The sequence below is a fragment of the Lepidochelys olivacea genome (genome assembly GCF_965140295.1).
Source record: "Lepidochelys olivacea isolate rLepOli2 genome assembly, chromosome: 4".
In the NCBI taxonomy this organism is placed as follows: Eukaryota; Metazoa; Chordata; order Testudines; family Cheloniidae; genus Lepidochelys; species Lepidochelys olivacea.
Window position 1 is genome coordinate 95,792,293 of NC_140414.1, and position 288,358 is coordinate 96,080,650.

At 41.8% G+C, this 288,358-nt stretch overlaps 5 protein-coding genes across 7 annotated transcripts; 3 read left to right on the forward strand and 2 right to left on the reverse strand.

Annotated features, from left to right (window-relative positions):
* Positions 1–29,409: 29,409 nt before the first annotated feature.
* On the forward strand, positions 29,410–69,570 carry NMU (neuromedin U; the record flags this gene model as incomplete). The annotated part of the gene is made up of 10 exons (XM_084625756.1): positions 29,410–29,983; positions 39,593–39,651; positions 48,560–48,610; positions 48,714–48,773; positions 49,644–49,673; positions 49,778–49,828; positions 51,792–51,866; positions 65,943–65,996; positions 68,285–68,324; positions 69,424–69,570. 9 exons carry the CDS (start codon positions 29,410–29,412, stop codon positions 68,318–68,320), a joined length of 990 nt encoding a protein of 329 aa, XP_084481882.1. The 3' UTR covers positions 68,321–68,324; positions 69,424–69,570.
* Positions 69,571–73,505: 3,935 nt separating this feature from the next.
* PDCL2 (phosducin like 2) lies at positions 73,506–115,904 on the forward strand (the record flags this gene model as incomplete). Its single annotated transcript, XM_084625757.1, has 8 exons — positions 73,506–73,657; positions 80,072–80,246; positions 83,918–84,038; positions 85,593–85,683; positions 87,197–87,340; positions 94,623–94,831; positions 101,194–101,322; positions 115,549–115,904. 8 exons carry the CDS (start codon positions 73,506–73,508, stop codon positions 115,902–115,904), a joined length of 1,377 nt encoding a protein of 458 aa, XP_084481883.1.
* CLOCK (clock circadian regulator) lies at positions 115,010–207,468 on the forward strand. 2 transcript variants are annotated; one of them, XM_084626144.1, is made up of 24 exons: positions 115,010–115,267; positions 144,073–144,173; positions 149,313–149,369; positions 155,075–155,185; positions 159,896–159,986; positions 168,829–168,888; positions 171,892–172,040; positions 176,427–176,518; positions 180,837–180,926; positions 186,730–186,850; positions 191,570–191,683; positions 193,453–193,571; positions 195,029–195,111; positions 195,316–195,422; positions 195,919–196,066; positions 196,310–196,385; positions 197,402–197,543; positions 197,986–198,086; positions 200,305–200,394; positions 201,805–201,963; positions 202,567–202,773; positions 204,021–204,226; positions 204,673–204,931; positions 206,360–207,468. In XM_084626144.1, the coding sequence occupies exons 5-24, from the start codon at positions 159,940–159,942 to the stop codon at positions 206,537–206,539; spliced, it is 2,550 nt and encodes an 849-aa protein (XP_084482270.1). In that variant the 5' UTR covers positions 115,010–115,267; positions 144,073–144,173; positions 149,313–149,369; positions 155,075–155,185; positions 159,896–159,939; the 3' UTR covers positions 206,540–207,468. The 2 variants fall into 2 exon arrangements, with proteins under 2 accessions (XP_084482270.1, XP_084482271.1); XM_084626145.1 differs by lacking the exons at positions 115,010–115,267; positions 144,073–144,173; positions 149,313–149,369; ... (2 more) ...; positions 168,829–168,888; positions 171,892–172,040 and having other exon boundaries at positions 176,428–176,518; positions 180,859–180,926.
* Positions 207,469–221,142: 13,674 nt separating this feature from the next.
* On the reverse strand, positions 221,143–233,682 carry TMEM165 (transmembrane protein 165). The gene is made up of 6 exons (XM_084627094.1): positions 233,262–233,682; positions 229,487–229,712; positions 228,651–228,826; positions 227,494–227,676; positions 223,828–223,933; positions 221,143–222,027 (listed from the first exon to the last, which is right to left on the reverse strand). Exons 1-6 carry the CDS (start codon positions 233,475–233,477, stop codon positions 221,951–221,953), a joined length of 984 nt encoding a protein of 327 aa, XP_084483220.1. The 5' UTR covers positions 233,478–233,682; the 3' UTR covers positions 221,143–221,950.
* Positions 233,683–244,663: 10,981 nt separating this feature from the next.
* SRD5A3 (steroid 5 alpha-reductase 3) lies at positions 244,664–263,638 on the reverse strand. Of its 2 annotated transcripts, XM_084627095.1 has the most exons (5): positions 263,326–263,638; positions 251,343–251,494; positions 249,517–249,711; positions 247,903–248,025; positions 244,664–246,724 (listed from the first exon to the last, which is right to left on the reverse strand). In XM_084627095.1, exons 1-5 carry the CDS (start codon positions 263,517–263,519, stop codon positions 246,465–246,467), a joined length of 924 nt encoding a protein of 307 aa, XP_084483221.1. In that variant the 5' UTR covers positions 263,520–263,638; the 3' UTR covers positions 244,664–246,464. The 2 variants fall into 2 exon arrangements, with proteins under 2 accessions (XP_084483221.1, XP_084483222.1); XM_084627096.1 differs by lacking the exon at positions 247,903–248,025.
* Positions 263,639–288,358: the final 24,720 nt, after the last annotated feature.

Genomic DNA, 288,358 nt, shown 5'->3' on the forward strand with positions numbered 1-288,358 from the left:
CCTATTGCTTATGTCTCTGTGTGCTTAAATCTAAAAAATGGTAGTTTAGATAAGAGCATCATGCAGGGCTGGATTACCCAATAGACAGACTTAGGGCACCAGCAAAGCAGGGGGCACCAAAAAAAGAGGTTGTGTTTTTTTTAATTGATATTTGATGTTTCAAGAAAAGCACCGAAGTAGTCATCATGGGGAAAAATTGGAACTTTGTTAGACTTCCTTACACTCCACTACAGTCTACCCCCGTTTTTCTGTTCTCTTTTTATTACTTATCCCCACCTAAACCAGGAGGGCATCCTACTAATGTAGATTGAAATAATGCGAGGAAATCAGATCCTGTCATGTATTTCAATACATTTATTATTGATATATTCTTCTGAGTTATACGTACTTGATTCATTTTTTTCTTTCATATATATATATACACACACACATAAAAATAGTGTACATTGTGTTATTTGGTTTTTTTTAAGTTCAGATAACTGAGATAAGGGGCAGGATGAAACGTAACCAACTGAGTGGAGCACAAAAATGTAAACTGGCGGAAGAAAAGAAACAAAAAACTAGTGAAATTTTCCAAAATCTTCCAAAGCTGACATCATTTTTTCAAAGCGAATCCATCAGAAAGAACATCTTCTCTCAGTAGCACAGACATTGTTCCAAAACCTGCAGGTGTTTCAGAGACTGACCCTTCTGGAATTGTGTATGTTTCACCAATAGAAGAACATGTGGATGTGTCAGACTGTAACTGAACATCCTACTCCTGGTGGTAAAACAGACATTGTTCTAGAAGGTGTGGATGTGTCAGAGACTGAACCTGCTCCTGCTGTAAATAATAGGAGAAAAGATCCTGGTATGTGGGTTGATTTCAGTACTGATGATGTAGCTTACTTGGCTAGATCGTGGACCAAATGACTGTCAGCACCACACTGGGCCATTTGAGAAATTACGTCGGACTTTTACCAATGGCAAAGAAACAAGATATTGTCCACAAAAAATATTTTTCTGCACGAAAGCGAATGGTGAGAAATACACTCGAGAATAGCTACTGTGTTCACCATCAACAGGGTCTGTGTACTGTTTTGTTTGCAAATTTTTTGCATATAAACCTTCAACATGCTGGTTTGCTGCAGATGAATTTAGGGACTGGCAGAATACTGTTTTAATTGTACAACATGAAAATAGCACGACTCATTTAAATTGAAGACAGGGCTTTGGATTGACACAAAAATTGGAAAAACAAATTAAAGGGGAGCATGAATACTGGCAACATGTCTTGCAGTGTGTTATAGCTGTTCAAACATTAGCTGAACATGGTCTGCCTTTCTGGGGATCAAATGACACATTTGGATCATTGCAGAATGGAAATTTCTTGAGATGGTTGGAGCTTGTGGCTCAGTTTGACCCATTTTTAGCAGGCCATATCTCAAAATATGGGAATGCTGGCAAAAGTAACCCATCACACTTATCCAAGACAATATATGATGAACTCATTGGTATAATGAGTGACAAAGTTCATTCGGCTATTGTGGATGAAATAAGTACTGCTGAGTACTTCAGTTTATCTGTCGACGCTACACCTGATCTTTCACATATTGATCAGTTGAGTATTGTACTAAGATATGTGCCTCCCACAGATGGAAAACCAGTTGAATGATTTATAACATTCCTCAATTTGAAAAGCCACACTGGTGAAGAAATGGCAAATCAAGTACTGCATTGTCTGTGCCAAGTTTGCAAAACAGATCTCTCAAAGTGCAGAGGTCAATCTTATGACAACGCTGCCAACATGTCAGGGCGTTATCGAGGAACGCAGAAGAAGCTTTTAGAACAGAACAAATATGCCATATTCATACCATGTGCTGCACACTCTCTGTCTTGTTATCCGCAGTGCTGTTGGTTGATGTCCGGTGGCAATAAGTTTTTTCTCAACAGTTCAGTTACTTTATACATTTTTCTCTGCCTCAACACACCGATGGGCAGTTCTTAAAACATATTTGGGCAATGATTGTGTGTTGAAATCTCTTTCTAATACTTGCTGGGAGGCACATGCAGTGGCAACAAGTGCAATTCTGGAGTCCTATTCAAAGATTGGTTTCAGAGTAGCAGCCGTGTTAGTCTGTATTTGCAAAAAGAAAAGGAGGACTTGTGGCACCTTAGAGACTAACCGATTTATTTGAGCATAAGCTTTCGTGAGCTACAGCTCACTTCATCGGATGCAAAGATGCATTAGAAAGTATAGCTGAAGACCAATCACAAAACGGAGAAACTATACGAGAGGCAGAAAACATTGCAAACAAGACACAAGCACTAGTTTGTATTCATGTTGACCATGTGGAATGAAATTTTACAACACTTTTACCACACAAGTCAAGCTCTCTAAGAAAAAATTGGATTTGAAAAAATCTGTAGACCTCTGTCAATGATTAGCAGACCTCTTACACACTTTGAGGAATGATTTCAAAGATTTGAAGACATATCAAAAGATATCTTGCCTGATACTAACTACAAAGAAGCCCAGTCCCACAAGCAAATCAGGAAAAAAACAAGCAAATGATAGCAGTGCAACCAAAACAGCATTGAATCCTAGAGACACATTTCGCGTATCTACTTACCATGCTATAACTGATACACTTGAAGCTCATATGAAGAGGAGAGGTGAAGTGTACAAAGAAATATCAAGTAATTTTTCTTTTCTAAACAATATGGACTTATCTGATGAATAATATTCACAAGGTTCCCAAAAGCTAGTTGACTCATATCCTGTTGACTTGAACATGAATCTCTGTGGAGAAGTATGGCAGTTCCACAGTTATATGCACGTAAAGTTTAATGAAACAGAAAAAATGAAATTCAGTCACATTGATCTTCATGACACACATTGTATTCCATCTTTCAATATTGTATTTCCAAATGTAGAGATTGCACTACGTATTTTTCTAACATTGATTACTAACTGCTCCGCAGAATGCTCTTTTTCTCAGCTGAAAAGAATAAAAAACCCTTGGAACAACAATGTGCCAGGATAGACTTGATTCACTTTCCCTATTGTGTATAAAAGCACACATGCTTCGTCGAGTCAGCTTCAAAGAACTTATCCAGAATTTTGCAATCAGAAAATCTAAAAAGAAGCTATTTTAATTTCAGCATACATGTAAGTTTTTTGTGTCATTTTTGAAAAATAAAATTTTATTTTACGGTATAGTATTGTTTTTATTTGGAATTACATATGGGAGGGGCACCATAATCTTTTCAGTGCTTAGGGCCTCTAAAGGTCTTAATCTGGCCCTGAGAGCATGCTTACTTGTATCAGTCTGTCATCAGCCAGAGGCACTGTGTTCCCACTGATTTATTCCTGACACCACCTGGAGTGAAACAGTTAAGTTACGACTGCTTTGGGTTCTGAAAACCCGGGCTAACAGTGGAAGAATCATGCACAATTAATAATCTAAGGCTAGATTCTGTTCTCCATTTTGAATTCAACAGATTTAACCTGGATTTACACTTGTGTAAATGAGAGCTGTTACTAAAATAAGCAAGTATGACTTTGGGCTTGATTCTTGTTTGCATTGATTGAGGCCACTTTATGCTACCAGAGCAAAAGGCCCTTAAATTACATTCATATTCACTTTATGCTCACTTTGAGGCCACTTTGCAGCGCCAGAGGAGTGCAAAAGGCCCTTATGGCAAATAAAAGCCAGGCTGTTAGAAGCCTAGAAGAAAGTTAGAGACTGGGATGTGAGCACTGCAGCACACCCATCGTAGTGCAGTATTTGCTGAACTGGCACAGAGCCCTGCTCAATGTTTTTCTAAACTTAGAAACCTACAAGACTTTTTGTATGGTGTGAATGCTCACTTGTATCTGGAGGGTTGAAAAGAGTGTGTGTACTAGAGCCAGAGCCTCTGATACTTAGCTTTTATGTAGTCCTTAGTTAAGCAAAATCCCACTGCTTTTATAAATCTGTTAAGACTTCATTATTTGACCCAGTGACTTATTTGGGAAGTTCAGATGCTTGGTGCCCATCAGGATTTAGCCTAATAATACACTTAAGTGGAAGTTCTAAGTGAATAATAAGCTCAGTGAAGACTAGGTTTAGTCCCAATTGTTTTGAGTAAATGATTTTTTTAAAATACCATTCTTGGGCCTCATCCTGTGAGGTGCTGAACACTCACTTCTCCCACCATCACAGGAAAAATCTCACTGAGTCTCTAAATTTTTCATTTGATTGCTTACTGAAATATATATATATTTTTAATGGGAGAAGGTTGTGAACAGGCCCACTAATGGCAATTCCAGGCCCCAGAGCAGAACGGTCAATGAACCCTCACACACACACAAGCTGTGCCCCTGTGAAGGCAGTCTGCCAGACATTTGGGTGGTACTGCACCTGTGCTGGCTGGTGCCCCGCGAGCTGCCAGCTGCGCTGTTGGGTGAGCTCTTCTGGGACAGTCAGAGCTTTTACATGCCTGCCCAGTAGGGTTTCCGACTGTCTAATTGCGCAAACCCAAAGACTCTTGCCCCGCCCCCTCTCTGAGGCCCCGCCCCTGCTAACTCCATTTCCCCCCTCCCTCTGCTTGCTTGCTCTCCCCCACCATCACTCACTTCCCCTAGGCAGGGGCAGGGGGTTCGGGTATGGGACAGGGTGCAGGCTCTGGGAGGGAGTCTGGGTGCAGTCCTGGTTGTGAATCTGTTAAATCCTTTACATTATCACTTTTCCTATGCTCAAGGGATTTTTTTGTTTTTTGTTTCCTGTGGTTTATGGTGACATGAGTCACATCCACCTATGTTGCCTCAAATCCCAGGGTAAGGAAAGATTACACTGCTCCTCCAATTAGTGAATCCCCCCCTGTAGTTATGAGGGAGGATACAAAAAGTATTCCACCCTCTGATCTTAGAAGCCCATATATGGAAGGCAGAGAAGAGATTTATCTTGTTTCATGGCTGACTCAGAAGAACCTTTTACTTCAAGTCTGCAGCTTCATGATGTGAAGTGAAGGTATCTAGATACTGAACTTCATAGTCAACATCAGTACACAAATCCAAACTACTCAAGCTCACCCATTCCTAGCTGTAAGTTCATTGCCAATATCTTGTCCAGTTTCACCCTTTAAAATGGGATGTCTCTTCTAGCTCTTCCACTACTCTATACATTTCTGCTTTCCCTATATCTCCAAGTTATATGCTGGATAATGTGTCTCAATTTGCAGACAAGACTGAATTATTTAATTGTCCACTTTAAACTAACTGGACTCAATATAAATTAAATTAACACGATAAAATTTATGAGAAGGATAAATAGCAATTGTGTTGAATATCTGGTTACCATTAGCCTTTTTAGTGAAAACTGAAGCAAAATAGGCATTAAACACCACCGCCTTCCTGATGTCATCTGTTATTAGCTCTCCTTTCCCTCGGTGTAGAGGATCTACACTTTACTTTGTGTTTCCCTTGCTCCTAATGTATTTAAAGAACCTCTTTTTATTGCCTTTAATGTCTCTTGCTGGGGGGAGATATTGTGTGCTTTAGCCTTTCTGATTTTGTCCCTTCATCCTTGTGCTACTCTTTTTGTACTCATGCATAGCTTTGTTTCCACTTTTTGTAAGATTCCTTTTTGATTTTCAGGTCATTAAAGAGTTCCTGAGGGAGTCGTATTGGCCTCTTACTATTTATTCTTCCTATTGTTCCTTCACATCATGATAATTTGCAGTCGCACCTTTAATATTGTTTCTTTGAGAAACTGCCAGAAAATGCTGAGAGATTCCACTACACTTTCTCCATGGACTGATGCAATCTACAAAAATACATTACTGTGGATGAACAATGCAACAACACACATGGTACATCAAGCTCACAGTAACAAACTCTATCTGTGAAGGCACTGAAATAACTAGACATAATGTAATTATTTGTTTTTCTATTCAGCCCACAGTTCACTGCCTCTGGGCAGCCTCCTTAAGAAAGGTGGCAAACAACTACCTCAGCAGCCACCAGCTAGCAGGGATATAGTTTGCTTATCTACCTGTGGAGGCGGAGGGGGGAGGAAGTACTTTTCTTCCTTGTGTAACCCTTCTAGCAGTCAGAGCTGACAACAACAAGGGATGGGTTCAATATCTAGGGGTTCCTTTTCAACAATACAACACAGAACCAGCTCAAGCCCCCACTTTGTGACCTGGGCCAATTACACACCACCCGCTGGGTGCCTCTAAAAGGCAATACTTCCCCTCTCACAAGCACAGAGTCTGAGTGTAGCAAAAACTTTTAATAAAAGGAGGGGAGTAACCCAGCATTAATTGGGTAAAACACTGCAACTAGGGTTCATAGACATAAACCATGAGCAAAAGACACGCCCCCCCCCCCCGAGCAAGTTGAGTAGTGTCCTTTTCCCCTCAGATTCTTAAGTCCAGCAACCCTAAAAGTCCCTTTAATGTATCCATCCCTTCTCTGCACCCCACTCCAGTTGCTGTCCTTGGTCAGTACAACCCCAGAGTTCAGAGAGTCATCTAAAGAGTTCACCTCCCACCCTGGGTGAAAAGGGGGAGAGATAAGAAGGCACCTTACATGCTCCACTACTTGGGCACTCGCTCGCTGCGCTGCCTCACCAGGATGTCTGCAGGGCCTATCACTTAACACAGCTGTCAGTGATTTCAGCTGTTCGTGGAAGAGCCTCACTGCTACTGTACACTGGGCAGTCTCTGGTACCAGACACAATGTCCCAAAAGTATCAGTGATTTCAGCTCTTCAGTGTGTAACAAGACTTTCAATTGAGTCTAAATTAGCACTTCTATTATACAGTGGAGAGAAGAAGGATGACATGGTGTCCAGAACCCTTAAACAGGGCCTACACCACCAGGTACATATACCTGCCCAAACCCTCTCTCCACTCATTGGGCTTTGGAACCCATGCCACCTGCCTAGTGCATGCCATTCAGTTGAGGGTGAGTCCCTCCACCAGCGTATGCCAGGTACAGTTCTCCTGCTCTTGATTCACACAACAAGAATAACAATCCCTTATTACTCCTGACCCATTAATAAGGAGACTGGGGATCCAACACCAGCCACAAGTGATCATTTGGGCAAGCAATCCCATCATGCTGAGCACCTAGGCAGGGTTGGTGTGCCCATGCAAACAAGATCAGCTCCTGAAGTCCTTTTCCACAGCTCATCAGAGATGTCAGGGGAGAGCTCATTCAGATCACTTGTTTGATGCTTTCATTGTGCCATGCACAGGCAAGTAACTGCATCACTGAGCCAAATGGATTCTTCTCTGTTTATTTTTTCCCAGTTTAATATCACTTTGTGAGAAGTTTGCAAGCATGCAGATACATCTGAATGTTTCTTGAGCAGCTGTTTGTAAGTCCTGTATACTCAGATGTATGTCTAAAGGAGAATTTGTCCTAAAGCAGAATTTTCTATCAACTAAGAAACTAAATAAATTTGAAGAAAAAATACAACAGTCATCAAAATTATACTGCGGAAATGATATCCCTACAGCTGGGAATTAAAATTAGTTATCAAATAAACATACAGTAACTTTGTAATGGTCATTTTGCATTGACATTAGTATATGTAATTAGAAATAACAGTGAATACGACTTCTAGTCATTCATAACAGGCATAATTAAACTTGTTCAAGCACTTATAATGTCTAAGGGCCCTTCAACTGGGAAGAGATCAGGATTGTGGGACTTTCCTGAGCAATTTCCATTTACAGAAGTACTTAAATTTTAGCAGTACTTCAATCTGGGAGTGTTTGTGACTTTGGGCATGCCCAGTGGAATGCAAATCAATTCAAAATGACTGGAGTGTGTCAATTTTGTGGAAGTTTCAGAAGTGACACTCAGGATATGATCTAATTTAAAAATTAACATTAAAAAAGTAGCACTTCAACCCTAAAACAGGCATAAAAAGTAAGATTCACTGTCATGAAATTATGCCCTCCGAAAGGGGAAATTGCAAACTACAGTGATCAATCAACCTGGGAGAACAAGATGAGGGCATTATCCACTTTTGATGTTCTGAGACGTTTGCTACAATTGCTGTGTGCCACTGAAATCTATTTGGAAGTAATAGAGAGGGTGGCTGGCTCCACCTACCTAGTATGTTGCCTCCTGAATTTGCTATTGTACCCTGTCCACAATGAAAACAAAACACTTTTATCTCTTCATGTCCCTTTTTGTTTGCCACCGAACTACACTGTACTCTGACAATCCTGGTGATTTTCTTGCTTTCAAGAATATGGTGTTTTTATTTTTTTTAACAGCTACCCTTACATTTGTTTAACATACCATCTCTGAGAACATAAACAGCAATATCTGAACGTGGGGAAGGACATGCTCTCAACAGAGGACTAGGAGACAGGACTTCCTGAGTTCTAAACCTAGTTGTGACATTGGCTTCTTCTGTGGCCTTTGGCAAGTCACTTAACCTTTTGGCCTGTTTTCCCCATTTGTAAAATGGGGATAATATATACTTGCCTACCTTCCTCACAGGATGATGTAAGGGATAATTAGTTAATATTGTAACGTATTGCAATTATTATTACTATGAAAATAGTATTGTACAACCCCATTTACCTGAAGGTTTGGAGGACATCCAAAACCTTCAGAGGGGTGAGCAGATGTGTGTGGTGAGAGAGAGATTTTCAGTTATGGGGTCTTTAGACTAATATGGTTTCACTATCTAAGTAGCACATTATTAAGAATAACATTTAAAATGAAAACAAACCCGTTCAGTTCCCTTAAAAGTAACTATTGCATAGCAACCGTAAAGAAATAAAAACACTGAACAAGCAACATAACCTCTACACTTGTCCATTTACAATTATTCCATGCTTATGATTCATTTAGGACTCAGTTCTACTGCCATTGAGGTCACTGGCTCACTGAAGGCTTGGTAGTTCATGCTATGATGCTTCAGTCATAGGGCTGGCAGGTGTCCGGTTTTTGACCAAACCTTCTGGCCAAATAGGGACCCTGGCGGCTCTGGTCAGCGCTGCTGACTGGGCCGTCAAAAGTCTGGTTGGCGGCGCAGCGGGGCTGCTGCAGTCTCCCTGCCTGCCCTGGCTCCATGCAGCTCCTTGAAGTAGCGGCATGTCCCCTCTCTGGCTCCGAGGTGTAGGGGCAGCCAGAGGACTCCACATGCTACCCCTGCCCCAAGCGCTGGCTTCACAGCTCCCATTGGCCAGGAACCACAGCCAGTGGGAGCTGCGAGGGCGGTGCCTGAGGAGGGTGTAGAGCTGCCTGGCCGCACCTCCGTGTAGGAGCCAGAGGGGGGACATGCCACTGCTTCCGGGAGCTGGCTGAGGTAAGCAGCACCCAGAGCCTGCACCCTGACCCCCTCCTGCACCCCTGCCCCAGCCCTGAACCCCTTCCAACCCCCCAAACCCCTCGATCCCAGCCCGGAGCACTCTCCTACACCCCAAACCCCTTAGCCCTACCCCAGAGTCTGCATCCCCAGCTGGAGCCCTCACAGCAACCTGCACCCTAACCCCCTGCACCCTAACTCCCTGCCCCAGCCTGGTGCCCCCTCCTGACCCCAAATCCCTCATCCCCAGCCCCATACCAGAGCCCTCACCTCCCCACCTGTGCCCCAGCCCTGATTCCCCTCCTGCCCTCCAAACCCATTGGTCCCAGCCTGGAGCACGCTCCTACATCTCAAATGTATGATTTTTTTTGATGTTTTCATGGCACCAGAAGTTGTTGTATCTCTTGCTCCTGCATTCGCACCACATGGTACAGGAGAACTTTCTTTACTATAAAGTAAGGCCTGGGACCCTGGACCTTCCCATCCATGGATATCGCATCGATCTCAGCCACCTCTTTCCTGGCGTTATCATATCTGGGGTCTGCTGCCTGGTCCCGCACAAAAGCCTCTCTCCCAGGACTAACCTGCCCAAGCTCCCAGGGGCCGGCTTCTACTTCTTCCAATGGCTCGCCGCCGTCATGGCTGGGGGCAGCCTCTGGCTCACCTTCTGTGGTGGAAGTTTCTTTGTTGGCTGCTCGCATCCATCTGCCTACTAGGGAGGTCTTCTGGCCCTGGGTCAGGATCCGGGTTCCCAAGGCCTTTGTGGCCTTCCTCTCTTTTTTTGTCTTCCGGGTCTTTCCGGGGGCTGAGAACAGATCCTGAGAAATCTCAGCGAACATCGGGGGTTGACATTCCCCTGGTGATGAGTCGCTGTCCTCAGGGTCCCCACCTCCCTCCAGCCTCTCCGGGGGGAGTAAATTATCAAACCCTGGATAGTCCCTCCCAATGACTATAGGATATGGGAGTTTAGGAACTACGCCCACAGTCACCTCAGTGGGGTTTCCCTGAACCTCTATCTCCACTGGGATGGTGGGGTAATGGCTCACAGCCCCATGCATGCACGTCACTGCTACGCGTTTGGCTTGTAGCAGCTGACTACTTTTTACCAGCTTACCCGATATGAGGGGGATAGCACTCCCAGAGTCCACAAGCGCTGTAGTCTCTGCTCCATTTATCCTCACTGGCCTGGTGTAATTATGCGGGGCTAATGTGACCCCCATGAGGTGGAAAGGGAGCAAGGGACCTCCCAATCCCCCAAGTTACATTGCATAGGCTCCTCGGTGCTGGGACACTGTGCTGCTATGTGTCCCCACTCCCCACATGCATAACGTCTATGATTGCTTTTCATCACTCCCCCCTGTCCTGGGGGTTAGGGGGTTTAGTCCTGGGGTTCCCCCCACTCAGGCCAATCCCTTCCTTCTGGGGTCCCGGCTGGTTTTCGGCCCCCCCCTTCTTCCACCTGGGACTCCCTGGGGGTTTGGCTGCCCAACCTTCCAGGGTTGGGGTCGGGTGCTTGCTTCGAAAGGGGCCTTGAGTAGTCGGATCAGTTCCCTGGCTGTCATCTGTCTTTCTACCAGCGTGATCAGCTCGTCGTACGTGGACAGATCGTTCTGGCCTACCCTTTTGCGGAGATCTGGTGGCAGTCCCCTCATGTAATGGGCTATGACCAGGGTCTCCAAAATCTCCTCCGGCCTGCACACCTCGGGCTGTAATCACTTCCACGCGAGGTGTATGAGGTCAAATAGCTGGGACCTCGAGGGTTTGTTCTCCTGGTATTTCCACTCATGGAACCTCTGGGCCCTTACCGCTGCCATTACCCCTGATCATGCTAGGATCTCTGCCTTCAGACGGGTATAGTCAGTGGCATCCGTGGCAGGCAAGTCAAAGTAGGCCTTCTGGGCCTCTCCACACAAAAAAGGGGTGAGAATGCTGGCCCACTGCTCCTGGGGCCACGCCTCATGCTGAGCAGTCCTTTCGAATGAGAGGAGATATGCCTCTACGTCATCTGCTGACGTCATCTTTGGCAGACAACCCGTGGCCCTCAGGGTTCACATCCCGTCGGACTCCCGGGCCTGGATGGTGAGGATCTTCAGCTGGTCCACCACCTCTCTCAAGAGGGCACGATCTTGGGTCGCCTGGCTCATCAATAATTGATTGGTTTCCTGCTGTAGCCGCATAGACTCCTGTTGTGCCATTGCCTGAACCCGGGTGGCCTCCTGCTGGGCTGCTGTGGCTTGTACCAGAGCTCTTATCACCTCCTCCATTGTGGTACAAAGCAAACAAACAAACCAAAACAAAAAAAATCCAAAACCCCAGTGCACTTTTTTTTTTAAAACCTCTTTCTTCCGCCATGCTGTGAACAAAGTCCCACTCCTGACACCAGTTGTGACAAAGCTCTGTCCTTGCCTCCGTGGGTCCTGCGTTTCCTGGCAGATTTCGCTAGTCTCAGAGGCTCACTGTGACTCTCCACGTAACCCTTCTCTCTCTAGAGACAAGGGTCACAGTCTACTGAGCCATTTTCATCATAAGCCAGTGAGGGAGGTGAGAAGAAGTTATCCTTCCTTGCACAGTCTCTGTTGTCTCCCAGTCTCAGTGATTAATCAGGGGGCAAAGGGGGCAGGGGAAGCCCGGGCCCAGCCTCTACTCCGGGCTCCAGCCCAGGGACCCTAATAGTATCAGCTATGGTAGCTGATCTTTTAGAAACATGACATGTACAATTCCCTGGGCTACTTCCCCCACAGCCCTCATTTCCTCAAGCTCCACTTCACCCTTACCTCAGGGCCTCCTTCCTTGTGCCTGATATGGTGTGTACTACTCAGCCTCTCCAACAGAACAACTTCCTCCCACAACTCCTGACATGCACCCCCACCTGACTAACTGGGAGGCTTTTAACTAGTTTCAGCCAGCCCCTGATTGGCTTCAGGTGTCCCAATCAACCTAGGATTCTCCCTGCTTTCTGGAAAGTTCTTAATTGGCCCCAGGTGTCTTAATTGACCTGGAGCAGCTTCCATTTCACTTAACCTGGTACCAGGGATTTGTTTAGCCTGGAGCTAATATATCTATCTCCCACTACTTTTCTATAGCCATCTGGCCTTGCCCCATCACACAGGCCTTCCTCAAGTGCTGATAGTCAGACCACTCAGATATGGCAAAAAGACATCAAGTTTTAAAGTAGAATTTACTTGGTTCTTCTTTACTATGCAAGCTTGCTCTATTTAGTGAGAGGTGAAAATGACTTGTCCCAGAAAATGGAACTAGCTTTGTTTGTTTATGTTTCGTCTGCCACAGATGACAAGAATGTCACTGGGTGACCAATTAGATGAATGTGAGGGAGATTTTTTGACTATGACTAGGTAATATTGTACGTGAGTGTCACAGGCTATGTCTACACTGGCGACTGGATACAGGTCCATTCTCGTGGTTGTGCCAGACTCCCCACTATTGTCCACTTCTAAACCCCAGAAACACAGGTTTCAAAATGTATATGGGTCAAGAATGCTTGCATGCCTGAGAGGTGTGGGGATGAAAATGCCTTGGGCTGTGGCATGGCCCTGTACCTATGCTAGTTTGTAGTGTGGACAGGGGTAAGTGACTTGTACAATGTCACAAGTTCAATAGTCCACCAGCCCTGTTCCCACAATGCTCTGAACCCTTTCCTGCCTAACCCTTACCTTTTAGGAGTTGTCATACTGTACATGAGCTATGAAAATAGAAAAACTTTCTAATCTTTATATTTTTACATATTATTAAAAGCTTCTAAAAGAGAGACAGTACATAATGAAGACTGATCTTCCACTCTGTTATACCAGTTTTATGCCAGTGTAGATTCATTAATTTCGTGGATTTCAGCAGTAACAGAGCAGAAAATGAGGCTTGTGGTACTGCAACTAATATGTATTTGTAAAAATGTCTTACGGGGCTGATGCCGATCTAACTAAATGTTTTAAAATATGCTTTAGAAAAGTCTTTGTGCTAAAGGTATTGAAAAAACCCCTGTGTTTCTGTTTTTCCTTCTATCTGATAGTCTGTAGGATTTTAGTACTTGGAATGGCATGCACATTTCTTTTCCTTGGTATATTCAAGTTCTCAAGTATGTGTTTTGTTAACAATTAGGTTGTGTTTTATATTTTTCCATGAACTGACTTGTAAACTTTTCTGGTATACATCTGTACATATTCAGGTAGCCATTTATGCATTGAATTTTATGTAGGCTTATTAACGTCTATATAAATGTTATGTTAGCATATATTGTAAAAGAAAACTTATTTTAAATAATTGTAATCCTGTGTTTTGCTTTTTTTTTGTTTTCTTCAATTCTTTGTCCTTTCTTTTTTTCTGTGGCATTTTTTCTTGCTTGGAAAAGGTCATAACATTTCAGGGTGTTCACTTTCTTTAGTACTGTTATGAAGCCTGAATCCTTGAGGTAATGAGATGCAGCTGATCTGTCAGTGACAATATGCAAGGAGTGGAAAAGAAATACAACAAAAGCAAAGCAAAAAAGCATCTACCATCAGTAGCTTATGACAGTGTAATGGCTATTCACTTTCTGAACATTATTGCAAAATCGCCCAAGGGGACATAAAAACATGACCATGTGTCACCTAGTGTTATTCTTTTAACCTCTATAGTGTTTTCAGCCTTTGTGTTAATGTTACATGGTGATTCAAACTTAAGGAAACTTTGCTTCCTAATAGCCCTAGAAAGTGTGGTGTTATTTTTCAGCCCTTTAGTGATTGGAAATAGATTCTTGTTGTATGTATTAGTTGGAACTTTTCTGACTGAAATTTTCAGGTCATTCTTTTGGATGTATATGGCTCAGAAAAAGAACAATGACTTTCACCCGAGAGGTGGCTAGATTCCACTGGTGGTATCTATAGAAAGGGGGTGTATGGGAGAGGTAGTACCTTTGAGTGATTTGAACTCCTGCACTCCTTGAGTGGTTCTTTTCCTCTCTGGTCCTCACTGTGCACCCAGTGGCTCCAAGTAGCTGAAAGTATGTGACAGCAGCCACATCCCAGTAAACTGCCTCGGCAGGTGGGCTAAAGCAGGTGAGGGTAACCGGAAGTGTGGAAACTGACGGTGATTTAGGGATTGCCTTCCCAAGCATACGAAGACTGTTCTGGTAGACAAGGTGGAAGAGACCATATATTGGTCCAATGGCTTGAAAAGCAGTGCAGCAACGTATTGTGGAAGGCAAAAGGCATGATAGGCACTCCAGAAGTCATGGCTATCCACTGCAGCTAAAGAAGCCTCCAGCTGTAAAAGTCTTTGTGCCACTGGGCCAAGCTTCAGCAGCCGAGAGAATGGGATTGTCCCAATGCAATGACTCCCCCATTTTAATCAACTTCATGTACACATCATTCATGCACATCATCTGTAGAAAGAAAAATGTGTTGCATGATAATTTAAAGTATATGGGTCTGATTCAAAGTTGCTCTGCATTTTGTATGGACATTTACCTCAGTAAAAAGAAGGTGTAAAATGCTTCCATTCTGAGTGTGTAGTATCTTACGCTCACTTTGCAAATTACTGCATAAGGGGCAGACAGAGGTGAAGACTGCAACATGCTACTTTGTAAAAATATGTTGAAAAAGTCAGATACTAAGCCTAGGTCTAGTTTGCAATTCTAAAATTAAGCCTGGCCTTGGTATCAGTGTGTGGCGCAGGCCAGATGGCCTTTCTCATGGGGAGGCAAAATCTGACCTCCTCTAATAGTATGCTGCTAGAGTACCCTCTGCCAGGGAATCTTTGTAGACAATTTCATGGGAAAATACCCTCCTGTGGCTTTTCAAGCATAAGAGAAACAATTTGACCCCATAATATATTCTATCTCTTATGTAATGCATCCAATAATTCTGTTTGCTTTGTAACTGCTGCTATGCTTTGTGCAGACATCGTTGTTGTATGATAAACAATGCCATTTAGTTCTTTTCTTTGGGAGATCCTTTCAGTTCTGAGCTCATTTACAAAGTAATTTACACTGTATTTCTGAATATGCGCTATCCTGCATTTCATCTATCCTACTAGCTAATATGAATATATCATTCATTCATCCTGTCTTTTTTTGCAGTCCTCCTTAGTTGTTGTTAGTCACTAAGAGAAACAAACTCTAGCAACTTTAATTATAACTGAAATTATAAGTAAATCTGTTTTCTTAAACAGATTATTTAACTTTCTGTACAGTCATCTTGTGTGAGACGAAAGCAATGTTAAATCAAAAAGACATTGCAAATAGAAAATAACTTAGGCAGGATATTTGTATTGGTGAAGGTCAGAGTGATTTTTTCCCCCATAAGATGTGATATTATTATGCTGTACCTGACATAAAAAATGAAATTTTGTTGACATGTCTTAAATTTTTAATTGCATCTGAGAAACAGAGAAAAGAATCTGTCATGATTTTCATGGCTGTCCTGTTCTTGAATCTTTTATCCACATATAAAATATTTCTCTTCCTCTTTACTGGTTATTTATTTTTCAGTTTTATCTGACTGCAGCAACTCAGTGATGTCACCTTTACTGTTCTTCAGCAAGAAAATGGCTGCTCATTGGGTTTACAGCAAATAATCAGTTGGTACCCTCTCACTCTAGTGAAAGAGACAAGATTTATAAAAGTCCAATTATACCACCACTGGTTTTTAGCCACTGATATATGGCTCATAGTACCATTTGGGACTGCTACTCTCAGTTCCTCCCTAACCTTGAATCTGATATCTTTACTCAAGCATGGCTTCCATGGAAAGTCTGTTGGTAGCTACCTGAGTAAAGCCTGCAGCTTTGCGCCCCTAATGCTGAGTCTCTGAATACTGCTTCTTCCCACCTAGTATTCAGTTTTCCACATCCTAACCAGCAGTGCAGCTTAAGCCACTCCAAACTTGTCTGTTATGATACCAATGATCTATTGTGGTTAGGAACACAGTAAAACCCTGATCTTTCTCCCATTGACGTTAATAAGAAAAACACCCGTTGACTTAAATGGTGCAGGATCTGGTCTAATTGAATGGGAGATGGCAACCATTAGCCAGTATAGTAGAGGTAGTAGGGCCTGATCCTGTGGGGGTGTTGAGGACCCTAAATGGAAGTCAGCAAATTGGAAAATTAGGCCCATAGCCTGGCAAACTGGTACAGCTGACTGAAAAGGTTGGGAGCTATGACACTACAATACTGTGGACTGACTGAGAGTGCATTCTAATGCAAATTATTTTACTACAACTCATGTGTGTAGCAAATTTAAGGTTAAAAAAAAGTAAACCTCTGAATGATGTATTATTAAGATTGTTTCTCTTTTATAATTCAGCTCCTGTGCGGTATCTGATGTGTAGACAGTTCTCAGTTTCAATAAGAGATTTATGCACTGTTGTCATTATCTATGCTTGCTTTCATGAAAAGAAAATGAAAACTTTTGCACTTTATTTAGAATATATTAAAACTACCTAGGTAATATCAACATTTATGCTATTTACTGGGTAGAAAAGAATATAGCACTAAAAGTCATTTAAAAGTACTATTTCTGCCCTGGAGGTTTGTCTTTATTTAAAAATAAGCTATCAAGTAATTATTTTATATTTTTCATTTTCCCCTACTCTCAGTTGTTTTTCGTAAAACTTCCCTAGAAGTCTGAAAATAAAATTTTGTTTCCCACGGATTTTGTCTTTTTTCCTTTTGGCAACTACTGATTTTTGCTTCACTGTGTTCCAGCAGGCGTTGACATTAACAATAGCAGCTTTCCTTTAACAACACCTTTGACTTTCATTGCGTTTCTCATGTCAAAATATAATTGTTTGCACACTAGAATAATCAATGTAATCACACCTCTAGGAATAGTGGCAAACACAGTTTTAACAGATACTGCAATACCAGTCAAATGTGTAGAACACGTTTTTTGTGTGTTCCACAAAAGCATCGGTCACTTTAAAATGAAAAGGAGGACTTGTGGCACCTTAGAGACTAACGCATTTATTTGAGCATAAGCTTTCGTGAGCTACAGCTCACTTCATCCACTGAATGCGTCCGATGAAGTGAGCTGTAGCTCACGAAAGCTTATGCTCAAATAAATGTGTTAGTCTCTAAGGTGCCACAAGTCCTCCTTTTCTTTTTGCGGATACAGACTAAAACGGCTGCTACTCTGAAACCTATCACTTTAAAATAACATTCTCAGCAATGGAATGGCCAATTAAAGGAAAACTAGTTACATTATTAGACCCAAATGATGATCTCCATAAAAATATAATTATTTTGGTCCTAACTCAAATTAAACTGTAAGCTCTTCAGGGCAGGCAGTGTTTCCTGCTATGGATTTATACAGCACCTAACATCCTGAGGAGCTCATTCTGATTGCATCCTCGTCCTTATTGGAACACTACCACAATAAGAACAACAAATGATAATCATAGCTCCAGTGCCATCACTTAAGATGTGGACTGGACCTGTGACAGGGGGTACCTGTTTTTGCTGGCTCTTGTGGGAAAAGTTATCTTTTGAAATGACAGTAGCGATAGCTTTACTTATGTGGACTTTATAAACGCTTTTTTTTTTCTTTCTTAAAGAAAATACTACTTGATCACAGTCTTCTGCTTTACCTGTTTTTTTTTAAAGGAACCCACGCGTCCAAACTAAATACTATGAGACAGACACAGATTTTTGCTAAGGAGAAAGAAGATAGTGGTTCATGCAGCATTCATCCTGACAGTTTGTTCTGAGCTGTCATTTTAATTGAACATATATTGTAACTGGCTACATACACAGACACCAGAGTGTCAGCTAATTGCATATGTGGCATGGGGAGTAGAATTTATGACCTTCGCCTTCAAAACCGTAAGTACCACTACCACAGTGAGTTAAGCTTGTAGTTTTTAGTTCAGCCAGTAGTAGAGCTCATAAACTGTTGAGTAGCTCCAATATATTGCTATGATTTCAGAGCAGTGAGGAATCTTTGGATGGTTGGAGTTGGTTGTTTCCTTTTTTTTAAGCAGGAAGGGAATGGATTTAGACACAAGAATGGGAATATTTATTATTTATGTACAATATTGTCATAGTTTCCTGATGAAATATTATTTATTTATTTGTATTGTAGTAGTGCCTTTGTAACCCACACACCTCTTGGGTGTGGTGTTCGGTCCTATCTAGTGGCACCGAGAACACAGAGAGAGAGAGTTAAATAAGTCTGCTCTACAGCCTTAGCTAACAGGCAGTTGGCTTTTAGCTCATGCAGTAGAGGCTCATGCACTAAGCAACAGAGGACCCAGGTTCAATCCCGCCCGTCCACCGACGACCGGGGTCTGTCAATGTTACACCTTGAATCCGCAAGGATTCAGATTCCATTGTGCTAGACACTGTGCACATATCTAATGAAAAGACGGTCCGTACCCCAAAAGCTTATACTTATCTTGCTTATACTCTAAGCAAGATAAGGTGGTGAAATAATATAGTTTAATGGACCAACATCTGTTGGTGAAAGAGACAAGTTTTGAAGCTTACACAGAACTCTTCTTCAAGTCTGGAAAAGGTACACAGAGGGTACATCTACACTACAACAAAAGTCCCATGGCATGGTGATGGCTGGCCCAGGTCAGCTGACTTGGGCTCATGGAGCTCAGGCTTTGGTGCTAAAACCTGTAGTATAGACATCTGGGTTTTGGCTGGAGCCCAGGGTCTGAAACCCAATGTGGGGCTGGGTCTCAAAGCCCAAGCTACAGCCCGAGCCCCAGTGTCTGCACTGCAATTTTTAGCCCCTCCGCCCAAGCCCCACAAACCCAAATCAATTGACCTGGGCTCTGAGACTTGGTGCCATAGGGTTTTTTTTATCGCAGCGTAGATGTAACCTGAGTGTCACAGCTAAATACAAGGTGGAACAGATCAGTGGCTCTCAACCTTTCCAGACCACTGTACCCATTCAGGAGTGTGATTTGTCTTGTGTACCCCTAAGTTCCACCTCACTTAAAATCTACTTACTTACAAAATCAGACATAAAAATACAAAAGTGTCTCAGCACATTGCTTACTTTCTCATTTTTACCATATAATTATAAAATGAATCAATTGGAATATAAATATTGTACTTACATTTCAGTGTATTTGAGCAGTATAAACAAGTCATTGTATGAAATTTTAGTTTGTACTGACTTTGTTAGTGCTTTTTATGTAGCCTTTTGTACAGCTAGACAAATATCTAGATGAGTTGATGTACCCCCTGGTAGACGTCTGTTGAAAACTACTGGAACAGATTGATTAGCATAAGTAGTCAGCACATATTGTAAGACACCATTCAAGGTGAAGTGGCAGCTTAACATCTCTGTAGTCAAAGGACAAAAAAGGTGGGATAGTAGGCTACAGATTGTTGTAATAAACTATAAATCCAGTGTCTTTATTAAGTCCATGATTTTTAGTGTCTAGCAAAGTTACAAAGCTCCCAGGCTCATCTTCTGAAGGTGTTGTACAGGTTACCTTTGAGGATGAAGAGGTCAGATATGGAGTGATCGCTTTGAGAAAGGTGTTCACCCATGGGTGATATGGTGCATTTTTCTTTTATAATTTTTTCTGGATGAGTTCATTCAAGAGTGTTATGATTTGTCTTGTTTCACCCCCATAGTTGTTACTAGGACATTTAGTGTACTGGATGTGTTAACTACTTATGCTAAACAATCTGTTCCACCTGGTATTTAGCTGTCATACTGTCACTACCTTTCCCAGATAGAAGAAGAGCTCTGGGTCTCTCACCAACAGAAGTCAGTCCAATAAAATATATCACCTGACTCACTTTGTCTATCTAATATCCTGGGATCAACACGGCTACAACACTGCAAACGACAATCTAAGCAGTAAGGGCTTGTCTACACTTAAAGTGCTGCAGCAGTGCAACTGCATTGCTGTAGCACTTCAGTGAAGACACTACTTATGCTGACGGAAGGAGTTCTTTCATCAGCGTAGATAATCCACCTCCCCAGGAGGTGGTAGCTAGGTTAACTGAATTTTCCCGTTGATATTGCACTGTCTACCTAATTCTCCCATTGACCTAACCTGGGGTTTGTTTGGTTTAACTGTGTCGCTCGGAGTGTAGATTTTTCACACCCCTGAGTGACATAGCTATACCAACCTAATTTCCTAGTGTAGATCAGACCTAATTAAAATACTTTTGCACACAAGTGGTTATTAAAAAGCAAATCCAGAACAGCCTATGTTTATTTACAGATCTGCAGTAGCAATTTTGTAACATCAACTGTTAGTTCATTCAAAACTCAGAGACTCCAAAAATCAGTCATCTTCAACTCCAGTGACATCTTAATTGTTTCCAGCCAAACACTCTTTGTTTGTCCTATCCTTGTCATTTGCTCTAGTTGTAGTTTTGGGAATTGCAGGTGGGTCGTTCCCCCTGCTGGGTGTGGAGCCCCTCTATGGATTCAATCCTGCAAGGTTCTGGGTGTTATAAAAAGCATTTAAACTTGAGAGTAGTTCCACTGAAGTTAGTAGGAATACTCTCATGTTTAAAGTTAAGCGTGTGTTTAAGTGCTTTGCTGGATGGAGGCCAGAGTGCTCAGCATCTTGCAGGACTGAGTCCTATCTGAAGTAGAGGTTAAAAACCAAGGGAAAACTCTTGACAGGACTGCATTTTACCTTACTACCTTCCAATTTCAGTAAGATCTCTGCTGTTAGTGCACCAAATTCAGCTACAATTGTAGCTTTCAATTAAGCCAATGGGAATGGCAGACCTTTTGCCAAAATGTTCTAGAGGTCGGAAAGCTGGATTTCTTGTGTGCCAGGTTCGGTCATGGTGAAAAAGATTTGTGCATGTATTGTGAGTAAAATAGACAAGAATTCTCGGTATCATTTATTTCTCTTCCAAAGGGAAACAGTAGTTCTAAAGTTCTCTTTAGTTCCAACTCTGAAGTTCCAAATTCATGATCATCTGGAAGACAGGACAGTTTTTTATAGACTGAATGGTCACACTTCTGAATTTCATTTCTTTTCCTGCTTAACATCTTCTTAGTTATAAGGTCTGAAAATTACAGATCAATGTGAGATTTTTATTATTTTATTAATTATGTATTAGTCACTGACAGTGTGCTTAACCACTTGTTTCTCCAGGACAAAGCTAGACACTAATCTTTTTAAAGGCTCACTGCTGCTGATGTGCCTTGGGTTGTATTAGATCACAGTATGATTCTTTCCTCTTCAGACTGCGTCTATGAGAGATTTCAGTATTTTGGAATGTTAGCCATTTTTCATACATCTCATCGGACCACACCTGATTCATAAATGACAATGACTGTAGATGTTCATTAGCTTTCTCTGACTGAATATATTTACAACTTTTTGTTTTATCATTAGAACTTCATAAAGCAAATAAATCATTCTGTTCCATGTCCTGTTTGTTATATGGAATTAATGAGGAATGTTGGGGAAAAATTGAAGCACTGAATGGTGTAAATGGGGTGAGAAAAGTTTATGGTCCATGACCAATTCTACTTTTAAACTGAATGCCAGGCTATGAAAATTATATATTTTTATTGAGTATATTTCTCATGAAGTCTGCCTGCTCTAAAGATGGTGATTGCTTTTGATGGACTGGATGGTTCAAGGGATTATTAATAGGATGCAAAGCTTTTCACTGCTAAATGATTGATTTAAATCTATCCCAGGTAATAGTGACTGAAACTGCTTAGTGGCCTCTATAAAGTCATTTTAGTGGTTTCAGCTTAGTTCCTATTGGACAGGTATCTTTTTCATAAAATCAGCCTCTAGGAAATGGCACTCTTTTTGTAGTCTCAGCAAAGAGGTCAGCAACTAATTTCCTAAGGCACAAAATGAGATCAAACTAGTTAGAGACATAAAGGGTAACAAGTAAACATTCTATAAATACATTAGAAGCAAGAGAAAGACCAAGGACAGCATAGGCCCATTACTCAATAAGGGTGGAGGGGAAATAATAGCAGAAAATGTGGAAATGGCAGAGGTGCTTAATGACTTCTTTGTTTAGGTTTTCACCAAGAAGGTTGGCGGTGATGGGACGTCTAACATAGTTAAAGCCAGTGAAAATGAGGTAGGATCAGAAGAGGCTAAAATAAGGAAAGAACAAGTTTAAAAATTACTTAGACAAATTAGATGTCTTCAAGCCACCAGGGCCTGATGAGATGCATCCTAGAATACTCAAGGAGATGACTGAGGAGATATCTGAGCCATTAGCGATTATCTTTGAAAAGTCATGGAAGACCGGAGAGATTCCATAAGACTGGAAAAGGGCAAAATATAGTGCCAATCTATAAAAAAGGGAAATGAGGACAACCCGGGGAATTACAGACCAGTCAGCTTAACTTCTGTACCCAGAAAGATAATGGAGCAAATAATTAAGCAATCAATTTGCAAACTTCTAGAAGATAATAAGGTGATAAGCACAGTCAGCATGGATTTGTCAAGAACAAATTGTGTCAAACCAACCTGATAGCTTTCTTTGACAGGGTAACAAGCCTTGTGGATTGGGGGAAGTGGTAAATGAGGTATATCTTGACTTTAGTAAAGCTTTTGATACTGTCTTGCATGACCTGCTCATAAACAAACTAGGGAAATGCAACCTAGATGGAGCTACTATAAGGTGGGTGCAAAACTGGTTGGAAAACCATTCCAGGACAGTAGTTAGCAGTGGTTCACAGTCATGCTGGAAGGGCATAATGAGTGGGGTCCCACAGGGATCAGTTCTGGTTCTGTTCAATATCCTCATCAATGATTTAGATAATGACATAGAGAGTATACTTATAAAGTTTGCAGACGATACCAAGCTGGGAGGGTTGCAAGTGCTTTGGAGGATAGGATTATCATTCAAAATGATCTGGACAAACTGGAGAAATGGTCTGAAGTAAATAGGTTGAAATTCAATAAGGACAAATGCAAAGTACTCCACTTAGAAAGGAACAATCAGTTGCACACATACACAATGGGGAATGACTGCCTAGGAAGGAGTACTGCAGAAAGGGATCTGGGGATCATAGTGGACCACAAGCTAAATACGAGTCAACATATTGCAAACATATTGCAAAAAAAGCTAACGTCATTCTGGGATGTATTAGCAGGAGTATTGAAGGCAAGACATGAGAAGTTATTCTTCTGCTCTACTCCATGCTGATTAGGCCTCAACTGGAGTATTGTGTCCAGTTCTGGGCATCACATTTCAGGAAGGATGTGGACATATTGGAGAAAGTCCAGAGAAGAGCAACAAAAATGATTAAAGGCTTAGAAAACATGACCTGTGAGGGAAGATTGAAAAAAAATGGGTTTGTTTAGTCTGGAAAAGAGAAGACTGAGAGGGGACATGATAACAGTTTTCAAATACGTAAATGGTTGTTACAAGGAGAAGAGAAAAAAAAATGTCTTAACCTCTGAGGATAGGACAAGAAGCAATGGGCTTAAATTGCAGCAAGGGAGGTTTAGGTTGGACATTAGGAAAAACTTCCTAACTGTCAGGGTGGTTAAGCACTGAAATAAATTGCCTAGGGAGGTTGTGGAATCTCTATCATTGGAGATTTTTAAGAGCAGGTTAGACAAACACCTGTCAGGAATGTTCTAGGTAATACTTAGTCCTTCCATGAGTGCAGGGGACTGGCCTAGATGACCTTTCAAGGTCCCTTCCAGTCCTATGATTCTATGACCTCCTTCAGTCTAAAGGGTCCCCTCAAGATAGGATTGAGGGACACAGGTGGACAGTTAGAGAAATATGCACTGCCAATGTCCATGCTGTACATGTTCTGGGGATAGAGGATTTCAGACTCAGACATGCACAATGGGTCAAATACAGCTGTTAAGTGGTTATGAATCCGTTGACTCTAGAAGAGCTGTACCCACTTATAAGCTGGCTGAATTTGGCCCATTGTGCATATTGTTACACAGCTTTCTTTCACCTATCTGTGGGTTTAACCATATCTTACATATGAAAGTACCTGGAAACCTCCCTGAATATCTGGTGCACCCCATGCCACTGTTCCCAGAAGTAGACCTCACTGGGTCAGACAACAGCTGTCACAAGGTTAATTTCCAGCCAGGATTCCAAGTCAGCTCAGGGAGGCACTCCTAGTTCGGAGCTAATTAGAAGCTGTAGTGTCTATCCAAGCTCCACACATTAAATAAAGGATTCTACTCTCAGAAGGGAGAGTTGAGGAGTTCTGTTGATCAGATCAAGGGTAGGATGTTCTAGGGAAGCTTAGGAAGTATTGTACCCTGCATTGTCTGTACTTTGTTTTTGAATGTATTGCTTGTAAGGAGATGGAACTAAAGGCTTTTGTCAAACTGGTGTCAGTCTGGGTTGAACCAGAACTCCTGCAACAAAAGATCAATCAGAGATGCTGATTGTTCATATCCAACCCTCTGGCCCCTTCATACTCTTACTATGAATATGCTGTCAGTAAGATATTAAGAAAGTACATCAGATCCAAGTGTCATGTGAGCAGGGATTGACTGACCATCATGGCCTTGCCTACCCTAAACTTATTTCCCCAAAATTGTGTAGGAATTCTAGTGTAGACAGGATGTCAGTGTTTTAAGCATCATATAGTGTCGACCTTCTCTTGGAAGGATTAGGCATGGAGCTAATGTCACTGGAAGCTGGTCTCCACATTGCCTCCTGCTGTTGTTACTGTTGCTATACCTGGACTGGTGGTAGCAATTATGGGAATTTTTTAGTAAAGTAAACCCACGTGTAGATACCACTTCTTTGTGTTTACAATATGGGTGTAATAATTCCCTACTACATGAGTACAAAGTGACAGAACCACTAGCATGGACTGAATTCTTACAGGCTCCCTACATGTACACAAAAGCTGAATAGATTCAAAGATGCACCTCTTGACCTTGATTCTTCTGGTGACAGAAACGATGGTGCCTTTACATCCTCAGCTGTTTGATTTCCTTTCCATTAGCCATAATTAGTGTTTAGTCAATCAACAATAGGAGAATGCAAATATTCCAGTGAAACTAATTTCAGTCATCAGAGTATAGAAAGTAATGAACTCCAAAACATCCTAAACTGGAAATATCCTTTTAATAAGGATGTGCCTTATTCCTGCAAGCTGGGTAACATCAATTTCATCAAGCAATTAATGCAAACAAGAACAGATACAGCATGCCATATTTTCTCCTCCTCCTATTAAGGTGTTTGTATTACTTGCAATTATGCAAGTTACTGTTACAGTTTTTCAGGACAAAGTTAATTGTCATAAACTATGAACGCTTTATGAAAACTAAGGGCCAATTTCTAAGTACTTGGAGCTTTTTCTATATGTCAAGTTACTGCTTAAGCCAAGGTGTGAATTTACAGCACACAAACTTGATATGCAGTAAATATCCCTTGTGAACTCTGCTACAGCACACTGAAAATCCCAGAGTGCAGCTTGGCTTACTTATACTCACACCTTCTTGTCAACTGTTTGAAATGTGCCACCTTGATTGCATTGGCCTCAAAAGCACTACAAAAGTGATTTTTCCTCCCTTGGTATTCACCCGTTCTTGTCAACTGTTAAGAATAGGCCACTTCCACCTTAATTAAATTGGCTCGTTAGCACTGACCCCCCCACTTGGTAAAGCAACCCCCATCTTTTCATGTGCTGTGTATTTATACCTGCCTACTGTATTTTCCACTCCATGCATCCGATAAAGTGGGTTTTAGCCCACGAAAGCTTATGGCCAAATAAATTTGTTAGTCTCTAAAGTGCCACAAAGACTCCTTGTTGTTTGTGCTTACTCTGTAAAACTCCCATTGACTTCTGTAGGAATTTTGTCTCAGTACAAACTTCAGATTTGGCCTAATGGGAACATGCCTTTTCATTATTAATTGTATTTGCTGTCTGATGACATGGCCAGAATGACTATCCTTTCCCCCAAATCTGTTCACATTACTCCGCCATCAGGAAAGAACAATAATGCATTGATGCTCTTTACAATTAGTAAGACTATATAGGCTAAAATTTGTGGATAGAACTTTTTCTGAGAGAGTAATCAACTTTTGACATTTTTCTGTTCCCAGAAATACTGGAAGAATTCACCTCATGAGGATTCAGAAGGGGGTGAGGGAGGAAGGATAATTGTTTGGACAGCAGCATTACTTCAGTGTACAAACAAGATTTCATGTTTAATTATTATTGATCTTTCTCATACATAGAATTCAACTGTTAACCAAACTTGGGGCTGGGATTGAAGATTTGGGAGGCAACACACAAAATCAAGTGTTAGGCATAGGAAGAGTCATATCGGTTCTACAGCAGATCCATAGGAAATGGAGAGATGAGTGGGTGGATCATCCTACTGGAGAATTTTGTTGTTATTGTAGAAATCTCATTTAATATGCTCTTAAGCGTTTAGACTATAATGTTAAAACAGACATCAGATGAAACTCAGTTATCAAATAATAAGATCTTTTTCAAACAAAAGATTGAGTTTAATTCCAGCTTTAGGTCAAGAAAAAGGTTTCTTAAAACATTTTGTAGCACTGTTTAATACGTCTGGAAGAGTCATAGCTATTTCAACACCAGATTTGTTTATATTTTAATATATTTCTGTATGGTACCTTCAATATTTAACATGTGAATTAATTAACAACATACACAGTAAATTAAATCCTTCCTTTGGCCAAACCGCAGGACGCTGATTCATTAATTTGGACCAAGATTAAAGATTAAGGAGATATTTTGCAGAGATGATGCCTACTAATTTGGGCTAATCTCTTTAAAATGACAAGTCTGACTTCTTAACAGAAACCAGGACAGAAACACAGTCATGATCTATATTGATTTAAAACAAACTGTTTTCATTAAGCAGAGATAAACATAGTAATATGATATGTAAAATAGAGACTCACTTAATTTAATGCTCTGATGACTGGTATTCTATTGACACTGGGCCCAATTCTGCTTCCAATGAAGTCAGTGGGAACTTTTTTCATTGGCTCCAGTGGGAACAGGAAAAGGACTGCTATGACAGAGAATTTTGTATTGTTTTAATACAGTGGTTGGTAGACTGATCAAAGAATACAGGTTTTATGGCTTGTGAGGCTGTTCGGGGTGGTAGAGTACAATTAGTGACATACCTGATCTGCCACAGGTAGAGCAGAGTGACTGGTACTAAGGGCGAAGATTGGACACTGGATATAATTGTTGTTGCAGGTATAATCGGCTCTTTGTTTCACAGAATAACCAACTCTTTTTATCAAGCAGCCTCACTCCATCATCTACTGTTCCTCACCTGTCAAATACTCAGCAGTTAGAATTTCTCAATAAAACATAGTAGTACGTTCTTTTTGAGGGAACCTGGCTCATATATATTGTCCATAATTCTGTCATTGCTTAAGCATTATGCAATGTTGCAATAGAAACAAACAAGATTTCACAAATAAAGTATGGAGGACTGATGGAAAATTACAGAAATTTAGGGCAAGATTGTGGATTTGAAGACACTGCCCTGAGTAGCGGACAGTGTGAAGCTGTGCCACCCAAGAAGGTGCAACTCACTGAAACACAATCTTTCCACTGCTGCTCCTTGCACGCAGATGGTGAGGTGAGTAATTTGTTTCATCCTTTAGATTGTGGCCCAGGATGCATCAGCCTTGCTGTGCGCTGTAGCCTTGCCATCTCTTCTCCCCTTCCCAGCATCATGTTCCCGTAGGGTGATCATCCCCTGTACTCCCCGGCATACAAGAGCTGGGGAGAAGGAAAGTTCCTTGTATGTCCCTGTGCACAGGTTAAAAGTCCCATTTACTTTGATGGGAGCAGAGTTAGGTTAACAGTGAGTGCTTTTGAAAATCTCACCCTGAAGTTCTACTGGAAGTCTAGAAGATGGATGAGCATCACAGATAATAAATAAGAGTGCATATAGGATAAGAGGTGAAGTTTCAGGAAAAACCTTGCTGATCAGAATCTATGTGATTTTAATCCACACACACTGCATTTTGCAAGTGTTCTTTTTAATCATCTATCATTTTTAATTATATTTATTTTTCTAGCAACACTAGGAGTGATGGCTTTCATTTAAGTTGTTAGAATGGTTTCCATTATGAAAATCTATTTTTAGTTGCTTAGAACTAGAGTCGGTCAGAGAAACTGTCACAGAACCATATTCCACTGAAGTCAAAATGCTTCACAAAATCAGTCCAATTTCACCATAATTTTTATTTGGAAGAAAAAAATGTTGTATTATAACATACAATATAATTTTTTTAAAAAGTCAAAATTTAAATAAAACATTCTAATCAACTTGAAACATTTTCTATCCTGGACTTTTTCTTCAGAGAATTTCAAAATTCTGTTTTCCCTCCAGTTTGGAATGAAGGCATATTTCAAAATCTTGAACTTTTTTCATGAACCAGAACTTCCATCCTCTTCATTGCTCTAATTAAAAACATTTCCGCACCACACACTTTAGAGATGAAATTCACCACCACTGATCTCTTTTCAAAGGTGATTCTTGAGATAAACCCTTTTAGTCGTTTTAGAAGTGCAGGTGTGTGGGGAAAAAAACATGTTTGGGCAAGTGCCTTTCCCACAAATTTTGGCAGGTCAGAAGACAATACTTAAAGTTAGGCACATGCTTAAGTAGCTTCCTGAACTGGGGGGCTAAAGATCTTAACTCCACCGTGCTGCTTTCCCATTCGCTATAGGGGAGAATGAAAGGCAAGCGTCAGCTTAGATACTGCAGGGGTGAGTGCTTTAGAAATAACATAAAAGGATGCATCTGACAGCAGAATTTTCCCTTATTTTCCATACCTCTCACCAAGTTGTTTTAAGGTTTGGTTGCCCAGAAACTGGAACCCACTTAACTACATTCATTTTCATTCACAGGGTTAGTTACTTGGGTGCAAATCTAACCCACTTATTTCGGGTTAGCAGGGTCCTATTTCTTCAAAATGTAAGTCGTTTTTAACCAAAATACCCAATTCCAAATGCGACATACAATATTTTAACCAAATACAAATGACTCTCAACAAAACAGGCAGAGCTCGCACAGCGGAGCACGCGAAGGGCGTTGTGTGCCACCCTTCACCAACACAGCTGGGGGTTGTTTTTCATGGGGAAAAATTCCGTTAAAGAGAGGATTTTCGAAATTTACGGGGGGGGGGGTTGGTTATGCCTTGATCCCGCCATGCCTGTGGCCCCCGCCCGTGGAACCTACGGGCTTTTCTTCTCCACTTCCCAGTCGGCCAGCAGCGGGCCGAGCTACGAGGGGCCCTGCGCTCCCGCCCTGCTCGGGGGGGGACGACCCCGCGCCCGGGCTGAGTCACCAGCTGCCCCGGCGGAGCTGTGGGGCTCCTCGGGCCTGGGACCCGCGTGGATGCGGGGGAGCGGGGATGACGCGCTCGCCAGGAGTCAGGATGACGCAGTCCACGTGTCGGGGGGATTTAAAAGTTTGGGAAGGGACCGCGGGCTCCGCAGCTCGGCGACTCCAGAGCGGGAGGGAAGCGAGACACGCAGCAGCGGGCGAGGCGGGAAGGGCTCCGCGGCGCAGACTCGGGGCCAGCCGGGCCGCCCTTCGGCGGACACCATGCTCAGGAGAGGCGCTTGCCAGCGGCAGCCCCCTGTTCAGCACCGCGCCGCCGCCTCCTCCCGCGGCAGCCAGCCCCGCCTTAGGAACCAGCCGGGGGGCCACCGCAACGTGCCAGGAGCCCCCCTGCTATTGCTCTTCCTGGTCCTCGCCTCCTGGACGTGCGCCTGCCAAGGTGAGAAGCAGCCCAGCCCCCAGAGCCTGCCCCTCTGGGGTGCCTCTAGCTGCTGCTGGGTCCTGCCGCTTCCTAGCCCCATCCCCGCCCCTCTCTGCTCCCCTTGGCGGCGTGCTGGCTTCCAGGGGGTTCCCCGCGAGTCCCTCTCTTTCTCGGGGGGCTTAGGCTGAGAGAGAGCGAGAGAGAACGGGTGGGTGAGGTGAAACCTTTTATTGGACCAGCTTTGGTTGGTGAAAGAGACAAGCTTTCCAGCCCCTCCCGGGCTACAACTGCACTGCATACAAGGCTTGGGCTAGTGTAAGCGTTCAGGGGCGCTGACTCTCCAACTCTCACTCCAAGTACCTGAGACCGTTTCTTCAGGGATGCAGCTACCTGAAAAGATGCAAGGTGTCCAGTAGGAAGACTTCCGGAGTGGGAGTCTCCTAATCTGGTGTAGCCACCGAGTGTATGTGCTTCATCTATGTTTGTAGCTCACAGGAGAGGTAATGGGGCGGAAGGGAGACTTGGGACCGACCCTTGCACTGAACCTAGCAGAGAAATAAGACGTTTGTGGTAATCATCCGTTTCTGAACATGCGGATGGAGGGAGCAGTGATACTGAATACAGAAAACCTTCTCTTGAGTTTAAGAGCAACGAAATTGGGAGTCCAGGCAGCTACCTTAAGCACATACAGAGGTACCCCCCAGACATGCACACCCTTATAAAGAAGTCCCTAGGAAATATTTTGGTAGGGATAAAAGCAATCGGATCCTATAAATTCTAAACTGTGATAGAAGTTAATAGAGAATGATGTCCTTTCTCTAGATTAATTGAATCATGCCTCAGAATTCTATATACTGTACTTCACTTTTTAAATTCTATAGGATGGTTTAAAACAACTCTAGAAAGGAGAACAGATTGTTACATACTATGGGACATCACAGACATTTCATTTGCCTTTGAAAATAATGTGGCAATCACAGAGAAGAGCTCTGTAATGGCACAAAGTCCTGTAAATATTGCTAGCCACTGTTTTGTTTGAGTCTCTCTCATTACTTTCAGAACAGTACTCCAAACCATATTGCGTACCAAGATACATACCGCAGTACCTCAGCGCATCAGGGCAGGTTATAGATACCACTGTGGCAACCTCGCGGAATTTCTTATTCATATTACTGCTTATACATTTTTATTCATGTGAAGCAAGAATAGTGTAATAATCCTGTATATATCATTTTGAAAAGTTTCAAAAACAAGTACTGCACATGATTATTAGTTAATTTTCACACACCCAAGTCTGCAATTTTATATATTTTGATTGTAAAGGCATGAAGTTCAAATTTAGAAAGAACTATGGAAAAGTTAATTTATTAAAACTAATATTATTTTAAACCAAAAACTTGGCGTAAACGCAAATGACAAGGCATGAAATATTTTTTTCTTTATTGCTACTCTGAGTAAAAAAGAGTTCAGTGTTCTCAAACAATTTATTTTAAAGGAAAAAAATAATCAACTATTCTACAGCCTCATTTCATTTGAAAGGCATAAGACATTAAATCTGAAAATTATGCATTTATAAAGGTGTTATAATATAATTTGTATTTTATAGTAATTCTATTCTGCATATCTCCAGATGCCTTACAAAGTAGTTAGTTATGTATTCATTGAGGAGGAATGTCACACAATAAGTCATCACACGATGAGTATTTTTGCTTTGCTTGTGCTGCTTATCTGAACGTTGCTTTTCATTTGTGAGTCTATGATATTTAAATGCACCAGGAAGGAGGGAGGTTTAAATCATACTAAGTACTCTGGTGTGGCCCTTTTTTTGAAAAAGTAAATTCTTTTTGAAATTGTATAGCTACACAGATATTGGGCATAACTCTGAATTTTTTGAGTGTCCAAACTCCTTTTGAAGTTTTTGATGCTACTATTTCCTTTCAAAGGATCCACTTGAAATAAAGTGATATTTACTTGCCCTCTAAAGGATGATGGGACCCGTCTTGGTGTGTGCCCAATGATTTCAGCTCATGGGAGTTGCATGCATTCAACATCTCACAGGATCAGGCCCATAATGATTACAGAGTGAGGTAACCAATAACCTTTGCTTAAAGAAGACTGTGTGCAGATTTAAAACTATAGTACCTATTTTTAATTTAAGAGAACATACTTGTGAAACTAAATATATTCATACTGATTAATCCAATATCTGATGATGTGTAGCAATGAATAAAGATCAGATTCAGCTCCTATTAAAATCAATGGAAACCACCACTGATTTTAGTGGCAGTTGGATCATGTTCTAAATCTAAAAAGGGTACAGTCTTATGTTTTGTGCAGCCAAAATTCCCCTTAACCTTAAATGAATATAAATCATATTACCAAAGTATATAATGCAGTGGCCATTAGACATTGATTAGGCATAAACTTGTTAAGGTGGAGTAGAGAGATGTTTAAATTTCTGCGAATCCTATGTGTAAAATGAAATTCTACAGTAGTCTTAAATAGTTAATAGTGTACAGCATGTGGAGTCATTTTAAAATGTACCAATATAAAAATAAGCAAGGCTTTAAGTACCTTTTCTTGTCAATATTGTTAGTGTTTCATCTTCTTTGTCTCCATATTACTCTAATGTAAGAAGGCAAGTGTTATACATGTGATAATTATACAAAGACATTCTCAACAAACATCATGAGTAAAATTGTAGAATGCCATGGATATCTTTTGTGCACCCCAAATCAAATTCCTTTAATTATTCAATACAATACAATGTTGTCACTACAGTAGTTATTTTCACAAGACACTCAAGAAGGCAACATTTCATTTTCTCTTAACTAAAGTTTCTATAACATTTTAATTCTGGAGTCTGAGTAAATTTAAACCATAAAGTTAATCAACTTCTATTCATATTGATAGACTTGATCTGATATTACTAAACTAGTGAAATAGCTGAAAGAGTTAATCTTTTTTACACTGTAAAGTCAGTATATGTCAACTTGAAGAACTTAACACACTGAAATGTGAATCCTTTTAGTTCATAAACTGAGATTCTGAATAACATATTTAAAATATATTTATTTTTATTTTGGAAATGACAGGCCCACCCTGAAAAGTGCCGAGTACCCTAAAAACCCAATGATTTCAGATTGAAATGGAATCAGAATGGAACAGAGTTAGGTTTTTTGGGTGCTTCTGCACTCCTCACTGGAGAGGCTTAGAACCTTATGTTTGGACTTTATATTAGTAAGCAACAAATTATTTACTTAAAAAACCAAACAACCAACCACAGACTTAATTCCTGAATCGAGGATTGGTAACTTTAGGGGCCAATGTTGTAATCCTGCCAGCCTTGTTCATGTGAATAGTCCCAGGATATGTCTACACAGCAATTAGACACCTATGGCTGGCCCGTCCCAGCTAACTTGGGCTCATGGGGCTTGGGCAAAGGGGCTGTTTATCTGTGGTGTTCAGGTTCAGGCTAACCAGAATTACTAGATCCAGGGTCGGGATAATTGTAGACAAGAATCAAATAAAAGTCTCAAGAGACTGGTAAATACACTACATACCGAGCAGAGGAAAAGTATTTAGAGCTGGCTGCTTTTAACTACTTATTTTACACTTATGGATGTAAAATCTGACTTGTGGTATTATGGCGATATCACTGACCCTTCCCATTGCTAAGGCTGTGTTGTATTTTCAGTTAAAGCAAGATTTAAATCCTTAGGTGTTTTTTTTTTGTAAAAATTAATCATCCCCAGGCTTACAGTATCTGCTCAGCAGATCCTAATTACATTTACTATACAATTATATTATTAAATTAGTTATTCTGAACCTTTACAAATCTCTCCTTTTTAAAATTTAGCATAGTTCTAAGCTTTATAATAACAAGATGCTTATAACACTAGGATTTCATACTTCATATTCATCATTTGTCATTAGATCTCCCAAATAGACTTATTTTAAAAATCAGTCCTCTAAAAACCAAAAGTGTTAACTATATTCGCAAAAAGAAAAGGAGTACTTGTGGCACCTTAGAGACTAAACAATTTATTTGAGCATAAGCATCAAATGAAGGATGCATCCAATGAAGTGAGCTGTAGCTCACGAAAGCTTATGCTCAAATAAATTGGTTAGTCTCTAAGGTGCCACAAGTACTCCTTTTCTTTTTGCGAATACAGACTAACACGGCTGCTACTCTGAAACCTGTTAACTATATTGTTTGACATTACTCTGCAGTAATGGAGCTGAGGTACAGATGTAGAGAAATAGAGATATAGCTAATGGAGAAAGCATTCCTTAGAGGATAAGGGCTTTCTCACGGGTCAGCCAGTTAAATAATTCACTGTTTCACTGGCTGAGCTTGTCTTCTCGATCTCCTGTACTTTAGAGAGTCTGCAGGATGATGTTGCTCTTCTGCCAACTTCCTAATGGTTGCAGAAGATATTCTGCCATCCCACCATCTGTGCACCACCAGGTTCTCTCCTGGACTTTCTGCGCGCTTTGGGAAACCCTGTTGCCAGCTGCTCCCTCATCCAGTGCTCTCTAATCCCAAACACTTCCACCCCTTCAGTATCCTCCACTGTACCTACATTCCTACATATTTATGATTGTAAACTAAGGCCCCAGTTCAGGAAAGCATTTAAGCATGTGCTTAACTCAGTATTTCAAATCCCAAGCTTTTAAAAATTGTGTATCAGGACTCCCAAAATCAGTAGATTAGTTTAAAAAAATGTGATTTTTAAAAAGACATAGAATTGGGGTTTTCTGGTTTTTAAGTCTTTAGTGTGCACGTGGGTCATTTTTTCAAGCTTTTCTCAGCAAGTATGAGGGCTAGAAATTTAATTTTAGCTTTCATTTAACAAAAAAATGAAAGTCCTACCTAATTACATGCCTCCAGAAGCTGTGCATTCATGAAAAACTCCAAATATCAGGAGACCCACAATAAAATTATGGGAGCTGGCAATGCTGTTACTTTAAACTCATGGTTAAAATTATTTTGTTATTGTTTGTTATTTGTTTGTATTATCATAGCGCCCAGGAGCTCAGTCATGGACCAGGAGCCCATATTCTAGGCACTGTACAATCAGAAAAGGCTGTTTCTGCCCAAAAGGGTTTACAATCTAAATATAGGATAAGAGACAACAGATGGATGCAGACTAACAGGGGAATACAAGGAAACAATGAGACCATATTGCTCAGCATGACAGGCAGTTGTCTCAGCAGATCAGTGACCTGTTAAGTTTTTGTAGGCATCATGGCAAAGGAGAGTTTTAAAAAGGGTTATGAAGGAGAATAATAGTTGCGTGATATTTATGTGGAGCACCTTCCAAGCATGAGGGGTAGCATCAGAGAAAGTTCAAAGGTACTTGTTTGAAAACAAGTGGTTGATGGAGGATGGTATCATGGGCCAATTTCAGTTGGAAATAACAGCTAAGTAGTGAATGAGAGATGATAGGTAGAGTGGGGATAGGCCATGAAGGGCCTTTAAAGTGAAGATGAGTAGCTTACATTTGATGTGATAAAGAGGGAATGCAAAGAAAGGGGTGAGATGGTCAAAGTGACACAGGCTAGGAAAATGATCTTTGCAGCAGCTTTCTCAACAGATATGAGCAGGGCAAGACTGACAACGCCAGACAGAAGTAATTGAAACTAGAGACTGAAAACCTAGATGAGAGTTTTAGCTGTGTGGATGGTTAGGAAAGAGATGTTATGCAGAAAGTTTGCAAAACTTAGACATAGCCTGGATATGAGGACTTAGAAAGAAGTCCAAATCAAACATGATGCTTGGGTTATGGATCAGAATGACATGCAGGATGCTGGTATTGTCCACAGTGATCAAGAAAGGAGGTAGCAGGTGGGGCTTAGGGGAAGACTAAGGGTTATGTTTTATCCATGTTGGAGCTTGACCTGACAACTTGACATCCATGAGGAGATGACAGAGAGACAGTCAAGATTTTGGTTTGGATAGCATAAGTGCTGGAACTAGGGGGGAAGCCGCACCCCGTGGTTTGAAGTGGTTTCCATCATACACAGGGATAACAGTTTGGTTCAGTGGCTCTCAGCACCCCCACTATACAAATTGTTCCAGTACCTCCGCTGGACAGAAGAAGACGGGTCTGGAGTACAGAAGAAGATATGTAAGTCATCAGCATATAGATGGAAGTTGAATTTGTGTTTGCAGATGAGATTACCCAGAGATAAGGTGTAGAAGAAGAAGAAAAGGGGGCAAGAACTGAGCCCTGTGGAACTCCCACAGAAAGTTTGAGGGAAGATGAGGAGGATCCTCTGTAGGACATGCTGAAGGACTGATTAGAGAGGTAACGAGAACTTGCAGAAGGCAGAGTCACAGTAGCCAACGGGGGACAAGATTTCAAGAAGAGAAATATTGAAAGCTGGTAGGTCATGGAGGATGAGGATGGAGTATCGATTCTGAGCTTTGGCTACGAAAAGGTCATTAGTCACTTTTGCAAGAGCGGTTTCAGGGTCTAGGATGGAACTGGAGGAGAGTAACTCCAGACAGCAGTTGTATACAGTGCTTATGAGCTTAGACATGAAAGGATGATGGAGTGGTAGTTGAAGAGGCAAATGGGGTCAAGGGTGAGGTTTTTTTAGGATGGGAGAGATTAAAGCATGTGTATATTTTAGTGGGGAGCAAGCCAGAGGAGAGTGAGAAAGTTAAGCAGAAGAATAAGAGAGGATATGAGAGAGGGCACAAGGGAGATCAGGAGATGGGATAGGATGGAAGCACTGAGACAAACAGATGGGTTACTGAAAGAGGGCAGATGGGAAACTTCTGCACCTGTGACATGGGAGAAGAAGACAAGCTGTAGGAGTGGAAGGGGAAGTCATGTGTTATTTTGTCAAATTATTCTTGAGAGAAATCAGTGAGATCTTGTGCAGAGAGAAAAATGGAGTCAGGAAAAGGGGAGGGTTTGAGGAGTGAGTCAAAGATGGCAAAAAGGTGGCTGAGATTGTGGGTGTGAGATTGACTTAAGTTGGAGAAGTAAAGTTTAGCAAGGAAAATGGCAGAACAGAAAGAAGAGAGACTGAATATGTAGTGGATGAAGTTAGCCTGATCATTGGATTGCCTCATAAGTGGCCTTTATGAGGCAATTCAATAGGGATGCCTTCCTGAATCATGGTTTAAGTGCTTAATTTTTCGACATGTCATTTCTATACATGGATATTTTATCCCTATATGGCAAAATTGTATACAATATATATCAATGAAGTCCATCTAGGTTACAAGATGAACACTGGATGAGGCAGTGGAGGGGGCAGTGATGGTGGCTGTAGGGCAGACAGTGCCTGTCTAGGGCTTAAAGCAGAGGATAGAGATGGAGGAAGGTCAGCTTAGCTATGTCACTCAGGGGAGTGAAAAAATGCACACCCTGAGACACCTCAGTAAGTCAACCTGAGCCCTGGTTGTAGAAATTGCTAGGTTAATGGAAGAATTCTTCTGTCAACATAGCTACTGCCTCTCGAGGGGATGGATTTACTATAGCAATTGGAAAAAATCCTTCTGTCGCCCTGGTAAGTGTCTATGCTACAGTGGCATAACTGCAGCTGTGTCACTGTAGCGTTTATACTGTCGATATATCCTAAAGTCTTGGGAATAGAGCTGGCCAGGGGGAGGGAGAAGGAAACTGCAGAGCTGGTGAAACAATTGTACTTGCTCTGTTCAAAAGTTTATACTGCTGGCAGAGAAAACTCTAACCAATACTCAAGCTTTCCTGCCTGGTGCTCAAAGCTTTTCATGCTACCAGGCTCCTGTTGATTAATGTAAAAAGCTTTGAGAATTATACAGAAGCAGCTGGAGCATCAGTGAAAGTTTTCTCTTGCTCATCGGCAAAGATTATTATCTGCTCCCCAGCTTTACTTTCCGAATAGGTCCTTTCTCCAGCCCCAGCTATCACCCAAGTTTGGATACATTAATTAAAAACATAAAAGAAAACTGGGGAATTTTAACACAAAAATATTCATTAATTTGTAGTTAAGGTTGCTACAGTGTATTTCCTGCCACTAACATAAACACTGAGAGGCAAGGAAGGTGTAAATAGGGCTGGCGGGACATGGCTTCCTATCCTGCCAAAATGGTTGAGATTTCAAAAATTTTCCTGTTCCATATTGGGATGAAACTGAGACCCTTTTGAAGTTTTCATGAAAAGGGCATGTGTGAGAGACAAATAACCAAAGCTGAGTGATGAGAGCACTCACCTGGGATGTGGGGTACGCACATTCAGATCTCTGCGCTGCTTGATTTGGAGGGGAGTGCATCCGTCATGCTGAATTAATATTTAACTAGTTGTACAAAATGGAACAGCTTCAACAGGAGAAATTGAGAGAGACCCACCCCAGACTAGCCAGGTAGTTGAGGCACTTGCCTGGGAAGAAAAGATTCAATTAAGTTCTGTCTGATTTGGTGCAGGGAGTTGAACTTAGGAGTCCCATATCTCAGGTCAGTGCTGCAACCACTAGGCTGTTGATCATTCTCCCCTCCTCTTGCAGTTAAGATCAAAAATTCCATCCTGGACCTGAGAAACCTTCCCAACAAAAGTTTCAGCTGAACTGACCCTTTCCCGCGTGATGTTTTTCTTCTGACAAATTTCCATTTTCCAATGAAAAACCATTTTGATGGAAATTTCCAACCAGCTCTAGTCATAAGGCAACATTCACACCCAACTCAAAACTAAACTCCAGGCATTTGCCCATCACCATCACAATACTCCCTCATCCCAACACACTAATATGGTCCCTGAGAAACTCCTTTTCAATTCAACAATATTACCCTCAGTGCATACACCAACAAACTGTAAATTGTAAGGCTCCAGCTTTCCAGTGTCACATAAATTAATAATTAACAGACATTTATTATCTTACAACAATCTTAGCGTTTCCACATAGCATAGACCCAAAAGAGAGAGAATGCAAAGCTGATACACAACATTTTTATCTTGTCAAAAATGCCACCTTCAAAAAGTCAAAAAATCAAATGCTATCTGTACCACTCAACAAAATACACATAAAATATTTCACATGTGAACATATAAAATATTACATATGTTTAGTGTAATATGCAATAAATTAACAAGTCAGAGCTGTAGTTAGTACATTCATCAAAGAATGAAAATAGTGAGAGTGAGACGAGCTCTTGGAGAGCTATGGGACTCGATAGATTTGGAGGAACTGGAATGGTTTTATTTAGACTGGGATTTTAGTTGTCTGGGACTGCTAGACAATGTTTCCAGCCTGAACACAGAGTTACATCAGCATGAATGTTGATGGAAATAGAATAACTTCCACAACTTTTACATATGGAGGGTCAAAATCTGCTGTTAGTTACATAAGCAGTGTAAATAATGTGAAATCTGACCTAGAATAGCTAAAATGTATGTACACCTTCCACCTTTGTGTAAGTCCATTTTCTTCAAGGAAGTTACTCTGAAGCTGTATTGTGAATGGCAAAATAAACTCTCTGCTCCAATGAAGAAAGCAACTTCATCAGACTACTTGACATACTATATAAAACTATATATATATGAGATACTATATATATATATATGAGAAAAATCATTACAAATAGAATAATTATAGTCTTTGTTCTGTGGTATCCACTCTTTCTGTTTCCAGGTGTACCAGTGCCATCTCAAGAACTACAGGCAGAACAAGATTTGCAGCTGTGGAATGAAGTAAGTAGCAATATCTTCAAGTGTTGGATCAACCAGGTGTTTTAATAATATTCTGCTACAGTTTGACAGTTGTGGATGATTCTTGCTAATTTATTGTATAAAGGGGCAGGTATAAAAGATCAGAACACCACTGATGCATTATCATAGAGCCCATCCTCACACGGGGCCATATACTCCATATGACCCCTGCTACATGGCTGGAGTTTGAGAGCTGCGGTTGTTTCCTGACATCCTCAATCATAGAGACTTATTTTTTGGCATTCCACATCCTTTGCACAGGCTTCCCCCCAAAGAAGGAAACACTGAAGTACAAGAACTAATCAAGTCATCTCTGATCATAAGCAGAGTAGTTTCAGATTGGAGTGCATTGAAAAGTGTTCTTCCTACTGCTCTCACATGTACCAATCTTGCACTGAAAATATTTCTGACATACTGGTGGAGTCCTTCCTCCATCCCTTTCTACCTCTTCTACATAGATTGTACCCTTCTATATTGATTTTGGGGATGGGATGCAACCACTCTTTTCAGATTGCTGAATACTAAATATTTTGTCTTAACCCAAATACCCAAATGATCATTAGGCTGGGAGTTGGGAAGTTGTTAGAGCAAGGAGGAAATTATGTTGGCTCGTGCAGAGCTAGACTTGGCAGTGGTAGGCAAGCTTTCATTTAACTGGCAATGATTAGGCATATTTATGGGCCACAGAGAAAATATGTATAATAATGTAGAATACATACAATGTAGTGATTGTTACAGCAAAAGCTATTACTTCAGAGGTACAGTATACAGTACTAAAACACTTACTGAATCACATCCTAACATTTTGGTTCACTTGATATTGGATTATGTACTCTTCAATTATATATTTTAACATTTTGGGTGCTGACTGATGTTATAGCATCTTGTATTCTCAGTTCTGAGTTTTTTGATTTATGTGCAAGTATTTTGATTACAATATTACATGTGTGTTAGGTGGCTTGAGAGCATTGTTCTCTTCCTTGTGATATGGACAAAACATTGACATATAACACTTAGAAGGGCTTTACCTCAGGATATGCATACACTCACATCTGTCACATCCTTATGCTGTTAGAAAACAGGAGACTGATCATAGGAAGAGGATGCATTTTATATTATATATAATATATATAATGCATATTTTATAAAATCCTTATATATGCGCAGTAAACTTACTATTGAAAGTTCAAGACATTTCTTCTAAAAGGATGTGCACACAGTACTAATAAAACAACAGCAGCCATATACTTTCTTGCAAGCTTAAACCTAAAGAGTAATGCACAATTTTTCTTAGAAAGTTAACAAATCTGGGCTCTGGTGGACCAAAGGGATAGGGATAGAGGAAGTTCCTGAGTCAAAGACCCCTCCCAGGGAATGCCTTGCTGCCAACCTCTGCTCCCTTTTAAACTCAGGAGTATTAGTGCAAACACCCGCACCAATTACAGCCATTGTGATACTGATCATATGAGTTGATGGACAATCTCTCAGGAAAATGGGCCCCAAACCACTTAGGGGTTTAGATGAAAAATCAGAAACTTAGACGACATTGTTTTATACATCCCTGCAATTAGACATGTTATAACAAAAGGCTTGCTTCTGCTCTCATTGAAGACAAAGGCAAAATTCCCATTGATCTCAGTGGATGCAGGATCAGTCCATAATATGATTAACTCTGCATAAAATGATATAACAATCAATTACAAAAACTGTGTGTTTTACAGCAGAGTTAATGTGGGATTGGATTATATATGGCAAGACTGCAAACTAATAAAAGAGATACAGTCATCTCCTGGTAGTAGGATCCTCCAAATCACGGTAGTCGTCTAGGTTATGAGAATGAGCAGTTCCATTTGGTTCCTTTTAATTCTTACTAGCAGATCACTTGAGAGATAGCATCCCCAGAATAACAGAATACTTGTCAGGTCTTACTCTTAGGCTATGTCTTAACCAGGGCCGGCTCCAGGCACCAGCTTTCCAAGCAGGTGCTTGGGGCGGCAATTAGAATGGGGCGGCACTTCGTGTCCCGCGGTGGCAATTCGGCAGCGACTGCTTGTGGTGGCAAAATTGCTAGAGCCGTCCCTGGTCTTAACTGCAATAATGGGGTGTGAGTGCAGCTCATAGAGATGTATTCAAACCATCTTTAATCTAGATAGCTTTAGTACCAAGCAGCGAAGCTGGGGCAGCACATACTTCAGTATGGTCTATATACGCCCACTCTGAACCCTAGGTAATTACTTGCATGGTTAGCCTATGCTGAAGCATGTGCTGCTGAAGCTTTGCTACTCCAGGACCCAAGATAGCTAGATTAAAGCTATCTTAGTATGTCTACATGAGCCAGAATCTCACAACGTAGTTGCTGGGGAATTTAATGCACTTGTACTGTCTGTCTCTTTCTCTCTCTCACACACACACCTGTATGTCCTACATTAATACAGTATCTAAGTACTTCACAATTTTTAATCATCATAACACCCCTCTGATGTAGAAAAGAGGAGGAAGGTAGTGAGGAGATAAATCCGTAAAAATAAAAATTATAGGTTTTTTTTAATGTGAGTTCTTGATTTTTAGCAGTCTCTGAGTCTAGAGATTCTTCTCAACTCAACCATTTAAAAGTAGATTTTGGCTGACAGATTCTCAGTGTTGCTCTCCACTGAGGCCAAGATGGCCTACCTCTTATCTTGCTTAGTGTTCATGAATTACAATAACCCTCTAACAGAGACCTCCAGCAGCAGGAAGGTATTGCGCTGGGTGGGAATCAGGCTCAAAGCCTGGGATCCCAAAATATGATTTTTGAATTGGTCTATTTTATCCACTTCTGCTTTACACCTATACATTTTCAACACTAGGCCCACAGTAGCAAAATTTAATAATCTGTTAGTATTCCCAGAGTCATGGAGATTCAGCAAAAGGGGGTCGGGGAGACATTTTAACATTAAAGGCTATTTGGAAAGGGAGCCTGGTGAGCTACTAGCTTCCCCTCAATCTCTCCTAATGTTTTTTTCATATGATTAATTTCTGAGCAGAAAAGCTTCTCCTAAGGCACCTGAACCAACATTATTTGTATCTTCTTTTGTAACTTGTGCTTGCCAAGTAGTAGCGTTTGGAGTTCTTTATCTCTGATATTTATTATAGAACTTATTGTATTGTCCAGTCTTTTTTGAAAACCACTTCCCTGGAACATAATGCATGATTGAGAGAGTGATTGCAAAAGATATTTGTCATCTGGACTAAAAATATGGAATATTTTATGGAAAATATGTATGACATGCTACCGTACATTGCAAGTGACACAAATTTTACACTGTCATGGAAAGTTAAACCTCCTCTTTTTTTTTTTTTAATTTCCCTACAGTAGTATATTGTGGTCCTGCATTCTGGGCTTTGGTAACCCTTCCTTTTTCATTATAAAATGCGGTATAATTCCAGTTATCTGAATCCCTTTTATCTGAAAATCCTAGTTATCTGAAGCCACATTCTGTCCCCCATGTTGCCCTATATTAATCACCTGCTTTATCTAATCACTTAGTGCTAATCAACAGCTTTATATTTGTATAGTGGTTCTGAGCAGTTACTGAAATGTAATCCTGTTTCACCAGCAACAGCATATTGGCAGGACCATGTCAAAAAGAAAAAGATCTGTGCTGGATCTAAAGCAGAAGTATTAAGCGAACAGCAGCATTACTCCCTTCATTCCCCATATGATTGTATCAGCAAAACTGCAGCTCAGAATAGCACTTCCATAATTTATCCAAGTACCTGGTGTGACAGGTTCGAGCTAGATGGCTATAGGAGAGTAATAGAAGGCAGATATATTAGCCCCAGGTTAAGTAGGTCCCTTTTCCCTGGGTAAGGTAACAGGGAAGGTTCCAGAACAATCAGGAACCTTCTGGAGACAATTAAGACAGGCCGATTAGAACACCTGCAGCCAATCAAGAAGCTGCTAGAATCAATTAAGGCAGGCTAATCAGGGTACCTGGGTTTTAAAAAGGAGCTCACTTCAGTTTGTGGTGTGCGTGTGAGGAGCTGGGAGCAAGAGGCACTAGGAGCTGAGAGTGAGAACGCGGACTGAGGTGTACAAGCATTATCAGACACCAGGAGGAAGGTCCTATGGTGAGAATAAAGAAGGTGTTGGGAGGAGGCCATGGGGAAGTAGCCCAGGGAATTGTAGCTGTCGCACAGCTGTTCCAGGAGGCACTCTAGACAGCTGTATTCCACAGGGCCCTGGGCTGGAACTCGGAGAAGAGGGTGGGCCCGGGTTCCCCCCAAATCCTCCCAACTCCTGGTCAGACACAGAAGGAGTCGACCTGGACTGTGAATTCAGAAAAACGGCCACGCTGAGAGCTGCCGTGAAGCTCCAAGGCGAGCAAATCCACCATTAAGCGCAAGACCCACCAAGGCAGAGCAGGAACTTTGTCACACTGGTTATCTGAAAGTTTTGGATGTGTCCCAGGCCATTTGGATAAATGGGAGTGTACTGTACTCTTGAACTTTCTTCACTGAAAATATTAATTACTTGAATTCATATGCCTTTGAGTCCCCTATTTCCCTTTCTTCACTCTCTCTCTCTCTCTCCTGGATTACTAGAGAACTGATCAATAAGTGTCTATTCCTGTCACTGGTGTTGTATGTTATGTAGGTGGTCCACAGTCCACAATCAGTCACACCTCCAGCAGGGCCCTTTGGTCTGAGTTCAACTTCCTTGGAATATATCTCACATTGGCAATGAAATTTTTAATATATATATGGCATCCCCTTTAAACCAACCCTGTGAGGTGTTGAGGGTCCTTAGTGTCTCACAGAAGGGGTGGCATACACACCATAGCTCCAGTGAGATATACATATTGTAAATCCCCAGGGCTGGCCCACAAAATTTTGGCATCTGAGTTGGGGAGCTCAAATGACGCCCCCATGTCCCCTTGCTTGGGCCAAAACTTTGAAAGTTCTCAATTATGCCTTCGTCCTGTTCTTCTCCTCTCATGGTACTGCTCTGCTACCTACCCCAATAAAGGAGAACTAACAACTTAAAATGCCTTGTTCAAAAATTTTAAGTAACACTTAACTTTCAAATGCCTGAACAGCAAATGTAACTTTTCTTGTCTGCATAGAAAACACTGGCATTTCTATCTGTTTGAGTAATCAAAGTGGTGCTTTCCGTGCCTTTTTGGTTGCAAAGATTTGAACTGCTTCCTGCTGAAGGTCCACAGTCTGGGCCAGCTCATGCTCTGTTGAGATGGTTGCAAGGCCGACCAGCCTCTCCTGTGTCACTGTGGAGCATAGATGTGTTTTTATTAACTTCAGCTTGGAGAAGCTGCGTTCTCCACTGGCAACGGTTACAGGAAGTGTTAGAAGTATGCGCAGAGGAATAAAAGCATTTGGAAAGAGGGTGGTCATCTTATTTGTTCACATACATTTCAGCAGGATCAACTCCAAAGGCTGTTCTGGAATATATCTTGAAAGGGCTTTCGTTCATCTCCTAAATCACTCGCATCAATATTGCGCATGTCATCATTTGTCAACACTGTCTCTAGTGCCCTGCATGGCTGGTGTAGGTCTTCCTCAAAACTCCTCACTATACCTGGAATATCATACAACATCCCAAATATACTGCTGTGTTCCTTAAGCTGCATGAAACGTTCAGCTGACTGTATTGCACAATCTAGCACCTGGTTAAAGAATTCAACTTTGAATTGTTGTTTGGGGTCTCTTATGGGATTATCCCTTGCCTCTTAATCAAAATGTCTTCTTCTTTGGTGACTCTTGTATTCTTGAATGGGTGGGAAAATAACTTCAGTGTGAAGTTCCTCTGCCAACTTCTGTGCACTCTTCAGAACGTTTTGAAATCCCTCATCTGACCGGTAAGACTGTATGACTTTGCTTTGTCAAGTTGTTCCATTGCTCCAGATATATCAAGGTCAACACCTTGGAGTCTCTTGCTTAGAACATTTATTTCAAACAGTATGTCATGCCACAACACTAAGCCACACAGAAATTAGAAGTGATGTATGTTTCTGGGGATTCCATTTCCCTCTGCCACTGTTCCACGAACAGTTCCTGTCATAGCATTATCCTCCATAATGGCTACTATGGCATCATCTATCTTCCCAATTTGGTGTTTAATAGGCTTTATCGCCTCCACTCGACTTTCCCATCATGTGGCACTCAGTGGTTTCAGTTTCAGAGAGGATGTTCCCAGATGTTGCTTCAAAATTTGCCATTGATGAGAAAAATACATAGATGCTTTGAATTACATTAAAAAATTCAGCAGCCTCACTAGAAGCTGATACTGCATCACTGACCACCAAGTTCAATGAATGAGAACTGCATGGGACAAAAAAAGCTCGAGGGTTTAACTCGAATCCGTGTCTGCACTCCTCTCTTCTTTCCTTTCATGTCAGCACCATTATTGTAGCTCTGACTTCTCATGTCAGCGATCTCAATTCCCATATCTTCCAGCTTTTTAAGAAGCAGTAGTATCATCAATGCCAATAAATTGTAGAAAATGCTTTCTGACAGTCACCATTGCAGGGACATTTTCACTAGGTTCTGTGGTTGTTACAAAATGCACCATTAAAGTCATTTGTTCCGTATGGCTGATGTCAGGTGTGCAGTCCAGAATAACAGAGTAATATCTTGCCGACTTGCCACAATCTTCTCTTTGACTTTTTTCAGAGTAGCAGCCATGTTAGTCTGTATTCGCAAAAAGAAAAGGAGTAGTTGTGGCACCTTAGAGACTAACAAATTTATTTGTGCATCTGATGAAGTGAGCTGTAGCTCACGAAAGCTTATGCTCAAATAAATTTGTTAGTCTCTAAGGTGCCACAAGTACTCCTTTTCTTTGACTTTTGTTGCCAGTAACTGTATGATCTCATTTTGAATTGTTTTTCCAAGGTAGACGTGTGTGTACATTTCTTGGGTGGTGACTCTTCTTAGATGCTCCTGGAGTACAGCATCAAACTTAGCCATCAGCACCAAAATTTTAAGGAAGTTTCCATTGTTTGGCACATACAGCTGATCTGAAGTGCCATGCAATGCTAGGTTTTGGGTAGAAAGCATTCTCACAATGGCAATGAGCCTTTTCTGAACATTTTGCCTGTAAAGAGACTCTGATGCAATCTTCTCTTGATGCTGATCATCTATGGTGGCCTTTAACCTTAGTCTCATCTCAAGCTCTTTCCACCTAATGAATGCTCTCCGGTGATTTGCTGCTTTCTCATGGCATGCCAGATTTCTAGCCAGATTTTTCCAGTCCTTTGTTCCTGTAGAACCCAATGTGGCTGGAACATTAGATTGTCAGAGTTTGCAACAAAAACAGTATGCAGCATTCTGTGTTTGAGTACATAAGCCATGGCCTCTCCACTTTGTCACCATTGGGGACTTCACGCCAATAATGTGTCGGATGGAAACTTCTGTTTCCATTGTCTTTGGGGAACATGAAGTTTTTCACTTGCTGTGGCCCAGGCAGTACAAGGAAGTCCCTCAGGCTAGTGCTCAAGTGGGTCCACAGTCCTGGATCATCTAGACTTAAGGAACTAACCTCAGCAGCAGCTGTTTCTTGCGCCTCCATCACACTCTTCTCTGATCTACACTTTTTCTTCAGGAATGTGCATGGTTACATCCATTTCAGATGGAGATATGGATGTTGCAATAGCTGCCAGGTCACCTGCACTCTGATTAACTGGAAGATCAGGCATCTCCTCACCACTCACATCCTCACTGGGGCCGGAAGGCTCACTGTGAACATTTGTGTCTGTGTATCTCAGGAGAGTTCCTTCCTGCTTAGATAGAAAAGCTTCCTTTGCGTTCTTTTTCTGAATGCTGCCTCAGAGGGGCTTTTTTTTCTTTCACTCATGACTCCTGTTCTGTGCCAGCTAGAGTGGCTCTCAACACTCAATTGAAGGGGACAAATAAGCAGGCTGGTAGCAGGGCCTGAGTGAGGGAAGAGATTAGCATCTTAAGGGCCTAACTGGCTCCTACTACTTCAGTTGTAGTTCTCCTCAAGCCTGTTCTCCTCAAGTGGGTTCAGGGAAGCAGCAGGAAACAGGAAGCTCCCTGGGAAGCTGGGGATAATCAGTCCAGGCTCCTGGGGGTGCTAGAGAGGTACATAAGAGGCTCCTCCTCTCTCTCCCTGCAGCTGCTGCTGCTTTCTGTTATTCCCTCTTACCCTTTCTCCTGCCTGCCTGTTATGTCTCTTGTGCCCTCCTTCCTCCAGCACAGCACTCCACCATCTCTGTGCATCTAGAGTGGAGAGAATACATACGCACCAGCAGCAGACACAATTTTCTACACTCTGGGTCCTAGTGGTGCCCACCTCACAGTCTGGAACCTGAGGCAGCCGCCTCAGTTCGCCTCATGGTAAGGCCAGCCGTGTAAATTCCTAGGAAAGCTGAAATTCAGTCTCAAGGGCACTCTTGGGGAGCCATGGCCTATGTACCTCCTGCATGGCGTTATTTTATTTAGAGTCTGGAATCCCAAAATGTTCCAGCTGCTTCAGAAGAGATATCACAACCCCTGCCCAAAGAGTTTACAATTAGCTTTTAAGATATAACTGTCAGTGAAGGTGACAGATGGTAGGAAGTCGGAAAAGTGAGAAAGGATGAGGGGTGCAGAAATATGACCATGTGGTTACTGACATTGGGCATGTGCAAATCTCAGTTGTTCAGTCAAGGTTTTTACTTGAATAAAAATATATTTACATGCAGGGAACATGGGTGAAAGAGAGAGAAAATAACCCAGGTTTATGCTTCAGATAGCATGCAAAGCATATACAAACCACCTATTTTGATAATCCTATCATACCTTTTGGTACACCGAACGTTATTTGAAAATGTATATATTTTGTCTGTTTACTGTTCTGTCTGACTTTCTAAGATTAACATCTCAATTTTTACAGATCGATGGTGCATGTTCTGCTTATCTGTCCATCATAGATCCTCATCCTGAGGTGAGACTAGTTAAAGCGCTATTATTTTAACTATTTATCATTGTTTTTCAAGTGCCATTAAATAGGCAATCTGGTGTCTGAGTTCACATTTCCTTTTCAATAGGCATCCAGTGCACTGGAAGAACTTTGCTTTATGGTCATGGGATTTCTACAGAAACCTCAGGTAGTACAAATTTAAAACTATTTTACATTTCTGAATCATGATTTTCAGTATACTAGCTGCTTGAAACTTTAGAATAAATTGAGGATCTATGCAAACAGTAATTATCCCCAGCTTTCTGAGCTGGGCAGTCCTTGGATAACCATGGTTACTAGCTTGCCACAGCCTCCAGCTCCATGTTGTATAGTTACGGTGCTGCTCAGTTCCTGGAGGAATAGTATAAATCCATATCTCCTTCACTCTGCAATGCCTTATGGACCTCATCCAAAGCCCACTGAATCCATCTGGAAGACTGATTAGCTTTGGACCATTTGATTAGCTTTGTTTCCCAAACATAGGGCTTGGTCCAATCTCTCTCCGCTTGGAATATACAGTGTATGGAGTTTTTGTAGCTTATTGGTTAGAGTAACTACACAGCCTCCAGTGTAGGAATTAACTAGTTTCCTTAAGTTACCTGGGAGGGGAGTCTCCTGTCCTCCCTGCATTGGTACTTTACTTTTACTGGAGAATGAGGCCTCACACCTTGCTGAGTCATTAAAACATGAACTCCTTTAAGTCTATTAGTGTCAAAGCAATAAAGTTCTCCTATTCTGAATAGAGGAAAGAAGAAAGTGGCCCAGTAGTAGCATGTTAATGATTGTAAAGAAATGTATTTAATGACTAAAAAGGATTTATTTAGTCAAGTTTTCTGGTGGAAATCAGTATACAATACAGTTTTTGAAAGCAGCAGTTAACCACATAATATTTCTTGGATTGTCAAATTATCAGAAGAGTAAAATGTTCCAAGAAAGAACCAAGATATTTAATGTTACTAAAACTGACCTTGGCTTGTTTTAGAAATTAAAGCATATATACCAATTATTGTTCCCACAGGGTTTAGAGGAAAAAGACAACACCAAAAGGGTAAGATTGTCATACATATTTTAGGTCACACTTATATTGTCAAGAAAACCGTAACTATTAACCTGTCCTGTAGTAAAATCCCACTTCTAATTTTTTCTGAACAGTTCTTATTTCATTATTCTAAGACTCATGACTCAGGCAATTCAGACATCATGGTAAGTTTCGCCACCCTCTTTGTGAGTACGTGTGTGCTTGTACTTAAAAACAAGACAGTATTCCTCTTAGCAGTAGTCTTGGTAGTCTCTCCAGCTGGAGATCAAGTTAATAATTTGTGGAGTTTTTTTATGACACAATATCCTTAATATTGTACATTTAAACAAAATTAAGGAATATCCAGGGAATGGTGCCTGTCTGAACATTGTAACTTCAAAAATCTAGGAAGGGTGCCACAAGACACTTGTTTATCCTAGAAAAACTAAAACCATGTTCATTTCTGGTATTTTATAAACAGCATATCTAATATAATTACATGTTGAAATTAAGATCTCATGTGCCTGATCCTCAGGTAGCGTTGACTGGTGTTGTTTCACCAAAGTCAATGGAGCTATGCTGATTTATACTAATTGAGGGGGTGGTCTTAAATGTTGACAACTATTAAATATATCTAATGAAGCATTTTAGAATCTTATATTTTGCCTAATTAAGATTTTTGGATTTCACAGTAAACAAAAAATAGAATAAATCAAATATCCTAATGTTTGATATTTAAAAATTTCTCATCACTCAGAGACTACATTTTGATCAGCTCTTGCTTTTAAAGTGCAGACATAACAGATATTTCTTTTCTATGTGCAACCATGCTCTTTCATTGTGCAGCACTGCGTTTTGAGTGTAATATTCAGACTTTTCACTTTTTGGTAATCATTCTGTCATGTTTATGTTCACTGTTGTCTTGCTCTATATGTTCCCACTGGGAATATACTACATCATTGCTAGATCACAGTACAAGTTATTTTCTAACCCTCCAGTGAAAGAGTGTTAAAGCTATAGTCAATATGTTTCCTGGTTATCATCCATAGACCCAATGCAGCTTAGTTTAGTGATAGCACTTTGCTAGCTGCTTTGGGACTTTATTTGCTGTTTAGGTTTGACACTTTTTCTACTGCATGAAATGCTATTTTCTTTATGCACCTGCTCTGTTTCTGTACCCTACAAATGTAGGAAAATGACTGTCATTTTGCCTATTAACTCTGCTGTAACTTTGATTAAATTACTATTGTAACAAATGACCTCTTTTTTTGTTGCACTTTGTATAAAAGTAATCCGATATGCACTGTTTTTCCATGTTGTGAACCATGTTTTCTTGTTTAAACAAGGGGATCAATTTGGTCTTAAAAATTAGTTGAATGAATGCAGGTAATTATAGTTTGATTTATTTCTTGGAACAGGTTACTCCTTATGTAATAAATAATCCATATTGAGGCCTTGATCCTTTGATTCACTGCATGGAGCCCCACTGAGTTCAACAGGGTTCAGTGCAAGCACATCAGTGTGCCTGAGCATGTGAATTGCAGAGTCTGGGCCTTAGTTTGTCTTTCCCGAAGCCAAGAGGACAACCGGCCGATTTTACTTCAAATACATATCTAGCCTGGCAGAAACACTACTAGAAATTACTTTTTAATAGAACAACATCACTTTTATTTCTGTGATTCAAACTATTTTAAAGAAAAATTAACTTTGAGTGCCAGGAAATTTGAAGCTATTACAATAGCAGATAGTCTTAGAAACAGTAGTAATCAGAAACGGAGAATGAAAGCTTCCCAAAAATGTTCTCTGCACAGTTCATTATATTAAAATCACAGAGCTAGCAGTGCACTCACAAAGGCTGATCGAAATCAGAACTGGGACTTGCTCCTGACAAAACAATATACAGACTAACCTCTAATGAACACAGTAGAGAAGTTTCACTTCAGTGCTCTAGGAAGTGTATTCCTAGACTAAACAAGCTGTATCTTTCCAGGTATAAATTCAGAGTACCCAAAAAGTTATCAGTTAACATCTTCAGTCCTTTGTTTTGCATGTTTTGTCCATAATCCAGTAGTATAGTAAGAGACATTCTTTGCATCACAAGACCAGGATTTCATTGTTGCTCATGTGTCTGTGTTCATGTCCTCTCAGTCGTCTGTCCTGCATCCTTTGCTGCAACTTGTTCCCCAACTTCATGAGAGAAGATTGAAGAGATACAAAGCAGACGTATGTAACTTTAAACTATGTATGTTTGCTGTGACCGTTGGTGCCTGGGGGGGCCACACTGAGAATGCTCAGTCAAGTCAAACTGCAAAGAAGGGGCAGACGATCCCCAAAAATGGTGGTTATTCTAATAATTAGATTCATTGAGGCAGCAACAAAACAGCTTCTACAATACATCTCTGGTTACCCCAAAGCCAGAAATACAGTTCCCTTAAAACAATCCAGCCTTGGGTTCCCACCCACAAAGCCAAGTCAAATATGATGAGGATTACTGAAAATCTTGTCCATCATATATAAAGTTCTACCAATCCCAAGGGATTGGACACATTACCCACTAGGTCCGTTTCATAATAAAGATGGTGAGCTGCTGAGCTGCAAAAGGTTCTTTCCAGAATCAGTTCATCAGGTTATAGTCCAAATAGGTGGTCCATATATAGAATTCAAATTCTTTCATGAGAATTGGCAGGGTAATCTAGACTGGAGCTGGAGACCTCAGTCTTGCAACTCAAACTTCCCCTGACCAAGCTTAAGCAGATCTGAGATACAGGATTGAGGCCTTAGAGTTCTTTTATAGATCTCTGGCAGGCTATCGATAGCCTCTTGACAGCAGGCATTTGAAGTAAAATCTCCTATTTCTGATGTATACACAGATAATTAGGTGCATTCGTCAGCATAAGCAGTTCATATGGAGTTTACTACAAACTTCAAAGAGAAATATAGACCATTATTACACCCAAGTTTCTTCTAAATGTTAATATTCCCTTTTAATCTCTGAATCAATAGAATACAGTAACAAACAGGAACCATCCGTTACAATGTTAACCTCTAACAAGATATAGGTAACCACAGACAAATAAGATCACTAACAATACAAGACTGCATTTCAAAGCTCTAGTCTATCTGACATGGCTTCGTTAGCTATTTATAAGGAATGGACCTAATTACCATTTATATTACTTTTCTAATATATCTTTAAAGGTATCATTTGGGTCATTTAGCCTGCTCATGTGTAATCCTTTCTTGCTCAGTGTCACACTTGCACTCCTACATTGTGTGGTTTCATTACTTCTTTCTGAAAACATCCTATTTAAGTGTTTCTGATCATAGCATTTTTTCCAAGGTGCATCACCACATCAGTATGCTATTTAAGTGAGGTTTTCTATGTCCTATTTACTGGAAAATATTCATGCATCTTCGATGCTTAACATTTTTAAAAGAGAACTAAAATAACATAAGTTTAATAAGTAGTGCCCAAAAAAGGAACAATGACAAATGCCATATCCTGTATAATGAATCTAGATGTTTTATACAGTTTTTAAAATCTCAGACAAGTGTTGTGGTATCATATAGCTTAATTTTGCCTAAGGGCTCTTTTTCTTTTACAAGACTGAACAATGTCTGCTTATTAAAATGTATTTATGACTTAAACACTTGTAACATCAAGAATTGTCCTAGTAATTACAGACCGAAATATGGCTTAATTTAAGGCACAGGTCAGAAAATACCCTCTTTTAATTTTTGCCCAGAGCCTCAAAAGTCTTATTTTTCTGAGCTGTAGAAACATGGCCTTTGAGACTAGATTCTTCTCTTGCTTTGTGCCTCTATTTTTAATAAGCTTGTTCAAAAAAATTTAGCTAGTGTAAACTGATCCAAGATAAATAGATAAGAGCAAAATAGTACAGTTAGTCCAAATCTCCTCTTGCTTACATTAGTATAAATTGGGAGTAATGCCTTTGAACTCAAAGGTGTAAACACTGGAGTAAAACAGGTACAAGTGAGAGGAGAACCAAGCCATGGACATTTTTCTCCCAAATAAAACTCTTAATTCCATATCTTATTTTTAGACTTGAAGTACAATTAATCCATTAGATGTTTTGCAGACTAAAAAGTTTTATAGGAATCTAATAGAAATAACAGAATCATTAAAAAATATTCCTGATATTAATATTATTTGGCATACTCACTGTCAGAGCATGTATGTGCACATTTTCACCCTGCCCCATCTCAAGGCACTCCATTGAAGGGTTTCTTTCATTCAGTCTAGGATTTATCTGTCCTGGTTCCACAGTCTTCTGTTGCTTCCAAGGTTTAGCCTCCAGCCAGGTCACGTGTTAATCCATTCCCCTTCCAGGGTTAACAGAAGCATCCAAATATAAGAAAATTCAGTCTAGTGGTCTCTAAACTCAGTCCTTGGCCTCTGTCTGGGACTCATAGTTCTTAGCCTCTTTCACTCCTGATGCCTGTACTTCCCCTCTTGGTCTAGGGAAGAGGTAAGGGAACACAGGCCCACCCTCTCCTCTGGGATCCATCCCAGGGATCTTGTTTTACAGCTATACACTTCAGACCCTTTGCCGCTCCTACCTTTGCCTTTTACCAGGTCTTTACAAGGTCCCCATCTTGGACTTGTGGCTCCTCATGGCTTCTTCTTAGCCAGCTAAAGAGGTGCTTTCTCTCCCAGCAGCTGGGATGGTACTGTATTTCAAACAGTTCCTCTGTCTCTTACCTTAAGGCAATTGGTATCTCCCTCCTTCAGGGTCTGGGGTTATGTTTCAGGCAGTCTTTGACTCTTGCCTTGTGGCTGTCAAGATCTCCTTCCTTTAGACAGGAGTTCCTGCAACTCTCTTCCTCCAAACCGCGGCTTAGGCCAGCTGTAAAGCCTAGTCAGCTTCTCCTTCAGCTGGATCCTTTTCCCTGATTAGCCCTCCACTTTGGCAGATTTAACAGATCAGCCTTCTCCTGCCAGTCCTTGCCTTGCTAAGGGGCAGGAGGCAGTATATATACTGGTCCCTTTCCTATAGCTCATCCCAGTTGGCTGGGAGAGTGAGGCACTTTGCCCTACCCACTCTGCAAGGCTCCTGGAACCTTAAAGAGACAGTAATGGGATTCTTTCTAAACACTACTTATTTCTGGGACCATTTCCTCTCTCCCAAAGCCTCCTTGGTCTTTGCCTATGAGATGTCTCAAAATCTTAAAGGGGTGGTGGCTTTTAAAGGGGCAGATCATTCTGTCACAAATATGTAGATGGGTTCTATCCTGAAAGTTACTGGAAAATCTCAAATCCTAATGAAGCCATTTGAGCACATCAGCAGTCAGCACCTTGCTGAATCAGGTCCTTTAATTCTTGCATATCTCTTAACTCTGTATATATCCTCTGGGAATGTAAAATTAATGTTTCTGTTGGGCATATTGTTATATTATTTTTGTTACCAATTTAGATTCCAAATCTGTAAACACGTACTCATGTACTTAACTTTAGAGATTTGAGTAGCCCCATTGACTACAGTGGGACTTGTCCCTTTCCTTCATGCATTATTTATGAAGCATTTTCAGATGCTGTTCTTGGAAAAATTGCACTATGCTACTTTCTTGAATAAAGCTAATAATTGGTTAAAAACTGTCTTCACAGTGAAAGTAGAAAAAAATGTCCTGTTCGTTTTTATTTCACTAACATTATTCATAATGGAACCATGTATCAAGATAGTGAGTGCCAGAAGTCCTTTACTACTTTTGGATTCTAATCAGATTAAATCAACAGGACCATAGTTCTGAAGTCTTTGAGCCTGATTCTGATCTTACTTAGGCTAGTGTTAAATAGGAGTAATTCCACAGCGTAAAAGTGTCATAAATTTGACCAGAATCCGTTCTTATACTCTTCCCCAAATATAAGAAGCTATCTCTTTTACACATTCCACAATATGTTCAGTTCAAAGAAAGAAACATCTGCCAAAAGAGGAATAACACCCCTTCTTCTACGGCATAAAGTATAATCAAATTGGACATTTTTGTGGTAAATACGAACTAGAGATGGTTCAATAACAATATTCCAGAGCTGAACTCTGAATATAGTGAGTTTAGATTTGAGTTCACACTTGAAGCTTATCTCTGTTATGGGCTAAAAACTCTATAAATGGGTTAAATACTGATTCCCCAACAAACTGAAACTCAAGGAAGTTTAAATTGAGATCTTGATTTCAAACCCCTGCATTCTGGGGTGTTTGGACCTGGGATTTTGATTTTCCCCATTATAGAGAAATAAGGCCTAACTTCCATCTGACACTTGTTTTACTTCTATTTCAGTTGAGCTATTCCTTATTTTCACTGATGTGAAAGATGAATCAGGTACATGAAGGTCAGATTCAGGGTGTAATTAGTATAGTTGCTCAGTGTGGTGGTACACTGAACCTCTGAAGTAATAGTAGCATGCCTGTGGAACCATAACTCAGAGACTAACATTATAGGTGTGTCACCTGCTAGGCCATGTAGGCTGTAGCCCTGGTGGGTCCCAATGTCCACTCAAAAACATGGCTAAAGTCATGGGTGGCGGATATCCTAGGCTGGGGGAGACTGTACCTCTCCAAACTGTGCTCCAGCCCCAGGTTCTGCCCCCCCCACCCCCAGCTTCCCGCCATGGCTCCAGTCTCCCTGATTGGGTGTCGGTTGGCCCTGGCTTGGGCTGCGCTGCCCACCTTCCCGGCACTCTGGGGAGCTAGCCTGGGGCAGGCGCCAGCGGCTACGGTGACGGGGGCTATTGGTTCTGGCGGGGATGTGGAATGGGCATGGTCTCGGGCAGAAGAGGCAGGGCTGGGAGCTAGCCTCCCCCAGCTGGAGGTTCACACACTGCCCATGGCTAAAGTGAAGGCATATTTTTCTAGGGCTGGCAAGAAAGAGAAAGGTTGCAGATACATTAGGTACAGTGTTTTAAGCAGTTATAACTTAGTGGGACAATAGCAGTTCTTATTTGGCCCCTCATGGTGGTGGTGGAGGGCACCAAGGTTTAGGTATCTTCTTGCCTAGTGTCTGCGTTGCCCTCCCCAGCCGAGTCTTCTATTCAAAATATGGCTGTCAAATGATTTTAAAAAATTAATAGCTATTAATTGTAGTTTTAATTGCACTGTTAATAATAGAATAGCATTTATTTAAATATTTTTGGATGTTACTTACTTCTGCACTGCTGCTGCAGCTCATAGTGCCTGGCACTCAGTCTGCTGCTCAAGGTGGACTCCATGTTGTTGCACAGGGGCTCCCGGCCATCCCACAGCCCTCTGGTGACGTCTGGCTTAGCAGCAGCAGACAAACTCCCTCTCTTTCCCAACCCCAGCTCAGTGGTGACTGGGTACATGGGCAGGGGACACCCGGACATCAGCCCCCACCCCCTGCTCTGCGCAGCAGACAGGAGTAGGGTTGCTACCTGTCTGTTTTTTACTCGAACAGTCCAGGTTTTGGCTTCTGTGTCTGTGTGCCATTTAGGGTTTCCAGGTGCTCAGTTTTTGGGGACCTGGCAATCCTAAATGGCACCCCAACCAAAAAACCGGTTACGATGAGGCATGGGGAGGCACCAGGTTACTAACTCGCACCAGCCCCTGCTCATCAGGGGCAGACTTCAATGTGCAGGCAGGCTCCTTGAGACAATTCAAAGACATGGGGAGGAGGGGGAGAGGAGCGAGTGACAGGGGTGTGGCCTTGAGGGATGAGGTGGAGAAAGGGTGGTTCCTAAGTGGTATTTTTTTTTCTATATCTGCCTTCTCTTCTGGTCACTTCCTGGGTCAGCGTCCTTCCTCCTACCTGTCCAGGGGAAAGAGAAGTACAGTGGGGAGAGTGTTGATGAGAATGGTAGTCTCTTGCTTAGCAGGTTCATCATACAGACCCATCTCTAGATAGGACTGTCCCTGTTCCTATATTGAAGCTATGTAAGGGAATATGTGATCTTCTTAAAGCCCCAGCTTCTGGAGTCCTGTTAGACTCTCAGATTCTTTCATTCTTTCTTTCTTTCTTAACTAACCCTCATGGTTATTGAGAAAAACTTGAAAACCTGGACAATAGAGGCTCAAAAAGCAGAAGGAAAATAAAAAGAACCCCAAATTTACTAATTTTTAAATCTCATTTTTATGCCAATCTCATGAATTTGGAATCCTTTGGGTTGGCAGTACTGTTTACTCCAGCCTTTGGATTACTATGCTATCCCAGCTATTGGTGCGGGAGGTGGAGCTGACTCTATTTGGATGGTGCTATATACCGATGGTGATAAACAGCATATATTCACACAAGTTCCCCATCTTCAGGACTGTCTTGGATGGAGTTTTTTCTTTATGGCCTTATAAAGCAAGCTGGCCTTTTCCCAGGATGTATCTCTGATGCACAGACAGCATTTGTGGCATTTTCAGAGTTTCTGAGACCCAGAAGGCCATGGGTATCTTAGGATATGTCTATACATGGGAGTGTGCTTCCCCTGGGAGGGGCTAACTGCCTGAGTATATATCCATCAACGGCACTAGGCATGCACGGGCAGGAGGGCTAGCCCCTCCTGCCATTCACACCTCTGTGGCTACACTCTATATTTAGCAGACTAGCTCAATCAGATCGTACCCCCAGCTTGAAGCATAGACATACACACCTTAGAAAACACCATCATATTTCAAAATGCACTTCAGACCGGAGATAAAATCTCAGCCACTTTTGTCAGCATATTTTCTTCTTCTGTAGACTAATTGGAACACTGTACTGTAACTATGCATAGCTGTCATTTTCCCTTGAAGTTTAGTACAAATTCAAAAATTGGAGGCCTTATCAAAGTTGTATAGACTCCATTAGAAACAGTCAATTGCATCATGGAGGACATATTCCTCTTCAGAGTTTTTAGATCTTTTGGGAGACAATATATTTCATCCAGGGGGAACTTAAAAAATGCCTTTTGATTAACTTGTTGCTGGCTAGCTTTCTAACTTACTAAAGAGACAACTCTGTTCTCAGCTTCTGATATAGATTCTGCATCAGAGGCTTGAAAATGAGGAGTAAGTGATTGGGGAACAGTGAGCTTAAAAACAGATTTCCCCCCCCTTTTTTAAAGAAGCATCTCAAAGTATCTTAATGCATCAAAACACTCATAGCAAAATTAAGCATGAGTGCCTTACATTTGGGGAGAAATATGTTATTCATTTATATTCATTCTTTATACAGAATTGTCTACGAAGATTTCTGTTTCTCTTCTTTATAAAGCTGTTGGTTTGTGGATCATACATTTCAGTTTTTGCAAAGTTTTGCTACTCACAAATATGTCATGACAAAGAATTCAGATAATAGGGAAGCACACTCTGCCCATTATGAAATGGCTGCTGTCTTAATAAAATGTTTGTATTTATATCCTTGCCCCTTTGATATTTTGGTTCTGAGAACATCGACTCCATTTGCTCAAGAGATCTAGAGATGATACACTGAAGATGTATAAAAACTACTTTAATAGTCAGTTGCCTTCTAGGAAGAAAAAGATAAAAAACAATTTGTATGATATCATTCTAATGCAGTGACTTTTTAAAGTATATGGAAGACTCTCATCAGAGTGAACAATTTTTAAGAAGCAGGAGAAGAGAAAGCTATCAATATGTAATAAATCACCTAATCTAAGATAATTTTAATTATTTTAAATGTATTTTCATCAGTTGTTTGGAAACATGAACTACAAATGAAAATTTTTGGAAATGTGTCAAAACAGAAAAAAAATGCTATAAAATCATCAGATTGATGGGGGAAGCAGAAAAATGGAGTAAAGAGACATACTATGGCTGACTCAGGTGGCATAATGGAATTCAAATGGAATCTAGGCTAACAACTAGAACCAAAATAAGAATTAATATTAGGAAATAAAGTTAGATTTTTTAAAATGTAACAAGAAATAACTTAGTCTGTACTTCCTAGAAAGCTGCAGAAGATTTCATGTTTTGTAAAATTCCCTAACTTCTTCAAAATGCTATAAAAGTGTCTTAAAATGCTAACTCTGCTATACAGACCCCATACCTTTCCTAATAGATCTTCGTAAATTGGAAAAAGATCATTGCATTTCTCTTCTTGGCAGGATTACAATATTAACATTTTAAACCAGTGAACTATGTTGTGTATATATCTCAAGAGTTCTGTACTTGATCTTCTACAGTAACTATTTCCTGGGAATTACAGATACAGCTCTGTAAATCTCAGGTTGTCTACTCTAGGTTTCCTGTAGCAGAGGACTGTTACATTTTAAGGCTCTATCTGTAGTGTGACAGGGCAAGGCTAAATGGCAATAGTAAAGCAGTGAGGAACAGGTATGTTAGCCCCAGGCTAAACAAATCCCTGGTACAATGGTAACCAAATGGCAGTTGCTCCAGGTTAATCAAGACACCTGGGGCCAATTAAGATCCTTCTAGAAAGCAGTGGAGATGGCTAGGTTGATTGGGACACCTGAAGCCAATCAAGGGTTGGCTGGAACTAGTTAAAAGCCTCCCAGTTAGTCAGTGAGGTGTGTGTGTCCAGAGCTGTAGGAGGAAGCCATGCTGTTGGAGGAACTAAGCAGTACAAATCCATATCAGGTGCAAGGAAGGAGGCCCTGAGGTAACAGTGAAGGAGATATTGAGTGAGGGCTGCTGTGGAGAAGTGGCCTAGGGAATTGTACACATCCTATTTCCAAAAAGTCAGCTACCATAGCTGCTACTATTAGGGTCCCTGGGGTGGAGCCCAGAGTAGAGGGCAGGCCCGGGCTCCTCCCTCCCCTCCCCAATTAATCACTGAGACTGGGAGAAAGAGACTGTGTGAGGGAGGGTTGCTTCTCTTCACCTCCCTTGCTGGCTTATGATGAAAAGCTGTGACCCTTGCCTCTAGAGAGAGAAGGGCTACGTGGAGGGTCACAGTGAGCCTCTGAGGCTAGGGAAATCCGCCAGGAAATGTGGGACGCACGGAGAAATGGACAGAGCTTTGTCACAATAGTTATTGTCTAAATATCATGTTCAGACACTGAGAGAAGGAGCTTTTTGAAGGGCATATCTTTGGGAAAGTATGGTGTGTCAATCTTGGGGGTTGATTCTCCTCTTACTTACACTACTTAACATTGGCTTAAGTGTGATCATTAACAGGCCATTGCTCCTTCAATTCAGATGTCCTTTTCTAACTTGGTCTCCATAGTGTTGTTGTCTCTTAGAAAGGGGGACATTGAATGTTATCACTTGCCATGCATTTTTCTGAAACAGACATTATTTGTAAGGCAAAAAATGAAAAGTGACACCACATTTAATGACTTTTGATTTAATTATTTATTGGTAATGGGATAGGGCCAGGATTACCAGTGGCATTGCCTAGTGGGCATTTGTCCTGTTTGCTTTTGCCAACTGATCAAGTCAGCAAGAGCAATTGTGACAAATGCCCACTTTTTTCCCCCCCAAAGCTTTTTTCAAAAGCTTTAAAAAGGGACTGTCCCAGCCAAAATGGGATGTATGGTCACCCTACTGATGACAGGGAAGGACCCTCAGTCTATCTCTTGGCACCTGTAGGTAGCTCAACCTTGCCACAAGGATTTCAGTATCTCTATCTTTTTACTCCTGGGAGGGGTGGAAATAAGGTCTATGTCCCTTTATGGCAAGGATGTTTGGTAGGGGAGCTGGACTCTCCCACTCCACTAGGCTCTGACCCAAAGCCCTATGAGAGGCAAACAACGTCAGAAACCAGGAAGTGCCTGGGCCACTTCCTACCCGCCCCAGCCTCACAGTCCATTTTAAAATATCAAAGGAAAAAATTAAGGTAACTGAACCTTCAGCCTGGTGGGTCTCAGCTGGTAGTCTCTTCCTCCCAGGTGGAGACTTTTGTGGCAGCACAGGTCAGGAGCTCTCAGGGTAAATCTGTCTTATTCCCCCATCTCAGTTGTTTGGCTCCCTTTTTAAGCTCCTTCCTCCAGCTGGAGTGTTCAGGAGGACAGAGTCACCTGGGCCCAGAACTGCTCCTTATGCCTTCAGTTCTATATGTCTATGAGAGTCTTTCTTTATGTATGCTCTGCTTTGCAGTAATTATTTTAACTTCTCAGTGCTCACTGGAAAAGGTCCTGCTTCCAATGGACATTTTAGGATATGGAGCAATTCCAATTCTGCCTAGTTCAATTCAGAAATCAGAACAAGAGTGGAACTGGAAACCTTGTGTAGCGAAGGTGTTGTACTTACAGTACAGTCCATTCTCTGAAACAGAAATGCTGCAGAAAGGAGGTGTTGGGGAAATTTTATCCAACTTATTTTGCTGTCTGGAACACTACATAAGCTCTCAGTTCACTGGGAGCTTCTGAGCAGACCTCCACTTATTACAATCTATGTTGCCACCATTTCTAAGAAAAAATCAGAGGACTATGGACACTAGATATTTCTAGGAAAGGAGACTAAGAATGTGGTCATAGAGGAAACAAAAACCAGAAGGTGCCATCACCAAAATAGTTTCAGAAAAGGATGTCTAATACTTGGGTTATATTAAATATCAGCACAGCTTTTCTGTTGAGGGATGAACTGTAGCATTTAAATATAAATATAATATAATTATAATATAATGATAATATTATTTTATATTATACTGGTCTTTTGAGACCTTTGCAACAGTACTATTTTAAAGTACAATAAAGAACTTTTAGTGAACACCAGCTTGGTCTACATGGACTAATTAATGCACTAACATGTTAGTGCACTTTTGAAATCACAACACACAGTGCGTATTGCTGCTCTGTATGGACAAGACCCTAAAGTGTGATTTTTTTTTTAAACTGATTTAGCTAAACTAGTGCAAAACACTGTTTGCACACACTTAGTTTGGTTAAGAGGGCATTATTTTACTTTAGCTTAAGTCAATTTGAAACAGGTTTAAGCTACACTGAAATAAGCCACTCATAAACTGAAAAAGTGTCCACACAAGAGTTTGCCCCAGTTACATGAAATCGGGTTAAAACCTATTGAAGTTTAATTAGTGCAATTTCTGTTTGTAGAAAGGCCTCTGATGAGTCTGTATTTGTAGGTACAGTTACTTTGGATTTCTCTAATAGGCATAATATGAAATTATTATATAAATTATAGCCCTGAGGTGTAGTAGAACGTTATGCTATTAAGGAAGATGATGTAGCAACAGCATTGTCTACAGGAAGCTTTATGAAAAGCTCAGGAAAATCATGACATTGTGCATACCATCTTGGGGAAGTATAGCTGAGGTATACTACTGAGTCCTCTTTTGGCCTTGTCCCTCAATATTTATCTTAGCACAACTGTTCTATTCAAGGACACCCATTAATATTCAAGAACAAAAGATTTCCCATGGAAGATACTATGTTTTAAGAAGTTATCCTCTCTTAGACTGGCAGGAAACACAGGCATTGTTCTATTCTGTGAAAGGATCTATTCTGCAGAATACACTTGAAGAACACTGGACAATCCAGTCAACTTCTGAATAAGGACCATATAGCAAAGAGATGTATCCTACAGCAGGATCCAGGTGTTAAGTGACAATGAAGTGTTGCTTGGAATTATTGTATTTCTGATCAGGAGTCAGAGTTGTTAGAGATCATGTAGGATGGGCCTGTTTGCTGCATTCCTCTGTAGTGCACTGATGCCTTGGGATACCTATTTTGAATGGATTTATCTGATTAATTACAATCAGTTGACGAGAAAAACAGCCATGCTGTTGAATGTCCATGCATCTGCAACTCAGTGAACATTGATTTTTAAATGGGAGCTGTCAAGCAGAAACTCCTGAAAAATCCTATAGAGAACCACTCTGTATATTCAAGCTAAGAGCTGATGCACTCATGTGGGCTACACTCATGCAGGCTGCACTATGTGGTAATGTACGCATCACTTTAACAACTATTTTATCTTTTTTGTTAATTCTTTTATCATTGTTATTTTATCTGTTCTCTGCAAGTTACGACTTTAATTATTTCTGTTTGATAGTATGTACATACAAAGTAATAAAAAGTATCACGTCCTCCTGAGAACTTAGTGCTTCTTGCTGACCTATAAATACTGCAAGCTTATTTATACTGTTAAGTTCTGTGACAATACTTTCATTCAGTGGCCCACACATTTTTGTGAAACAATGCAAATAATTACTCAACAAAGAGCTAGAAATTTTTGTGTGAAACACCCAATCTTTTACCATTGTGGAAGGAAAATACAAGGTGAAATCAAAGCCCTGTTGAGTAAATGGGAGTTTTGCCATTTACTTCAATAGGGCCAGAATTTCCTCTACTGTATTTACCCCATTGCACCTTTCTCCTTCCTCCCCATTTGCTAGCAACTTATAAACTGCTGCTCCCTTTAAAGAATATAACTCTCAAACAAGATGGAGGAGGGAAACAGAGGTGGCTTGATACTGGTATCTATTGTATTTCTATGTATTTAATTATTTTACAGCTTTCCATCTTTCCGTATTTCTTTCCTTCTTGTTTCCTCTAAATCTAGTGTAAGTTGCATTCCTGTAGCACACCTCACATAATATATATAAGCAAACCCAAGAAACCACTTAAAAAACTGTTCTTTTAGTCTTTTCAAATAAAAACCTAGTATAGTTGGTATAAATGTACGTAATTCTAGAAAAGCATATGATGTAAAGAAAATCATATAGGCAATCCCTATAAGGCAAAGCATAACTTGTCCATGGTGATAACGGTGTACCCTGTGACAAGTAAAACAGGGTCCTACCATGCTTTACAAGACTTGAAAATTATATACAATTTTCTTCCTTGGCGAGGTTCCTGGGATTTGGGGAGTCCTATGGTTGGAGGTGCCTGGGGCCATCCTGATCAAAGGGGTCCTCTAAGTGCTATTATAGACTTCTAATAACATTAGGAGCTAACAAAACATGGTTTTCTATTGGAGAATTCTGACTTTGATTGTAATCTCAGTGATACCCTGATGAAGAGGACAGTTGTTAATGAGGAGATACCAGTGGTGGTTGAGAGAGTTATGATAAATGGATGAATCTAGATCTAAGGATGTTGTGGAAAGCATATGGTTTGACCCATTTTGTCTTGAACTTTGCTTGGATTCCTTTTCACAACAAACAACTTTGTGAAATATCTGCTTTCAAAATGGACTCTACACATGTTGGGCTCAGTTCTCCTGTCACAGCCGGGAAGTAGTTAGCCAGATCTAGTGGTCAGAGTAGGATTCCACAGTCACAAGACAAAGTCAAGAGTCAGCTTGGTCAGGAGATCAGAAGCAGGAGACAAATTGGAGATCAGAACTGGGAGTCAGTCAGGCCATGTCAGGATGCCAAGGAAACAGAGGCAGGAGCCAACTGGAGGTCAGGAACCACAAGTCAAATGCCAGAAGTCAAGCCAGGTCAGAATGCCAGGAAGTCAAGCCAGGGGAGCTAGAGCCCTATTGTTCAGACAACTTCCTGTTCCTGCTGCTGGATTAAAAAGAGCCAGTGGGGCAATTAGCTGTTCTAGGACTCTGCCAATAGGACCTCAGGCAGAGCCTCAGGGGCTGGGTTTTGTGGTCCTAGGTAAGCAGATGTCAGTAGGCTACCAGGTGGAGGGTTGGAGCAGGGTCACTCGCATAAATCGAAACCGATTTTCAGACTAGTGAGTCATGACACCTACAAGTTCTCTATACATGGAACTTTCATTGAAGCCAAAGGGAATTCCATGCAGGAGGATTTTCAGGACTGTGCTTTATATGACAAAATGAAATTTGTTTATTCATCAATCTTTCTTGCTATATAGTTGAGAAGAACCAATGATCTAATAAACTTATGGGTCATGAACAGGTTCAGAGGTCACAACAACTCTCCTTTTCTTTGCAGCTAGATGTGGGAAGGAGGGGAGTCCTTAAGCCCATGAATTCTGAGAATTCTCAAGCTGTCCCCAAGCAGTCATCACAAATATGAGTGATGCAACTTGGAAAGTCAAAGCTGAATTCTGCTCAGCTATGTTGGTGTATTTCTAGAACAATTCTGACTCAACTGAGTCAAAAGTAGAAACAAAATTTTGCCCTCAACTGTTAAATGGTTATTCCTTGTCAAAATTATTTCTGAAGAGGAGTTCTCTTGTATTGTTTAAGGGGAGAACTATGCATAAAGCAAAGGATACAGTGGTACTGTATAATGGTTGTATTATGTATATAGACAGCCTCATATATGTATTAAAGGGAAACTGCTAGAAACCTTCTCTCTCCATCTCCATGTTGAAATGAAATTAATACAAATAGCGTAAAATTTTATTTTTTCCTTGGCTAGTATTATCATATTTGGACAATTTTCTTTATTAGTTGGGTTATTCAAGTTTGTGTGTTTTGAAATGCATTGTTTCAGGAGGAACTTCAAGGACCTGGAGGGATTCAAAGCAGGGGCTACTTTTTGTTCAGGGTATGGTCAATTTTTTCTTTTTCAAACTGATTGTTCGATTTCAAAAAGTACGGTATTCAACATCAATGAGAGCCGGGGAGCTTGTTTCCATTGTAGCACTTATTATAGTTAAGGATCTATCTGCATTCCCGTTATAAACACCTAGCATTTTTAGAGGTGCTTAGCACCTGGTACTTCTATTGAGCTCTATAGATAAATTCTACAGGGCAGGGAATGTGTGTTTGTTTGTACAGTAACTAGCAAAACAGGACTTGACTAGAGCCTGTGGGTGCTACTGCAAAAGAAATATTAAATAAAAATCAATAGGTGTTGTCAGTAGTAGGCACTTTTCAGGATTAGATAATAATTGGATTGTAAATATTTACCCTTGACGGAAGGGTGTCAGTGTCTAGACATGGGAACATTTTCTCCTACATACCAATTGAAAAATGTTTTTAATCTACTAAATGAATATTCTAAGATCATGTCTAAAACTGATTTTCTAAAGCTTTTCCACCAAAAATACCGTAAGAAGTTTTGGCATGCTGTCTTAGTGTGTGCTGTATGGACATGTTCCCGTGCTGTTTCTTAATAAATGATCAATTATCACGTTTATAAGCCTTGAACTAATAAGGATTTAGAGCACATGCAGACAGACATAAATCATCCTTGTCTACCTGGTAAATAAAACAGTATTTCTACATGCTACATATAGTGCTATGATATATACAGACACCAGTAGTTTATATTGCAACAAGATACACACTAGGCCTGATTTTCCACTTTGCTTGTATTTTGTCTTGTCATTTGCATTTCAGCAAAGTGTGTATAAAACATACCTCATTAAAATATACTTAGTCCATCCTAAACTTAAGCAGTTAAGCCTTTTTTGCTGTTTCTTAGCATAATGGATTAAGTTAAGGGTGACAAGTCATCCTTAATATTGACTTTCCTGGTTTTTGTTGGGTAAAGTCTTAACGTTTTTTTTTCTATTTAAATACAAAGCTGGCTGGCAAACGGTACACATTTTGTATATTACATTTCTCTAGTATGAAACTTGGAGTTAGACAATTATGATTAACTGAAAGGCCAAATAAAATTCAAGGGTGACATAAACAGTGGTGTATTTTACCTGTCAGATAAAAGGTGGTCATTCTGGGCCTGAACCAGCTCCCATTACAGTCAATGGCAGTTGTTCCATTGACTTTAGTGGAAGCTGAATCAGCCCCTCATTGAGTGTGCAAAATTAGTGAAATGTACACCAGTGGGAGGGTGGAAAGGATTTAGCAAGAAAGCAATTAACAGGATGGTGTAAAGTAAATGAGACCTTGCCAACTCTGATATACGACACATGGCTTTGGTCTAGGGCAGTGGTTCCCAGACTTGTTCTGCCGCTTGTGCGGGGAAAGCCCCTGGCAGGCCAGGCCGGTTTGTTTACCTGCCACGTCCGCAGGTTCGGCCAATCGCGGCTCCCAGTGGCTGTGGTTCACTGCTGCAGGCCAATGGGAGCTTCTGGAAGCGGCACGGGCCGATGGACGTACTCATTTACCAGTATGTCCTTGCAATGTGTCCTAAAGTCACCAAATTCAAATTCTAGAGGACTAAATAGAGAAGCAAATTCCAAAGCCAATGATGCCTCAGTGATAATTCCCTGCTGCAAGCCCCTTTCCATTTACAGGGGACTTTCAACTCAAGTGCCTCATAGGACCTGAACTGTACCTGTAATATATGAGGAGGAAGAGCTGGTAGGCTCTCCAATAGATAAAACCCAAACCATTCAAGGTTTAACAGTCAAAAACAATACCTTACAAGTTAACCCAGATCAATCACTGATCAGAGAACACAGGTGTGAAGTACTATATGTTGTGGATTTGTGTATTCTGCACTGGCAGCGCTAGACAATAGCAAAGGTTTAGTCCAGTTTGCAGTGCATTGCAATAAGCTAGCCATGAGGTAAAAAAGGTCTGGATAACCATGAGGAGAGCTATGTGAAAATGGAAAGGGGAGGAAAGAATGTAAAGGAGCTCCTTCTGCCCTCTTCTCCTCCCCCTTTGCAAACTCAAACAGAACTGGGCCCAGTCTGGCCCTCCGTTTTTAATGGTTGTAAATTTGCTGTATAAACAGTTTTCAGAAGTTGAAAAGCATAGACAACAGTGTTGATTTCAGTCTCTTTAACTGAGAAATTATCCTATAAAAGATATGGTATAACTCAAGAGATTTGCAAAATGCAGTCAATACTCTGGGACCTTCTTCTTTAAACCCTGGATGGTTTTACAGTGTTAATTTCTTACGAAATATTTGTTTTTTAGCCACGCAATGGAAGGAGATCAGCAGGTTTCCGCTGAAAAGGTATTTATTTCATATTTTTAATCAAGATGCACATCCCAATCCTGCTCCCTTTATACAATTAAACCAAGGTCCACATCTTCAAAAAATGTTCACTAATTTGGGTGCCATGACTTTAGGGTAGCCATAGATCCCTATGGCCTGATTTTCAGAATTGCTGAGCATCCACATCTCAAATTGAAGTGAATGGGAGCTTCAGATGCTTAGTATCTCTAAGCATATGTCTACACTTGGTGCTCCAGGTGTGATTCCTAGCTCAAGCAGACATACTTGGTGCTAGCTGTCATCAGGCTAGCACCCTAAAAATAGGGTAGCTGTGGTAGCATGGGCAGTGACTGGCACAGGCTGGCCGCTCCAAATATAAACCCACCTGGACATGATGGGCACATACTTGGGGTGAGTAGCCCATGCTACCACAGCTACACTACTATTTTTAGTACACTAGCTAATGAGAGCTAGTGCTGAGTATGTGTACTTGACCTGGGAATCATATTCCCTGCTCAGAGTGTACCATAGCCTAAGAATCAGGCCATAGGTGTCTCAGTAAAAAAAATCTGAGGAACCCAAAATCTACGAACAGTTTGGAAAGTTACTACTTACCCGTGACAATATATGAACCAGACAGAATCCAACTTAACCTGGAACCTGAAAGTCAAGTTTGTAGAGCTAGTGCCAGTGACTGTTTGGGAGGAAAAAACAAACTTGTAATCTGTGAAAATTTCATCCCGAAATCGTTAAAAAAGAATGAACAGGAAACTCCACAATCTCATTTTTATAATTACTTTTCTGAGTAGAACTTCACTACAAATCCCATTAGCATCAAGGAGAGTTGCATGTGTATACTGAGACGAGAACAGAGCTTTGCCCAAATCCAGAGGTCCTTACAAAGACACAACTCCCATTGAAACCATGTTTCAGGACTTCAGGATTGGACCCCAAATGAGTTAGCTAACTGAAACTTCAGAGAGGTACATGAAAGATTTCCTTTACCAATACTATGATTCAGTATTTGAGTATCCTTTTTATTCCCTTTATTGTATTTTAGATATGTAGAATCACATCATATAACTGTATAAACAACTACTGTTTTATTTTTTTTCAGGATTTTTATTCCTTACCTAGAACTAATGCTGTGGGAATGCAGAATACATGGACATAGTGTTTTGCTCACAAAAATTATTCCTTACCAATTGTACAATTCTTAAAAAACCACTAGAATGTAAATGTTCCTAAATCAGATTTTGTTAAAATTGCCAATGTTTCTTTAATTTCTTGAGTATATTAAAAGCATCTTAAAATTATTCAATTGATTTCTAGTGTCATGATGTATACAGTTGTGTATAATAAAAATTACAAAAAACAAAAAAATTAGTGTAAGATCCTTGCATGCAAACAATATTGTCCCTACCAGTATTGCTATACACTTATTTATTTATTTGGTAAATAAAAGCAATCAGTTGAGTTGTTTTAAATGGAATGTTTTATTGAGGAATTTTCAATTTTTACATAATGCATTTTGAAAGTAGGCATTTTTAAGTTAAACTAACACAGCATAGTGTGTGTATGTATATATAATATTTCTATGCAGATTCAGAGTCAAATAGGCTTATCTCTGTACATGAGAGCACCGAGTATGTTCTCGTGCCTAGATAACGTAAGAAACTCCATTTAAGTCAAGAGACTTACATCCTTGTAAAACATGTGAAGGAGAAAAATCAGACTCTATACACACATGCATGTGCACACACACATATATACATAAAAGCCAGCCAAACTTTCCCCATATGTTGATTTTTCTAAAATAGTGCATGAAATCTCTCTCTTCCAATATGATTTTGATTGCAATGCCATTGTATATAAAACTGCATTATTACAAAACAGTACCTGAAGAGCCATTAGACTAGTATGTAGTTGGAGAGAATGCAAATATGTTGGTTAAGAAAATGTTCCAAGTAATCATTTCAATCATTTTTTAGGAAGGGTGAATAAAAAAGTGGTGCCCTTTTCAAAGAGTGTTTTCTCAACCTTGTTTAATTTTGATTGGCAAAATGAAACAATTTGTACTATTTTAGAAGAGAAATAGCTCTAATTTATTTAAATTAAAATATAATCATAAATTAATTGTATTAGCTGGCATAACACAAATGTATTATGGCCCTGATTTAGAAAAACACTTAAGCACATTGATGTGGAATCTCTCTCCTATGTGGAGATAACAGATTCTTCCCACAAGAGCAAAGCTGGCCTCTCAGTCTTCATCGCTTGAATTCATGTCTCAGGGTTTGTTTTCATTAACAAATTAAGTTGTGTCAGAGCATGATTTTGAGGGGTTATGGTAATTAACATAATAGTAAACATAACATCACTCAGTGTTGACAGGTATTGTTGTGTTTAACATTGTGTCTACTGGTCATGGTTAGAGTTCTTCCTCGAGTTACCCACTACCTGCGGAAACAATAATAAACACAACAGTCCCTGTCTCCACTGAGTACTAGTTTGTGTTAACTCTGTGGGCTACAATAGATCATGAGGTAATGATCCACCCTGAGCAAAGGCCAGTATGTTGCTGAGCAGCCCAGGAAGGAGATTGTGATTTTTCTAATGATCTTATGGCCTCACCATTGCTTCCAGGAGGAAGTAAGCTATCCTGTGTCTATATGTGGTACAGTATCTGCCAGCACACCAGCACTGCTACACTACCCACTGGCCTGCATGAGGGGCAGCAGAGATGTAGCTGGTTTGCGGAGCCTTCTTCCCCTCCTGCATTTTGAGTAGTGGTATGTATAGCTGGCACAAGACAGTAAGGGAGTTATCACAACTCTTCAGGGTCATAATCTAACAGGATGTAAGTTCCCAGTGTAGCCAAGACCAGAGTGCTTAACATTGTAGTAGTCACCTAGTCACCATGACTCCTCAAAGTCATGCTGTAACACAACCTAATTTGTTAGCAAAGAGATACCTCAGAGTGATTTCCACCAGCAGAGCATAGTGCTCTCTTCAATCTCCCCAAATGGAAAATCTATGCTCTTCTTAGCTGGAATTTTGAATTACTTCCTGATATGGGCTGGTCTCAGAGATTCCTTAGATGAACTAATCAGTTCAAATCACTATCAAAAGCCAGCATGGTATCAGAAAAGATACACTTTTTTTTTTTAAACAAAACAGTCATAAAACAAATATTTGGAATACATTGCTAGACCAAGTTGTTGTGAATGGATCCAATAAGCTATTTGTATCAAACAGCATAAACCAAAATACCATATTATTTTCACCCTCTTGTTTTGTCTTTAGTTATATTTTTTAATCCACTCTGAGTTCTTGAAATGGCAATTCAGCAAAAGAGGAGTGGTCTAGTTTCAGTCTTTGTATAGATTTGATAAATATTTCAGACACAAATATTGTAGGCCATATTCATTCCATCTTTAGGTACAGAGGGAATAAAAATAGCTGAAAACCCACTAAAATAGGCCAAAATCTGTTTGAAATTGAGTAGCTGCCATACTTTGCCTGTTACATATATTGCTTCTTGAAGAGAATGGTGAATCTCTTGGATCAGGTCAGCTGAGACTCAGAGGGTATGGACTGGAGATCCTAAGCTGTAAGGACATATTATCTGAATGTCCTGTGAATCCACCATTTACAATCAGTCCTAGTGATATAAAATACATACAGAAGTTACAGTAAAAGTTGCTAAATATTAACCACCCTTTGGTTTGTTATGAAATATACTGGAGATTCCAAATAACCACGCCAGATAGCTTCATTAATATGGTACAGAAAAAAGGTTCTAAAGGACTGATGCCACCATCAATGTTAATGATCACGCAGTCTACCACGTGCAGCTGTTTTTACTGAGCGCCACCGTCGCACACCCTTCCCCACCTCCCTGTGTGTTGCAATTTAGCGTTGGTGACGGAGGGAACCAGCTGCATTGGTCCATTAATCGCCTTCTTCTGACATAACCCAGGGAATGTAGCTACTGAGGTGGGAACTCAGCACAGAGAACGTGCCAGTTTTCGGTGCATCTGGTGTAAGGGGTCACATTATGTACACATTGACTCGCGCTATGTATTTCCACATCCACCGCAAACACGCATTTCTGAGGTGCACACGCGAGGCCCTTCGAGCCCTGAGAGCGTGGGGGAGCGCGGGATGCAGCGGGAGCTGAGCTCCCGCGCGTTTCACGGCGGATGGATTTGCCCGTGAGACAGCGACAGGCGAGAGGCAGCCTAGCGGCCCCCTCCAGAACCCGACCGAGAGAAGAGCGTCACGAGCTCGCGCAGCGGCCGTTAAACCTCGGAGCGGGCGCCCGTTCGCGTTGTAGCCCGGCCAGGTTCTACCAGCCGTCGGGGACACTGATTTGAATACGCAAATAACCGTTCTCATGGCCCCGCCCACTCCTCTGGGTCGAAGCGGAGGCAGTTCTAAGCGGCCAAACAACCGTTTGGCCTCGCGCCTGCTTCACCCCAACGTGCTACAGCGTCAGCCAAGGCGGGATCTGCTCTGCGGCAAGGACAGTGCCACGCGACCCCCGCCCCTCCGTCCGCCCGCAGGGCCCAGCCCTGACACCCCCCTCCCCGCACCCGCGAGTACACCCAGCTGCATCGGTGGGGAGAGCGAATGCCCCCCCCATCCCACCCCCGTGTGGGCCATGCAGGTGAAAGCAGAGCCTGACTCGGAGAGGGCAAGCCGCCGGCACTGCAGGAGAACTGGGGGTGGGGATGAGCCCAGCTGGAGGGGGAAGTGTTGGGGTGCGAGAGCTGAGCTGGGGGAGGGGGGGTGAGGGAGTGGGGTGGAAAGGGGAAGAGTGAGTGGGGGAGGAGAGGGGTGAGCTAAGGGGTGGGGGTGGGCGTCACCTGTATGCAGAAGTGAGAGTGGGAACTTCATGAAGCTGAGGGAGCTGTGGGGAGTGCAGGCCTTGTGCACCTACAGGCAGGGCTGGGGGGAAGATGTGTAATTTCAGGCAAGGCGGTGTCAGACACCGAGCAGTCCTGTGAAGATGCTGTTGGGGAAGCTGGATGAAAAGGGTCATGCTGGGGGGCTGCTCAGCAAGGTGTGAAGCTGTACAGCGGTGTGGATGGATGTGTATGAGCAGACGTGCGAAGGTGTGGACGCTGCAGCCAGAGGTGGGGGAAGCTGGGGAGGGAGTATGCACTGGGGAGGGAGTGCCACAAAGATGTGGACATGGCGGGGGTAGCAGGGAAGCTGCAAGAAGGTGTTGAAGACTTGACTGGATGGAGGAGTCGGTGTGATGGTTTTCAGGATACCCAGGACTATGAGTCAGCTTGTTACCCACTGCCTCTAGTTGTAGGGTTTCTTGCCTATGGTGACTGGAGGTTAGCTCCCTGGCACCACCAGCCGTAAAGCCACTCAGTCACTCTCCTGCAGGCTCTGCCAGCCATGTCTTTGCCTTGCAGGTTAACAAGAGGTCCCTTTGTCTGTTTGAAGCCTTCCCCTGTGGTTTCCAGCGCCTGGTACTGGCTTCTCTCAGAAATCCCAGATTCTCTGCTCCCAAAGGAGCATTGAACCCTTAGTTTATGAGTTTTATGTTAAATCATCATTCTTGTATAACACACTGCACTTATGAGCACTTACAATAAAATCAAAGAGGGTTTACTTAAGAAAGAACAGAAGTCCCATTGGAAACATGAGTCTGATGGAAACAAATGGTCGCAATACAAAACAAAATAATAAAACAAGAACTAGGATGTACATTTATAGTTAGTTAACTTTCCTATCTAATAAAGCAGCAATTCTCAACCAGGGGTCTGGGGCTCCCTGGGAGGCTGTGAGCAGGTTTCAGGGGGTCCACCAAGCAGGGCCGGCATTAGACTCACTGGGGCCCAGAACAGAAAGCTCAAGCCCCAACCCTGCCACCGGGGGTGAAGTCGAAGCCTGAGCAACTTAGCTTTGCGGAGCCCCCTTGGGCATAGAGCCCTGGCCAATATCCCTGTCTTGGAGTTTCTCGGGGTGCAGATCCATGTATCTAGCGCCCATCCTGAGAGCTTACCCCATGTGGCTTCTCAACCCAGTCCCTGGATCCAGTGCTGGCTCCTCAGACTCACCATTTCTAAGAAGTCCACCCAAAGGTGTGAGCTTTCTAGTTTACAGTGTAATTCCTTCAAGAGACATGCGACAAAGTTTGACACACAACACACCCAGACACTTTGCACAGAATGCTAACATCATTGCTTTTTGCTTAAGAAATAAAGCACAAGAGAGAGTACAGCTCACCTAGGAAACAACAAATTTCCTAAACACAATGCCCCTCACTACATTTCTCTTCCCTTGGGAGTTTTTGGGGATCCATCTGTGTCAGAAAGGCAGGGTTCCCCCTGCCTAATAAGGGTCCTACCTGTGGCTCCTTTCAGTTTGAGCAGGTGAAAATGGCCAAAGAATGTGAGGAGATAAGCTCCTAGCCTTTTATAGCCTTTCAGACTTTCTGTCAGGTGACTTCCTGGTCAGTCCCAACAGATGACTTCAGTGCTAAGAGACCTTTCCCCTGCTAAGCCAGTTCCTCTGGCAGGGATCAGCCATTTGTCTAAAGCAATTGTATGTCAATGGTTGGGCCCTTAAGTCAACCACCATCTTTATTAACCCTTTGCCAGTCACCTTTGGAATGTCAGTCCAGCATGGAGGCAAAACAGAGATGACAGTTACCCCTGCCCCACCATCCCCACAGCTTGGTAAAGATACATACCAAGAGTTCATAATCTCACCCAGAATTTATAAATTGTATGGACAGATTATCCGAATCATCACAGTGTCCCTCAAGGCTTTAAAATATAATCCAGAGCTCATATGGAGGTGGACTTCGGGGGAGCATTCATGAATGGCCAGGAGTCAGAGCACTGGTCTCAGGGCCTAAGGCATTTGCACGGTTGAGTCCTGTATCCCAAGAAGAGGGGCTAGACAGGAGGTCTTCACCTGGGAGAGTGCCTCAAAGGCCCAGAGTTAGAAATGGTGACTGAATGGTGCCCAGATGCGTCTGGCTTGGAAGTATGTGGGGTACGACAGACCAATTGACAGTCCATGAGGGGGACTCAGCTAGGTCTGTAACAGTGTGGTTTTTCAACCAATCATGTTAAAAGAGTGCAAGTTTGTGTATATACAGGGTCTAAGGGGGAAAAAAATGACAGGACCCATCAGAAGCTCTATGTACTGTTGGTCAACGAGTGAGTGACAAAACAAATGTGAGGCTTGATCCTGCAGTCTTTTCTCAAGCAAAATTCCCAGTGAACTCAGTGGAAATATGCCAAAATAAGGATTAGTCAAAGTTTGCCTCCTCTGTACCACATAGTGGTTGTCTTCATTATAGATTTTGCTTTCCACTTCTAGCAGCTTCTATAGGTGCAGCATGTAGAGAAATCTGCATGTATATCTGGACATTACTTGAGGTATTAAAAACAATGTTTTCCATGAGCATGAGGAGATGTCATATTGTAGTGCACTGACCTTTGGCTTTCCATTTGTAGTACTTCAGGACAGCTTTTTCAAATCTCCTTTTCAAATGCTATAGAGAAATAAAGTTTCTTCTTTGAGTGATGTCCCGGTGAGTACTCCACTTCAAGTGATTGTGCGCCCCTGCGCCTCTAGTCAGAGAATTTCAACAGCAGTACTTGGTTGGGCCACACATGCGCTCGCCCCATCTTGCACCTTGTTGGTGCTGACCGCAAGTTATCTTGGGCTGTTGTTACAGCGTAGTTCGGGGGGAGCTGGTAGTGAACTGGCTTTGACTGGCTGGGCTGGTTTGCAGCCACTCGACTGAATAAACAAGAAAAAAGATAAGGAGATTTATGTGTGGGAATAGAAAAACAGTAGTGTTTCCTGCCAGAGCCTGCTTGTGGATGTACACCCCCCCCCCCGCCGCCCCCTTAGAAGGAGATGATGATTAAAAACGGCTATGCGAATTGCTTTAGATGAACAGTCTCACCTGCAGACCCTGGCCTTGTGAGTGCCCAGGAATTCCCCACGCTGAAGCAGCGCCTGCTATAAGCCCTCAAGGACAAGGCTGGAGGGTCTGGGACTGTCCGTAGCAGAAGGGGCATAAGCATTGTTGCTTGCCTGCTTGCTTGGTTGCTGGAAAGCACGTATTTAGTAACACGTGAAGGCTGGGAAGCTTATTATACTTTGGCAATAAAACCAGTTATACTTATGCACCTGATGTGGCTTCATTGAGTGTATCCGAGCCCACGCCCTTTGGGTCGACATACCTGTAGTGGCGGTTAACTAGCATTGTGCGGCCAACGCCCCCTCAGTTCCTTCTTTAACCTGAGTTGGAGCTTCGGCAGTGCCTCTGCATAACTTACCTTTAGATATAGGATTAGTGCTATAGTACGGTAGATAGAATAATTAGTTAGCATTTGTTCCCTTTTTTCCTTTTTTCTCCCCATTAAAAATACATATATCTTATTTTTAGTTTTACATTTCATTCACCCCTCTTGGGGACAATTTTACCTGAGAATGCCCAGGTCTCCTGGCTTTAAATGTTGCCTCTCCTGCTGAGAGGCAATTTCAGTCTCAGACAGACATTCCCAGTGTGTCAACTGCTTGGGGGGTAATGCACGTACATCAGAAGTGTTCCCATTGCCACAATCTTAAGGCCCATGCCAGGAAAGTGAGGGACCTTAAACTTAAATGAATTCTTATGGAGAAATCTCTCTGCCTAGCCTCTGATCCGGGACCACAAACTTCTCCTGGTCATCAGTTGCCTATTTCAGTTTCTGACAGACCTCCTCCACTGACTCTGCCTGGGAGGGACCTGTCTCCCAGAAAAAGGGCAAAGAAGAGAGCTTCCACTTCTCCTACAAAGGGAGCCTCGGAAAAGAAGCGTTCTTCAACTTTCTCCACATCCTCAGTATTGACCGCACTGCAGCTAAGTACCTACAGGTCAGCAAGATCTTCTGGTACAGCAGATAACCCCTAAAGCCAAAGACCCTAAGTGGGCAGGCTCTCAGAAGGACAGCAGAGACAAGACTGCCCTTCTACTACAGCACTGACTGCAGCAGCTAAACACTCAGTACCGAGCACCTTTGGCACCACCTCAGCTTATGGCACCATCTTCTGGCTCTCTGGCACATAGCGCAGAGACAGCGGTGCCCGTCTATTTTACCTCCTTTGGTACAGACATCCATGGCACTGATCTTCCCAGTACCGCAACAACTTACGGTTCCACAACAGTTACTGCCAACGCCATCTTCAGTACTGAGATCTCTTGGAATGTAGCAGTTTCTTTGACGTAAGGATCTAGTAGTTGCTCCGGCACCAGTATCACCTCTTCTCAGTACCAATATAGCGTCGGTACATTCAGCACTGTTACACACACCAACAAACAGATTTGCCCCTCCTTTTTCTAGGGAGGAGGGTGACGATGAGGAAGGAGATGTTTATTCGACGTTGGTGAGGACTCATCTGGAGTACTATGTCCAGTTTTTGGGCACCACACTACAAGAAGGATGTGGATAAATTGGAGAGAGTCCGGCGAAGGGCAACAAAAACGATTAGGGGTCTGGAACACATGACTTATGAGGAGAGGCTGAGGGAACTGGGATTGTTTAGTCTGCAGAAGAGAAGAATGAGGGGGGATTTGATAGCTGCTTTCAACTACCTGAGAGGTGGTTCCAGAGAGGATGGTTCTAGACTATTCTCAGTGGTAGAAGAGGACAGGACAAGGAGTAATGGTCTCAAGTTGCAGGGGGGAGGTTTAGGTTGGATATTAGGAAAAACTTTTTCACTAGGAGGGTGGTGAAACACTTGAATGCGTTACCTAGGGAGGTGGTAGAATCTCCTTCCTTAGAAGTTTTTAAGGTCAGGCTTGACAAAGCCCTGGCTGGGATGATTTAATTGGGGATTGGTCCTGCTTTGAGCAGGGGGTTGGACTAGATGACCTCCTGAGGTCCCTTCCAACCCTGATATTCTATGATTCTATGATTCTATTCTTCACACCGCTCTTCACTCATCCAGGGAATCATCAGACCAGATCTAAAGGAACAGCCAGGGCACTGTTCCAGAGCTGGCACTCAGAGATAGTATGGGCATCCATGGATGCCACCACCAATGCCATTCCCACCACAGTGGCCATATTGGGACTTGTGGGCAGTATATAGGCAACATTATTTCAAGCGTCCCAGTATCTCCAGGGAAAGACAGAAAAGCTCCCCATTGGAGTCAGAGACAGGACTCTGTGAACCCCCTGAGGGACTTTTGAGGAAACAGAGGAGGCTTTAGACCAGGAGGCCACTCCTCCAACTAACACTTCCTCCTCTTCAGACAGTTTGTTTACATTTGCACGGTCGCCCGCAGCTCCCCGTGGCCACGGTTTGCTGTTCCCGGCCAATGGGAGCTGCAGGAAGTAGCGGCCAGCACGTCCCTGCAGCCCACGCCGCTTTCCACAGCTCCCATTGGCCGGGAACAGCAAACCGTGACACTAAGAGCTGTGGGCAGCCTTGCAAATATAAAGAAACTGTCTGGTGGCCTGCCAGAGGATTACTCTGATGGGCCACGTGCAGATTGCCCACCACTACTTTAAATCAAGATTTGAGGACTTCAGTAACTCAGTCACAATTTATATGGGCCTATTGCAGGAGTGGGTGGATGGGATTCTCGGGCCTGCGATGTGCAGGTCAGACTAGATGATCATGATGGTCCCTTCTGTCCTTAAAATCTCTGAGTCTAAGATCATATTGATAGGGTCAGCATTATCCTATATGAAGAAATCTCCATGGGTTTGGTGGGGAGTGAAGGTACAGAGAACAATTCTCCTCAGGCCCCACACTGAACCCATCTGTGACCATCCGGATGTGAATAGATTATACATGTGTAAATGTGACATTTTGATTTTGTAGGGTTTTTTTAAATATAATTTTGAAGGATAATATACATTTTTAATTTTAAGCACTCTTTTCTATTTTTAGCAATTTAAATTTTCACAGTTGTGGGACATTATGGGTCGTGGTCAGACAATAAATATTTATTGACTGTAGACATTGAGATTCAAAAAGTTAAAGCTTGATAACCATTAAAATACCAATTATCAACATCATGTCAGAATATACAAAGTAAATATCCTTAAGGCAAACTCTAATAAGTTCTCAAGCAGCACTTTTTTTACTTTGTTTATCTGTACATTTCTGTTATTGATGGAAACATTTTTGTATTGATTTGTGTGTGTGCAGTAAAATCTATGTTTACTGATAAAAATCTAATTTTTCCAAGTTTACATATGTGCCTCTGTGGAGTTGGAAGGAGAGAAGGGGATGATGCCACTCAAGCTTAGCCGTTGCCCACTTACAAATTTTGGCTCATTCTTCTAGGCTTGTTGTTTTCCTGCCCTCTACAGGTAAAGCTGCATTATTTGGCTCCTTATCAGTTGCTGAAATCTGAGCAGCTTTTTATTATGTCTATGTAGGTTATAACTTAAATAAGCCAAAACATTTTGTTCTGTTCTGAAATATTAGTGTAATTTTCCTACAATACAAAAAATTTTGTGGAGAAAATGTGATTATAGAATAGAAATGAAACACTAAAGATATTTTCATTGCTTCATTGTTGGTCAGTATTTAAAGGTAGAAAGTGGACTTAAATTTGTTTAGAATATATAGCAACAACAGTCAAAATTGTCATTTAATTTCCCATTTACTTCCATTTTAGTTGTGAGCTTTTAGTCCCCACTTGAGAAATCATGAATCGGACTAATTTTTATGCACAACAGAAAGATTAAATGTCATTTATTCTTAAATTCACACTTACAGTTCAGCAGCATATGAAAAGCTAATAGAAGTTGCTAGCCTAGCTGGAAGACTTCGTGACAAAATGACTAAATTCGAAGAAGGGAAGAAAAATACAAAAATTGATCTTTCAAGTGGTACAGCTAATCATTTGAGTGAAATTGTAGTTTTTAGTTCGAAATCTGAATACAAGGACTTTGTAATGGGAACCAGTGCAGGGGTTTTTTAGGGATGGATTCTTTCCCTCATCTTAGCGGCTGGGCACTGGGTACTTGCAAAAGCTAGATTATAGTAGTGACTGCAGCCCCCTGAGATGTCACATTTCATAGATTCCAAGGCCATAAGGGACCATTGTGATCATCTAGTTTGACCTCCTCTATAACAGCAGGCCATAGAACTTCCCCAAAATAATTCTTATTGCATATCTTTTAGAAAAACATCAAATCTTAATTTAAAAATTGTCATTGTTCCAATGATTATGTACTTTCACCATTAAAATGTACACCTTATTTCCGGTCTGGATTTGTTTAGCTTCAACTTCTACCCATTGGATCATATTATACCTTTCTCTGCTAGACTGAAGAGCCCATTATTAAATGTTTGTTCCCCATGTAGATACTTACAGACTGAAATCAAGTTATCACAACCTACTGTGCATTAAACTAAACAGATTGAGCACTTTGAATTGCTCACTATAAGGCATGTTTTCTTATCCTGCAATCATTCTCATGGCTCTTCTATGGACTCTCTCCAATTTATCAATCAAGATTCTATGAGAATTGCATGGACCACTACTACACACCTGCCACTCCTATATCTTCAACACTCCTCTTCTGTGTTCATGTAGAGATGACATGAAATGGTACTCAAGGTTCTGTGAAGTCTCCCTGTACAGCCTCTCCACTTTCTTCTTCTTGCCTGGTGGTACTGTTGCATTTTCTGTCTTTTGGGGCTTTCTTATGTAAGCAGTGTCAGGATGAGCTCCACCCTGACATCTGGTGGTGAGGTGTGGCAAGTTGTGGAAAAGAACTTCAGGGGCCGATCTCATTTGCATAGGCACACCCACCACGCCTAGAATGAGACCATAGCTGCCCAAATGGTCACTTTGGCCCCCAAAAATGTAACCCTTCTGCCCGTCAGAGTTGGCAGCAACAAGGGCCGGGTTCAATATCTAGGGGTTCCATTCCAATAACACAATGCAAACCGGCTCGAGCCCCCACCCAGTGACCTGGGACAAATATATACCACCCCCGCTGGGCGCCTCCAAGAGGCAATACTTCCCCTCTCGCAAGCACATAGTTTGAGTGTAGCAAAAGTCTTTTAATAACAGAGAGAAACAATGTGGCATTATGTTGGGGAAACACCACCAACCGGATTCATAACACAACCCATGAGCAAAAACAACCCCACCCCAGGCAAATTGGGGCATGCCCTTTTCCCTTTGGTTCTTGAGTCCAGCAACCCCAAAAGTCCAATGCCCCAAAAGTCTCTGTCCCTGGTCAGGGCAGCCCCAGAGTTCGAAAGTTTATCGGCGGAGCTTTACCTCCCAACCTGGGTGGAAATGGGACAGGGGTAAGAGGCACCTTACGTGATCTGAAGCTGACCGCCCCATAGCTCCATAGCGGCGCTCCGCTCCGCCAGCCGCCCCACAAAACTCCTTCGCGCAGCTGCACTCCGCTCCACCAGCCGCCCCACGAACTCCTTCGCTCAGCTGCGCTCCGCTCCGCCAGCCGCCCCACGAACTCCTTCGCTCAGCTGCGCTCCGCTCCGCCAGCCGCCCCACGAACTCCTTCACTCAGCTCCACGGCCCACAAGCAGCTCCTGCCATCCACACACTGCTCCATGTCGAACTGCTTCACCAGCCGTCCCGCAAACTGCTCCACAATATATCTTCAGGCTCCCCCACTACTTAACACAACACTCAGTGATTTCAGCTCTTAGGTGAATTCAGCTTATAGTAGGGGAGCCCCAGTGCTGGTGCACTGTCAGCCCAAAGTGAGCTCAGCAGCCTATAACTAGACTTCTAATGAAATCAAAATTAGCTCTGATATTTCACAGTGGAGAGAGGAGGAAGTGCAATCAGCATGTAAGGCCCTCACCAAGGGGCCCATGCCACCAAGTATTAATACTTGTCCCCAGCCTCTCTCCCTTCACACAGTTTTGGAACCCATGACCCTTGCCTAGCGAGTGCTACTTAGATGATGGTGAATCCCTCCATCGTAACAAAAGGCCACGTACAGTTCCAAGCACAGTTCCCATAATCAGGGTAATAACAATTTATTCTTCCTGCCCCAATAACAGAGACACTGGGGATCCCACAGCAGCCAAAGTGACCATTTGGGCAGCTATGGTCTCATTCTAGGCGTGGTGGGTGTGCCTATGCAAATGAGATCGGCCCCTGAAGTTCTTTTCCACAACTTGCCACACCTCACCACCAGATGTCAGGGTGGAGCTCATCCTGACACTGCTTACACTTAGGTATATATTCCCCTAAGCGCTAAAGGAATGATTTCACCCTTAGCAAACTTTGAGATATATGTATTTTTAGCAGGTTTCAGACTAGCAGCTGTGTTAGTCTGTATCTGCAAAAAGAAAAGGAGGACTTGTAGCACCTTAAAGACTAACAAATTTATTTGAGCATAAGCTTTAGTGAGCTACTGCTCACTTCATCGGATGCATTCAGTGGAAAATACAATGGGGAGATTTATATACATAGAGAACATGCCCCCCCTCTCTCCTGCTGGTAATAGCTCACCTTACCTGATCACTCTCTTTATAGTATGTATGGTAACACCCATTGTTTCATGTTCTCTGTGTATATAAATCTCCCCACTGTATTTTCCAGTGAATGCATCCGATGAAGTGAGCTGTAGCTCACGAAAGCTTATGCTCAAATAAATTTGTTAGTCTCTAAGGTGTCACAAGTCCTCCATATATTTTAGCATTTGGGTGGTGGTATTTTAGACTGTGACACGTTTGTGGAATGTTTTATGAGCATTTACCCAACAAGCAAAAAAAGTAAATAGCATTCATTATGTGAAAGCTCTTGTGTAGTGTTCTTGTTCATAGGTATCATATTCCTTCCCAGGGATTGCATGTTGGTTCAGGTGTTTATAAAGCACTTTTTTTGTATAATCTTTTGTCTTATATGTTAAAACAGTGCTATTTATTTCCACCATAAAACTTTGTGGCATTTACAAATAAGGTAGTATATCAGAGTCAACTGTACATGTTTTGATTAACTACCTAATTTAGAAATCTGTTATGACAATAAGTGAATATTTTCTTGTTGTCCATATCTGAAGATATACATCAGTTGTCCTACTCTGATGTTCCATCATTCCAAAATAAATCGTTATAATAAACAGATGCTTCTGATAGCATAAATAATGTCAATGACATAAAAACATAATTTTGTCAAATTGCAAGCAGCTTCTTTCTGTTGAGCGTCCCGTTGATGTTGCCATATATTTTAGAATTCCACGTTCATGTGTTCTATATTATAAAAAGGAACCATTTGTCATAGTATTTATGGTGGCTTCTTAATGTTAATACTGATTTAAGAGAAAGTTTATTTTTGTTTTCAATTTTTTATGCTTGATTTTACATTTCATATTCATAAATTAAATATTTCCTCCTTAGCAATCAATACAGAAGTTGTGATATCAAGTTCTCTCCTGAACAGAATAGTCCATGAATGTACTGCTGTCTTTTCTTTGCCCAGACTTGGTTATAATTTTGACCTATTTTATTGTAATGTCATGCCCTTTATTATATGTCAAAGTGCAAAAGGGAACGTTCTTGTTTAAACAAAAATATGGGAGTAGATTAATCTGTTGATTTTTGTTTTGTTCCATAATTTCAAAATAGGATCCAAATGAAGATACGGAATGGAATGACATATTAAGAGATTTTGGAATTCTACCTCCAAAAGATGAGCCAAAAGATGAAACTGAAGAAATGGTTTTACGTTTACAGAAAGAAGCAGAGGGCAAGTAAAGTTTAAAATGTATGCTCTTAATATAGCAAAATGAAGATCTGAGGATTCTTCAGAAACATTTATCATGACACAAAAATTCTAACATAATTCCACTCTGAAAAATAGAATACTTTGGTTATTTTATTTGGTAGTGTTTTTTATTTTTAATTTTCATTTATTTGTATTTGAGATGGTTATTTTATTCAGTGCAATATGCTTGTAAAATAACAGAATAATAGCACAATAAAATATATAGATGTGCTAATAACAAATATTACAGTACATGGTATGTAAAATAACAAATCAATAATTCACCTTTGGAAAGAAAAACCACAGGGTGGTTAACATAAGCAATATTGACGTTCAGACAAACTACTGATCAGTTATCCACCCACACAGGCTGGTAAGAACAAAGGGGATCGAATCAGAAAATCAGTCTTCAGGAGGAAAATATGTCTCAGAAAATTATCTTCTTGTCACTGATTTCCAGTACTGCAAACTCCCCATGTGTTTTGTGTATCTAGCACTGCAAAACAAATTTTTACACAGTGTATGTGACCCAAAATAATAAGGGCAAAATTTTCAAGAGACCTCTGAATTTGTGTCCACTGCTTGGCACATCAAATATTTTCATTCCCTATTACCTCAGGGGCCTAGTTTGCATGCCCACATCTATCGTGCATATGCTTACACGTGTGTTTAACTCTGTGCCAGGAGGTTCAATAAGACTACTCATTGTGCAGAGTTAAACACATTTTAGTGTTTGCAGGATTGGGGCCTAGGTAGTTATGCTTATCTAGTCAATATGTGAACCCAAAGCAAAGATTTACAGTGCCTCAAAACATCCATGTGCACAACTGCTAGTGCCAGTGTAGAGACTGCAGGCTCAATTCTGCCCTCTTCCTCAGCTCTGTTTGATGTAGGTTTTGGGAGGTTGTCAGGAAGCTATTTACAGTTCCCTGATTCTGTGCCAGCCATCCTAGCATGAGTTAGAGCAGTCTAGGGAATCTTATCTCAGTGGAGGATTCGTGGAGAGAAGCAGAATTATGTCATGCCCCTGCCTCGTTCCCACTCTGCCTCCTCCGACTCCCAGCATGCCCTTTATATTGGTGGTGGGGATGCAGCTAGTGTAGGAGCTAGCTCAAGTTGCTTTAAGACACTGGGAGTTTCCCCTGTTGTAGGGGGAATTCTCTGTTGGCCGCTTCTGGCCAAAATCCAAAGACTTTGCGTTATCTGAAAGATGCAAAATGGCTGGAACAAAATGGGAAATCTGAGGCTCCTATGAAAATTTAACCCAATACAGACATGTGTCATGCTGTCTGAGAGCAACATAATATGAAAATGACAAAGCATATAAAGTAACTTATAGTTACTCAAACTTCAGTTATTTTTCTCTTTCTTGCACAAGGTTGCTGCAGTGTTGGCCAAATTCATAGGTGAGACATAAGATGTTTTTCACACTGATATTGCTCTCCTGCCTGAATGTAAAGATTCTGCACATAACAATATTGAAATATGCATAGTTTTTAGTGGACAAAAGCTGACTATTTGGCTTGTTCTTTTTAGTGAAACCATATGAAAGAATGACTCTTAAAGAACTAAATGAAGCTGAAGATGACTTTGATGAGGATGATATGAAAGCTCTTGAAATGTATAGGTACAGTAAGATGTTTCTTGCCATATTCACAATACATATTGTTATTTAGGATGTTTCACACATATGGGATAAAGAAAAATCCCATCCACAAACTGAAAGGAAGAAAATCTACCTACATAGTTATATATTTGAAAATTAAATATTCAGCTAAAAATTAATACTATTAGTTAGAAAAATATTACTTTGCCTTCTGGATAGTATTGTATAACGAGTACTCAGCTCCGTTACAGGGAGGTGCTTACAGAGAGAGAAGCTCTCTCAAGACCATGAGAAAAAATCTCCCAGAGACCACCAGCCAGAAGGGGGAGGACTGTGTAACCCCTGAGCCCAAAGTAAGAGACACAATTCACATTTATTTTGGGTTTGACAAAGTAGAACCAAGCAGGGGAATTTTGTCTTACATTCATCTGAACTGTGTCGAATTCTTAAAGGGGCCTGAGAGAAGAGAAATTGAGGCAGGGATTACCTGCAACATGACATTAGTTCAGTAGGAGGCATGCCTTGCAACAGATGTATACAAAATAAATGTACCAGTGTGATAAAGTTATCCACTTGAACTAAAAAACAGAACTGGATTTGAACCATGCCCATTATAGTATACTCCTGTATTGTTAGACTGCTAAAATAGTAGCAATTTAGAAATACTAGACTGGTGTTGATTCCAACTTTCTACTGCTATTTTATGAGAGAAAGAAAGAATTTTAAAAGAATGTTCTCATGAAATCACAGAGTTGTGCACCTAAATCCTCACACATCATGGTAAGAATATATTAAACATATTTTGTTTAATACTTTTTAAAAGAAAGTCAGCTGCTGACGTAAGACAATGACATGGTTTATTTCAATAAATTTTAACAAATATTGGACCTTGGCTGTGAATTTTTCTCACTTTCTACATTGTCATTATTTTTATAAATGAAGACTGCCACCTGGTGCTTTTGCATTCAAATTTTCATTACAAAATTGTGCACCAGTAAGGTATTAAACTCTGGGTTACTTTACACAATACATAATTTTGTTTTCAAATTCATAAAAACATTTGTGGCCTTTTTTGAATTTGTGGTGTTTGCCTTTTCTTCACTGCAGTAGCAATACAGACATGTAATCTGTTGCAAAAACTTTCTTTTCCTTAATATTTTATATCCTTAATGTTCCTTAGAGTGATGTAAGTACATATAATTTCTTTCCTATCTTCAAGTGATGTCTCAGTAAATAAATGCCAGCACTGAAGCCTTCTAGCACAAAATTATTCCATTAAAACTTAAAGACATTCAGATATAGATTATTAAAAAAATTGGCACCACATTTCAAAAACAGTTGCCACTTTTCCAAAATGTACAGCAGTATCTATCTAAAAGCAGGATGAAGTACTAAAAGTTGAAAATCATGGTTGTAATATTTCAAACATAAATGATGATGGGTTTATTCAAAGGAACTAAGAGATACAAAATTGATATTACAGTAAATTAAATATTTAAAAAAATGTACCAAATAATTTTTATTTCTGAAATAGGCAACAACGGTTGCAAGAATGGAAAATTCTTCAGAAAAGACAAAAATATGGGGAGCTGAGAGAAATTTCTGGTGAGCAATATGTGAAAGAAGTCACAAATGCTCAGAAGGATGTGTGGGTTGTAATTCATCTATATAGATCAAGGTAATGCTATGATTATATTTTTTCAAAAGTATTTAAGATTCTAAAATACTTAGCAAAAAAAGATTCAAGATGATGAGATGATAAGAAAGACAATATATGCAAAATAGTTTACCATATCCTCACTACGGGGAAAAGAAATCTTAGAAAATAGGATTTCTCCTGTGTTGGTCCTCCTTGCTCCATCAGTGCAATACATAGGATTTCTTCACCTTTGACTCACATAGAGGTAATGCAAAAGATCTTTCTTGCTAGCTACTGTTGGCACTTGGCAGACATGAATTGTGCTGGAGGGCAAACATTCCTCTGCAGCCCTCCTTCAGGGTTCCACTCTAAGGATTTTGCTGCCTTTTTTTTTTCTTTCATTCTCTCACTCCAGCAGATCAGCAGTGTGGTAGGGTGAGGTTCTTTCCTGAAGGACTAAGGTACGTCGACTCCAGCTACGTTATTCACGTAGCTGGGGTTGCGTAGCATAGGTCACATTACCGCAGTAGTGTAGACATAGCCTCACTCCCCTCTCCCGAGTAAGAGAAGATCATGCTCTGACCGGGATGACACTAAGAAGAGAGTGGTCCCTCCCACAGCTCCTGAGATGCAAACTGCAGGAATGCCGTCCCCAGCTAGAACCGTGGTACTAACTGCTTCTGACAGGAGCCACAAGGCTGCTCCTAGACTGACTACCTCAGCCCCTGATAGTAAGTCTAAGGACCATGCCGAGGTGAAACAGCAGCTATTGGTGCCATCGTCTGTTGTGGGTGACCAAAGTGAGCCCTTTACCCCCTTCGTGGCTCCGGGTTCCTTTCTGGTGCCTAGGATGCCATTGACACCGGCACCTGCAAAACAGCTGGCTCCAGTGAAGCCCTTGGCCCCAACACTACGCACTGCCCTGAAGCTCTCGGCTCCGAGAAAGACTCCAGCACGGTTGCAAACTCCTACTAAAGCTGACTCCGAAAAGCTCTCTGGCACCATCTGTTGACTCTTTTCCATATCACACCAGGGCACCATGCTCAACATAGGCACTGAGGAGAGATCACCCACAGGAATTCACACAGCTGTCAGACTTCACTATATCTGAAACTCTGGATTCTCCACTCCTCAGACAGGAGATGTCTCAAGTCTCACACACTTCTCAATCAATACACTCTTCACGTTCTTCAACAGAGACAGCACCTTCTTTCCTTAGTGATGTTGAGGAGGATGAGGGTGATTATCAAGACTCTCTTGCCCCATCAACATCAGGGCAATTGACACCAACTTACCAGCCTTACCCTGCCACAATTCAGGGCACCCAGCCTTTTCTGGGGCCCCCATGGATGCAACCATATATTCCCTTTCCCTCTAACTGGCCACATTGGGGCCCCTGGGCCATGTATAGGGCACAATTTGGTAATCCCCCACCGTTACAAACACGCCAGCCTCCATCAATCCCCTCCTCAACAATCTCTCGACCTCCAGAACCACAGCCTCCACAAATATCACCACTGGAAGAGGAACTGGAAGGAGAGCAGGATGTTTTCTTCATCCTCACTTGATGAAGCCATCATGCCAGCACCTCCCACAGTGGCTGATGATTTTTGTCACTTTCAGGAGTTGTTTCGTAGAATGTCTGACACCCTAAACATCCCATTTGAGGAGGTCAAGGAATAACAACATGAACTGATTGACACTCTCCATACCTCCTCAACAACAAAAATTGCCCTACCTATTAATGGTGCACTACTTGAAACTGCAAACCTTGTTTGGCAGACTCCAGCCTCTATCCCCTCTAGATGCAGATGGGCTGCCATAAATATAAAGGGAAGGCTAACCACCTTTAAATCCCTCCTGGCCAGAGGGAAAACCCTTTCACCTGTAAAGGGTTAAGAAGCAAAGATAACCTCGCTGGCACCTGAACAAGATGACCAATGAGGAGACAAGATACTTTCAAAGCTGGAGGGGGGGAAACAAAGGGTCATCTCTGTCTGTGTGATGCTTTTGCTGGGACCAGAGCAGGAATGCAGGTCAGAACTCCTGCAAAGAGTTAGTAAGCAATCTAGTTAGATATGTGTTAGATTCTGTTTTGTTTAAACGGCTGATAAAATAAGTTGTGCTGAATGGGATGTATATTCCTGTTTTTGTGTCTTTTTGTAACTTAAGGTTTTGCCTAGAGGGATTCTCTGTGTTTTGAATCTGACTACTCTGTAAGGTATTTCCCTTCCTGATTTTACAGAGGTTTTTCTTTTACTTTTTCTTTAATTAAAATTCTCTTTTAAGAACCTGATTGCTTTTTCATTGTTCTTAAGATCCAAGGGTTTGGGTCTGTGTTCACCTATGCAAATTGGTGAGGATTTTTATCAAGCCTTCCCCAGGAAAGGGGGTGTAGTGCTTGGGGGGATATTTTGCGGGGGAGACATTTCCAAGTGGGCATTTCCCCTGTTATTTTTGTTAGACACTTTGGTGGTGGCAGGATAAGTTCCAGGGACAAATGGTAAAACAGTTTGTACCTGGGGGAAGTTTTAACCTAAGCTGGTAAAAATAAGCTTAGGGGGTCTTTCATGCAGGTCCCCACATCTGTACCCTAAAGTTCAGAGTGGGGAAGGAACCTTGACACGGGCAGATACGAAATATTATGTACCTGTAAAAAATGCTAAGTTTTTATTTTTACATCCTGCCCTGAATTCCCTTGTGGTGAATGTGGTGCAAGAGAAGGGCCATCAATGCCAATCCTGATCCAGTCATCCTGACCGAGACTGGAAATGTGTAGATCTCCTGGGCAGAAAATCCTATAAATCTGCTACCCTCCAATTTCGAATTTCCAACTATGAGGCCTCTTATGGCCAAATATGATTATAAAAATTATTCTAAGCTGGAGGAACTTTTGCCAGAATCTGCCAGAGGAAAAAAGGGAACAATTCCTGCCCCTCATTTTGGAAGGTGACTTAATAGCCCACCCGGCCCTGCAGGCCTCCCTGGACTCAGCTGACACAGCTGCCTGATCCATTGCTACTGCGGTAGTAACGGGACGTGCATCATCATTGCACCTTTCAGGATTCCCTAAGGAGGTGCAAAATATGGTTGAGGATCTCCCTTGTGAGGGACAAAATCTCTTTTCTGAGCACACAGACAACTCCTTACAATCACTGAAATACTCCCAAGCCACTCTACAATTTCTTGGTATATATGCACCACAGCCAAAATGAAGATCAGGGAAATATCAGCTCCCTCCATGATTTTACCTCAGCCATACTACCCACAGCGGCAGTTTGACAACCAACGCCGTCGTCACCGACCTCCCAACAGGCACAGACAATCGCCTGCACTAGGGACACTGTTGAAAACACCCTCTAATAAGCAGCAAATTTGAAGGTGTGGTCAAGGTCCAGAGAACCTCCTGCCTGCTCTAGTTGCCCCTACCATCTGTAACGCCATCTACACACTGACAGTTTGGCAACCACCTAGCTCCATTTTTACCATCTTGGATGCTCATTACCTTGGACAGGTGGGTCCGGGAAATAGTAATGGAAGGTTACTCCATCCCCTTCCTAGCTATACCATCCACCCAACCCCCGTCCCTGTCCCTCTTCAGGGACCTCGCTCACAAGCCCATCCTGTGGCGGGAGGTGAGACATCTTCTTCAACTGGGAGCCATAGAGTCAGTCCCTCCACAATACAGAGGATGCGGTTTCTACTCTCACTACTTCCTGATACAAAAGAAGTCTGGTGGTTGGCACCCCATACTGGACCTTTGCAATCTCAACAAGTTTGTCAAACTACAATGTTTCAAGATAGTCAACCTATCCACCATCATCCCAACACTGGAACAGGGGGATTGGTTCTTGGCCCTTGACCTACAAGATGCATACTTTCATATTGCACACCCTGCTCACAGACTTTTCCTATGATTGATTGTCGGCCATGGTCACTACCAGTACAGGGTACTACCCTTTGGACTATCCACAGCTCCCATAAGTTTTTCCAAGGTACTCGCAGTGGTAGTGGCCTTCCTCTGCAAACAAGGCACCACCATTTTCCCAAATCTAGATGACTGCCTTCTCAAAGTGCCACCTGAGACCGAAGCACTCCGAGCAGTCCATGCTACAATGACCCTCTTTACAAAACTGGGCCTCCTTATCAATTTTGAAAAGTCCACACTAACCCCAAGGTAAACACTGGAATTCATTGGTGCTGTACTCGATGCCAAGCAGGCAAGATCGTTTTTACCACCTCACAGGTTCACAGCGACAACACAATCGCCCGAGCATGCCCCCAAATCTCAGCACGTACATGCCTCTAATTTCTGGGACATATGGCTGCAGCTACGTTTGTGGTCAGACACGCAAGACTGCACATGTGGTGTCTTCAGGGCTGGCTCCATACAGTATATCTTCCTCACAAACACAGCATTCAGAAACTCCTGTCCGTGCCAGCCCAGGTCAAGGACTCACTACTGTGGTGGACGTGCCCTGACAGTGTCTGTGCTGGGGTCCCTTTTCTTCAATCTCCATCTACTATCATACTTACCACCGATGTCTCCCTCTTTGACTGGGGAGCGCATCTATGCAAGCACATTATACAGGGCAGATGGACGCCCACCAAGACCACCTTACACATCAGCCTCCTGGAACTGAGGGCGGTCCACAATGCCAACATTTCCTACCACTCCTCAGAAACCAGACTGTTCGAGTAATGACGGACAACCTCGCTTGCATGTATTACATCAACAGGTAAGGAGGTGCCAGGTCCCATTCCCTATGCTCAGAAGCGATCAAGCTATGGAACTGGTGTATCCACAATGACATCTCCATCTCTGCTGCGTATCTCCCTGGACATCAGAACATGACCGTGGATACACTGAGCAGAACCTTCTTGCACGAGCATGAAAAGCAGCTTAACATGAGAGCACTCCGACCCATCTTTTGCCAATGGGGTTATCCCACCATAGACCTTTTTGCCACTCACGAGAACACCTGCTGTCCTCAGTTTTGTTCCAGACCAGGCCTGGGACGCGATTCACTTGGGTATGCATTCCTTATGAACTGGAATGTGCCACTTCTTTACGCCTTCCCTCCTTTTCCCCTTCTGTTCCGAGTCTTACGCAAGATACAGGAAGATTAAGCTCTGGTTATACTAATAGTACCGACATGGCCACGACAAGTCTGGTACACGTACCTGCTTCGCATGACACTCTCTCAGCCTATAAACCTTCCCCGAGCATTGTGGCTCCTCTCTCAGGACAGGGGATGCATTCACCATCCCAATCCTCAGATGTTCCACCTGAAAGCGTGGCTCCTTCGTAACTCCAGGATTCGGAAATAACCAGTTCAGATTCAGTAAAACATATCTTGATAAATAGCAGGTGCGATTCTACCAGACATACCCTATTCCCCACAAGTGGAACTTTCCAACTTTGGTGTGGTGACAGACAGGTCGATGCAGCCTGCGCTCCATTACCTCCCATAATGGACTACCTCCTTCAACTCAAACAGCACGGATTGGCTTTTAGTTCTCCTAGAGTGCACCTGGCTGCAATTACTGCATTCCACTGCCCTGTTGAGGGATATTCAGTATTTGCACAGCCCCTTGTCAAAAATTTTCTTAAGGGTGTTCGAAACCTATACCCTGACCTACGTCCCTCCACCCAATCCTGGGACCCCAGCCTTGTCCTACGCTCTCTGACTAGACGTCCATTAGAGCCAATGGCAACCTGCTTCATCTAGCAGTGAAAACAGCCTTTCTCATCGCGATTACATCAGCATGACGCGTGGGAGAAATATCAGCCCTTATGGCATACCAGCCATATACAGTGTTTTATAGGACAAAGTGACCCTCCGTCCCCACCCAAAATTCCTGCCGAAGGTTATAACGTCCTTCTATCTAAATGAGCCTGTACACCTCCCCTCCTTCATTCCCAACCACACAACAATTACCAAGAAGCAGCTCTCCACACTTTAGATATGAGACGCGCATTGTTGTTCTACTTGGATAGAACCAAACCGTTCAGGAACTCGCCATGCTTGTTCGTATCCATTGCCAAATGCTTTTAAGGCTCCGCCATGTCTAAACAACAGTTCTCTAAATGGATTTCCCAGTGCATACGCCTGTCTTACGAACTTCACAATAAGCAACCACCTGCCTCTATCCGGACACACTCCACACAAGCGCTCTCAACCTCCATTGCATTCCCCAATAATGTTCCCATAATAGATATATGCAGGGTTGCCACATGGGCGTCCTCTGATATGTTTGCCCAACATTATGCCATCTTGTAAGATTCCTTGATGGACACCATTCTCAGACTTAAGGTCCTGTCCTCGGCGATACCAGCCACTCTGAAGCCCCAACTTTCCAGCTAGGGGCACTGCTTTATAGTCACCTACAGTGGAGCACCCATGGGGACATCACTCGAAGAAGAAAGGGATACTCATCTTGTGCAGTAACTTGTGTTACTCATCTTGTGCAGTTCTTCGAGATGTGTGTCCCCACAGGTGCTCCACTACCTGCCCTCCTCCCCTCTGTTTCCAAGCTTAACGTTTGGGCTCTACGTTAGAGAAGAAGCTGAGGGCGGTTGGCCGCACAACACTATTTATACTACCCATGCACAGCACGGGGGAGAGGATGTGCGCATGTGCGGTCCAATGGGCACTGCTATTGAAGATCTCTGACTCCACACACAAAGGTGCTGCCGAACCTACAGTGGAGCACCCAAGGGGGGACACATCTTGAAGAACCTCAGTTATTGCACAAGGTGAGTAACCCTCTCTTGTGTTACAAAAATCCAGGCATGAAGGCCATGGACCAACATGATGTGGCCATACCACCATACTGAGATTTTCTTTTAAAATTTTACTTTATTTAGAGTTCTTTGGGGGGAAAAAAACTTAAAATATCAAATGTAAAACTATGAAACTGAATATCCAAATAAGAGTAAACGTAAGTGTATTAAAACCTCAAATACAAAAACTGCATTAAGTGGACACAGACCAAGGTTTGTCGGTGGTGGAAAAAAAACAAAACTCAGAACACATGGAACTTATATAGCAGTAATAACCAACAGTATATGTATTTTGACATTCATGTAAATATTTTCAGTTTTTATTTCAACAGCCTTTTTCCATAAGACTCCTTGTAGGAGAAACCAGACAGGAAATCTGTAGTGGAAGTCCCATTATAGAGCAAAGTAGAAGCATACTGACTACATGTAAAAACTCTATTATTGAAAGGTTATTTGTATGGATTCTAAGTATTTTCTTGCATGTTTCAGACTGTTGTGTCAGAAATTTCATCAAACCTATCCATTCTTTTCTAGCATCCCAATGTGCTTACTAGTTAACCAGCATCTCAGCCTGCTAGCCAGAAAGTTTCCAGAAATCAAGTTTATCAAAGCCATTGTGAATAGCTGTATTCAAAACTACCATGACAGATGTTTACCCACAATTTTTGTGTACAGAAATGGTCAGATAAAAGGCAGGTTCATTGGAATTACTGAATGTGGAGGGACAAATCTTAAACTAGAAGGTAATATAACAAATATGTTCAAAATAATTTTATAGTAATCTAATGTAGTTAATAATCATCAATTCTTAAAATCACTTCTTGGGATAGAACAGTCTTTGATAGTGTTTTTGTACCTTAAACAGGAAAAATTAGGAATTAACTGTTAATAAAAGCTTCTGCATTTCTACTGTAGCACAAATATTAGTATGTGTTGATAGCTTGCATTGCTATACATAAGGTAGGTATGGTGGGGATGGCACCTGTGTAACATCTGATCTTTCCTATGGAGGAGGATTTAATCTAAAAAAGGGTATACATTCACTCTTAAGTGTGAGTCCTCAACCCAGTTCCATGGGACCAGGCTATGCAGGGGCCTTTCCCATATACCCACCATTCCACACTTGGCTGCATGACCCCTACTGGGAGAAAACCTCATTGACTATGTGATGATCCCTTGACAAGCATTTTTGTCTTGTCCTAAACTTTCCCAAGTTGTCCCAAGTTGTTTCCTAAACTTGTCCCAAGTTCCAGTTCCATTTATATATATTCTGCAGCTATTGCAACACTATTCTATCTGTCTCTATATTGTAGGTGCTTACTTGGTCCCCATTACCATAATATCTGAGCAAATCACAATCTTTTTAATGTATTTATCCTCACAACACCCATTTGAGGTAAGGAAATACTATCATCTGCATTTTGGAGGGAGGAGACTGAGGCACAGAAAGAATAAATGACTTGCCCAAGTTCACAAAGGAAGTCTGTGGGAGAGAAGGGTTGTGTTATGTGTGCAGTGGATCACTTTTGTGTGGATAAGTCCACGTTCCTAAAAGCAGTGGGAAAAACTGAACCTGTTGTTTTGATTTCTTGTTCCCGTCCTTAAATATAGTTCTTGGTGTTCTAATAGCACCTCTCTTTGAGACCCTGTGACGAAGTAGGACTGTTCTTAATGTTTTCTCTGAATATTGTGGGGGTGCCTCAGTTTCCCCCATGCGGTTCTTAAGTATCTAGGTGGTGGGATAAGGGTGTATGATTGTTGCAGAGCCCTAGAGGGCAGGTGTGTGCAGGGGTCTGGACACAGAGAATGGCCAACACCCTGTTTCCTGGCAACTGATGGCCTGGGCCTTCCCCTCTGCAAGTTGAGAACTAAAGGGTTGAAGACAAAGAGAGCAGGTGACCTCCTGGCCCGGGAAAGGGACAAAGCCCAGAGGAGGAGCGGCTGGAGAGAGTTTCAGTTGGGGCAGGCTGGGGACGAGGAGTGAAGTGCAGACGTGGTTGTCAGACTCACTGCCCCCCAAAATGGACCTGGCTGAGGGGTCCTGTTCTCTGTACCTACAAGCTCTGTTTTAGACCATGTTCCTGTCATCTAAGAAATCTCTGTTTTACTGGCTAGCTGAGAGTCACGTCTGACTGTGAAGTTGGGGTGCAGGCCCCTCTGGCTTCCCCAGGAGCCCCGCCTGGGCAGACTCGCTGTGGGAAGTGCACGGAGGGACAGAGGATGCTGAGTGCTCCGAGGTCAGACCCAGGAAGGTGGAAGCTGTGTGAGCTTTTGCCCTGCAGACAGTCTGCTCACAGAAAGGAGACTTCACCAGAGTCCTGACTGGCTTTGTAGGGAGCAGTTCCAGAGCATCGCCCGGGGACTCGTGACAGACCCTTACAAGAAACACTGTTTACTTGAACCCAGGCTCATATCTTATGAAGCACACTAGACCTTAGTTATGCAGCAGAGATCCTGGAATTAAGCAGCATGGATTCTCTCTCTCATGCAGTTAAATCAGTGTAGTGTTTTGTTTAACTTTTTTATGTTAAATTGAATTTTATTTATACTGCCCAAACTGTTAAACTACCCATTTGCTGCACATTTTTGAACTGACAAAGATCTCCATTGTAGAACATGTCAGGTGAAACCTGGAGGTTTTGACAGCTGTGAATGGGACAGTTACAGTTCTTAGCCCCCCAGAAGGCATGGAAACTAGTTTTGGTTTTGAAGAAGCAGTTGAGGCTTTTGGAACCCGGGAGGGGATGCATCTCTAACTTCCTACTTTTCAGCAGAGGAAGAAATTACATTAAGCTTTTGGGGTGGATGGAGCCTTGAAGTCCTTATTCCTCACCCAGCAACTTCCACACCACAATCTTTAATATCAGCAGCACAAAGGGAAGCAGTTTAAAACACTTCCTCATCATCTTCTGCTCCTACAACTTCTATTCCTGAGGTCATTCTGCACCAAAAAATTAAAAATTTTGCAAAATTCTGCAAATTTTATTTGTCAAATAAATGTGGAGTCTCCAGCATGGCATTGGGAAGCACAGGCCACTGGCTCCACAGAGGTGGGAGATCACTGTGCAGCTCCCCCCTGGGACACAAACTCAGCCATGAGGCTACACCCAACCCTAACACAGCGCAAGGACTGGGCCTACCCCAGAAATACTCCAAGGTTCTGACGCTCCATTTGGGCAGGCAGGCTCAGCAAGGCAGGATCCAAGTGTAGAGGGGCTTAGTGTGGGGGATCCAGGTGTGGCTTGAGAGGGTTCTGTTTGGGGCAAACTGGGTATGGGTGGCTCGGGGTGGGGGGGATCTGGATGCACAGGGGCTTGTTGGGGGGTTCTGGTAATGGTAATGGAACTCTGCAGGGGGGGCCAGGTGAAGGGGGTTGGGTTCAGCGCGTGGCGTCTGGTGGGTGTGGGGGGTATAGAGCTCAGCAGGGGAGTCTGGGTGTGGGGGGCTCAGTGGGGGTCCAGATGCTGGGGAAATGGGTTGGGGATCCAGTTGTGGGTGGCTTGTCAGGGTGGTCCAAATGCAGGAGGAGTGGGGCTCATCGTGGGGGTTCTGAGTGAAGGGAGTTGAGACTTGGCACAGGAATCTGGGTATGAGGGGGTCTGGATGCATGGCGGATGGGGGAGCAGCTCAGTGTATAGGGAAACCTTTCCCTGCAGCTGACGAGTGATGGGTGCAGGAAGCAGGGTTGGGGGGAGTTTTCAGAGCTTCCTGCAGCTGGGGGAGAAATCTGGGGGTGGGTTTAACCCAGCCCTGGATGCCCCGCAGGGGAAGAGGAAGTCCTGTCCTCTTTAGCCCCGCTGTGGCTAGTGGCTGAGCCTGGCACAGAGTAGGAGCCACCAGCCGGGTTTTCCCCAGTCCTGCCTCCTGCCCCACAGTGATTTACCTCTCTGCCGGCTGCCTTGGGCACCTGAAACGTTGCTGGGAAGGGTCACATAACCACTCTTGTGGCTTCCCTTTGCTTCCCCATCACAAAGTTATTTTTCTGCAGAGAAGCAAAGAAATCTGTGGGGGACATAAATTCTGCACACATGCAGTGGCGCAGAATTCCCTCAGGAGTAAACTTCATTATCTTCTAGTCAATAGATTTGATATGATGCCTGATACTCCAGTCCCAGGCTTGTTTTCTAAACCTTTCCCTTCCCAGTAGGAAGACTACATCAGTCATTTCTTTTCAAAATGGAGTGGAATTACCATGGATCGCTGGGTTTTAGAGAGAACCAACCTGGATAATGTGATTCACTTCCTCTTTGTATTGAGTACCAACTTCCATTTCTCCATCCAATTTTAAGGTCATGAGCCAAGATATTCTAAAGTGACAAGTGTTTTTTGTGTTCCTCAATTTTTGGGTACACAACTTGGGACATTCTATGTGGGCTGATTTTCCAAAAGTGCTGAAAATTGAGCCTATTTAAAGTGTCATGTTAGGCACCTAAAGTGAGGCATGCAGAATCATTTGTCACTGTAGAAGATCATGTCTCCTGTTCACAGGATGCTTAAAGAAGAGATTCTCTTTGTGGCGAGAAACCACAGTAGTGGTACTTTGTTAGTTTCAAGGCAAGGAGTTCTACTCCCACTATTTTCTTATTCCAAAAAGAAACGGTGGTCTGTGTCCCATCTTGGGTTTGAGAAGACTAAAATATATCAAAAAATTTATGGTCCAGGTAGCAACAGTAGCCTCTATCTCTACCTTATGTGTTCAAAGCTCATTTGGGTTTCTTGTTTTAAAGAATGCACATCCGTATTTCCATCAAGGATGCTTATGAGAAAATAACTTGGTTTATATGCAACAAGCAATCATGTTCACTGCAGCTCTTTAGAAGGACACTGTCAGTTTGAGTCACATATGAACAAGTATGTTAAGGTGGACACTTCAGGTACTCAGGCACACATGAATGGGGCTAAAAAGCTGATTCTTTCTTCACAATAGCCATATTCACTTTGCTGCATGCCTGCTACTGTAACACATAGACTGGAGTAGTGGCTGTCTGCTACTGTTTTCCCTTTATACACGTTTGTAGAGATTTTGCACAGTTCATGAACCCATAGGCCATGCCCCTGTCCCACCACTACTATCCTGCTAACACCCTTCACTTCCAGAAAATGAGCTATTGTAGAGCTTGGCTTTGTGGCTTGTGGAGGCCTCTGAAATCATGCTATGTGCCCCCTATGTATCCAAGCCCCACTGTGCAGCTTAATTGTGGTGGTTCTGCTGTGTTGTGTGTTCTCTGTAGCTCTCAAGATTTTACCCTATACTTGTGCAAAAACTATCGGTGGAAATATTTCAGTTTTTCTAAAAATCTGTATTAACGGTTTATCCACAATTCAAATAAATCTCAATGTGGATAGAGGTATTGAGAAGCTATATTGGACTGCCAGTACTGAAATCTTCTATGCAATTTGTTTGCTGCACTAATAACATTTTTAATACTGGACATTCTGTGGTTCTGTGCCTGACTCTACATTTCAGATTTGCTCTCGGTAGAATTGTTGGTTTGTAAGAAATGACAAAATAGGAAACTGTTTAGTTTCTTGGCCAATCCTTGATGGATCTTCCATTGAATGGAAGGGTTAAATGATGTCCTGGAGTAATCCAGTTTGGACAAGGGCTGTTTTCTAAACAACTGTACTAATTTAGACTGTCACCCCAGCAAGGTTCTATTGTAGTTTAACATGGCTTTTAATAGTTGGATGTAGACACACACCAACTCTCTCTATGCTCTAAACAAGGAGTAATTCAATGGAACTATAAATGTAAAGTTGGTAAAGTTGGTGCAAGACAAGAATCAAGCCCACAAATCCTGATACAATAGTAACTGTGTTTGAAAAGGATCTTCTTCGGCTATCCCTCGATGCGAGGATGATATCTGCCAAGGGGGTTCATTGGTGAGTTTTTAAGTGGCTGAGGAGACCAATTCTTTTTTTCCCACAGAAGTGACAGGTGTCATCTTGGAGAGACATAGTTGTTGGCTGAAGTGTTGTGCCCTCTCTTTTCTCCTCTGTCACTTCTCTGTCTCATGAGCACATCAGTTCTCCTCAAAGTGAGCTGTGGCTTGGTGTATGGTGTGGTGCCACTGTGTTCTGTTCTGCGCCAAGTCCTCCCAGTTTGTTGGGTTGATGCCTCCCTTTTTAAGATGTACTTTCGGTATGTCTTTGAAACTCTTCCGCTGTCCTCCGCAAGCCCTTCTTCCCTGACTTAACTGAGAGAAGAGTACTTGCTTCGGGAGGCGAGTGTCAGGCATATGTACACAGTGGCCAGCTCAGGGGAGTTGGTATTTCATGATCTGTGCTTCTATACTGCTGATGTTGGCTGCAGAGAGAAGGCTGATGTTAGTGTGTCAGTCTTCCCAGATGATCCTGAGAATCCTCCTGAGGCAGCGCTGCTGGAACCACTCCAGCCGCTTGAGATGTCATCTGTAGGTTACCCAGGTCTCACACCCATAAAGAAGTGTGGGGATGACAACTGCCTTGTAAACCAAGATCTTGGTACCTGTTTGTAGATCCCTATCATTGAAAACTCGTTTGATGTGCTGGCACAGCGGATCCTGTATTCAATTTCTGTGTCAATGCTGGCTGTTTGGGAGCAGTGGCTGCCAAGGAATGGAAAATAGTCCACGTTTTCCAGGGGTCCTCTGCTGACAGTGATTTGTGGAGTTTGAAGAGTAGTTTGTGCAGGTGAGGGCTGGTAGAGTACCTTTGGTTTTCCCAATGTTGAGAGAAAGACCCTGGCTGTGATAGGCATCTGCAAAAAGATTTAGGGACAAGAATCAAGCCCACAAATCCTGTTATAATAATCACTGTGTTTGAAAAGGATATCTAGGTGGTAGAATGCCTTTTTCACAGTAGAAACAAAAAGACTCAAAAGGCCTATAGGTACCCAACTCCATATAATAGCTACTTGTGACATGGTGTTACCTGCATGTTTCACTTGTCATAATTCATCTAATCTCTTTTTGATTGTCTGATTTGAAAATTCAGTTACCAATCCGGTCCATTGGTACCTGTTAAAAAGCTTTTAACAATTTGCAAATTGTATGTATAAATGCATTTTATTACTGTATCTGATTTTTTTTTCAGTTCTTTGTTTTGTCATTATTTGTTGTTACAGAGCTTGAATGGAAGTTAGCACAAGTTGGAGCAATAAAAACTGACTTAGAAGAAAACCCCAAACAAAACATTAAGGATATGATGATGTCTTCAGTTAGAAGTGCTTCTATTCATGACACCAACAGTGCTAGTAGGGACAATGTTGAGACCAAATGTTACTCACACAGGAATTTTTAATGCTAGTACTCTGCATTGATGTTTTTATGTTTGGTCAACATATGTATGTTTATTACTGGTTTCATAAATCTGAAAAAATGCAGAGATTTGTTTTATATTTATACTTGCAGTTTAAACTTCTAGAAAATAATTAATATACTGTCTAAAGGCCAAATTCTACCCTTGAATATATACACATGGCTCATATTGAAGTGGAAGGGCCTTGAATCTCCACTTCATCTAAGTTCCACTCAACTGGAATGGAGAGGTGGGGTCAGAGGGAGCTAACTGTTGCTTTCTGATTCAGGGCTGCCTGGCATCAGTACAAGTTGGGATTCATAGGGGTAATACTAACTAATGTCACTGGTTAACGACTGAGTGTAGTTGAACTCCACTCTGCCAAACCTCTTCCCCATTTCTCCCATCAAGAATCTGGCCCAAAGGATATTATAGGCACACCCATCCAGGAGCAGGATTTAGCCCTTAATCTGTTGAATAAAGCAGATTTTTAGTACATGAGAACTGCATTTTGTAATCTTCTCCAATGTCAAGGATAATTCTCCAACTGTTTCTAATACTGACAATTAGTCTAAGTTTTCTTGAAGAGAAACTGATGCTTACTTCAGAGTAGTGCAGTGCATTGATGAACAAAGCCTAAAGTTATGGACGTAAATGCAATGCAGTGCATTGATGAACAAAGCCTAAAGTTATGGACGTAAATGAGCTGAAACACTTCCTAATTCAGCATTATTATTTATTGTGGCTATTTATTCAAATATCACGTAATAATGTACTTCCATCATGCTGTCCTCATATCCTCAACTGAAAAAGTCTCACTGCGCTAATGAAGACTTCCCTATATAGAGTCTACTCAGGGCATGTCTACACTTAAAACGCTGGATCGGCGCAGCTTCACCAATGCAGCTGTGTTGCTGAAGAGCTTTAATGAAGATGCTCTAAGCCGACAGGAGAGCACTCTCCTGTTGTCTTAGTTAATCTGCCTCCCTGAGACTATGTCACTCAGGGATATGGACCAATATAGGTCTGTAGCGTCAACCTAAGATGGTTCATGGACTATATATGCAAAAACATCCAGCATTCAGTTCACACTCAGCACATGTACGATTGTACAGCTATATGACTGAGCAAAAACATAACAGGGTGTGCAGCTTCCTACTGGCCATTTCCTATATAGTAATAGATTCAAGAATCCATTAATATTTTTGCTCATAGTAATCTAAACAATTTTATATTGAGTCTGCTCATACATTCCATGCACTGCAGCTCATAGTACTTTCAATGCAATCAACTAAGAATGGTCCATTGGCAGCTGGAGTATTACTGCCTTATCTCATGCACTCCAGGGTGTTTTGGAGATTTTTCTGTTGGGATTCAAGATGAGTCTCAGAGACTTACAATTTCTTTCCTTTAAGCCAGGTTTCCTTATTATAGTGATCTAGATCAGTATTTTTCAGAGTTTGGGGCGCGACCCAGTACTGGGTCATGGCATGTAAGGCACTGGGTCACCTTTCTCAGCACCCAGGGAACCTAGCGGGTCTGGTCAGCACCGCCGACCGGAACATTAAAAGTCCCGTCGGCGGTGCTGCCCAGCTAAGGCAGGTGAGTGCCTACCTGTTCTGACACCACGTTGCATCCCAGCTTCTAGGCAGGGGGGCCATGGGGCTTTGTGTGCTGCCCCCGCCTCGAGCACCAGCTCCACATGCCCATTGGCCCGTTCCCAGCCAATGGGAACTGTGGGGGAGGTGCCTGCAGGCAACAGTTGCATGGAACTTCTTGTGCGCCTCTGCCTAGGAGCCAGACCTGCCGCTGGCCACTTCCAGGGCGCAGCGCAGTCCGCAGTGCCAAGACAGGCGGGAAGCCTGCCTCTGCACCCCAGCTGCACTGCTGACTGCGCTGCAACCTTGAGCCCCCCCCAACCCGGAACCCCTTCCTGCACCCCAAATCCCTCATCCCACCCCAGCCCAGAGCCCTGACCCCCTCCTGCACCTCAATCCCCTGCCCCAGCTCAGAGTCCCCTCCTATACCTGAACCCCTCATTCCCGGCCCCACCCCGCAGCCCTCACTCCCACACCCCAACCCTCTGCCCTAGTCCTGAGCCCCTCCCACACCCCAAACCGCTCATCCCCAGCTCCGTTGGGTCATGGACATCAACAATTTTCTTCAGCTGGGTCTCCAGAAAAAAAGTTTGAAAACCACTGATCTAGATGATGACTGACTGAGCTGAACTGCCTTTCATCAACTTTACCTTCAGTTCTTTCCAGAAAAGTGTTTTTCAATTTCTTTGGAATTGGTCTTCAAGATGACTACTGTATTCCTCCTGAACTAACCCATTTTTCTTCCTTTCTGGCCAAAGCAGGTGCCTCGTACCCTATGGCAAGAAACTGCTTTTATTAGATGTTAGTTATATTGTCAAATTTAATTCCTCTCATTCTCAAGCATTTAGAAAGTCAGAGATGTCTGTTTTGAGGGCTGCAACAAGAGTAATGGCTTGGTTTAAGACACTGTTACTAGATGGGCCTGAGACTGCATTCTCACAGGCTAATGAGTATCATACTGAGCTTGTCAAACGCTATTTGACTACAGATGCCTCCACTTCATTGGTAATGAGGATCAAAGTGTTCCAAGATATGTAAGTTAGTGATTTAGTTGTCTCCTCCCACTTATACATCATCATCCATTTGACTTCTTCATTCTCATGATGCCTCCTGCTAGCAAACTTTTTTTTAGGGTGTGTCTGCACTTGCGACTGTACAAGATTACATGTGTGTTGTGGTACCATAGCCTCCCTGTTGTCAATATCTGAAGCTCTGAAGCATGTTTCTGAAGGACAGTGTAATGAGTGAAAGCTAGCACACATGACGGGGGTGGGTATGTACATGTATCCACTGTTGCATTGCCCTGTACCCATTCTACAGTGCAGTATGGATGAGGATAATGGGCAGGTTCCAGCTTATGGGTATCAATAGTCCTCTAGGGCCATTCCCATAATGCATTGATCCCTTTGCTGTCTGAACCTTACCCAAGAGTACAAAGCTCCCTGACCTCCCCACCTCTTTGCCAATGGTAGTAGCAACCTGCACTGAGCACTTCAGGGGGGTTTCTGCTGAAATCTATTGATCAATACAGGTGATCATGGTCTGAGGGTAGCCTCCTGGTCTCCGGAGCACACACAGGTGCTGGTCATTGTTTGGTCAGACTACACCATCCTCCATGACTTCGCCTGACTTGGCAAGAATATTCACCTGTCCCAGGGATATTCCCAGAGGCGGGCATTCCCTGATTCCATTCCAGTGCTGGGAGTGCATGAAGCACCTCCCACTCCTGTACTGGAGGGCAAACGACTCTAACAATTGCTCTGGGCAGGGATCTAGCACATGCCCATGCTTCAGTGAATGGACTTGGAGCTCTTCCAGGGCTGCAAGTTAGGAGCCTGAAGTCACTAACTACCTCCTCCTCAATACCGCCGGCCTCATCATATGATGGCAGGCTGGTGAGGGGCAGGACAAAGAGGTAGCAGGGACCTTGGAAAAAGTCCTAGGAGAGACGGAGAAGAAGCATGTGTTTCTGCACCTCTACCCAGATGACAAATCCCCACCCCCAAGCCACTACAGGAAAGACAATCCAGTGCTGGTAAGTGCTTTTTTTTATACAATGGACCTCCACATTCCCTGAGAATATCCCTGTTGCTCTGCTGCTATGTACCTCATCCCCCACAGCACACCTTACTGCTGCTCCACCCCAATGTTGTCCCAGAGCAACACAGCTGTAAATCAATGATTTTATTAAAATCACATGAACCAATGTATATACAAGGCCTGAAAATGTTTTTTTAAATCATTTACAAAAATCAGTTAGTCTTTCTCTTTTAGTACTGTATTTTGTTTTACCAGTTAACATAAATGTTTAGCAAATGAATAAGTTTTTTAAAAAACTATCAAAACATTTCCCACTAATAAATACTTAATAAGCTCTTACTGCTTTACAGTACACATTCAAGGCACAGTAGAAAACACTAGACAAGAGCCATTGGAGGAAATGCAATAGCACATTTGTGCAGCCATATTATCCTGTATTTTGATCTTGTCAGATATCAAAACCCAAGTTGGATCAAGATGTGAAGACCTTCAAAAATAGCAGGTACTGCAAGAAACATTGGTGGTTCAGTAGGTGTTGCTGTTCCCTTCGTGTCAGAACTACAATAATACATCTGCATCGTGTGAAGGGGCACTTTGCTACTTGAGGTGCCATCTTTTCAGAACATTCTTGATTATTAGAGATCTTATGGCAAATTTCATGAGTCTGGGCTGGTGTCAACCTTTGTTTCCTGAACACATTCCCATTTAGATAATACATATTTATGTCTAAGTTGCTCCACCAGTTTCTCCTGGATGTTTTTCACCTCCTGCTGTGTAGTATTTGCTCTGCTGTTTAACCACCAAGATTCAGTGATCTCTATTTACAGTATCTCCTATCTACTTCATAGGGGGAGGAGATGTTTAATTAATGTTTGTAAAGCACTTTCCTTAGCTGGAAGCCAGGAGTGCAAAATATTGTAGTTAGTAAAATCAAGCTTCTGGTGTTGTAGCAGAATGCAGGATTCCTAATGCTACTTTAGATTCTTCCACTTCTGTCCCCCGATAGTAAACCATAGATGTACTGCAGCCAAAAGGACGAAATGAGAGAGAGGTCCCTGTGGAGAAGGGACTATCTTAACCTAAAATTATTTGATATGAGGAGATGTTGTTCCAGGATAAGCATTAAAAAAAAACTGTATGATGGGGTGTGTTGTGGGATGAAGACCAAAAAGAACATGCTGCTGGGTGCACAGAGACACAGATTCCAGGACAGTCTACCCATTTTGAACTTTGGAGGTCTTCGATTTGAAGGACTCCTGATGTGAGAGAGAGTAGAAGGTGGACAACTAGACAGTGATTAGGAAGGGAAGCATTTACAAAATTAGTGTTTTCCTAGCAGAGTAAAAAGTAGAAGGGTTACTGGATGCTATTGTTATCTTTATTTAATTTCATTAAATAAGAGTTTAGTGGTTTTTTCAAACCCACAGGTCAGAGACCCCTCCCACTCAGTGAGGTTTTGAAGAGATCTGCAGGGTCCTTGGGAAAAATGTTAGGAAAAGCAGCCAGGATTGCCTGATATTTAAGGGCAAGTGTCCTAGAAAGAAGCTTAGAGGGATATTGGGTTTTATTAGTGACCCAGAGACACCAGTGTTGAACAAGGTGTGTGCTCAGGAAAGGGCAGGTTCTGACAAACCCTATAACCAGAAAAAGAGTACTTAAATATATGTATAAACCAACATACTCTAAAAATTAATGTTTTTTCTAAAGAACAAATGGTTGTTCTACATAGACTCTTATTCTATGCTTATAACCGTAGTGTCGGAGTATTTTAAGTGCAATAAGCAACGTGACTAACATCTGTCATGTTTATATTTTAAAGCTGTTGGATATTTCTTTTAGTCAACAAATACTTTATTCCTGATATTCAGCTCTGCTATTTGTGAAACAAAAACAACCAGCAGCTAAACTCAACAGGAAGCTGCTCAACAACTTCAGATACAAATGTAGCCTTTATGAATAAGAGAAAAAGGCACATCTTGGACCTTTAACTTTCAAAATTATCCCAATACTCCACAAAATAAAGGGCACCATCTCTCAACTTTAGCCACAAAATGAGTCCTTTATTTACTGTGATCCTATCTTTAAAGTGTTATCCTTCTGCACTGGAACAATAGATGTTTTGCAAAGTATCTGTTCTCTATCCCAAAGTATAACCAAAATATCAAACAAAAGCACTTCAGACTAGCACACCTTTAGCACAGAACACATCAGTTTGTCAGGCTGACGAAGTTCCCTTTTGCATTTTTTCTACATTTGTTATTGTACACAGGAAGCTGTAAGACTTAGCTGATGGGAATTAAGGATGGTAGCTCTTTGAGTGTCCTTGGCCTATTCAAATTCATGGGGTGTGCCGGCTGGGCAGCTCAGATGGTGGAACCATCTGGGAATGCTCATGCACCGCTCCTACCCTGTCCCTCAGCATTCCCCAATGTTCTGAGGGTGAGGCTATAAAAGGGTCTGTGGCGCACTCAGCTGCCTCAGTTCCTTCCAACCACAGCAGCAGATGCATGTAAATTTCTCTGGATCCTTGAGATCCAGAACCTTCTCAAGAATTTTAGTTGCTTAGATAGTATTTTACTATAAGTTTAATTTGGATAGATATAATTAAGTCAGTTCTTGTTATTATTTAGTTCTAGTTTAGATTTGGTTCTGTTGATCAGCTTAATGGCAGATCTGAAGACCAAAAGACCCAGTTTTCAGAGGTGTACATTGTGTGAGGCAGTGTTCTCAACCTTGGATGCTCATGTCCGATGTTTGGCACGTCTCAATGAGGGCCACAGTACTTCAAGGTATTCTGTCTGCAGCATCTTCACTCCAAGACCATGTACAAAGCATTTGAACAGACTATAACAGACTGCAAGTTCTCTTGCTCCAAGAAGCTTTGACAGGGATGTTGCTCATATTAGCAGCTTCTAAAGGATCAGCATCATGGGGTCTCTGGATGGTTCACTGAAGTAGGGGTGGAGTAGACCATGGAAGTACAGGTGGATAGCAGCATTGGGCCAACTGGTGATAGCAGGCTGGAAGCCTGTGGCAGTAATAGAATCAGGTTGGGTACTTGAGGCAGAAGCAGGCTGGAAACACCATGAGGTGGAGGGAGAGTTCCCAGCCCAAGTAGTGAGGTTGGATAGACTGGATTGCTGCTCTTCCTGTGGGATTAAATTGCTGTCTCTGGGAGTCAGCAGACCTGGTCCTCACTTACGGATTGGCTGCTGCAGCATGCCTGAAGGATGAATTATTGCAGGCTCTGACTGAAGGCTTATCTCACAATCAGACCATAAGATACAAAGACCACAGTTAGCTCAGAGTACAGCTAACTCCAAAAAGAAGAAGAATATCTTGACGACACCTCCGTTTTCTGTTCTGAGGTTGAGTTCTATGACTGCTGCACAGTTGATTTGGAAACCATCATGTCTGACCATGAAAATTCCAAAGGCTTCCTTGGCAATGGCCTCTGAGAGAAGAACCAAACTGTAAGAAAAGCCATCGGATCCGTCCACTTTTTGAAAAGCACAGCAGAAGACAAAAAGGCTCCTCTTAGCAGGACCAAGTCAGTCTCAAAAAATTAATCAGATTTGGATACACCAACTTCACATCCTAAACTAGAAATAAGAAGCAAATCCCTGTGTAAATCTCATCTAATTGATCCAAAGACTGCATCGGAACTGAAGATAATTTTGGAACACACAGCAGTTTCTTAAAAAGAAAAGGAGTACTAGTGGCACCTTAGAGACTAACCAATTTATTTGAGCATAAGCTTTAGTGAGCTACAGCTCACTTCATCGGATGCATTCAGTGGAAAATACAGTGAGGAGATTTATATACACACAGAACATGAAAAAATGGGTGTTATACACACTGTAAGGAGACTGATCACTTAAGATGAGCTATTAACAACAGTTACTGTAGCAGCTAAACTACACCATATAGCTCTGCAATTGGATTACATACTGGATCCACAGGAGTTGTTATCTAAAAGGGGAAAGAGAAAACTCCCGCAAATTATGCTTCTTGGATCTCCTCTTTTGAAATACGAAAGATATCAGATGAACTTTCTTGCTTTTCTCCAGAGAATTCTACATTTTCTTGGGTCCTATAGTTTCTCTATTGGTATAATTCCATTTGAAACCCTATTTCCACCCAACCCCCATCCCTTCCCTATTTAGGGAATGCCTTTTAAAAGAGCATATTAAAATCATATTCCATCCCAGTAAAAGGTGGGAGCAACAGAAGAGGTTTCAAAACAGTCCAGAATTCAGGCCTTCTATGCCAGATATTTCCTCGTTCCAAAGAAACGTGGAGGATTTCATCTGATACTGGATCTAAGGAAGCTCACCACCATCAGGAAATTCTGTTTCCATATGCTGATGCCAGCATCCATTGGATCTTTCTTTTTCATCCATGATTAGTTTGCAGCTCTCTATCTAAAGGATGTTTATTTTCATATTTCTAACAGACCAAGTCACAAGTATTTTATGTGACAACAGCACTTCCAGCACCCATGTTTTTTTTTTTTTTTACAAAGTATTCTCACTTATCTGAGGGTATTTTCACTGAACCATAATGAGATTATTGGTTTCTCAGTGCAACATCACAGGATGCTCTTCTTGAAGACATTAGTTACACCTATTCCCTCTTTGAGAGGTTAGGCCTCTTGATATATATGAAAGAGTTCTTGCTTCGTCCTACTCAAATAATTCACTTCATAGGAACAGTTCCAGATGCTCAGGCAGGCAGGGTTTTCTCTCTCACCAACAGAAGTTGGTCCAATAAAAGATATTACCTCACCCACCTTTGTCTCACAAAAGAGACTTCTCAAGCTTCAACTTGCTATAAGCAAATGTTAATGTTTTCTCTAGTGCTGATGGACATAATGGCTTCAGCCGCTTATGTCATACCATATGCTTGACTCAGGATGAGAACTCTACAACACTGGCTGGCAGGAAATTTACAGACCAAGTATGGACAGTATGCTAAGAAAGAAATTCTGGAGGGGATTGTTTTTTCCTTCACATGGTGGACTCAGAGCACAAATGTTCTAAAAGGAACGTTTTTTGATCCTCAGTCTCCAGCCATAACAATCGCATCAGATGCTTCCAACAAGGGGTAGGGAGCACATTTTGACAGTCTAACAGTTTGAACACACTGGAGCTTTGAAGAAAAGAAACTGCATATGAAAATTCTAGAGTTTAGAATCATCCATTTAGCTCTCAAGTCTTTTCTACCTCACATCTAGGGAAGAGTAGAACAGATTGCCACAGGTAACATGATAGCAATATATTATCTTAAACAAGGGGGAGCACACTTTCCAACTGTGTAAAGTAGTAGTTGAGTTACGGAACTGATGTATCCAGCATAGAGCTTATCCCATGGCCCTTCATTGTGCTGAAAAGGACAACTTGACAGATCAACTAAGCGGAGATATGACACATCTACATGAATGGTCAATAAAGAAACTGATGACATCTTCAAACCAAAGGATTTCTGGACATAGATCTATTTACCACCAGATACAATACCTTTTCCATTTCTGCTCATGAGAAGGTATGGGCAGTCTCCTGATATCAGACACTTTTCTCCAGAATTGGGAGAATGGACTACTATAAGCTTCCCATTACATTCAGAAGGTAGTAAGGAAGATAAAGCCAGATGGGTATCTTTACTGATCCAGCATGGCCAAGTCAGCAATGGTACACAAACCTCCTGCAACTTTCAAAGGGAGTTTACAGACTTCTTCTAGTGTTACCAGATATGTTGCCTCAACAAAAGGTTTACCACCCAGACCTCTATCACTGCAACTGCTTGCATGGGCTATATGACTGTAATGGAAAAATCTTTCCCATCGGAAGTGCAGCAAGTTATACTTAACTTAAACAAACAACCCTGCCCCACCCCTCACACCCCCAAAAAACAGTTGACTAAAAAGTGCTATAATTTCAAATGGACTAGATTTCTGAAGTGGATACATGAAAAACCTGGATCAACACTGTTACCACCAATTGAATATATTCTGGAATATTTGCTCTAATTAAAAGTTTTGGGTCTTTCTTTATCCTCTTAGATTCATCCTTGATATTTTCTTAGATAATAAATCTCCCATTGCACATAATATGGGTAAGAAATTTATAAAGGGGCTTGCTGACATGTAACCACAGGTACAATAATTAGTCCCATCAAGGGATCTCAGTTTAGTTCTAACACAGCTCTCTGTTCTAGTTGTCCATTAAAACTTGTTATAATAGCCATAGCACATACTAGGCTATTCAGTGAACTACATGCCCTCACTACTGATCCATCTTTTACTATATTTCAGAAAAGATAAGCTGCTGCTTTGTCCTTACCCCAAAGTAGAGTCTGAATTCTGCATTAATCAAACTCTAATTTTCTAATTTTCAAACCAGTTTTCTTCCCCAGACCTCAGTCACAAGGGTGAATTCAAGGTTGCTTACTTTAGATGCTAAGAGGATCCTCACCTATGATCTGAGTAGGACTAAGGAATTTTGCATGTCCTCAAAAATCTCTGGTTTCACAGTAACAGCCGTGTTAGTCTGTATTCGCAAAAAGAAAAGGAGTACTTGTGGCATCTTAGAGACTAACCAATTTATTTGAGCATGAGCTTTCGTGAGCTACAGCTCACTTCATCGGATGCATACCGTGGAAACTGCAGAAGACATTCTATACACACAGAGACCATGAAACAATACCTCCTCCCGCCCCACTGTACCAGCAGGACAGTGGGGCGGGAGGAGGTATTGTTTCATGGTCTCTGTGTGTATAGAATGTCTTCTGCAGTTTCCACGGTATGCATCCGATGAAGTGAGCTGTAGCTCACGAAAGCTCATGCTCAAATAAATTGGTTAGTCTCTAAGATGCCACAAGTACTCCTTTTCTTTTTTCAAAAATCTCTGTATATCTTGTGCAGGCCATCTAAGGTCAAGCAGTCTCTTCACAAACTATATCAATTTGGGTAGACATTTTACAGAGGAAAGCTATACATTGGCATCTATTTCTCCTCTTGTTAGCGCTGCATGAGCCCGTTCTACTAAAACAAAGGCTATTTCCATAACATCCATTACACATGTCCCAATCACTGAGAGCTGCTACTTGAAGCTCAGTAAATACATTTATTAAACATTACTCTTTAGTCAGAGCATCTAAGGCAGACACTCAGTTTGATAGGACTGTACTTCCATCCCTGTTTAATTGGATCCTAAGTCCCACCTTCCATTGATGGAATATTGTTTGCCAGATTATTCCATGAGTGGGAATATGCGGAGGATATTCAAAGAACTGAAGGTTACTTACCTTCAACTGAAGTTCTTTTAGATGGATTCTGCATATTCATACTCATGGGGTTGTGTCCAGTGGTGCAAGTAGAAACCATTTCTTGCAGGTACTGCACTCATAGGAGGGACACGAGGCGGAGGGCACGTGACCTCCCCATGTGACTGTCCATGTGACTCATTTGCACCCTGCTCCCATCCCGGGGCCCCCACGCTCTCCCCGTCTCCTCTGACACCCCCCTTTGTATATACAAACATCAACATACTTAACTACTCACTTTACCCGCAAACATGTAGTATTCAATCTGTTTATAGGGAATATGGGAGTTGGGTGAAGAACCATTTCAGCATATGTATGATTTACTAAAAGACAAATTTTAAGTAGAACTGTATCCTAAACTGCTTTATGGTGTGGTACCCAAACACTGCATTTCAGTGGGGGATTCAACTTCCTTTATAGGAACAGACTCCTGAAACTCCTACCAGTCTACAAAAGTGGTCCATAGTCATGCAAATAATCCCATTGTCTTCAATGGGATTGATCAAATGATTAAGGGTTTACAGTATTAGGTTCCAAGTTTGTAAATTGTTCTGGATGAAACTGACAATGCCTGAGTTGTCAGATAAGAAGGAGCTTCATTCGAATAAAGGTGGGCAGATGTGTGATGTCTTACCTCCATTACTAAAATGAGGAACATTTTATATATATTTACACATAATATTTTCCGCAAAGTTCTTGGCAGATTCCTGAGGCAGCTGGCTGGTTTAAGGCTGTCAGTGTCCGGTATTATAATCTTCACTTATAGTTCTCTCACCCACAAAGCTGGAAAATGAGGCATTTGTTTTCTTTGTTTTGCTGCTCCAGCTCAAGTTAACAAAATGCATGTTAGACTAGTTTGTCTGTAAAGAAGAATTCTAGCTACACTGGGGACCATACCTGATTCCATTCAGGCTGCAGAACTGGGCGGCCATCAAAATCCAAACATCCTCTGGTCGGTGCAAGCAGAGGTATTTCTCTAGTGATTTGGACTTGATGTGATGCAGTATGGATGTCATGGATAATTCAGACCAATGGGGCGAAACAGAATAAAAAACTGTTTAAACACCTTCCGTCCACCCCTCCCACCCCCCCAGGACTCCTGACCAATGTAACAGCACAATGCATATGCTAACAATCTTAAACAAAGCCTTTGTTTAAGTTTGTTAGCATATGTAGGTGCTGTTAAAGCCATATAAAGAATGAATGTCCTCCCTATCAGAGAACATGGGTATCCAGTTACAGCACAGCCTATATATAATATATATATATATATATATTGACATCCCAAGTTTTGTGTTTGTTTTATTTCTAACTCTTGGGTGTAAAGTTAGTTAAAAACAGAGAGGCAAACATGACAGAGCAGGAGTCGCCAGGAGTTTAATAGTCAGAGTCTATCTCGAAGAACTCCAGTTCCAGGTGAGTAGCCTTCATTTGGGTGGTAAAGATTCCAGGAGTTGGGTGCTTGGAGTTCAATGCCCTACTCTTCCATAGACTTCCTGATTGTGGCTGAGCAAGTCGCTTAGGCCTCAGTCTAAACACGTAAGTTGTATTCCCCAAAACAAGGTGGCACCTTAAAGACTAGTAGATTTATTTGGACATAAGCTTTCGTGGGTAAAAAACCACTTCTTCAGCTGCAACAGGGCTACCCCCTGATAAATTGTTTTGGTACACTGAAAGCAGCACAACTCCCTGCTGCTTCCCTCTGTGTACTTGGTTATATCTGTGTAAAGGTACTTTATATTGATGTAGCTATTCGGGGAGGGGGGGCCGGGAATCATCACCTGTCGTATAAAGCGCCTTTATATGAGTTATAAGTCTGCGATCAACTCAATAAAAGCTCCTCTCCTTTCTGAGCATGCGCAGCCTCCTACCCGGCGCAGACTGTGATTTTTTTTTCTCTTCAACTACGGCTACCTGCAGTGACGCTGCGCGCTCTGGGCCTGCGCAGCGGGACTCCAGCTTTCGTCTGTACTTCTGTATAACAGGAGGCGCCTTTCCCAGGGGTGACGTGAGGGGAGGTTCATTAAAGGGAGCGAAGCGTCCAGCTACCCCAGGGAGGGCGGCGTGTGAGGCAGGGCTGCAGTGAGCGGCTAAGGGCTTCCAAGCGGCTCTACGCCGGCCCCAGGCAGCACGCGCCGTGCCTTTCCTCCTCCCACGCGGCAGCTGCTGAGGCGCTTGGAGGCGGCAAGGGCAGCGGGGATTTCGCCAGCCCTCCTGGGGTGCAGAGCGGGGCAGTGCCTGAGGCACGGTTAACAGTAAGGCCAGGGCTCACCGGGACTCTGCTGTCAGACCCCCCCAGCCCCAGGGTCTCCCGCAGTCGCTGCCTCACGAGCCGTAGGTGTGAGGCGGCTGGGGGGCCCGCCCCCAAAGGCGCTAATAGTGCTGGGCAGGGTGATGTAACTGCCTTGGGACCCGCTCGGGCGGTCCCCACCCACCAAGGCACAAGGGAGCGCCCTCCGCCCCGCAGCCCCTGTCTCTGTAGCCGCGCCGGCCCGCTCAGCCCAGCGAAAAGGCGCCATTTTCTCCTCACAGAGCCACCCGCGTCTCTACCGGGGTGATCTGAGGTCAGGGAGCCGGGTCCCGCTACACAGGCTGCGAGCGCGTACAGAGCTGCTTTCCGCGCCGCAGCTAGGCGGCACTGCTGGAGAGGAGTCGCAAGCCGCGGTGGGAGGCTGCGCATGCCCCTTAGCGGCGAAGGTAAATCACAGGCCCAGCCGCGGCAGCCTGGCGCACGCGCCCTGGCACGGGGCTTAGTCAATCCGGTGGCTGCTGTTGCCGGTAGGCTCTGGCGGCGCATGCGCAGTGGTGGCGGTGAGGGAATCACAGGCCTGGCTGCTGCTGGAGGAGGATCTGTCGGTGGGTTTGGGACTAAGCGCAGGAAGCGGCTTCGCACACTGCAAGGAGCCCAGAGTGGTCAGGCGGCGCGGGGAGCCGGGTAAGGTGCGCGCTGCAAGGGCAGGCGGGGCAGCTGTGGCCGGGCGGGGTCCCCCGGATCCCGGCCGGGGAGCCATTAAAGTTTGACAGTCCTGGCGGGGCTCCCGTCTCCAGGGCAGCGGCGGGGGGTGGGCACGGCAGGGGCTGCCCGTCGGGCCGGGCGCGGGCTGGGGCTGGGGCTCCCCGGCGGGGCAGGGCTGGGGCTCCCCGGCGGGGCAGGGCAGGGGCTGTTTCATAAGGGACCCGCTAGGCCTTGTGACCCACTTTACTCCTGTCACAACTCCCAGCACGTTTGGAGCCCTGCCCGGCTGGCCCGGCGCCCGGCCGGGCTCCGCCTGCTCTCGCCGCCCCGAGGGCGGGGGCGCGACGCTCCGAGCTGCCAGCTCCCCACCTGCCCGGGGCGCGGGCTGGCGCTGGAGCCGGGACCCTGTTTGTTTTCTTTCTCGCGCCTGGAGCCGTGGGCGGCGTCTCGTCCGGTCTGTGCAGCCGGGAGCGGCTCTCCCCGCCCGCACGGCCCCCGCTGTCAGAGGGGCTCTCCCTGCTGCCGGAGCTGGTCGGGGACAGCCTGGTCTGCGCCGCTCAGCGCGGTTATCCTCGCAGCACCCTGCCGGCCGGGAGCCGAGCCTGTCCGCCGCAGCCGTAGGGCCAGGAGCAGCCTTGTCTGCGGCACAGGATGGACAATAAAACCGGGCGGCGGGCTGCTGGTGGAGTGATCGCCCATGGCCTGTCGTGGGCGGGGCGGGGTGTTCTTAGTGTCAGTGTTAAATTGGAATGAAATTCAGTGGCGTGCGAAGTAACAGGACAACTGACGTTTGCAACTCGTGAATCCAGTCCCGGAAACCAATGGTCCCATAGAATGAAGAGCTGCTGGCCCGAGAGAAGGTTTATAAACGTAGACACGTCCCTTTCATGGGGCCCCAAGGCGTCCACTTGCCTGGATCAGCTTGCAGGATCTGTCTCTAAATCCCAAAATGATTCACATCATTAGTCATTATAATACTTAATGCTTGTACAGCGATTTCAGTCTAGAAATAGTTGCTTAAATCCTGTTATAGCAGAGAGACTGAAGTGAAGGGTACTGTGAAAAATTAAATTTTGTTGAATGAATAAATTTTACTTTAAGAAAAGGAGTACTTGTGGCACCTTAGAGACTAACCAATTTATTTGAGCATAAGCTTTCGTGAGCTACAGCTCACTTCATCGGATGAAAATACCGTTTCATGGTCTCTGTGTATATAATGTCTTCTGCAGTTTCCACAGTATGCATCCGATGAAGTGAGCTGTAGCTCACGAAAGCTTATGTTCAAATAAATTGGTTAGTCTCTAAGGTACCACAAGTACTCCTTTTCTTTTTGCGAATGCAGACTAACACAGCTGTTACTGTGAAATTTTACTTTGTTTCAGCATGGTGTCTAAGCAGTATTTATTAATAACACCGTAAATTATTAAAAGTCAAGATTTTACAAATATATTCCCCAGTGCTGCGAGCACTTTTGTACATGCTTAAGTTCAAGCATGTAAGTAGCCTCTCTGATTTTAGTAAATGGCGCACATACAATTAAGCATGTGCATTGTAGGATTGGGATCCTAATTTACTTGGCATTCTTTTTGTATTTCTCTCAACTTGGAAATTGAAACTCAGTGAAGTTTACAGTCAGTTTAATTTTCAGGTTCTCATTATCCCCTTATTGGAGTTTTAAATACAGCAAGGAGAATGTTTATTTAAAAGCTATTTTGATTGGAGGTTTTTGTTTAACAGTTGAAACATTTTGTTTTTCTGAGATCTCTTAGCATTATGGAGATTCCAAGAAAAATAACATATATGTCTCAAATATATTTATTTTTATGATATCAGGTGTTCTTGTTAAATTGTGATAATTGTGCATCTTGGAGTTGGTCTTAAACTGTTGAGAAACTTGTTAAAAGAAAAGGAGTACTTGTGGCACCTTAGAGACTAACCAATTTATTTGAACATGGGCTTTCGTGAACTACAACGAAAGCTTATGCTCAAATAAATTGGTTAGTCTCTAAGGTGCCACAAGTACTCCTTTTCTTTTTGCAGATACAGACTAACATGGCTGCTACTCTGAAACTTGTTAAAAGAAAAACAATCATGCAGCCTAGTAGTACAATATTTTCCTGAAAAAATTGCTTTGCACTATTACAGAATAGCATGAACAAAAAATTTAATTTTCAGGTCCGTGGTTAACAGCCAGGCTCAAACATTATACAGCTGATTCTCACTTATTGCTTGTTTCAATTTCTTTACACATTCACATAAAGAACGATGAATGTTTTCTTGGAGCTCTGTAATTTTATGTATATTTGTGTTTTACTTTTTGTAAATTTTGTTTACATTTTTAGGACTACTTAAACGCTCTCTGGTGGCTAATTTAACATATAGTCAAATAATTTAAGACTGTCAAAGAGTGGTTATTTGCTCATGTAGTTGTAGGCTGATCTCCCTGTGAAGCGTCTCACTGAGGTCAGTGGGGCTCCATACCAGGGTCCACCTGTGAATGACCAGTTACAGGTAGAACTCAATGGGAAGGTTCTATTGGAATTAGGTGATTACTGTAGCTGTAATGATTTGAGGCCCCAGGGGCTGTGAGGATCTTCAAGTTTCACCTGGTCTGGCTGCCTTCTCTGGATGTCAAGTGTTTGTTTTTGGATTGTTTAAACAGATTCTTCTTGATTGTATGGCACTCATGTATATTTTTCTCTTCACAATCTTTTCCATTTTGTTTTTTCCACATATTTAAGTCCCCTTTTTGCCCCCTCCTGTTATCTCCCATGCTGGAAATTTTCTTCCCACTCCTTTTAGAATATGTACTGGGAAGCAACACTCTGCCCCTGGTTTATATAACTTTTGCTGCTTCGATATTCTAGAACTGTATGCTGCTCAGGAAAATTTGCAATTTCTCATTTATTCGTAAAGTGACTTTCTATTTTATCTGGTATATTTTAACAAGGATGGTTCTGATAATTAAATGTCTCCTGCAATATAAAAGGTTTTAATAACACAAAGGAAAAAGTATACTCAGTGCTTTTAAAAAAAAAAAGAAGGTTGACATTGCCATGCTCCAGGAAACACCTTTGCCAGAATTTGAAGCTTGTAAACTGAATAAAGATTGCATATGCCTCTCAGTTTCCAGTTGCTTTAATTCTTAAGCGAGGGGCATTGGTATACTAATACATAAAAAGTTGAATTTTAATATTCTGAGCACATCTTATCTGACAGTGAGGTCAGATTTACTATCCTCAAGGCTGAAATTGACAATTCTAAAATCAAACCAGGATGACCCAATTTTGTCGTAATTTTTTTATGAGTATAAATGACATGGGACACCATCCTATTATCATAGCTGGAGACTTTAACATAACTCTAGATGAAGCACTTGATAAATCTTCTCCTTCTCCATATAAAAACTAAAATACATGAGTACACCTTACATACATAGCAGATTTAGGCTCAAAAAATATGTGGAGATGGGGTAATCTTATGACCAGAGACTATATCTTTTTTTTTCCCTGCAGCTCATTCAACGTATTCAAAATTGGACTGTTTCTTAGTGTCACAAGACTTGATCAATTCTGTCACTCATTATAACAATAGTACCAATGGCATATCTGACCATGCTCCTATACATATGTCTTTTAGGTCCCCAGAGTATGCACCCTCAACTAAAATGTGAAGATTAAATGCTTCTCTGCTGTTTGATACATCATTTATTAACTCTGTCCAGCAAGAGTTGGAACTTTTTCTTTAAAACAAATACCTCCAGAGTTTCATCAGTTGTCACACTTTGGGAAGCATTTAAAACCTTCATCAAAGGCCATATCATCTTTTATGCCATGTTTAGAAAGAAATGGAGAGAACATAGAATTGATACCCTTGTGAAGGAAATTAAGGCCTTGGATGTAGACTGTGCTTCTAATTCCTCCCCAGAGAAACTCTGAATTCTCATCAGTCTAAACTATGAAATCAATAAACTTCTGTCCCAAAAGGCAGAGTTTGCTTTATTCTTTTTGAAGCAAAACTACTGGGAATCTGGCGAGAGAGAGAGAGATGCTATTCGCGATAGTAGCAATAAATTATATACAACAGTCAGATATTAATAAAGAGTTTCAACAATTTTATTTAAAACTATATTTAGCTGAAGAGGGAATCACTAAAGATGCCCTAGATAACTTTTGTAGTGGATTGTCTCTGCCACAAATCTCTGACTCTGATGGAACTTTTAGATGCCCGTTTAGAAATCACACAACTGACTCAGGCTATAAAAATATGATGGTCAGAAAGACTCCTTGTGCAGACGGGTTCCCAGCTGAATTTTACAAAAAGTTCTCTGAAACTTTAACACCTAGGTTATTGAATATGTTCAATGAGACCAAGAATGAGCAAACTCTTCTCCTACTCTATGAGTAGCTGTAATTTCAGTTATTCCTAAACCTGGGGAAGACCTTGAACTATGTAGTAATTCGCAAAAAGAAAAGGAGTACTTGTGGCACCTTAGAGACTAACCAATTTATCTGAGCATGAGCTTTCGTGAGAAGTGAGCAGTAGCTCACGAAAGCTCATGCTCAAATAAATTGGTTAGTCTCTAAGGTGCCACAAGTACTCCTTTTTGCGAATACAGACTAACACGGCTGTTACTCTGAAATATGTAGTAATTACAAGACAATTTTTTAAAGCAATTGTGTTGCTAAGATTTTAGCTAAAGCTCTTGCTGTGTGATTGGACAAAGTTCTGTCTCACATTCAACACACAAATCCGGTAGACTTCCTTCCTAATAGACGTGGCTCAGATAACGTGTGTCAAATGATATTATTGCCACTCCAAAAAATTCTAAAGAACTCTTAGCTGTCATTTCTTTAGATGCTGTAAAGGTCTTAGTTCCAGGCTATGTGGGCAATCTGTTGTGTGTGCACAAAATTTGGATTTGGTAAACAATATATTGCTTGGTTTAAGCTTTTATACTTTAACCTGACTTCCAGGGTAGTTATCAATGGTATTATTTACACCCCATTTCCATTACAGAGATATGAGACAGGGCTGCCCACTTTCTCCTCTTCTGTTTGATTTAGCTCTAGAACCTTTAGCCTTTGCCATCTGAGCAAATAAACATATTCATGGTATCAGGGTGGCCCAAACAGAGAACAAAATTGTGTTTTATGCAGATGAACTTGTATTTGTATGTGTGTTCCAGGTTACTATTCCTAACCTTTTAACTACTGGTAATAAGTTTGGACACCTCTCAGGATATAAAATTAATTGGGGTAAATCAGAAATCTTAGACACTAACAGTATACCCACAAAGTACTGTTCTCAAATTGGGACTTTCAGTGGCAATCCTCTTATCTGAAATATTTAGGAATACTGCTTTCCAAAAATATTCAGGGCATCCCTAAGATAAATATAGAACTAGTTATTGCCCAAGTGTCTAATGATTTGGAGAGATGGAGTTTAATGCTCAGTTTGTCAAGTAAAATTAGTATACTGAAAACGTATGTTCTTCCCAGAATTTTCTATGTCCTGAGCAGTTTATTTCTGTTCCTCAAATTCATTTTAAGAAATTCAATAATATTTTCTCAGCATTCCTTTGGGTACAGGTAAGAAATCTAGACCAGCTCTTAACAAATTACAGCTCCCCCAATATTCCCAATTTGGAAAATTATCATATCTCCTTTTTGTTAAGCCAGGCATCTTTGTGGATGTTACATATGACCACACAGACTTCACCTTGGATTCAGATTGAATGAGAATTGGTATATCCTCTACGTGTTTCAGACATTGTCAGATTATTATAGATTTGATAGCTCCAGAGCTCTCCCAGTGATGGCTGTCATATAAACTTGGTCAAACTTGGCTAAAAAGTTCTGCTTCCCTCCATTCTTCCTTGTAGAAGTCATATGGAACAATCCTGTTCTTAAAATCAGTAGCAAAACCTGGATCTGGAGGGATTGGATGGACAGAGGAATTATGACTGTGTAACAGATAATTGACAATGATAAATTTAAACCATTTGTGTAGATCTTCAGTAACAGTTTGGTTTACTCTGCTCTGGAACATGGAAGTATCTCCAGTTAAAGCGTTTACTTACTAGTGTATTTAGACCAGATGCATTGGGAGCTCCAGATCATATATTATTTTGGAGGAAACTTCCTGGATTTACTCAGCCAGTGGTATCCTCTTACAATACACATTTGGATACACATCTATCTCTGACCCAATGGAATACAATTCTGTCTATTGTTAAAAAATGAAACTATAGAGCTGACTCTGTGGCTTATTTGCCAAAAGACACTTTCTCAAATATACTGGTCCCTGCATAAGCTAATGGTAATGGGCCTCACAAATGCTGTTGGAAATGTAACTCAGTTGGTGCTACATTAAGTGCCCCTGTGTCAAGAATTTCTGGTATGAGGTCAGTCAAATGTCCAATTTGATATTGGATGCTAAATTGGAGGCCAAGTTTTATTCTTGGATATATTCCTGATATTTAGAGATTACCTTGTAACAAGGCAGCATGGTTCCAACCTGCAGCTTTGGTTGCTAAAAACTTAATCCTGCAAAAATGAAAAAATTGATCCCTACCAAATATTGATGCCTGGCTCAGTGGTATGGCTGGCCTTACATCTAGTGAAAGGGAATGCCCAAACAATTCAAAGCAATTTGGGCTGACTTTTTAGAGGCCTATGATTAACATAGGCCTTGAAGATAGCTATGTCACTTCCCCTCCCCTGCCTTTATCATAACCCCCTCTGTTTACTTTATGTATTGTGATGAGTCTGGTATCTTGGTATATTTATTGTATTTGGAAAAATTTATAAATGTCTTGCTTTCCTAATCAAAAAGTGACACATTTTTGACTCATGAGTCCATATCCTGCATCTGAATATTCACAAAATACACTTTTTAAAAAAGCCTTTGCACAGTAAAATAAATAATGAGCACTGAAAGCTTTAGATTTCTAAAATAAACTTTTTAGATTGTGTGACAGCTACATTTCAATCTGGAGTGGCCTGTGACACTGAGTGCCTACCTCAGGGCAGAATATCAAAAACAGGGCAGATACCCCAAACTGGTGGTATGTTCTATACTTAGATTTTACCAAGGTAGTAACAAATGTGAACTCCTGCATCACTACCATGGAGTCACAGACAGTCCCCTTCGGCTCTCAAGTCTCTCTTGCCACCATACAAACTGGGCTTAATGATAAATGGTCACTTACATCAAAAATCACACAATATTCAGGTTGCTTCGAGTCACTTACACCAGATTGGGTACCCTAGATCTTAGACCAAAAACAATGCCTGTAGCCAATCCTGTAATGAACTATCTAAAGGTTTATTAACTAGGAAAAAGAAATTAATTATTTACAGGCTGAAGCATGCAACCATATGCACAAATGAGTTGCAATCTAAATCCTAAGAGTGACGAGTTAGAGTGATCTGTCAATTCAAAGCCTCTTTTAAGCAGAGGTGGATGACGTTTTTTGGGGGCCCTGGGCAAGAGCAAGTGGGGGCCCCTTCCCACCCCTTCCATCTGCAGTCCCCACACTCTTCCCTGCTGCTCCTGCCAGGGAGCAAGGTTGGGGTGTGGGGCTTGTGTTGCTCTGCTCACCCGGCACTCCTGCTGAGAGTGGGTTTGGAGTGTGGGGGCTTTCCCCGCTCCCGGCAGGAGTACCTGATGGGTGGAGCATGACAAGCCCCTACGCCCCAACCCTGCTCCCCAGCAGGAGTGCTGGACGGGCAGAGTGGGCCAGCGTGCAGGGGTGCCCATTTTCCTGGGGCCCCTGGGCATGGGCCCTGTTGGCCCAATGGCTAATCCGCCACTGCTTTCAGGGTGGAACTATGAGGTAGACCCTGGGAATCTCTGGCTTCAGTTTGGTGTCTCTGACCCTGTGAGAGTTCAAACAGCAAAAAAAAAAAAAAAAAAGGAAAAGTTTCCTGTGTCTGTTTTATTTTCTTTATTCAGACTTCCAGTCCATAGGCCGAGCTTCCTTTCACATAACATTTCCAAAGTGTGATAGGGCAATTACCGAATCCTTTGTACCGCAGTGTTCCTTGATGACCCATCTCATTTTGATAGTTCTTCTGACAACACTCTTCCTACCTGGGTTTACAAGTTTAGAGCAAACATTTTCAAAATTATTTCCATAGCATGAACTAAAGATATTACAAATAGGATTAATGCATACAGCAACTTATAAACATTTGATAGAGTCTAAACACTAAGTACATTCTTATAAGGTTAATGTATATTTTGAGCAACACTAAGGCCATGTCTACACTAGTTACCTTACAGCAGCACAGCTGTACTGATGGAGCTGCACCGCTGTAAGATCACTTGTGTAGCCACTGTATGTTGACGGGAGAGAGCTCTTCCGTTGACATAATAAAATCACCTCAATGAGCAGCGGTAGCTATGTCTGCGGGAGAAGCTCTCCTGCCAACATAGCACTGTGCACACTACCACTTATGCTGGCGAAACTTATGTCACTCAGCGGGTATGGTTTTTCACACCCCTGAGCGACGTAAGTTTTGCTGACATAAGTGGTAGTGTAGACATGGCCTAACTAACACACAAGTGAACTGGTATTGGCTCCAGTTATGAGTTTGTCAGTTCTTAGCTAATGCCTGCAGCCTTGGCAAGAGCTGGCATCTGGCCTACCTGTGTCACAGTAGCTACATGCTGCCAATGAGCTTTTCACCACTGTGGCACTGAAAGCCCTCTTACTTTGGGAGAGCTATGCCCATGTTATACCATTAGTCATCTTGTGTCAAGGGTGAATCCGTCTTGCTTCGAGGGTCATGGTGGTGGTCTGCCTTGAGTTGAAAACTTGTGTATTAATAGGACATTTAAGATAAAACCATACTATGATATTTCTGGGCAGAAGCAGAATTGCATAATTGTTTCATTTACATCAAATAGTGTCTGTCATGACTTTTCCATGATAAAAATACCTGGAAGATATTAGGAGATGGATTAAAACAATAAATCAGGCTATTGCTTCAGCATCTTCAAAATGTAAAGTTTAATACCCAAATGGACATTTAGAGAGCTTGGAGATAGTAAAAGTTAGTACCCAAGCCATTCAACTGTCCCTAACCTTGTGGTGATACAGTACCGTATTTCAGAGTAATATAGCACTCTTATCTTTTGCTTTGTGTTTAGAAATCTTTTGCAGCAGAGAAGTATAAAAGGTGTCTTTCACCGATGTCAGTTCAATAGTTATGATTTCTAGGTTTTACTGAATGGTTTATAGTTTCATGGTTGGTTGGTGATTCATATTTCCTTTGGCGAAGCAAAGTTTATTTGCTTTCTATTATTTTATTTCCATAGTAAGTCAGATTGGTTGGGTAATAAAAATTATGCTCCTTAATTTTCAGTCTGAAGATCTGTAGTGTTTCAGTCTGTGTGGTATTTTTTAACTAGATATGAAAAATTAATATTATTGATTCATTTTTCGTATTCAAGTTTTGCAGCTGCAAAAAGACAAATTCATTTTACTAGCATGTAATCCACATGACCATTAAATTGTTCAGCAAGTATGTGTTAAAGATTTTAAACACTAATTTGGCCTAATTGCAGTTGCTTGAGGTTGTACAGTATAATTTAAACAAAAGTAAGTAATCTAATCTTAGATCAGATTCACATTGTGAACATAATTTTTTTTAATCTGCTCAGTGTTCTCCAGAAGTTTAAAAATAGTCTGTATGGAGTAAAACTATGTTTTCTGAACGTGTGAAACAGATGTACTGAGTTTTATATTCTACAAGTGGATTTACATTAAGTATGTGGATTACATTTGTAATATTAAGGTCTGAATTTTCAAAGAGTCCTCTGTTCAGCTTTTAAATTTGCACCTGAAATCTTGCCCCACAGTTAGTCGTAGGGACAGATGTTTAAATTTTTAAATTCCCAACTACTTTAGTTGATTAGCAGATGCAAGTGTTTTTTGTGCCAGCAAATCTACTTCTAAATTCTAATGCTTGTCTTCACAATTTATGTGCCTATAATATTATACCATCATTTGACTGTAGATAATAACTGGAAGACTTTTGGGGGGTAAAACCTCTAATCTTGCATATGAATTAATTTGTTTTTCTTCTTCAGGGTATTGGTTTCCTTGGAGTTTGAAACACACTTTTGTTTTCAAGTAACTGTTGCCCCTCTCTCATGGGATCAGGTTTATATATCTATCTGTCTATCTATATAAAAATTTTGGAAAGGTAACTATTTGTTCCTTATTTTTGTGAACTCTCCCTTTTTTCCTGCACCAGAGCCATATAATCTACTTGATGTTTGAGGCAGATAACAGATTTTACAAAACTATAGTATAATTATGTAAACTGTTGATAATAGTAGTATTGAAAAGAGCTGCTTCCATAAATATGAAGTCCTGAGTATTGTATAGTTCCTATGCATTTAGTATTATGTAGCAGCAACAAAATTATTTTGGCTCTCTGAGTCCTTCAACAACTTCAGCATTACATGTTTTGTACTCTTTCCATTCCCACCCACATATTTAGAATTCAGATCTTTTGTGTTAGGTTCCCTATCCAGTGTCAATATTCTGATGAACAAAATTGAAATTAGAAAATCAATTTCATTATTATTTGTTAAAGTACATAGATCTTACAATATGAGATTCTATTAATAAGAGGTTTTTGTTTGAAAGGAAAGGAAAAATCAAGCTTGTGGGTTTGTATATACAGTGAGCACGCTCTACATGTCTGAAAAAAGGTAGCCATGTTTATGTAATTGTTCTAAATATCATTTTTAGAACCTGTAAGTGATTTCATGGGCTATATATGTCACGATTTAATAAACAATTTATTTTTGGAGTAGACTAAGATCACTGTAGCTTTTAAGAAAGCCTATTGCGAGAGAGGACAAAATCAATATAATGAACTGTTAGTACAGCCCAATAAAGCCAGTACTGGAGTAAGATTTATTCACAAATAGATCCATGTGGGTGTATGTTCTCTGACATACATCCTTTTGTAGAACTAGGCCGTTGAAAAGACAATTTGGGGTAAACTATGTGAGAAGTCTTTTAATATGCACTGTTTTATCGTATGATACTTTTCAGACCGAAAACACATGATTGCTATTCCCTGCCAAAAGAAGTTTATGGTCTAAAATTCCTACAAGCATTCATTCTGGTAGTTTTGATACAGAAGTAATCCCATTGACTTCAATGGGACTATTTGCTTGAATAAAATTACTTGTGTGTGTTTGCAGGATTGAACATAAATTTGGCTTTACGCAAAGGTGACAGGCTACTGGTAGAGTTGGGATAAGGACAGGACAAAGGCTATAACAATTTGATTGGGGTTGCTTTTACCATGAACATCATCTTGGTTCTTAATATATTTCAATTAAAATTATTGAAATATTTAATTGTACCTATTTGTTATTACAAACAAGGGAAAGAGGAAGAATTGGACAGGAGTGAAGAGGTAGGAAGAAAGGAATAGTGAGGAGGGGTGGGAAGAAAAGTGGTGAGGAACAGTGCATAGGTGAACAGTGCATAGAAGAGCAGTGTGCATAGTGATAGTGGATTTGTAGCTCACAGAAAATGAAAGTGAGGAAGTATTGTGATATAAAGAAAAAGTAAATTTAAAGTTGACAGAGTTAGTAAAAATGGCAACATGGCTCCTCCGTAAGCTGATTTTGGTAGAATACGACAAAATGCAGTAAATAGTGGCACTAATATATTAGATTGGCTGAGTGTATTGGAATGGAAGCAATAGATCAAATAAAGACTAGTAAACTGAAGGTTAAAACCAGTAGAATGTGTAACTTAAATCACATGGCAAAAGTCAGTCTTCAATTAAATGGAAAATCACATCTCCAATAAAAAAACAAAAATGTAAGAAATTAACTTTTAATAGGTGTTTAACATTAAATCACCATGATGCAGTCTACAACGCATGAAAATGATTCAAGTGATACCTTTGATCCAGTATTGCATTTATAATGGTAGCAATCCAAAAATAAAATTGGGAATAGGAAGCTTGAGGTTAGTTACATTAATATAGGAAGTTCCACTCAATTTATACTTTCTCCATTACTGACATTAATTTTGTTTAAAAAAAAAAACGAGGAGTACTTGTGGCACCTTACAGACTAACAAATTTATTTGGACATAAGCTTTTGTGGGCTAAAACCCACTTCATCGGATGCATGCAGTGGAAAATACAGTAGGAAGACAGACACACACACACACACACACACACACACACACACACGTTGCCATACCAACTGTAACGAGACCAATCAATTAAGGTGGGCTATTATCAGCAGGAGGAAAAAATAAAACAAACCTTTTGTAGTGATGAACAGGATGGCCCATTTCAAATAGTTGACGAGAAGGTTTGAGTAACAGTGGGGGGGGAATAGCATGGGGAAATAGTTTTTACTTTGTGTAATGACCCATCCACTCCCAGTCTTTATTAAAGCCTAATTTAATTGTCCAGTTTTCAAATTAATTCCAATTCTGCAGTTTCTCGTTGGAGTCTGTTTTTGAAGGTTTTTTTTTTTTTGGAGAATTGTAACTTTTAGGTCTGAAACTGAGTGACCAGGGAGCTTGAAATCTGAAAGAATGCGTGCACATATTTAAGATCTCTATATAATGTGTGTGTATACATTTAAAAAAAAATTCAGGGAATTCTCATAACCTTTTTCTTTCTGTAGTCAGATGTGACAGACACAGGTCACATGTTGCAGGTCATTCTCTAATACGTATTCACGACTCTTGTGTATCTTATTCTTAATGTTTCAAAGGAAGTGCTGCGTCTCTAAGAATGTGAATCAACTCAGCAGTTCATGGGTTGCTTCTGGGATCTGAGTGGGACTGGTTGCAATCAGCATGAGCTACCTTGTGATATTTTTGGCAGTTGTGATTTGCAGATTGAGAACTGCTGTTGATTCACGTAGGATGTCAAAAGTGTTCCTGTTGCTAATACTCTCTAGGCTACTGTGAGAAAGATTTGAGTTTCAGGTAGACTAAAATCAATGATTGTAATGTTGTAAAAATAAGGGTTTTATTTCTATTTGGAGGAGAAATGGTGGGAAATTTTTAGTGGGGAAATTTAATTTTTTTTGGTTACCAATCCAATTTGCCTAAAAACTTGAACATTTTTGTCCTCGTGCTGAGCTATTCATTCCTCTTTTTTTCCCTCCCTTGGTTCTCATGCATTCGTCTGAGCGCATCTTACCCCCTGCCCATGCATATTCCCAATCTCACTTACATGTACAAGTGTCATGTTATTCTATACTTGTTTCTTTTTTCTTTGTTGTCTTTTCTCCTCCTTTTAAGTTCCTTGTGCATATTTCCCTCCTCCCTTCCCACTTCAGAATTCTGTAGCTCAAAACACTTCTTTTAAACAGACTATTTTCTACTCTTGTTGCTTGAGATGCCAGAAAAAGCAAAATGATCAATGACAGGAAGAGGGATGTCATTTCAGATGTAGGAAACATCACTGAAAAATTTGATGAAGGGAAGAAGCTACAAGGTGAAAAATGGAGAAATGGTGGAAGATATAGGCAGAAAAAGACCTATGCAGAGACTTAGGGCTTGTCTACGTTGTGCTAGTGCAAACCAGCTGACATGTAAATTCGAGTGTGCATCAGCATGCTGCACACTAATTGGCCTGTTGGATCCTGCTGGCATGCACTAAAAGTTTCCTTATGCATGTTAATGTAGTACTGTTTGAAACAGGACTACATTAACATACATTAGGGAACTTTTTGTGCATGCCAGCAGGGTCCACATGGACCAGTTAGTGTGTGACACGTTGGTGCACACTAGAACTTACACCCCCACTGGGTGTATTAATGTACCATGTAGACAAGCCCTTGGAAATGGGTTGAAGAGTTTGGCCTTCATTCAGAAAGAGACAGGAAAACAGTAAAGCAGTGGTCACCAACTGGTCGATCGCGATCAACCGGTTGATCCTAGAGGATCTCCCAGTCGATCGTGATCTCCGGCAGCCCAGAAGGGCTGCCGCTAAGACAGGCTCCCTGTCTGCCCCGGCCCCACGCCACTCCTGGAAGTGGCCAGCGGAGCCCTGGGGGTGGGAGAGTAGGGGTCTCCCTCCGGACACTGCTCATGCCTGCAAGCACTGCCCCCGCAGCTCCCATTGGCCGGGAACAGGGAGCTGTGGCCAATGGGAGCTGCAGTGGTGGTGCTTGCAGAGAGGGGCAGCGTGCGGAGCCACGTGCTGCCCGCCTCCCCTCCCCAGGGGCCACAGGGGTGCGTTGGCCCCTTCCGGGACAGGCATGAGGCCAGGTTAGGCAGGTTACCTTAACAGCAGCCATGCTGCAGTGCCGGAGGTAAGTGCTGCCCAGCGGGAGGCCCCACCCCAGTCCTGAGCCCCCTCCTGGAGCCAGCACCCCAAACCCCCTCCTGCACCCCAAGCCTCATCGCTGAGCCCCCTCCCAGAGCTTGCACCCCTCATCCCCTCCTGCACCCTAACCCCCTGCCCCAGGCTCAGCCCAGAGCCCTCCCCCCCCAAACTCCTACCCCAGCCTGGTGAAAGTGAGTGAGGGACGGAGATATGGGGGGATGGAGTTAGTGAGGTGGGGCTTTGGGGAAATGGCGGGGCCTTGGTGTAGGGGCAGGGTAGATCCTGGGTTGTCCTTACATTCAAAAAGTGATCTTGGTCATAAAAAGGCTGGAGACCACTGCAGTAAAGGGATCTGAGGACATGTTGATATTGTCATTGTGGTAGGAGAGAGAGGACACAAGTTATAAAGCATTAGTATTGTTTCAATGCAGTTTCTTTTTTAAAAAATACTAGGAAATTCATATGTTAAGGCAGTCATAAAACGAACTCAAGAACAATGACTCCTATAACAGAAAATTCATTTGAGCTTCAAATGCCAACATTAGCTCTGTCTTCATATCCAGCTAATCACCTCCATAAGCCTGAGACCTTTTTACCAATTTGTCCTGCCTCATCTATATTTTAATATTGTTAAGTAATAATCCACATTTACTCACTTAAACATCAAAGTGATTCATATTTTATGTAAAATAATGATTGAATCACTGCCAACTCATTTCATGTCATAGGCTTAAGAGCTGGTCTTGCAGGGGTTTAACTAAAATTGGATTTTCAGTTGATTTCAACTGATACATACCCTTGTATGTCACTTTCAATTGCTTTCATTTGAGAAGCAAATTTCTACTCATTTGCCAAGGACCTTGGTCCTGATTCTTTACTGGGGCATCTCTCAACTGCAAAGGTTTGCCTGCATAGTTCTTATTGCAAGATAGGTGTTATAGTCCTCAGTAAATTCTGAGGTCCTGCCATTTGCGCCAGAAACCATTGTCTTAGACCAAGGAAATACTTTTTAAAAACACATGAGCATACCAGTGATACTGTTAATGGACTTTAAAAAAAAGTTTACACTGTCCCTTTACTGTAAATAGGAGTAGTTGAAGCAGGAATCGCTTTTGATTTGTATGTTTTCCCCACTGCTGTCAATGCTAGGGGCTTGATTTCAGAAGTGTTGGGCACCTATACTTCGCTTTGACTTCTGTTGGAGTTTTGGGTGCAGAGTATAAGGCCCACAAGCAGTATGGGTATAGGCCCATAAGCAGTGTATAAGACTTAAAGAAGAGATAGATAACTTGGTGATTTGGTGACAGAAAGAAGCTGCTACATGAGATGCACTAGCTCAAGAACAGTCTTAAGATTTGTGTTTCCTGGATCAGTTTTACTCAAGCATGTAAGTGAGGTGTTCAAACTCTCAAAGGACAGTAATTGCTGTGTGTATTGTCCCCATTTGCTAGCTCAGTTTTGGAGTGCCATTAGGAACCTTTTGAGTCAGAGTATTGATGCTCTTGGAGCAGCTGTGTAATGGAAGGTAGAAAGGGTTAGGAGATATATCATAGAATAGCTCCAGAATGGAGACTTGTGGAATATGTGAAAAACTCTTCTGGGTCACTGCTAAGAGAGGCTAAGCATCTGTGTTTGAATAGTTATGATGGGGCAGGAGGAGAAGAGGTTTCACTTATTGGGTTGTTCATTTTAAAAATAAGGTGTATGCTAAGCAAACTCAAAGGACTTCAGTAGTGATCTGTAGAGATTAGCATTTTTAAAGGAATGAATAAATTGCTGTAGGTTTATATAAGACCTTTTTAAAGGTCTGAGTTGTGTAGGTGTAAATACAATTAATAAACTTGAGCTACAGTATTACCAATAATAAACAGTAAGAAATAAGCAAGTAACCAGAAGGTGGTAATAATTAAATATTCACTAAGCTTTTGAGGCTTTGGGTGCTCAGAAACAGCAACATATCTTGATTAATTGCATTCTTCAATAAGATTCTCATTAAATAAAGTGGATTAATTTAAAAAAAATGCTTCACTGGTCTTTCTGCTGCTCTTTGTTAAGCACTTGCAACAAACCAGAGGAGCTTATGACTTCCAGTAGGGGTTTCAGAAAATCTTGTTGGCCTCACTACATCACTTGTACTAGCTTCAATTTTAAAGATTGCTTCTGTTTTAGAAAAAAGAAAAGGAGTACTTGTGGCACCTTAGAGACTAACCAATTTATTTGAGCATGAGCTTTCGTGAGCTACAGCTCACTTCATCGGATGCATACCGTGGAAACTGCAGCAGACTTTATATATACACAGAGAATATGAAACAATACCTCCTCCCACCCCACTGTCCTGCTGGTAATAGCTTATCTAAAGTGATCATCAGGTGGGCCATTTCCAGCACAAATCCAGGTTTTCTCACCCTCCACCCCCCCACACAAATTCACTCTCCTGCTGGTGATAGCCCATCCAAAGTGACAACTCTTTACACAATGTGCATGATAATCAAGTCTGGCTATTTCCTGCACAAATCGAGGTTTTCTCACATCCCCCCACCCCCATACACACACAAACTCACTCTCCTGCTGGTAATAGCTCATCCAAACTGACCACTCACCAAACTGACCACTCTCCAAGTTTAAATCCAAGTTAAACCAGAACATTTTAAGATAGCGACCTTCATGTCTGTGATTGCGTGACCAGAGAGATTGAAGTGTTCTCCGACTGGTTTATGAATGTTATAATTCTTGACATCTGATTTGTGTCCATTTATTCTTTTACGTAGAGACTGTCCAGTTTGACATGAAGGTCGCTATCTTAAAACAAAAAAACTTCAAATCCAGACTCCAGCGAGAAACTGCTGAATTGGAATTCATTTGCAAATTGGATACTATTAATTTAGGCTTAAATAGAGACTGGGAGTGGCTAAGTCATTATGCAAGGTAGCCTGTTTCCTCTTGTTTTTTCCTACCCCCCCCCCCAGATGTTCTGGTTTAACTTGGATTTAAACTTGGAGAGTGGTCAGTTTGGATGAGCTATTACCAGCAGGAGAGTGAGTTTGTGTGTGTATGGGGGTGGGGGGATGTGAGAAAACCTCGATTTGTGCAGGAAATAGCCAGACTTGATTATCATGCACATTGTGTAAAGAGTTGTCACTTTGGATGGGCTATCACCAGCAGGAGAGTGAATTTGTGTGGGGGGGTGGAGGGTGAGAAAACCTGGATTTGTGCTGGAAATGGCCCACCTGATGATCACTTTAGATAAGCTATTACCAGCAGGACAGTGGGGTGGGAGGAGGTATTGTTTCATATTCTCTGTGTATATATAAAGTCTGCTGCAATTTCCACGGTATGCATCCGATGAAGTGAGCTTTAGCTCACGAAAGCTCATGCTCAAATAAATTGGTTAGTCTCTAAGGTGCCACAAGTACTCCTTTTCTTTTTGCGAATACAGACTAACACGACTGTTACTCTGAATTCTGTTTTAGAGTTTGTTTCAGGTATTTTTTGGCCACAGGTTGAATACTGTAGAATAACAAGGTAAGATTGAAATGTCAACTAAGCTAATTTGCTAAATCAAATTATGTTAGAGCTAAAATATGTGTAAGTATAACAAAATGTTCCTAATAAAGTAGATAAAAGCAAGTCAGGGTTATCAGACTTCTCTAGTTGATAATTCTGGTAGAAGTAGAGTGCTAATTTACTACCGCCCAGGCTACACTACAAACTTAGATTAATTTAAGTTACCTTGCATCAATTTAGTTATGCATGTGTCTGCACTCAGATTTTTCTCCAGATGACATAAGCATCCCATTACTGAGGTGCAGTAAAACCACCTCCCCCAACAGTGTAGAACCGTGGTCAACCTGCTTTGGTAGATGTAGCCCCGCCCAGTCAAGCTGTGCTCACTGTGATTGGAGCTGGAGAATGGTGTTATGCCAGTGCTCTCCAAAGCTGAAGTATCCATAAGCATTTCTCATTTAAAGGTTCTTGAAAATAAGGGAAGGTGTCTTGTCAACCCTGACAGTCCTCCAGCTGCTGTCTCACAATGTCCCAGTCCCTGTGACAGTGATCATTCTGCTCACAACTATAAACTCCACTGCCCAGGGTTCACAAAGACCAGAAGCCCACCTTCCCCCCTTTAAAAATCACTGTTTTTTTTTTTGAAATGCTGTTTCCTGGTTGCCCTCTGTGGTGAGCACACCTAGCAGCTGACTTTTGTTTGCATCCAACCAACCATGGGTCCATGCACGCAGAGAGGTACTAGATGCACTTCTGCCAGGAGCAGCCAAGAAGGATTAGATCCCCTGGACCTGTGAGAAGAGGCTGTGCAAGGACAAGTATGGAACAGCTATAGAAATGTGGACATCTACGAGCAGATTGCATGGAGGGCACAGGCATACGTGTACAACCGGGATCAGGCATGAAAGTGAAGATACTTTGCTAGGGATACCACATGCAAGGAAGGGCAACTAGAAATATAGTGCTGAACCACAGATCTGCTGCTTTTACAATGAACTGCATGCCATACTTGATGAAGACCTGTCAAGGTTCCTTCCCCACTCTGAACTCTAGGGTACAGATGTGGGGACCTGCATGAAAACCTCCTAAGCTTACTTTTACCAGCTTAGGTTAAACTTCCCCAAGGTACAAACTATTTTACCTTTTGCTCTTGGACTTTCGCTGCCACCACCAAACGTCTAACCGGGTTTATTATTGGGAAAGAGCCGTTTGGAAACGTCTTTCCCCCCAAAATCCTCCCAACCCTTGCACCCCACTTCCTGGGGAAGGTTTGGTAAAAATCCTCACCAATTTTCATAGGTGACCACAGACCCAATCCCTTGGGTCTTAAGAACAATGAAAAAGCATTCAGTTTCCGAAAAGAAGAACTTTAATAGAAGTAAAAAAGAATCACCTCTGTAAAATCAGGATGGTAAATACCTTACAGGGTAATTAGATTCAAAACATAGAGAATCCCTCTAGGCAAAACCTTAAGTTACAAAAAGACACAAGGACAGGAATATCCATTCCTTTCAGTACAGCTTATTTCCTCAGCCATTTAAAGAAATCATAATCGAACGCATATCTAGTTAGATTACTTACTAAATTCTAAGACTCCATTCCTGTTCTGCCCCCGGGAAAAGCATCACCCAGACATACACAGACCCTTTGTTTTCCCCCCCCTCCAGCTTTGAAAGTATCTTGTCTCCTCATTGGTCATTGTGGTGAGGTGCCAGCGAGGTTATCCTAGCTTCTTAACCCTTTACAGGTGAAAGGGTTTTTCCTCTGGCCAGGAGGGATTTTAAACGTGTTTACCCCTCCCTTTATATGAATGACAAGACCCCTGCTCTGAATAGCAAGAAGGGGGAGAGGAGATGAGGTGGGGGACTCTAACCATACTGTGAGCCCGCGCCTCCGCAGGAGTCTAGCCAGTCCTGCCAGGCAAGTGTGGATGAGCCCACTGATGAAGGGGAAGGGAGATCGGGTAAGTGTGTGCTGCATTTTTCCTGACAATGTTTTTTTTGCTTTTCCTTCCTCTCCCACTCCCCCTCTGTCATTTACAGTTGGCCCCTGTCCCATCCGAAAGTGCATGAGACAAAAGTATTGACTTTTTTCATTGTTTTACTGGTATACTGTGAGAAATTATAAAGTTAGGAAGTAAATTTGAAACAAATTTTTGAACAGTACTATGGCAGGCCAATTTCACGATCCACATCAGTTCAGTGTCCTGTGCTCAGGTAGAGGTAGAGTCGGCATTTGCTTCTGTTGGGCTAGGTGAGGGGCCATGTGGTGCATATAGTTTATGTGAATAGGGATGTATATTTTTATCTTCCTGAGAGTTCAAGATGGCACTTTCATGGAGATACTCAGAAATCTTTGGGAGAGGATTGAAAAGGATGGCAGTCTTATTTCTTCCTCCTTAGGAGGACACTTTCCCATGCTACTCTGCAATGTATTTGGCTGGCACCATCGCAGGAAACAGGCTAGCAGCATACAGGTCACGTGGCTTCAGGATGCCAGTAGCAGCTGAGTTCTCTGTGCTTTTGTGACCCTCAGGAGTGAGAAAGACAACATTCATTATCTGGGGGAGTTGGGGGGAGTGCCAGTAATTACAATAAAAAGAACGAGGAGTACTTGTGACACCTTAGAGACTAACACATTTATTTGGGCAGAAGCTTTCATGGGCTAAAACCCACTTCATCAGCTGCATGGAGAGGAAAATACAGTAGGAAGATATATATACAGAGAACATGAAAAGGTGGGTGTTGCCATACCAACTCTAACGAGACAATTACGGTGAACTATTATCAGCAGGAGAAAAAAAACTTTGTAGTGATAATCAAGATGGCCCATTTCAAACAGTTGACAAGAAGGTGTCAGTAACAGTAGGGGGGGGGAATTAGCATGGGGAAATAGTTTTTAGTTTGTGTAATTACCCATCCACTCCCAGTCTTTATTCAAGCCTAATTTGATGGTGTCCAGTTTGCAAATTAATTCCAGTTCTGCAATTTCTCGTTGGAGTCTGTTTTTGAAGGTTTTTTTGTTGAAGAATTGCCACTTTTAGGTCTGTAATTGAGTGTCCAGGGAGGTTGAAGTGTTCTCCAACTGGTTTTTGAATGTTATAATTCTTGACGTCTGACTTGTGTCCATTTATTCTTTTGCGTAGAGACTGCCCGATTTGGCCAGTGTACATGGCAGAGGGGCATTGCTAGATGCCGTCATGTGCCAGAAAACAAAATATTGAATAGTTGCTTGTTAGTTGTGCACCATCCCTCCTATGCAATGAATGAGGCAAAGGTCCCGGGGAAGAAAATGTGGTCATGTAATTAAAGATTATTACAAAGCATCTGTGCAAGGGGACTGAATTAAGGTTGCACAGTGCATGGCTTCGCAACCTTAACAGTGTTCATTTAATATAGCTTTTGGTGTATAATACTTCATATATACTCCACATTTAATGTATGTATAGGAATGCCATTTCCTATTTTTTTTAAGGAGTTATTATTTGGAATCACTGTTTCAAAAGCTAACTTCTGTAACCACTACTTGTTTATTTGTATAGTGGTCGCCTCATTGTGCTAGGCACTCTACACATGTACCTATGTGATCTTACTATAGTTACTTCTGTTTTCCCTCTTCCTTTGCTTCTGTGTGTTTTAAATTAGATTGTAACCAGGGGCATGCTTTTCTTTTTTTCCTGTTGTTCATATTACAGTAGTGCCTAGAAGCTCCAGTCAGGATCAGAGCCCCACTGTGCCAGACACTGTACACACATACATAATAAGAGACCGTTCCTCCCCTGAAGAGTTTATACCCTAAGTAGACAAGACAAATGGTAGGAGGGGAAATGGGCACTTGTAGTGAAGTGACTTGTCCAGGGCATTAGGTCAGTGGCAGAACTGGGAATAGAACCTATGTGTTGTCTTACGTACACATAGGTTATCTAGGACAATAAGACCTTGATCCCAAATGGGTCTTCTGCATGCTACTCTAATAAAAATAAAACCTCTAGGTGCTACCATTGCACAAATCATTAATAATAAAACTGTGAGCCAGAGTTGCAGGGTTCTATGCTTGTCTGCTCAGCTTTTTTCCTGCATGATTCTAGACAGATCAGTTAACTCTTATATCAGCTTATCTGTAAACTGCCTATAATAACTTACATACAGTAATGTTGCGGCTTGTTTGTAAAGCATTTAGAGATTCTTGGACAAAGGTCACCTATAAATACTATGCATTTTCCTTCATGATAATCAATGAATCATAGGAACTGGGATGAAAAAATTACTTACTTAGCAAGATAAACTAAATGTCCAGTGCCCTTCACTATCTTGGACTGAGTTGTAGACTTAAAATGATGTGTATGCATCCGCTTTCACAAACACATTCCCAGTTGCGTTACACATAGCAGCAACATTAAACACATACCTTTTCAATGTCTGTTTAAAGTCTAAAACAGTTTTTGCTGTCTGAATATTAAGAGCGTTCTACAACTCTGATCAAAATCCCTGTTCCAGAATATTTAAAGACCAACTCTTCCAAAATTACTAAGATTATAAAAGAAAAAGCAGTTTACAAAGCTCACTTTCTGTAGGTGAACAAATTTCAGTACCAATGAAATAGGATTTTGGAGGATCTGAGCATAAGATAAATAAACTTAAACCAATAACTGTTAAAAATTACAGCAATTGGACTTCCATCACTTTCTTCAGATGCTTATTAAGAGTTAATGAAAAAAGAGTTTAAAAAATGTTGAAGGATGATCAGTTTAAATGTTCATTTGCTCATTAGTTGTCCAGTTAATTCTAGGTATACACCTTTTAACCTCTTCCTAATCCAGTCCTCTCCATTTTTTCTTGTTCCATTCTTTACACGCTTTAAAGCAATGTGTTCCCTAGTGTGGTGGAGGTTTTGGGTCAAACTATACTAAGTTTTTTCTAAGCTTTCCTCCTAAGTCAACCCTCTTGTCTGTTCAGCATTTGTTGCAAGTCTCTGAAATATTTATAATGTGTTGATTTATGCTGTAGTGTTCAGACCAGATCATTGTAAAGTAGGTATGTTTTCACCATTGCCATATGCATACTGTGTGCAGTCCAAAATTACAAATGCTTTTTGTGTTACGATACTCTGAGCTTATACGTAGAGTAAATCTCTTTTTGGCATTATTTTCTTCCAAAGCCACATTGCCTTTCTTATACTGAATACCAATTTTGGATTATTAACTTGCAATATCCAGGTTGCATCTCACTTTATTCCCTGCCCACATTCCTAACCTCTCTAGGTCTCTCTCTATTATTTCTTTGTACCCTTGATTAATTCCTTTATTCTCTCTCCTTCCCAAGAAAAATTGTTTTACTTGGGCTGTAAATCCTGAATCTGAAGCTGTTCTTGATCATATAACCAGAGGTGGGCAAACTATGGCCCGCAGGCCACATTCGGCCTACGGGAACCTCTTACCCGGCCCCTGAGCTCCTGGGCCAGTAGGCTAGCCCCCAGCACCTCCCCTGCTGTTCCCCCTACCCTGCAGCCTCAACTCACTGTGTTGCTGGCGCAACGCTCTGGGCAGCAGGGCTGCGAGCTCTTGCCGGGCAGCACAGCTGCAGAGCCGCAACCTGACCCGGTGTTCTGTGCTGCGCCGTGGTGTGGCTGGGTCTAGCTGGGCAGCATAGCTGCCTGTCCTGGTGCTCTGGGAGGGGCACAGCCTCCCCTAACTGGCCCTCTATACAATTTCGGAAACCAGATGTGGCCCTCCAGCCAAAAAGTTTGCCTGCCCCTGATATAAACTAATAATATACCTGTGACAGAATACACCTCTGTATTCACATCCTCCACACTATTGTAATAATCTTGGTACAAAGTATGCCTTGTAAGGTATCAGTTGAAAATTTATAATTTGCTCTCAGGATTGTCCTGGTAAAATATGTCTGGCAATATTTTATGTGAAGCTGTAAGATCATAGAATCATAGAATATAAGGGTTGGAAGGGACCCCAGAAGGTCATCTAGTCCAACCCCCTGCTCAAAGCAGGACCAATTCCCAGTTAAATCATCCCAGCCAGGGCTTTGTCAAGCCTGACCTTAAAAACCTCTAAGGAAGGAGATTCTACCACCTCCCTAGGTAACGCATTCCAGTGTTTCACCACCCTCTTAGTGAAAAAGTTTTTCCTAATATCCAATCTAAACCTCCCCCACTGCAACTTGAGACCATTACTCCTCGTTCTGTCATCTGCTACCATTGAGAACAGTCTAGAGCCATCCTCTTTGGAACCCCCTTTCAGGTAGTTGAAAGCAGCTATCAAATCCCCCCTCATTCTTCTCTTCTGCAGGCTAAACAATCCCAGCTCCCTCAGCCTCTCCTCATAACTCATGTGTTCCAGTCCCCTAATCATTTTTGTTGCCCTTCGCTGGACTCTCTCCAATTTATCCACATCCTTCTTGAAGTGTGGGGCCCAAAACTGGACACAGTACTCCAGATGAGGCCTCACCAATGTCGAATAGAGGGGAACGATCACGTCCCTCGATCTGCTTGCTATGCCCCTACTTATACATCCCAAAATGCCATTGGCCTTCTTGGCAACAAGGGCACACTGCTGACTCATATCCAGCTTCTCGTCCACTGTCACCCCTAGGTCCTTTTCCGCAGAACTGCTGCCTAGCCATTCGGTCCCTAGTCTGTAGCTGTGCATTGGGTTCTTCTGTCCTAAGTGCAGGACCCTGCACTTATCCTTATTGAACCTCATCAGATTCCTTTTGGCCCAATCTTCCAATTGGTCTAGGTCCTTCTGTATCCTATCCCTCCCCTCCAGCGTATCTACCACTCCTCCCAGTTTAGTATCATCCGCAAATTTGCTGAGAGTGCAATCCACACCATCCTCCAGATCATTTATGAAGATATTGAATAAAACCGGCCCCAGGACCGACCCTTGGGGCACTCCACTTGATACCGGCTGCCAACTAGACATGGAGCCATTGATCACTACCCGTTGAGCCCGACAATCTAGCCAGCTTTCTACCCACCTTATAGTGCATTCATCCAGCCCATACTTCCTTAACTTGCTGACAAGAATACTATGGGAGACCGTGTCAAAAGCTTTGCTAAAGTCAAGAAACAATACATCCACTGCTTTCCCTTCATCCACAGAACCAGTAATCTCATCATAAAAGGCGATTAGATTAGTCAGGCATGACCTTCCCTTGGTGAATCCATGCTGGCTGTTCCTGATCACTTTCCTCTCATGCAAGTGCTTCAGGATTGATTCTTTGAGGACCTGCTCCATGATTTTTCCAGGGACTGAGGTGAGGCTGACTGGCCTGTAGTTCCCAGGATCTTTTTTCTTCCCTTTTTTAAAGATTGGCACTACATTAGCCTTTTTCCAGTCATCCGGGACTTCCCCGGTTCGCCACGAGTTTTCAAAGATAATGGCCAGTGGCTCTGCAATCACAGCCGCCAATTCCTTCAGCACTCTCGGATGCAACTCGTCCGGCCCCATGGACTTGTGCACGTCCAGCTTTTCTAAATAGTCCCTAACCGCCTCTATCTCCACAGAGGGCTGGCCATCTCTTCCACATTTTGTGATGCCCAGCGCAGCAGTCTGGGAGCTGACCTTGTTCGTGAAAACAGAGGAAAAAAAAGCATTGAGTACATTAGCTTTTTCCACATCCTCTGTCACTAGGTTGCCTCCCTCATTCAGTAAGGGGCCCACACATTCCTTGGCTTTCTTCTTGTTGCCAACATACCTGAAGAAACCCTTCTTGTTACTCTTGACATCTCTGGCTAGCTGCAGCTCCAGGTGCGATTTGGCCCTCCTGATAACATTCCTACATGCTCCTGTATGATGAGGATAACACATGTTCCAAACCTCACAGGTGTGCCCAGGCAGAAGTTAGGTCTGTCCTAAACAAAAGAAGGTTCTTGCCTTAATTTGCATTTAAGCAGTAAACCGAGTCATCAGGCAGGGAGGGAAAACAAAGGAAATTCAAACAGGTGGGGGAAAAACCCAGCAGGGACTATCCTTTTATGTAGACTCTCCGTCTCCTGGGTTTCAGCTAGAAATTTCACAAGGGAGACTGGAACTATAAAAAGAAGGAACAAACACCCCTTTCTTTCCCTCCCTGCCCATCCCATTCTCTGCACCTGAGAAGGCAAAGGTAACTGCTGTTGGACTTTGGGGGAGGGGTCCTGACCTGAAAAGTTTAGTCAGTAATCTGGCTGCCCAGAGATGAGAGGGTTTTTTTTAAGTAGATATTAGTAAGCATTTTATCTTTATTTTTCTTGTAACCATTTCTGGGTTTTATGCCTCATTATTTATACTCACTTAAAATCTCTTTCTTAAGCTTGTGTTACTGTTTTTTATCTAATCCAGCATGTTTAAATTGAAGTGTCTGGGCAACTATTTAAGTTAATAAACTAGCATATGATTCCTTTAATGTCTGGCTTGTCCCTCCAGGATTCGCCACTTGATGTGTAGATGGTGCAGCCAGTGACGCAATGGCAAGTGACTGGTGCTGGTCAATAAACCTGACTCCCCTTGGGAATTCCTAATGGCGCCCAAGTGTGGGGTAATGGAACACCCTGGGTGAAAGAAATGTCCCCAGAAAAGTGGATGAGCCAGAATCCTGTTGGTCAATGGTACCAACATTACTGGGACCAGATCCATTTAGAAAAGGTGCGGTTGCGGATGCGATAATACGGGTGCTTAATTCAACTTGGAGCTTTCAAATTGTCTTGACCTTTGTCTTGCCATTTAAGTTCTGCCAAGAGAGAAGATAGAGGGCCTGTGGCAATCCCTTCCTTCTTTGTTTTGCTTAGGCTTACTCACTGAGGGTCTGTGCTCGCTCCTCGTGGTGGGGAAGGACCCAGACATTTGACAGAAGCTCAGATGTTCAAGTAGGGGACGATCTGCTGCTCGTACTTTGGGCTCTTCTCCCACACTACTGTCAAGCACTGGCTGTTTTCATCGTGTTTTCTTTCATCTGTCAAGACATTGGATGTCCATGTAGATTCCCTTAAAGGAATAATGGACTTAATAGACTGGTACTGTCCAGGAGAGGGCTGGGCAGTACAGGACATACATTTCTGGGGGAAGATCTGGGACCAGTCATGTGTTGGGAGCACTCTGCAGTATAACCATGGCTAGTGAGATCCAGTGTGTAGCTGGCAGATTGCAGTTACATACAGACACTCAGAGTGTGGCCTGCATGCTGCAAGGCTGTTTGTAAGCGATCCAGGTTAGAGCTGCTACAGCAAAGCATTGCAAGCACCCAAGGTTGCAGGGCAGTGATGACACAGCTCCCCACTAGTTTGAATTGTGCCATGGTATGTCACAATAGCTTGATTTTATAATAGATTTTATGAAAGATGCTATCTTATTGTTTTATAAGGTAAGTACTTACAAAAGCTAAAAGTTTAAAAGACAGCAGGCAAATTAATTAAGCTGCATAGACAAGGGATGATTTCAGAAGAGATTTGGAGAGGTAAAAGCGAAGGAAAGCTGTTTCAGATGTTCTTGCCTCTTCCTCATCGCTTTGTATACATGTTTGTTTGTGTCATGCTACTCTAGGAGTGCACCTGTGCTGCTGCTCGTGCACAAAACCATTTTCCCAGTAGGAGCAGCAAAGTGAAACAGATCTTTTTTAGATACATTTTGATGTTTCTGCTGTGGAAGCACAATGAACAGGATATACAGCAGTACAATCACTGTCTTCCCACAGGCACGGGGAAATGTTGTATTTCCCTGCAGTTAAATGCCTTGGTCATAATTACTGGGGCTGGTGTGCCTATCACAGTGAGGAGGAAATACAGTTAGTTCAAAATGTGTGTACTAGGGTGTAGAGAACTAATGACCTGAGAAAATAGTCTCCTAATTCCTAATCAGGATTTAAGGAACAAAAGAAGAAACTGGTTCCAAATAATCCATTCCAGGGTTAATACTTGCCCTAATGGATTATTAAAGGAGGTGAGAGAAACACAGATGAACTACTTTCATGAGAGGGAGAAACAGAGGGCTTGTCTACATACACAAAGATTTAATGCACAGCAAGCTGGGTTTTGAATGTACAATATACTAGCCTGCTGTGTGCTGTCTGTGTGGACCCTGCAGTAAAAGGACCATAGTGCTCTTTGACATATTGCTGTTAAGAGATTTGCTGACTGGAAACCAAGATAGGAAGTACTGGAGGCAAAGGTTTGCCCTGTCTCTGGTTGTCTACGCTTAAAAATTTTAATGGCCGTATCTGTGCCAACCTAAGCCCTGGTGTAGACCTAGCTAGATTGACAGAAGAATTCTTCTGTTGACCTACGAATCTCCGCTCGAGGAGCGGATTACTTACAGTGATGGAAGAACTTCTTCCATAACTGTAGGAAGCATCTACAATATAGTGCTGCAGCACCGTAGTGTGGACATGGCCTAAAATATGTGAAAAGAATGTGGCCAGAGATTTATGTTCTTCTTGTTGAACAAGATCCCTGTATGTGGTGGGGTTTGTTCTTGGTTATTTTCTTAACCAAGGGCTCCTGTGCACTTTCCCAGTCCTCAGATTCTGGCTGTGTCAGTTACCCCAGTAGTGTGTGTTGTGCAGAAGTTAAAGGGCAGAAAGAAGTGTTTGAAATTGTAAAATTGGATAGTTTTATTGATAACTTATCACTTCTCCTTAACAAATGTAGAGATGAAAAATGAATAAAGAAGTCATGCTAAAACTTTGTGGCTAGTTATTTCACAGTGGCATAAAATTTAAAGGCAACATATTTAATGCAAATAAAAACTTCAGATATATCTGAATTCCTTTCCAGCATTAAGACAGAATTGCCGCCAAGTTGTGTGGCTGATTTTTGCATTGAAATCCATCAAGTACAGAAGGAAAGTTCTGAAAGAATAAGAATTTATTATATTTGTCTTTCATGTTAACTGTATGTCTAGTCTTTGTTTTGAGAACTGCTTCATGAAATGCTCGGTTTCTTTTTTGCAGTTGCTGAAACTGAAAGGAGTAGTGGAGCCAGTACTTTAATTTTGCGTGGAGCTTTTGGAAAATTATTGTAATGCTGTAAATCAGAATCTCAGTTAAGTTCGGTGAGTGTCTATGGATATTTTCATTATCCTGGCCATATAAGGAGTACAAAGAGTTACTCATGCATTGGGATTTAGTCTTGTAGTTTACAACATTGAGACAAGACTCTATCGTTTAGCCCAAAAATCTTGTGATCTAATTGATAGGTTTTTATATAAACATTATTTTTTCCCATAGATGTTAGTTTATTTTAAGCAATTTTATAAATGCGATTACTCTTGGGTTAAATAGTTTTGTATGCCCTATAGGGATTTAATTCAATACCTTCTGTACTAGGTTTGAATAGAGTACTTCCTCCATAGTTTAGCAGGAGCATAGAATAAAATTTCCATATGGGTTTCACTCTAGTTCTGCTGCTCATGGTAGTACCACTGGGAAGTTCTCCAGGAGCCTCATAAAATATGGGGTACCTCAGTCCTATGCTAAACTGAGACCCCTGCATCCTTGATCTCATTTTTTTATTTACTTTGAGTAGGGTTAGCACTGGATTTTGAGACCAATTTAAGGGACTGAATTTACCAGGACTAAAGATTTGACTCAGTGTGCACTGGTATGGACTAATAAGAATACCAGTCATTTTTTTCATTCTTTGTTGCTCCAGTCTATGAATTACAAAGTAAAATTGCCAAGATCTCTGATGCCTTAGCTGAAGGGATCTGAAATCTTGACAGTTTCACTTTACTGTTGGCATGTGTAGCAGAGCTGTAAGAAGGGGAAAGAAATTGTGGGAGGGGGAACAAGAAGTAAGGAAAATGGGCTGCAGGTAGGATGAGCAAATCGCAAGAGTGAAATATCAGGATACATTGGGATAGCTGGGGGCGGGGAAAAAAAGATCCACAGGTGCACAACCCTGACCGGAGCCATGAGAGGGGGTGCACAGCCCTAGGAAGCTGCAAGAGGGGTGTACGGCCCCTGCTGCAGCCCTCACCACAAGCCATGGGGCAAGGACTCAAGGACTCATGGCCCCAGCTCCAGCCCCCAGCAGAAGCCACTGGGCCAGGGGCACAGGTTTCTCCTCCCTCCCAGTGCCCTTCCCCACAGCCCCACCACCACAACTCAGCAGTGCCCCACACAGACCCCCAGTGCCCTGACACACACAGATCTCCCCCACTGTCTAGCACCCCAAAACACACAAGCCTCCCCCACTGCCCAGCGCCCTCCACACCCTCACAGCCCAGCACCCCCCCCCCCCACACACACACACCTCCGAGACACTCACTCCATCACAACCTGCCCCCTTCCCTGGCCGCACTCACCAGCCCTGCTGGGAGGTCTCTGGCTCCTAAGGTCAGAGCTGTGAGGGGGGTCTCCAGACTGTCCACATGCTGCGCACGCCACAAGCACGAGCTCCGTGGCTCCCATTGGCTGGGAAAAGCGCCAATGGGAGCTGCTGGAGCTGTGCAGCGAGGCTTGCAGGTGCCAGCAGCGTGCAGAGAGCCCCCTGCCACGGCCCTAAGAGCCAGAGGGAAGCATCCAGCAGGTCCCTCTGGCTCCTAGGGTCGGGTGCGTGGGGTGACGGGAAGGGCTCTCTGCCTGCTGCCAGCGCCTGCAAGCCCTGTCCCCGCAGCTCTGATTGGTCAGGCGGGAGCTGGTACAGCACGCGGAGACCCCCTCTGCCTCTGTGCCCACGGCCACCCGCACAGCAGGCTTCTGCCGGTGCGCGGGCACGCTCACCGCCGGGAGCTGCCCCAGGAAGCGCCATCACGCCAGCCCCAGGACTTTGGCGATGATGGTGAGTGGTCCATCCCCAATAGCGGGACAAAGACCCGATGTGCGGTCGGGACATGGGATAAATGGTTTAAAATCAGGACTGTCCCAATAATATTGAGACGTCTGGTCACTTTTGCTGCAGGGGAAGTAAGAAGGGTCATAATATTTAGTGAAGAAACAAGGATAGAAAAATGTGAAAAGACATGGGAGGGGAGACATGGGAGGGGGTGAGGGTAAAGATAAAGAAACTGCTGTAGTAGTAGTGGTGGGTATCCTAATGTTCTTGACTCGTGATTTTTTTCCTGCCACTGGGTTCTGAAAGAAGCCTAGCTCAAAGGGGGAGGTATATCTATTTTGTGATAGCCACTAGAGTACAATATACTAAAGAAATGTTACCTCTGCCATCTACAACACCTAATTTTCTTTGAAATACATGTTTAAAAAAGCCACATTGAATCCTTTATGCTCTCATAGTATTTCCAGTGTATCAGGCACCTGTTTAATTAATCTCCTTTGCAAAGACATACTGTAAGGTTGTTTACTTTTCAAAGTCATGAATGAAGGTACTGAGGTGAAAATTCAGAATCTATTTGCGTATTTCCCCATTGCTAGGTTCATCATTGGTGCTATGAAGTCTTTGTTTGCTTTTCAGAAATCTTTTCTTATTTGAATACTTTTGACCTACTTTAAATCTCAGCATTAACATGCTTCACTCAAAATATGCATGTTCCCTACAATCCTCTCCTGTTACCATCCTCAAGGAGGTGGAAGAATATTGTAAGGCATAAATTAACAGTGAGAGTAGCTAACCATTGGAACAACTTTCCAGTGGTTGTGGAGGATTCTCCATCACTGGCAATAATTATTTCTGGGAAGTTCTTTGACCCTTTGTTATGCAGGAAGTAAAACAAGATGATCATGTTCCCTTCTGTCCTTTGAATGTATGAATGTAAAAAGTAGGGTGAATAAAAATTATTTAAAAATTAAAACAGTTTTTAAATGTACATAATGGATTTTAATTTAAATTATAAAAATTGAAGTAATTGTAATTTACATTGTATTGGTTTGCTTCTTTACATTTTATAGTCTTAAGTTGCTAAAATAGATATTTTACACTTGTTTCTTTAGTTTCCTAATTTTTAGTCAGACTTTAGATTTTATTTTTTTTTTCTTAATTTCACATCTAAAATGCTCATCTGTGCTAAAAAAGACAAGTCTAGGGCCTCACTGCCATCTTTACTATGAGAACAATACAAACAGCCCCTGATGTATTTGAGCCAACACATTGAACTTTCATGTGTCAATAAAGTTGAAATTCTTCAACTGGGCTTTAGTCCTCCCCGAGGTTGAAGTCAGTGGGACTTGTACTCCGAAGGTCAGTTAGGTGCCTTTGAAACTCTCAGTCTCAAATGCCTAAATATGAGCATCATGTTAAGCTCCTTGTTTTTAAACTCTGGCCTCTGTGTGTGTGTGTGTGTGTGTATATAAGTTCATAGTGACTTTGTTAGTATTCTGAAAGTCCAAGCTTTTCATTGTTTGCACTGAAATAATTTTATTTTGAAGTGGTAAAATGTTATGCCACAAAGTAGTTTTTAATAAACCTTTAGCCTGTGCTGCTGGAAATCCTTGTGCTTAAATAAGACTACTCTTGCACACGTTTACACTGAGGCTTTGTCGATATAACTTTGCTGCAGAAAGCTCAACACTTCTCGTCGAGGTGATTTTATTTTGTCAGCAAAGCAAAAGAGTTTTGTTGGCAGAAGGAGCATTGCAGTGTATACACCTCCACATTTTTGTCGATGAAACTTGATATTTGTTGACAAAATTGTGTAGTGTAAACAAGGCCTAAGTAAGCTATTCGTCAATTAGCACATAGACTCAACAGCTAATTTACACAATTTTTTCATGGTTTTCTGATAAATCCTCTAGTGGTTGGAGTCCTGTTTTTTTTATTTTGTTGCCAGCGTTAAGTAGAGTAACAGCAGGCTCTGCACTTTATTGGTGGCATCACTGAAACCTCATTCACAGTGTTTTAAGATAAGGTATATTCTACTGAGCTGAAATACATACTTTTTCAAAAAGAAAACTTCTTTCTACTTTTCCTTCTATACAGCTGACCCTTGTTAGAGAGTCGAACTCCAAATATTGTCTGTATGGATGCCTGTTTGTGGGGTGCTTATGTCCTCTAATTTTATAAATAGCAATGACCACTGACACAGCATGTGAGATCCAGGCATTTTCAGGACCTTCCATAGTGCTGGATTATTTGATTCAATTGGCAAACTGGGAAGCAGAATAGGGAATGGATTCAAACCTATTATTTACCAAAATAAAAAGTATGAACTGTAAAATAGTCTAATACAATTTTGTTTTAAATCCAAACATGTTAGAGTTGGTAGTTATCTTAGTGTTTGGCTTCGCTAATTTTAATATCTTCAATAGCGATCTGGAAAGAGAGGATAACAGCATGCTACTGAAAGTTGCTGGTGCTAAATTGGGAGATGTTGAGAACTTGAGAGGATAGAGGTAACACAGAGCAGCCTAGGGAAGTTAGAAATATGGAGAAGAAGCTTTAAACTGGATATTTAGACTGGAAATATGCGAGCAGTATGTGAGTTTTGGGGTGATGGTGGTAGAAATAAGTCATTCTATGAGAAACCTGGAAAGTGGTACTGCTGAAAGACTTAAGAGGGACTGAACAGCAAACTAAATATAGACATTGCAGCTCCTCAACTGGTCAACATGATTAGGCATTACATGCTTGAGGCTTCAGCTTGAAGGAATAAGGGGGTGATAGTCCCTATGTGACTAACTATGAGAGCTCATTAGTAATTTTACTTTTGTTATATTGTCTTCTGGTCTAAAATCAAGAAACGTTTTCTTCTGGTTTAAAATCAAGACTAAAACTTTCCATGCTTGAATTAAAATTTGAGAAATTGCTACTTTATTGATTACATGCATTTTAAAGGCACCCATTACTGTGGTATCGGGGCACACGATGCATGGCTTCAAGTCAAGTTAAGATTTCCCAATAAAAAGTACTGGAGTAATACACCCAATCTTCCTCAGTTTAACTTAAAACCAGAAAACATAAAGAACTGATCAGTCAGCTAAGGGCCCTGGGTTTCATAACTTGCCATCTGTGTAATGCCTGGAGAAAGAGACTGGCCAAGGTTTTGCTTTAAATACAATTCGCATGGGAGCAAATTCCTGACATGGAAACCTGCATCAGAGCAAGTTATGGCGGGCTTATGATGGAATACAGAATATAACCTTCAGCTTTGCTATCCTGAATGCAACAATTTTCATTTTTGTTTTGTGAAGGCAAGAAGGGGAGTTCTCCCTTGCTCTATCCAGTTGCAGGTGCTAGGGAGTCAAATGTTCAGCTATTGAAGTTTTTGTTTAATTATGACTTCCTGTTTTTATAACAGGTAGCTGTAGTGGGAGGGAAGTGGAAAAATCCTGTGACAGCCACGAGTTTTAGAAAAGTAAGTTTTTCATTTTGTCATATTTTTTTAGTTTTATAAGAAATAATAGTAAGTTATAACTGGTCAAATACAGAAGTGTATAATAGAGCTACATTGTTTTCTCTTCCTTGAGTATATTTTAAATGTAGGTTTTCCAGAGTTTATTCACTGGGTTTTTTTTCCACCCCTCCTGTCCTTCCACTGTCTTGGATAGTGTGAGGCTTCTAATTCTTCGACACTGCCACAATGGAGCCCCAATTCAGGCCAGGCCAAATGCATTGCCTCTGGCTCAGCAGTAAGAAAAAATGTTTGCAACACAGAATTACACAGAGTAGCTGCTGCTCGAGAAAGGCACAGAGTTAAGTTATCACTTGCAGGGAAAGGGCTGAATTGCTGAAAGACACCCTTTCTTCCCCACCCCTTCCAGCCTCGTAATTAGAGGACAGCTGATTCTAAAAAACTGAGGTTCCACAGTGATGATTTGGATGGGCAGGTTGTCATAAAAGTGGAGTCTCAATTCAGTTCCCTGCCCAGACTCTTTCAGGCTCTCACTGACGGAAGAGCTGAGGAGGCAGTGCAAACTGTCCACTCTCCACAAGCACTTAGGTAGCCATTCAGTTGTGTGTGATTCACCTGCATGCAAAGAGTTAAGCATCAGAAGCAGTTATAACAATGTACAATCCTAGAGATTTAAAAACCTCAACCACTGTAAAAGAATCCCATTAAACAGGCCCTTATTTACATATGTTTGCATTTCTACAAATGGAGTAATCAAGTTTCAGATTAAGTCTTAAGTTCCTTCAATAGCACAGTTTAATACTGTACTTGAGTGATGCAGGATGCATCTACTATTCTGTTCTTGTAGAATCTGTTAGCTACATTTCAGGAACCTTACAAATTACATTGCCAGAGTCCTCCACTAGCCTTAGGATTAATGCATCCTTTCATTGCAGGTACATAGCTCCATAGTGGTGTGCTTTATGTAGATGAATACCATATAAAAATATATACTGACCATATTAAAATATGCAAAACTCAGGCTGACCTGTTACTAAGTAGAGATAGCAGCTCATGTCAGCGTGTACACATTGCATTAATGCTCTGCTTTCTGCATAGGTTCCCCATTAAATATAGAGTTCAGTTCCAGGTTTGTGTCCTGATATTCAAAGCCTTCTGAGACTGGCCCTAGCTATCATCTCTCCCTCCACAAATATGAGTTCCCTGATTGATGTGTTCCACTGAAATGATGAAATTATTAAACAGGGAAGAATAAATGTGAAACTGATTACTTTCAGAACTAAATACAGAACTCATTTAAATCTATTTAGCTTTCCCTCAGTAAGTTCTTCTCTCTCTCTCACTCTCACTCACCCACCCACTCACAAACAAAAATCCCTAAAAACAAACCAAGCTAATTCTCTACATGCGGGAAGGAAGAAAGTGGGAGATACAGATCTCTAATTTAGAATACTTGGAAGGCTCTCTTACAGTGTGCTTCTAGTAAGCAAAGATGGTAATATGTGGATACTAGCACTATATGAGTTAATGAGTTAATGTGTTTGTAAAAAAATGCGTGCTCAGCATCACATAGGAACTCTTGAATGGCAGAGCAGGGATAGAGGGTTAAGAAAATTGTGTGCTTGACTTTGCAATCTTTACATTCTTTTAACATAGAGGTTATTATGTAACTTCCTAAGTCACAATGAAATCATGTTACAGACAAGAGAGATAGATAGCGTCTATATTGGTTTTATTTCTGGGCACCTCAAAACCAGAGAGAGAGTGACAAATTGGAGGCAATACAGGGATGATGAAACACAGTGATAAATGGGTTGCAGAGACTGACTTGGAATAAAGGACTTGCAAGAAATTTGTGTTTAGCTTAGCAAAAGCAATTAACAAAATGATGTAAACATTTTCAGGTATTCTAAATGTGTAAGCACCAAAGGGGGAGAGGAAATGTTTAACATGCAGCAAGGAATAACAGGGTGAAATTGAGCTAAGTAAAACTCAGGTTGAATATTAGTGAGGGAGGAGTGAATGAGGGGATTCAGGACTAGAAGACTGTGGCTATGTCTATACTACAGTTTATGTCAGCATAATTTATGTTGCTCAGGGCATGAATAAACCACCCCCCTGAGCGACATAAGTTACGCCAACATAAGCACCAGCGTGAACAGTACTATGTCAGAGGGAGCGCTTCTCCCGCCGATATAGATACCGCTGCTCACGGAGGTAGTTTTATTATGCCAACGGGAGACTTCTGCCCTGTCAGCACAGAGCATCTTCATGAGACGCCACAGCAATGGCGCAGCTATGCCACTGATACAAATTAAAAAGCAGCTTTTTGCTCACCAGTAGTACCCAAAAATACATAAACATCCCTAGCGTTCCTGTTGTAAATAGTGTTTGTGTTGTAATGGTTAGATCAGGAGGTATTGTGTAACTGCAGAGTATTGTTCTTGAGAACAGTTTTGATTTTTTAAAAATCATGGAGGATTAGCAGTAAAAAAGTCCTATTAGATCATTAGTCAATTCCTTGATCGTATTAGGATTGTGGCACAGAGACCGTTAAGTACTAAAATATTAATGATCTGCCCCTGTGTTCAGAAATACTTACTAAACCTAACAAGTTGGAAAACTGGGAGACGTGCAGATTCTGTCAGAAAACTAAATTCTGTTTTCTGTGATCTTTCCTGGGTGTAATTCTTTGGCCTAATGTTATATAAGACTAGGTGATTATAATTGTTTTCCCTTCTGGTCTTAAAATCTATGGAATTTATGAAGAAGTTGTTTGTAAAATCAGTCTCTGTATATAATATTGTTTACAAAATAAGATTAAAAATTCACTGCCTCTTTAAAGTATTTAGTGAATTTAGTGATATAGGAAAAATACTCAATTGACTGCCCTGGAGACTTAAGTTCTTTGTCCACACAACAGATATATAGGGCAGGTAGAGGCAATGCAAGCTTCCCTACACTGCTTCAGCAGTTTCTCAGTTCTGTCCTGAAGGGACTGGTGCTAGGAGTGAGATGATAGCTCAACCTGCAGACCTTGTTCCATCTTTGAACTCACTTCTGTGAATCAGTGGTACCAATGTTAGTACCAGTTGTGGAGGTAGAACTCTCCTGTGGTTGCTAATACTTTCCATATAGATATCTGCCCCACACTCATGTCGTATAAACTTTCATTATTATCTTGGGCAGTAATGCTGGTGACTCTGTAAGTGCTTTAAAGACTCAATATCTCATTTCTTTTGGCCACCCAGGTATGTCTGTGCTGCAGTTGGGAGCATGCCTCTGAGCCCGGATAAACAGACACATACTAGCTCGTTAAAAATAGCAGCATCAACATTGTGACACAGGTGGCAGCTCAGGCTAGTTGCCAAAGTACAAATCCATCCAATGCTCTGGGTCCATACTATGGTGGCTAGCCTGTGCCACCATCCATGCCACAATGTTGACACTGCTATTTTTAATGTGTTAGCTCAAGCAGAGTTGGCATGTGTCTGTCTGTCCAGGCTGGGAGGCACGCTTCCAACAGCCGTGTAGATGTACCCCTCGTCACTCACTGTCTACCTTTGCTCTGCAGGTCAGCATGAGGTAGAAATGTTATAGTGTTGCCAACTCTCATGATTTTACTGCAAGTTTCAGTGTTGTTTTTCTTAAAGCCCCAGCTGCTGGAATCAGGAGATTGCATGAGAATCTCAGCTTTAATTAAAAAAATAAGTTTCTATCCCTTACGATTGCAGAGAAAAGTTTGAAAATGTTGCTTGAATATACTCTAAAGGCTTAGAATCTAGAAGGCAAATAAAATAACCTAATATGTTTTAAAAATCTGATGGTTTTTGGAGACTGTCATGACCTGTGAACATTGTGACCTGGCAATACTTATGTGTAGGCATCCAGACCTTTCTGCAAGCTTTTACGTGCATGCTATTTTCTACTTACGAGAGCTATGTGGTTTTATTTTCAAAAAGCTTTTCCACTGTATTTAGCTTTTTTCTTACTTTCATTTAAACTTGCATATGTTCAGTTATCACTTATGAAATAGTCAAAAGTTTTTTTCCTCCTTTCTCCAAATTCCCTCTTCAATGTTCCTTTAACTTCCTTTTTATTATACTCTTTTTAGACATTGTGAAATGTAGCTCTGTACTGTTTAACCTCCGTGTATTCTCTGCAGTAGATGTCCTGCATGTGCAGCTTGTAGAGCTGTAAAATTTTCCTCATTAGAGCTGTCACAACTTGTGGAAGGGTTGGCAAAGCCCGCCTGCTCTGAACAGTTTAAAAACATAGGCTTCATATTACAGTCTCTGTAATCTAGATTTCAACAAGTCTCTTTGTAACTGTTAATGTTTATACTTGTCAAACTGAACAAAACTGTCTAAATGTGAGATGAGGGTTTAACCACCTTACCAAAAAAAGTAGGTCAATGGGCCAGCAGGTTATTAGGCCAGAGAAGAATGAGCGGGTTCACTGAGTCATGCTGTGTAGTTGTTTTTCTTCTTTTGGCAGAACGCTCTGCTCTGCTTTAATTTCATGTTTTTTTTACCAGTGTTTTTTTTAACCAGTTAAACACTTCCAGTAGAAACAGGGAGAGGAGCAATCATTACCTTTTTAATTAAACTAAAACATACTACTTGTACATTTTACTTTCCTAAGAATAATAACTCTTAAACCTTTAGCAAAAAATACAAGTTCAGTACTTCTCGCTTTAGAGAAAATGAACTTTTTTCTTATAACCCAGAATACATTATAACATTAAATATAAGGCACTGGAGTGAAAGTGACAGAAAACAGTGGTAAACCATTCATTGTATAGTGAAGAAATCAAAACATTCTGTCAGTATGGCCAATAGCTGAGGCAGGGAGAAATATAGTATGGCAAGGGAGGAGAGATGTGTGTTTAGATAACTTTGAAAAGTGATGCAAAGTGGCATTGAGTGCTGTTTTAGACAATGGGAACTGTAGAAGAGAATGCATTAAAACCAAAAATGATTGTATGGAGAGACTGAAAGGTGGTGATTGCTAGATTAGAAAAGGGGAGCATGAAAGGGAGTAGAGACTAGATCTAGGAGGTAGGTTTGGAATAAGTACTTAAAAAGAAAGTAATATTAGACTTTATTTTGAAAAGAAAAGGGGGAGCCAGTGGCTGTGATTGAGGTAGCAGGAGTGATGTAGCTGCGTTTCTCTGTGAGTGAGTGAGCAGCATTCTGAACATTGTGGAGTCTCGAGAACAGTGATTTGATGAAACCAGAGACGAACTGAGGTAATCAGTAGGAAAAGGGATGTAGACATGAATAAAAAACAGTAGAGAAGGAGTTGAGGGAGTGGTATAGACAAATGCTGCTTCAGGATTAACAATAGGGAGATTTAGAGACTTAGGCGATGTGGGAGATGGAAGGTTTGAGTCAAGGATGACACCACGATTACAAATAGAGGTAAATAGGAGGTCTTAGTCAAGCCAGACAAAGTTTCAGAGTAATCCTCTTGCTGAAGAGAAGCACTTCTGTTTTTGACACATTGAGAAGTACTCCTTTTCTTTTTGTGATATTTCTGTAATTCATCAGGCAGAACGTTACATTTATAAATGATATATCATAATAGTACTTTACTAGTAATCGGAATAAATGATGGCTATAAATATTGCATTTGAATACTGGTGACCTGCAGAATTCCAGTCATTTCCAGTTGTTCTAACTTTTTTCCTTTTTGATTCTTTACAGTGCAGAGTTTGATGCCCCTCTGTAGAAGAGGATATATTTAAACCCACATTCATCTGAAGGATCAGTGTTTATCCTAAATATCACGGTTTAACATCCCAAAAAGTATAAGAGGTAAAGAAAGTGTTGCTGTAATTATGAGCTACAGTGTTGTAATTTGGATCCTGTGATTTCTTATTAACTATATTAGGGATCTGTTCCTGTTGTCAAGGAAGTTAATGGACTTGGTTCCAAAAAGGTATAGAGCCCTCAGTCGCATAGGGCTTGAGCTAAAGCCCATTAAAGTCAATGGGAGTCTCTTCATTGATTTCAATGGGCTTTGGTTCAGGCCCATACAATTCAATAAGAATTGAGGGTGCTCAGCACCTTGCAAAACTGGACTTAGAGGGAGCAGGAGCAGGCCTTAAAGAGAGAAGCAAATGTCTATTGTTTTTTCTGTGGCTTTTGTGTACTTGGAATTTCGGTACCGTACTTATGCTGCTAATTTTGACATAAAAACTGGGCACACTCAGTAAGGTGAAATTGGTAATCTAACAATATTAAATGTACTTTGCTGTTATGGAAATAGTGATTCTGACTTCTGATTCTGTTTATTGAAAAGGTCAGTCTTGTTCCAGGTGAAGTCCTTTTCTGCTTTGCTATTCTTGCATTTGTTTCTTTTGAAAATTAATGGAATGTTATATAATTTGATATTCTAAAAATTAATAGATCTTTGATGCATATAGTAAATGTTGAATACCAGATTTGTTTTGAAGACTAATTTTGCGATTGTTACTAGCACATGCAGTGGACAAGCTAAAGGAAAATATATTTACAATTTTCCAGCTTTTGTCAAGTGAAGGCCTAAGGATATTAGTTCTGTCTCTTTGAACACTACATTTATCTCATGTCATTAAACTCTGGAAGTAGCTTGCATCAGATGTGAACGACATGTAGTGAGACAGAATAATATCAACCAGTTTATAATAATAATGTAAAAATCGGGAGGGGATGTGACCTCATGTGCCCCCCATGCATCGCCTCTGGTTTCTGCCCAGTGGTGTGGGGGGGCGGGTCTTGGAACTTCAGCCCTGTGGGGCACAGCTGCCAGGGCGTGGCTTTCAAACTTCTGAAGATTGTTGTATGTGCCTCGGAGGGTCCCTAAGTTTGACCACTCCTGCCTCATCATGACAGATTGAACTCCTTGAGTCTATTTAGTTTAATGAAGAGAATGTTAAGGGATGGCTTGATTACAGTCTATAAGTACGTATATGGGGAGCAAGAGAAAGGTATAACACGATGTGATGGCTGGAAGTTGAAGCTAGACAAATTCATAAGGCATTTGTTTTTAACAGTGAGAGTAATTAACCATTTGGGCAATTTACCAAGGGTCCATCACTGACTATTTTTAAATAAAGATTGGATGTTTTTCTAAAAGATCTGCTCCAGGAATTATTTTGGGGAAGTTCTGTGGCTTGTGTTATACAGGAGGTCAAACTAGATGATTACAATGGTCCTTCTGACCTGAGAATCTGTGAATCATTAAGGCTATGATTTTAGCATGGAGGCCACAGATTTCAAGGTAAATTGTGAATTTTATTTAAGTCTGTGACCCCCATCAGTGCTGGTTCTTGTGGGTCAGGATCCCTGCTCTGGTCACATGTTTGCACCATCACTCAGGTTTAGTGCATCTGCTTCTCCATAGATGAAGATGGAGGGGCAGATGGACTAAATTCAATTGGCATAGTGAGCTGACCCATGTGGTCAGAGTAGCACTCAGGTTTGGCATGTCCACTCATCTGTGGCATGACAGAGGAGCAGACAGGCCAAATTTGACTGGTGTGGCCAGCTAGAGCATGGGGTTGCAATGCCACTTAAGTTTTGGTGCATTTACCCCTCTGTGGCATGATGGAGGGGCAGAGAGGCCAGATTTGATTGGCTTTGGAACCTGGCCCATGTGATTGCAGCACCACTTAGGTTTGGTGCATCAGCCCCTTTGTAGCATGATGGAAGGGCAGATGAGCCAAATTTATTTGGTGTTGCAACCTAGTATACAGGGTCGCAATGCCACTCGGTTTTGGCATGTCTGTCCCTCTGTAGATTGAGACGGAGGGGAGAATGCATCAAACCTGAGTGGCCCCATTCCCTAGTGCATGGGGTCACAATGCTTGGTGTGGGGAGCCAAGCCCAGACTTGCAGGACTGGAGCCACCGGTGAAGGATGGGCTCACTTTCCAGTTTCCCCCCAACACCCATGCCTCCCCTCCTTGCTGGGGTAGATTCACTTTCCAGCCCTTCCTCATTGAGGCGGGCGTGCTCTCCATGCCCTTCTGTGGGCCATGAGCTTTCTGTGGCTATGTTCCCCCCCCCCGCCCCCCCCCACACATCTGACACAAAATGGACTAAAAATTTGTGTGACAAAATTGTAGCCTTAATCATCTGCACCCAAAATATTTAGACCAGTGGTTCTTAACCTTTACTGCAGTCTGCACCCCTTTGGTTCTCAAAATATGTTCTCACACCCCTTATCAAAAATCGTTGAAGTAGGTCAGTTCTTTAAATCTATATATATTTTTTGCTTGTATATTACAGTAATCGTTAAATGTATAATGTTAATAAATACATAGGTTTGATGAAACAAAGTAGTTGTACTTACGTGCCTGTGCTTAATTTGTGTTTTCAATGATTTACCTTCTAAAAAAATCTGGCATGTCTTGCACCCTTAGAAAGGGCATCTCGTACCCCCAGGGTGCATGCACCCCAGGTTAAGAACCACTGCTTTAGACTCACTTCGCCATAAGTTCTCTTACCTCTCAGGCAAGTTCAAGGTTTTCAGTTGGGGCAGGCACCAGTTGGTGCCAAATTCTCCCCAAATTCAGCACCATTTTTCCAAAGGTGATTGTGTCTCTGTTCTGTTCTGTATAGGTTTTTATGCCATGCTGATCACTGTAGTATCTGAGCACCTTCCAGTAGTGCATTAAGCAGTGAGACTATGCATCTCTCACATTTGTTTTTTCTCTCATCCTCTCCCCAGAGGGAGAAGCGTGTGTAATGGAGTGTATTATTTTGGTAGGATTTTTTTAATTTGTTAAATAGATATATCTGTTGCTATGTGTTTATTTTAGAGAAAGCAAGGTGAAAGAAATTGGCATTGCATGTGGAGAGAAAATTGGTGAGGTTTGTCATGGTTAGTTCCTGGAGGAGTTCATTCCACAGTCTCAAACCACACCCAGAGAAGATTCTTTCTCATGCACAGATTAAGTGTACTCTTATTGTGGAGAGTTCCCTCGTGCCAAAGAAGGGATGTTTATCAACCATGGTCATCGCCCTGGAGCTTTAGAGACTGTCTTGTAGATATTTTGAGCTGAAGCGTGGATGCTTTGAAGTTAAGGACTGAGACCTTGAACTTGATATGAAATTAGGACACCATTGTAGAGAGTGGAGGACTGGTGTGATGTGCTCATGTAACCTGTCTTGCTGAAGAGACGCACTGTAGCCTTTTGTACTTAGGAGTTTCCTGAGTGTTGAAGATTTTGTGCCCTGTTATATTGCATTGTTGTAGTCCAGCTGATAGTGATGAAGGCATAAATAACTAAGGCCAGGTCTTCATCCACCAGGATGGGACACAGTCTCCTAGCAAACCAGATAGCAACAGACACGTGTAATACTTTCTGCCATGTGAGAGCTCAGTGTCAGCGAGGAATCCAAGAGTAATCCTAGAATACGGACTGAATTGACCAATTGTAGATGGGAACCCACAACCAAAGGGGAGACTGCACGGTGGCTGCAAACTCTTCAAAGTACTTTGCTTTACCTACCAGCATCATCTCTGTTTTGCTCAGCCACCTGTTTTTCATCCATGAGCTGATCTCATCCAAGCACTGGGCCATCTTGGTGTGGTCGTATGTGGTGAAGGATAGGTAGAGACGTGTGTCAGTTTTGTATTGATGGGATCTGAGTCCATGTTGTCTGACCTCAGTTCTCCTAATGGTTGCAAATGAATATTGAAAAGGACTGTATAGAGAATTGATCCTTGTGGAACTCCACAAGTGAAGGGACTCGTGGTGGAGGTGGTTTCCCATCACTACTCTTTGGGTGCATCCTTCCAGGAAGAACTCAGACCATTTTAGCACATTACCCTGGAGTCCTACTACACTTCTCAGGCAAGACAGCAGTATCTCATGGTCAACACTGTCAAACACTGCAGAAAGGTCCAGGAGGATAAGAATGAATGCCTTTTGATAGGATGAGATCATCCATCAGTGCCACTAAAACAGTTTCAGTTTTTCTCCTGCCCCTTTCGGGAACTGTTTTCCCCTTGGCAGTCCTTCAGCATCCCTTTCCTCTTGGGTGTTCTCTCCCCTCCTCCTTTTTCTGGAATGAACAGGATTTGGCTCATTTGGCCCCCAGACCCTCCCACTCCCAGCAGCTTCTGAAAGGATTGGAGTCAGTTGCTTGGGATTATTTTTTTCTTCTCCCCTTGTGACAGTTTACTTTGTCACATGCCCTCAAATTTATTCACATTCTTTGAAATATGGGGCTATATAAAGAATAAAAAGCTGTTGCTGAATACAGAGGTAAATGAAAGTTGAAACTGGCTTAACCCAAATTAATTCATCATGGCATATAGAGAAGTGATGGCCTCTTAACCTCTGTGTCTCGTGAAATAAGATGGTTAGGTTCAGCTATCTGGGATACAAAACTGACATAAAGAGAAGAGGTGGAGGGAAAATGAAGGTTAGAAGCACTTACTCCTTTTGGGGCAAGCAGGAGCTTCATACTTTCTATGAGGGGAAAAACATGTTCTACAAAAGTTACATTTCCATTTGTTTCTGTTCTCACCCAGGCAGACGTACAAATGTCTACCACAAGACTAAAGTGTGACATGTTATGTTCTTTACCATAAGGACCCATAAAATGAGCTCCATTACAGACAGGTATGTTATTAGATGATTTTGTTTTAAGTGGCTTGTAGGAAAACATTTTGATAATGTATTCTTATTTAAGAGTAGAAGGACTCGTCAGACTTAAGCGTAATGAGGTTTTGATTTTTGGCAAAGTTAAGGTCTGTTAACTACACTTTAGTTATGAATACATAGCTATGTAGCCATCACATGATGCAGTATGTGTTTTTGTTTAAAATTATATTATTTAAATATGTTTTATATTTGGAGCAGCAGCTGCCTAATTGGAATTGCATTTTGAAATTTGTTGTGTTCTTAGGATTTTTCTCTTGAAGGAACTGATCTCGGGACTTGTTTCAGAATTACTTGAATCCAAGAGCTGGGGTCAAAGTTCTTTCATAGCAATCTGTGGTCCCCTTTTTGTTATAAAATGCTTTACATTAAAGTTTTGAAGTTTTTAGAAAATGAAAAAAGTTTGCCACTAGTGTATAGAACACAATTTTTTATAATCAATTCATCTATCCAGAAACTAGGGGTAGAATTTTCAAAAGTGCCAAAATGACAGCTTCCCAAGTCTCAAAAGTGACTTGGGCCCTTAAGAAACTAGGTTTCATTGACTTTCAGTGAAACTTGGGCTTTAAAAGTCACTTGAAAATGGGACGTAGGCACTTTTGAAAATTCTACTACAGGACTCTCCTGCACTAGCTTATTAAGGAAAAGGAAAGAGTAATAGAACACTTTTCATAACATTACATCCTTCCTCCTTTTGTCAACTATGGGTACTGTAAAATACAGTAGTAACAAACAATACAATTCTAGTGCTTGCATATATCCATTACACTGTAGGTGTGTGTGCATCCCATGCACCAGTGCCAGAGAGTTTTCCTTAGTGGTACCTGTAGGGGCATCCCAGCTCCTTGTGCTTTGAATGGAGGGTATATAAAGGGTAGAGCTACCCCACCTCTCCTTCAGTTCCTTCTTACTGTTGGTGGTCAGAGGGTTCTGTGTTCCTCACGAACAAACTTCTTGCTGCTTACCTAGTGGTACTTTTTATCACTCTGTTTTTTTTCTTTTCTAATTTTAAAATTTCTGGTTTTAGTGTAAAAAAAATTTTTTTTTCCAGTCAGGTGGGCCTCAGGGTCTTGCCAAGATCCCTTGGTTTCAAGTCTTGTTTGATTGCCAAAAACCCATGTCTGTCAGTGAACCTTATTTGTGCTGCCTCAAGTGCTTGGGTGATGGCCACAAAAGAGAGATGGGTGCTCCATTTGCAGTAGTTTAAAGACCAGGGCAAAGAAGCTGAGAGAGGGACACCTTCATTATATACGTATAGAGGCTGCCCTTAGGCCAGTGTCTGAACCCCCTTGGTTGTCCAAGGGAGGCTTTTTAACGACTCCTTCTTGGAGTGCTCCTTTAGGTTTACCTGGGAATAGGAGCCACAGGAGATTCCTGTCACTGGGACTCTTGTCTTTGAGGCCGAAGACGTTGGAGCAATTGTGGTGAAAGAAACACAAGAAAGAGGCATTGGACTCCTTGGAATCCACGATACAGGCTTGCTTCACAGAAGGTCACTCCAGTACCAAAGGTAGACTGACATCTCTGATCATGATGGGGCAACAGCCCATGCTAGTGCACACAACGCCAGAGGCCTGTTTGGTGGTGAGAGATGTGCTATGCCTATCAGTACCACTGTCGCCATTGGTTCAGGGCAGAGATCCTCAGTCAGTACCGGTGCAGGTTCTGAGACTGTCAGCTCTGGGGCACTCTGTTGTTGGTCCATCACTTAAGGGTCCAGTACCACTGTCTTTGGCCTCATCAATTCTGGTACCAGCTCCACCCTGTGACATGGTACCATCAACTAGGAAGCCCTCTATGTTTCCTTCAAGAAAAGGAGTACTTGTGGCACCTTAGAGACTAACCAATTTATTTGAGCATGAGCTTTCGTGAGCTACAGCTCACTTCATCGGATGCATATCATGGAAACTGCAGCAGACTTTATATACACACAGAGAATATGAAACAATACCTCTTCCCACCCCACTGTCCTGCTGGTAATAGCTTATCTAAAGTGATCATCAAGTTGGGCCATTTCCAGCACAAATCCAGGTTTTCTCACCCTCCACCCCCCCACACACAAATTCACTCTCCTGCTGGTAATAGCCCATCCAAAGTGACAACTCTCTACACAATGTGCATGATAATCAAGTTGGGCCATTTCCTGCACAAATCCAGGTTCTCTCACCCCCTCACCCCCCTCCAAAAACACACACACAAACTCACTCTCCTGCTGGTAATAGCTCATCCAAAGTGACCACTCTCCCTACAATGTGCATGCTCTACACCAACATTCCACACAAAGATGGACTACAATCTGTCAAGAACACTATCCCTGATAATGTCACGGCTAACCTGGTGGCTGAACTTTGTGACTTTGTCCTTACCCATAACTATTTTACATTTGGGGACAATGTATACCTTCAGATCAGCGGCACTGCTGTGGGTACCCGCATGGCCCCACAGTATGCCAACATTTTTATGGCCGATTTAGAACAATGCTTCCTCAGCTCTCGTCCCCTAAAGCCCCTACTCTACTTGCGCTATATTGATGACATCTTCATCATCTGGACCCATGGAAAAGAAGCCCTTGAGGAATTTCACCATGATTTCAACAACTTCCATCCCACCATCAACCTCAGCCTGGTCCAGTCCACACAAGAGATCCACTTCCTGGACACTACAGTGCTAATAAACAATGGTCACATAAACACCACCCTATACCGGAAACCTACTGACCGCTATTCCTACCTACATGCCTCCAGCTTTCACCCTGACCACACCACACGATCCATCGTCTACAGCCAAGCTCTGCGATACAACCGCATTTGCTCCAACCCCTCAGACAGAGACAAACACCTACAAGATCTCTGTCAAGCTTTCTTACAACTACAATACCCACCTGCGGAAGTAAAGAAACAGATTGATAGAGCCAGAAGAGTTCCCAGAAGTTACCTACTACAGGACAGGCCTAACAAAGAAAATAACAGAACGCCACTAGCCGTCACCTTCAGCCCCCAACTAAAACCCCTCCAACGCATCATTAAGGATCTACAACCTATCCTGAAGGATGACCCAACACTCTCACAAATCTTGGGAGACAGGCTAGTCCTTGCCTACAGACAGCCCCGCAACCTGAAGCAAATACTCACCAACAACCACATACCACACAACAGAGCCACTAACCCAGGAACTTATCCTTGCAACAAAGCCCGTTGCCAACTGTGCCCACATATCTATTCAGGGGACACCATCACAGGGCCTAATAACATCAGCCACACTATCAGAGGCTCGTTCATCTGCACATCCACCAATGTGATATATGGCATCATGTGCCAGCAATGCCCCTCTGCCATGTACATTGGTCAAACTGGACAGTCTCTACGTAAAAGAATAAATGGACACAAATCAGATGTCAAGAATTATAACATTCATAAACCAGTCGGAGAACACTTCAATCTCTCTGGTCACGCAATCACAGACATGAAGGTTGCTATCTTCCAACAAAAAAACTTCAAATCCAGACTCCAGCGAGAAACTGCTGAATTGGCATTCATTTGCAAATTGGATACTATTAATTTAGGCTTAAATAGAGACTGGGAGTGGCTAAGTCATTATGCAAGGTAGCCTATTTCCCCTTGTTTTTTCCTACCCCCCTTCCCCCCCAGACGTTCTGGTTTAACTTGGATTTAAACTTGGAGAGTGGTCAGTTTGGATGAGCTATTGCCAGCAGGAGAGTGAGTTTGTGTGTGTGTGTGTGTGTGTGTGTGCCCCTGGGAAAAAGGGGGGGGGGTGAGAGAGCCTGGATTTGTGCTGGACATGGCCCACCTTGATTACCATGCACATTGTAGGGAGAGTGGTCACTTTGGATGAGCTGTTACCAGCAGGAGAGTGAGTTTGTGTGTGTGTTTTTTGGAGGGGGGTGAGGGGGTGAGAGAACCTGGATTTGTGCAGTAAATGGCCCAACTTGATTATCATGCACATTGTGCAGAGAGTTGTCACTTTGGATGGGCTATTACCAGCAGGAGAGTGAATTTGTGTGTGGGGGGGTGGAGGGTGAGAAAACCTGGATTTGTGCTGGAAATGGCCCAACTTGATGATCACTTTAGATAAGCTATTACCAGCAGGACAGTGGGGTGGGAGGAGGTATTGTTTCGTATTCTCTGTGTGTATATAAAGTCTGCTGCAGTTTCCACGACATGCATCCGATGAAGTGAGCTGTAGCTCACGAAAGCTCATGCTCAAATAAATTGGTTAGTCTCTAAGGTGCCACAAGTACTCCTTTTCTTTTTGCGAATACAGACTAACACAGCTGTTACTCTGAAACCTATGTTTCCTTCAGTGTCACATTCCTGGCATAGGTCCAGATAACTGTTGCTGAGGATCAGACCCAGTACAGCACCCCCATGGCTCTTGGAATACTCTGATTCTTCATCAGACTTCAAGGTGGGATTTTGAGTCTCATACTATCAAAAGTCCAGAGCGGTGTCCTGGTCCTTTTCTCTTGTTAACTGTTTTGAGAAGAGTAGAGCCAGGAATTGAGATGGTTGGGCCAGACACAGCTGGAACCCATTACTGTACCAGCCTCCTAGTTGACCTTATTGGATGCTCGCCAGTATCTAGATCAACATTGTAACTACCTCGCAGAAGCAGATCCCTTAGGAAAGAATCTTTTTCTGATGGTACTAAGAGGCCTGTGACGGTTGGTACCCATCAGCCTGCGGACTCGCAATTATAGGATTTACCTCAACCCGCTTCAGACCCATAGCCTAATCCAATACTGTAGGACCATCATTGGGAGCATGTTCCCTTGCCTCCCCTTCATGCATCATCTTTATCACCTGATGAAGCCCTGATACTGGATGTGTCCTCCCTGGTCCCAGATTACCTTTAAGGTGTACCTTAAAGGAGAATGCCAGCTCTTGGTATACAAGTGGAGCTTGTGAAGGAGAATACCCACCAACTGATTGACCCTGTGCATCTGGCTATGACAGGAAAGGTAGCCCTGCCTACAAATGATGCAATTATGCAGGCTATTTAAGATACTGTGGAAAACTCCTTCCTTCATTTCACCTGTGGCAAAATTAATGGAATGTAAATGCCAGGTTTCATCCTAGAGGTTTGAGTAGTTTTGTGGTGGGTCGTCTGGTCTCTCAATCAGCTCTGCAGGGTTTCTTGGATGTGGATTCTGCTGCCAGGGCTATGGGAATGACTATGCGCCCTTGTACCTGGCTCCAGACCTCAGGGATGCCTGCAGACATACAACAGACAAATGAGGCCCTTCTCTTTCAGGGCTGTGCTTTGTTCTCATCCACATCAGATGAGGCTTTACACACTCTAAGAACCGTAGAGCAGTTTTAAAGCCCTTGGGCCTCTACACTCCAGCTATGAAGAGGACAAAATATCATCTTCAATTCCAGCCTAGACAGCAATATTCCTTCCATCATGCTGACCATTCCAAAAGAAAACAAAGTTTTCAGAGAGGGAGACCTCTGCCTCTTACTTCCTCGGTCTCCTCATCCAGACATCCACAGGCCACGAAGCAGTCCAAGGGGTCACCGAGAGCACCACAGCAGTGTTTTATGTGGACAAACAAGGGGGTGCCAAGTCAGACCACTTCTACCAGGAGGCGGTTGAGCTGTGGAATTTATGCATATGGAGTTGAGTCGCTCTCAGGATCTCTCACTTGCCAGGTATTCAAAATGGCCTGGTGGATCACCTGAGCAGATCGTGCAATTTAGACAATGAATGGTCTCGCAACACAGCCATTCTAGCTTTGGTGTTTGGCATAGGGGGTTTTCTGATGGAGATCTGTTTGCGACTTGGCAAAACAGGAAGTGTCCCTGGTTTTGTTCCAGAGCAGGTCACAGAGCTGGGTCAATCTCAAATGTTTTCCTGTTTCCATAGGATAAGGACCTGGTGTGTGTATATACCAGAGCCCCTGATTCCCAGGTTCATTCTCAAGCTGAAACAAGTCGAGGCAGAATGATCATTTTAGCTCCAGCCTGGCTAAGGCAGCCATGGTATTGTGATTTATGCAAACTGTTACTTGAGGTCACTTCTTGTTGCCACTAAGCAGAACTATAGGTAGGTGTTGCACCCAAATCCTTGAGTGTTGCGTCTCACAACATTCGTTCATCAGTGGTCAAATGCACAGGAGTACACTACTCAGTGACAGTCCAGAATGTCCTCCTTAATAGCAGAAAACCTTCTACAATAACTGCTTATCTGGGTCAGTGGGAAGTGCTTCTCCATCTGGGCAACCTCCTATAATGTGTTCCTGACTCAGTCTAACATTCAAACAATTCTGTTCTACTTCTTGCATCTTAAGCAGTTGGGTCTAGCTGTCAGCTCCATTAGGGTGCATCTAGCCACTGTCTCAGTGTTTCACTCTCAAATTAATGGTACAGCTGTTTTTATTAATCCTATCATGACCAGGTTCCTGAAAGGTCTAGATTAATTGTTCCCACCTATCTGGGATGCAGCGCCAATTCGGGATTTGAATTTAGTGTTGTCTCCTCCTTTATGGATCCTCCTTTTGAATCTTTAGCTCCCTGCCCACATCTGCATCTCAGCTAAGGTAGCCTTCTTATGACCATCACCTCGACTGATAGAGTGCAAGAGGTAAATGCACTTGGCACTGATCTATCTTATTCCATTTTCTATGAAGACAAGGTTCACCTTAGATTGCATCCTAAATTTCTCTCAAAGGTAGTATCACATTTCACCTGAATCAGACTATATTTAGCAGTTTTCTTTCCAAAGCCCCAAGGATGAACAAAGACTGCTTGCTCTGGATGTGCATCAAGCTTTGGCTTTTTACCTGAATAGGACAAAGCTCTCTTGGGTTTCTTCACAGCTGTTTGTTCTGTGGAGCATAGAGAGGTTAACCAATTACAATGACTTTCAAAGTGGATCACTAGCAGCATCACTCTGTTATGCTGCCAAATGTGTAAGCCTCTGAGGAGGTGACAGCATACTCAATCAGAGCACATTCAGCCTCTGCAGCTTTTGTGGCATATGTCCATGTTATGACTATCTGAAGATCAGTGATGTGATCTTCCATACATACATTCACCAGACTTTCCGCGCTGGCTGAGATATCAAGGGAAGATGCCAATGTAGGAAGATAATACTACAGTCCCTCTTCCAGAGAGCCTCGGAACCCTACCACCTTGGAGTCACAGAGTGGGAGTCACCTATTGCGTAATGGATATATGCAAGACCTCAAAAAAGAAAAAAAAATTATTCACCTTCTCATAACTGTTATTCTTTGAGATGTGTTGCATATGTCCATTACACAACCCACCCGCCTCTTCCAATGTATCATAGTCTGCCATTCGTTTCCAGTGCAAAAAAACTGAAGGAGTTCAGGGCAGTTCTGCTCTTTATACCCTCTCCTCTGAACATGAGGAGCTGAGGTATGGGCAGGGCCGCCTCTACGGGTACTGCTAAGGAAAATTCTCCAGTATTGGGTGCACAGGATATGCACACACCTTCTAGTGTAATGGACATCTGCAACACATCTCGAAGAACAACAGTTATGAGAAGGTGAATAACAGTTTGTTTACTAGCATCTACTATTCACAGTATCACAAATTACTTTACAGTATGAAAAGGAGTACTTGTGGCACCTTAGAGACTAACCAATTTATTTGAGCATGAGATGAAGTGAGCTGTAGCTCACGAAAGCTCATGCTCAAATAAATTGGTTAGTCTCTAAGGTGCCACAAGTACTCCTTTTCTTTTTGCGAATACAGACTAACACGGCTGTTACTCTGAAACCTTTACAGTATGAGAGTCACAAATTAGTGAGAGAGATGAGTGCAAGGTAAGATTTAGAGAGAAAGTGTTTTCATATCTCGAAGGAAGGAAGAAAGAGTCACAGATTAACTTTCCCAACTCTGAAAAGTTATGGGGAGGCAAAAATTGGAGGACTGTACTAAGTAGACATGGAAATTAGTAGACTAGGTTAGAGAGGTTAGATGGAGAAAGTCTAATATGCGGTGGTTTTGAAAACCAGGAGTGAATTGATTCGCATTTCAAAATAAATACAAAAGAAGTGATGCGGGAAATAAAGTGCAATATGGTCCTATTTAAGTGAAAGAGTATATTCTGATGTCTGATGTTTAGAGACTGATTTAGGAACACTGTAAAAGGAATTGCTATAGTCGAAATGAGGCATTGTATAATGTTTTAGAGTGATATTCGGAATATTATTTATAGCTCATTTTAAATTGTGTATTTGCAAAATAACATAATGGGATGAAATATAGCACATTCCTCTTCCTTCTAAGCTTAATAATTTATTACCATATATGAAGGATGCATTTTTTTTACTATAAATAACCCTATAATTAAAATTAAGGGCTTGCAAACAAACAACAAAGATCTTATAGCAAAGTGATTTTGTCCTCTCCTTTGTTTGGAAGGACGTAGCAACGGTACTGTTCAAAAAGATTTAAAACTAACACAGGGTAGTGTAAGCTAAGTATGCAGAGAGGATTGTTTGTGAGGTATCTCATTAAAAACTTAAATATTCTGAAAATAACTTGAGGTATATCTTAGAAATGTCAGCCCTTTCAAAATACAGGGTTTTAGTAAACTATCTATAGGCAACAACTTATAAAGTAGGTGGATTCATGGAAGCTGTTTGGCTTTATAAAACTTAGATCACAATAAAACAGTGCTCCCATATCTTGGGTTAGTTGAACTATTGAATGATAAGCTACCTTTGCTTGCCATTTTGCGTATTCCTTTCATAATGTTAGCAGTCTGTGAGAGACTAGTGTGCTCTAATGTTGGTCTGTGTTTTCTCTTGTAGAGATGATGGTAGTATTTTTGATGGTCTGGTGGAAGAAGATGACAAGGATAAAGCAAAAAGGTAGTCTTTTTAAGTTAGCTTATGCTAAAATGTCCTTTATTTGATTGCTTTGGTAAATCCAACTATATTAACAGAATAAAAATGTGACTATGTGTTTGTAACCATACAGTAAAACAGGACTTCCCCGTTGTGTTTGTATTTCAGGTTATGTCATATTTTTTCACATATGCGTTATTTACTTTGAGGTGTTGGTTAAAGGAGTCTTTGTGCCTCAAGTTCAAATATGGCTGTCCCTGTATATGAAGACTCTTATTTCGAGTAATGGGCAGCTTATTCCTTCCCTGTGACAATGGATGTCTTAAGAACATAAGAATGGCCATACTGGGTCAGACCAAAGGTCCATCCAGCCCAGTATCCTGTCTACCGACAGTGGCCAATGCCAGGTGCCCTAGAGGGAGTGAACCTAACAGGTAATGATCTAGTGATCTCTCTCCTGCCATCCATCACCATCCTCTGACAAACAGAGGCTAGGGACACCATTCCTTACCCATCCTGGCTAATAGCCATTAATGGACTTATCCTTCATGAATTTATCCAGTTCTCTTTTAAACCCTGTTATAGTCCTAGCCTTCGCAACCTCCTCAGGCAAGGAGTTCCACAGGTTGACTGTGCGCTGAGTGAAGAAGAACTTCCTTTTATTTGTTTTAAACCTTCTACCCATTAATTTCATTTGGTGGCCCCTAGTTCTTATGGGAACAAGTAAATAACTTTTCCTTATTCACTTTCTCCACACCACTCATGCTTTTATATACTTCTATCAAACCCCCCATTAGTCTCGTCTTTTCCAAGATGAAAAGTCCTAGCCTCTTTAATCTCTCCTCATATGGGACCCATTCCAAAGCCCTAATCATTTTAGTTGCCCTTTTCTGAACCTTTTCTAATGCCAGTATATCTTTTTTGAGATGAGGGGACCACATCTGTACGCAGTATTCAAGATGTGGGCTTACCATGGATTTATATAAGGGCAATAAGATATTCTCCGTTTTATTATCTATCCCTTTTTTAATAATTCCTAACATCCTGTTTGCTTTTTTGATTGCTGCTGCACACTGCATGGACGTCTTCAGAGAAATATCCACGATGACTCCAAAATCTTTCTCCTGATTAGTTGTAGCTAAATTAGCCCCCATCATATTGTATGTATAATTGGGATTATTTTTTCCAATGTTCATTACTTTACATTTATCCACATTAAACTTCATTTGCCATTTTGTTGCCTAGTCACTTAGTTTTGTGAGATCTTTTTGAAGTTCTTCACAGTCTGCTTTGGTCTTAACTGTCTTGAGCAATTTAGTATCATCTGCAAATTTTGCCACCTCGCTGTTTATGACTTTCTCCAGATCATTTATGAATAGGTTGAATAGGATTGGTCCTAGGACTGACCCTTGGGGAACACCACTAGTTACCCCTCTCCATTCTGAAAATTTACCATTTATTCTTACCTTTGTTCCCTGTCTTTTAACCAGTTCTCAGTCCATGAAACGATCTTTCCTCTTATCCCATGACAACTTAATTTACATAAGAGCCTTTGGTGAGGGACCTTGCCAAAGGCTTTCTGGAAATCTAAGTACACTATGTCCACTGGAACCCCCTTGTCCACATGTTGTTGACCCCCTCAAAGAACTCTAATAGATTAGTAAGACATGATCTCCCTTTACAGAAACCGTGTTGACTTTTGCGCAACAATTTGTGTTCTTCTATGTGCCTGACCATTTTATTCTTTACTATTGTTTCAGCTAATTTGCCTGGTACTGACGTTAGACTTACCGGTCTGTAATTGCCAGGTCACCTCTAGAGCCCTTCTTAAATATTGGCGTTACATTAGCTATCTTCCAGTCATTGGGTACACTAGCTGATTTAAAGGACAGGTTACAAACCATAGTTAATAGTTCCGCAATTTCAAATTTGAGTTCTTTGAGAAACTCTTGCATGGAGGATCCCACCCAAACACAGCCTTCACTGTCATGACTCCAAGGGTATGTCTATACTGCTTCTGGGAGTGAGCCTCCCAATCCGGGTCCACAGACTCCCCCACTCCCACTCCAGGCTTGAAAGCCTGAGCTCCAATCCAAGTTGCATGATCTCTGAATAGCAGTACTGTATAGAATAGAACCTCTTCCCAGGTTACTAGCTCAAGTCACAAATAGGTTTGGACTCTCAGATTTCTTTTATGGTGGTAAAAGTCTTTCAAGGCTCAAATTGACTTCAGCTGGAACATGAGTAATCTCCACTTCTTCCTGCCTATAGCTGATTTAGAGAATGGCTGGCCAGTAACAGGCTGTTGTGCCTCAGACCCCAGTGGATTTCTGCTCTTGCAGATGCTCCCCAGAAGGATATGGGTGGCCCCCCAATCTTCACCAGTAGGCACAAAGGCATACGTGGCAAGCATCCCGTTTTAGTGGTTCAGGCCATAACTGAAATAGGCCCTTGCTGCTGTGGACAGTTGGAGAAGTTCTCAGTCACCAGAGTCAAGTGCCCAGATTAGATCAGTTCTCCCCTTTTTTTTCCTGCTGACCCACTGCAAGACAAAAGGAAGGAGTGTATATTGCTGGAAATGACTTAGTTTCTGAAATCTCTGTTTAACATCCTTGTTCACTACAGTGACTAGTGATCACCCAGGTAAGAGGACAGCATAGTAGCCTAATTTTAAAATAAACAGCTGAGGAATTTTTGTCCACGTTCCTAAGTCCTCCATATATTTAACACTTGTATCATGACCACAAATGAATGGTTAAATGTTTGGCTATTAGAGGAATATTGAATCAATGGTTATATTTGCTGCCATTGTCAAATTTTGTCTCATTTTGGTGTTAATCTGTAAGTAGATGTTCATTGTTATATTCACAGAATTTATACTATCAGTAATATACACCTTTGTAAGAGCTGACTCCTCTAACCCTCATTCAAAATTGAAAATTTGATTAAAACCTGTCATCTGTGAAATATTGTTGACCCAGTTTGCTTCTGTTTTTATAACATGCTTTCCATTTTTGTCTTTTTCAGAGTGTCTAGAAACAAGTCTGAAAAGAAACGTAGAGATCAGTTTAATGTTCTCATCAAAGAGCTTGGTTCCATGCTTCCGGGTAATGCTCGGAAGATGGATAAATCCACTGTACTGCAGAAAAGCATTGACTTTTTACGGAAGCACAAAGGTAATTCTGTGGTGTAACAAGACAGCTGGAAAACTGGAGTCTTTCGATTGGGTTTTGGTTCAGGCCTTTAATTCTCCCAAGTAACCTGCAAAAGAGCTCCCCAAACCAAAGCTGTACAAAGGATATCTTTACAGATGAAGGATTTCCACATACAGACATCATAAATGGAGTATGTTGTTTAGTCACTCAATAAGTAACCAAGACAAGAAAATGTTGTATGAATAGATTAGCACTGTACAAAGTGCACCAAAATCCTAGTTATAGTTTGTTTTTGTACTGTTAATTTTCCAAATCCTAAAAATTTCTGAAGTCTCCATTTAATTCTATGAATACATCTACACAGCAAGAAAAAAGAAAAGAAAAAAAACCCACCCAAAAAACAACAATGCAAACCCACAGCTCACGGCAGTGAGTCTCAGAGTTTGGGGCCGAATGTCTATATGGCTATTTTTAGCCCCGCAGCATGAGCCGGAATCAGTTAATCCAGACTCTGAGACTCTGACCCAGACTCTGAGACTTGTGGGTTTTTTTTTTTTATTTTGCTGTGTAGACGTGCCCTGTGTCTCTTTGTGTCTTGTTAGTTCATTCACAAGTATTATGTTGTTGTTCCCTTTCATACATAATAATTCTAAAGCTACTTCTTGGGCAGACTTCTGAAGGAAATTAGGATTTTTTATTTTACTTTTGTGTCACTTTTCTGAATGATTTTTAGTAGCTGCTTTATAGTACTGTTAGTGTCTGATCTCTGGGAATAAACTGAAGGATTAGCATTTTCTTGTCAGTCCGCTAAGTTATTTTCTGTGTAGTTTACTAATTCCATTGAAATCCTCAGTTTAAAGAAACTTCAGTATGACAAGAGAATTTTCTGCTTTGAGAAAATTGCCCTTATTCGTTCCAGTGTCTAAACTAAGGAAGTTTAATAATATATTAACAGGATGGATGATTCTTCCTCTCCACGGTGGTTGAGTTTGATTCAAAAGTATCTTATTTTCTCTCAGTCTTTAAGACAGCCATGGCTTCCCCCACACCTAGTTTTTCCTCTTGTTCTTTATACATTAATATAGCACCTTGCAGTTCATGCTGGTAGATGTGAGATTAAAAAAAAAATTGTTTACAAATGTACTCCTAATTATACATGCTCATTATACTAATATACTGTAAAGTCAGCCTTCCAGTCTCAGCAGCTCAGAGTTTATTGTATGCTAGCCAAAAACAAGCAAACTGAAACAAAACACTGTCTACTAGGTAACACCCAGGGGATATGATGAAGAGAAGTTGCCCTCGGCAACTTTTGAGCAGAATATACTCTCTTTCCCAGGAGGAGGTGGAGAAGTAAGAAATAGATAAGGGTAATATAACCCATGTGAAACAGATGGATAATATAACAAGCAAAGGTGGGAAGGTGATACATACATATACTTATCCACATGTTCATATGGTGATTGTCAATACAACTTTCATCACATGGTTATGCTTGTATGCCTGTTGTATGTCCTGTATTTGAGTATTATGGTTACTGTCCTAATAGCAGCAGATGCTTATTAGAACAATACCATTAAAACAGTTAAAATGGAACAAAAAAGAGAAAACATGCACGCATGTATTAATAGATTTAATAACATTAAATGTTTAGCCATTCTGTACTATATTACTAAGACATGTTTAACATTGATACTTCTGAAAATACAGAAACAAATAAATCTAGTTTCAACCCCCCTATCTCCAAGAAGAGTCAGTCCATGTAGGACACTCTGGAGTTTTTGTAATGTTTTCTTATTGACTAGTTATTACAAATAGGTGAAATATGCTACTGTTTTGTTTCATAATGATTTTATTGCTTGTATTTTTAATGGTTGTTTGCAACATTGGCATCCCAAAACATTTTAAAAAAAAGTAAAAACCACCTCTTTAACAAATTAATCAGTCAACCAACAACAAAAAAATGCTTGAATCAGAGACTTTGCCCCAAAAGAGAAGTGCAAGGGTTTCTCTGAAGTTCACTAGAGATTATTGCTATTGATTTTACATGGAAGGCTCTCTCAGATGCTATGGTAATGTGTGACAGTAGAAAACCATAACTTAGATATCTCAGGCACTTAACGTCTGGGGTAGGCATTTTTTCTTGTTTTGTTCAAATTGAAATAAACAAGTAAGCTTCCAGAGTAATGGATTAGTACAATTGATACCAGATTGGTGCACTTGAATCAGTACCACGCTGTAAATAATAAACTGCCTCCTTTATCAGAATTATTTTTAAAATTAACCATTTCACAAATGAAGAAACACATTGGAAATTGAAGTTTGTGTTAAAATGCAATTTCAAAAATGTGACCACTAACAAACATAGTGAGAATAATACCTGCCCCACTAACGGAGGATATGGGCCCACCATTTGTTCAAATTTACAATCTAGGGATCTGGTCAAACTCTGAGCTGCAATTAGAAGATCAAGTACATCAACAGCCAGGACAGCTTTTTATCATTTAAGTACAACCAGGAGGTTGTGACTGTTCTTCTCTGCCTTGGTGGTCATTTTTGTCTTTATCACTTTAAGATTAGACTACTTCAACTTACTCTGCATGGCCTTAAAATCGACCAGAAACTGAAGCTAGTGCAGAATCGCTCAGCCTTTTTATTAAACAGAATGTCTTGCCACAAGCATATTCAGGCCATGCTTGATGACCTGCACTGGCTTCCTGAGGGTTTCCAGGTGAATTTTAAACTCTTTGTCTCATTTACCTGCTTGAAAAACCACCTCTATTTTCATGTCATTAGTTGTGATTAGTGGAGCTAAAGCTCCGCTGGTACAAATGAGATGGGGTGGTTTATAGGATGTTCTGTGTAGTGTTCCGTATTTGCCATGATCTTCCTTCCCTCCACTCCCTGTCTAAAATTGTCTAAAACTAATGACCTTTTGGATATGCTGGATATCAACCTCTCCATCCCCAGGGATTTGAAAACAGGAGTATTGTGGAGATGGTGAATTGTTAGAGCGTGTTGCTTATTATCAGTTATTGGGGCAAAGTTCACATTTGGTCATACCCCAGAGCGACATGCACTGATCTTGATACAACTGGCAGTTTCTATTCCATAGAGGCCTAGAACTAGAATGTTTAGGTCAGATCTGAGGGTTGGCTAAACTCCATAGGAAAGCCTGCACAGTGCTACTCCATACTCTTCTTGGCTTTAGCATTACCTAGAAGTCATTCATTTTTAAGAGCACTACATTCAGACATATTTTTTAAAGTTCCTCTGAAGCTATCCAAGTGAAACAAACTGTTTATTGTTGTTTCTGAACTTTATACTGTTTGCAGATTAATATCACTTTGTTTTCCAGTGTCACATTGAGTATACTTCCAGTGATTGGAAAATTGGGGCCCATTTCATAATTGTGGCAATATGCATCCATTGGGTTCTTTATGTAATTGAATATGGCATCTATTTTTGTGCAACAAGGATTTGAACTCCAGTATATGCGTTTCCTTTTTCCTGTTTGTAAAGCCATTTTACTGTAGGAAACAAATTGACGTCATTATTCTATAATAAAAACGTACACTTTTATACACATCCTAAAGATCCTAAAATGCATTAAGAGGAAATACGCAAAATAACCTAATATACAAACATCCTAGAGTGTTTTATAGCTGCACACCGAAAAACCACTTCATCCACCACTGGAGTTGAAACACAACAGCTATTTTCCAGAGCACACCACCAATAATGCTCAAGTTTAGGACAGAAAGTGACAGTTACTTTATGCAACTGAAACTCGGAGAATTTTAGTAGGCAGAATAGAATTACTAGAGTTGACCAGGATACAAGAGTTATAATAGTCTGTTATGAAAAGTGCCATGGGATTATTAAGGACCAAAATTGATCAGAACTTTGGTTTACATGTCTCTTGAAAAAAGATGGTACCCCCAACAGAGCAGTGCCCCCAACATGATGGGGCATTAGTTCAATAAGGTCTTGGAGGGAACAGTGCTATCTGTGAGCTCTTTCCTGGAGAGCTCTTGTCCCAATTCTTATTCAGCGTAACAGTATGTTAACTTGAGATCTGACAGAATCACACCACAAGGTGATTTGACTGCAGCTGTGTGAATACAAGTTTCTCCTAGCATTGTCTACCTACTCTCTAAGACAGAATGTTGTCATGCTGTTGGATAACTTTTCCATTTTTTAATCACCCTTCCAGGAACTAACGTTCTGGTATGATGAGTGGACGGCAGAAGGGAATGGAAAAAACTGACTATTTTTTTTTTCCTTCTTCAAATTACAGCAGACTAAAGAGCTTTCCCCTAATTCATATAATTCAGCGGTGTGAAGTAATTGCTTCCAGGAGTGTGAATCATAAATGAATATTCATATATATTTTTCTGATTACAGAAATCACTGCACAGTCAGATGCCAGTGAAATTCGACAGGACTGGAAACCTACATTCCTTAGTAATGAAGAGTTCACACAGTTAATGTTGGAGGTACATTATTATTTCTTTCTTTTTGAAAAGAGAGGATTCTCCTTAGCAAACTACCACTATGTGATGATAGAATCTTTTAGCTTAATGGTATTCCTTTCCAAATCCATATTTTAATTGCAACACTATCTACCTAGAAATCTGCAAATAAGTATCTTTACAAATGTAATTTTAACTAAATGAGCTATAATATACTGTAAGTACAAAAGCATACTATTAAGTTTATGAAAACTGTTCTTTAAAATGGATTAAAATATTTCTAATCACTATAATTAGAAATAATTTTTAAAAAGGCATATACAAAGATGACTGGTACCTTTATGGCAGTGTTAATTTAGTTTTTTGTGCTTAAACCAAATGCTAGTTACCAAAGCTATTCAACATATTCTCTTCTTGATTGGAAGTGTGGCTATAGCTTGTAAAAAGAGTATGCATAATAAAAAATGTACATTGTGTATCTGCATATTACCCACAAAAAACCTATGTTAAAAAGCAGATTATTGAGTTTGCAAAGTCAAGTGCTCAGAAGTTAGGAAATGCATTAAGGTTGCCTGTGAAACTTTAATTCAATCCCTTGTGCATATGCATTATGCTACAGTCTTTAATTACATCATCACATATTACTTTTTCTCAATTAGTGCATAGAATGGGCAGGGCTCACTTAATGAGCAGATATTCAATATTTTGTTTCCCCCCTCCGTGGTGTTTAATGTGTAGCCCTTGACCTTATTTACTGCACACTATTCAAATTCTGCTCTGAAGATTGAATTATTAATTTCCCCATGGGCTTTTCTGTGGTGCTTACTACTATAATATCAGACTGCTTCATAAGCATCAATTTTGACAACACTCCTGCAAAGTGAGGGAGTGGTATAATCCCCATTTTACGGATGGGTAACTGAGGCACAGAGAGATGCCGGTCAAAATAATACCTACCTCTTGTGTAGTGCTTTTCATCAATAAATCTCAAACCACATACAAAGAAGGTAAGTGTAATTACACCTATTTTACAGATGAGGAAACTGAAACACAAAGTTAGGAAGTGACTGGCCCAAGGTCACCAAGCAGGCAAGTAGCAAAGCTGGGAATAGAACCCAGTTCTCCTGAGTCCCCGTCCAGTGCTCTGTCCACTAGGCAACACTTCCTCCCCTTCAGGAAAGTTTTGTCCAACTTGGAACTTGCTAACAGATGAGCTATAGCAAGCACTTAAAGAGCTAAAAGTTTATCTTGTTTAGAAATTCAAACAGCTGGGAGAAAGCCAGTAGAAAGTAAGAGAAGCACTCGTGAGCATGGCCCTGAGAGGGAGCAGAGAGACAGAGCTTCTTGGGGCACAGAGCTGGTTGCAGAGGCAGACTAGGAAACTGTAAGCAAGGAAGCTGCCTGCTGTTTTTCAATGGTGTTCCAGGGGAACAGAACTTCCCTGCAATTTTGTGTTTATACAAAGAAATTTGACTCATCATTCATTTCTCCTTGTAGGGGAAACAAATATGTGAGGCCCTGAATATGGGTTAACCACTTGGGCCAAGAGGAGCAATACTGGCAACAAAAGTATAAACTAATTCTGGGTTTACAATTTGTTACACATAGGACCTGATTTTTCAGAATGCTGAGCATTGTGTACCACTTCATATGTTCAAAGCACAACTTCCATTGACTTCTGTTGAGACTGAGAGTGCTCAACGCTTATGCAAATCAGACCCCAGGATCTCAAGTTGAGTGCCCAGAAACAGTGACTACCTGTGAAAAATCTGGTTTAAGCAACTTGCCTAGTATCACTTAGGAACTTTGTGGAAGAGGCAGGGATAGAATCAGGTTCTCACAGGCATTATTTGACTGCTTTAACCATGAGACCATCCTTTGTTCAGCCCCATTGGAAGAAAGACAGTAGGTAGTGGATGTGGAGTAAAGCCACAGCTTTAATCACTTAAAATATCTGGAACTATTTGGCAATAAATTGTACAATATAGTTCATCATCATTTCCTTAAACATTACCATCTCTTGTTGTCACTTCTCCCTCTTTCCAACTTGCTCCCTGACCCCCACCACCCTCCCTTTGTCTGAACGTTAAGAGGGCTATAAAAGCAGGTGGGTTGGCTCCCCACTATACCAGATGTAGGAGTCTCGAACCCCCTTCCTCCATTCCCATAATGGATGCTTTCTTTCCAATCCTTTCCCAGTCCATTTTATCTGATAACTGTATCCCTTCCATTTATCTGCCCTGGATATCTGTTGCCTCCCCTTCATCTTGCATGGTCCTCTCACCTCAGCTTTCTTCCCCCTTCCACTCCTGTGGCTACCACCCATATTTCTGCCGGCACCATCGTTGCCCCAGTTGGGTGGTAGCAAAAGGCACAGGCAAGGACTTGGCTGCTAAACCCATCAACAACAACGTGGCCCACTCAGTCAGCAAGAAGGGCCAGGGCAAGAAAAAAGGGAAAGAGCCCTGCCCAGTTGGCTTCTTCCATTGCAGCAGCTGCTACTGCCATGGCCCAGCTACTGGCAAGTGTTCACCCTCCCTGTGCTGTCTCTTCCATCAGCTCTGGGATTGCCTACCCTTCAGCTCCACAGGCATACAGCCCTACCCACTGCCCCATCACCATCTGCAGTGGCCCCTCCATCCACCATTGCCACTACTGCTGCTGCTGCTGTCATCTCCTCCTTCTCCATCTATGGCACTCAGGGCCCCCTCTCCCTTCCCTGAATAGGAGGCACTGTGTTTGCTGTCTCCTAGTGGCCGCCTCATCCCACATCGAAACCTGTGTGCAGGTGTAGGCTCAGATGGTGGGGCCCATGGACATTGTGATGGCTTCTAAGATGTACAGAAAGGTCGTCGTCTTCCTGGCAGCAGAGGTTGCTGCCCAGAAGGCGGTGCAGAAGGGCATTTTGGTGGGGGTCTCTTTGTTTCCCTCAAGCTCTTGGAAGACCTGAGAATACAGTGATGCTTAGTTCCTCTCCCGTCCTTTCTCCCCAGTGCTACCCTCCTGCTTGCCCTCTCATCCCTGGGGAAACTGGTCTCCCCTCTTAGTCTTCCTTCTCTGGGGTGCAAGTATCTCTTCCTCAGTCACATGCTCTTATTCCATAGACATTGAAGTCACCATCCAATTGCTGCTGGAGATTGGAGGGGTCCTTTGTGGTATTCTGTCAGGACTCCCTTTATCACATACATTACTAGTTGGGGCAGGCTCAGTGATTCATTTGCTGGGCTTCAGGGTACATCTGAAGGGACTGTCCCTTGGCCTAGAAAAGATGAGCGTTAGGTGCCTCTGAATCCCAGGAGGGAGAACGCCCCTTCCCCTGTTGTCCTGTCCCCACTTGCTCCAACTCCTGTTCTATTACCCTTTCCTACTGAGCCTACCCCTGCTTAGTAACAACACCAATGATGTTTGGGTGCTGGTAACGAGGCGGTTAGCTCAGCAAATGCAAGTCATGGGCCCAGGACCTCCCTCTTGACCCAGGGAAGGGGAGAAGGCTTCTCATATGTCAACTGGTGGAGGGGGTGTTGCTAAACTTACTTCCTCACTACCTCCATTTCTGTTCTCCTGAAGTGGTATGGTATGTTACCATACAAGGATAAGGATTTCCACTGAAATCAGTGGGACTACTACTATTATTTTGGGTGATCAGGTACTACTCCAATGAACAAGAATGCCAGAATTGTGCTCTTAATTAGGAATGTTAAAGCTTACTCAAATTTTAAACCACTAATTAAAGCAGCCACAGGTAAGTTTTATTAAAACCCATGGCCTTCCCATTTCTTAATTTTAATCTGAGGTGGTGAATATTTATTTTCTACGGAGTTTCTTTAGGAAAGAATTGGAACTTAAGAGATTTTAATAATTGAAATCTACCATTTCCTCCTTCTCTTTCTACCCTTCATCCTTTTTCCTCTTCCCTCTCTCCGATTTTTTTATGCCTATTATTATTTTCTCTTTTCTTCAATCTCCATTTTCCCATTTAGCACTACCTTGCTTCCTTGTCATTCCATGTTCTTTTTTTAAAGACTAGAATTCTAGTAGGGTAGGGGTGGGAGAAGAGGGAAACAAACCTGCCAATAGTTAGATCTATCTCCTAACCAAAGTTTTGTAAATTATAGATGGCTTTTTGAGAACACAACAGTATGAAAAATTATAATGGTAAAGCTAATATAGTACAAATGACGTTCAAAGGTATTAGTGATAACACATGCTCTCATTGTTTTTAGAGTAAGTAAAATGAAATCAATCTAGCCTTCATTCTTATGTTAAATATAGATTTTTTGATTTGTCATGTGCATTGTACTATGTTCCTTTTCATTTAACTGCCCATTATGTTTAATTTCAGGCTCTTGATGGTTTTTTTTTAGCAATCATGACAGATGGAAGTATAATATATGTGTCTGAAAGTGTAACTCCCTTACTTGAACATTTGCCAGTAAGTATGAACTGCTTCCAATAAGATATCAGCGTTAGTCTATGGACTAGGTTTTGCTGCAAGCACTATTAACCTTCCACCTCTCAAAGCACTTGGAGCACAGACAATATATGTTCTGTCCCAAAACCTCTGTTTTTCTTCTAAAACACCGCCCCCCCTCGGTTATTGATCTGTCCCCAATCTTAATCTCCTCATTTGGAAAAGAGGAATACACACTCTCCTCAGAGGCCACTGTTACTGTTATTCCATTACTCATCAGCTGAGCCTGCTAAAGAGAAGCATGGTTGGTACTTGAAACTACTGTCCACTGATCTTTAGTTACCCTGGTCACTTTCCAAACTCGGGGCTCACCAGGAACAAATATGCTATTGCTGCTTGACTGGGCTGACTCTTATATGTCATATTTGTACTGCATCTCATTCATCTTTATTTGTACTGCTAATCTCATTGATATATTTACTCTCTAGTCCATGCTAGTATAGGTGTCACTTGGGAGTGTTACTCTTCTGAAACCAAAGCAAATAGTATTTTAAAGGGAGAACAGTGCTTATATAAAATTCTTTATCAATTATAAACCTGAGGCAAAAAACAATAGTTGTGTCAGACTGGATCTGATTTATAAATGTCTATAAAACGTATCCACATTGACTAGAAATTTTTTACCAATGGTTCTGCAAGGCAAAAAATTAACCTTTGATGTGAACTGTGTTAGAATGAGAACTTGTCTTAAAATGAGAAACACATAAATGACTCAGTTTTCCAAATAAACAAAATTAACATTTCCTCAACTCCAAAAAGTTGGTTCCAGAGGGACAACTTTTAAGTTCAATTTTTTCTTTTTAAGACATATCTTCTGTGGTTGTTTTCTTTGGAGATTTTGTTCATGTATTTGTGCATAGAAACAGTATCAGTAATACTTTCTTGTTATCTAAGAAGAGCTCTATGAAGCTTGAAAGCTTGTACCTTCCACCAACAGAAGTTGGTCCAAGAAAAGATGATACCTCACCTACCTTGTCTCACCTCTGTTTTTGTTTTTCAAGATGATTTTAAATCTTCATTGCCACCAAGAGGCAAAAATGTGTACTGATATTTTAAATCAACAGTACACAATTTGACTCCAATGCTTCACTATTTGAAATTATCAGAGCACAGGAAAGACAGTAGGTTCCAGTATGCTTTTACATATATGTATCTGTGTTGTGTTTACAGTAACGTTTATTTCTTTTTCCAGTTGTATCCCTGTTGGTGATTCACATTAGGTGCACCTACACCCTTGATTGGAGATTTTTTTGTACTTGTGCCTGCTGGACCAGTGCATGAGTCCCACACATCTTGTCCCATGCCGAGGCTACATGCGGCTTTGCGGGCCCTTTTCAACTGCCTTCAGCCAGAGACGGAGTCTACTGTGCTCCTGTTCGCTCTAGTATTCTATAATTAGTTAGTTACCTTGTAGTCTCTATAGCTGTTGGAACAGCTGTTCCTTTTATTTTCATTTCCTTTAACTAACTAAATAATGAAAAAAACATTTTATTACTATGTAGTTAGATAGCAGTTAATAGCTTTCCCTTTTTAGGGGTCATTTTTTATTATATTACTCAGGAATGCCACACTCTCTTGGGTTCAAATGGTGCTTCTCCCGCAGTGCAGTGATTACCATTCAGTAACTGACATTTCCCCGTGTCTCCACTGTTTGGGAGATAACATGTATCCCCAGTAAGTGCAAGATCAAGTTTAAACTTCTGATGATGAAGCAAGCTTTGTGACCACCTTTGGATCCTAGGGCGGAGGACTACACTGTACATAGACATTCCAGTACCACCAGTGCCCTGTCCACATCAAGACCTTGGTCATTGGAAACTGCTAGAGATGGAGGCAGTACCATAGCACTAAATACATCTAAGGTACCAAAATCCTCAGTGGAGGTAGTCTTGACATCTGCTTCTAAGCAGAAGGATGTAAGGAGTAAATCAAGATTTTGTTGGAGGTCACTGACCCATAAGAAGACTACAGAGACTTCGGGTTCTAAGGGGAGTTGCATGCAAACTCCAGGTGATTCTAATACTGCAAAAGCAAAGAGGAGTCTTTTGTCTAATGCAGTGGTGTTGTAGCCATATTGGTCCCAGGATCTTAGAGACACAAGGTGAGTGAGGTAATATCTTTTATTGGACCGACTTCTGTTGGTGAGAGAGACAAGCTTTCGAGCTTACACAGAGCTTTTCTTCAGGTCTGGGAAACTAACTCAAAGTGTCACTGCTAAACACAAGATTTAAACAGATTGTTTAGCATTAGTAGTTAACGCTTATTTTAAGGGACCAGTCAAGGTGAAGTTGCCTGTTAACACACCTCCAGTCATAAGCAGGAAAGATGGGGTGTTGTTAGTGGGTTACAGATTGTTGCAATAAGCCATAAATCTGGTGTCTAGCTACTCACTAAAAATCATGGACTGAATAGAGATACCGATTTATGGCTTATTGCAGCAATCTGTTCAAATTTTGTGTTTAGCAGTGACGCTTTGAGTTAGTTTCCCAGACCTGAAGAAAAACTCTGTGTAAGCTCGAAAGTGGGTCTCTCTCACCAACAGAAGTCGGTCCAATAAAAAATATTACCTCACCCACCTTGTGTCTCGGTTGTCTGACAGACTTTTTGCCCAATTCAGGTGCCAGTACCCAGAGCAGCAGACACTGGTGACAAGTTCTAAACCCATACCTGAACAGCACTCGGTACTGGTAGCACAAAACTCAATGGTACCAAAGACCACTTGGCCATCTACAGTACTGCTGGAATTAGATTAGACTTACACCTATGCCAGACATTCAGCACTAGCTGAATCCATACTGAAGCCATCCTCCATTGGTTCTTGCTTGACATCATCTTCGTTATTGTCAGTACCTCAATTTAGGCACCCTGAAGGCCTGCTAATATCTTCAGAGCCAGAGTATCCTCTGTTAATGAGTGGGGGGAGGGGAAGGTTGTCAGTGTCAAGACTCTGTCACTGACCCCGCTACATACTCACCCCCATCTACATTTCAAGCTGAACAGCTCTCTCCTCCATTGGACTGTATGGAAGAGGACTCTTCAGACCCTCAAATATTGGTTGCACCGTTCCATTGTCTAGTCTAGGACACATCATTCTCCTTCCTATACTGATGTAATGAAGGAAGCTGGACCTCAATTAGGACCAACGTGGCAGGAACACAGATGGATGCCTCCACCTATGCCACCTCAGGCCTTCCTTGTACCCTTGGGTGTTCTGTCACCAGCAATTTACAGTGAAGTCATTATACCACATGAGGGAGCAGAAAAGGACCCATTATCAACCTGCTTTACTACTATCTATGCCAAAGGAGGAGACCTTTGAGGAGCAAGGATGGGTATGGAGGTGGCTCCACTTACTAATATTTCCTGTTCATCACCTGATGAGGCTGTGATGCCTCCACCGCTCTCTCTGATGTATGACTTCAGGCAGTTTCAAGAACTGATTAAGCAAATTTCAGACATCCTTTCAGATACCGTTAAGTGACTCAGGAGTCTAACAATAAACTCCTGGATATGTTGTACACTTTGACATCTTTGAGGATCACCAGTCCAGTTGGAGCCCGTTAAGACTGTTAAGCAGTGTGGTAACTGTGGTTTCCCAACTTGCAAGAGAGCGCATAAAAAATATTATGTCTCTGCCAGGGAATCAGAGTTTCTCTTTTTTCACCCAGCTCCAAATTCCCAAGTAGTGGAGGCTGTTAATGAACAAGGCAGACATCATAGCTCGAAGTCCACCCCATATAGTAAGGGCTACAAGAGACTAGATCTTTTTGGTCACAAGTCTTACTCGTTAGCCATGCTTCTGAGTAGCAAATCATCACGTGCTCATGGCCAAATACAACTATTTAAGTTACAACAAATTTATTTTGTTTGTTGAGCACTTGCCGGAAGAACATCATGAACAATTTAAGGTCAACTCTTGGCAAATACATTACTTTGTGTCTCCTTGGATGCTGCAGATATGTTATCATGGTTTGTATCCACTGGAGTGGTCATGAGAAAAGCATCTTGAGTTCAGCTGTTGGGTTCCCCAAGAGAGGTCCAAAGTACCATTGATAACCTTCCTTTTGATGGTGGCAAGCTCTTTGTGGACTCGATGGATACATCTCTCCACACTTTAAAGGACTCGAAAACCATGCTGTTATCCTTAGGGATTTATATTTCTATATTAGAAGGAGATGTAATTGGTCTCAGATGGCACAAAGAGCATACCCAGTCCTTTTGTTCAACTTATCGTAGGCCATCTGAGCCCCCAGCCAAGATATTCTAAGAAAAAATTCTTTCAGCTACAGCTACATCTCCTCAGCCGTGTACGTCCTCCAAGCAACAGTTTTGATGGTGTGGTCAAGAGTGTCAACCATCCAACAGACAGAGGATTACACCTGCAACCTCCTACCCCTCCCTTCTCTCAGGTGTCCTCTCTCCCCTTTTGGGGCTGTATGGGAGAATATAAAATCAGACAAATGGGTTTTGGAAGCCGTAACATCTTGGTAAACTATCCATTTCAAATCCATCCCTTGTACCCATTCCTCCTCCCCATCCTTCTTCAGGAACTCTTCTTGCAATCAGTTGCTGGTGCAAGAGATTGCTTCTTCTGTGTTTAGGAGCAATAGAACCAGGTCCTGTACTAGCACAGGGGAAGGGGATTCTATTCGAAGTACTTTCTGATGTCCAAACCTGGAGACCCTTCCAGCAATAATTCCCTTGTTATATTTAGGGGATTGGCTTGCAACTCTCGACCTACAAACAACATTGGACTAGTCAAGAAGCTATATTCCATACTCTAGATGTCAGGAGGGCATTACTCTTTTATCTAGAGAGAGGCCCAAACCATTTAGAAGATCTCCTAGACTGTTTGTAGCCACTGCAGAGAGAAACAAGGGTTTGGTCATTTCAAAACAGAGGTTATCAAAGTAGATCTCTGGATATATTAAAATTTCTTACAACCGAACTCACGTTCAACCCCTTTGAGAGTGATAGCACGTTCCACAGGAGCATCAAGTACTTCTGTAGCCTTACTTAAGGATGCACCAGTTGCAGTGGCAACTTGGTACTCTGTTCATGGTTTCTAATCATCATGTCTTGGTGTTTGCAGCTAGATCAGATGCTGCTGTAGGCAATGCAGTTCTCTTCTGTATTGGACTCTACTCCAAATCTCCTACCTCCTTAAGGGGGATATTGCTTGGAAGTCTCCTGAAGTGAAGCATCCATAGGAACACTACTCGAAGGAGAAGAGGTTACTCACCTTGTTCAGTAACTGCAGTTCTTCAAGGTGTGTCTCTCTCTGGGTGCTCCACTGCCCACCCTCCTTCCCCTCTGCTTCAGTGGAACTTTTTGGTGTTGGAGGAACTGAGGGTGGTTCACGTGCAAAGCCCCATATAGCCTTGGTACGGGACATGAGGATCTGCGGGGCACATGCATGGGCTTCATGGACAATGCTACCAAAAAAACTTAGATCAAGGTTCAGGGTGCAGGCACACCTCATGTGGAGCACCCACAGGGGGCATATTTCGAAGTTCTCCAGTTACTGCACAAGGTAAGTAACTTCTCCAACAGTGTCAAAAATCTGTGCAATCAAGAGCTGATCACTTCTTGCAAAATGGTATTTTGTGCCTCAGAAGATGGTTTTGCTAAATCTATACTGTTTTTGTATGTTTGTTTTCTCATCCTTGACCTCTTTAATTGTTTTACATTAAAACAATGGGCTTTGCAAAGATGTCATGTCTTGCATTATTAAAATGTTTCTGAAATTTTTTTTCTTTTTCAGTCTGATCTTGTGGATCAGAGTATATTTAATTTTATCCCAGAGGGGGAACATTCAGAGGTTTATAAAATACTGTCTACTCATCTGCTGGAAAGTGATTCATTGACACAAGAATATTTAAAATGTAAGTTGTATTGCTAAAAAAATCTGCTCGATGTGGGAGTCTTATCATAGAGTCTTTATATGGGCAACTCGATTTCAGTGGAAGTAAATGCATATGGGATTTCAGGGTGAAACTTACAGCCTTAAAGGAAAAAGATGATTCATAGTCATTTTATTCTCTGAAGTAAATCGATATTTTATTTTAAAATTTCCCAGTGACCAAATAACATTGCATGTCATAAATATTTCCAAAACACAGAGAAAGTATTTCTGTTTATAATTTATTGTCACATAATCATAGCAGCTGGAGAAGATGAAGACCTATTACGTCATACACAATTGGAATCATACTTCCAGGCACTTCCCATTAGGCTGCTGTCCATGGAAACTTCCCTTGTAGGAGTTCCACTCTTCTGTGGCTTCTCTATAAAGCTGAAGTATGGAGAGTGAGTGCTGCTGAGCCCTTCCAAACACAAATCCCATAGTTTCCTATCCACTACATTGGGTAATTCCATGTTGGAAAAAAATAAAATGCCACGGCCATTTTTTTTCCATCGCAGCATTTATAGTAAATTCTTTATTAAATATGTTGTTTGCAGTAGTGTTGTTGCCATGTTGGTCCCAGGATATGAGAGACACAAAGTAGGTGAAGTATTATCTTTTATTGGACCAACTTCTGTCAATGGAAAGATCAAGCTTTTGAGCTATACCAACCTCTTCTTCCGGTCTAGGAAAGGAAATCAGAGTGTCTGAGCTAAATACAAGTTGGGACAGATTGCTAAGCATAAGGGAAAAGGGATAAGGCATGTTGTTGGAAGCCACTTGAAAGGAAATCTGCAATTGAGGGTTATATTGTTATTCATAGGGGGTTTGACGAAGGTGATTAGGGATAGCAGGCAGTGGGGTGTGTTACAAATTATTGTAATGAGCCCTAAAACTAGTGCCCCTATTGAATCTATAGTTTTTGGTGTCTAGCAGATTTATGAATTTAAGTTCCCAGGCTCAGTTTTGAAGGTGCTATGCAGGTTTCCTTTGAGGATGAGTATTGAAAGATCAGACAGGAAGCGATTGCTCTGTGAAAAGTGTCCACCCACAGGTGATATGGTATTTTTGTCTTTTATCATTTTTCTGTGTGAGTTTATTTAAGACCATAGTGATATCTGGTTTCACCCACAAAGTTATTATTGAGGCATTTGATGCACTGGATGAGGTACACCACATGTTATGACAAGCATGTTTAGGACCCATGAATTTTGAAAGTTACGTTGTGTCGGGGGGTGATCATCATAGAAGTGATGATATGTCTGCAGGCTTTGCATCTGTTCTAGCAGTCTGGTGCCAGTTTGAGTTGGTGAGTTCTGGTTTGTGGGGAGCTTGCTTCACATGATTAGCTTGGTGGGATTGTTTGAAGATCAGAAGAGGGGTTCAGGAAAGATTTCTTTCAGGATATGGTCCCCATCAACTACAGGTGTAATTGTTTGATGGTACCCCTTATGGGTTCCCGTGTGGGGTGATAGGTGAGAGCTAGAGGTGTGCGGTCCGTGGGGTGTTTTTGTTTGGTTGGTTTTTTGCTCTACTGAAGCAGGTTCTCTGGGGGATTTGGATGGCTCTTTCATGATGCGATCTACTTCTCTAATGGAGTGTTCTTGTTTAGTGAAGGCAGTTTTATGTGTATTTAGGAGTGTATTCCGGACTTTCTCTTCAGAGCAAGTTCTGTGGTATCTGAGTGGCTGGCAGTAGATAACAGATTTTTTGGTGAGTCTGGGGCTGTTTCTAGATCTGTGGAGATAAATATGGTGATCCATGGGTTTCTTGTGGATAGCTGTTTATAGGAGTCCATTGTTGAATCTGATCATGGTGTCCAGGAAGTTGATGCTGATGTGGAAGCGTTTTAGAGATAGTTTGATCAATGTGTGGTTCTGGTTGAAGTTGTGATGAAAATCTGTGAGGGAGTTTGGGTCTTCTGTCCAGAGTATGAAAATATCGTCAATATCTCTGTATCTCAGGTATGTTGATGGTTTTGTGGTACATTTTTCCAGATATTCTTCCTCAAATGGGCACATGAGAAGGTTGGTATATTGGGGAGCCATGTTAGTACCCATGGCTGTTCCCATGGTTTGGAGAAAATGTTTGTTGTTAAATGGGAAGTTGGCCTCATTGACATCAGGTTTAAGGAATATTTGTCCTTTTGGTAGTAGGAAGACTGTGGTGCTATAATGTTTGTGGAGGATTTCATTTTATCCACGGAGGGGTGGGGGTGTCCTGTCAGATGATTCTTTTTTCTTATACCTGTCAGTGGAATTGTAGTAGTTTTGGGTGGTGGTGTCTTAGTTGTAAAAGAATTCCTTGAGGAGGAGCTGATGGAAGAAATCTTTCCTAAATCCCCTCTTCTGGCCTTCAAAAACAACACTCCAACCTCATCAGGAGCAAGCCCTCTCCCCACCCTCCCCTGCATCCCCTCCAAACCAGGACACACTAACGCAAAGGAGCACCAGACCGTTGGAACAACAGATGCAAAACTTGCAGATATATCTCCATTTCTACGACAGTCAATACCCCCCACAACATACCTTTCAAGATGCATGGGTTCTACACATGCCTATCATGTGTGGTGTATTCATTCATAGAATCATAGAATATCAGGGTTGGAAGGAATCTCAGGAGGTGATCTAGTCCAACCCCCTGCTCAAAACAGGACCATTCCCCAACTAAATCATCCCAGCCAGGGCTTTGTCAAGCCTGACCTTAAAAACTTCTAAGGAAGGAGATTCCACCACCTCCCTAGGTAACGCATTCCAGTGCTTCTCCACCCTCCTAGTGAAAAAGTTTTTCCTAATATCCAACCTAAACCTTTCGCACTGCAACTTGAGACCAATACTCCTCTGTTAGGATATAGATATTCAGGCCTGTCTGTAAAGGCCTATACTCTAAGAATTTAGGTGTATTCTTATCACTTGGCTAGTGATAGAGGTATAAAAAATCACTGTCTGCCAGTGTAAGGGCCTTCTCTTACTGTGACAGTTTGTGGCCCTGTGCTTAGGCTCAGGCCTTTGGCTAAGCAGCAGAGGCAGCCATAAGCTGGGAAGCGAATGGTCACATCCTCACATTCCAAACTAGTCACATTGAAATAAGGTGCTATTGGGCTGTTAGGCACTATCAGGACAGGATTGTATTCCTATCACCTCCAGAGAAAGGGAAGTGCCTAGAAAATGTAAAAGGAAACTTAGTTTGATAGCATCCTGTCTGGCAAGAACTCACTTATCAATAGCTGGGATGTGAAATCCTCACTTCTGTATTGTTTTGTCATTATAGTTCCCACTTTGCTGTTGTTTGTCTGTATAATCTCTGTCTGGTTCTGTGATTGTTCCTGTCTGCTGTATAATTAATTTTGCTGGGTGTAAACTAATTGAGGTGGTGGGATATAATTGGTTACATAATCATGTTAGGATTGGTTAGTTAAATTTCAGGAAAATGATTGGTTAAGGTATAGCTAAGCAGAACTCAAGTTTTACTATATAATCTGTAGTCAATGAGGAAGTGACGGGGTGTGGGTGGGGGTGGGCATGTGGGTGTGTGAGATGGGAACAGGGAATGGGGGTAAGGAAATTGGAATCATGTTTTGCTAAAGGGGGAAATGGGAACAGGGAATGGGAGTAAAGAAGTTGGAATCATGTTTGGCTAAGGGCAGGAATGGGAACAGGGACACAGGTGTGAGGCTCTGTGGTGTCAGAGCTGGGAAGGAGGATACTAAGGAAGGAAACTGGAATCATGCTTGCTGGAAGTTCACCCCAGTAAACATCGAATTGTTTGCACCTTTGGACTTCGGGTATTGTTGCTCTCTGTTCATGCGAGAAGGACCAGGGAAGTGAGTGGGTGAAGGAATAAGCCCCCTAACATCCTCGTTCTGTCATCTGCTACCACTGAGAACAGTCTAGATCCGTCTTCTTTGGAACCCCCTTTCAGGTAGTTGAAAGCAGCTATCAAATCCTCCCTCATTCTTCTCTTCCGCAGACTAAACAATCCCAGTTCCCTCAACCTCTCCTCATAAGTCACGTGTTCCAGTCCCCTAATCATTTTTGTTGCCCTCCGCTGGACGTTTTCCAATTTTTCAGCACACCAAAGCCCCAATAACAGCTATTTGAGTGAAACAGACAATCGTGCTCTCAAATGAACTCACACAGAAAAATGATAAAAGATAAAAACACCCTGTCAGCTATGGGCAGACACTTTTCACAGTGCAATCACTCAGTATCTGATCTTTTAATACGCATCCTCAAAGAAAACTGGCATAGCACCTTCAAAAGTGAGCCTGGGAACTAAAATTCATAACCCTGCTAGACATCAAAATCATGGACTCAACAGGGACTGGACTGGTTTTATGGCTTATTACAACAATTTGTAACACTCCCACATCACACCCCTTATGCATCACAATTTAACCCTCATTTGCACAATTCTTTTTCAAGTGACTTCCTTCAACATGCTTACCCCTTATGCGTAACAATCTATCCCAACTTGTATTTAGTTCAGAGACTATGATTTCCTTCCTCAGACCTGAAGAAGAGATCTGTATCTCAACAGCTTGTACCTTCTACTAACAGAGGTTGATCCAATAAAAGATATTACCTCACCTATCTTGTCTCTTTTATGCAATATGTATGCTAATTATTATTGCTTTTATATGAATCTCTATTGGTGTATGTTTCATCATGTAAGCTACCTTTTCATTACATTGTTTCAGCAAAAAATCAACTAGAATTCTGTTGCCATATGCTGCGAGGAACAATAGACCCAAAAGAACCACCTACATACGAATATGTAAAGTTTATTGGAAATTTCAAGTCTTTGAATAATGGTAAGAAATGCTTCACTGTAATGTGGCTAAAATTAAAGGCACTTTCCAAAGGTTTATACATTAGGAAAGTTTTGTGAAAACTTAGTGATAATATTTAAAATATTTTGGTATTTATTTTGAAAGATACTAGACCATGATACAGGTTGTGTTGTTTATACTTAGCATTACTGAAAAAATAATAATTCTTTATATTTGGTATTATATTGTAGACAGTAATGTCTGAGCCGGTGAAAGTAAAATAAAAATAGGACCTTGCAGCTCTAGAACTCCTTCCATTAAAGAGTGTTAATGTTTGTAAAACACTTTAATGAGCATTTTACACAAGAGCAGATGTGAGGTAAAGAAAAATTTAGGCCAGTGTTTTTAAGTGCCTAAATCCATATCTAGGTATATTACTAATTAACTTGATTTCTTTTAGAGTTATTGAATACGTGCAGCTGTCATTGGCTTCCAGTGGGTTCAGAATTAGAACCTACATCTCCACTTTACACTCAGTCCTGTGCTTTAATCAACAATTATCCTTCATATAACACTTAGAACAAAACCACAGCATCTGGTTGGGTTTTTTATATGGTATCAGAAGGGCAGGGGATTTTATCTCTTAACTGCACTGTTTTTCCTGCAGAGTATGAGATAAATTGAGCTCTCAAAAGATAAATGTGTGGATGAGGCTGCCTAAATTGTTATATGTTTTGTAAGCAAATAGAATGTTATAAATATTCTGCATTTGGAAGACAGTGCAGGAGATAGAGAAGTCCTAAATGCTGTAGAACTTATCAGTTTTGACAAGAAATTTAACATAAAATATTCCATTAGGATATATTGTGTAACCCAGGTTATATCAGATTGGTATTATGTAGGTAAAAGATTTTAAGCAATGACATTCTATAGGAGCAATTTACTTGTTCTCTATTGGCTGTCTATACTTGATCATGTAGGAGGATTAGTGGGCCCCTGCATTGTTCCATCAATAAACTGGTTGATGTTCTCTTGAGCTGAGCAAAGTCTAGAAAAGAAAGCTTTACCTCAGGATTCAGGAGGAAAAGGTTACTGTAATAGTTTTCTCTCGTTACTTCATTGGGACCAAAAATGAAAAAACCTGATGAAAAATTTAGAAATTTTAAACCATTTGTTATCAAGTAGTCTAAAATAATCTAGCCAATTAAAATAGGTATTAAGAAGCAATTCTATAGCTTTTATTGGTTTCCTAAAGCCATCTGTTGTCCATGACTATATTTAAGTAGCTGGACTCTAATTTTAGTTGTTAGAGAAGTCCCTTGCTGGTTTTGATAACATGGATATGACTAGTACTATTAAATTATATGCCACATGTATGTATTTTTAAATGTAGCTTTGCTCATAATTCATAGTAAATTTATAATATTTTACAGTAGGTTAATGTTGGGGGTTTTGCCTCCTTTGTGCCTCCATGCACATTTTGTAACTAAGGCTATGTCCACACTACCACTTACGTTGGTATAACTTATGTCACTCAAGGGTGTGAATAATCCACCAGTGACCTAAGTGCTGGTGTATACACTGCTATGTCTGTGGAAGAGTTTCTCCTGCCAACACAGTTACCGCTGCTCATTGGGGGTGGATTAGTTAAGTCAACAGGAGAGCTCTCTTCCATTGGCCTAGAGCAGCAACACTTGAGAGCTTACAATGGCGCAGCTGCATCAGTACAGCTGTGCTGCTGTGTGCTCTCTAGTGTAGCCATAACCTAACTCTTCTCCCTCTCCATCTTCCCCCCACCCCATTTCCTTCAGTCCCCAACTCCGCGCACAACGGTTATGAAGGAACTATCCAGCGGCCCCAGCGGCCTTCATATGAAGACAGAGTTTGCTTTGTAGCTACAGTTAGGTTAGCTACACCTCAGTTTATCAAGGTACGTTTGGGATTTTCCTCTGCACAAGTGAAAACAAGTGTTTACGACACTTGGTAAACACGTACGTGTGCTCAGATCATGAAACTTTCAATGTGACTGTACCACTTTACATACTGCTACTAAAAGCTGTCATTAACCTTTTTATGTGAAATCATATATTTTTGCCTCTACACATTTTACACAACATATGAGGTGAAGTGTTGAGCAACTTCATTTGAAGTTTTCATGAATATTAAGTGTTTTGCAGAACTTACTGAATTACTAGTTAACAATTAAAATGATTAAACTTTTGATCAGTACAGTATGTCTGTCAGGAGTTTTCTTTCCCTAAGCAGAGTTGTAAAGAGACTTGTTCTACTATTTATTTTTTATTTGGCTAATAAATATAAAGTAATCTGTGTGTCAGATGTTTAAAAAGAGGAGTACAGCCATTTTACTCAGCAAAGTAGTGTGAGGGTCACATTTTGATTCCCTTTTCACGGCGTATAATTGAGTGTCTAAAAATTAAGGTTTCTAATAAAATGTGGTATTTTGTGTATGTCTGCTCATGGTTTTACTGCAATGTGGCATTGGGCCAGATCCTGTAGGCCTTTTATTTGACATTAGCCAACTGACAGCCATGTTTTAGTTAGTAAATCAGTTTGCATTTTGCTCTAATGCTGATCGACAGCAAAAAAAAAAAAAATTTGTGTAAACACGGAACATTTGCATAGCTGTTAATTCAGGATGGAAACTAGCTTTTAAGTACAGAGTAGGTATTAATTATAGGGACTTTGCCAAGTGCAGCCCGGTGCCATTCCAATGCTAGTCAAAATAAACACTTATATAATCTATGGTTCAAGGCCTGTGGCTGCAGCTTTACTAAAGAATTACAATGGAAACTGGAAAATAAGTGGTTAACTTGTCCAGCATACAGAGTTTATTGTAAGAAACATAAGATCAGTTGAGGGCACAGATGCGCATTATACACAAATTGGAGCAAGATACAGTATTCTGCAATTACCAATAATAGGACCCTACCAATAAAGTAGAAACAAACTTTTGATCCAAAACAATGCAGACATCTGGTCTACACTACTTTCACCTAGGAGTGTCCTCCACATTTATGACACTGTCAGAGAAGTTTTTTGCAGTTCGTTACAGTTTGAAGCAACCTCAAAAGCCATTGATTTCAGTGCATGTTCCAATGTCATTAATATTGGGTTTGATTTTGACCTTACACCAGCATTACTCATTGACATCAGTTGAGTTATGCCAGTTTAGAGCTAGTGCAATTGAGATCAGATTCTAGCTCAGTCTGCTTTAAATACATAAAAACAATAAAAGTGCCTAAAAATAACTTTTAAAGCTACATTCTTGTGGATTTATCTGCCTACTTCGGGTAAGTCTGAATTTCATAGGAGCTTCTAAATTAGAATAGAGCAGATTTGAGAGACTTTTTTGTTGTTGTTTTTTAGGAAATGTGCACTGTTGAAGAACCCAATGAAGAGTTTACATCTAGACATAGCTTAGAATGGAAGTTCCTATTCTTGGATCACAGGTGCCATTCCTTATAATAAAGTAGTACATAGTAGCATTCTGGCTGTAATCTTCAGAAAACTCTAACCAGCACTGACTATTCATAATCTGAGTTGGGATGTTTGTTTTATTTTGGAGAACATATTGTAAACATGAACTAGAATGAGACTGATTTTATTGTTTTTATATGTTAAAGTAAAGTAACATTAACTTCTATATTAACTAGGGCACCTCCAATAATAGGCTATTTACCATTCGAAGTTCTGGGGACATCAGGCTATGATTACTATCATGTAGATGACCTAGAAAATCTGGCAAAATGTCACGAACACTGTAAGTAAATGTCAAAACTCTGTGCTACAAAAACCATACTCAATTAAACATCTGTACGTTATGTGAAAGTCTTGTTAATTATACTGAATTGTGTGGAGAGGGCAGGATATTTACTGAAATCCTGCATCACTCAAGTGATACTTTTTGTGGCAAGACCACAGTTTTGTGCTGCAAAATGTTTATGGTTCATTTATATACAGGCGCCTGAGATGTGATCTCATAATACAGCCATCTAATATAAAGAAATTACAAATTCATGGCTGCTGTAGCTGAAAAAATTTGTAATATAACTTACTGAAAAGCCTTCTCTTCCATTGTGGGTAGTACTTGAAATAGTAGTTCCTCTTTTTAGTCATTGTCCTAATGCCAGACAAATTCAGGTGAAGATCTTTTAGTTTAGATTTAGTGAATAATATAAATAATTGAATTACTACTGCATCACATTATTCACATAACATGTGAAAGCAAAGAAGTCTTATTCTTTTTTATCTTCTAGTAATGCAATACGGGAAAGGGAAGTCATGTTATTACAGGTTCCTGACAAAGGGGCAGCAATGGATTTGGCTACAAACACATTACTATATTACTTATCATCAGTGGAATTCCAGGCCAGAGTTTATTGTCTGTACACACACTGTAGTAAGGTAACAGTTGTTTTTTATTAATTTTAGAGAAGCTCTCTTAATTGGCAACTGTATTGCTGATGTTTTTAAAGCATTGGAAAGATTTTAACTAATAGTAATTTGCAAAGACATTGTGATGCCTCCTGAGTGTTTATACCCTTTTTTCCATGAGCAAAACAGCATGTCTGAGGAGGTCACATTTTAAGACATTACTGTAAAAACCATTTGGACGAGGCATAATAAATGTGGTTTGTTCTTTTATAGTTATGCAGAAGTTCGAGCAGAAAGACGGCGAGAACTTGGTATTGAAGAGTCTCTTCCAGAGATAGCTGCAAATAAAGTGAGCTTCCTAACTTTTCTTTATTATATGGTCCCCTTGTACTGCTGTATGTTTGATTTATTTATTTTTTAATCAGAAGGTAGGAAAGTTTTTATCCTCTGCTGCTACTGCTAATGTAATGCTTTTTTAACTATGAAATATTATCTCATGCCTAGGAAGATGTAGGAAAGGTGACTGCTTCACAACATGCCACCTTGGAGTTCTTCTTTATTATTTTTAGGTTTATTATATGTATTCCAGTAGCATACAGAGGTCCCAGTTAGGATTGGGGACCCATAGTGTTAAATACAAACACAAAGATTTGTACAAATAAATCAAATAAAATACAAATAAAAAAGATTTTTTTATTATATGGTCCCCTTCCATCTGAAAAAACAAGGAACAGATAAGGGAGGAAGAGGGAGGGAAATCAGCAGAAGGGGACAGCATAGCTCCATCACATGGCTTCCACCCACTTCTCAGGAGCATCCAGAAGTCTTTCTGGATGAATACCCTCCGGTTGAGACTCTGAAGGTGTTCAGGATATTGGGCCTCAGAAAGGTAAGTCAGGGTCAGACACTCATGATGTGCTCCCTTGGTAGTCTGGCAAGTTTCCCAGTGGAAATATGCTGCTTATGGCACAACTAACTATGCCTGCATGGCTTCTTGCTCCTCCAAGAGAGAAAGAGAGTACACAGGAATAGGAAGTGAGTTTTGTTGCTGGAGGGGGAAGGAAGTCTGTGCAGCAACACAGGACTGGTGTAGAACTCAGAGTTGCAGGATTTGCCTGCATATCTTTGGACTCTGGGTTTTCATGGCTTTGTCTCTCCTTTCTTTACAAACCCCATAAATGGAAACTCCATCAACTTAAACTTGTAGAGTATAAAAGGACATAGTTTTGTCTGCAGTTTTATCTGTCAGAGGTTTGATTGGCCCAGATGTTTGTTTAATTTGCTCAGCTGTGTTTGCCAACTGAAATATTTAATGTCTATGTGCTGAACCATCAAATAAAATCATTTTTATTTGTACCCTTTCAGAATCAGGACTCCGGATCTGATAATCATATAAACACGGTCAGCCTCAAAGAAGCATTGGAAAGATTTGATCACAGCGGTACACCTTCTGCTTCCTCTAGGAGTTCGAGGAAATCTTCTCATACTGCAGTGTCAGATCCTTCATGTAAGTACTAACCATTGAAAACATAATTGCCTTATTAGGGGAGACTCTATCTGTCCTTTTTTTGCTGTGTTTTTATTGAAATAATGCATTTTAAAACTTTTAAAATACTTTATTAATATATCTGAATGAAACACTGAATTTAAAAATGTCCCTCTCAATGGCTTAACTAATGGTAGTGCAGCAGCCTGACGGTACCAGGTTTATCCAGAGAGTTCTACATTTAAACGTTGCCCAGTAGAGACCCATTTGAAACATCGGATATTAAAATAAAATCTTATTTCATACAATCAGACCTATACAACTGATAGAAATGTACTTCTGAAAAATGTGCTTGAAGCTTTTGCTCAGGCAAAACTCCCTTTGATATTTTCGTATATGGAGTTATAGGATCTGGCTTATTATTAACAAAATGTGTTTTCGCTTTTACATTGATCGTCATTAGCAACGCCAACAAAGATGACAATGGACACTAGCACTCCTCCAAGACAAAACTTACCTGGGCATGAAAAGACTGCACCAAGGAGGTCATCACTTAGTAGTCAGGTAACTCTTCAGAGGAGGGTCTCTGTAAAATCCATTTATTTCACTTGTAAATGAAAATGTTTAAATCTACAGTAAACTTTACATTTTTTTCCTTAAAGCATAGAGTTTGATCTGGAAGTGAAAATATTTTCAGTCTGGGTACTTGATTGCCAAGATTGCATGATCAAGATTACTTACACAACTGCTTATGCATGTGTTTAATTTTACACATTAAACTAACTGTGACTACTCATATAGTTAGGGCCCTACCAAATTCATGGTCCATTTAGGTCAATTTCATGGTCATAGGATTTTTTAAATAGTCAATTTAACGGTTTCAGATGTTTACATCTGAAATTTCAGTGTTGTAACTGTGGGGGTCTGACCCAAAAGGGGGTCATGGGGAGGGGATCATGGGATTGTCACCCTTACTTCTGTGCTGCTGCTGCTGGCAGGGGCGCTGCCTTCAGAACTGGGCAGCCAGAGAGCAGCAGCTGCCGACTGGGAGCCCAGCTCTAAAGCCAGCGCTGCCGTCAGTAGCAGCGCAGATTTGAGGGTCGCAGGGTATGGAGGGGGCTGTCACTTTTGGAGGGAGCAGGGCTGGCCTTATGGGTGAGCGACTGCTCAGGGCCCTGTGGTCAGGGGGGCACTGTTCTTCCAACACACACACAGCCAGCTCAAGGCCCCTTTAGCCCCCAAGCACTGCGCCTGGAGCTGGGGAGGGGCAGGACTGGGGGCACCACTGCTGGGGTCTCCTACCATGCACCAGGCTCCAGCTGCTAGTCCTAGTGGAGCTGGGGAGGGACAGGACTTCCTGAGGCCAGATCAGATCCACCTCCAGGAGTGTGCCACCCTTACTTTGGCACTGCCTTCAGAGCTGGACTCCCAGCCAGCAGCTGTGGAGCTTCCTGAAGCCAGGGGAGGTTCCTGGAGGTGGGTCTGACCCAGCCCTGTGGGTGGCCCCTGCAGGGGAAGAGGAAGTCCCAGCACAGCCAGGACTACCATCTGGAGCCCAGCGCACAGTAGGAGCCCCCCTTCCCTACAGTAGCCAGATTTCATTGGGGAAATCAGATTTCATGGTTCATGATGCATTTTTCATGGCTGTGAATTTGTTAGGACCCTACATATAGTTAAGCATGTGTGTCATTGGGTGACCGTCTCCCATGACCCCTGCCTCAGGCAACCCTGAAATTGGACCCCTGCCGCAGTATCCCCTTTCAGGGGGCTTCTGGAGTAACTCTCAAACACTTTTGTCTATTCATACGCCTCCTCAGGGTCTGGTTTATTAAATTAATAAACATTCAAAATAAAGTTCTCAGGTCCTTCCTTAAGTTCATTGGTTTACCCCATTATCAGGTCACTTCCAGACCTTTCCTGCCTGTAGTCTCGCTCCCCAAGTTCCAGGTTTTTCTGAGGGAGCCTACTTGTTCCCAGCAGCCTCTGTTGTGCATTCTAGTCTCCCTGAGAATTCTCGCTCTGCAGCTTCCTGCTGCATTTTTATAGGTGAATGAGCTGGTCCTTGCTCAGGTGTGCTTCCTTATTAACTAGGGTTGACTGTCTCCAGACCTCTAGCCCTTAAAGGGCAAAGTCACCCTGTTACAACATGCATAAATCTATGCTTTCTTTCTCATACAATTTTTCATAAACTAGGTATAACCCATCCAATGACAAAGTTATGGAATAGTTTCATATAGTTCCTGAAATCCTGATAATATTAGAAAATCCCATACATGCCCTCTGCTATGAGCTGTTCATTGACTGTGATTTGAGGCAGGTTTATTGTTGGTTTGAGATGATTTAGAAGGGGAATAAAAGGATGCTGTTAACTTAAAAATGTTTGAAAACAAGTATCTTTACTTATTAACACCACCTTTCAATTATTACAGGTTTAAAATTCCCTTTTCCCTTTCACTATATGTATTCTTTATTTATTTCTGACATATATCATAACTTGAACAAAGATACCCCATGTAATCACTTGTACCCGGATGTTCACAATGCTGCAATATTTTGGTTTCAAACATCGCAGGGAACATTTACTTGCTTAAAGACTATTATCCCCTTGAAATATTAAAAATAAATGTAGATACATTTCTGTTGGCCTTGTGTTATATAAAAGTGTGTTTTAACAATGTACTGTTGTGCCATCTTGGAATTGACAGTTTCTCTTAAATAATTTAGTTATATCTATTATGAGACGAGTTCTGTTGGATAATTATGGTATGCTTTTAAATCTTAGTCCTTAAATGCCCAGTCTGTTGGACAACCATTAGCACAGCCAATGATGTCTCAACCTGCAACTTTACAGATCCAGCCAGGCATGTCCCAGGTATGGATTAGTTTTGTATATTTATTGACAGGTTCTTTCAGCAAATAACCCCATTTAGGAATAGGGCATTAAGGACTTTCTCATTAACTGAACTGTGTGATAGAAGTTTATTTTATGCAGTCATCTTTACTTGCATTCTGTCTTATGCCTAATTAAGGTAAACTTCTCCCAAAATGAATGTAACAATTGATTTTTAGCCAATTTTGCTGGATGCAAATAATTGTTGTTGCAGTTTATTTAGTATAAACTTAAGTACCTGATTTGCTAATGACACAAATCTTACACAAATTGTCACTGTTAACAGTTAAAATCTGTTTTAAAAATCCAGCCCTAAGTATAAAATCAGATTAATATTGAATTCGTGCTCTGGTGGGAAGGAGGGGAGATGCACAATGTTCTGGCATGGCAGTGGGGATCTGTAATAGCCTACGTGGCTTTTGTCCTGGTTATCTTGGAGACTGTATCCTCCATGCCCTGTCCGGAACAGCTGAAGTCAGCTGATGCTGACAGTCCCTAGAGATATACAGCTGAGTTTTTATGTCTTCAGGTTACATTGTAAACCCATCTAATTGCTCAGGCTTTTTGCGGAGAGGTTGACCTGTGTGCAGGGCAGTTGCGTGTTGGTGTGTGTCTTTTGTTTGTTTGGGTTATTTTGTTCAGGAGTTCTCTGACACATACATTTAATGTTTAATCTCAGAACTTTTCACAACTAAGTGATTGTGCCTAGAGTAGTGCTCCCCAAACTATTGGATATGTCCCTTCCTGGGGGGGTAGAGAAACCCTGCATGGGGGCTGGAGATGGAGCACCACCCAGCCCTACTCTGCCCCCAGACCAGCTTCGATCCCAGCCACAGCTCCGCTCTGCCCCCAGACCAGTTCCAGCCCCAGCCACAGCTCCGCTCCTCCCCCTGCTTCACCCCCAACCCAACTCCGGCACCCGCTGCAACTCCACTCTGCCTCCTGCCCTGCCCATAGCCCAGCTTCAACCTCAGCCGCAGCTCCACTCCGCCCCCAGCTCTAGCCCCAGATGCAGTTCCACTCCGTCCTATGCTCTTCCCCCAGCTCAGCTCTGCCTTCATTCCATTTCCGCCCCTGTGCCAGCTCCCCTCAATCCCCAGCTCCTCCCCTGTCGCCAGTTCTGCCCCCAGCTCCGCCTTCAGGCCAGCCTCTCTGCTGAGCCAACTGTGGAGTAATGGAGGGGGCACAGACAGATTCCATTACTGACAAGGGGGGTCACAAGAGGAAAAGTTTGGGCACCGCTGGCCTAGAGATTGTGGTAGACAACAAGTGTAGCATGTTCTTAGGTAGGGCTTGGTTCCCATTGCTACTATGAAGGGATGATTTACCTTTTGTAGGTCAAGTTTGTCTGTTTCTGATTCAAACTCTTTTAACCTATACATGGCTCTGCAGCCTATGTTTCAGTTTTCAGCCCAATTGGGAGCCATGCAGCACCTAAAGGACCAGCTGGAGCAAAGAACACGAATGATAGAGGCAAATATTCATCGGCAGCAAGAAGAGTTGCGTAAGATTCAAGAACAGCTTCAAATGGTCCATGGTCAAGGGCTTCAGGTGAGTTACAGTTGGATTAACACTGACTTTTTAGTAAGGACTTAAATGACTTTCTACATGCTGAACTCCACCAATCTAGTCAAAATGGATAACACTGGGAAAGCCCTGCCTTATAGATTGTTGCTACAGACTGTCAATTTCCAGGGAAGAAATTATGTATAGTATTCGGATCTGTCAGTTATAAAATTATTTTCCCATCATTGCCTTCATTTCACTAAACTGCTGGAGATATTGGAAAGAGAAATGCAGTTTCTAATTAATGTTGTCTTTTTCAAAATTTTGTACAAGCTGTCTTTGTACTTCTTTAAATGCAAATCTTAAACTAAATATGTAGGGATCTAATCCTCTTCACACCAGAGTTACACTACTGTATCTCTGTTAAATATTGAATTACATTAATCCAGAACGAAACTGGTATAAGAGATTTTAATCGTGCGTTATCCATTGCTTATAGTACACTCATAAAGCCTCTGGCACCTACAGTTAAACAGTATTTCTGTCTTTAATTGTTTTTCAAAGGTATTGTATTAAGAATTTTCAGTAATACTTTAAACCATCAATAGTTTGTTTTAAAAAAAAACTAATTTGTGGATTTTCTTAAAGATGTTTTTGCAGCAATCAACTCCTGGATTAAATTTTGGTTCTGTGCAGCTTACTTCTGGAAATTCTTCTAACATTCAGCAGCTTACACCAATAAACATGCAAGGTCAAGTTGTTCAGGCTAATCAAATTCAAGGCGGAATGAACACTGGGCATATTAGTACTCAGCACATGATACAGCAACAGCCTTTGCAGAGTACAGCAACACAGGTAAAGTTTGTCATAGGTACCTATGCTAGGTAGTATAATCACATGGAACCAAAATTGAAACCCATTATGGGCCTGCCTGATCCTGCTGTGATTCAATACAGAGAATTTTCATTGAAGTCCGTGGACATTTTGAATGTGCAAGAAACACAGGTTCATACCCTAAATGTTTCGGGTTGAAATATATTTTGTTTTCTCTTTCAGGAAAAGGCTTAGATTTTATAGTCTTCTCTTGATAGAAGAATTTTCAGGTATAAATGATGAGCAGTGAATAACAAGTAGTTCTTTTGGAAGGACCCATCCTCAAAAGCAGGCTTTAGCTAATCATTCTTCCTTTTCATGTGGCCTTTTCATTCAGCAGAGGAACATGTTTAAAAGTAGTAAAATGTGACTGTAAAGCCATAGAATCGGGTAGGGGACAATAAGGGCAGGTGTAATACCTGAAAATACTTTAAATTCAATTTTTTTTAACTCAGATTGAAAGTTAATGGTGTCCCTTTAAAATAATAGTATTTGATCAGTTAAAATGTGAATATATCTTTGGAACATTTGGTTTTGAATGAATAAAGAAATGTAACATTTTAGTCAAGAATTCTGTTTCTGGAGCCCTAAGGATTTCCACCCCCTACCTACTCACATTAACACATCCCTAGTTTTTTTATTCCTACCACCCTTGAAAGCCTTTTGTCATGGTGACCTATGTTGCCTTCAGTCCCAATAAAGTGCCTTCATAGAGCTCACTAAAGCTGATTGGACTAGTGCAAAGTGACGTGCTCTCTGTCTTCCCCTCAACCCAACGCTTCCAGGGACTGAGCATGCTTACACCTGCAGTTCTGCCTGGCCCATCATTCCACCTTTTTGTGCAGTTCTCCTAATGTTATAAGAGTTTTGGAAGAGGAGCATGGGGCTGGGACTGAGAAACTCCTGGATCCTAATCCTGGCACTAACACTCACTACATGGCCTGGGACAAATCATTTAACCTTTGTTTGCTCATCTGTAAAAGCTGGAATAATATATATTTACGTCACTCACAAAGATGTTGTAGGAATGGATTAATTATTTTGTATTTTGTACAGTGTTTTGAGAGTATAAAGCATATATAAGAACATTTAGTATTAGCAATAATTAACTGTTAGTGTACAGCATTTTTATTTATGCCTGCAAAGCAAGCTGTGCCTTCTGTGTTTGAAAGGGGTATTTGTTTTTACAGCTGTATTCAATTAATTTATGACTTGTTTTTCTTTCTTAGCATGCTCAACAAAATATACTTAGTGGGCACAATCAACAGGCTTCTCTTACCAATCAGTCACAGAATACACTTTCAGCCCCCTTATATAACACTATGGTGATTTCCCAGCCAACGACAGGAAATGTGGTCCAGATTCCATCTAGTTTACCACAAAACAATAACCAGAGTGGTGCAGTAACTACTTTCACCCAGGACAGACAGATCAGGTAAATATAAAGGAGCAATGTTCATTCAGATGATTTTGCTAGAGCTCTCTGTGCTTTAGTGGTCACCAGATCTTACGGAAAAGGAGACAAAAGTTAAACCAACAGTTTCATGCAGTTTTACTTAGTGTAGGCATGTGCATGTGCTGTAGTCTGAGGACCAAACTTGCAAAGAGATACTCCTGTAATTCCATGAAAACTCGTGGTGTTGAGGCACAGGTGGGAGGGGTGGGCCTTTGAAGGCAACGTGTAGCCCATTGCGTTTGCATTTGTTTGTTAGTTTGTAGTAAGCAAAGGAAAAATGGGTTTGTCTTGAATGACCCTGTCCGTGATAACTGGCACTTACCTCATCAGATTAATACAGGAAAGTTCATCCAGTGTACCTGAAGCAGATTTTTTTTCCCCAAACGAAGCTGATGAGACCACCTGGTGTCTTTTCCCTTTCACAGATTTTCTCAAGGTCAGCAGCTTGTCACAAAATTAGTCACTGCCCCTGTAGCATGTGGAGCGGTAATGGTACCAAGCACTATGTTTATGGGACAGGTGGTGACTGCCTACCCCACTTTTGCTGCACAACAGCAGCAGCCACAGACATTGTCAATCACGCAGCAGCAACAGAGTCAGCAAGAGCAGCAGCAGCAGCAGCTCAGTACAGTTCAGCAGTCGGCTCAAGCGCAGCTGACGCAGCACCCGCAGCAGTTCTTACAGGTAACGCAGCAATGTCTAGAGCTGTCAGCTTGCACAGACTTTCACAGGTTCGGCATAGACTGCAAGTTTGGTAACTGAGAATGTTATTTAAATAAGCACCCTTGTTAATCTCAGACAAACGATGTGCACTGGAGGAGATGCTTTCATAGACCTTATTTAAAGTCTCTTGCGATGTTTCTTGTCAAGTTCACACATAAGAACTGCACTTAAAAACCTGTTTCCCAGCCTGTGGGCATTAGAGTACACTAGGAGCGGGACGTGGAGAAAAGGAGAGAAACAATGGGGACAGGAAAAATTGTCACAGGGGTCCACCTCATCTCACCATAAACATACTTGCGTGATTCTAAGTAAAGGGGCAGGCATCTCTTTGTAAATCTCTCACTTTCCCTCCAGTTGCCATGGTGGCCCACAATGCAACAAGGTGTGAGCTGGCTCAGGAGTGTCTTTTCTCTGCTTCTGTGTAGCTGCAGGAGCTGTGAGCTGCTTCTGTGAGCTGGCTCAGGAGTGTCTTTTCTCTGCTTCTGTGTAGCTGCAGGAGCACATGCTGTCTGGGCCTCAGGGAGATACCAGTGGATGCCTGGGCAGCAATAGCCTTCTCATGAGTAAGGAGAGAAGAATCCACGATGGGGGAGAGAAGAGATTGGATCAGAAAGAAAAGGAGGGACGGAGGAACAGATTGAGAATAACAAAAGAGCAAAAAAGAAAATACATACTAAAAATAAGAGAAATCAAAAAAGAGTGAAGAGGAAGAAAGAGGAGGTAGAATGGACTAGTAAAAGAAGAGGCAGCAGTGACCTTGCAGAACTAGCGTACTGGAATACGTCTCACAGGAAGGCCTCGGGAAGGGGGGAAAGGAGACATGCCGGTTGCCAGTCCATTAGAGGGGCAATCTGCTACAACAAAAACTTTGGGAACCACTGAACTAGATACACAGTCAACCTATTTGGACCTGAAATTTTGCCTCCTTTTAAAGGATTATAATCCCTTACAGCATCCCTAAATAATTTGTGTATATGTGTATGGGCATTCTCTGAAAATAATGTTAAAATTGCAAGTTAGATTCTTGAAATGTCAAAGTGAAAGTTGGCGGGTCAGCCTTAACTATACTCAGATTATTAGGGGTATGTGCTCTTATAAAGCCTTTAATTACAATTGCTGTGTATCTCTGCCTCTATAACTATTACCATAGTTCTCCTAGCATTGACATCACATACCGAGATCCAATAAATTGCTTTACAGTTAGATGCTGAAAAATATTAATACTCTGTAGTTAGCGATTTTATTCTGAATGAATCTTCACTTTGTGCAATTATAAGTGAAAGTAGTCGTGGTCCTATTGATGTTTAACCTCGTGAGAGTTTTAAAGTGTAACCAGACCTGCATTTTCCTAGTGTGGGCAATAATCCTCTTTTATTTATTTCTTTTTAGACATCCAGGCTACTTCATGGAAATCAATCAACTCAGCTTATTCTCTCTGCTGCTTTCCCACTACAACAAAGCACTTTTACTCAATCACACCACCAGCAGCATCAATCTCAGCAGCAGCAGCAACTCTCACGACATAGAACTGACAACATGATTGATCCTTCCAAAGTTCAGCCACAGTAGCATGGGGATTCACTTCTTCTAGAAGCAAACAGCAGGGAGGGGCTGCTCCATAAACATTTGCACTGATGATGGTAGAGGTAGAAGTCCAAAGGCTTTATAAAGTACAGTATTGAGGTCTACTTCTAACTTCTGGGAATCTGTTTGCAGAAGAAACTACTACAAAACGTTGTGGAGGTACCTTAGGTACAAAGAGCAAAAAGATAACAGGGACATGGCCAACTTTGACAGTCTTTTAGTTGTCCCAATTTCTGTGTTCTAAAGGATGTGCTGCCACGTAATAACTTGTCCAGATCAAGTCTCAAACCCTCAGTGAACTGAAAAGGGCACTAAAAATGTTGGTATCTTTAGCAGTCCTGTAAGTTTGTCAAATGTGACCATGGACATGCAGTTGCTCACAATAATGCTACAATACAGTCCAAAAGACATTTAAATTTTTTTTCTCAGATGATTATGGGACAAGTAAATATTTTCAAAATGTTGTGTGGAATCAGATTCTGTATTATACAGATGTTGTAAAACAATGTGTATATGTCTGGATAAAAGGAGAGAGAGCAAAAATATTTTATATGATGCATGAAAATGTAATCTTGTTATTTGTAGGGTTGAATGTTTCCCTAAATTCTCACACCATGCTCTGACTAATATTTTCCTCTGTTCTACCCTTTTGTTTACAACATGATGCATCATAATTTTCACCCTTAATGTGGGCACAAGTCTCTTGTTTGTGCTTTGTCTGTGATGTCACAGTTTGTTCAGTGAGGTATAGTGTGCTGGTTAGCGGATTTTTTGGGGGTTAAATTATTGATGAAACTGTTTGAACTGATGGTCACGCATCACGGTTCAAGACATTCAGATTTCAGAAGTATTATCCATCATTTCACAATTATTCATTGTTTTTTGATTGAAAAATAGGAATTTGCACTGCTTTATTGTGGATGGTTTGGAATTTTACTCCCCAAAGCTATCTTTTGATATAGATCATAGTTGGAAATATTTATGTAAAGGGTTTTAAAAAAACTACATGAAAGTAATTTTTAAAAATTTGTCAGTTATAGGAGTAATTTGCACAACAATATATTTACACTTAATAACATTTTAGGCACTTTTTAACCACCTTCTCTGTGGTGAGAATTGTAACTTGTTAAAATATGTTGGAATCTTTTTATTCTCCTTTAAAAATTAGATCTTTCTTCAGTCAAAACTGATTCAGGGTCATTTTAAAACAAAAAAACAAGAAACCCACAGTGCCTTGATTTTAATTCAGGTGATAACGTTGAACATCTTGAATTATGTTGTCTTGAATCTGTTACGATTTTACAATTTTGAAGTCTTAGTATAATCTCAACAAAACGTGTTTCTACTTCATAGCTATATCTTGTTTGTGTTCATATATACAAGTATTTTAACAATCGTCTGAGTTGAGATCATGAGCATTTTTTAAAGGAGGGCCTCTCCCCTCAGACACTAAAATGGAAACAGATATCTAATGATTTACCTGTAAAGTGTTCAGCGAGTAAGGAGTAGCACTATTTAGAGGCTCCAAAACAGAGATTAGTCATTTGGGGGGGGGGGGCGGGGAATTAATCTGACACTTTTCAATCAGATCAGATCCAATTTTACTTTATTGATTGGAATTTAATGGAAAAATAAAGAGGTGAGTAGGACTGCATGTTTAACACACTGAGTGTTGACTTAAAAGGGATACCACTAAACTAAGACTTCAGAAGGCAACCTCACTTTATAAAGATAATAAAAAGTTCCAACAGAAATGACTTCCTATTTTTAAATGTTCAGTAGATTTCTATGGTACTACTTCATACAAATCACATCTGCAAAGCAAAATGAGCTAATACTAAGATAGACTTAGTAGTTAAAAGAGAAAATTAATTAAAATTAACACTGAGGAGGGAAAGTTTTTAGTCAAGAAGCTGAATTAAGTCAGAGTATTAGGGAGGAGCTGTATGAATGTAACCAAATTGTGGTGGAATATTAAATATTAGAAACAGTTTGATTGTATTATTGGGTGACCAGAGCTGACTGAAAGGTAGTGCTAAGTTAGTGAACAGTAGATGCAGTTACCTTTTGAAGCTTGTTCTTAAAATTAGCCTTGGCCTTTCCACTGTCGTCATCTCATCAGATTAGCCCCTCACCCCCAAACAATAAAGCAACAGATCAACAGTGGATCCTAGGAGAATCACAGTGGAAAAGGGAAGAGGGCGTAAGAAGTAAAGAACCAAAGAGAACTGGATTGGTTTCTGCTCCAGGAAGCCTCTTGCAACAAGGAGTAGGAATAGATACAAATATTAAACATATCCAGGAAACTTTCTCTCTCTATGCTCTTTAAAGGGATTTCAGTCATTCCCTGAACCAGTATAATTGTTAGAAACATGTATTTTTTTAAGTTTTAGAAAAGCAAAACTGCATTGACTTTTATTTATTTTTTTCAAATTGCCTTGCTAATCCTGCCATAGCATTCCGCCTGTATCCAAAATTTAAGCTGCATTGACCAGAGGTCCATTCCATAAAGACTTTTAGTGGGAAATAGACTTGTTAGATAAGGGTTTTAACCTAATTACAATAATAAAATAGCACTAAAGAAGGAAATTGGGAGAGCTTTAATATTACTCTTAGAAATGTAGTGTGGTGGTAAAACCAACCGATAAGATGTAGTATTTGCAGCTACAGAAAATGCAGAGCATAACCAGCAGACAGCTGAGAGAATTTTATATATAAGCTTCATTCAAATCCCCTCTCTCAACCAAAAAAATACTGTGGTGTGCTGTTGTAGGTCAGACAATAAAAAGGCAGCCTAACTTAGGTGTGAGAGGTTTTATATTAACATAGCTCTTGGCAGAGGACTAAGAGGAAAAATTCTGTGCTTTGATCAAGAAGCCTTCCATAAGCTCAGAGGGGAAAGTCATCCAAAAATGAAGCTACTCTTTACCTGCTAGCTGATAGAGAAGAGGGGGAATTCTAAGAGACTGAAAAATTATTACATACATTTGAAAAGCTTCTGCCACAATTCAGGCAAATGTTTAAAAAAAAAAAACCAGAAAAAGCACACAGTATTTCACTGACTTTAATTGGCATGGATGTTCTGCTTCTCTTTCACTGACTATTAAAGGATTTGTGTTCAAACAAGGCACTCACTTCTGGTCCTATTAAAGTCAATTGCAAAACTCCATTGACTTCAGTGGGAAGAAAATTGGGCCCCAGTCTTTCTCTCTTCTAATCAGCCTGCTGCTTCTGCCCAGCTTACTCACAGGTGTGGCAAACCTGTTGTTTGTGACATCCCAAGAGATATCATAGCATTCACTGCTGTGATGTGTAATGTTACAGAATGACTCTGACAGGAGTGAGGAAGTTGGCTAAGAAGGAGAAAATGTTGTATTATGGATAAATGCCTTGGTGACGTACAGTTAAGTAAAGTATCATGCTGTATTTTCTTAATAGAGTTTTGATGAGAAAATTAGTAAGTTTGCCTGGGTTGAGTGAGAACTCAAAGAAAAGCCTCAGAATTTCAGAGGGAAAAGAAATATAGCTATTTTTATATTATATTTAATATATGTTATATTTGTATATAAATATGAAAAGATTATAGTAAGAACTCTCCATATGCCTTCCATTTTATCTGGACGTTTACCTCCTGGTGCGATGGCTCTAGGGTATCACCATCTTTGTAGGCATTATGCCTGCTGCCAACCAACATCTAAGTTAATATTCCAATATCTTTACAACAGATAGGCCCCACTTCAGCAGTATGCCTAACTTGAAGCATGTAAGTTAGTCCAATTTAAGTGAATGCTGATGTACTGTGCTCAGTAGGGTCCTTAGTTCTCCTCAGTGCCCATGCTGGCAATTTTTCATGGGAAAAGGAGAAACCCTCGCAAGACTCAAGTAGTGCAGTTTAAAAAAGGGGTTTGGAATAATGATAAGCACTTTACTGAAAAAAAAAAAACCATTTTGAAAACAGTTAATTATTTTAGGCAATGGAACGGTTCAAAAGTGGTCCAAAGGAATCAAAATATAGAAAACTGTCAAAAAGAGGCATTTCTGGAAAGTGTTTCTAAATGTGGTGATCCTTTGAGGCTCTAAGTGTGAGATTAAAAAGGCATCTAAAATTGGTTGATTTTGTTTTAATATGGCTTTGGGAAAGGCTAAATCAACATAAATACTATCTTCTTTTAGAGATTTCTTTTAAAGTTGCACAATTGCCTGTGAGAAAGAAATGATCAGGAGGCATATTAGCCTGTTCAGTAATTCTAAATGGCCCTTGGGATTATAATTTGCATTAAAATATGTGTAGAGGGTTTACAGATGTGGCCTTTAGTAGACTGTTGCAGTCCCCAATTCTAGAATAACTAGCATTCTTAGCGATAAAACCAGATGTAGTTATGAGTGCGTTTTAAATGACATGGCATCATGCAGCGTCAGCGCATGCATGTTAGATTCGTAAGTACAGTATCTCCTTTGGAAATCATTCTTGAAACAAGATACACATTGAGAAGGGCTGGGGAAATTATTATTTTTGGCTAAAAGGGAGAAAAAGACTAACATAGTGCTGAATCTTTTTTTTACTCATCCCCAGTGGAAAAAGTTAAAAACTATTTGATACTAATTGGAATAAAGAATTTTGTATTCAGTATATTTGAAGTTGAATGTTGAATGGCTCATAGTAAATGAGATAAACTTTGAGAGAGATATTTAAATTAAATCTAGTTGTCCATTAGACCTTTTTTTAATATCCTGATTTTAACACTACATTCCTTGTTTTTTTTCTTTAATAAACAAGTAATTTACAGGCTTTGTTTGCTTCATGCTTTGTCATCTGCATGGGTTTTGCCAGCATGGTATGCTAAATTGTACCTATAAATAAAAAGGAAAAACAAAACACTGTGTATGAACCAAATACTGTATTGCCTGATATGGAGATCCCAGCCAAGACTGAGAGGTGCTGCACTAATAGACAATCAAAATGGGTGACTATTTATGAAAGACTTTTGGGAATGATCTTAAAGTAGTAACTGCTTTGAAAGCAGCTGAGTTTTTTAAATGAGGTAAAACTATTTATTTTAAAATATATCAAGTGGACTGAATTTTGAGTTTTTAAGCAGTGTTGATTTCACAGTGTCTTGGGTTTTGGTTTGGTTTTGTACTTTCTAACTGGCATTAGATTTGTATATGTAGAAAACTAGTGCCGCTCATATTGACGTCAGGAAATGTAGATACAGTTCCCTGGTGTTCATGTGACCATTACTAACTGTCAATTTTTTAATTGAATAAATGTAACTCATTTGAAATTCTACTTCTTGTAGCTTCTAAGGTTCTGGTAACTTTTCTAATTTCACTTTCATATCCTACAGGGTTCCATAGTTAAAGATCTCTTAACATTCGAACAAGTATACCAAAGTCACTTCCTTTCTAATCTCTTCTTCCATACCCCGACAAAGAACAGTGATACGGCAAATGGGGGCGGGGCTATATTTAAAATGTATATTGCACTTTTTCTTGACTACTTTCTGTATCACTTCATAAAATGATGGCCTGTCCTGAAGGTTACAGAGATGTCCTTGTTTCTTGCATCTTATGTTGTTTTCAGCCGTTGTGTAAGGGATATAAAACAGATGGCAGTCTCTGTTTGAGTTAAAATAATCTAATGCTTTCAAAGTGTAGTATTACCTGTTCAGATTATGCCCTTGGATATATCTGTGTATTCTTCATGATGTGTAACAGAAGGCAGAATTTGACCTAATTTATGTGTCTTCGTTACTATCTTGAAACTGATCAAGGCAGTCTTGTTTGAACATGTACTCTTTGCAACTAAAATGTTTTAATAATGAAGTGTAAAGATTTCATGCCTTCCTTACATCTGCATGGGGACATAAATAGGAGTTCTGTATGCAGATCTGGGGCAGCGTATAACCCAATGTGGTGGTTTAACTAAATAGACTGGGCCAGATCCTGCTCTCATACTGAAATAACTCTACTGACTTCTGGTTGGCATTGGTGGGGTTACACTGGAATGTGAAATTGGATCTAAAAGTGTACCCTGTAACTGAAGATGATGGGAATGTGGAAAATGTGCTAAAAGGTTTGTTTTTGTTTTTAATTTCTGGGCAAACTATGACATCACTTCATTGTCAGAACGTTGATATTTTCATGTTGGGAGTGAGATTGTACTGGTGCAATCCCATTGCTGGCAATGAGTGCACTCAAACTATTTGTGCAAAGTTAATGTAGAATTAGCCATACAAATTCTTTAGCTGCAAAAACAAATCTGCACCAGATGGTGGTCTCTTGTTATAAAAAGACAATCAGATTTCTTAAAACAGAACTTAGGAAATATCAATGTATTTTCCCATATTCTTATCAACCAGAAGAGCTATAATTCAAACTGCTGATACAACTGAAGCAGTGGTGTTCAATTACATTTCACTGTTGTGCAAGTTTGGGAACCAGCACCTTACTTAGACAAGGCCATAACTGTTGAATATTTGTAAAGATTAAAAATTGAAAGTCTAGTTAACTCAGCACTTTTTTTCTGCCTCAGAGCTAGTGGAAAATAGAAGTGTTTAATTTTTGTAAATTTCCTATTGTTGACATGTAGTTGAAACAACATGAATGAATAATTTTTCACTCTTACCAGTGTGCCGTACAGAGCTATGGATGCACTGTCCTTTCCATTACTGTCACTACTGCTTGGCTCTTGAAATGAATTGGATCAGTGTAGTTAATTTGGGGGGAAATCATCATCCTAGTCAACTAGAAGAAACTAAAAAAAATTATGGTATATGCTAAGTACAGATAGGTGACACAGGAGTGAATGAAAAGCTGTTTTTCCTTCCTCAAGAACGCTGCTGGTGTTGCAAATGCTGTCTACACTAGCAAACTTCATAGCTCTATTTCACCACTGATGGAACTATTCTGGTATTAGGGTATGTCTACACTTACCATGGATCGATACTGTGGCGATCAAGCCACCGGAAGTCGATTTAGCGGGTCTAATGAAGTCCTGCTAAATCGACCACAGATTGCTCTCCCGTCAACTCCGGGAGAACGAGAAGCCTAAGCTAAGTCGATGAGAGAGTTTCTCCCGTCGACCCAGTGCAGTGTAGACACCACAATAAGTTGACCTAAGCTACGTCGACTCCAGCTACGTTATTTACGTTGCTGGAGTTGTATAATTTAGGGCGACTTAACCCCCTAGTGTAGACCTGCCTCTTGTGAAGACAAGGCCAAATAGTGACTTTAGCTTGTGAGACTTGGGGGCCAAAGATGCCAAGAGTGTGAATGACAGCACTGAACAGATTTAATTTCATTATTTAATCCTCCAGAACATGAACAGAGATTTTGGTTAGGATGAGATCCTATATTAACCTGTGTAGGGTGAATGGGCCTTTTGTGACTTGGGCCAATCTTGCACCTTTACTCATGTGAAGTCAGTGGGGCAACTCGTGAATAAGGTCTGCAGGATGGGACTATACAGGAGGGGCTTCAGCTGGATTGATTATGGACGTGAGTAAGGGATCCAGAATCCAGGCCTCAAACTGCTGCAAAATCTAGCATGAGCTGTATTTAGGAATAGACTCCGAGGTTGATACAGGCTGGTTTTCAGGTATAATTGGAAGGCAGTTCAGTTTGTACAATACGTCGTTCTAACCTGTGCAGTCAGTCACTGACTCTCACGACCACAAAATTTACATCTAAATGCCATTAAGTAGTCCTGCTTCAGAACTGTAAGCTCATTACTAGGCTTTTTCTGGAATGGATCCAACACATTCACATTATTCTCCTGATACTGTGTTTTTATTAGTGTTGAAGATTGTACTTTGTTTTTGCCCAGTTTCTATTGAAAACTTTGTACTAGCAACATATCAAACCTGAGGTTTAAAAGTCTGGTGGTAGCTTAATCTCCCTGTAGTGCTCTTTAACATATAGAGAAATTAAATGAGACAAAGTATTTTGTTTTACCAAGTTATCTTTAATTATACTAATCTTGGTGCAGCTTTAAAAAGATAAGCAAGCTTGTACTAATACTGTGTTCTTTTTCCCCTTTGAAATACTATAACTGATGTCTCCCGGATTACATTTCATCACAACAGAGCCAAGCAGCAGCTACCCCTGTGGCTGCCTTTTTTGCTTCCATTATTAAAGGTTGGAAATAAAACCTACCTCGTGTTTTTCCATGTGACTTACATTTCAGCTTGGTTTTTGCCTGCACTGAAGCCTGAATACATTGTTCACCACTGCACTGTAGTTTTATGGGCAAATTGGCTAGTAAGTGAGCTGCTTAGTCACTGATGCAGCTTCACATTTGTTTACATTCACTTGGCCGTAATATTACATCTACATCTGTTTCCTTCCTGTGAGCCAAGGAGGAGATCCTATTAACCTTGTTACTTAGAAACCTGTCATTGATTATGTTCTTAAAGTAGCGTTTATCTGCAAGACCCATGGGCCTTCTCCAGATAACTGCTTATAATAGTCCTTCAATGAGGGTAGAGGACTTTAGGATTCTGTATTCATATATTGCAAGCATTTGCCTGAAGCCAGGAAAAAATATGGCAAGCAGTGGGCTAAGGCTAGAACAAGTAAATAAAAATGTCACTTGCTCTTTCCTAAACTGTTTCAGATGTCAGTTGCCAAAGCCAGAGCATAGCTTAATAGATATTACAGCCCCTCATGGGGACCATCGGTGTTACAGAGGCTTTCTTCGACAGAAGAGCCCATTTAATGTCACTGGAAAAGCTCAATGCAACCTTTAACCAGTAGTAGGGCTCAGTGTTTCTCACAAAGGTCTCACAAGTCACTGATTCCGTGACTTCCTGCGACCTACGTGACTTCTGCAGAGGCCAGTGTGGCTGGCCCCGGGGCCAGCTACTGAGACAGCCCTGGGGACACCCAAACCAGTTTCTGCTGGAGCGGCTCTGCAGCCAGCTGCACTGGCCACTGCTCTGGCAGTCCCGCGGGTGGTCCTGGTGGTGGCAGGAACTACCACAGCTTGGCAGCTCCTGGAGGCAGTGCCAGGCGGCGGGAGGAGCAGCTGGCCCTGGGGTTCCCCTCCCACCCCCCGCAGTTAGTGCTCCTCTTCCCCCTCCTCCCCCCCCCCCCAAAAAAAAAAAGGTTCAATCACAGGTATTTTTAGTAAAAGTCATGGACAGGTCCCAGGCTGTGATTTTTTTGTTTCTTGCCTAGGACCTGTCCATGACTTTTACTAAAAATACCTGTGATTAAATCAGTAGGGAGGTAGATCAAAGGGTTAGCTGGAGCCTGGCTAATTGCAGGAGGGGGAGGGGGAGGTGTTGGTAACCAGGGAAGGGAAGATGGGAGGCACAGGTCACCTTGAGAGCTCAGGCTTGGGAGGCTTTTGTTCTCCATCCAGCGAGATACTTCATTGCTTATTTCTCAGTGCTAGGAGCCTGGGTAATAGGAGGACCTGGACCCTTTTGGCGAAGGAGGAATACAACTGCCATTACTGAAACCTGCCGGGGTGATTTGTATGCTTGGAATGTTACAAGCAGGAGTTCTAACCACTTAGGAAGGAGAAAGTGGGTGACAGGGGTGGGGAAGAAAGACACCATTAGCTGGTTTACAGTTGTTAATCACTCAGATCTGCATAATGACAGGTTTCAGAGTAACAGCCCTGTTAGTCTGTATTCGCAAAAAGAAAAGGAGTACTTGTCTCTAAGGTGCCACAAGTACTCCTTTTCTTTTTTCAGAACTGCAGGCTCTTAAATGCCCAGAGACCAATGTGTTAACAGACAAAGCCCAAGAGGGCCAGGGAAACAGAGGAAATGCTCTTTAAGTACTTGGCTGAATTGTATGGACAGAAAAATTGTGGTATGGGGGCCTCAATTTGGGGGAAGATAGGTAAAATATGTTTCTAAAAATTATACAGAAGTTTATAACATAAGATACTGCAGGCAATGAGAGGTAACTTTTGGACCTCATTATGGTGGATAAAGATGAATTAATCACTGTTCCCTAGGGCAGTGGTCTCCCACCTTTCTACACCCAAGATCACTTTTAAGGGCATCCTAGGATCTGCCCTGGCCCCACTCGGGCACATCAGCACCTCCGCCCCATCATGAGCCGGGCCATGCCAGCCAGTAGTGTACTAAATGGCCACACTGCGCCTGGACCTGGGGCGCTGGGGCACGTGGCACTGCCCCCGCAACTCCGATTGGCCACAGCTCCCTGTTCCTGGGAGCTGTGGGGGCACTGCTTGCAGTCAGGAGCAGGGCGGAGACCCCTATCCCCCACCCCTCCCACAGGGCATGCTGGCCTCTTCCAGGAGTGGGGGGGCGTCCCCAGGATCGACAGGTTGGTGACCAATGCCCTAGGGGCACTGAGGACAGTCCCAACCAGTAATATATATCCTTGGTGCTTCAAAAGGGGGACTGAGGAAAATTATATGCAAAATTAGTGGGAGGAAGCAGTTAGGCAGAAAGATGAAAATGAAAACTGGGAATTTAAGGAGAGCTTATGAGATGTTTAAAAGCCACAGTTGTAAAAGAATACAGCTCAGGGAGTAAACGCATCCATTAGAAACAATATTGTGTTCAGAATCAGTGAAGTGGGGGGAATGGCAATGAATATGCTTGAGGGGTTCTGAACTGACTCCTTCACCATCCAGCTTTTGCTCGTTATAGATTTTACAGATGCTTCCTAATGAAGTGCCAGTGTCTTCACTGTAGCCTCAGTCAAGCATGGAGAACAGCGAGGCTCAGTGCTCAAACTTCATTGCCCTGCAACACCCGTCTGACAAGAAAAATTAACACACAACCCCAGGAAGCGGGACTGAAGCCTGAGCCCACCCAAGCCCAGCTGGGAGAGGCCAAAGCCTGCACTCCATTGTCCGGGCAGGGGGCCTGTTTCCTTAGCACCCACAACCCAGGGCTGAAGCCGAAGCCCAGGGCAATGAGGGTCAGGCTTTGGCTTTGTCCCTGGACCCCAGCCAATCTAACGCCAGCCCTGATTAAAATGGGGTTGTCATCCACTTTGCAGTCATAACCTAGTTTGAGAACTGCTGAGCTAGTGGCTGATATCCCATGTGAACGTTCAGCAGAGGTTTTAGGATGGAAGTAAAAAGTATTCCCAGGGTATGTAAATAGATACTAGCTGGAGCAGTAGGCCTAGATCTGGGCCTCTCACTTGACTACTGAACCACATGAGCCATTCACTCACTTTTCCCTAACGCAGCAACTTTCTAATTATTTATCTACAGTGCAGGTGGGTCTCCAACAGGCTGGGTGAGAAAAGGTATGAGACCTAGCCACCACCACCTGGTCTGACTCTTACAAGAAATGGCTTAAGTAAGTGCCTGGCTCAGGGTTGCAAGCAGAGATAGGTGCCTCCTGCCAGTCTCAACTGTGGAAGAGGGGTTGGTTGTAGGACACACACCCCTCTCATCATTGTCTGCTGTTGTAACACCACAGACCCCCAGTCTTCGCTGGGCAGGATTGAACCTGCGAACTCTGGAGTGTGGGGGGGTGGGTGGGGGAGTGTGCGTGTGTGTGTGTATCTCAAACAAGTTGCCCAGTGTTTACCTAGAGCCGCTCCGGCCCTGGGACCTAGGGGCAGGGGAGCACAGGGGTCTCTGTGTTGCCCTGGCCGCCCCTCTAGGTACCTCCCACGAAGCTCCCACTGGCCGCGGTTCCCCGTTCCCAGCCAATGGGAGCCCTGTGCCCCCCCGCCCCAGGTTCCAGCTCCTTCCCCAACCTCCTGAGCCCCCCTGATGCACCCCAACCCCCTGGGGGCAGGGAGGGGGTGGAGTTGGGGTGGAGATTTCAGGGAAGAGGTTGGGCCTCATGGAGGGGTGGTCAGTGGTGTGGCCCTTGTGGTCGTTTGAGACCTCTGGCTTAGTGCATGAGCTAAACGCCAAATAGGGATTTAGAGCAGACTCCTTAATCGCTAAGTGATCTCGATGGGGCAGAACACCACGGCCTAGCTCAGCTGTTGCTCCCTGCTTAGCAGGCTTTTGTGAATCCTATTTCTTCCCAGTCATTGTATAGGCACCTAACCAAGGCTTATATCCCAGTATCTATCTAGGCACTTAAACTGTAGGTGTTTTGACACAGCTTTACTGGCTGACGTCCCTTTGTGAATCTAGCCCAACGTGTGTTGTGCCACCTCCTTCCCCAGTTCTAAAAACAGAGTTAGGTGCACACACTGAAGTCCAAGGATTGTGGCATTAGGGTCATAAAACCACAGGATGCAGCAGGGGTTTCTCCAACTAAGGTCTTGCAAGCACTGTGCTTCTCCAAGAAGCAGCAAGCCAGCCCCTTGAAGCCCTTTTCCCGACCTGGAGTTTAGCCTGATGATGCTCGCAGGCTGGGTTGTAACAGCCAGGTGGGCAGGGTTGAAACTACATCTTCCCTGTCTGGGTTCTACTGGCCTGGTGATTTCAGGATTTTGCAAACCCCAAGCCCCTGCTTCATAACCCACTTGTTGAAAGTAGCTGGACTCCTGAACCCTCAGAGCTGTAATTGTGTATGGGACAAACTACACACTGGTCCAGTACCCTGATCAGATGACCCACATACTGACACCTCAACACGGGATCAGTTTCATAAAATAGGTAAGCTACGCCCCAAGCGTTGTGGTATTATGCAATTTGAACACATGTAAAATGACAATATGGGGAAATGAGGTGGTGTAACTGTCTGGGCCCCAGGATATTAGAGAGAGAAGGTAGGTGAGGTAATAGCTTTTACTGGATCCACATCTGTTGGTAACCTGAAGAGTGCTAGTGTAGCTTGTCTCACCCCCCGAAGTTGATCCACACCCACCTTGTGGAGGAAGGTACTGCCTCACCCCTTCCCTGCATTCCTTTTCCATATTTCACCTGTTCTCAGCGTGATACGTCGACCTAGTTTTACATGTCAAAAGTATAGCCTTAGTTGTAAGTCAAAACTTATACTAGCATCAACTCCCTCCAGGTCCTGTTCCTCACTGTATGAGAACTTTCTCCACCATGGAAAAATGTCCATGGAGTGATGAGCTGCAATTCCACAGCAGGTGGGTGCTTTTAGCCCTGTTCTGCATGTCACCCACTGGCCAGCAGCTGGTGCTGGAAACTAAAAAGCTAATTTAACCTTGGCATTTTTTGAAATGTTAGTCTGCTTTACACCTAGCTTAAAATACACCCTCCCTTACCTCTGTTCTTAGTTTGAGGTTTTGCACTGAGGCTCATGAGTTTGGCGCAGTTATGAAATACAAGAAAAAATTCACAGCTGGTGAGACTGTGGGTGGGATCCTCTCCCTCCATGAATTATTACCTCCAACTAAGCCACTGCCACTAGTGTAGAGAACACTAAAATCACTTAACTCCTAGGTAGCTTGCTGCCCAAGGGAGTTTTCAGCCCTAATTTAGGCACTCAGGTTCCCCCTCCATTGTATGAGGCCAGGTCTATACTACAGAATTGTGATCAGTATAACTGCTTTGCTCGAGGGGCGGCAAAAATCCATACCCAAGTGACGTAGTCATACCACCTTAACCACGCTCCAGGTGTGGTCAGGTCACATCTCTGGGATTGTTAGTAGACCCCAGTGGGCATGGAGGCGAGGAAACAAAGTCACACTGGGACTCAGTTGCTGGGCAGCCTCAGGACTTACACTTTAAAGAGACACCAGCTATTTAGACTAGTCAGAGTCCCTATCTGTGGTGCTGAAGTCACCACCTTCAGAACCCTTCTGAAATAGCAAGAGGTATCTTGATCTGGAAACTTTAGTGTGGTTAGCAGGAGTTTGAGGAGGGGAGGCTAGAAGACTGTCGTTTGATTCACTTTATTTCTGTAACTTCCCACAGATGTTCAGAAACCTTAAAAAGGCAAAATTAATCCGAACAATATATGCCCAGGTTCATTCTTCTGGCAAGTTTGATGCTGGTGTAATTCACCTACTTTAACATTTACTTTAGTGCACTTGCACTTTCTCTGCTTGCAATTAATTGTTAGAAAGATTAGTCAAAGAGGCACTGTAGAGAGGTACATTTAGGTTTTTGTTGTTGGGGGTTATATGGAGGAACATCTTAGAGAAAGTGCTGAGGGGGAAGGCTATTACTACAGTTAAAAGTACAGTTATTTTGGTACATACATACTATAATCTGAGGGCATCTAGACAGACAATTGCTTTTTGGATCAAGGTTTGCCTGCCCCAAGAAGTTTCAAGTTCAAGTGTTTGTGAAAGTTACACTTCAAGCCTACAACTATGTCAGACTCAGTATTTATATTTGTCTTAGGGCACCGGCCAAAGCCAGCCATCATGGATTGCACTTTACAGAAGCCTGCTACTTCATGTATTTCAGCTTAAAACACTGCATTATATGCCACGCACCTGGTGTGAATTCAGAAGCCAGCTTCACCTTGTATAAACAGCAGAGTGCTTACAGGTATATTCTGGTAATGAAGCTGTGCAAAAGTTGTCATGACATCACTCCAGCCACAAAATCAACATAGCTGCCCTTTTCGACCGTACCTGGATAAGAAGTGAACCTCTCCCTCAGTGCATGCAAGCAGCCGTTACCTTGCTCTCTGCTAAGGGAATTAAATGAACCACAATCAAAAAAAGTTGAAAGTAACTAAAATGGAGACACCACTGTTTTATTTCCATTCCCCCATTACACTATTAAAGAAGACATGAACATAACTTATCTGTAAGAATTGCATTATTGTTCAAATTTGAGAATGCAGCATTGTCAAATATTGACTATTTTATTACTATGATGTATATTGTAAATTTTCAACTTAATACAAAAAGGAATTGTTTAGTAAAGAAAATCAGATCTAGCCAGATTGTCTGTTGTTGAAAACAGTACATTGTGAGTCAGCACTTTTGTTGACTTCAGACCAAAGCCCCCTGATTAAGATATTTGCCTTTTTAAATTAATTCTAAACATTTCAATAGGTGGCTCAGTCACTTAATGGCATGGGAGCTGCCCTCAGGTTTCTTAGGCTACCAGGGCATCCTGGAAGTGAAGTGTGAGAGAGTCAATGATTTTCTCCTTAATATTGGAGAAATTTGTAACATCATAATGCCAGTTGGCAAGGCGGCAGCTCATCTTGCCAGATGGATAAGCTCTAGAGCAGACAGCAATAGTGATCACGTGTAACAGAGGAAGGAAGCCTCATGTTTGTGGATGCAGATCCTCAAAACCCATCTGATCGGGTTCAGCAAGCAAGAAAGCCACTCAAATCCTGTGAGGCACCCAACCACCACCTAAATACACCTTGCAAACCAATCTTCATGGCATAGGGTCCATGAATGTGCCAAACTCACTGCTATAGAAGTGCAGTCTCTCATTTTCAGTGCTTGTTTAGCAACAATACTTGTACATTATATACAGCAACACACAAGGACAGACTTGTTGCTCCCGATCCTTGCTCTTTAAAGACAATGAAAAAAAGCTTGTTAAAAACCAGACTCCGGGCTTATAAATAGTGCAGAGAAAGCAAATGCCAAGAAAACAATGCCTCCTATGATTGTCACTGAAAGGCAAAAAAGAAAAAAGTTAGATGTTGTACAGGTAAAAATAGCTTTAAAACAAGTTAAATTCACTTCTACCATGCCTCATGAGGGGTCCATTTTCATGGACTTGACTTCCACACCAATAAATACAGTTCAGAGGTTATTTAAACTGCCTGAACGAGAAGTTATTTCTGGCTCATGCAGCACCCTGCCAAGGTGTGTCTTTTGTCATCCTACTGTCTAGCTGCACTGATGTAAATAAGGATACATTTTGACCCTTAAAATGAAACTTGGTTTTAACTCTATTATACATAAACCAGAATAAAATGCAGCCTGCTCCCCCAGAATTGAGAAGTTTTGGCTGACAGGAGTGAGAAAAAACAACAACCCTACTTTGCTCTACATTAAGGCAAAGGTGAGGTCACAAAGAGCAAATGTTGATGAGAGCCGCTAGCACAGTTCTCCAGATTATACCAGCACCGAAAATCTGACTTCAGAAACATTACAACTACAACTCCAGTGACCAGAGAAATCGTATCATGATGTTTCTCGGCAGCATCGTAAGTCACTATTTGCTGATGAGATACTAACATTTCCTTGGCCAGTGTAAACAGGGGACTATCTAAGTTTCATGAATAGCGTTTACTTTTAAAATGTGTGTACGCTATTGCTGCAGAAATAAAATTTTCTTGATGCGTCTTGTACCTTTTCCGGGGGGCAAGAAAGTACATTTGGAAGAAGCTGTGGCCTGCTTCCAAGATGGGCATATCCCTGTTCGTCAAAACATTATAAAAACAAACACCCTCTATGCACAGCTGATACTCTGAAAAGTAGTTGTTCCACACGTACAATAGCTCTAAAAAACATTGACACACAGCTGGGATTTTTGGATAGCCTAACCCCCTTAATCCCCCTCCTTTGAAAGACCCAGCCTAAACTCCTAGACAGTGGAATCCCTGCTGCTGTTTGCCAGACAGCATACTTTGCGTTTCTTAGATGCTTAAGATTTTCTTCCACCTCCATACCCCAGGAGCTAAATTATGTGCCTCATCTTAATTTATTTTTAAACCCCTGATATTGGAATTCAGTACCCACCTGAAACTCAAATCACAGTAAGAAGAGACTTGTTACATTACCAAACATGATTACGATTGCGCTCCTGGACTAAGTTCCTCCATAGTGCCAACAAGCACTAAGTTGCAAGGAATGCACAATCTCAGCTAGGCTGGTTCTACATGCGGTGGCATGTAGGCTGTGTGTGCAGTGAAAAGTAGGCTGTGTCCACACTGTGGTGTGTAGCTCCACATGTCGTGGATAGACTCTGGCAACAGGGAGGCAGTGTGAAAATAGCAGCGATGGGGGAGGCACTGCTTGGGCAAGTAAAGAACCATGTAGGGTACATACCGCATGGTTCAAGTGTGTCTTCACTTTACTCCCCTACACCATGCTTTGCCACGTACAGTGCTATTTATACCCATGCTGGGGGAACAAGCCATGTATGTATTCTACCTGCTGCTGGAAGAAGTGTGCGGTGTAGATATACCTTGAGAGCTCTCCTCTGCAGGAGGTACAGTCATGTGGAAGTGACAAGTCCTAAAGGCAGCTATAAAAGCCTCCAGTGAGTTTCACAGCGTGACAATCAAAAATTAAGTTAAACACACTGATTTAAGCTCCTTCACATACCTTCTTTAGCATTAAAAAACACTGCCTTTAACTGCACCTCAAGTGCACATACCATCATTTTCATCCTGATGGTCCCTGAAGCCAGCTATAGTTATGTTGAGTATTTCTTTTTTCAGTTAGAATGAGATTTCACTTACCAGTCCTAACAGAAATTTTTTGTGCTATCATCCTTCCTCCAATAACTGCTAACCCAGTGCATAAACAGTGTCCCACTGTTCCTCCCACTGCCACACCGTAGGGATCCTATGCAAACACAAACAATCAACATTAGCACAGTTGAAAACCTACAAGGCTCAAACAGCAGTCTACTAGGAAAAAAATTATGCTTTCCTAGTTTGCTGCAAGGCAAGGTTACCCCAGAGAATATCACCAACCCCCCTGAGGGGTTTTGCATGGCTCAATAGCAGTTGTTTCCTACAATACTGAGGAACAGTCACAAATGAAAAAGACTTAAAATCTGATAAATCAGGAGCAGCCTATTATGGCACTTTTCAACCATCTTTAAGTGGTTTAACACAGACCCAGAATTCACTTTGTTTACCCACCACTGAAAAGCAGCCACCTCTAGGGTGGAGGCCGACAGCTAGCTAGAAGCAAAGCAACACTACACAATTAGAAGAACACTAACTCAAAAGTTAAGAAATGTCAAACTGAAACTGTAAAGAGGAACTTATGGTAGTCAGAGCACATGCTGGTTACCAGAAGTATTTTGTCAAGGTCCACGAGGCCAATGCACCCACTCTAAAGAGGCCACCCAAAGAAGTATGAAATCAGGGGGACTAGGACTGGAAATATAGGTACCAAGTTTTAGCCTAGATGGAAATTGCTATTCTATTCTAGGTTTACCAGCAGTTACAACCGTAACATCACTGGATGAAGTTTTCAACTGCATAAAACCACTTCACAAAGTTGAAGGCTTTAGAGCGGTTATTTTTGTTAAAAAGGTTACTGGAAGGGTAAATAAAAAGACATGACAATTGCTCTGCTATAGAGAATAAACACGGCGGTAACCGTTACATAGCTTCTCGAGGTATCCTCCCCTTCTGTCTTATATTCCCGACTACTGTAAGAAGGTAACTAACAAACCTAGACTGTTTTAACACCAAAAATGACTTGGGGAAATCTTCAAAAGGCAAAAGCAGCAGCTGGGTGCCTGTCATTTGTACTTTTGAAACTTTTTGTACTTCCTCTAGGAAGAAAAGGCGTTAGATCTCTCAACAGAAGGAACAAGAAATGACAGTATTTCTTCCCTACAAGGAATGCATGGGGAGGGGAGGAGGGGAGAGTCTCTAGAAAGCAAAGAGAAGAAAAAGTAAATTCAGGGAAACATCAGACCCAGAAGGGGAGTAGATTGGGTCTAACTAGGCAAGGAGACTAGGACAAGGATTCATGGAGATGTAGAAAGCAACTGATGGGACAAGGAGCCCAGAGTGGGGGAGACAGGTACAGGCAAGGCAAGGGAGAACTGGATTGGGATGAGGAGCCCTAGGTGCAGAAGAGACAAGTCAGGGAAAGGTTGGAGGGGACAAGGCAAAAAGGACTGTGTTCACTAGAGCACACTCCCCTCCAGACTGGAATGGAACCCAAAATTCTTGAGTCTCACCAGTCCTCTGCTGTCAGCAAATCTGTGAAACCCTCTGGCAATATACTTCATACGCAGCTAGTGCTGGTACACAGAAGATGACAACCTACTACTGCTATCAGTTACTCTGCTAGCTCAAGTGGCAGAGGTTTGTGTGGTGTATCTAAAGGCTCCAACCCTGCTAATGACCCATGTGGGTGTCAATGTCATGCTACATGATGGATTTGGTTTTTTTCCAGTTTGTTTTTAAAACCTAGGAAATTGAACATAAAAGTTACTTTTACAATACAGTAAGTTCCAGAGTTAAGCATTCAAAAGTTAGGAATACCAAACTTCAGGTTGCCTGAGACACCTTAATTTAGCATTATGATTATTTTGACAGGTTTCAGAGTAGCAGCCGTGTTAGTCTGTATTCGCAAAAAGAAAAGGAGGACTTGTGCCATCTTAGAGACTAACAAATTTATTTGAGCATAAGTTTCCGTGAGCTACAGCTCACTTCATACATAATCAGTCTAGTTACATGATCACAGGATGCCTGCCTCTTTCAGTGCCCAGAATAGATAGGGTTCACTTAATGAGGGGCTACTCAATATTTTGTTTTCTCCTCATTTTTCAAATACTATCTGAACATATATTTGAACACTCCACACTATTCAAACCGTGATCTGATGACAGAATTCTTAATTTTCTCATGTGCTTTTCTATGGCACTCATCACTATGGTATTGGAGTCCTTTGCAAACATTAACTGACTTACCCTCGCAACACCCCTGTGAGGGAGGAACTATGAGGCAGAGTGTGTATAAGGTCAAAAGTATCCAGTAATTTTGGGTGTCCAACTTGAGACTTCAAGACCTGATTAAACTTAGCATTATATTGCACTTTACATATTCAAACCATAGCTCCCATTGACTTTAGTTGCAGTTGTGAGCACTCAGCACTTCTGCAAATCAGACCCCAGGATCTCAAGATGAGTACCTGGAAAGTTAGAAACACAATTAGTGACCACCTGTGAAAAGTTGTTTAAGCTATTTGTCCAGCATCACACAGGAACTCTGTGCAGAGGCAGGGATAGAACCAAATCTTCCAGGAAATCACTAAATTGCCTTAACCATGAGACCATCCTCTCTCTTCTGGCAGTCCCCTGCCTCATTCACTATACATCTTCCAACTTCTGTAACAAAGGAAGCAAGGGACACGAGACAATAGCTTCCTCCATTACACAAGCTTGCAGGTCTTGGGAGTCTCAAATTGGACACCAAATATTCATGGATACTTCTGATCTTAAACTTTCTGTCTCATAGGGGTGTTGTAAAGATAGTCAGGGTTTGTGAAATACTCATCTCCAGGCCAGATCCATCCTGTGGCCAGGGGCCTGTGGAAAAATAGTATGCAATAATGTAATTAAATACTATCGTAATGCATACGCAGAAAGAGGACAAATTAAGGTTGCACACCGCACCTTTGTTCTGGTAGTTCCTACCACCTTCCGAGTGCTTGATTTTGCAAGCCTACCGTTTGTGTGTGTAATATGAATATATAATAGAAAAGAGAAACGCAACATCTTTCCCTCTCCATTTCCAACAGGCCAGAAGCTTAACTGGATTCCCCTTCTCATTGTCTTTCTTGCTTTAGCAGCACTGTTGATGTCAATCGATAGAAATAGCATTTTAATGCTTATTTTTCAGAGCAGCTCACAATTAATAGTGGTACATATAATAAGAATGCATTTTTGTTTCTTAGAATCCATCAGCTTTGAACAGTTTTAAGGATTGATCAAATTACAAGTTCCTCTTTAAAGCTATAAATAGTTTTAATAGCAATATCTGCTTAGCCTGACATTTTCGAAAAGGTTTCTTAAATGATTGTCATGTTGTTCCAAGCAATAACCATCTCTTATGCTGTACAGCTGGAGAGAGAAACAGCTTTCCAGAAATGACACTTGCAGTCCCAAACCATGCAGCAAACAATATAACTGTATCTTTAGAGGGAGACTGTACAGCAATAGCACCTCAGGTGTTGAGGATGCATAGAAATAACCACACTGCCTTCAGATTCATGCATCCATATGCTCCCAGCATTAATTGGGTATATCTAATAAACTACAAAGAAGAATCTGATGTGCTGATGAAGGATATGCCATCTGTCTCTCCACCTCATCTGCTGCCAATATTAAAAAAAGGACAAAAGAACAGTGGGCATTTTGTATCAATCACACTCACCTCTCTTGCTGCCAGGACTATTGTTGTCAATTGAGAGCGATCACCCCATTCTGCTACGAACGTTAAAGTAAAAGCTTGAACAAAAATTGGAGAAATAAAATGCAGCCACTTCTTCTGAGGTATATTTGTGCCTGTCCCTGTTTCCACATCTCCTGGCCCATTTAACAGTTTCGTTCTCTGGAACTGAAAACGAAAACAAGAAGTCCATCAGAAGAACTGAAATATTATCCAACTATCCCAATGCAAATACTGCTCAAATGTAAACCCAATAATTTAATACCCAGGACAGTTAGACTTTGAACAATAAACTTAGCTGTTGAATATAATGTACTGTCTACCACCAAGGTTACCTACAATTTACATATCTACACTTACTCTTTTCCTCCAGGTTACTGTCTGCCTCAAAGCTGTGCAACTGCACATTTAGACAATCCAAATATTTAGCTCCTACTACAAATGTGCGAAGTAGGCAGAAACATAGGACAAGCATTTTAAAGCAGGAAAAATAGTTTATTTTAGAAAATGATACATAACGAGTTGTTCCGCTATTTTTAATTATACTGAGAAGAAACGGATTGCATTATTATGGTGATAAATGGTGGTGGGAGAGGGGAAGACAGTAAAATTAGTGACAAGAATACTAAATGAAATAAAACTAATGCTCCAGATAAATTGTATTAACTGTATTCTTTACAGCTGCAGTATTCTGCTTACATTACATCCACAAGGACACCTGCAACAACAGTATTACTCTACCTAACGGTTATAAATAAAAGCAGCAGCAATGGTAGCTGTCAACACTCTGGCTGGCAAAGCCCAAGGTGAAAGAGACACATATTTCAAGCATGAATTCTATGAAGAGGCAGTTCACTTCTCTCTCCCACCTCAAAATGTAGCCATATAGCTGAGAATTACAGCCAGCTGTTAAAACAGTCTCCAGGAAATTAGCAGAGGGGGCATTCTGTTATGTGGTCCCATGGTGAAGAGGGACATTTCTGCCTGTTTTCATGTTATTGTTAACCACACATTTGTTGACTCAGACTCATAATACACATGTGTACAGCTGAGCAACCTGCATGCACGCTCTTCCTTAATTGTGCAACTTAACTGGCCTAAGTGTTTCATTAGTCATCACTTCTAGCTACTTTATGACTTACTTCTTCATCTTTTTTCTTGATTTCTGCTTGAACTTCCTCCAGCTCCTCCTGACCCTCATCTGGGCTCATCTTCAAGCCTTCCCGAAGCATTCTGATGCCAAAAATTGCAAACAGTGCAGTTGACGCATAGTATGTGTACACTCGGGGGATAACTGTGGTGGCATAGCCAAATAAAACTGAAAGAAAATAAGTTATGTTATATGTTAAATAATACCAAGATGACCATTGATATTGTTACTATTTGTAAGTGCTGCTCCTTAGCAAAGTTCACTGTTCAGAGACCTATTACAGAACATTCAAACACTTTGTTTTCCTGTATTCTGAACTATAGAGCATCGTATTGGTGGCTATGATAAATTGCTGTGACAGCAGCCTTTGGAGCTGCTCTAACTTACACTGAGGGCAGTACCAGCCCAGAATCCCAGAGATGTCTAAAGTTACTTTCCCCTCCCAGACCCTGGCTACTTTTTCTGAGTACTGCACAGAAAAAGCACCACAGAACCTGGCCCTTAATCTCATTTACACCTACAGAGCAGTATGTAAGCAAAAGTCCAAGAGAGTCCAATTTATATCAATATACATGTTGGGCCCCTCTGTCTTCAGCTAAAGAATGGAGTCATAAGATCCCATTGCATTTACTTTGAAAGGCATAAAATTTAATACTAGAAGAGATGACAAAAAAAGCTGGTAGCTCTTAAAGCTGTATAGAAAAGAATCATTAACAAATCCTGCATACCTGCTGCATTCATTTTCACTTTGGTTAAGATTTAAGAATGACAGACTATATACATACATTTAATCAGTGAATTCTGAGAAAGGCAGCAAAGAATTCTAACCTGATAAGCATGTCATCAGTCCTAAGGCAAGCATGGCACCAGCCATTACAGTCAAACGATTATAACGCATTGCCATGATGGCTGCAATAAAGAAGGTCTTATCCCCCAGCTCTGACACAATGATGACTGATATGGCAGCCACAAAAGCATGAATAAACCCCAAATTAGTTTTATCAGCAGATTCTTCACTGATAAGATGAACTGGAGGAACTGGCGTGGGCCATTTCTGTAAAAGAAGAAAATGATTGCTTAAGATTGAACATTTAACTCCCAAAAGAATTCAACTCTAGTTTTCTCCTACTGCAAACCATTATGGTCTCATACCTTTTATTAGAATATTTTCAAGAAGGATTATTGAAGTTTTCCTTCCATCAGAACCTTTTAACTACAACTGACTGCCACCCATCTGGGACTATAGTGATCAGTCATTAACCTATGATATCCTGCTATGATTAATAATGAAATACCTTTGTACAGATTATATTACTTAGGTACAGCGATCACTATCACAGTAAATGAAGGTACACTCAAGTCACTGCAATACTGCAATTTACAATACATGGCTCTTCCTAATATTTTGGCAGTTCAGTGAAGCAAGCAGTTTTCGAGTTACTGTATTACATCTAATACTTAAGCATCCATAGTATTTTAGCACAAGGGTAAAGCTTCTTAACATTTAAGCACAATCAGGTATAGCTTTCTTCTCTTCCTTCCAAAATTCTATTATATATGCCACAGTGAAGTTTGATACAAGTGTTATTTTACTGCCATCATAAGTGCAGTGCCCTATTTTTGAAAGAATAAAGAGATTTCTAGTGAGCTCATGCACACTATTTCCCTTGCGCAGACCACTTGAGATTTCACTAATAAAAGAAATCTGAATTTTGCAAAAAAAAAAAAAAAAAAAAAAAAAGAGAGCCAGAACATAGAAGTTAAAACATACAGTGAAGTAAATAAAAAGTTGTTCACATTTCAGCAAAAAGCTGGTTAGAACGGTCAGTTTTAATGCATCAATCGTGACAGACTACACTACATTTAATAAATAAAAGTGGTTAATCATCTTTTCCAGAACCAAGTCTTTCTAATCTCCCTTAAAATCCTGCACACAGCCATTTACATTTAAAGCTCATGCTTCACACTGTAGGGACTAAAAAGCACACATTACTAATACTTTCACCAACTGGTTGGCAGCTAGAACCAGCCGACCGAACCAAGAACCGTGAAGTTATCTAAACAAGTTTGAATGTTACAACATTTAAGACATTAATCCTAATTTTCAGAATTGAAAGATATTAAAAGCTAGTAATGAGTTTCAATTTAAGGCAAAATATGCTTTCCTTTTGTTTATGTCAAGGGCTGGAGAAGTCAGTTCCCCATTCACTAGCATGTAAGCAAACAAGCTGTCATCAGATGAATGCTTTCAGACTAAGGGTACGTCTTCACTACCCGCATCGATCTATCAGGGATCAATTTATCATGTCTCATCTAGATGCAATAAATCGATCCTCGAATCAACGCCTGTACTCCACCTCGGCAGGAGAAGTAAGCGGGGGAGCCGCAGCGGCCGACTCACCACCATGAGGACAGCCAGGTAAGTCGAACTAAGATATGCAACTTCAGCTATGCTACTTAGGTAGCTGAAGTTGAAGTATCTTAGTTCGAACCCCACCCCAGTGTAGCCCAGGCCTAAGTTATCTTACTTTTTGTGGTCATGTTTTGCTGTTCATTTTGTCAAATGCCAAATCCCCAGCTCAATGTTCCATGTTAGGTAGACCAATTTCTAGCAAATAAAATTCCACCCATATTCATCCCTCCGCTCCAGCCTACAAGCTCCTTTGTTGCATCTCATGATCATCCCATTCTGGGGTTTCAGCCATCACTTGTCAACTCGTACAGAAAGAGCTATAGCAGAAATAGTCCCAACACTCAAATGAACTATGGTGAACATAAAGTACCTAATTCTTTAGAGTGATGCATTAACAAATTTAACTTGAATATCAAGATTAAGGAGTCAAGTTTTGTTGGCTAAAGGTTCAAGTTTCTTGCACACTGTTTCGCTCTTTGCATACTGTACGTGCCTCCGCCTGTCCGCCCAACATACCAATGAATATGAAGTCAACAACTGGAGGTGGAGACAAGGAGCAAAGAGAAATTTTTCCGGAGTTAAAGAAAATGTTTACCAGCAACATACTTAGCATTATTTAGATTGCTATAATGTCCAAAATATACTAGACACTTCCTGAACACTGCCCTAATCTCTGTCCTCAAGACAATCCAGTTCAAGGTATTTAGGGAGATTTTCAGAGGCACAAATAGGAGTTAGGCACCTAACTGCTCTTTGTGCCATTGAAAGTCTCCCCTTTCAGCAGTAAATGTTGACAAACCTAACAGTTTATATCCCTGTACAGATTCAGGTGTTCCTTAAGGACAGATTAGCTTTACCTCAATAACCTATTCCTTCTTAGGCTTCAAGATTCCCATAAGAGTTGCTTTAAAAAAACAAAGCAAACCACTGCTGTTCAGCCAGATGGAAATTACCACCTTTCCATTTCTGAAAGCATTACTGTATAGTCAGAGAGACTTGATAAGTCTGGGAAAGAATAAGAGGACAGATGATTGTGATAACAAGCCATGACCGGAGGTCTGGGTCTGAAGTGACTCCTCAACAAGCTGTAGATGAAATCTTCATTAGCTCTTGCAGGCCTTTGGGGAAAAGTCTGGCTTTAAACTTTATTAGCCTAGGAATACAATAAAGACAGTATTTTTCCATTCATTTTTCATTCCTCACTAGCATTTATTCCTGTCTTCCCAAACTCTTCACCTCTATCCACTTTGCTGCATCAACTGTTTTCCTCTTGCAGTTTGGTCTTGCTCCTTCGCCTTCCTCTCTGCATTTTAGCCTACACTGTTCATATTCTCTCTGCTTTCCCCTTTCTTCTGCCCTCACAGTGTCAAGTATAGAAATACTAAGTGGCTTCTATAGTTCCTCCTAAATCACATGGTCAAAGTAAGTACTCACTAAGGAGTACTGTCCTTGATTAACTGATGGTCGGTATTAAATGATCCAGAACACGTGGAATAAACATGACACATTTCAATAGTTAAAGTATAAGACGCTAGTACGTTTGCATGAATGACTTCCCCTTTGTTGTTCATTTGTAGCCATTAGAACTTTGCTTCAACATACATGCTGGGATCTAGTTAGCCAGCCTATCGCTTCAGGAAGGTGAGCCATCTTTATTCAGAGAGGAACAAAATCCACTTTTAATTCAGTGCCGTGCACAGGGTATCAATTTAAAATTGCACAATCTTCTCTGTCCATTGCCGGACTCCCCACTGCCGTCAGAAAGGCCAAGGGAATACAGCCCTTTACGCTGCAATTAAGTTTAATCACGTGTTATTAGTTAGGTATTCTATTAAGCAAGGTTAACTTGGCAGCCACATGGGCTAAACGCCTTTTTCCTTTAGATTAAAGCTTGGATGCTGCAGAACCACCCTAGGACACATACCCAAGAGCGCTCAGCAGGCGGGGGAGGCGACACCAAGCCACGGCAGGCTGGAGACACCCGACACTCGCCCCCAGGCCGGGGGTCTGCCCCCGCCGCCCACCCCGAACTCATCCACCCCGTGCCGGGTGCTGTGCGACAGGCGGCCCGAGGTCTCCCCAGCCAGCACCGCCCAGGACGCTGCCGTAGGGCTCCGGGCGGCGGCCTCCGGGCACCGAGGAGAGGGAGCGGGGGGCACCCTCTCCCCACTCACACGGCCCCCGCCTCACCTCGGCCCGGGCCGGATCTAGCCCCTGCACCGCGGGCTGCGGCTGCTGCTGCTGTGGCGGCGCCGGCGGCTCCTTGTTCCTGCCGGTCTCTTCCTCCGGGGCGGCGCGCAGCCCGGCGGGCGCGGCCAGGAGCATCAGCAACAGCAGCGCGGCGGCCCGGCAGGACGCTCGGCCCCCCGCTGCCTCCGGGCCCCGCCGGCCGCCCCCCGGCTCCATCCCGGCCTGCGACTCGCGGAGCGGCCCCAGCTCGACCTGACCCCGCGGCGGAAACCTAGCGGCGCCGCGCCATGGCCGTTCCGGGTGAGGACGGGCCGATCCCCGCAGCCGCCTCAACCGCCTCCCGCAGCGGCCGCCACCAAGTCCCAGCGCGCGGGCGGAGGAAGGGCAGGAAGGGCTCCCGACAGAAGCGCCGCCTCCAGCGCGCCGAGCAACCGAACGCGCCCCCACCTGTCCGCCCGGCTTCCTGCAGCTGCTCCCCTGATTGGCTGCGATCGCCCTCACGACGTGCTAGCGTCAGAGCGCGGAGCTGACAGGTTAGGCTGAGCCACGCTGCTCCACTTTTAGGCTAAGGCGGAAGCGGTGTTATCTGAGACGTGCGATCTTGTGACGCCCCAATGTCCCGCCCCCTTCCTCCAGTGTCTGCCTGTGGAAGCTTGACGTGTCCTTCCCATGAGCCTGCTGCCCTAGCAACGCGCTGCCCAGCCCTTGTGCCCCGTGCGAAGGGAGTGGGAGGCGCAAAGGAGCGAGGCTCCCGAGCGCTGGCACCCGCCGCGCGGCGCGTTACAGCCCCTCGCGCGGGGCCCGCGGGGCTCGCTGGGCGGGAGGCCGCTCGGAGAGCAGCGCGGGCCGCGCGGGAGTCACCGCCGCGAGCGGCCGGGGGAGGAAGCCGGCTTTGTAGGGAGTTCGGACTCCCAGCGCGGGGGGGCGAGGGCGGGAGGCAGGCGCCCCGGGTCAAGGCAGCTCATGGCCCCGCTGCAGGTGCCGCTCCACCTAGCTAGGGCGAGCTGGCTCCATAGCTCGGGGGTTAGGACATTGGCTTCATAAACCGGGGCTCGCAAGGCCAAGCTGCCTGAGCAGCGCTTTCTGGCTGGGGCTCTTAGTGGCTCCCTGACTGACCCTCGCTCCCATCCCTGTTTCCTCATTTGTTGCCCCCCACAATTGCAGGGTGGGGGGAAGAGTCAGTAGGTGTGCATGGCCCGGCAGCTGCAGCCAGTGCTGCTGGAACCACCAAGAGCATTCGAGGGACCAGCCGGGAGCTGTCGGGTGCCTTAGTGTTAACAGCATCCCAGGCAGCCAAGTACAAATGCACTCCGTTTATAGGAATTACTGATATAAGAATCAGCCACATACAGTGATCAAAACCACTGGGACAAAATCATACCTGTACTAACCATGCTAAAATATTCCGATTGTAAGAATCAAGCAGTCCACTTATAAGGATCATTTTGAGGCAAACTGACTACTTGGAATACAATAATCAAGTGCAATGACACGTAATAAGCTAATAAAGCTGTTTTGAATTTGATGACATCTTGCATTACTAGGCATGTAGCATGTCTGAAGTATAATCCCAGTGTAGAAACAAGATGTGCCATTTATGTGTGAGTCAACATGGCAGGAAAAAGAAAGATGCTTTTTGTAGATGAAAAATGCCACCTTCTGGAGTCCTACAATAGTCTTCCCAAAACCAGCCAAAGAGAAGCAGCGCAGAAATTGGGAATTCCACAACCTGCATTGTCTAAGATTCTCAAAGCCAGGGAGAGCATCATACAAAATGAAGGAGACAGAAAAAGAATGAGGTCAGGCAAGGAACCTGGGGTTGAGGTGGCCCTTATAAAATGGATCAGAGATGCCAGAGAGAGATATACCCCCTAAATGGACCATTGGTGATGCAAAAAGCAGAAGAACTGGAAGCAGCCCTGGGCGTTCCTGACTTCAAGGCCAACACTGGCTGATTTGAGCTCTTTAATAAAACAAGAGGGGATTGTTTTTAAGAAAATACCTGGAGAAGCCAAAGATGCAGACATTAGGGTACATGAAGAATGGTTAGAAAACGAGTAGATTGAAACAAGACAGGACTTTGCTAAAAAAGACATTTGGAATGCAGATGAAAGTAGAATTTACTTACAAGCCCTGTCTGATGGCACACTCATCTTTAAATCAGACAATAAAAGAGGAGGAAAGAAGTCTAAAGAAAGAATTACTGCTCAGTTCACTGGTTCCATGATGGGTATGAAAAGACCTCATCACCAGGAAAAGTCAAAATCTACAGTGTTTGAAAAAATGTGAGACATCTTGCAGCCGCTATCCTGCCAATGCATCTGCTTGGATGACAGGTATCTAGTGGCTGAATGACTGGGATCAAAATTTGGGCCAGGAAAGGAGAAAGATTTTGCTACTCGTGGACAACTGCATAGCCCACATGATGAAAGATGTAGCACTGAGGAATATCCAACTTGAATTTCCTCCCACAGACCACAACTTCTATCCTTCAGCTATGTGATCAGGGAATGATCAGAACTGCCAAGTTGTACTTTCGCAAGCAAATGGCTCTCAGGGTCAGCAGGTTTGTATAATTTTTGATGGAGCCCAGAACGGGTCCAAGTCCTGTCCCCCCGCCACACACACACACACACACACACCTGCCTAAGGCTCTGGGAGGGAGTTTGGGGTGCAGGCTCTGGACTGGGGCAGGGGATTGGGATGCAGGAGGGGTGTGGGGTGCAGGCTCTGGGAGAGAGTTTGGGTGTGGGAGGGGTGCAGGCTCTGGAAGGGGGTTTGGGTGCAGGCTCTAAGCTGGGACAGAGGGTTAGGGTGCGGGAGGAGGTGCTGGGGGTGGGCCTGGGTCAGGGATGAGGAGTTTGGTGTGCAGCAGGCAGGCTGCCCTAGGGCTGGGGCAGGGAGCCAGAGAGGAGGCTTCTCCCCAACCCTGCCCGGCACGACACTCACCCAACCCCCGCCCCGGCTGTTGCTCAGAAGGTCCAGCCAGGATAAGCCCCCCACCACCACCACCATCAGAGTTGCTGCCATGCGCCTCCTCCCTCCACACGTGCAGCGGCCGCCTCAGCCTACCCCCGGTGCCGCTCCCTTGTAGCTGGCAGCGGACGGCAAGGGAGTGCAGCACGGAGCTGCAGGGGGCAGCCGCCCACTGCCCAGGGCAGGCAGGGACGCTTAAGGGCGGCAGGTGGGGCCGGGGGATACTTGGGGGAGGTGCGCAGAGGTGGCAGCAGGGCCGAGGGAGAGACCTGGCCCCGAACATTGGTGGAGCTGGGTCCCCCAGGTCCTGAATTTGGTGGAGCCCAGGCACCATGGGCTCATACAACTCACCACCCCTGCACTGGGTGTTGCACCACATTGATGATGAGAACAGCAAAGCCACTGCTGTGGAAATTGCCAGGAAGATCAGTCTTTTAGATCAGTGGTTTTCAAAGTGTGGGTTGCAGCAGCGCTGGTCAGCACCGCCGACCGGGCCATTAAAAGTCCCGTCGGCAGTACGGCCCGGCTAAGGCAGGTTAGTCCTTACTTGTTACAATACTGCGCTGCGCCCCGGAAGCAGCCAACAGCAGGTCCGGCTCCTAGGCGGGGGCCATAGAGCTCTGCATCTGCCCTGAGCACTAGCTCTGCACTGGGGAGGTGGTGCCTGCAGGTGAGACCCACATGGAACCACTTGCATGCTTCTGGCTAGGAGCCAGACCTGCTGCTGGCTTCTTCCAGGGTGCAGCATGGTCCCCGGTGCCAGGACATGGAGGAAGCCTGCCTTAGCACCCCCACTGCGCCGCTGAGCGGGAGCCACCTGAGGTATGGCCACGCCCCAACCCTTTGCCCCAGCCTCTCCCACACCCCAAACCTCTCATCCCCAGCTCCGTTGGGTCACGAACATCAACAATTTTCTTCAACTGGGTCGCCACAAAAAAAAAGTTTGAAAACCACTGTTTTCGATGCCAGTCTAGTGCTTGCAAATGCCTAGACTGACATCAATGCTTGAACAATCTGCAATTGCTGGAAAAAAAGGAAGTCTGGTCATACCACCCATAGAGGAAGCAATTGTTGTTGATCCACCAAGAGAAGAGTGGATAGGCATCAATGACAATGCTTTTGTTATACAACCTGTCTCTGATGGGGACATGGTGACTGAGGTCAGAGACCAGGTTGAAGGGAAACCTGAAAACGATGCAGAGGTGGACTCTGATGGTGAAGAGGTAATCGTTCCAACCTTGACCCAGATGAAGGATGCGATGAAAACTTTGACAAATGGCCTATTATACAGGGGCTTCGATGCTTTTAACCTCCTACATTGCATTGAAAAGGAAGTTAACAATGTTGTGGATTGTGCAATGATCCAGGGAACACTGGACAAGTTTGTAACTAGTGATCATGCCACTGCATTGTGCATTCACGCTGCCAGACGTGCCACTCTGGTGACAGATGGTGACACTAAAATAAATATTAATGAGTCAATACTGTTAATTTATATTTATGCTACAAAAGTCTGTGTAATGCACTTTCATATATTATGTTTGTTGCAGTTTATATGAGAGATTTTAAAATTTGTATCTTTATTGTAAGAGGTTATATAGTTCCACTAACTCGCACTTTGTGTAAAATTGTAACATGCTGTACAGTATTAATAATTGCCTTGAATAAAAACACCAGCTAAATAATTGGATAATAAAAATAATTAATAGCCTGTTGCTCAGTTAGAAGGTTGGTATGGTTTTGTTCCATGTTGAGTATGTTTAAAGTCTAAATAATTATGGTAAATGAGATGTTTCTCAATTGAATAAAAAGAGCTAGTTTAAAAAGTAACGGTCAATTTCATCCATTCTTTGCAATTCTGCATGTAAGAATCAACCACTTATAAGAATCAAATCATCCAGGATGGATGTGATTCTTATAAAAGGAGTACACTGTGTGACGGGTTGGACCCCCGGAGGTGTCACCTGGTGTGCTGGGACACCACTGAGTCAGACTATTCTGACAGCCTGGGCGCCTTTTTAGCTGGTCTTGCTGGGCTACGCTCTCCAGCCTTTTCCAGCCAAGCACACAGGCAGGGCCACACCCAGCTGCAGAGAGAGAGAGAGAGAGATCCACTCTGAGAAGGCTCAGCTTAAGGGGCTTGCTACAGCACCCAGATGTCTACCCGCCATTGGAGTACAAACCCAAAATTATATGGAATTCACCTCTTCCCTCAATGTGAAAGAGGGTATACACAACTTCTGCCCTCCCCCCGTTAGAAATCACATAAACTGGGTTATATTGTAAACCAGAAATGTATTAACTATAACAGGTGTATTTTAAGTAGTTAAGGAGGTAGCAGACAGAACAAGGCAGATTACTAAAAATAAAACAGCATGCAAATTAAGCTTAATACACTTAATACATGCTAGATTTCAGAGTAACAGCCGTGTTTAGTCTGTATTTGCAAAAAGAAAAGGAGTACTTCTGGCACCTTAGAGACTAACCAATTTATTTGAGCATAAGCTTTCGTGAGCTACAGCTCACTTCATCGGATGCATGCTGTGGAAAGTAAAGATGATGTTTTTATACACACAAACCAGGAAAAAATGGGAGATTGATCACTTTACATAAGCTATTACCAGCAAGAGAGTGGGGTGGGGGGAGAGAAAACCTTTTGTAGTGATAATCACCCATTTTTTCATGGTTTGTGTGTAAAAAATGTCTTCTGTACTTTCCACAGTATGCATCCAATGAAGTGAGCTGTAGTTCACGAAAGCTTATGCTCAAATAAATTGGTTAGTCTCTAAGGTGCCACAAGTACTCCTTTTCTTAATACATGCTGGTTGCATGTAAGTTCTCACCCTAAATATGGCTCTAATAATCTTCTTCACAGGCCAGATGCCCTTCCAGCCTGGGCCCAGTTGTAACCATGCCTCACTGGGTCACAAATGAGGATACCAGATTCAGGACGAATTGCTGAGAAATAGGGCAGATACATCCCAAGACAGGTGGCTAATCTCCCACAGGATACACCAAACTAGAAACAAAAGTAAACTTCTGTTTCACCACATTGGCTGACAAGAAAACATAAATGCAGTTTCCTCAGGCATTCCATTTCTTAGAACACCACCAAAAACACTGGATTCAGAAATGAGTGGTTCTTTACAACCAGTCTCATCAAATAATAGGTTCTTCTGATCCCAAAGGACCAGCCACACACCCAGGTCAATATATAACTTAGATCTTACCCAAAAATCACGCTGATGCCAATCTTTAGTATCTCAAAACTAAAGGTTTATTCATAAAAAGAAAGGTAGGTGAGAGTTAGAATTGGTTAAAGGAATCAATTACATACAGTAATGGCAAAGTGCTTGGGTCAGGCTTGTAGCAGCGATGGAATAAACTGCTGGCTTAAGTCAAGTCTCTGGAGTACATCCACAGCTTGGATGGGTCATTCAGTCCTTTGTTCAGAGCTTCAGTTTGTAGCAAAGTTCCTCCAAAGGTAAGAAGCAGGATTGAAGACAAAATGGAGAAGATGCAGCTGCCTTTTATAGTCTTTTGCCATGCGGCTTGTGCTTCCTTGTTTCAAACACAAACTGCCCAGCACATGGCTCGGAAGCCTTTTCTGTCCATAGACATGTCCATGCATGCCTTGCTGAGTCATTAGGTGTATCCCAAAAAGAAAAGGAGGACTTGTGGCACCTTAGAGACTAACCAATTTATTAGAGCATAAGCTTTTGTGAGCTACAGCTCACTTCCTCAGATGCATATCGTGGAAACTGCAGCAGGCTTTATATATACACAGAGAATATGAAACAATACCTATTCCCACCCCACTGTCCTGCTGGTAATAGCTTATCTAAAGTGATTTCCAGCACAAATCCAGGTTTTCTCACCCTCCACCCCCCCACACAAATTCACTCTCCTGCTGGTGATAGCCCATCCAAAGTGACAACTCTTTACACAATGTGCATGACAATCAAGCTGGGCTATTTCCTGCATAAATCCAGGTTCTCACATCCCCCCACCCCCATACACACAGAAACTCACTCCCCTGACTTCTCTCAATGGATCAGTCGTATAGCTGATGGTCCTTAATGGGCCATCAAGCAGGCTAGGCAGTGCTGATGCCCAAACTGTGTGGGGGGTGTCACCCAGAAGCACAGTACAAATGTTGTAATACAGATATGGATACATATCTATACCCCAAAATACAAATGTGATACAAAAACAAATGAGATTATAATATTTGGCAAACTATAACATTTTTGCAGATATATTACATGGCATATCTGTAACCACTGATTGCAATTTTATAATATTAATATTCATAATATACTCAAGTGTCCCCCAGAATCCATACAGCGTCACACCCCCCACGCAAAATTGATGCAGAAAAGGGTGTCCCTAGACACTGCTGAATGCATCACAAGAATTTTCCATTCTAGGTCCTATATTATTACAAGTTCAGTTTATATCACAAGTATCAAGTTGCAGTGGGGGAGGTTTAGATTGGATATTAGGAAAAATTTTTTCACTAAGAGGGTGGTGAAACACTGGAATGCGTTACCTAGGGAGGTGGTAGAATCTCCTTCCTTAGAGGTTTTTAAGGTCAGGCTTGACAAAGCCCTGGCTGGGATGATTTAACTGGGAATTGGTCCTGCTTCGAGCAGGGGGTTGGACTAGATGACCTTCTGGGGTCCCTTCCAACCCTGATATTCTATGATTCTATGATTAGTGTACAACAGAAATAGTTTATCAAAATCATGTCTGACTGACTAAATCAGGCTCCTTGTATACAGCTACCTTCATTTTCTGAAAATATTCTCTCTCTGATGTTACATTAATGTAGACATTAATGCTCTCAAGGGTATAATTACCTTGGCATTTAGCCATGACAGCAATGTGGCAGTGTGCCTCAGTTTCCCTCTATATACAGCAGACATTTGTAAAGGTTTCTCTGCTGTGACAAGTTTCACAATTGCTTACAGGTATCAGCTGTAACATTTCACTATCATAAAGCTCTCTAGCATACCATGTGTTTTTAGGTATTATTCCCAATATATTTACAGACTTTGTATCAAAGTCATACACATTGTACCTTTTACTAGGGTTAACATCAAAATCAAATACATTAGAAGGCTAAACCTTAACAGTAACACCAAATTTGTTAAAAGTCAGTGTTTGTAAGGATCTTGGTCATACAATGCCTCTTGTCTCACTCAATTCCTGGGCTGGCCAAGTGTGTCCTCATTGCTACCAGCTATGAGGCAAATCTTCCCCCTCCCTTGTCAGCCAGGTAGATTGTATCAACCCAGAGACTAGCTTTCAAATTGTCATCTGCTAACAATTTCAAGGCTGGACCCTCATTCTTCCCTTCAGCAGGATTGGGTCCTTCACCCTACCCCCGGACCTTTCTCCTAGAAGGTTGGAAACTGAAACTAAACTGGGAGGAGTGGTAGATACGCTGGAGGGGAGGGATAGGATACAGAAAGACCTAGACAAATTGGAAGATTGGGCCAAAAGAAATCTGATGAGGTTCAATAAGGATAAGTGCAGGGTCCTGCACTTAGGACGGAAGAACCCAATGCACAGCTACAGACTAGGGACCGAATGGCTAGGCAGCAGTTCTGCGGAAAAGGACCTAGGGGTGACAGTGGACGAGAAGCTGGATATGAGTCAGCAGTGTGTCCTTGTTGCCAAGAAGGCCAATGGCATTTTGGGATGTATAAGTAGGGGCATAGTGAGCAGATCGAGGGACGTGATCGTTCCCCTCTATTCGACATTGGTGAGGCCTCATCTGGAGTACTGTGTCCAGTTTTGGGCCCCACACTTCAAGAAGGATGTGGATAAATTGGAGAGAGTCCAGCAAAGGGCAACAAAAATGATTAGGGGACTGGAACACATGAGTTATGAGGAGAGGCTGAGGGAGCTGGGATTGTTTAGCCTGCAGAAGAGAAGAATGAGGGGGGATTTGATAGCTGCTTTCAACTACCTGAAAGGGGGTTCCAAAGAGGATGGCTCTAGACTGTTCTCAATGGTAGCAGATGACAGAACAAGGAGTAATGGTCTCAAGTTGCAGTGGGGAAGGTTTAGATTGGATATTAGGAAAAACTTTTTCACTAGGAGGGTGGTGAAACACTGGAATGCGTTACCTAGGGAGGTGGTAGAATCTCCTTCCTTAGAGGTTTTTAAGGTCAGGCTTGACAAAGCCCTGGCTGGGATGATTTAACTGGGAATTGGTCCTGCTTTGAGCAGGGGGTTGGACTAGATGACCTTCTGGGGTCCCTTCCAACCCTGATATTCTATGATTCTATGAACCTCCCTGCTTACAGGAATCCCTTTGCTGGCTATGTGTGTTCACCAACTGCAGCCCCTCTGTGCTATGAACATCTACACAGACACTCGCCTATATGCTTGCTTGTGGATCCACCACCACCAGCTCAGAGACTGGATTCTGTTTTAAAGAGATATCAAACGCATCCAAAGTGTCTAAGGGTTGAGCATTTGCCTGCTCTTCCCTGCATCCTTGTGGGTTCAGTCATAAGGCTGTTCTGCTCTCAAAAACCAGTAACCCAATCTTTCCTCAGACCCTTACGTACAGACTGCTTAGTCAAAGAAACAGCATGGAGTCATTCCTGTTCCAACAACATTGTTTCCCCAACAAGCTGGTCAAACACAGCCACTTGGTCATCATAGGGCTGTTCACCCTCCCTAACAATTTTCACTCCATCTGAAACCTTCTCAAAGCTATCCACACTGGATCTTTCTAAAGCAAAGCCAGTGGATCCATTTTCAACAGAAAAATTCTGGCTGTTAGGAAATGAAACTCCCTTGATCACATCACTTTCACCACATCCCTCATTTACAGCGAGCTGGTTGGAAAAACTGCCATGAGGAATTTTCTCCTTAGCAGATTCTCTAAGCAACAATCCCTCTTTCACAGAAATTCTGCCCATACCCTTTTTTAGAGCTTGCTCTAAAGGAACATTTTCCTGAGCAACAACAGACTCTTTCTGGGTTTCACTTAAATCCAGAATCACCTGGTAGGGTTGACATATAGTATATGTTCCAAAAAAATGTGCTGTATGTATTTTCACTTGCAAAAAGGAAACGTACAGGGAGTCATGGATGTGCTGTTTCAGGAGCAGATGTGTTTGTTGAGCACTCCCAAGGGATATCTGCTAAAGTACTTTTTAGCCAAACAGCTTGACAGAATCAGTGATTTTTCTGTTTACAAGACTGTTAATTGCACTGCAAATGCTGAAGTGGGAAATGCCTGGAAGCAAGTCCAAGTAGCCGCCTGGGAATCAAACCCAGTACCTGTCACAGAAAATACATTAATGAGAAAGAGATGGCACTAGGAAGGGACTGTATCTCTGATTCCCCTAGCTACAGGAATCCTTCAGAGATTATTTCACCAAAAAATGAAGTTATGACTAAATGTTGAGATTATTACTTCCACGATTTCAGCTGTGGAGGACAAGGTATAGACAAGAAACCCCCCTCTACCTTAGGCTAATATCTACTATTTACTTATGGAGAGAGAATAAAACTGTAAAAGCAGGGTAGAGTTTAGGAAAAACAACATATATGAAATAGTAGGGTTGTTGGTATCCCTGACTCATTTAACAAACATGGTATTATAATGTAACATGCTTTACAGTTGATCTCTGAAGTATTGGAACAATTGAGTCCCAATGAATCTTTTCATAAGACTTCTTCCCTTTTCCAAAACTAATGATTATTCAGCTGAGAGATTTTATGTACCGTCTTTAGCTCAAAAACATTAGTGTTAGACTTTGAGAGCTTTGACACAATAAACTGTTACCACATTTAACTTCCTTCCTTCCATGCATCTACTTACTAATATGGGCTGGTATTTTTGCAGGATTATAAAGCACATGTTGAAAGAGCAGCTGGTGGTAATCTGGTCAAAAGGGATGCTCTTTGGAATTAGGAAACAATTAGAGTTTTCAATAGCATGAGTTTATCCTGGCAAGCCAAATATCTTTGTATTGCTTGAACTGCTACACTGATATTTGACATTGATGTACTGGTCAAATAAAATCAAACGCCAAAACACACCAGTTTTTTCCACAACTGCACGACCACTTTAGGTATCCTTAAAAAAATTTCACTGTGGAAGCACCATTGTAGGTATTAATGTTACACTAGGTGAGAGGGAGTTTGTTACCTCTTACCAATGCAATTATATATTGTTTCAACTGATCTTGTGAAAGGACCAATATTTCATCCAAAGTGATATACATTGTTAATACACATGGAGGGGTTCATCTTTCTCTTTTCTATAACTAAATACTTTATAAGTACTTAAACTTCTTGTATCGCTCTTTTGTAAAATGTCAGTTATAGAAAACAAACAGCATATACCATAATGTTTCTTCAGAAAAAAAAACAACCTAATTTCCTACAACAGAATATACTTTATACAAGGAATTTATTACATATTCAGATATTACTACAAAACATTTTGAAAAAGATACATTCAAATAGAATGCCAATGTCACTACCAGATCAGACCAGCTGATCATCTACTTCAGTATCCTGTTGTCCCTGCCAGTACCAGATGCTTCAGAGGAAGGTGCAAGAAACCCTGGACAATGAGGAATAACTTACTCATAAGCAAAGTTTCTTCTTAATTCCTCTCATTTAGAGGTAGGTGAATGTCCTGTATCATGACAGTTTATTATACCTATTCTAACACTTAAAAACAAACAAACACCTTTTACATCCCAATATAATTGTGGATGTTCTTACTGTCCAAGATACAGGCTGGAGCTGCTGCAAGCCCCCAACAGTGCTTTATTTACCACTCCCCTTTCCCCAGGGTATTTTTAGTAAAAGTTAGGGACAGGTTGTGGGTGTCCCATTAATTTTTGTTTATTGCCTGTGACCTGTCCCTGACTTTTACTAAAAATACCTGTGATGGAATGTTAACCTTATGGATGAGATAGAGAGAATCTGCTGTGACTGTCAGAACTCTGGATGAGTTTGTAGGATTGGTAGTTGGAAAATGTATCATCTTCTCTGAAAACTAAGCAAATTTAAGTGGAAATATTTGAGACAAAATTAATATAAAACACCAGATGGCCATTTTTAGAGTAGCATCGTACTTTAAGTTCTGTTCTCCGTATGGCAACAACAGTGAACAAGGTAGGTGACCTCTTGTTTTTTTTTTTTTTTTGAAGTCTATATATCACCCAACATATGTAATTCTCCCACTCTACAGTTTTGCACAAACTTAATAGAATGGGCTATCGCAATTCTCAATACACCTTGTGGTGAAGGCATCTGAGTTCTATACAGTTTTCTAAGGCTGCCACATAACAGTCTATAGCAAAAGCTGACATTCTTTAAGGACCACTGACTTTTATTGCCTAAAAAGTAGATTTATTCCAGCTTCTGAGAAGAAGAGTCAGGCAGTGGAATACCCATCCTTCCCATCAAAGAGGTTTCTCAACCTTTTCTTGTATTTGGTATTTCTGAAAGATGTGAATTGAAACAAATAAATATATATTAGCAAAATGAAACAGTCATGAGTGGGGATCCCATATCCTTATATTCGAAATATCCTAGTTTCCTCTACCCACAGTTTTACAGAATTTAATCCCATACTCACTCTCCCTCAAAGAATACCAACTGCTCACAAAATTATCTTTAGGAAAATATTTAGAGGCAATGCACCATTTTCCTAAACAGTTAGCTTCTTTTAATAGACTTAGTGGTCAGGGTGTGTGGGGGAAGAGTATAATTTTCTTTTAAAATATTAGTTAAACTTGAAATACAGTGGTTTCTCCTCACTTTGAGCAACTTCCCTTCCCTACATACATGTGTGGGTTACTTATAAAATACAGGCACACATTTTGGCTTGCTGCATAGCAGCAATGAAAGTGGTTTAAATATTAGACATGAATGTCCAATACACAAATGTTAAACATCAGCAGTTCTTGCATTTTAACTGAGGTCTTTAATACCATGTACAGTTCAGGTTGTACATACTGCAGATACTTTTTAAAAGTTTCATTTTGATTTAATGATAAAGTCTGTGTATTCACTAAAATCCTGTGTAACTTTGAGCTGGAATCAGACAGTAAGTATTGTTTCACCACAGCTTCTGTGACAGTTGCATTACACATACTCCTGAGAACCTCAGTCTTCCGTTACCTTTTAGACGGCATTTCACAGGCTGCATTAAAGACATATTTAACAAAAATAAAGGTTCTAAAAAAGAAATGGTATAAATGCTTTTCGACATGTTGGGTAGCAGCTGAAGTTGTTCACATAGAACTCATGGCATAGAACTGCAGCCAATGCCTGGTTAAACAGCACATACATCACTACAAGCCACCAGGTTAAGTTTTGAAATCCAAATGTGATGGCCATGGATACATATATTAGGAGTTCAGCAAAATAATGTGGGCAAGATACTCTCTCAAACCAGTCTCCAAAAGGAATGCTGTGGCTCAAGTTTACTACCTTTCCTGCAATTTAAAGAAAGAAAAAAGTTAGTTGATAGAGCATGTATTAAAATAAACTTTAACTCTTAATCCATATTTATGTATAATTACGGAGTAATGCTGAGCACCTGCAGTTCCCACTGACTTCAGTAGGATTTGTGGGTGCTAAGCACTTCTGAAAAAGAATCACACCACTTTTATTAGATGCCTACATATGGATTAAGGAGCCTAATTTTAGCCACTCAGGTTTGAAAATAGTGACCTTAACTCATTCCCAATACAATGTGTAATGTTATGGTTACTTTAAGAAGTAAGGTCTAAGAATAGAGTGAGATTTTCTAATCATAGCTCAGGAAAGTAATTCCTTCTGTAGCCTCTGCATATCAGCCTCTCCATTTATAAAAGAGAGATGATAAACACTTACCTAATAAAAACTTCAAAAACAGACTCCGAGAAACTGCTGAATTGGAATTAATTTGCAAACTGGACACCATTAAATTAGGCTTGAATAAAGACTGGGAGTGGATGGGTCATTACACAAAGTAAAACTATTTCCCCATGTTTATTCTCCCCCCCCCCTTTAGTTTCACCTTGTCAAGGGGGCCATCCTGATCATCACTACAAAAGGTTTTTTTCTCCTGCTGATAATAGCCCACCTTAATTGATCACTCTCATTATAGTGTGTATGGCAACACCCATTTTTTCATGTTCTCTGTGTGTATATATATATATATCTTCCTACTGCATTTTCCACTGAATGCATCTGATGAAGTGGGTTTTAGCCCACAAAAGCTTATGCTCAAATAAATCTGTTAGTCTCTAAGATGCCACAAGTCCTCCTTTTCTTTTTGCTGATACAGACTAACACAGCTACCACTCTGAAACCAAATTAAGTGGTAATAAGTGTTCCTAACACATTTTAGACATATTTCTATTCAGGATGATACAAGTGTGAACCTTCTTTTTAAACCTTGCATATTGTGAATAACTACATATCACCTGCTCAAGTCTCTTCCAGATAGACTAAGTTAACCCCTTGGAAAGTGATCTACAGAGATACATATTCACATCAGCATTTATTTCACTGAGTTTTTGGAAAATACCAGTGTTCTAAGGGGTTGGGCTCAACAGAGATTCATTGTGACACACAATTTTTAATGGAAAAGTTATTACAAACAGCTCCAAGAAGTGAAATATCTCACCTGATTTACTTTTTCTAAGATTAGCTAGAATCACATGGCATCTATGTTGGTGAACTGAGGCCCAAATGTACATAATAATTCCTAGGGCGTGGTACCAGCAGATTTGCATAAAGAGGTCTTTCCCTGAATTAAAAATGAAAATAGTATGCCTATTAATTCAAGATTGGGAAAAAAAGTCTGCATTAAACCCTCACCAATACCATCTCAAAAAAATTCAGCTTTTATATATAATGTTGCAGCTTTTCCCAGTGTATGCCCCACTTCTTGAATAATGGTGAAGGGAGCTTTTAAACACAACTTGTGCAGACAGTGAACCACACCCTAGTTATGAATTGCTGCAGGCCTTTATTCTTAACTGCCTGCTACTGCAAATTATAAATTAGTCAGTTTTCTTTTTAATCAGTAGCTGTAGGAATAAGGGAGGGTGCATGCTACAAGCAGAAAGGGTTACCATTTGGTTCAGGCCTCCATATTCTAACATGTTTTGGACTGTGACAGTGTTTGTAAAAGTGTATTTTTATCACCATGTTAGAAGACTGTGCCATAGCTGAGGTCAAGATATCATGACAGAATAGTGTTGCCTTATCTACACTAGCAATAAAAAAAAAAAAAATGGTGAGAACAGATGATTGATTTGCAGGAATTTTGCACTATGGATGGACCCCAGTGCTTATGCCAAGGCACCATCTCTGTGGAATGCCATGATCAGAAAGGTAGAAAATGCACCCAGACAGTGCCACCTAGAAAAGGCTTTGTTTGCACCAAAGTCATTCTAAGAGCGCTGTAAAATCAGCGTGGAGGACAAAAGCTACCTCTAAGATAGCATGAAATGACTTAAATTCTATATCTAGTGCTGACGACATAAGAAAAATTAGTCATGTGAAATGCACACCAGGGGCATTCTGGTTCATCATGTACCTATGCAGCAGAGCAAACAACAGCTCAACTGTAGGACTTAGTGCAACATGTTGGCAGAAACAGGTCACATTATTCATGAATCCTTTAGAGCTCTTTGGATACTTAATTGGCCCAAGTAGCAAAGAGAAAGGAGCCTGATACTAGACATGTGATTGGAGGCCAAGAACTAAGTAAACAGGCAAAGGTGCTGGCAGACTCATAAAGAGAAACTTCTGACTAAAATAGCTGTGTAACCAGAGAGATCCTGACCTCTGCTGGACTGGAGGTTCCTTCATAAAGTGGAAGCAGCTCATTGACAAAGATATGATGTGTTGGGCCTGGGAGTCTAAGGGACATGGTGGCATACAGCAAACAACGATACTGAGCTATAAGGAGAAACCGCATGTAGAGCAGAACTAGGACACATACTAAGGCCATGCATGTGATGTCATGTGCTGGTTAATAAATCTGACTTTAAGTAACTGCAGTAAATACTTTTATAGATCTCATCAAATACCTCTTCTCTCACATACACCTGCACACACCTGCACACAAAAACACCCTGTAGATAGAACTTTAGAAGGTGAAAAGATTAGGCATGCTACTAATCTCTCGTTCACCCTTTCCCCCACTCCCACCCTCACCAAACCATCTTGTGATACTAGAAACAAATTAAAAAGAAGCCGCAAGTATGGTTAGCACTAAAGAGACACTCACCATTGCTGACATTAGCCGGCACTTGACACAGCACAGTTAAGCCAATAACAATATAGTACCCAAGCCCAAAGCAGTATTGTACGATATGAAGGAAACCACTGGAGAAGACACTGATGCAGAGGCACTCTATGAGCCTTCGAAAGCTGTGTAGCCAGAGGAGCATGAGAACCAAGAGGGCAGACAGGTGTTTGTCACCTACAAGTCAAACAGAAGTGACAATCTCAAACTCTTCCTCTTCACAAACTGAGCTCCAAATTCCCTCTGGAAACCAGTTTTCACTATAATTTAATTTGCATTCATTTTAAAACTACTTAGAAGGACATCAGCTATGGAACCTGAGCAGCAGGAATGAGAGAGAAAAAAATCAGTGTGTGCATTTTTAAGATGACTGCCTTGAAAGATGGAGAGTAAGTCCTTTTGGACAGAAAGGATGCTTTTTAATTTGCGTATATGTTACCCACACATTATGACGATGAGCACATTTAGCGTCTGTCTTACTATTAGTGTTTCTAAAGGAACACTGACAACTTGAAGGATGGAAAAAAAATTTTTAAAAATGAGTTAAAAGTGAGGGCGAGTGTAAAAACTACCTCCAAATTCCCCAGTCAATTTCCCGATTTTTTTTAAAAAGTGCTCCTCTTTTCCTCTGTTAGTGTCTGAAAGAATCACACAAATAGAAAAGACTATAGTGAAACTGACTACACATGATGTATCCTGCATAATATCATGAATTAATCAAATGCATGATGTAAACAAACTTTTGTGAGAGATTTTTAATTTCTTTCAGTTGCACAGAAAAACCTCAGATTATCCAAAATGTGAAAACATACAATAAAACTGGAATTTGGTTTTTCTAAGTTTTGGCTATGACTTCTGAGCGGTTACAAGATTTACTGAGTCATTTCAAGTGTTACCTGTAACAATTTTTAGGCAGAAGTTTGGTTTTTTTTCAGTTGACTGAATATGCTAAAGGTGAATTGTAAAGCAAAACACCTTTTTTTGTTGTTGCTTTTATTACATTTTGATGATGTATTAAGATAGACCCTTTTTTTAAATTAAGACTAAGAATCAGCATCCCCTTCCTGCTCAGTTGGGGGAAGGGAGAGCTGCACAGGTCCTCCATTTTTCTGCTAGGGTAAAATAAAAGAAAGGCCAGATATTTACAGTGTGAAAAAAAACAAAGGAATATATTTTTAAAATTTATGAAATACTTTTTATATATCCTAAAAACAATTTTACAGGGCAAAAATAGTTTTTCTTTGCTGTTCACTTTTAAATCAATTAAACCAAGCGATTATTCTGGAACATCCTTTCCATTAATTTCTTCTGTCTAAATAAAGGAAGGATTACTTCTAGAAAAGGAGTGTTGAATAATGGTTAAAGCTTTGAACAAGGCCACTGACCCTCTCCGTGCCTTGGTTTCCCAACCTGTACTTTTTACGGTGGTCCTGCAAAGATTAACGTGTGGGTATCATGGGATTCTATGTTTACAGCCCTCCCAAATCTATAAAACCTTTACATAATTACACCCCAATCTAGAATTTTTCAAATAAAATATTTCCTTACCAATCTAATGGGAGATCAAATTTGCTTCTTTCAGATCTATTAACAGTGTTATTAAAACTCCAAATAATCAAGATTTTTTTTAATCGTGATTAATTTTTTTGAGTTAATCACATGAGTTAACTGTGATTAATTGACTGCCCTAGTATAAATTAATAAATTAGGGATGAGTAGCTGATGTATTCTCAAAGGGAGGTCAGGAGAGTATAGCAGTTCTGTGTTACAACATCTGTGCATCTGTCCATAACATGTGGAGTACTTGCCCACATCCTGGTTCTGCGAAGCTCCACCAAGAGCACTGAGCAAATCCCGAAGCCATATCGGGAAAGGTCTTGCTAGGAACAAAGCTTGAATAAGCAATAGGAGCAACAAGCCATTCCAGACCACAGAAAGAATATAAAAGTGAGAAAACCACCTGTGGAAGAAAGAAGCAGCAGTATTAACTTTCTGGATTTTTCAATCATTTTTTTCTTATCACTCCTTTTTTCAGTGTTGGAATTCAGTGACCAGGTCTAAGGAGAACGGCCCATTTTCATTTGGCCTAACCTCCCACAATAAGAGATGATGGGGCCTTTTATGGAACTACCAGATGTCTACCATAGCCTCATTCCAACAGTCTTTCCTAGTTATATGATGCTCAGAATACTAAACCTCCCACTCACTGTATCTTTTTCCATGTTTTTAGAACCTTCAAGTGGATGCACTGGAAAACTAGAAGAGTGAGTGGAGACCACACAAAACAAGTGCAAGACTCAAGGCTTTAAATAATTAAATATAATACAAACCACACAGCAATACATGAATGTAAAATGAAATTTTGAAAATATAAAATGCTTCAGTTAAAAGTATGACAATGTCATGTTTTAATACCCCAGCCATCCTGCCTGGAATTCTTTTCTGGGCATTTCCGTGCTGTTGCCTCGAACAGCATTTTCATTTTCTTCACCTCTTCTGAACAGACCATGGAGAAATTACTACTATTCTGCATTTATCTTTTGTACAGAATCACCCAGACACCATTACACAGCTGGACTGTGTGATGTTTTGTCACCACACAAATCCAGGAGTCTTTAAATTGTCTTGCAGACCTAGGGATTATTCATCTCTCTGGATATCTTTAAGGCAAGACTGGATGCCTTTCTGGAGTGTATGCTTTAGATAAACACAAGTTATTTGGCTCAATAAAGGGGTAACTGGATTAAATTTAATAACCTGTGAAATACAGGAGGTAATTCTAGATAATCTCATGGCTTCTTCTGCTCAAAGTCTATGAATAAAATCAGGACATCTGGCGATATCTGCCAATAGATAAACATTCAGGATGAGAATGCTCAAAGTTTCCTGACCGCAGGACTTCCTTGGATGATTTTGACTGTGTAATCAAATAAGACTGTATTTAGCTTCAGAATATGGCAAACTGACCTGGCATTTGAGGTTGATTTTTTATTTTTCAAATCATATGGGAGATAGAATGCAGAGGAGTTGGATATTCCACAATGGCAAACAAAGATGTGTATCACACTGAGAACTTTCCAGGGGCTTAATAAATTTGACTTTAAAGGGTAACATGATCAAATTCTCCTAATCAGTTAAAATGGGAATGTCCTACAGTGTTGACATATCTCAGCTGGCAACTTTAAATTTCTCTGGATAGACAAGAGTGCTCCACAAGAGTATTGGGCTTGTATCCAGTGCTGACAATCATTTAGGAGCAGGGTATCGGCCTCTGATCAGCATTCCACAACATTCTCTCTCAAATATAGCAGGTCACTCACACAGATGAAGAGCTTCATTGTGCACACAGAAACCATTTGCCCGCTTACAGCGGGCAGACCAAGCAGGTACAGATTTAAATTTATCTGAAAACACTCTTTGTACTCCAGTCTCATACAGACTAACACGGCTGCTACTCTGAAACAGTAGGGTTTGTTATAGTAAAGTGGGCTTAGAGACAAACAGAACTCAAACTGCTATGAGTTTTTATGCAAACCAGGTCTCCACTTAGCCCATATTCAAGTCAAACTCAAGTCTTGTTTGATACCGGCAGCTTAGACTCTTGGGGAGGCCCCCCGAAGTGGAAAGTTTGTGCGGGAAGAGGGATGGAACAGAGGCTGAAGAGGTAACTAATGGACATACTCTTCCCTCTCCTCTCTAAACCCCTCCCAAGGGTTTTTTACTAGAGTTATTTTAATAGCTGGTTGGTTGGTTCAGTGTTATGACTATATTCCCATAAATAATAGCCCAAAACACATACATACGTGTGTGCAGGTGCATATGTATTTTAAACTATTTGTTTAGAAAGTTTTTAACAAGTTTACAAATATCAGAAACAATCAGTACAATAGTTAGCTTTCATTTATATGGGAATATAGTCATCAGAACTTTCTACTGAACAAAGTGTTACCGTATTACGGAGTGAGCATCATTACAACACCTGTATCCTTTTTAGTGATTTTATTAAATTGGGTGAAATCTCTATGTACACAATTTAATAGACCAGACATATCTATCAACTGCTAATATTTTTAAAAATTGGCCAGGTGTACTGGTTCAAAAACATCCATCTTTGTAATGTAAAGAGTGGAGTGCAGCTACTTAAAAGGCTACTTAAAAGAGTTGATGCCTTGGCCGCGAACTGTGTACTCGCCCTCACTCACACCAAGTAAGAAGAACACCACGGTTCACAGGTGAACTACAGCAGATAACATGCAGAGGCAAAGTCAGGACATCAGTGGTCCAAAAAACATTCTAAATCCCTCTGCCAGCAGCCCAAACAAACATTTACAGGACTATGCCACTGCAATAAAGGAGACAAAATGAGCCTTTTACTCCACAAATCAGTATGGCAGAATCACAGCCAGCATAGACATTTCACACAGCAAACCAGCTAATCAACCCAGTTTTCACAGCCCAGACACCAGACCCAAGCATCAGCCATTGTAAAGAGCTGTCAGCATACGTCACTGAGCAACTGAATACAGAGGGATTAACTGGAAAGGAAAATTCCCCCCCTCACCCAACTATTATCTGCCCTAGCACCCCTGGCAAAGTTTGGGCCTCCTCACATATGCCGAAGTTCAAGAAGCCCTGAAAAATATTACAGGTACAACCTATTAAATGGATCCATGTCATTCGTGGTTGGTAGAAGCCAAAGAAGAATAACTATGACCACGGCCAATGGAAATAGTCAAGGCCACCTTCAGAGAAACACACCTAAAAATTTTACAGTTTACCTAATCCTCAAGAAGCCATTACTTGATTCTGAAGTTGATTCCAACTACTGTCCCATCTCTAACCCTCTGTTCCTGGGCAAAACAAGTGAGAAAATAGCAACCATCAAGCTCCAACAACATGTTACATTAGCCAACATTCTGGATGCCTCACAATCAGGATTCAGAGCAGGGCACGGCATATAGATGGGTCTTGTCAAGGCAGATTCCCCACTCTGGCACTTCGATATCAGGTGAATTCAGAGTCTGACCATCTTTAGGAAACATTGCAAGGCCTTCATCTTTGGGAAAGCTTTGCTTGCAATTCCAACAGCCCTTTATTTTTAAACCCTTCTAATTCCCCTCCCTCCCAAAAAAACCCTAACCCAAGCAGAGTTTTGACCCCAAAAAGGAAGAAGTGCCAGAGATGCCATTAAATCCACGAGGATGCTACTGATTTTACATGGAAGATACTCACATACTACTATGATGGATATTACTACCTTAATAACAGAAAATACAGCAATGGCCAAAGTGTTAAATGCCTTTTTTGTTTCAGTTTTCACCAAAAAGGTTAGCAGTGATCAGATGACTAATACGGTGAACATCAGGATAAATGGGGTAGGATCTGAGGCTTTGAGGATTCACGCTGCCGGTCACAGTCGAAAGTGGTGAGTGCAACTTTTCGAAGCTCAGGCTCATTAAAACATATCTTTGATCGACAATGGTTGGCAAGAGACTGGCATTGCTTGCTATTTTATCGCTTGAAAATGCCATTGGTCAGTCTTTGGATGTCTCCGACGCTGTGCTTCAGTTTGCGAGGGCAAAGGCAAGAAAAGCAACCTTTTGAACCCTAAAGGACTAGGGTTAACACTCTAAGGCTGTCACCTACTGCAACACTATTTAATACTGGTCCACCCAACGTTGGTGTACAGTTCAATTTCTTGACGTAAGTACACTTCAATTCTTAAAATTAAAAAGTTTCTATAAGCTTAGAGGAAATTAATTTTTATTTGCTTATATATGGCATGAATAAATACAGATTTACAGAATCTAGTGTGCAAATTTATCATCTTATATGACAGGGATAAATCATGTATGCAAATCATACATCAAAGTCATGAAACAGGCTACAAATGCAATAAAAAATAAGGTATTCATAAGTTTAACAAATGGGGGGGGGGGGGGCGCGGCACCGAAGACACTTCTCACCAGGTGTGCCATTTGACCTGAGAACTTTAACTGTGAGGTAAGGGACAAAGACAAAGGGCCAGGTGGGAAGAGGCCCAGGGAAGTAGCAACAACTGACTTAAGTGAGTGGTATGTGGCTGTTTATAGGGTCACTGGGTTCGAACCCAGAATAGTGGGTGGGCCCGGGTTTCCCCACTAACCACCAGCGAAGTGCTATAAAAAAAACTCTGAGAAGAGGGCAAAGCTCCTTTGGAAGCCTGAGTGAAGGGCTGAATTTAAAAGGCCCACAGCCAGGGCTGAAGACCCTGTTGAGGAAAGATGGACAGTTTTGTTGGACTTTTGCTACCTTGAAGGGTTTGATTTTGATTGTGTGACCCAGCCAAAGGGCCGAGGCACTGAAGACCCGCCACGCAAGGTCAACAACCTACAGGAGGTGCCAGGAGCAGGAAAGAGACTGCAGTCCTGCATGCAGCAGCAGCTGGCGCTCAGGAAGTGAGCGTCCCCCATCACAGATGTATTAGCAGAGTGCTGTAAGCAAGACATGAGACGTAATTCCTTCCACTCAGCACTGATAAGGCCTCAGCTGAAGTACTGTTTCCCATTCTGGGCACAACACTTTGGGAAAGATGTGGACAAACTGGAGAAAGTCCAGAGGAGAACAACAAAAATGATTAAAGGTCTAGAAAACAAGACCTATGAGGAAAGATTGGAAAAAAAAAACAAAACAAAACAAAACTGGGTTTGTCTAGTCTGGAGAAGAGGAGACTGAGGCAGGACATGATAACAGTCTTCCAAGTACATAAAAGACTGTTAGAAAGAGGAGGGTGATAAACTGCTCCCCTTATTCAGTGAGGACAAAAAGTAATGGGTTTAAATTGCAACAAGGGAGATTTAAGTTAGACGTTAGAAAAAGTTTCTACAAGTAGTTAAGCACTGGAAAAGATTAATTAGGGAGGTTGTGGAATCTCTGTCACTGGAGGTTTTTAAGAACAGGTTAGACAGACACCTATCAGGGATGTCGTACATAATACTTACTAGTAGTTCTGCCTCAGTTCAGGGGACTGGATGAGATGACCTACTGAGATCCCTTCCAGTCCTACATTTCTAGGATTCTATGGGTTGCAGCATGAAACCTTTAGATAAGAAAATTGATACATACTTGAAAGGACATCTATTAAAGGCAGTATCCTGTGGCACTGTTATTTTCTATCATGCAAATACATATGCAGGTGTTTCTTTACAGACATATTTAGCTAGTTAAATACTCCATGGCAACCAATTGTTGTTACTATCCAAATGCAGTAAAATAGCATGTACAAAATGAGCTTTGCCCTCAGTCCTGTTCGTCTGGTATAAAACAAAAAACTCACCATCACAAAGGCCGTGATCTTAATGGGTAAAGAGACTAAATTACTTTGTCTGTTTTTTGGCCCTGAAACTGCAACTGGTGTATCTCCAACAGAGTAAGCTGTAGCCTAGCCAGGGCTCAGACCTTTTTATCATCAGGCAAACAGAGGGAGTTTGCCTGGGAACCGTTCGGGAGGAGCTAAGGTGAGTGCTGCATTAGGGGGCCTGTGTTGTGAGCTGGTGGGGTGAATATCCAAGTGTCCGTGTGCTGTGATCATTTGTTTGACTGGAGCTATTTGCAGGGACTGTTTGATGGTGTCTGTGTTTGTTTGAAAAGTGTGAATTGGGAGTGCTTTGTTCCAGGTGGGCCTTGAGTGGCTGATCGGAGGGAAGGCTTTGAGCCAGGCCAACTGCCTTGAGCCAGCAGCCTTATAAAAAGGCAGGCAGTTGCGAACCGAGGACAGGCAAATAGAGGGAGTTTGTGGGAACTCTCCCGAGGTGAACTTCCAGGCAGAGTGTATTTGCCTTTCAGGCTTCGGTGAGAAGTAAATACAACTCCTGAGGACACTCTCAGAAGGAAGACATGGATAGTGAGTGATCAGCTGTTGTGACCTGCACAGGATCTGCCACGTTTGTCTTTCTCCCAGAGGACAGAAGTGACTTTGTCTGTACAAAGTGCAAACTGGTCTCCATATTGGAAGAGAAGGTTAAAGGATTAGAGAAGCAAGTATCAACCTTGCATTACATCAGAGAAAATGAAGACTTTCTGGATAGAAGTTAGTGTTTGGTTCTGGAGGCACAACATGCCGAAGAATCAGAGAGGGCAGCGCAGAACGGGGAAGAAAATTGGCAGCATGTGACCTCCAGAAGAAGAATGAGTGTAGGAGCAGGATTTTATAATTGTACTATGACAATTAATGAATGATTTGATTTCATCCTGCCAGCCACCCTTTTTGAATAGCAGAAAGGAATGACCTTCTGGGACATTGGTAGAAATGCATCTGACAGACTGCCAGTGTCTGTACTGATGTTAAGGCAGGGACAGACCAGAACAAATCTTATGACTGATTATGGTCACCCTTTTGTTTTAGGGTAAGTTATAATGTCTACTATGGTTTCCTATATGTATTACAAATTAGGCACTCTAGTTAAATATACATTTCTTTGTTTTAAGGTTTAGTAAGTAAGAGACTGGATCTTGTATTGTGTCTATGTTAAGGAGATTAGAGGAAGGCTTAATTTATAATGTTTTTTGCTCAATATAAACTGACACTATTTGTACTCTCAAAGGTCTCTGTAAAAGACTTTGTATGTGAATGAGGAATGCATGCATCAGGAAAAGAAAGTGTGAAGGCCATTGTTATAGCCAGATGGTCAATGAAGGAGTGAAGAGACTTAATGACACCAAAGAACCATCAATGGGCACCCATAATGAAGGAAGGGCAGATTGACGACCCTGTGGTGAAGGCTGGCACCCCTAAAGACAGGATAATTGATTAAATTAGAACCAGGACAGGATGACCCTCTCGGAGGTGTATTGGAATGTTTACATCAAAAGATGCACCAATTAAGAAGTAACCGGTCACAAACTGACACAGCAAAATCCATAGACTTCAACAGAGCAAAAGACTATAAGAACAGGGTGTTTGGCCATGGGACATTGGATTCATCTTGCCATGCTCCAGGAGCATCAGATCTCGACCGACAGAGCCCTGCTCCCCTCTGCGACCAATCTGGCTGGCCACCAGATTGATCCAGACTCTGGATCGGTAATTATAAACATTGACTGGCAGAACTGTGTGCACTTGGTGAGTGTCAGAGAGCTTGAAAAGCATATGCTAACAGTCGTATTCTCAATAAACGTGGCGTGCAGCCTTCTCCCCTATAAAGATCCCGTGTGCTTCTTATCAGTATAACATGAGGGAGAACCTATATACCCCCTATGCAGATAGAGGTCAGACACCATTTTCAGACTCTCTGCACAGGTACTACTGCGGAGAATGATTTGGTAGACACATCTGAGGGAAAGTATCCCTAAGGAGATCCCATCGACCAGAAGGCATGGGATGCATTGTCCTAGGGGATGGCGGTTCCACGACCACTACTCCCAAGAGAAGGAGACAAGTGGTTGTGGTCAGGGACTCCATCCTAGAGGGGGATGGAGTCATCCATCTGCCGACCAGACCAAGAGACTTGAGAAGTGTGCTGCTTGCCTACAGCTAGAATTCAGGATGTGACGGAGTGTCTGCTGAGACTGATCAAGCCCTCGGACCACTACCCCTTCCTACATCTCCACGAGGGCGCCAGTGATACTGCCAGGAAGACCTTGAGCAGGTCACTGCAGAGTATGTGGCTCTGGGAAGAAGTTTGAGGTGCAAGTCGTGTTCTCGCCCATCCTCCCTGCTGAAACAAAAGGCCCAGGTAGGGACTGTCGAATTGTGGAGGTAAATGCATGGTTATGCAGGTGGTGTCAGAGAGAGGGCTTTGGATTCTTCGACCATGGGATGTTGTTCCGGGAAGAAGGATTGCTCGGAAGAGAGGGGATCCACCTAACAGAGAGAGGGATGAGTATCTTAGCAGGCAGGCTTGCCTGGGGTACAGTGACCTAAGCCCAGAGGTAAGTGGGATACTGGGAGGAAACACAAGGAGGAGGGTGCAACATAGGAGGCCTCCTGATGCACCTAAGAGAACTAGCCAATTGCTTTGCTTTCTCAGTGTGAATGTACACAAACGTAAGAAGCCTGGGAAACAAGCTGGAAAAACTGGAAGTCCTGGCACAGTCAAAGAACTATGATATGACTGGAATAACAGAGACTTGGTGGGGTAGCTCACATGACTGGAGCACTGTCATGGATGGGTATAAACTGTTGAGGAAGGACAGGCAGGGGAGGAAAGGTGGAAGAGTTGCACTGTATATAAGAGAGCAGTATGATTGCTCAGAGCTCCATATGAAACTGGAGAAGAGCCTGTTGAGAGTCTATGGATTAAGTTTAGAAGTGAGAGCAACAAGGGTGATGTCATGGTGGGAGTGCGCTATAGACCACCGGACCAGGAGGATGAGGTAGACAAAGCTTTCTTCAGACAATTAACTGAAGTTTCCGAACACAGGCCCTGGTTCTAGACAGGGTGATTGAAGTCCCCCATATCTGCTGGGAGAGCAATACAGCAATGCACAGAAAATCCAGGAAGTTTTTGGAGAGTGTTGGGGACAACTTCCTGGTTCCTCCAGTATTGCACCAACTAGGGGCCTTTCTCCTCTTGACCTACTGCTTACAAACAGGGAAGAATTGGTATGGGAAGTAGAAGTGGGTGGCAACCTAAGCAGCAGTGACCATGAGATGGTTGAGTTCAGTATCCTCACAAAAGAAAGAAAGGAGAGTAGCAAAATACGGACCCTGGACTTCAGAAAAGCAGACTCTGACTCTGTTAGGGACTGATGGGCAGGATCCCCTGGGAGGCTAATATGAGAAGGAAAGGAGTCCAGGACAGCTGCCTGTATTTTAAAGAAACTTTATGGAGGGCACAGGATCAAACCATCCCGATGTGCAGAAAGACTGGCAAATATGGCAGGCAACCAGCTTGGCTTAACAGTGAAATCTTCAGTAAGCTTAAACACAAAAAGGAAGCTTACAGGAAACTTGGACAGATGACTAGGGAAGAGTATAAAAATATTGCTTGAGCATGTAGGGGTGTAATCAGGAAGGCAAAAACACAACTGGAGTTGCAGCTAGCAAGGTATGTGAAGGGTAAAAAGAAGGGTTTCTACAGGTATGTTAGCAACAAGAAACGGGTCAGGGAAAGTGTAGGACCCTTAATGAATGGGGGAGGCAACCTAGTGACAGATGATGTGGAAAAAGCTGAAGTACTCAATGTTTTTTTTGCCTCGGTCTTCAGACAAGGTCAGCTCCCATACTGCTGTCCTGGGCAGCACAGTATGGGGAGGAGGAAAGCAGCCCTCAGTGGTGAAAGAACAGGTTAAGGACCATTTAGAAAAACTGGACATGCACAAGTCCATGGGTCCGGATCTAACGCATTCGAGGGTGCTGAGAGAGTTGGCTGATTTGACTGCAGAGCCACTGGCCATTATCGGGAGAGGTCCCGGACGATTGGAAAAAGGCAAATATAGTGCCCATTTTTAAAAAATGGAAGAACCACCCGGGGAACTACAGCCTCACCTCAATCCCTAGAAAAATCATGGAGCAGGTCCTCAAGAAAACCATTTTGAAGCACTTGGAGGAGAGGAAGGTGATCAGGAACAGTCAACATGGATTCACCAAAGGCAAGTCATGCCTGACCAACCTGATTGCCTTCTATGATGAGATAACTGGCTCTGTGGATACGGGGAAAGCAGTGGACATAATACATCCTGACTTTAGCGAAGTTTTTGATACAGTCTCCCACAGTATTCTTGCCAGCAAGGTAAAAAAGTATGGATTGGATGAATGGACTAGAAGATGGATAGAAAGCTGGCTAGATTGTCAGCTCAACGAGTAGTGATCAACGGCTTGTCATATAGTTGGCAGCTGGTATCAAGCGGAGTGCCCCAAGGGTCGGTCTTGGGGCCGGTTTTGTTCAACATCTTCATTAATGATCTGGATGTTAGGATGGATTGCACCCTCAGCAAGTTCACAGATGACACTAAGATGGAGGGAAAGGTGGATATGCTTGACGATAGGGATAGAGTCCAGAGTGACCTAGACAAATTGGATGATTGGGCCAAAAGAAATCTGACAAGGTTCAACAAGGTCATGTGCAGAGTTCTGCACTTAGGACGGAAGAATCCGATGCACTGCTACAGGCTGGGGACCGACTGGCTAAGTGACAGTTCTTCAGAAAAGGACCTGGGGATTATAGTGGATGAGAAGCTGGATATGAGTCAGCAGTGTGCCCTTGTTGCTAAGAAGGCTAATGGTATATTGGGCTGCATTAGTAGGAGCATTACCAGCAGATAGACGGAAGTGATTATTCCCCTCTATTCAGCACTGGTGATGCCATATCTGGAATATTGTGTCCAGTTTTGGGCCCCTCACTACAGAAAGGATGTGGACATTACAGAAAGGATGTGGACAAATTGGAGAGAGTCCCGCAGAGAGCAACGAAAATGATTAGGGGGCTGGGACACATGACTTATGAGGAGAGGCTGAGGGAGTATGGAGAAGAATGAGTGGGGATTTGATAGCAGCCTTCAACTACCTGAAGGGGGTTTCTAAAAAGGATGGAGCTCAGCTGTTCTCAGTTGTGGCAGATGACAGAACAAGGAGTAATGGTTTCAAGTTGCTGTGGGGGAGGTCTAGGTTGGATATTAGGAAACACTATTTCACTAGAACGGTGGTGAAGCACTGGAATGGGTTACCTAGGGAGGTGGTGGAATCTGGCTGGGATGATTTAGTTGGCATTGGTCCTGCTTTGAGCAGGGGGTTGGACTGGATGACCTCCTGAGGTCTCTTCCAACGCTAGTGTTCTATGATTCTATCATATCATCCAGAATTAGACAATATGGGTATGTCTACACTGCAATAAAACCTCCGCTTCTAGCTTGTGTCAGCTGACTCGGACTTGCAGGCTTTGGACTGTGCGGCTATAAAATTGCAGCGTAGACATTCAGACATAAGCCCAGGCTTTGGGACCCTCACCCATTGTGCAGTCTCAGAGCCTGAATGTTTACACTGCAGTGCTACAGCCTTGCAGCCCGAGCCCTGTGAGCCCCTGTCAGCTGACCCAGACCAGCCATGGGTGTTTTACTGCAGTGCAGACATACCTTGTGATGAAAACAGCTTAGCCTTGGCAGCATTACAGCCTCCATAGTCTAACAAACCCTAAAAGGCTATACACCTCTCCAGATAGACGACAGGACACACTGGTAGGGCAGCTTGCCCTGCTGATGCCCATTATATGCTTTTGCACTGAACAAACAGTTCAGTCTCCTCTATACCTGCCATCTTAGTATCTTTCATTCTAAGACCTTAAAATCAATGATGCTAGCTCTCCAGATTTTGAGGGGTGACTCACAATATCTAGTAGGTTCTTAAAGCTCCAGCTTCTGGAGTCATGGGATTACATGGTAACTTCAGTTTTCCTTAAAACAACCACCACCACCTATGTTTCCAGCTCTCATGATTACAGAGAAAAGCTGGAAAATGTTAGGAGTGTATCTCAAAGCCCAGAAGCCACTAGATAGCCACAAAAAAAACATAATTCAACATTAATCAAAGCAACACAAATATAAAAAACCCTTAAGATTTTCAAACCAATCTCACGCCTTTCCAAGGCCCCACGCCTGCAGCCCTTTACACGGCTGAAGAAGGGGGGTTTGTTGCACAAGCGCACCCCACTCCCAGGGCTAAGGGCTGCAGGGCACGCGTGGGGCTCCCCAGCCGAGCCACGCCGCCCGAGGCGGAAGGGGACAGAGCCCCTGCTAGGGCAGGCGGCTGTCCCTGTGCTGGGGACGGGCTAGCAGACCCGGCGCCCCCCCGGCCGGACTGAGGTAACCTCCCTTCACCTCTTGGGCACATCCAGAAGCCGCAGCCAGGCTGGGCGCTGCCCGCAGCCGCTCTTGGTCTTCCCGTAGCGGAGCAGGTCCTGGAAGAGGCCGGGTCGGGGCCCGCCGCGTGGGGCCTGCAGCAGCTCCAGCAGCAGCGCGGCGAGGAAGGCGGCGGCCAGCAGCAGCCAGAGGGCGCTGAGCGCGGCCGGCATGGCCCGGGAGCCTCCCTGCGCACGGGCACGCACGGAGCCGGCCCCTCCAGCCGCAGCCCAAGCCCCCGGAGCCAGGCGGGTCTGAGCACCACCCCCGCCCCGCGGAGCCGGGCTCTTGCTGTGGGGAAAGGGAGGCGGGGCCGGACACCTCGGAGCTGCGGGGGGGGTCCGGGCAGTTTCCCCGCCCCACTGGGAGGCGCGAGGAGAGCCTGGAATCCCCCCGTTGTCCGCATGTGGCCCTGTGTGCCCTCAGCTTTGGTAGCGTTATACTGTCTGTCTTCCCTCCCCGCCGCCCCTGAACCCCCGCCCAGCTGCCCCTCTTCGCCCTCTGCTCTTCCCCAGGCTTCCTTGTACCAAGGCACTTCAAAACAAAAAACGCTGAACAGGAAACAAGCTCAAATAATGACGCAGCCTGTAGGGCGGCAAGCACAGGCGCGGCTTGTGTCGGTTCTGTACAGCAAAGCCACTGCCTGTGCATTTGTGAGCAAACTGTGCAGAGAGCTCAATTCTTGCCTTTAAATATAGGGAACAAAAAAAGGGGAGCAAATAAATGGAAACTCCAATAAACCTCTCACACCGGGAGTTAAAGGTCCTTCTGTGAGGACTGTTAAAGGGACACTTAAGTTGTAAGTGTCCTACTCACCTGATTTCTTTTACCTGTTGCTGTTACAAGTAACACCTATGATTATTATAATAAAAAGATTACAGAACTATTTTCTTCTATTTACAGTTTGTTTTATGTTGTGTATTTATCTGCACTTTATGTATAGTCAGCTACATTGTTCCTTTTGTGCATTTAGTTTTTTATTTCGGTGCAATAAAAAAGCACCAATCCAACACTCTGGACCCCTTGACAATCATTTAGAAATTGACACATAAGTAAACCCATCAGTTACCCCAAGATCAAATCAGAAAACCCAGGAACACCATAAACACAACAAAAATAATTAGTCTCCTCCCAGATTCCTACAGTGTGGCAGCCCTTCCCATCACCTACTGCAGTAAGGGATAAAAGGTGGTCTTTGTAGCATGCCCTGAAAATCAACAAAGTCAAGATGATAGCAACTGAGAGAGAAATGGGGTCCAGAGGAAAATGCCCTGCTAGCCTCCCCCTTTCTTTTATATCAGTGGGGATCCAGTTCAGGTGGAAGCAATGATTTTATTATTCTGTATTAAGTTTAAAGGATAATTTAGCAGTCCTACTGAAGGTATATTGAATGGATTTTCAAACTTTCAGCCATGGCACATATGCAGAAGTTAATGGTTTAGTTAATGAATTCACAGGGAAACATTCAAATATTTTTAAAATGTTTTGTAATATAGTGGAACTCTGATTTTATTAATGTCTCCAAAGCCACCCAAACCTTCATAAAATCAGGAACCCTCTGATTAGCAGCTGCAGAAGAAAAGGGAACCAGCTTCCTCAAGGTCAGCCAGTTCATTAGGACTTAAGGCCTGAGCTACATACAGTTTTTTGTTCCCATAATACCACTTTGGTTAGTGGTGTGATTGTTCATTAATATAATTATGCCACTACAACCCTCAGTTATCCAGTATAAAAATGGTTAAAATGGTATAGCTTATTCCTGTTCCCATACGGGATTAAGCTATACAGTTGTAAGCAGTTTTATACCAGTATAATGACGTGCATGCTAGGCGGTCTGTACCATTTAATTATATCAGTATAATATAGTACCTTTTTTGTGTCGACAAGGCTTGTGCTTTACAAATGGGCGTAAGTACTTTGCTGAACTAGGGCCTAAGTCGTGCTCCGGTGGTTTCCAGAGTCACACATTTATAATAGTATCAAACTTGCAGCATAAAATTTCTGGAGACCATTTTAGGCCATGAGAATTTTACCAAAGAAACAGTGGTGCCACTTGTTCAGTTGCACAAATGTTACCTGCTGCAGGTTTAATTGATGCAGTAGTAAAAATGCCAGAAGCCACCAGATCCTTGCCTATACGAGGGCTGACACTAGCATATGTGCAACTAAACCATTTGTAGCACCATTGACAATATTTTGGTAACATTTCCTAGTATAGACGGCGGTTAAAACATTCTCTGCTCATTTATATACCAGAACCTTAATGGGCATATCAGCATAATGTGTTATAATAATCATCAGAGCCTATATATATGTACATGCAACTTTTTGCTGACAAAGCTCTGAGGCTCAATCCAGTTTACCTGGCAATGCAGGCTGAAAGAGTCATACGCCAGTGTGGGAATTTCAAAGCTAAAAATATAAAAATTAAGCACAATATACAGGGAGATCTATGACTGGCTCTGTTTGGGCTCATTCCTGCTATGACACTCACTATCTGCTGTTAAACGTGAACTACTTAGAGTCTTAGTTCAGAATTCTAAATTACACCTGTTTGACTTTCTTGTCCTATCTTGTGTGCTTCATTAAAATATAATTCAGGTGATATTTAAGTTGTTATTATTATTATTATATGTTGCTGAGGCTAGAGAAAGGAAATTTTTAGCTTGTTTTCCTAATTTAGGAACTGATCCTGCAAACACACACACACTTAACTTTACCCCTGGGCATAAAATTAAACACATGGTAGGTGGTACCAGAACACTAGCCTTATTCATGTTAATGTTTGTATAACCCCTTTTATATCTTTTCCCAAGTGCTTAGATACTATTGTGATAACTGCTACATAAAAACATAGGGTAGCTAGACAGATAGTAGTAGTTGCAACTTCGTTTTTTAAAAATAATATACTGCAGGGCCTTATGCTGTTCATACTAAAGTCAAAGACAAAACTCCAGTTGACAGCAGAGGGAGCAAGATTGGGCTCTTAGGCACCAGTCCTGCAAATATTTAGGCATATGTTTAACTTTTATCCCCTGAGTAGCCTTGTTGAAGTCATTGGGGGTATTCACATGCATTAAGTTAAGCGTGTATGTAAATCATTTTATAATTGGGTCCATATGCTCAGTATGCTAAGAGGTATCTTATCAGACTTGCATGATATCATTGTACTTGCTTTCAGTTTATTTTACTGTGTTTCATCTGTTGAGGATAAACTTTATAGGGCTTTCCTCAATGCTTTGTTTCAAGCTTTTGAAGAATTCCATTTCCAACTTCTGTTGAAATTCCATTCATTTTCCACAATTGTTTATTGTTATTGAGCCCAGTGTGTTGTTTATTCTTGCCAGCATCACATTTCATTTGCCATAGATGAGCTAAATTCCACAGCAGATCTAAATCATTATGATGTTTTGTTTGTTGCTTCCCTCCCTTGAACTTGACTAAAATGGAACCTCCCCTGATCTCTCCCAAGCTCTTTCTACTTCCCCAATTCTCTGTCACTGTTGACAATACCACCATTCTTCCCATCGACTCCTCTCTGTCTCATGCTGCATGGCCAGGCTGCCTCCAAAACTTGCAACATCTTCTTCCATAACATTTCTAAAAGCTGCACTTTTCTTTCTCTCCAGACAGCTAAACCTCTTACCAGGCTGTCACAATCTCCTGTCTTTGTTACTGACACCTCTTTCACTCTGACCTTGCTGGTACACACATTTCTTCTCTATTCTAAACAAAAAGGTTAACATTAGCATTCCTTGCCTGAAGCTATCCATTTCACTCACCTCTTTGAATCCCTCCACCTGCTCCTCCTCCTTCATTGTACCAAGTTCAAGCTTTTTGTCCTAACTGTTCCCCCAAAATATGTCTTCATGCATTCTTCCCTGTCTCTCCTTATACATGAAATACCCACTCTCAAATGATCCTTACGGTTATTACTTTCTCCTCACCTGAATCCTTCTGAAGACTTCTGTTATGATGCTTACAAGAAATCTGCCAACATTTAAATACCTAGACTGAGGGGCAGTTGAGGTATTTTGATATTTAGTTACTGACCTTTGAAATATAGCAAATGTATATATCTGATTGTCTCTCTGTACCCATTCTTTATATGTCGCTGTTTGGATCATTAGCTTTTCCAGCCTGGGCTTGGTACTGCCGGGGAGTGTGACGTGAATGCTGATCCATGCCTCCCCCAATTATGGACTGACTTTGCAGGATTAGGGCCTGTGTTTGTACAGTGTCCAGCATAGTGGGACTTAGATTCCAATCAGGGCCTTAATATAAGTAGTGCTACCTTAATATAAATAATAAATAAAGTTAAGAAGAAAATCATCAGCTCATTTATCAAGTTTGTCGTAAATATAAGGAAAAAAAAACATACTTAAGATGTTTTGATGATTTTTTATAATCTCTGGTAGTGCCTGGTTGTTGTTGAAGAAAAATTAAGTAACTGGGTTTCACTTAAAGAAAAGGAGTACTTGTGGCACCTTAGAGACTAACCAATTTATTTGAGCATAAGCTTTTGTGAGCTAAAGCTTGTATCACATTTTAACTTTGCCATAGTCATTAAGTGCCTCAGATGCAGATGCACAGCTTTCACTGAAGTCAGTGAACAGCCACAGGGTTAGTTCCAATCTATCAAATGTGCTTCCTTTACGGAGTGGAAAGGAAAGTGTACACACACACACATTCCATTGCAGTGCGTGAGCATGATATTGTTGCCATTCTGTGCACATGAATCAGAATCCCGCTCATAGTCTCTAAGGGGTTTCCGCTAGCAAAGCCATGTAAAAAAGGATTTTAATAAATAGGGGCCAAATCCTTCTCCCAACTCCACCAGCATGTAGGGATAGAAAAGGAGAGGAACTAGTGTTCCGTTACAGAGTAGGGAGTCAGCATGGTGGGGGAAGGGGTGGGGTGGATATTCATTTATAGTTGTGCTTTGTTATGGCTCGACCCATGGTGCCACAATGAGTTGTTCTGAGCCAGGGTATAGCCATAGGCAAGTCTGATGGATCTGCGACTGTGGATCCAGTGTGGAAATCCCTCCCATCCCCCACAGGAGGGCCCACAGTTGTGTGCAAAAACATGAAGGGGGTGGGGAGGATTCTGTACTCCAAAACCACATGGAGAACCCCTGCACAACATTTGTTTTCTTGGGCTTTCCATAGTGAGGAAGGTCTTGGCCTTTTGAATTTAAGGTTAGTGACATCCTCTTAAGATTCCACAGACTGACATAAATGACAAAACAAACAAAAACCACCACACGCCCATAGTCAGAGGGCTGAATCATCAGCCACAGTTGGTATAGGTGATGAGGGTGGGAAGGGAGGTAACCCTGCAAACGTTATGCCCCTCTCCCTACTAGTAGTGGGGTCAGTTCAGCTCCCAGAACAACTTAGAGCAGCTAAGGGCTGCTTGAAGTTGCGCTGGCTGGTAACAGTCCCCAAGGGGACATTCTGTTAGCTGGGGATCACTACAGTGTTGTAATGCTCCAGCCCTGCCATTTTCCCCTGGCCATGCCTTCAATATTCCCTGTATGCCAGAGGAATCCCCAACCAGCCAGTTAATCTGACTTTCCACTTGTTTCCCACTGCCAGAGCAGAACAGGGGACCAGGATCCGAACCTCAATATTTATTTTAGTCTCCACAGGCTTTTGAAAGGGGAATTGCAATTGCAGGGGTGGGGAATTCTTCAAGGGGAAGAGGAATTTGTGGTGGATTGTTAAATTGTTATGCTTAATTTTTACATTATGGCAAGGATAAGGATGGGCACCTTGTTATCACCTCTATACATCTAAACAACTAAATTGTACTATGTCATCTCTTCAGTTTTGTACAGCAGTAAGAATCTTTGGGAAATAAATCCTTTAGAACTTCCTTTTAGATATGAAGCATTCCGAGTCATGGATTTTGTTTGCTGTGTTGCACTTATTAGCTATAGTCATTGTGTACAGTGACTGCACAATAAAGGTTTTAAAACGTTTTATATAAATAGCTGCCTCTAGATGGCACACAAACGCTTTATTTGAATCCTAAAAACAACCCATTCTCCTGAATTGCTTGTGGATGTCACAGGTAGCATTTCAGACTTTTGTGGCTTATAGTCAGAAAGTCTGAAATGTTACTGACCATAATTGAACCAAAGCTGTCCATTCACAGCTATTCCACAAATTAAATCTCTTGAATAAAGTTGTAGAATCTACAGTTAACATTTTTAAGCTTTTTAAAATTATGAATGCTTATGACTGAATATTATTGTTTCAGAGTTAGTATTTACTACCAATTCTATAGCATTGTTCACACTTTAAAAGTACTTAATTTCACAGGGTTGCTACTAGTGATGGATGAATCTCAAAAGATTCCATATAAAAGTTTGTGTGATTGTCGAAGAGTATCTAAAGCCCATGGTCTAGAATTGGGCCTGGGAGTCTCATGAGAAGAGGCATTCACAGATTGGAAACAATTCTATTTCCCAGAAGTCTGTGATGCATAGGCGTGCTACCTGGGTAAGTAAATGTGTGGTTTTCTACCTGCTAGGTGTGAAGTACAGTGGAGGTTAAAGGAGCACTGTGTGACATCAGGTACTATAGCGCTGATATGCCAGTCACAGGGGAGGGTTGGCCAAAGGGGTACTGAGCTGCCTCAGATTCAGGTGGGAGGAGAAGTGGCCAAGCATAGCAATAGAACTGAGGATGTTAGAAGGGAGGGTTGCGTGGGCCTATTTGATGTGAGCCACACAAGAAATGCCATAGAGAAGGAGGTGCTGCTGAGCATGCCTGATCCTGGGCTTCAGTCTGGATGTATTGTCTGTTGCTCTGATCAAAGGGCTGTGGTGACTAGGGAGGGGAGGTTTTGCATATGAGCTTTTCAACTACAGTCATGTAGTTCAAAGCAAGTTATCTTTGCCAGAAAGGCAAGCAATAGTTTAATTTACCAGCCATGCCAGAGTAGGCTGAATTGCAATCTTTAGAGTTTTACAAACTTAGCAGCTGCTGCTGCAAGATACGGTTTGATTTGATTTTAATATGGAGAATAGACTGCAGTCAAATAGTTCAAAGGGAGTTATATTGGCCAGATGGATTTCAATTTGCCAACCAAGCTTGAAAAGGCTTTATAGTAAAATAACTGCAAATTCATTTCTTGCTGATTTTTGCAAGACACAATTCCATTTGATTTTAGGACAAAGGTAGCCTCTCTTTAATACTTAATTACAGCCTGGCAATTGCCAGTTTAATCCCCAATCCTGAAAACACTTGTGGTCATGTTTAAAGCCAAGCACATGCTCATGTGTTTGCAAAATCAGGGCCTTAGCTGTTACAGCCAAGATTGGGCAATGTAATTGGTAAAGCAACCCTTGATTTACACTTTATTTTAAACATATTTATATAAAAACACAGTGTTGGCTGATTTGTGGGGGGGAAACCTTGAAAAATGTCTGGAACATATCAAGCCACACTGTTGGATTTTTTGGGTTAAACATTCCATGCCCCACTAGTTTGAATTAGTAGAGGATAATACTGAAGGCTCTGGAACATGAAAACATGAAGCATACTGGCACAAAAGAGTATGCTAAAGAATATGCTTAAATGCACTTTTTAAAATTTCTGGATAGCTAAATATTCATGGGGTTCATATCAGAAAATTTAAATGTCTTGTGTAACTTCCAGAGAGCATGAGGAGATCTCTGATAGAAGCAATGCTCGTGTAGATTGGTGTAAGATCTTTAGAAGCAATTCCCTACTCGTATATGATGGCTGTAGTGCTAATGTGAAGTGCATGGAGCTGCAAATGCATCACTTTGTTCACAGGAAGTTTCTGTTGCTAGATTACTTCTTCAACTGCAGCAGGAAGAGATCCAAAATTTGCCACTTCAATACCACTTACAGTTGGCAAAAGTACCTCAATTTTAGAGATTTTGAAATATTCTTCAATGTGCAAGTCAAAAATGTCTTTTATTTAGAACCAAGCTGTAGTAACACAGAAAAAGACATAGACTTCATGGAGGCACTTTCAACATCTCTTAGGGAAGTGGCTTTGAAATACAGAAAAGTTAAATAATTTGTTGTACTGTCAGTGGACAGGTCTGCAGATGGCAAAAGTCAGCGTATATCAGATTTATACAGGATAGGAAGTCTTGACCTCTTTGCTGACCGCTAGATTTGGAATCTGGGACAGCTGATGCTATCACACCAGGAATAAAAACAGCTTTATGACTGGTGGGAGAGGGGAAAGTCTAGGCAAAAGAATGCAAATCAAAATTAGTTGGCCTGAATTTAGATGGTGTAGCAGTGAGCATGGACTGTTCAGGCCTTGTGTAGGCAAGATACTCCTCACTGCATCACACTGCAACTTGGAGCTTGTTATTTTGGATCTCCAAAAAGATTTATCCTTATCTTAAAAAGTTTGAAAGGGAGGAAAATCCCTAAATCTAATAATATCTCTTGGCTCAAAAGTAGAGCTGTTTTAACCCTGCAAGACGTACAAAATGGCTTAATGTGAAAGAACTTTAATGAAAGTTATAGTTATGTGATTTGTTGTGATTAATTAATTAGCAGGATGTACTGTTCCACAATAGTTACAGATACTTCACAAATGCCATCTTTCATTCTGTGTTTGTACAGCACCTAGCACAATGAGGCCCTGGTCCAGGACTAGGGCTCCTAGGGACTACTGCAATACAGATGAATAATAATAAATATCCACAAAAAGAAAAGGAGTACTTGTGGCACCTTAGAGACTAACCAATTTATTAGAGCATAAGCTTTCGTGAGCTACAGCTCACTTCCTCAGATGCATATCGTGGAAACTGCAGCAGGCTTTATATATACACAGAGAATATGAAACAATACCTACTCCCACCCCACTGTCCTGCTGGTAATAGCTTATCTAAAGTGATCATCAGGTGGGCCATTTCTAGCACAAATCCAGGTTTTCTCACCCTCCACCCCCCCACACAAATTCACTCTCCTGCTGGTGATAGCCCATCCAAAGTGACAACTCTTTACACAATGCGCATGACAATCAAGTTGGGCTATTTCCTGCACAAATCCAGGTTTTCTCACATCCCCCCCACCCCCATACACACACAAACTCACTCTCCTGCTGGTAATAGCTCATCCAAACTGACCACTCAGAGAGTGAGTTTGTGTGTGTATGGGGGTGGGGGGGATGTGAGAAAACCTGGATTTGTGCAGGAAATAGCCCAACTTGATTGTCATGCGCATTGTGTAAAGAGTTGTCACTTTGGATGGGCTATCACCAGCAGGAGAGTGAATTTGTGTGGGGGGGTGGAGGGTGAGAAAACCTGGATTTGTGCTAGAAATGGCCCACCTGATGATCACTTTAGATAAGCTATTACCAGCAGGACAGTGGGGTGGGAGTAGGTATTGTTTCATATTCTCTGTGTATATATAAAGCCTGCTGCAGTTTCCACGATATGCATCTGAGGAAGTGAGCTGTAGCTCACGAAAGCTTATGCTCTAATAAATTGGTTTGTCTCTAAGGTGCCACAAGTACTCCTTTTCTTTTTGCGAATACAGACTAACACGGCTGTTACTCTGAAATAAATATCCAAACATTGGCCTATCTATAGGTTAAATAACATGTAAGGATTTAAGGAAGAGAACACATATTATTCCTTCTCTGGCTTGTGTATATTAAGTACCTTTTAAATACACTTAGGGAAAGAGTTTGCATGCAGAAAGCTTAGGATTTTCTTAGCAGGCACCTTTCAGTGAAATTACAGGCTTTAGAATTCTTGCATACAATAAGTGTGTAAGTAAGAAATGGTGAAAATGAAATTGCTAAGTACTGCTGATTTATTCAGGTCAATGAAGCAAACCTTGGAATAATGGAAGTGCATGTCACAAGCAAAGTTCTTAGTTTCTTGTTGTATTTATTTAGATTTGGGTTGGGAAGAAAAGGCTTTTTCAGAAACTGTTACAACTTTCAGTTTCTAACAAAAAAGTTTAAAGCACTGTGGGCTACTGTGTCCCAAAGGAGAAAGGCCAATAGAATTGAAAGCAGTTTAGAGTGGTTATTTTTAACGTGGCTGTCAGCTGAAGGGTAAAAGGTACAGGTAAACTTGGCAGGCAAGGAGAAAGATAATATTAACTGCTAGAACCCTGAACTGGAGAAGGTTCAAAAACCCTTCATGGAAACAAAGGCCCTCTGTACATCCCTTCATACACTCCATGGATAGGGATGGGATCAGTGGCCCTTAACGGCCCCTGGTAGGCCTTTCTAAATCAAATATGTACTGTAGTACTGGCAGTCCTTTCCTTGAGCTCATCTATGTAACTCAAGGGTAATTCTGGATATGCCGCATGTAACCCAACTGCAGTATGGTAGAGGTCATGGTGGGAGCAGTTCTGGAAGGGTAGTAGAGATGTGGAGGGTTTTTAATATAAATTGAACACAGACTGTTTTTGTGCAGGGTATTGTCTAAAAGTTCTGATATGCAGTTTAAGAATTGTCCTGGCACAAAACACACATCAAAACCAGCTATTAACCTATGGAGAAACCCAGTCACAGCCACTAGTATTGAGGGCTTCTGAAATTTCCTATCTGTGTTATTATAGAATAGTCTTTACTACAAAAAGGCCCTGTCTCATGTAGTCTACAATTAAAACTTCTTAGTTTCAGAGCTTTCTTCTCCCATGAAGGAGAAAGAGAGAGAGAGAAACCCCGGTAGCAGGGGGTGCTTCGATAGGGATAGATTTGAGATGTGAACTTGGATCCGGTCCATGGCTTATTGTTCTGGCCTATCTCTACTAAGAAACAAGGTGAGGAACACCTTGGGAGTTGAGGATGATCATTATCTTGTAGGATTGGACACTTTGGGTGCATAGCCCTGAAGATCTTGGCTGCTGGGAAGGGAAAGCCCTGCTGGCTTCAGACTCCGTATCAAAGAGCTAGGTGGGAACTGGAACCCACTGGTAATGGTTACCCCAGATGATTCAGTAGAGGGGAAGTCCCACTGATGGTGGGCTATCCTGCTACTTTTAAGATATTGAAAAGTCACCAATCGTAGTATCTAGGCATCAGTCTGATCCTAGCAAGGAAGGAGAGCTTAATAGCTAAAGAGAAGTAGTACTTAGGACCAACAATCCATTTTGCACCTCCAGTTTTGTGGGCACAAATAACTGTGTATGCAGCCTACGTAATTTAGACAGCTAAACTATCCGATCTACAGACACAGTCCTGTAGTCAGAGATCTAAATGATATTCATTTCACGCACAATTATTTGTGCACATAAATTAGGAGGCTGTTGATAAATATTAGGGCCAACACTTTCAAACCAGCGTGCATAAAGTTAGGCACCTACACCAGGCATCTTGATACATTGCCTGATTTCCAGAGATGATGAGTTGTACTTCCCACTGAAGTCAGTAGCAATTGTGGCTTCTTATCGCCTCTGAAAATTAAACCACTATTAAAGTGTTTAAATATATATTTAGGTGCCTAAAATGTTACTCTCCAGCTACTCCTGGGGCAATTCTGCATCACGGCATGTGCGCAGAATTCATGTCTCCCCACAGATTTCTTTGTTTCCATGCAGAAAAATGAATTTTGATGGAGAAGCAAAGGGAAGCCGCAAGAGTGGTCATACGCCCCTCCCTGGCAATGCAAACAGGTCGGTTCAGGTGCCTGGAGCAGTCGGTAGAGACGTAAATCACTGCTGGTGAGGGGGGGCTGGGCAGTCATGCGTGTGAGAGAGAGAGAGACACTTTTTCCCTCTTGCTTGCTATTTGCAGCATGCTCGGCATGGATGGACAGGGCGTCAAGGTGTTTCTGAGGATGCAGGCGTGGGGCAGGCTCTGTCCTCTCATGCAGAGCAGAATGTAGCAGCCTGCCTGCTTAGTGAATTTTCCCATTGTCTTTGTGAATTCCCCCAGGAGTATAAAACAGGTGTAAAAGTTTTAAGGTTCCTTTGCATTGCTAGAGTGGGGTAACGGACAGCATGGTCTTATAAATGCTTATGGTGCTTTAGTGATTAGAACTGAACTAAATTTTTGAACTGAAAAAATTTCCTATCAAAATGTGCTCCTGACATATCTGAAGATGGTTAGTAGCTAATATAAATTGTGTTTGATTACTCAGCCCTCACTTGCTCTTCAGTTGCCTATGATGTAACACAGAGTATATGGCTGCACATATTTGTTGACTAATACCTAGAAATAAAGGGCCAAACCTAGCTGCATTACTATTAGGCCAGGGGGTTTGGGGATTTTCTCCAATGCTCCCCATTCCCATTCTCCATCCATGGTATTGTAGTTTAAATAAATTACCAAAATAATTGAAACCAGTGTGATTCTATTGTGTTATTTTGATGAATAAAATATGCAGAATTTTAAAATATTGTGTGCAGAATTATCACTTTTTGGCATAGAATTCCCCCAGGAGTATTATTCAATAATGTAATTATTCCTCCCCATCCCCCGTATATATAATCAATATATTTTTAAGTTGTTCAGGTTACATTAATACATGGACGTTGTTCATATATCTGTGACTAAAAGGAAACTCAGTTTTTTTTATTACTAACTGCTGTTTAGCAGCACATTATCCTTCACTTACAAAAAAAGCTGTAAAAATCTTTGTAGTTCATAAACTTAGATGTATCACAGTGGGAAATGGAGGTGTTTGAGCATTAAATTTAATGTATTACTGATTTATAAATATACTGGAAAATGAATTGTTAAAAATTAAAGGTTAACTCACCCAGTGAAATTTACTAAAGGTGAATGTTGTTCAATACTTTTGTTTTCTTATTAACCATCATTCACCCACTTATAAAACAAAGGACAGAATATGTACTATGCCCTGTAGTTAACGCATAGGAGTCAGTGCTAAGTATGTTACAAATAATATAATTACTGTCCGTGCAATTACAGTGTAGTCTCCATAGCAGAATATGATCCTGATGATATTTCAAGTCAAGATTTTAGATTGACAATGTAGATTTGAAATTAGGCAATCCTGTTTCACGTGAGAGACTTTTTAAAAGGCCTTTAAAGTATTCCTATATGAGGGAGTCTCTCTTCCGATGAACATGACTTTATCTGCAGTTGTTTTACTATGGGTCCCAATCCTGTTGCCAGTGAAGTCAGTGGGAACTTTGCTGCTGGCGTCAGTGAGAACAGAATCAGGCTCACTTCAGAAGCTAATACTTTCAACCCATTAAACCTACTTATTTCAGCAGATTCCCATCTTTGCTTTTGCATCTATTCTGTTTCTCATTTGCTTTCTCTTTACTGGATGCTCTGGGTCCATTTCTTACACAAAACTTTGTAATCTTTGTTACTCTTCCTACTCCCACTTTTAAATGTTATTTTGCGCAGCTGATCACCTAATGTGCTATAGAATGAGTCTTAGAGTCCAAGTAGTACTTTCCTTGTTGGTATATGGTGCATTTTTTTTCTATTCCTTTCTGCCAACTCTTTGGTTAATTTTTGTTTCAGGCTGCTTTGTTTGTTTGTTTGTTTTTGTAGTAGTATTTTTTTTTTTAAGAAAAAATGTCAATGTGCTTCCTGCCAGAAAATCTTTAGTAAATATTTATCAGCAAAGCATTATGTTTTAAAATATTTATTAGAGGCTTAGCACTGCTAACCTCTGAAGACTTATGGTAAATATTGACTACAAGCAACAGAAAATGCTGTCTGGGAGATACACTGCACACTTCAAGTGTGTTAAGACACAGATAAATTGAGATAGAATCTTACTTTTGAAGTAAGTTGTAGTTGGTAGTTGTTATGTGCTAAGGGCCTGATCTTTACCTATTCTTAATTAATCTGATTAGAATACTCCTATGATTAAGGGATGCAGGACTGGGCCCTGGGTTTAAGATACAGAATTAAGGGGCAGATTCTCAGATGGTGTAATTTGTCATAGCTCAAGTCAATGGGGCTATGACAATTTACATCGGCTGTGGATCTGCCCCAAAGTGTTTTGGCTGTTTGAGAACACAGTATGTAAGTGGTTATTTACCAGAAGAGACGACACCCAGAGGAAATGAGTTTCTAAACATACCTTGTTTAGCATTCTTATTGGCATCGCCCTTGGCATGATGGATTATGGATCCCAGGTGAACACTTCAAGAGTGCCATCGTGTTTATGTCTTTAAAAATAAACAACTGATTTTCCACTCCGCAAAAACCTTTTATAAAGCCACATACAATGTGTTCTTCACTGGATGCACATATGTAATTCACCTCAGCTGAAGAAGATGAGCAGCCGACAAAATTTAGTATTCATCTTCAATCTCACCTTTGGGATTTCTTTTTAAAAAATAATGTTACAGCTTCCACTGATAGAAAATGTTGCACTGAATGTTGCAAACGTGAAACACGTTAGGAATGATCTATTTTATATAGCTAGATATGGATATAATTATTAATCATACACACACACAAATATATAAATATGGTTTAGCACAAAAATAAAAGAAGATTTAGCAGTGATGATAAAAATCAAAGGTCATGTGTAAGTTAAATACTTTTAGGGCCTTACCTAAAGGTTTGTATACACCATTGTATTACTCTAATCTAAAGGCTAGAAAAATAAATCATTATGAAGCAGTAGATCTGGTGGGGGTATGCAAGGTCTCTGACAATAAATAATCTAGATCTTTGTGCTCAGATACTGAAAGAAGCTTCAGCTAACACTGCAACTCACTTGCCAAACTCACTGTGCACTGTTCAGCAACCAAAGTGCCCTGGCTAGCGTTTAACAAATATCCATTCTGTCCTGATTCAAAACAAAGGCTATATTCATTTAGGGTTGGCACAATTACCTGCCAAAAGACAGTGGACAATGTTCTCCAAAATTATTATTTCTTCACTCTAATCAAAAGGCAGTTACGGTGCAACCCATGGTGATAATGTGATGGCTAGTTTCAAAATACATTTTGAAAGAATGCAACAATAAAGGGCGAATGGACTTTGCAGCCTGTTATGTTCAAATGTTAGATGCAGTTTGTGTTCTCTCTGTGTACCTTGCACATGCTGTCTCCTTCCGTCCGTATAGGGAATGTACAGTAACATAAATAAGAAAATTCAGCGCTGAGGCTGATTGACGATCCTTGACTCGCTCGACTGTGCCTAGACATGGCAGAAATCTCTTAGCTGTGTACAACAGTATGTACAGTACCTCGTGTGAGCGACAACACTAAGGCAGAACAGGATGAACTGGGGACAGAGAATCAGCCTAATGCTAGGTCTGCACTACAGATCTTACAGCAGCACAACTGTACCACTGCAGCTGTGGTGCTGTCAGGTCTTCCGTGTAGCCGCTCTATGCCGAGGGGAGAGAGCTCTCCCACTGGCATAATTAAACCACCCACAACGAGCAGCGGTTGGTGGGAAAGCATCTCCTGCTGCCATAGCACTGTCCACACCGTAAAACTTATATTGGTTACGAGGGTGTTTTTTCACACTCCTGACTGCCAAAAGTTTTACCAACAAAAGCGCTAGTGTAGAAATAGCCTTAGTAACTAGCAAGGGTTTCCTAGCTCTTGTCAGTTTATGTCACAACCTTGTTTTCCCTTATACACAAAATACTAGAGTAGTCTGCAGTAATCACCCAAACATTGCCCATTGCAAAAGAAAGAAAGAAGCGATGTTTTCGACCATTGCCATAGGCTATCATAGTACTTTTTAAAATAAAGGTTTAAGTGTAATTTTTGCTGTACCATTTAGCACACAAATGACAGAAACAAGCATACAATTGAGTAGGAGGTAGGATCGCTAATCATTCTGGGCCAGACTGTCCAAGCCAGTGCATAGGATGGGGATGGCACAAGGAAGATAGTGACTGAGCTGCTCTCAGGGGCTCAAACCATCCTAGTGGGGTGAAGAGGCCAGGGCCCTGTGCCCTCTACACTGACCTGTAGAGCTCTTTGGTCAGAGAGAGAAGCACTTAGCTCTACACAAAGGGACAGCGTCGTGTGTAGATGTAACACACTGATCAGTGTGTGTTGTGTGTCTCCGTCGGTGCCCAATCAATGGAGATTGTGAGTCTGTTACAACACTTAGCTAGAGAGCCTGGCTTGTTAGCTCTAGCTGGAGAGCAGTGGTTCTCAAACTTTGTACTGGTGACCCCTTTCACACACAGCAAGCCTCTGTGTGCAAGCCCCCATATACATTAAAAACACTTTTTTATATATTTAACACCATTATAAATGCTGGAGGAAAAGCAGGGTTTGGTGTGGAGGCTGACAGCTTGTGACCCCCCATGTAATAACCTCGTGACCCCCTGAGGAGTCCCAACCCCCAGTTTGAGAGTAACTGCTGTAGGGTTCATAGCTCTGGAGATCACCAGTTCAATTGCTGGTGAGTCAGCCAGGATGGCAGCTATCCTCATGTAAGCTAGCGAGATCAGGCTAAGGTTGTGCCTTTCGTGGAAGTGCAGCCCTTCACCAACTCCCAAACAGGCTACTGCCTAAGTGCCACAATGCACCCCTTTGTCTAATCTGTGATCATTCCAATTTCAACAGGAAAATCCATCCTCCATCTGGGCTGTGCTGGATGTTCAAAGGCCCTGACATAATCTTGGATTTCATCTTCATGTCATGATACTCTGTCACACATGCCAATACACTGTCACGGCACCATAATATGACTGTTCTGTGGGATAAGGAACTGTGGGTGATAGACCTAAGAGGGAGGGAAGGACTTAACTCACCTTGATTGGAACAGGGTATGTTGCAACTGGTTTTGGCCCCAATTTAGCCCTCCATCCCCATTCAGCAAGGGTTTTAAACACATACTCAAGTGCTTTGCTCAATAGAGATGGATTTAAGCCTGTTCATCAATGCTTTCCTGAAGTGGGCCCTCCATAGTATTTGTTGGTATGATAGTTACAAGCATGATTGTGATTGGTGGTGTCTGTGAGAAACCCATTTGGCCAGCATTTTGCTTATCGTTCCTGAATTTTGACTCAACAACCTATGGACTTGTGGAAAACACATAAAACTCCTACATTTCATTTAATCCGCACCTAGATGATCTGAGTGTCTCTGGGACAATGGCTTTTGTTCAGTTCCTGCATCAGACACAGTGTTAGAAAAGTGTCCCCTCTATTAGTTGGTGCTCTGCTATCAGAGAAGCGGATGAAAATTTCAGCACCTTGGGGCTAGATTTTTAAAATTGCTTAGACTCAGTTGAGATCAATGAACTCTTTTGAATATCTGGCCACTCATTTTGGGAGCTTACATGGGAGCAGTTAGGCGCTCAGCCCTTTTGAAAATCTGGCATGAAAGGCGATGCACAGATCTAATTTTCCATTTCTTAATTGCATCCTCTTGCTCATAGATTTGGCCTTTCATACTACCTATCATTCCTCATAATGGAATAAACAGCATGCTTTAAAGTTGAGTCATCCAAGGCCATTAGGAAAGCTAGGGTTAATTTTTCAACTATAAATAATCAACTGATTAGCAGAGTTTTAGGGCTGCATGTTATAGGGCAAGGAACTCTCCCTTCATCTATTTTCACCACTTCTCAAAGTACCATATCAACAGACATTTTGCTGTGTTCCCATCTTTCCTTTCATCTGCCCAATGGGATCTGAAGACAAAGCAAGTTGACCATATGAAGAATGTCTTAATAAAGAGGCTACTTTGGAGAAATATGAAAATGACACTTCAGTTGTTGGCCGCTCAGTGACTTGTTGTGGCTAAGAGTATCGTACCATTACACATAACACATGTACTAATCCATCATATTATAGGGTTATTGAAGGGCCAGAAGGAATTAAGATATCTTGAGTAGCAATCCATTTTCCCTGGAGCTTTGTAACTCTTACATTAGTATAATGCCATGCTAACACATTGGATTAATACTGCTCCTGTTGAGAGCTTGTCTAGTGTGGGAACAGGATCTGGCCCATTGTGATATAGATATAGGCCTGAGTCTCATTCATACTAATAAAAACAATGAGGAGTCCGGTGGCACCTTAAAGACTAACAGATTTATTTGAACATAAGCTTTTGTGGGGGTAAAGTGGGTTTTGTACCCACGAAAGCTTATGCCCAAATAAACCTGTTAGCCTTTAAGGTGCCACCGGACTCTTCGTTGTTTTTGTGGGTACAGACTAACACAGCTACCCCTCTGATACTTGATATTCATACTAATGTGCCTGTATACCACTCTGGTAGTGTAAAGGGGCCTTGGTGTAAAAGAGAATCAGGCCCAACTATTTGTAATTTTTAATCACCTCCAATTTTAACTTGGTTTTTCCTGCTACAGAAGAAAAACCATTTGGAGCTGAGAGAGACTGGGGCCACTATGGGCCAGATCCTTAGCTGCTGTAAATTAGCATAGCTCCACTGACTTCAGATACAGCTAATCGATACTAGCTGAGGATCTGACCCAGTAAGCTGTTGCATCTATCGATTTTTTTCTTGTTGAACTTTTGTCCCCCCTCTTTTCATGTCCCAAAAGTCTCTGTTTTTAAAAAAGCTATGCAGGAAATGTTTTTGAAGGGAGAGGCAAGCGACTTAAGTCTGGAATTTTTATGTACACCAGAAATCTCAATGTGTGGTTCAAGCTGATAGGGCATAATCTTGCCACATCTCTTTCTGTTTTCTTTCTAGACATCTTAGAAATATCTGGTTTGGAACTTAGATTTGTGGTGAAAGGAAAGAAATTCTAGACCATGGATGGAGACATGCAAAGATACATCACAGAAAGTGAAACATACAAGGATTTCTGTTCTTCAAGAATGACCTTTTAAATGTTTCCTAATGAAACAAATCCTAACAAAAAGAAAAAACACAGCCACATTTACTTATTCAGCTTTAAGGAGGCTGTTGAATATTTAGGGATGCTGCATATACAATTTTAAAAGCTGCATTTTTATATGTGAATACACATTGTATATATAGAGCCCACTATTGCATTTCTTGCCCCATCAAAATCTCATTGATCTTAATGGGAATTTTGCATACAGAAGGAATGCAGGATCTGGCCCTTATGTAGCATCCCCAATAGCTTTAGGGGCAAATCTTCAAAAGTTTATACAAACTGTGCAACTAGAGCAGGTCAGAGATTTTTCCAGTGGAATATTTTTCCATTGGAAAATGTCAAGTCATTTAATCGAAATGTAGATTTCAACAAAATTTCATTCTGGAAAAAAATGGAACAGATTATTGATTTTCCGTTTAAAAATGGCTTTGTTTATTTTTTTAAAATATATATATATATATTTTGTAATATTATAGTTTTAAAAATAGTCAAAATCAGAATAGAATATTTTGATTTTAAACAAAATGTTTTGATTGACCTAGAACCATTTTTTCCCCACAATTTCGTCTCTCAGGAAATTTTAAATGTTTGTTTTCATTCAGTTTTGGAATAAAGAAAAATTCAAAATTGTGGCTTTTCCTGTGAAATGGAAAATGTGGTTCCTATGCAGCTTTATGTGCAGCTCCTAATGCATGCTTGTCAGCTGGAATGTTCATAAGGGGTGTACAACCCCCAACTTGCATTCATGCATAAGAGTTTTTGTATTTTTAAGACAGATGCCTGCTAAAAATGTATGGGCCTGATTCAATGACTGTTAAAGTCAACAGAGGGACTTCAATTAACTTCAGTAGGGTTTGGCTCAGATCTTATATACACTTCTGAGATTTGGCCCTTATTATCTTTTCACCTAGATTTGTGCTTTTGTTTGATTACAGCTGGAAATTGGAATTGCAGGAAGTGAAGATTTATATAAGGCAGAGTCTCAAAATAATATTTTTGAAAAATTTCAGTCTATGTCTAGCTTACCTTATATATATAGTCCCACAGATGTCAATGAGACTGCACGTCTGAATAAAGTGAGCAGGATTTGGCCTCAGTTTTCGGGACTAAAAGGCTCAGGGTAGTAACAACAGGATTTGGAGTCTTGCACAACTTGATCACTGGTGTAGATTTTATCTAGGTCAATCTGAAGTTATTTACCATGTGATGGTTATTTGGGGTCCTTTGTGAAATGGTGACAGGTGTCTACATCACAAAACCACAATCACAACTGGCAGTAGTAGGCACTTTTACTGCAGGTGAGGTAGACGGACCAAGAATTTAATGTCATGGAGATTGACTTGTACTCTTAGCCCTATTCATAGAATCATAGAATATCAGAGTTGGAAGGGACCTCTGGAGGTCATCTAGTCCAACCCCCTGCCCAGAGCAGGACCAATCCCCAACTAAATCATCCCAGCCAGGGCTTTGTCAAGCCTGACCTTAAAAACTTCTAAGGAAGGGGATTCCACCACCTCCCTAGGTAACGCATTCCAGTGTTTCACCACCTTCCTAGTGAAAAAGTTTTTCCTAATATCCAACCTAAATCTCCTCCACTGCAACTTGAGACCATTACTCCTTGTCCTGTCATCTGCTATCACTGAGAATAGTCTAGATCCATCCTCTTTGGATCCACCTTTCAGGTAGTTAAAAACAGCTATCAAATCCCCCCTCATTCTTCTCTTCCGTAGACTAAACAATCCCAGTTCCTTCAGCCTCTCCTCATAAGTCATGTGTTCCAGACCCCTAATCATTTTTGTTGCCCTCCGCTGGACGTTTTCCAATTTCTCCACATCCTTCTTATAGTGTAGGGCCCCAAAACTGGACACAGTACTCCAGATGAGGTCTCACCAATGTCAAATAGAGGGGAACGATCACGTCCCTCGATCTGCTGGCAATGCCCCTACTTATAGACCCCAAAATGCCATTGGCCTTCTTGGCAACAAGGGCACACTGTTGACTCATATCCAACTTCTCATCCACTGTCACCCCTAGGTCCTTCTCTGCAGAACTGCTGCCTAGCCATTCGGTCCCTAGTCTGTAGAGGTGCATGGGATTCTTCCGTCCTAAGTGCAGGACTCTGCACTTGTCCTTGTTGAACCTCATCAGATTTCTTTTGGCCCAATCCTCCAATTTGTCTAGGTCCCTCTGTATCCTATTAGGATGTCTCTCCACTCCATGATAGGACTGAAGCATTTTGGGACTGGCGGTGGGAGAATGCCGTTGCCTGTGTAGTAACTGCTCTGTGGACAAATAAGATTTTAGTGTCAGACTGTGGGTCTGGTCCCTTTCAAGAACACTAAATTCACTTAAAAGAAATTCAGATTTGAATACATCTGTAAACAGATTATCCCTGAATCCTAACAAATGAGATTGCCATGAAATAGTATGTAACTCTAAAACTCCACTTCTAGCCAATGCGAGCCTTCAAGAGCAGCTTCATCTTTATGGGGATCCATTTAAAGCCTTAAAACATCTATGGCTCTGTAATTTTGTCATGAGCACATAGTAAACATGTCTAAACATAGCTACTGTGAAAGTCTAGAAGTTATGAGTTAAGATATCACAATGTAAGAAGTAGGCCATTATCTAGAGTACAATTAGACTTAAGAAATGTGTTTTCACAGACAATTTTAGTATTCCAGTTAATAGAGAACTATTAATTACATTTGTTACACAAAAGACTGTATAAAATAAGCAATTCATAAAATTTTATATTTCATTCAGGAAAAGGGAATTAATTGACTTAAAAGCATAAGTCAAAAATGTAATGAAAATAAACATTAGTAGACACTGTTATTGATGTTTATTATTTTGTTAATAAACAATGCATCTATGTGATGCAACTATGGTATTAGAAAATAGGAATATTGATAGTTACAATTTATTATGGAGCATTTTGGTGTTTCCCACTTAACCAATGATTTCCCATTAACACACCGATGTTGACAGAAAAAGACCAAAGAAACCCTTGTGACTTTGCCAGAATGTCATAACAAAATAAAGGCTTAACCTGTTTCTGAAGGATTGACTTTCAAGCAGGAAACTGAGTTATTTTGGAAACAGCTAATGACACTGTTATTATTTCTCCTGAGTGATAAGGTTGATGGATATGTACCACTTGTATTTAGCTTAATCCTTTCTCTCCCATGCTCTGGGTCCATCACTTACACTATAGCATTGATCAACCAATGTGATTTAATAGCCACTAAAAAATGAAAATATAAATAAACATCCTCTTGCTCTTTCATTATCGTATTTGACTTCATTGCAGGTGAACTATAAAACTCAAAGTCTCAATTTTTCTTTGACAATAGATAAATATGGGATTTTCAAAGGAGTGTAGGGGAGTTAGGTGCCCAACTCATTGAAATCCAATGGGAGTTGGGTACCTAAGTCTCTTAGGCACATTGGAAATCCTGGCCAAAGGAAATAAGTGAGATCTAATTCTGATCTTTCTTATGCAGTGGTATAATATCACATATCTAGCAGCACAAGATGGGTTTGTGTAAAAAGTTCAAGTGTTAAGAGTAAAATACAGCGACAAGAAAATATGAGAGAGACAGGCAACAGTAACTGTTACAGGTGTTCAAACTCAAATGTAATTTACATGGCTGCTCATATTGAAACTGAAGTTAGACCTACATCATAAATTATTACAGCAAGTACATTGTGCTCTGCAATGCATTAATTACCCTACTCTACAATAATTGTTGCTTGTCCTCCTTATATGGTTTTGAAAAAAAAATTTTTTAACTGATGGTAAAAAGGTTCTAGTTAAAGAGAAGAAATGTGCAATAAAAACATGATTTTACTGTCTCCCAACACTTCTTGAAGGTCAAAAGGGCAGATAAACAACTTCCTGCAGCTGTTGCTACATCTGGCACACGACTGCTGCAGAAAGCATGCTTTGGAAAGATAAACATATCAGGTTGTATCTACTTGGTTTCCTACACTTTTGGATAAGGACTAGGGACTGAACTTGACCCTGTAGCTCCAGCAGTAATTAATATAAAAACTTTTTACACTAATTAATCAAAACTTGGCTGTGGTTGTGCATATTCAAAATCACCTGGCTCCAATGGTATATTCTCCTTGATGCTCTTGTATCTGGGCATGATTTCTTACTACTCCTCTGCACTCAACCTTCTGGTGATCTTCTCATTTTATGTGTATAGTTAGCATCAGCTACAGTCTGTCTCTGTCAATGAGATGTTTCAGGGGCTCCATACCCAGAAATCAGAAATGAGCTGTGAATCTGAACTTTATTCATCTGTCAGTCAGTGACAGACCTGGCAACAGCTAACTAGATACAGTAGCAGACTTAACTAGCCAACTCTCCCATCCAGTTCCTGGGCTTACAATGTATCAGTGGCTTTCAAATTACAGCAGCAGAGACTGAAAAATAGAATGTGGTGTATGAAGCAGCTGCTCTGTGAGGAGAGCTGAGCTGAACTTCCCCCTTGCTGAGTCAATAGAAGCTGTGGTGATTGTTTTGGAGGACAGTTTCAATTTGCATATCTTCAATATAGCACACTATGTTGGGGCTTTTTTATGAAATTCTCTCAGACAATTGTTTTCTTTTCTAACCATTATGATACTGTTGTCTCTCTTCACGCCAACCGATCCAGACTAAAAGGAAATGTAGTTCTATTTATATATTATAAAAGTATTTAAAATATGCCTATTCACAGTTCAAGACATATGCACAAACAAAATTCACTTCCATTGTTTTAGGCACACGTAAAAACCAAATTCACTTCTACTACTTACCTCCCCCGCCTGCCCTCACCAGCCCAACCAGAGGACCCTGGGAAAGAAATGAACTTTGCAACATTTGCTGATGGTCAGTAAATTCTGGTTCCTGTGGAACATTGGGGTAGGTGGTGGGGGGGCATATTTCCGGCAAGAACTCTTCACTTAAATCCTCTGCCACCAGCACCATCCCATTTCAACCTGGAAATGATTAGCTCAAATGCCCCAGCTGATCTGTGCTGGTTTTATGTAGGGTGTGTGTCTGCACTGCAATCTGGAGGTGTGATTGCAGCACGTATAGGCATACCCGAGCTAGCTCACTAAACAGAACTGTGAAACCCTCCTAAGTATGTACCCAGGGTCCTGGGTGGGCTTGTACTCAGGAAGCTATCCTGGGCCACCACCAATGCTGTTTTTAGTGAGCTGGCTCACAGATCCCCAGATCCCAAGGCCAGAAGGGACCGTGGTGATCATCTAGTCTGACCTCCTGTACAGAGCTTCCCTAAATTAATTCCTAGAGCTGATCTTATAGAAAAACATCCAATCGGTATTTAAAAATTGCCAGTGAGAAACCACCACGACCCTTGATACATTGTTCCAATGGTTGATTACCCTGACTGTTAAAAATGTATACCGTATTTCCAGTCTGAATTTGTCTAGCTTCAACTTCCAGCCGTTGGATTATGTTACACCTTTCTCTGCCGGACTGAAGTACCCATTAGCTCCGGTATGCCTATATGTGCTGCTCCTGATTGCAGTGTAGACAAGTGTCTAAGCTAGCTAGGATTTATGAAAGTGCTCAGCACTGGCCTTTACAAATCAAAATGGATAGCTAGAATTGCCCCTAAACACATAGGAAACCAGGCCTGATTCCAGAACCCAGTTGTAGCGTGCTTCTTATAGGAAGCACTAAGACCACGCAGTGGGAGCTGATGTTTCCAAATAGTCTTCAGTAGAGCAAAGTAGAACCTATTGCTGCAATTTAATGTGGAAGGGACAAAACCTGAAAAAATACTCATGGTTTTCTTGCTGCCCGCAGGGTCAATCCTGTCAGCTGCTCAGTGCTACCAGCTCTCTCTAAGTCAGTGAGCCTGACTCCCCTGCCATTACAGCCAATGGCAAAACTGTGATTTGGGATCAAGCCCAGATACTCAAGTTTCTTTTGATGTACCAATGAGAGGAAACTGCTTGGCATACAGGAAATTCATGAACATTAGAAAGGGAAAATAAAAGCTTTATTCTCTCCCCAAATATGTTAAATTAACTAAAATGCTGAATTTTTTATAGCTGGGACTCCCTGCAGTCATGATGGCTTGTACAGGTCTCTTACACCAACCCTCTGAACATGGGTGGCACATGAACCACTGGCAGGGGGAGGCTAGCCCCCAGACCTGCCCCTTCCACTGGAGTCCTCACCCCCGAAGCCCAGATCCCCCCCACAGCTGCCAGCCCCTTCCCCAGGCTAGTG

Coding starts and splice junctions, on each gene's coding strand:
- SRD5A3 (XM_084627095.1), bottom strand. CDS start 263,519: ATGCCGGCCGCGCTCAGCGCCCTCTGGCTGCTGCTGGCCGCCGCCTTC. Junction 251,495..263,325: donor CTTCTGGATGTGCCCAAGAG/GTGAAGGGAGGT, acceptor TTTCTTCCACAG/GTGGTTTTCTCACTTTTATA. Junction 246,725..247,902: donor TCTTAGAAAAAGTAAATCAG/GTGAGATATTTC, acceptor TTTAAATTGCAG/GAAAGGTAGTAAACTTGAGC.
- CLOCK (XM_084626144.1), top strand. CDS start 159,940: ATGTTCTTTACCATAAGGACCCATAAAATGAGCTCCATTACAGACAG. Junction 172,041..176,426: donor CTTTTTACGGAAGCACAAAG/GTAATTCTGTGG, acceptor TTCTGATTACAG/AAATCACTGCACAGTCAGAT. Junction 186,851..191,569: donor GACACAAGAATATTTAAAAT/GTAAGTTGTATT, acceptor ACATTGTTTCAG/CAAAAAATCAACTAGAATTC.
- TMEM165 (XM_084627094.1), bottom strand. CDS start 233,477: ATGGAGCCGGGGGGCGGCCGGCGGGGCCCGGAGGCAGCGGGGGGCCGA. Junction 223,934..227,493: donor TAGTCCTGGCAGCAAGAGAG/GTGAGTGTGATT, acceptor GTGTTTGCATAG/GATCCCTACGGTGTGGCAGT. Junction 222,028..223,827: donor AAAAATTTCTGTTAGGACTG/GTAAGTGAAATC, acceptor TTTGCCTTTCAG/TGACAATCATAGGAGGCATT.